At 38.9% G+C, this 288,358-nt stretch overlaps 7 protein-coding genes and 1 long non-coding RNA gene across 18 annotated transcripts; 2 read left to right on the top strand and 6 right to left on the bottom strand.

Annotated features, from left to right (window-relative positions):
* The first annotated feature begins 4,385 nt into the window (after nucleotides 1–4,385).
* On the top strand, nucleotides 4,386–15,282 carry LOC308691383 (uncharacterized protein). Of its 2 annotated transcripts, none has more exons than XM_081366488.1 (18): nucleotides 4,386–6,892; nucleotides 7,252–7,369; nucleotides 7,641–7,733; nucleotides 7,865–8,075; nucleotides 8,410–8,579; nucleotides 8,675–8,773; nucleotides 9,145–9,377; nucleotides 9,465–9,643; nucleotides 9,731–9,824; nucleotides 9,970–10,314; nucleotides 10,528–10,645; nucleotides 10,721–10,812; nucleotides 10,915–11,032; nucleotides 11,310–11,426; nucleotides 12,039–12,230; nucleotides 12,456–12,608; nucleotides 13,283–13,485; nucleotides 13,634–15,282. In XM_081366488.1, the coding sequence occupies exons 1-17, from the start codon at nucleotides 6,791–6,793 to the stop codon at nucleotides 13,483–13,485; spliced, it is 2,637 nt and encodes an 878-aa protein (XP_081222614.1). In that variant the 5' UTR covers nucleotides 4,386–6,790; the 3' UTR covers nucleotides 13,634–15,282. The 2 variants fall into 2 exon arrangements, with proteins under 2 accessions (XP_081222614.1, XP_081222615.1); XM_081366489.1 differs by having other exon boundaries at nucleotides 13,289–13,485.
* Nucleotides 15,283–19,527: 4,245 nt separating this feature from the next.
* Nucleotides 19,528–38,969, bottom strand: LOC308692570 (uncharacterized protein). 4 transcript variants are annotated; one of them, XM_081368703.1, is made up of 11 exons: nucleotides 38,860–38,969; nucleotides 30,567–30,709; nucleotides 27,441–27,547; nucleotides 26,434–26,913; nucleotides 25,356–25,521; nucleotides 24,117–24,599; nucleotides 23,194–23,238; nucleotides 21,267–21,308; nucleotides 20,294–20,361; nucleotides 19,972–20,015; nucleotides 19,528–19,716 (listed from the first exon to the last, which is right to left on the bottom strand). In XM_081368703.1, the coding sequence occupies exons 4-11, from the start codon at nucleotides 26,644–26,646 to the stop codon at nucleotides 19,653–19,655; spliced, it is 1,125 nt and encodes a 374-aa protein (XP_081224829.1). In that variant the 5' UTR covers nucleotides 26,647–26,913; nucleotides 27,441–27,547; nucleotides 30,567–30,709; nucleotides 38,860–38,969; the 3' UTR covers nucleotides 19,528–19,652. The 4 variants fall into 4 exon arrangements, with proteins under 4 accessions (XP_081224829.1, XP_081224830.1, XP_081224832.1 ...); XM_081368704.1 differs by having other exon boundaries at nucleotides 27,441–27,563; XM_081368706.1 differs by lacking the exon at nucleotides 20,294–20,361 and having other exon boundaries at nucleotides 19,634–19,716.
* A 10,148-nt stretch (nucleotides 38,970–49,117) lies between these two features.
* LOC308692761 (uncharacterized protein) lies at nucleotides 49,118–58,289 on the bottom strand. The gene is made up of 4 exons (XM_081369100.1): nucleotides 58,154–58,289; nucleotides 51,848–53,044; nucleotides 49,665–49,758; nucleotides 49,118–49,273 (listed from the first exon to the last, which is right to left on the bottom strand). The coding sequence occupies exons 2-3, from the start codon at nucleotides 52,811–52,813 to the stop codon at nucleotides 49,711–49,713; spliced, it is 1,014 nt and encodes a 337-aa protein (XP_081225226.1). The 5' UTR covers nucleotides 52,814–53,044; nucleotides 58,154–58,289; the 3' UTR covers nucleotides 49,118–49,273; nucleotides 49,665–49,710.
* Nucleotides 58,290–61,873: 3,584 nt separating this feature from the next.
* LOC308692821 (uncharacterized protein) lies at nucleotides 61,874–131,030 on the bottom strand. Of its 2 annotated transcripts, none has more exons than XM_081369227.1 (5): nucleotides 79,932–79,982; nucleotides 78,742–78,932; nucleotides 67,177–68,092; nucleotides 62,734–62,830; nucleotides 61,874–62,250 (listed from the first exon to the last, which is right to left on the bottom strand). In XM_081369227.1, exons 2-4 carry the CDS (start codon nucleotides 78,797–78,799, stop codon nucleotides 62,761–62,763), a joined length of 1,044 nt encoding a protein of 347 aa, XP_081225353.1. In that variant the 5' UTR covers nucleotides 78,800–78,932; nucleotides 79,932–79,982; the 3' UTR covers nucleotides 61,874–62,250; nucleotides 62,734–62,760. The 2 variants fall into 2 exon arrangements, with proteins under 2 accessions (XP_081225353.1, XP_081225352.1); XM_081369226.1 differs by lacking the exons at nucleotides 67,177–68,092; nucleotides 78,742–78,932; nucleotides 79,932–79,982 and adding exons at nucleotides 119,262–121,017; nucleotides 129,882–130,072; nucleotides 130,963–131,030 and having other exon boundaries at nucleotides 62,137–62,250.
* Nucleotides 101,843–108,469, bottom strand: LOC308693786 (uncharacterized protein). 4 transcript variants are annotated; one of them, XM_081370882.1, is made up of 3 exons: nucleotides 108,302–108,433; nucleotides 104,989–105,958; nucleotides 101,843–102,155 (listed from the first exon to the last, which is right to left on the bottom strand). In XM_081370882.1, the coding sequence occupies exons 1-3, from the start codon at nucleotides 108,357–108,359 to the stop codon at nucleotides 102,089–102,091; spliced, it is 1,095 nt and encodes a 364-aa protein (XP_081227008.1). In that variant the 5' UTR covers nucleotides 108,360–108,433; the 3' UTR covers nucleotides 101,843–102,088. The 4 variants fall into 4 exon arrangements, with proteins under 4 accessions (XP_081227008.1, XP_081227009.1, XP_081227007.1 ...); XM_081370883.1 differs by having other exon boundaries at nucleotides 101,881–102,158; nucleotides 108,298–108,469; XM_081370881.1 differs by having other exon boundaries at nucleotides 101,939–102,158; nucleotides 108,302–108,436.
* Nucleotides 131,031–156,836: 25,806 nt separating the features above from the next.
* LOC308690811 (uncharacterized protein) lies at nucleotides 156,837–165,424 on the bottom strand. Its single transcript, XM_081365497.1, has 3 exons — nucleotides 164,877–165,424; nucleotides 161,318–162,233; nucleotides 156,837–157,060 (listed from the first exon to the last, which is right to left on the bottom strand). The coding sequence occupies exons 1-3, from the start codon at nucleotides 164,932–164,934 to the stop codon at nucleotides 156,991–156,993; spliced, it is 1,044 nt and encodes a 347-aa protein (XP_081221623.1). The 5' UTR covers nucleotides 164,935–165,424; the 3' UTR covers nucleotides 156,837–156,990.
* A 20,687-nt stretch (nucleotides 165,425–186,111) lies between these two features.
* On the top strand, nucleotides 186,112–186,901 carry LOC308701187. Its single transcript, XR_014031409.1, has 3 exons — nucleotides 186,112–186,160; nucleotides 186,413–186,757; nucleotides 186,866–186,901. It is a non-coding gene; the product is annotated as an uncharacterized lncRNA (long non-coding RNA).
* Nucleotides 186,902–195,777: 8,876 nt separating this feature from the next.
* LOC308688593 (uncharacterized protein) lies at nucleotides 195,778–208,914 on the bottom strand. Of its 3 annotated transcripts, XR_014029916.1 has the most exons (5): nucleotides 208,849–208,914; nucleotides 206,371–206,594; nucleotides 203,427–204,593; nucleotides 198,089–198,908; nucleotides 195,778–196,407 (listed from the first exon to the last, which is right to left on the bottom strand). XR_014029916.1 is itself a non-coding variant. In XM_081361738.1 (4 exons), exons 2-3 carry the CDS (start codon nucleotides 206,426–206,428, stop codon nucleotides 203,434–203,436), a joined length of 1,218 nt encoding a protein of 405 aa, XP_081217864.1. In that variant the 5' UTR covers nucleotides 206,429–206,594; nucleotides 208,849–208,914; the 3' UTR covers nucleotides 195,927–196,407; nucleotides 203,427–203,433. The 3 variants fall into 3 exon arrangements, 2 of the variants coding, with proteins under 2 accessions (XP_081217864.1, XP_081217863.1); XM_081361738.1 differs by lacking the exon at nucleotides 198,089–198,908 and having other exon boundaries at nucleotides 195,927–196,407; XM_081361737.1 differs by lacking the exons at nucleotides 195,778–196,407; nucleotides 198,089–198,908 and having other exon boundaries at nucleotides 202,563–204,593.
* Nucleotides 208,915–288,358: the final 79,444 nt, after the last annotated feature.

Consider the following 288,358-nt stretch of genomic DNA (forward strand, 5'->3'; position numbering starts at 1 on the left):
CGGCGCGCACGCCGCTCCATCCTCTCTGATACAGGTTCCCCAATCCCGCGCAGCGCGGCGATCTGAACCCAGAGACCATTCGACCCCTAGCTATGCATGCGGAAGCATGGGATGCTATTCAGGGCGCGTCAGAATGGGTGCTGAGTACTATAAAACACGGCTATTCGCTTCAATTCGCTCGTCGCCCTCCGCGCTTTCTAGCACAGACGGAGACGAAAGTGAGTTCAGAAGCTGCGCACCTGCTTCAAGCCGAAATAGCGAAGCTACTGCGCAAAAGGGCTATAGAACAGGTTCATCCTTCTCTAAGCGAGTCGAGCCTTTACAGCCGCTACTTCCTCGTACCCAAGAAGGACGGAGCGTTAAGACCTATTTTAGATCTGAGACATCTGAACAAAGCCCTCATGAGACGGCCGTTCAAAATGATCACAACCAGAAAAATCCTCGCGCAGATTTGCCCAGGAGACTGGTTTATCTCTCTCGATCTAAAAGACGCATATTTTCAGATCCAGATAACTCCCCGTCACAGGCCATTCTTGAGATTCGCCTTCAACGGTCGAGTATATCAGTACACAATCCTGCCCTTCGGCCTGTCTTTGGCACCCCGTACATTACGAAATGCATGGACACGGCTCTCGCTCCCCTGAGAAAACAGGGAATGCGAATACTGAATTATCTGGACGATTGGCTTATTCTAGCGCTGTCAGAGACGGAACTTGTGTCTCACGGAACAGCGCTTCTCAGCCATCTGGAGGATCTGGGTCTCTCGGTCACTGACCAAGAGCTCGCTATCGCCCCGTCAGTCAATTTCCTTCTTGGAATAGAACTGGACTCGGTGGCTATGACGGCCAGACTGTCGGAGCAGCGCGCGCGCCGCATCCGCCTCCTCGCCGCATCCCTCCAAATAGGCAGCCGGGTTCCGCTGAGGACATTCCAGCGTATCCTGGGGCATATTGCCTCAGCTGCAGCAGCGCTCCAGCTGGGCTTACTGCGCATGCGCCCGCTTAAACGCTGGCTGAAAGCGCGCGTGCCCCACCGAGCCTGGGCGGCCGGCGGCTTGCGAGTCAGAGTGAATCAGAGCTGCTTTTCAGCCCTGCAGCCCTGGCTGGCAGCCGAATGGTATCACACAGGAGTGACTATGGGAGTGATTTCACACCGGAAAGTTGTCTCGACAGACGCTTCCAACCTAGATTGGGGAGCGCTCTTCGAAGGCAGACCGGTCTATGGCCGCTGGTCAGACCAGGAGAATCTCCTACACATAAACTGTCTAGAGATGCTCGCGGTCGAGAAAGCTCTCAAACACTTCCTCCCATTCCTCCACGGTCACCATGTTCTAGTCCGCACGGACAATACATCGGTAGTGGCCTATGTGAATCGCCAGGGCGGTGTCAGATCAGACGCTCTGCACCCTGGCGGAACGCCTCCTCGTGTGGGCTCAGCACTCTCTGCGCTCGCTGAGAGCCGCGCATGTGCCTGGCCACCTGAGCGAGGGCCCCGACAGACTGTCCAGGGACAGCGTTCCCCCTGGGGAGTGGTCTCAACACCCCCAAACAGTCCAGTGACTGTGGCGCCGTTTCGGCAAAGCGAAAGTCGACCTTTTTGCGTCAAAAGACAACGCTCTTTGCCCAGAGTTCTTCTCGAAGAACGAGGATGCGCTGGCCCAGACCCGGCCCAGCGGCCCGCTGTATGCTTTTCCCCCGGTCTCTCTGCTGCCTCAGGTCATCAAGAGAATCAGGGAAGCGCGCCACACAGTGCTCCTCTTAGCCCCATACTGGGAGAACCAAGCTTGGTTCCCGGATCTAATACAGCTGGCAGACTCAGCCCCCTGGCCGATACCGGTGAAGAGAGACCTTTTCTCTCAAGCCCGCGGCTCGATATGGCATCCCCATCCAGAGCGCTGTCTCTGCATGCGTGGAGCCTCAACGATTACACGCTGATCTGCCAGACGGGGTCATGAACACGATCATACAATCTAGAGCCCCCTCTACGAGGCGGCTCTACATGTCGAAATGGTCAGTGTTTAACAGATGGTGCACTGCTAAGGGGCTCGATCCACAGACATGTGGGGTATCGCGAGTACTGTGTTTCCTTCAAGAGTTACTGGACGCGGGCAGGTCCCCCTCCACGCTCAAAGTCTATGTCACGGCCATTTCAGCGCTCTCTGTTCAGAGCTGGGCCGCGCATTAGGAAGGAACGAGTTCGTCATCCGCTTCCTTAGAGGAGCCAGGAGGATGAACCCCCCGCGACCCCCCTCGGTTCCTATGTGGGATCTTTCACTGGTCTTGGAGGCCCTGAAAGCGCATCCCTTCGAACCCTTGGAAACTGTGGATATGAAATACCTCACGCTCAAAACCGTTTTTCTGATAGCACTGTCTTCAGTCAAACGAGTGGTGGAACAGCTCTTTGTTTCGTTTGGCGGGCGCACCAAGGGTCTCGCCGCCTCGAAACACAGCCTGTCCAGATGGATAGTGGACGCTATTGCTGCTGCTTATGCGTCTAAAGACCTGCAGTGCCCATTGGGCATTCAAGCTCACTCCACCAGAGGCATGGCCTCGTCGTGGGCGTGGTCCAGCGGGATTCCCATTCATGACATTTGTGCAGCGGCAGGCTGGGCCTCCCCCTCCACATTTGTTAGGTTTTACAACCTGGATGTTCCCGCCTTGCAGGCGAAAGTGTTATCAGTCTAAGTCTCGCGTATGCCAGCCCACTATCTGTGCGCGGGCTACGTTGTGTGATTTAGCTCTACTGGTTGAGCTGCACTATGCAGGGAATTGTCAGTTCGGACCGGCCGTGCCGCTCCTAACCCCCTAGTGTGTGCTTATGTACGGCGCTAGCCCTCTTCGGGCCGCCCGGCTCTCTGCTATCACGTTCCCCGGGCTCTCCCTGGGACTCATTCAGTGGATGCTGGGCGCGCACGGCGTTGACAAGGGCGTTCCCGTAGCGTAAGCAACTACGCAATACGAGAGAACCTCTCGTAAGAGAACGTTTCGGTTACTCACGTAACCTCTGTTCTCTCTAGAAGAGGGAACGAGTATTGCGTAGCCCGCCGTGCTCGCACCACGAGCTCATTTCGCTTCATGCGACAGAAACCAGAGAAGCAGCCTCCGAGCCCTGTTTATATACGCTAAGCCACACCCCTTTTCGCGGGCTGTGACGCATTAAGCGCGCCAAGCGCGCTCATTGGTCGTGACGTCACGCCAAGGGCTCAGCGGTAGGCTGCTGCAGTTAGCACTTTTGCTGCATTTTTTTATTCAGTGGTTTGAATGCGTCTTTGATTTTATTATTTTCAAGTTGGTTAATTTTTAGTGTATTTCTTAAACTCTGTAGCTCCAAATTTTTTTTTTTTTTTTTTTTTTTAAATGAATAATTCCTGCAACTTTTGTTACAGGAATTATGAGCAATTGTAATGCGCCTCTAAAAACGGCTAATTAAGCGCTTTCTGCACAATCAATGTGAACTAATGGATAAATGTGATCACCTTTCATCTCTGAGAGAAAAGTTCAGCCGACTAAGCAACCCAGTCTCACGGCAGTTCGTGACATAGTCACGAAATTTAATCTATTGATTCGTGTTCGTGGACACGATTTTCCCTATTTTTTCGTGTCACTCAGCACGACTTTCAATCTAATGTATTTCAATGGGACGTATTTTTCGTGCCTGCACCACGTTTTTCTTTCGAGAGCACAGTATTGTTTTTTCTCAATTGTAATTCATTTTGCTAAGAGCTACATTACTCAATATTTAATCAAGAGATTTTAATCGTCGTTTTTATTGCTTTATATTCGGTTGGCTACTCAACATTAATCTATTTATTCGTGTCCAAGGGCACAAATATCCTTCTTTTTTTCGTGTCACCCAGCACGACATTCAATGTATTTCAATGGGACGTATTTTTCGTGCTTGCACGTCTTTCTTTCGGGAACACACAATTGTTTTTTCTCAAATGTTGGGCTATTCCTTTTGCAAACTTAAAGGGCTACATTACTCAACATTTAATCAGGAGATTTTAATCCTCGTTGTATTGTATTCGGTAGGCTACTCAACACGAATTTATTCGTGTCCATAGGCACGAATTTCCTTCCTTTTTTCGTGTCACTCAGCACGACTTTCAATCTAATGTATTTCAATTGGACGTATTTTTCGTGCTTGCACCACGTTTTTCTTTCGAGAGCACAGTATTGTTTTTTCTCAATTGTTATTATTTTGCAGACTTTAAGGGCTACATTACACAACATTTAATCAGGTGGTTTTAATCATCTCTGTATTGTATTCGGTAGGTTACTCAAAAACAAATTGATTCGTGTCTATGGGCACGAATTTCCTTCTTTTTTTCGTGTCACTCAGCACGACTTTCAATCTAATGTATTTCAATGGGGCGTATGCACCACGTCTTTCTTTCGAGAGCACACTATTGTTTTTTTCTCAAATGTTTGGCTATTCCTTTTGCAAACTTTAAGGGCTACATTACTCAACATTTAATCAGGAGATTTTAATCCTCGTTGTATTGTATTCGGTACGCTACTCAGCACAAATTGATTCGTGTCCATAGGCACGAATTTCCTTCCTTTTTTCGTGTCACTCAGCACGACTTTCAATCTAATGTATTTCAATGGGACATATTTTTCGTGCTTGCACCACGTTTTTCTTTCGAGAGCACAGTAGGCTATAGTTTTTTCTCAATTGTTATTAATTTTGCAGACTTTAAGGGCTACATTACACAACATTTAATCAGGTGATTTTAATTCTCGTTTTTATTACTTTATATTCGGTATAGGCTACTCAACATGAATCTATTGATTCGTGTCCCTAGGCACGAATTTCCTTCTTTTTTTCGTGTCACTCAGCACGACTTTCAATCTAATGTATTTCAAAGGGACGTATTTTTCGTGCCTGCACCACGTCTTTCTTTGCAACATGGTCTCACCCCTATTCGTCACATAGGCTCAGCATAGGCTATGCCGTTTGGTCATTTCCCCCTCACGTCCAAAGCCGACGTTGAGGGTACCCCCTATTCGTCACTTGACAACGGAGAGGGTCGTCCGATAGATTTGAGTGCAAATCACTCATCTTTGAATTTTGAACTTTTATTATTTTCCTAAACCTAACTCTTTTTCCTCTCTTTTTATATAATTTTGGGCTACATTAAAATTACATAATTACAAGACGGTATATTTTCTATTTGCTTAAAACATTCCTTCATTTAGGTGGGATATTTTATAATTTTCGATCACATATTGTGGTAATTTCCCCCTCACGTCCATAAGCCGACGTTGAGGGTAGCTAGCTGAAACCCTTTTCTAAATCGGTAATATCACGATTTTTCCTCTTTTTTATATTATTGTGGACTACATTAAAACGACATAATTGCAGGACTGCATATTTGCTGTAGGCTTAAAACATGCCTTAATTTATTGTGGGATATTTTATAATTGTCGATGTTATTTCAAATTGCAATGGCTTATAGTGAGCCTACTTTTCTTTTTTTTCTGCGCCCCAAAAAAGAAAAAAGAAAAAAAGAATAGCCTACTTTTATAGAACTTTCATCTCAATACTGTTTATGCAGTTGTAATAAATTAATTATATAGCCTACTGCAGAAATGTTTATATTACTTTATATGGACATATCCTTTCGCAAAGAGATGGATGTATTCTGGGAAGTGATATGTGTTTAAATGTAATGGCTACATACTCGTTTTTCCTTCACTTGGACATTTATGCTGACCCCTTTAAAATTGAGCACGGATATAAAATATTAAGACTGTACTTTTAATTATGATTGATATTTTGGCGCAATTTTGTGCAACACGTCACTGTGTGCGACCATCGCAGAAACCATTGCCCAGCGCGATTCCACCACGGTAAGTCGCTTACAACAGTCTAATAAGCAAGATGAATTCATAAGCATTATTTACACGTCCAAAATGAAGAAAATTACGAGTTAAAAAAAAAAAAAACATGTTCTAAGCCTAGATATATAGCTGTAGATGTATATATACAAAATAAAATTATGAGTAACGTTAGCCTATTTCCACATAAAAAAAACATGTTGTGATATATATATCATGTCCACATGATGTAGTCCACATATATTTTGGACGTGTAACTGCTTATTGAGAATTTATTGGGGGAATAGTAATTGGGGACATTTAGATGATGTGATTTTCTCTCGATCATCGTGGTTCACACTCAACGTCACTGTAATGTGTTAGTAATAACAATATTATCACTTGGTCTAACGTTATACTGCACATAACGCTGCCTTTATGGCGAACCCCAGGCACATGTTACGCGCCTTTAAAAAAAAATGTTAACTTACGCGACTTTTAACAGTAGCACAGGAAATAGAAACAACGTGAATCTGTATTTATTTATCCTAAGCATTTACAAGAAAATGGGAATCACTCACTATTAGGGTACACTTTTTAAATCTTATATCAACAACACTACATAATTAACATTTTCTGTTGTTCTCCATGCAGATCCTGTCAAACATATCACCTGTCGAACCTATCCGAACCTGATTTTCAAAACCCAAAGGCACTTTTAAGAGCCAACCTCTATCTCTTCATTATTTTCTATATCTTACATCCTCTCTTTCATCCTCAATCTTTATCTATCTCACAGTCTTTATCTATTGCTCTTTCTTTCCTCCCTGTCTGTCTTTGTCTAGCACTACTTGTCTGTCTTACCCATCTTTGTCAGTCTGTCTGTTTGTATCTGACTGTCTGTCTGTCTGTCTGTATCTGACTGTCTGTCTGTATCTGACTGTCTGTCTGTATCTGACTGCATTGCAATGGCCACCAAGCATAAACTTGATTCAAAGGATCCCCACTACCAAGAGGGGAGACGCATGGCTCTGGAGCTGAAACATGAACACATTCTAGCTGAAGCCAAGGTTAGAGTTTTTGTACACCTCAATCATTTTATAAAAACAAACATAAATTAAAGTAAAACGTGATGAGGAATATGTAAGAATGATGAGTGCAGAAGATTTTATACAGGTATATTGCATGATGCATCCTGCCATGTTCTGTGACGTGTTAATAAGGGAATATAATAATAATAATAGTAGTATATGCAGTTCCATCCCTCTGAGTTACAGAGACTTGGAGAATCTATTCCAAGGCTCATTTAAGCTGTTCAACACCTTACTAACACACTATGTTGTGTTTTCCTTTCACAAGTTACCTGCCTTTTGGTTACCGTACTTTTATCAACATCAGTCTTACAAGAAATATTCACTCCAATACACAGAGAGCAGCTGATGAGAGGAAACGTGTACGAGACCCTCCACACACCTCTAAAAGGGACTCTGTAGGACGTGGTAAGCCGAGGGGGAGGCGAGGAGGGCGACGCCATGCCTCCGCTACAGGTTATATCTGAATTATTTGACATTTGTAGGAGGAATTTACAATGATAATGTTGGACCAACTCAAATTAGAACACTGTAATTGTTTATTGAGAGTTTAAGATATTCAAATAACTAAAAAAACATTAGTGACACTATTGTAGAAGACACTACCAAGTACTTAACAAAAATATGTCTGATTTCATAAATTGTTTAGTATATAGTTTGAAAAGAAGAACAAGAATAGAGTGTGATAGCCTAACTTGTTCTTATTCTTCTATGTGCTGTTTTACAGCCACATACCCCACGGTTGAGGGCTCCCTGTCATCCAGTGTGGAGGTTCCACTTACTGCAATCTCAACAAAACTAAATCCTCAAGGGGAATTTGGTAATTCACAGTGATTAATTTAAGCTTGCACAGTATAAAAAAAGTGTTCATTCTAATACTGATCAGTTGACTTTTAATTGTTCCTTATCTAAATTATCCCTTACCGCTTTATTTTTGGATTTTCTTTACAGAAAAAAATATGGAGAGGCTCTCTGATATTTTGGCGTCATGTCCTTCTGCTGCTCAGCCTCAAAGTAGCTCTGCATCATCATGGTCTTTTCGGCAGCAGAAAGCCTCTGAGCGCTGGAAAGAAGCAAGACCATACCACCTAAAATGCCTTATTTCAATAGAGGCTGTTGGTCATCCCCTGTGTTGCCTTTGCAACGAGCCTGCTGTTATTAGGTTGGTTTTCATTAATATCAAACTTCAATTACCCAGGGTAGGTTTGCAGAGTGCCCTGCTTTATAGGCTAAGATGCATGTCTTTTGGGATGGGAGAAGACTTAGATACCCAGATGAAAAACACATTAATGAGAAAAGTACATCTAGGACCTTCTTGCTGTGAGGTGACAGTGCTAAACACTGAGGCACTATGCAATCCTATACAATAAAATCAAACCTAGTAAAAGGTAAATAGCTTAAATAGAGTGTACAGTACTTTATATGAGTTATTCATATAACATATAATAATGTATTATATTATAATATTAATTTTATATATATAATTTTCTCCTTAGGTGCAGGGAGTGTCTTCCTGAGGAGTGGTTCTGTGGGGACTGTGATGTATTGCATCACAAAAAACATCCACTCCACAACAGGGAATGCATGATTCGTGGTTTTTTTGAAGCCATTCCTCCGACCACATGCATCATTAAAGGGGAGGATGGATATTGCACCCATGAGCAAGGTACGTTCTCACGAAAGCTTTAATTTTGCTGTTCAATGTGTGTCTGCAGACAGTTACAGATAATCTAAATGATTGGTTTTCCTTCTTTTTGCCAGCTTGCATTTTGCCAACTGTGAAGGTGCCAGACTGCTCCTGTGGAGGCACAAACTTCACTGTGTTACCAGGCAAACCAGTGATTTTAATTACCATCAATGGTAAAAAAAATAAAATAAAAATATATATATATATATATATTGTAGATGTGATGTTTTTCACACTATTGTGCTGTGGCATTGTGCTTACAATTGCAGAAGTGACAGAAATATGGAATAGCACATGGTAATGTTATTAACTGAAACAAAGACAGATGTTTTTTTTTTTTTTTTTGTCCTAGCATCTTTCCAGCATGATGTCCAATCAACACAGCAGTGTGGAATTTAGTGAATTTGAAAATATAAATGTGGGATTATAGGAACTTGCGCAATGTCTCTTAACCATTCACAATGTGCATAATGAACTAAGTGTTGTAAAATTAAGTATGTGGTAAATGTGTATTATATTTTTAATTATTTTTTTTTGTTCCAAGGGCGTTTTGACTTGCATCAGCCATTGTATGAATGTCAAACATGCCAGCAGCAGTGGACCCCTGACTTTAAAGACCTCCTAAGAAGTGGATATTGGCCAGCCTCCGTCACCAATTCCACACTTTATACACTGGACCTCTTGAGCTCCTTTCAGGAACTCAAGATCATCTCTCCGGGATTCTCCAGACAAGCCTTCGCAAAGCTGCTGGAACATCGCACTAAGTGTGGAGGAAGAGTAAGTGTAAATGTTATTACCATTTTATAAAAAAAATTCCATAAGCAGACAATATCAAAATACTATTTCATTCTATATATTTTCCAGTCTGGATCTATCAACGGCGATGCACTGCAGCGTAGCTTCTTAGAGCTTTCGTATGCATCATTTGAGGAAGACCAGCTCTGCTGTAGTGCTCCTTTCACCTGCCCAGCCTGCACACCAGAAATGTTGGCTGTTTCAGCAGATGGAAACAGAAAGCTATATCGCTTTCGCCGAAACGGAAGGTGATCTTTCTTCCAGTCTTTTTATTGATTTATTTTCTTACTTCATATATTTCATGAATGGATTTTCTATTTTTCTTTCTTCCTCAGCTCTGATGATCCTGGCTTTTTTGAGGGGCTCTTTGTGGCTGAAGACAGCGCGGTGTCTAGATTTGTCGACACCATACAGAAAGCAGTGAAAAATGCAAGTTGACAAAATAGTTGTTACAATAATAAACGTAACCCCCACTTCAATTACTCCTGCATATCAATTACAAAATCAAAATGCCATATATTGAATGACACCATTGCTTTTATTTGATTTGTCGTGTTTGTTTTGTGTTTCATAGACACAGGGAAGAGGCACATGTGGGGACTCCCAGTGGACAGCAGCGAGGGAAACTTCAAGGAGGGCTTCAAAATTGGATGAAGAGGGGATGGAGGTTGCTGTGTGTCGCCATGGGTTCCTTTTGAAAGCCCTTAATATGTACAGGGGGGAGATATTTGCCTACCCTCTGTACCTTCAGAAGGAGCTCATGCCAGCCAAGGCACAATTCTTCGCAATGGACGTGGCATGCAAATACTGGCCATACCTGGAGAAAGTTGCTAGTGTCCTTCCTGCTCTTCAGGAACTGACCACTATGAAACCCTTTCTCAGTGTAATGCATGCTCGAGCCCATGCTACTAAGTGTGAGGTGTGTATAATATTTTGGCATCTTATGTACATTTGTAATATTTACAAGCACATTAATAATATTAAATATAAGTTAAGCTACACTATGTTATCTTGTGTTTTTGCATAACCATTTCTTGCATGGAATGTAATGCCCTTTGATGCAAATTGTGGTTTGTGATATTGGGCTATATAAATAAAATTAAATTGAATTTCTTCCACCCTTTACTAACAGATTAATTGGAGTGGCAGGAACCAGGAAGGAGCAGGGACTACCGCTGGTGAGGAGGTGGAGCAAGTGAACAGCTACCTCTCACGTTGTGCCCTGACGACCAAATATATGTCCAAAGCAGGTGACCGGAGTTTGCAATATTCTTGTAAAAAATTTTTAGATTGATCATCATAACCTCATTATTTGCTTTCAACAGCACGGGTGGACATGCTTACGTTGCATGCAATGGGGTGGAACGAGAAAAAAAATATCTCTTTACATCAGGCACTTTCCACAAGATATGTGAAGGTAAGTCTCATATTAATTGTTTTGTGTGTCCTTTTGTTGTGTTTACTTGGCCTGTTGTTAATCAAGTTTTAATCCTTATTATTGTATAACACTGTTCATCAGACTTGTCAGAGACTCCATGATGAGACTGCAAGGCTAGCTGACCTAAAAACAGAGCTAGATTGCACAGATGAAGTGGTGTCACAGTGGCTATCTGATGTAAAGGAATGGGCAGCTGGTGGTAAGCATGACCAGATAAAAGAAACAACAAACATCCCTTTCTACAATCTAAATTTTATGTTTGATATTAAAGAGCAGCAAAAAATAGTAGGTTGATCATCATCTAATGTGATGCCACATTTATGATGTCAGGTTTATTAGTATATTCCAGTTTCCTGCAGGAAGTGCACATACAAAGTTTAAATAAGTTTGATTAAAAGGTTTTACATGAAATTCAAGCAGAGAAACGGTTCTGTGTTGTTTTAACAGTGAATTTGCTTTCGTTATATCTTCTACAGAGACACCTGATACATCTCGTGCCAGTCAAGGCACCACACACAGAGGACTTCAGCAGTCAATTGAGGGGCTCTACCTTAGTGTGAGGCACCGGAAGCGAACCCTCTACCGTCAGAATGGTATAACTATATAATATAATATAATAGGTTGATAAGTTCAGGCTACTGTATGCATCCTACTCCACCAACATGGAATTAGCAAATAAGTGTAGTAGCACAGTTCAGCTCAATCGTTGAATTCTGTTCTTTAAATGACCAGTCTGTAGGATTTAGTGGTAGGAATTAGTGGCATCTATCAGTGAGGTTTGACGATTGCAACCAGCTTCCCTCACCTCTATCTTTCCAAGCTACGGTAGCCGACGAGAAAATGTGAGAGGTACTATCTAGTGTTTGTTTGTCCGTTGTGGGCTACTGTAGGAACATGGAGGTGCAACATAGAGGCCTCCGTGGAAGGGGAACGTATTTAGATAAAAAACTGCCAATTCTAAATTAATTAATGCACAATTATTATTTTCAGGCAATCATGAAAATCATGCAAATAGATTCCCCCCTAAATGTTACACCTTGGACAATTTGTTTCCCATGTCAGTCTACATTATAATTTTCACATACTGTATTTCATTATGTTTTCAATAACTGCAGCTTTGCTTTTCAATTTTTTGGTGCTATAATTTTTTTATTGTTGAAGAGTTCTGTCAAAAACCTCTGCCTCTGTACTTCATGTCTTTCTAGACAGCAGCAAGTTTCGCCATCGCCTTCGAAGGAAGCTGGCAGAAGACAAAAAACTCCTTCTTCAGGAGATACAGAAATACAATGATCTTGTACTAGAATCGGCAACAAACATTGACGTAGCTGTGGTGGAGCATTCCCTAACTGGAGAGAGTACTGTGTCTCAAATATGGCCGTGGGAGGTTCATGGCAGTGGTATGTCTGTTTGTAGATGCTTCACAGGAATTTATTTACAGTTCTGCTTTATAGAGTATACTGAACTAAGGCATGCATGTTACATATTGAGTGTTGTAATATTAATTTAGTTTAATGGTGTATTTTCAGTTTTCTTATGTATCGATTTGATTAAAAAAAAGTCAATGTTTGCAGTGATTATGCAAGATTGTCTCATGGATACATGTAACTGTTATTGATTCTTAGCAAATATTTCGATCAAGAAACGAGTGCACGACCAAGTGATGTTAACAAGGCGACTGCATGAGGAAACAAGCGTTTTGGTGTTGGAGATGGCACAACACTGCACGTGGTTGCAGAGCCTGGCAATGGTTCTCAAGAACAAGTTGGCTGAGGAGGGTAAGTTTAATTAAAACCCTGTCCATCTAATGTGTTTAAAAAAAACATACAAAAAAACACATCAGTCACAGAACTTGGATGGAGTAGAACGGTTATGGCTCTCTTTGCCGTGGTCCTTTGGGATATACATAAAATGGGGATTACAATTGTTACTGTAGCTATGGTAACAAGTCAGTAAGGTTGTAAAGATTGATGCTTGAAAGATGTGCAGATATGTTGTATTATGGCTGTTACTTGAAAGCGTAAATGAACAAAAGAATTTTGACCATTGTAATTTGTGTCCTGATATGTTACATGGGGTTAGCATAACATCAAGATTAATCTTATTATTATTTCCTCCAGTCAACATAGAAAACCTTGATGGTCAGGAACTAACACAATGTGTTACTTCAGCATAACTGTAGTGAAGAAGAAAACTGTTAACTTAAAACAGCTATCAGACATGGGCACAAAACGCTTATATGCTGCTTTGGGCCTCCCTCCATAAAGTCATCTCAGTGAGCCGTCATGTTGCCTCAAGTCGTTTTATACAGAAGCTAGCCTGGTCCCATGTCAGCGATACACATAAAAATGGCAACCATCCTGCTATGTAGATTTTAATAGGTTAGTTCTTTGGCCTTATTGAATAATCTTAACATAGTTTGTCTTTAATGTAATCTCTTTTGTATTTTGAGACGTAGACAAGGGAAATGAGGGACTTTGCTGTCTCTTAAGAAGAAGACTGTCAGAGGTGTCAGAAAGGTTCCAAGTGGTCCTCCAACAGTATAAGACTGCCTTAGGTCCTGAGGCCTCTGTCCTTCTACATGTTGAAGAGGAAGATCAAAGTGGCCTCAGTAGTCCAGACACCAGTGAGGATGAAGAGGAAAACACAATTTAGGTCATTTATTTATTTATTAATATGTATGTTTGTTAGTTTTTGGAATAACCCCCTAATACTGTTATTCTTAGTAATTTATTTGTGTATTTTATTTATGCTAAAACAGCTGAAATTCAGCCTCTTATTATTGTTTTCTGTATTTCCCCAGATGGAAGCTGAACGAAGGACTGTGTTGAAGGAAATGGACTTGCCCTATATCTGTGTATTATTAGTATGCTGATTTACCTCATCAAAATCTGTGTGCATTATATCTTGTTGAAAATTCAAACTGTAGGTGCGTCCCAATTCGCATACTATCCATCCTAAATAGCATTCGAAAATAGAATTAGTACGTCCCAAATCGTTGAAATGAGTGTTCCAAATATACCCGGATGGTCTACTATTTCCGGTCAGAATCCGAAGTGCAGATCGATGCACACTATAACGGCTAATATTGCCCACAACCCATCGCGCGTTGGACGAGGATTCGGTTAGAACTACAAACACGAGTGAAAAGTGTTAAAAAACTACAGACATGGAGGACGCGTGAATCCAGCGGTTATGTAGAGAGGTTTAGATAAAGGGGTTAGAGTGATTAATTATCAGTATCTAACCTGACGAAAATGTATTTATTCAGTGTTGTCTACATTATATTGCATCTGCAGATGCATTGTGGACTTTTGTAAAGATACGTTTTAGCCATTAACTTTTACATCATTATATTCAAATTGCAAACACATGAGGAGAGTCTCCGCATGAAAGACCCACGACTGGCAGATCAACGTGCAACTACATTTCTCTCCGAAACGGTAGAAAATAAAATTAGATTGAATGGAGAATTTTAACAAGATGATTGACAGGGCAGTTAACGGTGACATGATGCACGCGACAGATCTGTCCATTAAGATGACAAAGTAGTATGTCCCAAAGCTAGTATGTCCTAAATTTAGTAAGCACATTGCACAGTTCAATGAAGATGCACAAACCTACCAGTATAGGTGCACCAATCTTAGCCAAAAATGTCAACTTAGCATGTATGATATTACCAGATGTAATTACTGGGCTCACATGATATTTGGGTAGTGTATTCATACTCTTTTAAGAGAGACTCCCCTTGATTGTGGTGACCCTGTGACCTTTCCTTTTGCACCAACATCAGGCCAAACTTTTGACTTGCATACAACAAATGTTATGAACCAATTTTTGTATTTTGCTGAGCAATGAATCATGTCATTTTTGTTGACCTCATGACATTCCCTGTAGCACAACCATTAGACCAGAATGTAAAATTTGACATTGTATTTGATATTGTCTAATTGTGCAGATTGCCATGAAATCTTGTAAGCACATGATGACTTTGGTGACCTCATGACCATTCCTTTATCATCACATTTAGGCCATGATGTAAAAACTCATTCTTGATTACTTGCATTTCTCCACATTTACTTATTCTGCGGTGCAGCAGCAGTGTCTGTGTCTGTCTATGTCATTTTTTTTTTCAGAGGCTGCCTATGGATCGCTATTTGATTGAGTGTATTATACTGTAGGATATAACTGTTGTGTAATTTTATATTACTGCACAGATGCATTATAGTATGTAACAGAAAAATACACTGTTTTTTTGTTATGATTATTCTTTATTGTATATTATTACAGATGACTTGATTCTCTTTTCTGCTGGAGCTTTTCAAGTGAACTTAACCTCACAGTCCAGTGTTTTTTAAATACAGCCTTATGGCTTGTTTGACAAATATGCATTTGGTGTATTTTCAGTAGTATTGTTGTAAAAGACAAGAAATAAAGTATTTCCAAAGATGAGCATTTTATGTTTTTTTCTTTTTCATCCATTATTATTGAAAAATAAGATTTTATATTTTTATGGTTGATAAAAGTCAATAGCTGGAGAAAAAAAACATCACGTATTTATATGTGGAATTTTTTTTAATTTAACATCACACTGCATTATTAATTCATTACTTTAATGCATGTCTTTTTACTTATTTTCAAACCAACCTGGCTTGTAATTAAACAAGATCGATCTAGTATAATAAGTAATGTGTATCTAAGGTGTGTTAAGGCATGTTACAGTTTTACTCGATTGCTGAAACACTAACCCTAACCCTAAAATTTCAAAACCATAACACCATTCATCAAAAAGCACACCCTTTTCCCCAAACTATAAACACTATTCCCCAGTTTTGACACATGAGTAAGATTTCTTGAACTTTCACTGCAAAACTTTACACACATATCCCTTCATTTATCATTGCCGTACACAATGTTGTAATTTAGAAAGCACTAGCATTCAGCACAGCTTCAGCTCAATTAGCACACAATCACCCAGGAGGAAACACAAAGAGTCAAAACTGGTCACACAGCAATCGAGAACCTTCAATATATCGATGAAAGGGATAAGATGAGAGGGGGAGGAGAAGGGGGAGGGCAAAAAGACAAGCAGTCTCAGATGAGATTTGTGCCTTTTTAGTTGACCATGTTCTTGTCCATGGTAGGCTATGACTAAGGAGGCTGGGCGACGAGTACAGCCAAACTTGAGAGTCACTTCACCGTCGCTTCCATTACAGTTTTTCTCAATTGTTTACACACAAATACTGGTACTTGAGACACAATGAGCACAACATGTAACGCATTCACGAACCCCCTGAACCAATTCTGCGAAACTACAAGGACAATTCCTGCTTTACACTCAAATTGCAGTTCTAAAACCATTTTCAAAACACTACACACAATTCTCTGCTTATGGCACAATTTTCATGCAGAAAATCTCTTGTTTTCACAAGGAACACACTGCCATTCAAATATGCACACTGACTCTTCATATGGGCAAACACCCGTCACACAGTTTTACAATTAACAATCAGAGCTTTAGCATAAAAGAGCAACAGGTCAGCTCTTCAATGGGGCAATGGATGCCAACATTTTTTACTGTAAATGTACACAGGCAATTCTTCTGTTGTTTTGTATGTAGACAACTCTATGTACAACTTTTTAATTGGTTGGGATGTACACTGTGTACATTGTTTTTGTGGGAACAATAAAATGTATTTGTTACCGTGTATTTGTGTGTTCTGAGTATAAAAACAATATTCTCAGATATTTTACAACATTTATGTATGTACTGTCTGTAGTAAGTGTAACACTGAACAAGAAAATACCTAAGTCATTATGATGGATGGAGAAGAAGTGTTTTCCATTCATCATAGTGTTTTACACTGAACACATCAGTGTTCAACTGGTTCTTATAAATGTCTATTCATATGATGGTTTGTGTGTGTCATTTGAAAACAAAATACCATTTTGAGAAGAAATAACATTGTTTTGAATGTAAAGTTTCATTTTGCAGGAGAATTGAGGGGTTTTGCCCATTGTGTGTGTGTTTTTTGATTTGTGTGTAGAGTTCTGAGAATATGAGGCATGCTTTCAGAAAATGTGTGTAAACAATCAAGAAAAACTGTATCAGAAACTTCAGGGAGGAAAAAAGGTACAGTAGGGGTCAGACTGCTCTCTACTGTAACTTTTGAGTGCTGTACTCTGTGCTGTGACTACACATACTGTACATGTATGGTGGCTGTTGCACTATACTACTTTAATGAAAAGAAATGCATCAAATTGCCTCACATACAGATATATGCTTCCATTTTATAAAAAGGATGCATTATCAGTGCTTCTAATTTTGTAGGACACGATGGATTGGAAGAAGTCTGCCTGCACATTTCATTTCATGCGTCCCAGGGGATTTTACCCCCAATGACTGGTTAGGACCAAAGATGGGATGCTGGAGCAGAATCATCTTTATTGGTGTTATTTGGTGTATTGTTTTGTATTAAGGAATGAAAAAAAAAAAATTTTTGTTGTGTTTGAATTTTTGAATTTTTGAATTTTTGTTGTGTTCATCATGTGAAAACGTTTTTGAAGGAGAGAACCACAACCAACATCGCTTGCGTATTACCGCATTAGTTTTTGTAGTATTGGTTTGCATGTAGCCTATCTCACCAGTGTGTATTGTAGAGTGTGTTTGTTTTTGAGATTCTACATGGCTCCTAAAAAAACTACAGTTTGTGTATATAGTGATAGTAATGATCAAAATAAAAAAAAATCGCTAGGATCTCAGGTCATTAAGTATATTTAACTGATATTGTAGTTGTAGGACAACCATCAGGGCCATCTCCAATGTACGCTATTTATAAACTACAATTCCCACAAGAGACGCGCCATAGAACTTCTTACAAAGTGTACAAATCAGCCACCATACTTGTAGTTCTTCTGGTTTCCCGACCAGGGTTATAAAAATGTGTCTTTACTATTATATATATCAAGAAACATACATTATACAGCCAAAACATACATTATGCTGCATTTAGATGATCAGGGTGAAACAAAATCGCCAGGATTTAACATCTGTGGTTTTAGCTGGTAGGCTATAGGCTGTAGCCTACAGTAGAAATGAATTCGAGTTTGTCGGCGGGAGTTTAGTCCTTCAAAGAGCGACCTTTAATTTTTTATTATTATTATTTAATTATGGCCTCCACGTGTTTGTTTTGCCCCCTGCCCTGATGAATGTAATAAACTGCTGTGTATAAATATGTCAGCATTAGGAGACAAAATGTGCGATATACTGTCCAGATCAAGACCTTCACAATAAATCAATATTTGTCTTTTAACTAGTGACAAAAACTGTTCTATTCTAGAAGCTAAAATCATGGTGATCCATGTATCTTTATAATTAAATCAGTGTGTGTGTGTGTGTGTGAGAGAGAGAGAGAGAGAGAGAGAGAGAGAGAGAGAGAGAGAGAGAGAGAGAGAGAGAGAGAGAGATCACGTGTGTGAGAGAGATCAAAGTGTGACAGATGGAACTGGTACTTCAGCCAACAAGCGGCTCCGCACAGTTCTATGCTTTATCTTTTGAAATATATAAAACCATTTATTTTATTTGGATTAAATATGCATGTTTTTTTCATCAGATTTACCAATTGTTATAATTTGTTTGTGCTGGTCAATTATGAACAATAGATAAAACTGAACTGCAAGCAAAAACTTGGGGCCGAGGGGTCACTGTTTCAAATATTTGAGGGGCTCCTCCCCAAACAAATGTAACCTCACTCCAATTTTTTTATAAAACTTGAAGGCCCTGATTAAATTATATATAGGCTACATTTTCATTTAAAAAGAATCCACTTGTAAAGTTAAACAAATTCCACATATAAATATACTCAATGAAGGTTGTTTCTTTTGTCTCAACCACATCATCATATTGTTTTGAATTTGATGTATGGAAAAGTAAAAACAAAAATTATCATCTTTTGCAAGTGTTATCATAGTGTATTTGTGGTCTTTCACAAAAATATAAGTGAAAATACACCAAATGCTTATGTATTGCTTTATTACTCACAAGAGGCTTAAAGGGTGATCAAACAAATTTATTGACAAGGTGCATGACAAGTAGAAACTATATAGTCTTTGGCAATTGGAACACATCGAAACATCGTTCTTTTAAAGGTGTACTGTAGAGAAATGCATGATATGAAGAGGGATATCCCCTACATGGAGCCGACACTGGTGGTGGTGAAGGGGTGAGTAGCAATGCTGAGATCTGGATGAATGTGGAGCTCTTCTCCTGATGAGCACAGCGGAGGGACCTATGACACGATTGGCTCAAGAGGGTTGAGAAGAAAATACATTTGGTTTAAGACGTAAAACGCCCAGTCAGCTGATGAGTTTGGAGTAGAAGAGAGTGAGAGAGAATGTAAAAGATATAAAGTAATGAGTGAGTATAAAGAAGGTCAGTCTTATTTGTTGAACTTCATATTTAAGCTTCATGTCAAACAAGCCATAAGGCTGTATTTCTTAACAGTGCACAGTGAGGTTAAGTGAACTTTGAAAAGCACAGACAACAGAACATGAAATCAAGTTACGCGTCAACTGTAATAAAATAAAAGTGCAATGTATAATCATGAAATATGAAAACATGCTTTTGAATAACATCTGAAGAAGAAAATTCAGTTGGATTAAGTACATTTCTAGTACAGCCCTCTCGAGATTAAACTCCAGGTCACATTCTTGGAGATTTTCACCTTTTCATTACTACAGAAAGATGAGATACGACTTCAAATGCAAAACAGAAACAATTGAATAAATACGCTGAAACCAAAATGGAGTTCAAAACATACATTTTATTTATTTTCATTATTTCGGAGAGAATCCTTTGGCTGCCAGGACTGGGCCCACTGCTCACCACTAAAAACAGAAGGGAATTTTTAGGGAATAACAGTTTAATTTTCCATCTATGAAGGACCACCACCTTCATGCATGCATTAATGGTGGTGGTCCTTCATAGATGGAAAATGAAACTGTTATAGTTCTGTAATGATGTGTGCTTTACACTTGTTATAATGCTTGTTTAATCTGAAACAGAACGGATTAATAGAAAAAGTATTGTAGCCAACCCCCCTATCTCTAATTCATAAAGCAGAAGAACAGAGAAATACTTACCATACTGGACAGGGCTCCCAGTCAACCAACATTTCTGCTTTGCCCTATCAAGAAAAATAAATAAATAATTCCATTCTTAGCATAAGGCTATTATGTCTGGTTATAGGCACTGAGTTTCATTGATACAATGGGTCATTATTTTCAGTAGACACTCCTTTCTAAACTGTAATTCAAAAAAGACCAAACACATAAAAAGCATCTACCTAACAATTATGGTATGTATACTGTAATATGTATTTGCCAACTCACAAGGAAGTTTCTAAATCCTATATTGCACTCTGCATACTGCCTACACTCTGCAGTTCCTTTATGACTGTCTAACCTTTCTCACTCTTTCTCTTACTACACTCCTGATGGGGAAAGCCTCTAGGCGAGTGTGGTAGGAGCAATCTGTGAACAAAAACACGTTTCAAATACTTATTAGTTAGTTTAGGAACAAAATAAACACAACTATGAAGACTTACAACTATGAATCACTTTGTGATTTTCTAGGCTGATATGGCTAGGAACTATACTCTCATTCCTGCGTAATAATCAAGAAACTTTGCTGCCGTACCATGAGTCCAGCAGACGTAATGATATGACGCAGCGCCTGAAAATAGTCCCCAGCTCGGTAGACTAGGGTCGACCATTTTCAGGCGCTGCTACATATTACTGTATTTTGACTGTACAACTATGGGGGAGTTGTAAAATGAGCCTATTTCCAAAAAAAGTGGAGTATCCCTTTAAGTAGGGAGCAGACTTGCAAGGATGACAACAAGTGATGTTTATCACTAATCAAAACATGTACCATGGAACCAAATCACTAATTTCCAATGTGGTATGCTTGCTTGAATAACCATACTACTGCTAAGCCACAGCTCACAACTGAGAATACTCCACTGCTGCTGCTTCTACTACTACAATGCATTTTGGTCAAATTAGACTAATTAAGCCTGTTGGATTTTATAGGTTGTCAATTGTACTAATCTCACTATTACTATTATGTACTACTATTATTATTATTATTATTATTATTACTATTCTATATCTATTATGAATAATCATGGTTATGTGTGCTACGCTGGACTAGCTGGACTGGTCAAGACATTTACATATTGTTGCCCTGTTGCGGGTCGCTAAGTCGCTTTGGATAAAAGCTTTTGCTAAATGATTAAATAAATAAATAAAATTTTGACTAATTGTCTGTTTTAAGTAGTTAAAAAAAAGCAATGGAACTATAGCAAATAAACCGGGGTAAAAGTTGCAATGTATAGCAAAGTATCAATCATTGCATTTACATGCAATGCACTTACTCTTTTGTGACCTTTTCCTTTCCGGCATATGCCTTGGTCCCCCTGTGAGAAAAAACAAAAAACAAAAAAACACATTTACATTAATTAGACAAAATGCACTTTGTAATGTCTTTTCAACATAAATATGTGTCCCTGACTCCCTGGTGTGTCTAGAGAGTAGAGACCCCTGAAATATGGAAAAAGACCATCCTCTATTTCAGTTAATGTGTCTGCAAACACGCTGTTTATATTTGGCTCCACATTTTACATGACATGCAGGCTGAGGCTCATTAGAATAGTAATCATAGTAGGCTTATAGAATACTCCATCTAAAACGACTCGTTTCAGACAGGGTCTGCATAAAGGACCAGTTCAAGATAAATAAGGATTTTTTTTTAAGGATAATGCAAAGCTACTCTAGTGGACTATCAGAACAAAAATATAGAACTGGAAATTAGCATAATAGGTCCCCTTTAAATTCTATTTGCGTAATTCATTTATTTACTTAAAGGGTTAGTTCACCCAAATATGAAAATTCTGTCAGTAATTACTCACCCTCATGTTGTTCTTCCAACCCCGTAAGACCTTCGTTCATCTTCGGATCACAAATTAAGATATTTTTGATTAAATCTGAGAGCTGGATCACATTTCCATAGGCTACTAAGGGATTGAAACTTGCTGGCCCAGAAAATGTATTAAAGAGATTGTTAATATAGTCCAAGTGACTCCAGTTGCTCAATCTTAAAGGAGTCATAACCTGTAATTTTCACTTTTCCACGAGAATCAATGTATGTTATGATTGCCTAACGATTATACACTGGCCGGGAAGCCGATATTTAAAAGTGAAGCGTTTGTTTACCCCAGGATTCATCAACCAGCAAGCGTGCACGCGCACTCAAATACGAGATTTTAATTTCAGCCCCGACTTGACGTCATGACGGGGCAGGATATACCATATATGGACACCGCAGACCTATGCCGCGGGAAGCCTGCCCTGCCCCTTACCCCCTCATATTCAATTCAGTCGCGAAAGATGCAGAAACGTAGTGCACACGTGAGTTGCTCTGTTGTTGACTGCCAGAATCAACATGTAAATGTGTTTTCTCTACCAAGAACGGACCTAGCTATCAGGGACCAGTGGATTAAATTCATTTTTAATGACGCGGTTCCTACAACCCTTCCCACTGGCTTAACGTTTGGTGTCTGTGCTAACTAAACATTTTACGCCGGAATCCTTCACAAATTTGGGGCAATATCAGGCGAAGTTGGCATCGAAGCTCGGGAAAAAGGGGCCATTTTCAACAATCAGAGACTTGCCTGCAATTGAAACGGTAAAGGCCCGTTCACACCAAGCACGATAACTATAAAGATAACGATAAAGATAACTATATATGTGTCCACACCAGCGACCGATAACGGACTTTTTATTCTAAGCACGCGCGCGCCCGGATGATCCAGATCCATTTTAAATGCGCGAGACCTTTAAATTAGAATGGATTCTGATTGGCTGTCAGTGTTTTATCGTTCGACAGCTGGAAAAAAATCGTTCTGAAAGTGATCCCTATGATATCGTTCCTCATATCTTTATCGTTATAGTTGTGGTGTGAACTCTGTTATTCTTTAATATGGAGAACGATTTTTAGAATTATATCTTTATCGTTATCTTTATAGTTATCATCCTTGGTGTGAACGGGCCTTAAGACTGTGTTTTTATTGCTCTACTGTGTGTAACAAACAGCAGCTAACTGCTAATGTGGCTATTGTATGCTAGCGGGAGTATTAGCTTCGAGGTAAACATGAATGTTGGAACAACATGAGGGAGAGTAATTACTGACAGAATTTTCATTTTTGGGTGAACTAACCCTTTAAGAGAATCTGCTTGACTAATGAGCTATGGTAACAGTTATCAGAACCACCAATAATTACCCAACAAACATTATTTACATACCTGACTTTTTCTTTTTGCGACTTGCAACTGTGCCCCTGGCTGACCCTGTGAAGACAGCAATGGGTTTGGAGAAAGAAAATTACTCATATACCAAATAAATCTTTAACTTATTATTTAAAATACTGAAAGACCACAACGTCGCACAAGTGTGGCAGTACATGTATTAATAGGTGTAAAGTACATGTAGTCTTATTGCGATTGAATTAAGGTTGCTCCATTTACTCCACGTGTTTCACTTTCTCGCTTATGTCCATCCTGTTTGTGATAATCCTAATTTGTTTCAACAAGAGCTGATCCTTCGCTGACTTGATCAAGGAACGCAAGGGGTGGGAAAATGGTGGTGTGGTTGTGAGCATGAAATGTGCTCATCAAATTTCATAGCAATCTGATAAATTGAGATATGTTGCCTTCAAGTTTAGTGTGCATGGGACACTGACATTCCCAATTATTTTGAATATTCAAATTATCCTAATATCTTTAATCTTTAATTTTGGCCAAGTAATTTCAGCATTCGATTAGTAGCATTTTTTTTTACTTTTAGATTTATAATAGACTCACAAAATTCCTTCCAAAAGCCCTAGTACAGAATCGGATAGACCATCTAATTATGTAATATCAGATCAACTTTTCTAGCAGATTATCCATGGAAAATGAGAACCTTGTGAGTTTTAATTTATCAACCAGCAAAAAAGTTATAGCATGGTGTGTTTGAGTTCATTTCCCCTACTTGACATCATGCATCCTGCATTGTGACTATTTCACATGCACACATTGCAATGTCGATGCTGAAAAGAGCCCTAACCTGCATCAAGCTCTATGGGGGAAATAAACTGGAAGTCAAGTAAATTCAAGGTAACCCATTGGTCAAACACTTTAGGCCTTTACAAATATAAACTGTAACTCTTTAAATTTGTTCTAATTACCTTGCCCCTCCATTGGGCTCGTCTGCTCCACCTGCCCCTCCACAGGGCTCGTCTGCTCCACCTGCCCCTCCACAGGGCTCGTCTGCTCCACCTGCCCCTCCACAGGGCTCGTCTGCTCCACCTGCCCCTCCACAGGGCTCGTCTGCTCCACCTGCCCCTCCACGGGGCTCGTCTGCTCCACCTGCCCCTCCACGGGGCTCGCCTGCTCCACCTGCCCCTCCACGGGGCTCGCCTGCTCCACCTGCCCCTCCACGGGGCTCGCCTGCTCCACCTGCCCCTCCACGGGGCTCGCCTGCTCCACCTGCCCCTCCACGGGGCTCGCCTGCTCCACCTGCCCCTCCACGGGGCTCGCCTGATCCACCTGCCCCTCCACGGGGCTCGCCTGCTCACCTTCTTCCGGTTGCTTGTTCTCCAATGGGTCACAGGGTGTGAGATGCAGCGTAATCAGCTGATCATCATTGCCACTGGAATCCTGGGTCCAACCTGTGCAAGTTAAACAAGTGTTGTGTTTTGCTTATTTAAAACATAGAGGTTAACCATAAGCTTGATCTGTACCTGTTTTAAGTTTTAATCTGTTTGAATCATATAGGCCTAGTCCAAATTTTGCCCAACCAGATTTGAAGGCACTTTTGATTGCAGGAGAACTATTGAGTGTCAACTGGATGTATTAGATATCTGCAATATATTTGATTGATTTCCAATGACTATAACCAATACAATATATCTTTAAGTCGGGAAAATAAAACCCAAACTGCTCATAATATCTATTCAAAAAATGACAAGTATAATGTTTGTTTACAGTCTGGGTTATGCCTCAAAGTTAGTAGCAGTGTAAGTTTTTGGTGTATCCAGCCAACATTTGATTGTTTTCTTTTTCTTTGTGTTATTTCTGGTAATGCTCTACATTTTAGCGCCGTCCTTGATATTGTTTTATTGAATATATATATATATATATATATATATATATATATATATATATATATATATATATATATATATATATATATATATATATATATATATATATATATATATATATATATATATATCATTTAATTCATTGACCCAGTAACCAAAACGTGTCTTTGCGAATTTCATGTGTTCAATTAGTATGTCCAGATTTTTGTGATTTACAAAAAATTAAGCTCAATGTTAAATCTCCTTTAAGATAATAAAATCTTTTGCGCTCTCAACACAAATTGTGAACTGTGACTTTAAGATACAGTGCATGCATCTCACCTTCACAAAGGTATTCATAAAATGAACCTATCTTCTGAAGGTAGTCCTGGGCATAGGCGGAGAGGGTGCAGCGAGGGGTTAATATTTCACACTTCATTTCTTTTTTTTTGGTCTCCTTTCCAAGAAGCAGAACTGGCTTGTATCCAATGGCATGGAGTTTCTCAAGCTGCAATGACAACATTGTGTATTTTTGCTGTTTAATGAAATAGAAAAACAACATAAAAAATAACTAGGAATATTAATTATTAAGAAAATATAACATTATTAATGACAGCATCCAGGTTACTGCCATTCAGGATTTTTAACCTAATAGTGAGTTTTGCTTTTGTAAAACCAAGTATGTGCAAACAGGAAGGCTCATACAGTAGAAGCAAAAAAAACAAATATATATAGAAAATAAGGTTAAAATATAACTTTTTGTAATATTAGGAGCTTGGGTTTTGCACCTACGTTGATAAGATTATGTAGCCATTGTGCAACTGGACAATGACAATCTAAAGATTTATTTTAAAAAGGCAGAACCTTAGTGATAACATGACCAAATGGGTGAATGCTGCACATATTTACAGTAGACACGTGCACATTGTTGTTTTGAGTAGTACAGTATGAATGCAGTTCATTTGTTATTTCTCATCCACTCGATAAGAAAGTTTGATTATTATATTGCAATTCTGTCACAATACATGCCTGTATTTGTTATGAACTCAAGAATTCCTGAGTATCAATTATATTTGCTGTGTGTTCAAATTTTGCTCTGGTAGATCATTAAGGTCTGTGATGTGTTATGGTGAAGATGTGTTTACTTTAGGGTATTAGCCTACCACTAAAATAAAAACTAAAAATCACAATTACATCTACCTTCAAATTTGATAGTTAAATTGTACTTTTAAATTAGTTCTGATGACACAGGGAGGACAAAGTATCATTAGAAAAAAATAATTTAACTTTATCTATATTGGCAAAAAATACTGTCTTTCTGACCTTGCGCTGGCATGCTCACTTAATAACAAATGGTACCACTGAATGTACTTCCTAGATGATCTGGAAAGTTTAATGTCATGTATGAAATTGTACGTACCAGGATATTGGCTTCATCCTTGATGGATGCAATGTTGTGGTTTTTCTTACGACCAACCACCCATTCATCTCGCTTCTCATCAAACCTCTGAAGCTTCTTCTTGAGGCGCTGCTTCTGAGGTTGCTCCTTTTTACAGTGTGAACAGACCTTTTGTGCACAAAATAAAATGCCCTGACAAAAAGGGCAGTTCTTTTTTGTAGACCCCCCCGGCATTATAACAGTCAGATACAGACAGACAGACAGACAGACAGACAGACAAAGATGGATAAGAGACAAGTAGACAAAGACAGACAGAGAGAAAAGAACGAGCAATAGATAAAGACTGTGAGATAGATGGAGAGAGAAATATAGATATTGAGAACAGAGAGAATGTGAGATATAGAAAATAAAGAAGAGATTGAGGTTGGCTCTTAAAAGTGCCTTTGGGTTTTGAAATCAGGTGTGGCTATAGGTTCGGACAGGTGATGTGTTTGACAGGATCTGCATGGAGAACAACAGAAAATGTTGATTATGTAGTGTTTATGTACCCTATTAATGACCCTAATAGTGAGTGATTCCCATTTTCTTATAAATACTTAAAATAAATAAATACAGATTCACGTTGCTCCTATTTCCTGTGCGCGTAATTTTTTTTTAAAGGCGCGCGCGCGTAACATGTGCCTGGGGTTCGACATCCCAGATTAAAAGGCAGCGTTATGTGCAGTATAAGTTTAGACCAAGTGATAATATTGTTATTACTGACACATTACAGTGACACTGTGGGTGAACCACGATGATCGAGAGAAAATTACATATTTTAGATAACTAACGTTAGAGTTAGCATGTTGAAGTTGGCTATCCATTTAGCAAGCCTAATTTCACAGGATTTTTTTCTGATAATGAGCAAACCTTGGACGGGCTTTAATTCGTTGCCCTAACGTGTAAATCATGTGAATCTAATATGGCAAATGCATCAATTATTTATAGCAAAACGTGATCGTTACGTACGAATGAGCCTAGCAACTTACCTGGAAAGTGGTTTGAGCGCAATGAGAAATCACTGAAGAAATCACCCAATTACAGGGCGGGCTGGCTCCGTCTCCATAGCAACGGAAGCTGATGATCATGGGTAATACTGGAAACAAATAAAACTGATGGCCATAACACATAGTATTGTTGAATTATCAAGCACACTTTCGCGTGTGTGTTGAAAAAAGATGAGGATATCATTAAAAGAGAATCGGTGGCGGGTCCTCAGTTTTATCTGTCGTCATCCATAGTAACGGTCGATAAGGCTCGTGGGAAATGTAGTTACTGTTAGATTTGACACGCCAAACCGATGGAAAACCGGTATTTTTCAGCAAAGAAACAGGAATATTTAGAAGCAATAGCCGTAACTCAACTTTGCACTCGCATTCAGGAATAATATACATATTTTTTTAATGTAAGGAAGCACTGACGATGGTTTACAATGTTGAGTAGCCTACCGATTATAATTTAAAAAGCAATAAAACAAGGATTAAAATCTCCTGATTAAATGATGGGCAAAGTAGCCCCTAAAGTTTTCTAAATGAATCACAAAAAAAAATAAAAATAACAATACTGTGTTTTGAAAGAAAAACGTGGTGCAGGCACGAAAAAGACGTCCCATTGAAATACATTAGATTGAAAGTCGTGCTGAGTGACACGAAAAAAGGAAGGAAATTCGTGCCCATGGACACGAATCAATTTGTGTTGAGTAGCCTATACCGAATATAAAGTAATAAAAACGAGGATTGAAATCACCTGATTAAATGTTGAGTAATGTAGCCCTTAAAGTCTGCAAAATTAATAACAATTGAGAAAAAACAATAGCCTACCGTGCTCTCGAAAAAAAACGTGGTGCAGGCACGAAAAATACGTCCCATTGAAATACATTAGATTGAAAGTCGTGCTGAGTGACACGAAAAAAAGAAGGAAATTCGTGCCTATGAACACGAATCAATAGATTCATGTTGAGTAGCCTATACCGAATATAAAGCAATAAAAACGAGGATTAAAATCACCTGATTAAATGTTGTGTAATGTAGCCCTTAAAGTCTGCAAAATTAATAACAATTGAGAAAAAACAATACGGTGCTCTCGAAAAAAAAACGTGGTGCAGGCACGAAAAATACGTCCCATTGAAATACATTGGATTGAAAGTCGTGCTGAATGACACGAAAAAAAGAAGAAAATTTGAGCCCATGGACACTAATAAATAGATTCATGTTGAGTAGCCTATACCGAATATAAAGCAATAAAAACAAGGATTAAAATCTCCTGATTAAATGTTGTGTAATGTAGCCCTTAAAGTTGGCAAAATGAATACCAATTGAGAAAAAACAACTCTCGAAAGAAAAACGTGGTGCAAGCACGAAAAATACGCCCCATTGAAATACATTAGATTGAAAGTCGTGCTGAGTGACACGAAAAAAATGAAATGCCTTTGGACACGAATAAATTCGTGTTGAGTAGCCTACCGAATAGGCTACAATACAACGAGGATTAAAATCTCCTGATTAAATGTTGAGCAATGTAGCCCTTAAATTTTGCAAAAGGAATAGCCAAACATTTGAGAAAAAAAATAGTGTGTTCTCGAAAGAAAGACGTGCAAGCACGAAAAATACGTCCCATTGAAATACATTGAATGTCGTGCTGAGTGACACGAAAAAAATAAGGATATTTGTGCCCTTGGACACGAATAAATAGATTAATGTTGAGTAGCCTACCGAATATAAAGCAATAAAAACGAGGATTAAAATCTATTGATTAAATATTGAGTAATGTAGCTCTTAAAGTTTGCAAAATGAATAACAATTGAGAAAAAAAACAATACTGTGCTCTCGAAAGAAAAACGTGGTGCAGGCACGAAAAATACGTCCCATTGAAATACATTAGATTGAAAGTCGTGCTGAGTGACACGAAAAAATGGGGAAAATCGTGTCCACGAACACGAATCAATAGATTAAATTTCGTGACTATGTCACGAACTGCCGTGAGACTGGGTTGGAACGCGCTGAACACGCGTTTGGGCATGATCAGTCATCAAATTACATTCATAACCGGCCTTAAAGTGTGTCCTCGGCTCGGCTTTATGTAGTTATTAGAGAGAGATGTTGCAATAATGAGACAGAAAAGCATGTGCGTCAATATTATTATTTATTTATAAATTCAATTCGTTTTAATTAATTCGTTCATTCTTTTTTTCTATTATTGACAGATGACAGTAGACTATAGCCAAATAAATGGGAAAAAAAGAAGCCTTTTAACAAGTAAGGCCTATCAATAATTATTTATTTGTTATATTATCTGCAATAAAAATCCATGCTGCAGGACTATCCATTTATTTAGCCTATATTCAGTTTAATTTTCTATTGATTATAAATAGGAATATACTTTATTTATTAAAATTAAACTGCATGTTTCCATTGATTGTGAAGCTAGACATTGAAAATTGCAGATCAAGAGCATGGGGCTAAATGTTTTTTCTTGTTATGAATTGTATCCTATTTTCCGTTATTACCGTTAACTAGGCGAAGTGATATGGAACTGTAATGCGGTCAAGACCTGCCTGGAACTACTTTAGCCGTGCGTTTCCCTGAAAATAATGCACACCTTAGAACGTTCGTCAACCGGCCCTGTAGTATAAATCGATATATTGTTTGTATTAAATTCTGATTTTGCCAATTTGTTTGTTTGCCTTCTCTGTGCTGTGCCCACCTCCGCCTCCTTCGCGTGTTGTCTCATTCAACCAAGTCCCCCGAGGCCGGTCAGGCACATCAATCTTCCCCCGCCCAATCTTCCCCAAATTTATTTGCCAAAATTAATAATGATATTTATATGCAGGTTTATTAAAAATAGTGCAATATATATTATTTATTCCTTTATTTTACAGTTAAATTATTATTTTTGTATACAGGGATTTAGTTTTTTTTATGTCGCAGAAGCACTTTGTTCCATGAACTGCCTACCTATTTTCACTTCAATAAAAAAGACTTTGTGGTATTTGGCATATTTGTTTTTACAGTAGTTATTGGGGGGTAAAGATATCGAGATATATATCGTATATCGAGATATATTTTTTGCTCCATATCGCCCAGCCCTAAATGAATGAATGAAGAATAAACACCAACCTCTTTGTTCTTCAGGATCTTCAGTGTGTTTCATTCTGCAGGGTTCTGGATGTTCTTGTAGCTGATGGGAATTTACAGCATTTATTGGATAATTACAGTGGGAGGAGCTTCACTGATGATGAATTGTAGTGTGAGGAGTTGATCTGCCAAAATCAAAAATATATAAGTTACTGAGTTTGTTTTATGCTCATGGACTACAGAATATAATAATGTAAATTTTCCCAAATATAAATAATGGTAAGAAAAACAGTTGAAAGCATAAACTGTGGTGGCAAGCAATTTTATATTACTGAATAAGAGACAAATATGTATCAAAAGACCGCGAGAGGAGGGCATCCTTCCTTCATTATTGTCCTGACTCCCACAAGGTTATTTCTCTAGGATAAATTAATATGTCTCAGTTATAACTTACGCATTGTTACATAATTTATCATACATGCATAAGGGTTAATAACAGTTCACTGTTATATTCATGTAGCAGAGAATCATGGGACTTCACATGCAATCCCTGTGCATTTTATTACCATCATGTTTTCTAAGGTTCTATGAATATAAGAAAATGCAAACACATAGAACATCAGTCTGTTGACACCAATGAAATGAGCTTTAAGTGACAATTTACAGGAGATCTGAAGACATCAGCATAATAAATGAGGTGAAAACAGGAACTATTGTCATGAAATAAAGAGTGTTTTCAGCAGATCTGTTAATATTGATGAGCCTCAGACTATCAACACTCATTCAACAAGACATTCAGGATCATCAGCATATCATCTCACTTTATTCTGAGCTCAAACATGACAATCTGGGGCTCAGGTCAGGAAGCAGACAGACTGGCTAAACCGACCGTCTGCTAGCGGCCTCGCGTTACCAAGGTCAGATAAATCCCATCACATAGAGCCTCTTTCACCTAGCTATCATCATATAGAGACTGTGTCTGTTCCCCGAATTTGGAAATCCAAAAAACGTTTTAACCCATCTAAGGTTAAAAATTTAATTGATGTTCAACAAATAAAAAACAGCTATATTACAGATGAGCAAATGCTAAAGCTTGGGTTGCTGAATATTCGATCGCTTACTTCAAAAGCACTCGTTGTTAATGATATGATTTCAGATAATAACCTAGATGTGCTGTGTTTGACAGAAACCTGGCTAAAACCAAACGATTACATTACTTTAAATGAATCAACCCCGCAAGATTACTGTTATAAACATGAGCCTCGTCTGAAACGCAAAGGGAGTGGAGTTGCTGTAATTTATAGTAATAGTTTCAAAACCACTAAGAAATCAAGTTTTAAATATAATTCTTTTGAAGCATTGGTGCTTAATGTAAAATATAGTGTAAACGATAAATCACGTTTGAGATTTGTGCTGGCTACTGTATACAGGCCACCAGGGCACCATACAGACTTTATCAAAGAATTTGCGGACTTTCTATCAGAATTAATATTGACTGCAGATAAAGTACTAATTGTTGGTGATTTTAATATACACATCGATAATGAAAAAGATGCATTGGGATTGGCATTTAAAGACATTGTAAATTCAATTGGAGTTAGACAACACGTGTCAGGACCTACTCATCGTCGTAATCATACTCTAGATCTAATATTATCCCACGGAATAGATGTAGATGCCGTTGAAATTCTGCAGCAGAGCGATGACATCTCAGATCATTATCTAGTCTCGTGTAATTTGCATTTAGCCAAGGCTGCAAAGCCGACTCCATGTTTCAAATATGTGAGACCTATCACTTCTGCCACTAAAGATTGCTTTATTAATAATCTTCCTGATCAGTTTCATCATCTCAGCATCCCAGATAGCTTAGAAGAACTAGATATTACAACAGAAACGTTTAACTCTCTCTTTTCCAGCACTTTAGACACAGTTGCTCCGTTGCACTTAAAGAAGATTAAAGAAAATAATCCAACGCCGTGGTACAACGAGCACACTCAGGCCCTTAAGAGAGCAGCCAGAAAAATGGAGCGCAACTGGAAGAAAACAAAGCTAGAGGTATTTCGCATTTCATGGAAGGAGAGCTCAATTGCTTACAGAGAGGCTTTAAAAGCTGCTAGATCTGCTTATTTTTCAAACCTATTAGAAGAAAATAAACATAATCCTAGGTATTTATTTGAAACAGTGGCTAAACTAACGAAAAATAAAGCTTCAAGCACCGAAGTTTCCAAGCAACACAGCAGTAATGACTTTATGAACTTCTTCACTTACAAGATTGATAATATCAGGGACAAAATTATAACTATGCAACCGTCTACTACAGCATCGCATTAGGCAGTGCATTGTAGTCTCCCGGAGGAAAAATTTGATTCATTCGTTGCTATAGGAGAGGAAGAATTTACTAAACTCATTAAATCATCTAAATCGACAACATGTATGTTAGACCCTATACCGACTAAGCTACTGAAAGAGATGCTTCCAGAGGTCATAGATCCTCTTCTTAATATCATGAATTCATCTTTGTCTCTAGGATACGTACCAAAAAACTTTAAGCTGGCTATGATTAAACCGCTTGTTAAAAAACCGCAACTTGATCCTACAGAATTAGTCAATTACAGGCCGATCTCGAATCTACCTTTTCTGTCAAAGATACTAGAAAAGGCGGTATCCTCACAACTATGTTCCTTTCTTGAGAGAAATGATATCTGCGAGGATTTCCAGTCCGGATTTAGACCGTACCATAGTACCGAGACAGCTCTCGTTAGAGTCACAAATGATTTGCTCTTATCATCCGATCGTGGTTGTATCTCTCTATTAGTGTTACTCGATCTTAGTGCTGCATTTGACACCATTGACCACAACATTCTTTTAAATAAACTCGAACATTATGTTGGCATTACGGGAAATGCACTAGCATGGTTTAAATCATACTTATCTGACCGTTATCAGTTTGTAGCAGTAAATGATGAGATGTCTCATCGATCACAAGTTCAGTATGGCGTACCACAAGGCTCAGTACTAGGACCGCTGCTATTCACTCTGTACATGCTACCATTAGGAAATATCATTAGGAAACATGGAATTAGCTTTCACTGTTATGCTGACGATACTCAGCTCTATATTTCTTCAAAACCTAACGAAACTTATCAATTCACAAAATTAACGGAATGCATAGCGGATATAAAAAATTGGATGACTCGTAATTTCCTACTTCTAAATTCTGAAAAAACAGAGTTTCTAATTATTGGACAAAAAACTTCCTCACGTAATAACCTAGAATACTGTCTAACACTCGATGGCTGCTCTGTTAAGTCTTCGTCGTCGGTTAGGAACCTGGGTGTGCTCTTTGATACCAATCTTTCATTTGAAAGTCGCGTGTCTAGTATCTGTAAAACCGCATTTTTCCATCTTAAAAATATATCTAAATTACGTCATATGCTCTCATTGACAAATGCGGAACAATTAGTTCATGCGTTCATGACCTCAAGGCTAGATTATTGTAATGCTCTACTGGGTGGTTGCCCTGCACGCTTAATAAACAAACTACAGCTAGTTCAAAACGCAGCAGCTCGAGTTCTTACCAGAACCAGGAAGTATGACCATATTAGCCCAGTTCTGTCAAAACTGCATTGGCTCCCTATTAAACATCGCATAAATTTTAAAATATTGCTGATTACTTACAAAGCACTAAATGGTTTAGCTCCGCAGTAGCTCTTAACGCATTATAGTCCGTCACGTCTATTGCGATCTCAAAATTCCGGCCAGTTGATAATACCTAGAATATCAAAATCGACTGCTGGCGGTAGATCCTTTTCCTATTAAGCACCAAAACTCTGGAACAGTCTTCCTACCATTGTCCGGGAAGCAGACACACTCTGTCAGTTCAAAGCCAGATTAAAGACACATCTCTTTGACCTAGCATTTACATAATACATTATAGACTTCTATCATTTAATGTTAGGCTGCATAGATTAGGTCAGCCGGAACCGGGAACACTTCCCATAAATCCTGATGTACTCGTTACATCATAAGAAGAATGGCATCTACGCTAATTTTAGTGTGTGTTTATCCCGAGGTTTTCCTGCAGCCTGCCGGATCCAGGCCGTATCCAGATCTGACGAAGGACCTTCGCCTGGACCGATGACAACGCAGTGCTGAAGTGCCAACTAGTCTCTCCCTATGGAGGATCCCTCTACCACTCTACAGATAAGGCGTTGTCGGGAAAATTAGTTTCGTGTTCCTACCCCAAAGCAACAAAATAAAATAAAATTCTTTAGCAAAATTTATAAGGAAAGACAAGTACTTTGTTTAGGCTTGGCTTGTTGGGAATTCCAAACCTGCGTATTTTCAAACGCACATAACTATAGAACCCATTCTAAATGCGCATGTGAACGCCATCAGCGTTTCTCACAGGTTCGCGTTTAAAGTCTGTGTAGAGAGAATGGGGTCGTCTTAGCGGCCCCTAATTTAATAACAAATTATCGTTGCGACGGAAGCAAATCAATCAAAACTAACTTTAGATGGAAAATAACTTAACTCTGCTATAAAGCCAAAACAATATCTGCTACCTTAAATTATCCGCTTATCTCTGTAAAGCTGCTTTGAAACAATCTACGTTGTTAAAAGCGCTATATATAAATGAAGATGACTTGACTTGACTTGTTTGCTGTTAGAAACACATTATGTGAGTCAGGATACATGATAAAAGCCTGTTAAACTGCCCTATTGAAAGACAATACTGTAATATCTCAAACTATGTCATGGATAAAAACATCAATAACACAAAACAATGACACTCATCTTTCTCAACCACTACAGATTGCAGCAGCATAATGTCCAAATTAATCTAAATATATAGTTTGATCTTATAATAATAACATTAATCACTACACAGTAAATTTGAAATCTGGAAATCAACACCAATGTACTTACCGGTAATTTCAACACTTTAAAAGTGTAAATATGGGAACAACCCTCAAAGTGTTAGTTCGACACTTTCAAGAGTGTTGCCTCTCGCAACACCGACACCAGGGCCGTGCACAGACATTTTGAGGGGCAGTGGCTTAAACCAAAAAAGGGGGCACTATAAGGAGTTTGACTCTGAGGCAGTATCATTGTAGGAGCCATACTTACCACTTTATTTAATTTGTATAAATTTGTTCATTTAAATATCAGTTTGTTGTGTATTGATAATTGTGTTTATTTCTCTGAGTATGTGCCCTCTATAGGTTAGAGGTGAAAGGTTGTATAAAGGATAGGACACCCCTGACAGGAAGGGGGCGCTGGTGCAAGAGTACACAGTCTTTTGACCGTCCACATGGAGCTAGGATGGCATGGTGCAACAAACTTGCAAGCGGCCTAAAAGTTGTTTGTTTTGTTTTGTGTTACAATGCTTCTTTATTTTTGATTTAATAAACTTCAGTTATTTGTTTGGAACATCAACATGCCTCTCTGGATCTATTTATGGTACGCGTCAGAATCATAGCATCAGCATCTCCCACAGTGTACAAGGAACAAGGATTAAAAATAGGAGACTTGTTTTACCACTAAAACAATCATCTTAATATAGAGAATTAATAACAGCTCTTTTATAATCATGGGCAATTAGATTACAATTAGGATTTAGTGCTAAATCAATTTATGTTGTTAGTTATGTTTTCTTCCAATTAAATGATTAAATGTCTGTCTTTCTTATCACACTCTAGGATATTTACTTACTGTCAGCCAGTTTAACTGTCTGATTTGGCTGATGCTCAGCGGGCTCTCCCGCACTCTCCGAGCTGCCTCATCTTAAATGAAGTATTAGCCATTTAATTTAATATTATACTGTTACAGTATAAATTGAAATGATATTAGGTTACAACAGTTATAAAGTCACACCGGGGTAAAATGCACATTTGACTTAATTCTCTTTTAGACCACTCCATGGCACAAATTCAGCTCAGCACTTTTTTTCATAAATGCTTTTGATGATGGACTTGAAAATTTGGCTGATCCTTGACTTGATCGCGGCAAAGTTGATTCTGTTCTAATTTGATCTAATATTTTATGTTTTTTTTTTTAATGTTTTAAACTTATGTAGCGATTTAAATACAAAGATCTCAAAAATCTTTTAGTTTTTAAAATAATTTTGTTTCTGTATTTTTCAAGTAAATGTTGATGACAGTATATTTATTGAACAAACATTATTTATTTAATTGATCAAAATAACCCCAAAAATAGTATAAACTTTACTAAAGTGATTGTTTTGAACAAGTATCAACTTATGCATTATTAAAAGCATTTTAATTTATCTAAAGTATCAATACTGTGTCTTCTGTACCGTGCTGGTTTTACCCCGTGTGTACCTCCTTGCCACCTCATACATTAATAAGATTAAACTAACAAACCACCTTTATGATTTATTTTCACACAAAATCTGTTGCTCATCAATTTTTAAACATATACTTTTCTGCAATCATACACTATGGGAGTAGTGAAAAGCAAATGTTTCTTAGGGTGTGCCTTTAGCCACCTTGTACTAAAGTACTATTCATTTATATAATTTATAGTATATTACCTTTTTATTATGCATAATGCTAATATGGTCTTATTAAAATATTAGAAATATGATATATGTTATACATAGATACTAGTATCAACTAAGGCAATTGATTATAATGGGAAATATATTTACAGGAGTTAAAGTGTGAAAAACTGTCTGCTAAATATTCTATATATAATAATTTACCCGCTGACTTTCTAGAACTTTGAATCAATGTTTGCAATGTTGAATGGGCTTTAACCTGTCTTTGCTCTTTCTCACTCTGTCTTCTTCTAATTTTGTGAAGGCATTGTTTTTTTGTCTACAAAATCTGCCGACAACAGAAAATGTTATTTATTTATTTATTAGTGTTTTATTTATTTATTAGTGTTATTTAGATTAGATTAGATCAGGTAAAATAATTTGATTGAACAAGAATTCAAATTTTCTTCCAAGAACATGGATATTTTGCACAGGTTGTTAGCACTATTTAAAGACTAGGAGCAAAACATTACAGACAGAAATACAAAAACAAATTACCAAAATACTAATTTCGTGGATCAACCACTGTCTGTAAGGGGGATTGTAATTTGTAATCAACCTGTCAACGGGACGACATTCTATTGTGAAACTGTCGTCGGAGAGCGGGCACATGCTTGTCTGCGAGTGATGCTGCAGAGCGAGCAGGAAAACATGGAGCGGATTAGCGGAATCAGTGGATCTTTAGCGGGCGATAACAGAACGTTTTTATGGGAATCCTCTGGAGGGTTAGGGAGGGGGGCGAGAGGGGCACCTCAGCTGATGAGGGCAGAAGGGGCCACCCCCCCCGTGCACGGCCCTGACGACACAGAGTTACACCATGAACACTAAGAGAGTGAAATATGAACACCTATTCTGCATTACCTACTTTAAAGAACTGTAAAATACACTGACAAATCATGTAATCTGAAAAATTTAATTCACTTTGAAATAAACACATCACTTTATATTACTCTTTAAAAACTTTATTTCAAAACAATCCAGAAATTTAAATTGTAGACTAACCTTAGTCTGGGATCATAAAAGTGTTTTTCTCAATTAAAATAATAACATTTTATATGCGCAGAAACTGAAAATGATCAGATAAAGATAGTATAATTGAAAAAGCACTATTGTTCCAAGAGTAAAACACTATTCATATTTATTAGTATTGATTTAATGTCTCACGTGGCTCATCATAGGCTCAATGTAAAACATTTAGCAGTATCTTTTGCTTTAATAAAGCATTTCTATGCATTTAAAATTAGTTTAATATTATATATCTATTAAAATTACAGCTTAATAACATTTAGATTTTTGAACCATTTTAATCAAACACTGGTGAAACAACCACTTATGTCTGTAATGGTGACTTGATAGCTAGGACTGTAACTGTAGCTAGTTGAGTATATGTGACCACTGGTGCATCGGTAAGAATGCAATCGAATACTCTAATGCTCTTCAATAGATTTATTGACAGCAGCAGATGATTATTCGTGAGTGTACAGTAGCTATGATTGCAAGAGCAATAAGTAAAGCTAATAAATGCTAATTAGTACAACTTTCCCTTCAAGTAACTTTAGCTGCTTATCAAATAACCAAATAATATACCAGATAGCACACATTAGCTAATAACTACAATGTCAGGTGAGTACACACATAAACACACTAGTAGTGTAACTAGCGAACTTTATGCTAACATACTGCATTTCAACTGAGTATCCCAGAATAGACAACACTCATAAAAAACCTAAGGCACCAAAATACAAATGTAAATATTAAGACCAGGGTACTCACATGTCTCTGAACGCACATGCACAGATAACGACACAGACGACAACTATGCACTTCAGAAATATCTACGATGTGCTGCCCGTGGTCACTCTCTCTCACTACTAACTCAAAACGAAACCTATCAGTCAGCGCAAACAGATGTCCTCTCGGTGACCCCAAAACGAAAGCGCTGATTGGCTGATCCCCGAACATAAATAGCAAGTCCTTCTTTACAATGTCTATATAGTGTTAACAATATTTGAAGTCAAATTTTGGTTCGTACTAAAATGAGCAGACACTGAAACACTGCCCTTTCAGCAGCAGTTAATCTTGCTATACCTGACAAGAGAGATGACTATGGATGTCCTATGTGTTTTACAACATTTCTGGTTGTATATTGTCAGTGGAGTTACTATAAAGTCTGTGGTGTTACTAGGAAAGACAGTAACACCGCAGACAAATGAGCCTAAATCCAGACTTTTCTAAAAATGGAGGCTGCCATCATGATGATTTCAGGATCAGGGGACATTTTGGTATTTATAAAAATGTTGATTAAAATATTTAAAATCTGCAAGTTATCAACATAACACAGACACTAATAAAGTGTGACAGATGAAATTGTCAAACGTCATTTTTTCTAACAGCAGCTGCAGTGACACGATGACTTTATCAATCGCCGATTGGCTCTTATTTAGAAGACGGGACTCATTCCGCCATATTGAATGTTGCACTTTTCCCCATTCAAAACAATTCGAGTGGCACTTCTTGTGTTATTCTACAGTCTTTGGTAAAGCATTAGCTGGTGAAGCATTATAAAGTAAAGCAATGTCATCTGTTGCATCTGGACCAATCAGACACACAAATTACTCATTATATTTAACGCAATCTCCCAACAAATCTGACACAGACAACAGTGGCCGCTGTACTTTGAGGTGAGCAGTTTTTGCTTTTGAATAAGGTGTGTGTTAGTCACCAGCGATCCCGGATGTGGTAAGAAAAGCTTCTCCAAATTCAAAGAACTTAAAAAGTGCAGATCTTTGATTTCAGAAATAATTGCATGCATTGTCTTTGTAGAGGTCAAGTAGTTGGTAATAGCGTGGGGGAGCTCCCAGTAGTGTTTACCAATGCTTAAATAATTCTATGTGGTTTATTTGAGATACTGATACCGCTGATTTAGCGCTAAGAGTGTTGACGTACGTACGTAAGAATCTGTGTTTGCTTATCAAGAGGGCCTTGAGGATGATGAGCAAAGCATGCACACAGAGGATTTATAAGGATATAAGTTAAGTTGTGTTTACTTGTCAAGAGGGCCTGGAAGGATGACAAGCGTATTGATAAAGATATCAATTATTGATCGGTGTTTTCTTGTAAGTGGGCCTGGAAGGATTCAAGAATAGCATATATACAGAAGAAGCTAGGTCTTATTTCACTCTGTTGTGTTGAGGAAGTGAATCGCAGAGGTCTATGGAATAGGATAGTTAAAAGTGTCACTGTGTTGAGGAGTGAATATTTTAATGTATTGTTCAGATCTGACAGGGAGTTCATAGTGTGTGTGTGTGTGTGTGTGTGTGTGTGTGGGGGGGGGGGGATCCTGTGACTGTGCCTGTGGTTGAAAATAAGTGACCTCTGACCCTGGTTGCTTGAAGGGACCGATAATGTGTGAATGACCTGTGAATAAAGGGATATGAAATGGTGTGTATTAAAAAATTAACTAAGGGAAAACAATTGTTTCAAGATATTAACCATATAGAATACTGTAGTATAAAAAAGTTAAAATAACAAGACATATATTTAATCAATAAATGTAATAATATATATTAATAGATGAATACAAATAAGATTGCACATGCTTAATATATTATATATTATATCTGAAGACGTCTAAAATTTGTATCTCGTTATCCCTGAAGACAGAGTGGAAAAATTATTCCATTGCAGATAAAGTTTGTGTTAAATAAGTTTGTGTTAAGAGAAAAATAACTGATGCAGTGGGCTGAATTTAGCAAGACCAAGTTTCATAAATATTTTACATAAATCTTAGAATTGTAGTAAATGGGATTTGTTGATTGCAGGGCCTGAATTTCATTTTTTTTTTTTGGGGGGGGGGGGATCCCCCCTTAGGTGATTCTTATGGGGGGGGATTTTTAATTTGAGGGGGGAGTTTAGACTTTTTTTTTTTTACATTTATCTCGCCTAAATGTATGGTTCCTCATTGCATTTTAAAATGGGGGTAATTTTGTTCTTAAGAATTTACACAACTCAAGGAAGCTTGATTTCAATCTTTGAATTAATTTTTTTTTTAAAAAGTAGCACAAATAAATACAATAGAATAAAGATACCAATAAAGAGAAATAAAGAGAAAGGTTTGCGCTTAGGTCTAAAACTAGTATTCAGAAATACTACAGAGACTAAATAAAGTAATCAAATGTAAAATAACATGGGGTAGGCTAGTATTTTAGTCCTGACTAAATTAAATACATAGGCTATTAATCCTGATTCTTTAAAATAAAAGCTATGTTTTGTTGTTTTGACAAACAAATTAATGACAGACATATGGCTGCTGTCCCTTTAAGAGCTAGTGCATGGATCCGGTTTTCATTATGCGGTCACGTGCGATTTATGCTTAAGACATAACTGACTGTGTTTAGAGGACACTCACCAAGACCGAAATTGACATAATTTTCTTATGTTTTTGACTGTTAAAGCGATATAATCCACGAAAAATATTTTTTGTTACCCGCGAGCTGTTTGTGAGGCGGCTTTACTCTATGTGTCCAGAGAAAAAAAAACATCTCTCAGACAGCGCGCAAAATCGCGTGAATGTTTAAACTGGTAAAACTTAAAAAAAGACGTGCAAATGGTAAACTTTAGTTACTCATGATGCAATGCTGGCCCGATTATGCAAGTGACAATTCCGTCTATCACGACTCTCGAAATGCGAGAGTGTATTATCACTTAACGATTACCTTGTGCAACCCATTTAGAGAGACGAGAGATAGAAGACGCAACACCGCTGAATCACTCACGCTGTTTGTGAAATTGCGTCTCGCAGACAGTTTTAAAATGACTGATTTGATTTTAAAATCTGTGTGGATTAATTTATTAATACAACCTACATGCTAAAGTGAATCAATGTTTGCGGGAATTTCCCGCATTATAAATGGGAGACCTGCGGGAATGATAAAAAATATGCGCAATACCCGCAATCCCGCACTGAAATTCAAGCCCTGGTTGATTGAGAATAAATAATAAGAGTAAATCCTTGATGTTTGTTGAGGCATATTTTATTCACCTTTCTAGATTATTTTGAACAGCATGCAAATATAGAAGAAAGATTGAAGTCTGATTTTATGATAGGGAAAATTATTTAATTGTATTATTCTCAGATCATCAGAGTTATATTATTGCTGATATAGGAAAACAGAACTAGTTTGCTTTTTCTTGCAACGAAGAACTTGCTTTACTAAAATAGAATGGGGGAACTTCTGTGGTCAACCAGTGAGATTTTTTATATAAAATAACTAGAAAAACGATGGTTAAAAAGTGGAATGTAGATAAAGAGCCAATAGCTTAATTGTAAAAGTTCAATTTGATTCATGCAGATCTCAGAGTGTTCAAATTTCAGATGGCTTCTGTGAATGGAAGCAACAAGAGGGCAAAGTGCAAAGAGGCGAATGCAGAAAGAAGAAGAGAGAAGCGGGTGAGGGGTTCTCGGCTCCCCTCCTGAAGTTCAAAAAGTCTCAGAAATTCTGATTTAATGCTGGAAAAGGTCTCAACTTTCACTTGAGACTTTTCCTGAGGACAAAGAGGAAATTCTGAGATGCAAAACTGTGGCAGGATCGATCAAAAGCCCAAACTAAGAAGAGGCAGAGAAAACAACAGAGCCTATTCTCCACTCTGCAACGACCTTTGAGTGACAACAAGGCTGACAAAACATGCAGAGCAACAGAACACACTGATCTAAAAACAGAAGAACAGGTGTGGCTACTTCAATGATCACTCTAGAGACTGCTTCAAATTTGGTTAATTATTATATTAACTTTATTCTTCTTGATTATTCACTCATAGCAATTACTTATATTCTCTGCTAAACTAACCCTCTCTGCTTTAGGTACAAGTCCAGGCCATAAGAAAAAGAAAATACAGAGAAGTGGGAGCTCAACTCACCAAATAGTTAAAACTGAGGCTGGATTTGATATAGTGAGGGCTATTATTTTCAACAACTATGTGTCACGACACCACACACAGGAAACGGGTAGATCCAACAGCAGTTTTTAATAGGGAAATCCGTACTCACAACTAGTCCAGGCAAGGGTCAAAATCCAATTAGGCAATCCAAAAAACAAGAAACAAACAAGAACAAGCAAAAACCGACTAGCAGAAGTGGTGAGACAATAACAAGGACTCCATGACAAACACTGAAACAAACAGGGTATATATACACACAGATACTAACAAGGTGACGGGAAACAGCTGAGTGCAATGATCAATGAGTGACAGAACAGGATGATGGGAAATGTAGTAAGAGTGAATGACACCGTGGGGGAAGAGGACCTCTAGTGGTTACCCAGGGAAACACAACAAGACACTGTGACATAACCCCCCCTCAACGGAGCGGCTACCAGACGCCCCAAGACGTGACAGACAAAACAAGAGTCCAGGCGGGAGGTGGACTGGTGGAGGATCAGGGGGAGGGATGGGGGGCCAGGTCCATGGAGGGAAACGGGGACAGGGAGTGACAGTTCATCTGGCGGCCAGGGCGAAGACGACAGTTCATCTGGCGGCCAGGGCGGAGACGACCGTCCATCGGGCGGCCAGGGCGGAGACGACCGTCCATTGGGCGGCCAGGGCGGAGACGACCGTCCATCGGGCGGCCAGGGCGGAGACGACCGTTCATCGGGCGGCCAGGACAGAGCAGACAGTCCATCGGGCGGCCAGAGCGGAGACTTTACCTCGGGCGGCCAGGGCGGAGACTTTCCCTTGGGCGGCCAGGGCAGAGACTCTCCCTCGGGCGGCCAGGGCACAGGAACAGACACCAGCTCAGGCACTGGATCAGACAACACCAGCTCAGGAACTGGAACAGACACCACCGGCTCAGGAACAGACCCCACCGGCTCAGGAACTGGAACAGACCCCACCGGCTCAGAAACAGGAACAGACACCACCGGCTCAGGAACTGGAACAGACACCACCAGCTCAGGAACTGGAACAGACACCACTGGCTCAGGAACAGAAACAGACACCACCGGCTCAGGAACTGGAACAGACACCACCGGCTCAGGAACTGGAACAAACACCACCGGCTCCGGAACAGACACCATTAGCTCCGGAATAGACACCACCGGCTCCGGAACAGGCACCACCGGCTCAGGAACTGGAACAGACACCACCGGCTCAGGAACAGACACCACAGGCTCAGGAACTGGAACAGACACCAACGGCTCAGGAACAGACACCACCGGCTCGGCGGCGGCCATCTTGTCCGAAGACACAGGCTCGGCAGACGTGAAGTGAAAAGGCTCGGCGTCTGCCATCTTGTCCGAAGACACAGGCTCGGCAGACGTGACGTGAACAGTCTCTGTGGCGGCCATCTTGTCCGAAGACACAGGCCCGGCAGACGTGACGTGAACAGTCTCTGTGGCGGCCATCTTGTCCGAAGACACAGGCTCGGCAGACGTGACGTGAACAGGCTCGGCGTCGGCCATCTTGTCTGAAGACACAGGCTCGGCAGACGTGACGTGAACAGTCTCTGTGGCGGCCATCTTGTCCGAAGACACAGGCCCGGCAGACGTGACGTGAACAGTCTCTGTGGCGGCCATCTTGTCTGAAGACACAGACCCGGCAGACGTGACGTGAACTGTCTCTGTGGCGGCCATCTTGTCCAAAGACACAGGCCCGGCAGACATGACGTGAACATTCTCTGGCTGGGCAGACGTGACGTGAACGTGAACAGTCTCTGGCTGGGCAGACATGACGGTTCGCTGGGGTGGTGCAGGCAGTGCGAGCAGCTCGGGCGGGGCCAGTAGAGCATGACGCATGGGTGGTGCGGGCATTGCAAGATGCCTGGGCGGTGCGGGCAGAGCAAGACGCCTGGGCGGTGCGTCAGGTACGGCAGTCACCTCCGGGATGGTCTCCGTGTTAGGAGCCAACGGACTCGGGATCACCGGACTCGGGACCACCGCACTCGGGACCACCGGAACTAGGACCACCGGATTAGGGACCACCGGAACTGGCATGGTGGAAGACTTCCTTCTCCTCCTCCGTTTCGGGGCCACCGGAACTGGGACCACCGGACTCGGGACCACCAGAACAGGCTCTGTGCTTGACGGAACCAGTGGCGAATGGGGCCCTGGGCTGGACATCACCAACCCAGGGTCGAAGAGAGACTGAAGCGGAGAGTGGTGCCGGGACTTACATCTAGCACCTCCCCTCCCACGACCTCCACTGGTCCCAGAAAACCTGGCCAGACGAGTTCCCTCAAATGATTGTCCGTGTCTGATGGAAGGGGACTCGGGGGGAATTAACCGTCATGGCCTCCTCAGTCTGACGGGCCCACAGCGCGAAACACTGAAAAATGTTCAAACGCGGTTCCGTCTCTCCGGCTCGAGTCCTTCTGTCACGACACCACACACAGGAAACAGGGGTAGATCCAATAGCAGTTTTTAATAGGGAAATCCGTACTCACAACTAGTCCAGGCAAGGGTCAAAATCCAATTAGGCAATCCAAAAAACAAGAAACAAACAAGAACAAGCAAAAACCGACTAGCAGAAGTGGTGAGACAATAACAAGGACTCCGTGACAAACACTGAAACAAACAGGCTATATATACACACAGATACTAACAAGGTGACGGGAAACAGCTGAGTGCAATGATCAATGAGTGACAGAACAGGATGATGGGAAATGTAGTAAGAGTGAATGACACCGTGGGGGAAGAGGACCTCTAGTGGTTACCCAGGGAAACACAACCAGACACTGTGACACTATGGGGCTAAAAGCATGATAGAGTTATTCTCTGGCAAAGAAAAAAATAGACAAAATGTCAAATAATTATTATTTTTGTTTACAAAACAAAGATACTGGTCACTCCCATCTTGTTTTAATAATTTTCTAGAGATAGATTGGAGAAGAAAAAATAACTCCAAATGGTCCAAAATTAGGAAATGATGTCAAAACTGGGATAATGAGATGGAAACGTTATTGGCCATGGATCCAAGATTAGGTAGAGCTCTCACAAAACAAAAAGATTATGAAAAAGTAGAGCAAACAAATGACAAAATGCATTTGAGAAATTACAATTGGCTGCCTTACTCTCAACTGCACCATGCTTAGGCCTATTATTCTGAAATACTTAATCTAATTGAGTTTGAAAAAAGAAAAAGAAAGAAGGGTTAATAACAACGGTCTTTAACTAAACATTAAGATCACTGACACTTCCGAATAGTGTTTGCGTAGCTGTGTTGTGATGTTGTTTGTCTGGTTTGGTTTTATTTTATGTCTGTCATCCTGCTGATCCTACGATGTGTTCCCTTGTCTTATGTGCAGGGATGCAAACACATGTATGGTCAAAAAAGAGAGAGGTTATCGAAGCCCTCGCCCCGCGGCAAATTTCCAGATACTTACATAATTGTGATGAATTTAATCCTTTTTAAGTTATTATTTTGCAGTGTAAAATTACAGTTAACACCTTTAAATATTACATAAATGTCACAGTGTTCAGCGCTGCACAAGTGCGCATTTAAAAGTTCACTGCACAAAGCGAAGAAATGTTGAGCGTACAAATCCTAGTGTATATCTGTCTAACAGTGTATTGATCATTTGTTTCACAGTTTTAAATTCCAGTTATTGTGCGTTTAATGCCGATTCATAGTCCTTGTGATGTGTGTGATCTAACAGGCACACGGTAGTGAGTCGTTTAAAAACCGCAACAAACTCCAACAAAATAAAGTCATTTTATGCAAATCCACAGGCTTTTATCTACAGATCATGCATTATAATGTGAATATATCATATTGGAGAGAGTTTTACCGTGCATCCAACCGGAAGAGGCGCCCACGCTGTTTGAATACTGAATGGAGAATGATTGACAGCCGCAGAGGAGGGAAAACGAGTTTCTGTATAGTTTAATGATGTAAATAGACTTCTGTCCCTCACATTAAGCTATGGAATGACTTAAGATGACTTTGTCACTCAAACTGACGTGAAAGAAGCGCGAGTCGCCGAAAAGCGCGCTGTTTGCATCCCTGAAAGTTAAGCACCGCCTTTTCTTTTCTAACCAATCCTGATGTGCATTTCGAAACCCAGCGGTCTTCAGGAGCACGCCGAAAACGACTGACACTCTGGATTGATGTTTTCAGGCAATATTACTATAAAATGCAGGATATTAACACTTGGATTATAACTGCATTATTTGCTAACGGACATCACAGGTATGTTTTCCGTTATTGTTAATGAACAGTTTTCTGAAGTAAAATTACAGTGGTCAGAATGCTATAGATTTTGCATGAGATAATTTACATCCATGTTTTAATGTTGTCATATGGAAGCTTGTTTCCGCCACAGAATAAAACATTTTAAAAGATAATTGCTACTTTTTATCTCACAATTGCGAGTTTACATCTCGCAATTCTGACTTTATTTCTCAGAATTGCGAGATATAAAGTCAGAATTGCGAGAAAAAAAGTCCGAATTCTGACTTTATAAGACGCAATTGCAACTTTATTTCACGCAATTCTGACTTTATAACACACAATTGTGACTTTATTTCACACAATTGCAACTTTATTTTACGCAATTCTGACTTCATATCTCGCAATTCTGACTTTATAACACACAATTGTGACTTTATTTCACACAATTGCAACTTTATTTTACGCAATTCTGACTTTATATCTTGCTATTCTGAGAATCAATGTGTGTCCGTGGGTCGTGTTCACATGCAAGGGGCCTTTTGACGATGATTCTCTTGGGATTCAGAGAGCGCCGAGAGAGACTCTGTACCCATGTAGTTAGTTGCTCTATATATCTGTCTTAGTTGACTTGTATAAGTTTGAGGGTCAATTTCTACACCATTTCATCTGCTTTTCATTAAGTGAACATCCTCATGTGCATTTCTCTAGGGAGTAAAGGGGGATATTATCATTCCTGCTTTCTGAGGAGTGAAATGTCTTATCAGCTTGTTATGGTGGACTGCTCTTCTGAGAATGAGCTCAGGCCTTCTTCAGCCTTGAAGAGAACTGTTGTTCATCAGTGTTCTGTGTGTGCGTTTGATATTCGTTGCAGGTTTTGAACTCTGTGATATACAACATATAGACTTGAAGACGTCTTTCTCGGACCCTGGAAGGTCACCATGGACTTAAATCTTGGAATTGGGCGACAACTATTCTGATTAACGACGATATACCCACTTATCTATCAAAAATGAATTATTGTTTAGACTTAATGTTCTCTTAGCCAATCAGAAGAGGAGGAGGGAACCTTAAGTGTCACTAGGCTGACAGCGGTGCAAGAGTCGGTGGAAGAAGGGAGTGAACAAAAGGGGTGTTGTGTGAGACGTGTGTGTGTGTGTGGATTGTAAGAAAAAAAGGATTGCTGGTTGGGGGAGGCAGAGCGGAGAGAGAGAAAAGGAATGCAAAGGGAACTAGCGTATAGGGCAGTAGGGCCTGATGATAACAATTTTTAGCAATGAGATAAGAGCCTCGTCACCGGAACCAGACCGTGGGCTGAAAAACACATAAATCGAGCCATGGCCCGAAAACCAAGTGACTCAGGTGAGAAATTTGCTGAGGCGCTAACTACTTTCTGTAAAGAATTTAGTCCCACCATACAGGAGCTCAGGCCACTGTTATCTGTGAGTCTGGGAGCGAGCGACTGGCATAAAGTGAGTGGCAGAGTGCCAACATCGAACGTCAAGCGGACACATATGGACTGGGATCATGACGAGAAAGAGAGCCATTTTGTACTGCCATTATTACAATTCCTACAGAGTTGACATGCCATTCTCAGTGGGTTCTTTTTCTGGATGACCATCACTCTGTCCACATCATTATATTATTGTTGCAAAAAATAAATAAAAAGAGCATTCCTAGAACATTATGATTTAGTTCCCAAAACAAAAAAAAGAAAGGAACCAAAAAGTAACGTTAGGGGAACGTTCTGTGTTTGCTGGGAAACCCCAGAAGCAAACGTAATACTTGGCTTTCAGAACTGAAAATTATGGAATTATTCCTGAAGCAAGAAGAATCAGCAGAAAATAAAGCTGGACAAAAACAACAAGCTGTTGATAAAATTATAATGAGTTTAATCAATCATAACTTGAAGTACAAAAAAAATGTATAAAAATTAAAACTAATAAGACAGATCTCTGAAAAACAATGAGTTCAAATTAATATCACATTCACGTCTCTGTTGAAAGTGTTACGGCCTCTTCTTCAGCTCCTGAACATGAAAGTGAAACCCGAGTTAAACTCTTCCCGCATTGATCACATGTAAAGTTTCTCTTTAACTTGATTTACATTTACACGTATTTTTCCTTTCTCGTTCGCGTCCATCAGTTCTAAAAGAAATATTAAATCAAGTGAGATTTTAAATGAGAGACAAACGTGAAATGAAAAGTGAAGCTCAAAGTCAGATCACCGAGTTCAATAGTAATTTTAATCTCATCAAATCTGGTGGACAACTGATGTGCACGATTATGATCTATTTTAATGTCATGAAGATGATTTGTGTTAGAAATCAATAGTTTGGTAATGAAACAATGTAAATCTGGTGAGCATCAGCATGTTCTTCATCATGAAGAATGAATGAGGAATCAAGAATAAACACCAACCTCTTTGTTCTTCAGTATCATGATGTTTCATTCTGCAGGTTCTGGATCACTGGCGTTCTCTCTGTCCTCTCCTTCCAGATGCTTTCTGGCAGTTCTGCTAAAAACAAACAAGTTTCATTTCTTACAGACATGATGCGAGAGGAATAATCAATATTTCAAGTACTAAGGCTAATCACGTTTAAAAAAATACCTTGATCATGACCTTGATCATGCAACTTAACTGTTGTTCAATAAAACCCAAATTATTACTTACTTTGATACTTTATTTGAACCAATTATTGCGTGTTATTATATATTTGTATTTTAAAGGCTGTTGTTTCACTTGGATCTATCTTTATTACCACATTTATGTTTGATTACTCGATTTATCGGTGGAATAATTCACAAAATACTCAATTACTAAAATAATCAATAGCTGCAGCCCTACTTTACTTTTGCTTTAAAAAAGGATTTCATTGAAATTCGGATTTCATTTGGCGTTTCACTACTGAAGTCCTGTTTATTTTTTCCATCTAGCTGTGCTGAACAGAAGCCCAGAACATGTGGATATATTGACATTCAGAACATGCTGACTTTCTCAGACTTATTATTGTTTATTTTTATTTTTGTTATTTTATTTTTTTATTTTATGTTTGTATACAAATTTTTACTAAATTAGTCAATAGATTAATCAATACAAAAATAGTCGTTAGTGGCAGCCCTAGAAAAAACTATTATGGAGTGGAAATGGCTTATAAGTCAATAAGTGGTCCTCTGCCGCCATCTACTGTTTATAGTGCTAATTAAATTTTTTTAAATAAATATGTTTGTTTGCCAACTATAAGTTTTCCTACACTTTGAAACATTTAGTTTTACAAATGGGGTCAATCTTTTAAGGATGAACAAATCATGGTTTTGGTCATCACATTAAAAATAACATTAAAACTGGATAATATAAAAAGAAATTGAAGAGCTGGAAAAAGTGTGATGGACTTGAAAGTCCTTGATTAGTGCTTGAATTTTACTCTCAAAAGGATGTACGAACCCTGAAATGAATAATGTAAAAAAATTGACTATTCCTGCCACAATATATACACATTGCATCTTAATGTTATCTACATTAATATTAAAATCACTAACAATTAGGACTTTATCTGCACCCAGTACTAACTCCGATAGAAAGTCAGCAAATTCTTTGATAAAGTCTGTATGGTGCCCTGGTGCCTGTAAACATTAGCCAGCACAAATCTCAAATGTATTTTTTTACACTATATTGTTACATTAAGCACCAACGGTTGCAAGGAACACATGATGAAGATGAAGATGAGGTATAACGTCTTTAAGAATCCACTCAGAAGGTAATACAAACAAGATAGGCAAATGAAACCAGACAAATGAGGACTGAAAAGACTGCCACTTAAATACAAGACATATGAGGGTAAAATGACAAACACCTGTGCAGAACAAATGAATGACCTCAACGGCATATGAGTGGTGGGAAAACTAAGACAAAGGTGAACATGTGACTGAGAAAACAAACTAAAAGTCAATAAAAATGAAACTAACTGAACAGAACTGTGACATAATTTCAGTCTATTGGTTTTGGTGACAAAAGTCTCTGGAATTTACAGCTGCAGAAAGGAGGTGTCCCTGGTTTAAGGTTTGTGCCATGGGAATGCCTTAGCATCCTTCGTTTCCTGATAAGGCTGTGAATTTATGCATTGGGGTCACCACAGGGTTTCTTGGCCATATGGTCTTAAGTTTGGGGAACAAAGAGAAATCTTTTCCTGCTGTCCTGGCATCGCTGGTATGAGATTAGACAGGCATGTGAAGGGAAAGGGGGGTGACATCTCCTTTAGCCATCTCAGCACCATGACAGTGTTTTATGACTTACAAATGGTTTGATGGGGAATCGTTCCGAACTGTGGAATGCGGTGTTGGGTTTATTTAATGAAATGGCCCGTTCACGGATAATACTACATGAATTAGAAACTTCTCATAATAACGACTTAACATCTCATAATGATAAATGTTCTCATAATAATGAGATACTTTCTTATAATTATAACTCTGTATCTCATAATAATGTAAAAAAAATGTGAAGCAGATAGCAAGCAACCACCAAGATGAGCATCATGGCTGTTAGGAAACTAACTTACACAGGAGAGACTTTAATGCTCAGCACATTAAGATGAACTACTTACTGTGATCTCAGACTGTGGTTTCTCCACTGCATGGATCTTCATGTGTCGCTTCAGGTGAGTTTTAAAAGAGAAACTCATCCCGCACTGATCACACGTGTGCGGCTTCTCTCTACCGTGGATCCTCTCATGTCTTTTATGATCTGTTGGCTGACTGAATCTCTTGTCACAGTGTGAACACTTGTAAGGTTTTTCTCCAGTGTGGTTCTTCTCATGGGTTTTCAGACTTATTGAATGACTGAATCTCTTGTCACAGTGTGAACACTTGAAAGGTTTTTCTCCAGTGTGGATCCTCTCATGTGATTTCAGATTTGATGACTGACTGAATCTCTTGTCGCAGTGTGAACACATGTAAGGTTTTTCTCCAGTGTGAATTCTCTGGTGCTGTTTTAAACAGTTCGCTGAAATAAAAGTCTTCTTACACACAAAGCACATGTACTCTTTTACACCAGTGTGAGTTTTCTCATGTTTAAGTAAATTAGACAGCAGGGAAAAACTCTTTCCACACACAGAACATGAATGCGGCTTCTCCTTTGTATGAACTGTCAGGTGTCTCTTCAGGTCTGGTGCACTAAGAAATGTTTTGCTGCATTGATCACATGAATACGGCTTTTCTCCGGTGTGGATCCTCATGTGAAGATTCAGATGTTGTTTTTGTGTGAAGCTCGTCCCGCATTGATCACATGAGAACGGCTTCTCTCCGGTGTGGATCCTCATGTGAAGATCAAGATGATGTTTTTGTGTGAAGCTCGTCCCGCACTGATCACATGAGAACGGCTTCTCTCCGGTGTGGATCCTCATGTGAATCTCAATATGATGTTTGCTTGAGAAGCTCTTTTCACATTGATCACATGAGAACAGATTCTCTCCAGTGTGAAATCTCATATGAAGCTTAAGACTTTGTTTGCTTGAGAATCTCTTTTCACACTGATCACATGTGAACAGCTTCTCTCCAGTGTGAACTCTCATGTGACGCTCAAGACTATTTTTACATGTGAAACTCTTCTCACACTGATCACATGTGAACGGCTTCTCTCCTGTATGAACTCTCAAGTGGCGCTCAAAATTTCGTTTGGTTGTGACACTCTTTCCACACTGAGTGCAGGTGAATGATTTGTTGGCTATTTTTCTTTAAAAATGTATTTTTATTCTTTGAGCGACGCAAGTGTTCTTCACACTCCTCGTTCTCTTCCATCAGATCTGAAGTGAAAGAAAAAAATCATCAAAATAATACAAAGAGGAAAAAAAAACGAAGTGAAAGGACATAAAAGTGGACAACTGCTATAATATATTACCATTTTGCTGTTAAAAAAAATAAAATAAATAAAGTTAAATAAAGCGAGTTCCCCTGTGTTCCTGTGTGAGTTTGGCGAACTCAATTCGCTCTGCTCTGGTCCCACAGAAACGTCACACTGTGGCCTTAGTTTAATTACAAGAACACAAGCTTTCTGCAGTCCAGTGGAGCAGATGGACTTGGTAATAGTGATAACAGGGCTCCAGACTAACTTTTTTTATTAGGAGCGCTGTAGCCCCTGACTTAAAATTTTAGGAGCGCAAGCAGAAAATTTAGGGGCACACCTTCACATTTTCCCCCTAAATAACTATTACAGACAAATGCTTTGATAATAAATAGATTAAGCGTACAGAAATTATGGTGCAGTTTTATTTTAAGATCACAGGGCTCCAGACTAACATCTGAGGGCCGCGGCTCTAAGTTCTACAGAAAGTATTTGGTAGCACTGTGGGATGACAAAGCACTGAGCTAAATTTGAGGTGTATAGATAAAGTTAAATTTAATTATTATCCTTCATAATGTCTTAATATTATTTCAAAAGCAAAATGAGTGACAAAATAGATATTAGGGAGTGAAAATAGCCAATAAGCACCCTCAGCAGCTGTTTACAATGGTAATTTAGTCTTCTTTTTAAAAAAAATAAGTGTGAGTTTTCCTACTTCTTGAAACTTTCAGTTTTATAAATAGAGACAATCTTTAAAGGATGAACAAAAATGTTTTGGTCGACACATTAAAAAAACAAAACATTTTAATAGGATATAGTTTTGAAGTGCTGTAAAACGATGTGTAGGCTACTTTCATAACCACAGTATACCATAGTTATAGTTATGCCTGGTTCAGAATACGCAATTTTTTTGTCTGTTACTATAGTCAATGTATCAGATTACACGATTTCGACTCCTAAAAATCTTGTCATGTCCTGGACAAGAAACATTGTCAGACTACACATTGCTTTACAACCAGTCATCTCGAGCCGTCTCACACACATATTCACTCGCACATGTACACACGCACTGACTCACATACACGCACATAGACTAATGCACGCACGCACGCACACACTCACTCACTCGCGCACACACTCTCTCACTCTCTCTCTCTCGCTCGCTCGCTCACTCACTCACTCACTCACTCGCGCGCGGGCACACACACACACACACACACACACACTCATTCACTCGCGCGCACACACACACTCATTCACTCGGAACCCTTCATGGAGGACCGTTAAAAAATTAAACATGCTAGTCTTCTTGTCGTGATGTCGTAAACAAAGCATCGCAGACGCGACGTCGGTTGTCGCCCACTATGAACGAGATGAAATTTACTGGTCGCACATGTGCGACTGGATGTAAAATTTAGTCGCACACTCTCAAATTTTGGTCGCAAAATGCGACCATTTGGTCGCAGTCTGGAGCCCTGGATAATGTGATACAGAACATTGTTCTGCTTATTTTTCAATGTATGCATATTGCTGTTCATATCCCCAGTGTATTCCCGTTGAAAACAAATGCTTACATTTATGCAAAGTTGATAGACTTCCCCGTCATTTATTTTTTATGTTCTTCATTTGAAATATAGTTCATAATGTGCCTATAGTTCATATAAATGCTGTTGTTATAAATAAAATATGCAACTGAGAACATTAAGGTACATTGAAGTAGCAATGTTTTTTATTCAAGTGGTTTAGAATAGAATATAATTAGTTTTAAATGCTTTATTTGTTATGTGTTATTTAAAAAAAGACGCTTTAGTGACCGTGCACTTAATTATTTACTCTTTCTGAATCCTATTTATGATTATAAGGGATGCACCGATACCGATACCAGGATACTGAGCTCAATATACTCGTACTCGTAAAATGTTCCGATACCAACGGCTGATACCAGGCCGCGAGTAAACAGTGTTTGTGTCCAGAAAAAGAAACTCTGACAACAGAGGGTATAATGGGGATAAAAAAGAAGGCTGTCTATGAAGTAAATGTATCTTACTAGTGGAATATTAAACAAAATATAGTAACACATTGCTTTGGTGCGCGAGCTGATAAGAGAAAAACACGCAGTGGATTGAGTACGATGTACGTAAAACATGAACTGTTACCTGATTTATGTATAATGGGTTGTGGTTCCCTACATTGTTACAGGACGCGTGAGCAAGTCAAGAAGTTCCATGAACGCAAACATCCAAAGCGCGCGCCCCGCAAACCAGTGTCTCAGACAGCGCGCGGATAATGAATTGAATTGTCTTTCACGTCTTGCGCTTGTACGGACGAATTCACACAAGTTTATGTAAAAACGCCCGTCTTGGCGAGTATCCCAGTAAACAAAGTCAGTTATATCTCGAGTGAACGTAGACAGTAGGCCTAGCTATATTCAAATGAGGTCCGTGCGTTCGGGCTTAAAAAGGGCAGAACTTTAATATTTTTTTTAATCAAACAATGAACAAATAAATTACTCGCTGATCTTGCTCATACTAAATATGCTACCCTTTTCAACTTTACAAAAATATACATCTATATTAAATGTATACAGTTGAGAATATGCAATTGTTTTTGTTTTTTTAACCAATCCTCAGCACTGAAACATTTCTGGAGCTGCTCTAAATATGTGCTGTAATATTAAATGAAAGATAAAATATGATAGAGCAATAGAATGAACAGTGAAAGTAACAGAAGCTCATACAATGCATTTTAGCAGGCTTAATTAAGCATGAAAATAACTGAATGTATATATATATTTATGTATGTATAAATATTTGATTAACAAAGTAAGCCAACTAATATGATTCTTTTGGTTTATCTCTAATATATTTAAAAATTTGAAATGCAGTGACAATACAGGCATCGGTTTTCGGTATCGGCGAGTACAAAAATGGGAGTATCGGTATCAGACATGTTTTGGAAAAAGTGGTATCGGTGCATCCCTACTATTTATTATCTGGTTATGTATGCAAGTGAAATTACTGAAATTACAGCATTGAAAACGAGTGTTAACCAGATGTATAGTTCAGTGCAATTGTCAAAAACAGAAATAAAACAATAAATAAGTATTTGTTCTGAATATCAGTTATCAGGGACATAAATAGGCAAATAATCGGCATTGGTAGGGATGCAAGATATATCGGCCACAATATCGTATCGGCCGATATATGTTCATTTTTAATGTTATCGTTATCGGCCCAATAAGAAAATTTGGCCAATATATTAAAGCCGATAAATAATGGATTATTTCCTTCAGATGAGTGATGAGTTTTAAATTGCTTAACCCTTGTGCATTGTTTAAATTTACTACTTTTCCTTATGTTTCGTGGCTGAAAACAGCCACTACTTTAAACTGCTTCGAGCTTTTTTTTGCACAGGCCTATCTAAAGGGTTAATGGTTCCACCCGGTTATCAACAGTAAAAATTACAAATTTTACCTCTTCCCAACAAGGAAAACCACCAACAATCAAAAATGCATGATTATATGGTGTCATGGCTTTGTAATCAAAAAATGTGGTTATAATGGAAGTCAATGGGGCAAAAACAGCCACGAACAGTAAATGAGGGAGAAAAAGTTAAAATCTGATGCTGCACAAAAACTAACAATGCATCAAAACCAATGTTGTTTCTAATCTTTGACATGTCCAAGACTGTGATAAAAGGTAAAAAAAAATCCAGTCCACAATCACATTTTATATTGAAAATGAGTAATTTTGTGTGTGTTTTTTCCTCAAATCAGTGACATCATTTACGAATTTGGCAATTAAAGAGTTAAAATCCTGATTTTTTTTTTAAACATTTAATATTTTTGAGCAGGACTGAGGTTGATTAATAGATTCATGAAAAAAATCTGATATATTTTTACAGCAGTTTAAAGTAGTGGCTGTTTTCAGCCACGAAACATAACGAAAGGGTAGTAAATTTGCCCACAGTGTACTGTTGAGTTTTTGAAAAATTTCAAAGCATTTTCCCAAAATATGTGTCAAAATAAGATTAGTCACCAAAAATCATTCCATTTGCTGAAACACAGAAAAAGTTATGGCCAAATTTAGACTAAAAAAAAACCCCATAGTGGATGAAAACATCCCCAACAGCACATAAGGGTTAAAATATGATTGGAATCACTTCCAAAAGGAAAATACAGTTCAGTGCAACATCTGCAGTGCAACTCTATCATATAGGCTACATAAAAGTATGATGAGAACATTATAACTGTGTGTTTGGGTCATGGCTTTTAATGGTGAGACTTTTGTAATCAGGCTCTCAAAATGTATAAACACATTTGGATTTAGATTAATCTGCAAATATATCGGTTATCGGCTTTCAAATATAAAGAATTATCAGTTATCGGAAAAAAAAATTCATATCGGTGCATCCATAGGTATTGATCATAAAAAAACAGTATTGTCGATCACTAATTATCTGGGCTCTTTTTACAGCATGACTGGAGGACAAGAAAATAATCTCAATCCATTGTCTCCTTTTTTACACAAATGCCACAGTATTGATCACATTCATCTACCCTGTTACCAAAGATATTATAAGAAGACTAATCTCTATATCTATGAATAATTAGGGTTGGGTATTGTTCGGGTTTTTTATGATACCAGTGCCAAATCGATACTTTTTTAAAACTGTACCGGTGCCTGAACCGATACTTAAAAAAGAGCCACAAAACGGTGAATGACATTACATTACGCTTACAATTCTGTCTATTGCAATATGTTTATGTTTATTGCAAAAAAAAAAAACAAAGAAAAAGAAAAAAAGAAACAACTGTTGTAAACTATGAAAATCAAAAAATGTGAACCAGATATAAATTTAAAATAAAAGAGCTAAAATTAAATCTGGTTTGACATAATGTTTACAATAAATATGAACATTTCTCAAACCTCACTTTACTGACCATTCTTTGAAAACCAAAAATGAAACTTTTATACCCATTTCATAGTTGAACTGTTTATCTAAATGTGCTTGAATGTTTCTAACATGAATGTTCTTCAGCATCATGAATGAATGAAGAATAAACACCAACCTCTTTGTTCTTCAGGATCTTCAGTGTGTTTCATTCTGCAGGGTTCTGGATCACTCATGTTCTCACTGTCCTCTTTAATAAACTCAGTCTTTGCAGATCTCAGCTCTTCCTGATGCTCTGATGCTCGTCTTCACTTGTAGCTGATGGGAATTTACAGCATTTATTGCTGAATTGCTGTGGGCGGAGCTTCCCTGATGATGTAGATGCTGTGGGCGGAGCTTCACTTATGATGTGATTGCTGTGGGAGGGGCTTCAATTATGGTAAATATAAGTGGGAAGAGCTGATCTGCCCAAAATAAAATAAAAAATCAGTTACTAAGTCAATGTTAATACTTACTGATAGCCGGATTTTAAACAATGTAATACAATTATTCCAAATATTATTAAGGTAAAAAATAAATGTACATAATTGTAATCATCAAATCCCCTCAGTCTGTTGACACCAATGAAATGAGCTTTAAGTGTCAATTTACAGGAGATCTGGAGACATCAGCATAATAAATGAGGTGAAAACAGGAACTATTGTCATGAAATAAAGAGTGTTTTCAGCAGATCTGTTAATATTGATGAGCCTCAGACTATCAACACTCATTCAACAAGCCATTCAGGATCATCAGCAGATCATCTCACTTTATTCTGAGTGTTTGCTGTTAGAAACACATTATTTGAGTCAGGATACATGATAAAAGACTATAAAACTGCTCCATTGAAAGACACTGTAATTTCTCACACTATGACATGGATAAAAAAATCAATAACTCAAAAACTATCAATAATGATCTTCATCAATCACTACAGAAAAATAATTACAGCAGCATAATATGTCCAAATTAATATAGCTAGCTTGATCTTATGATAACTACATTAATCACTATAAAGTAGTTAGATCATTAAAATAATAATGCTTAGAATGTATATATTTACATCAATGTCTGTGCATGTAATTTACATGCACAGAAATTGAAAATGATCATACAACTTTCCAAATAGTTATGGGAACTAAGGGAATAGGCTAATTATGTTCCAAAGAGTTGCACTATTGTTACAAGCAGATTTGAAGAAGTGAAACATGGTGTCCAAATGTTCAGCGTTTCCTTGTAGCTCAGAGTGTGGTAATGGACTCTCTTGTCTAGTGTTTAGTGCTGTTATCATCCTAGGTCAATTTTTTTTTTAAATTGAAAATCAGTAATATTTTTTTCCTCAAATAGCTTTGCAGTTAAACGTACTTCTGTTTTCCACTGGTGGCTGGTGGGTTTTCAAATAAAGGGTTTTTTAAAGGAGCAAGTTTAGTTATGTCTGTTTTTACAGGAATTGAAAAGACAACAACTTTTATTTTAACAACTTTGCTTTTTATTGTCACATGTGAAAAATAGAAAGAAATAGCTAGCATTTCATTTTGTGACATATACACACTGCAAAGTCAAATTTTAGGATATTTTATGACAATATAATGTGAGCAGAAACTGATGTAATTCTCAGACGGACGTCTCTCTGTAGAAGAAACAGCTGATATACAAGCTGAAGCAAGAGGATCATTTCAGCCAGGGCCGGATTAACCATTAGGGCAACTGGTCAGTTGCCCAGGGGCCCATGACATCTAGGGGGCCCTGACAGGTAGGAAATACACAGAAATTTAATAAAGTTATCAAACTCTTTACAGTCTTCACTGCATAAACTGCATCTACACGGGTTCACGCAGACTTTCCTCCCTCCCTGCTGAAAGCCAGCGATTACTAATTCGTGAAATGCACTCCCGCTGGTTCAGCGCAGTAAAGTTCGTTTCAGGCTCGATATTAGCCGGACATTTAGGGTCGGTAGTCTAACAAAGATATCAATAGCAAGATTAGTTTTAACATTATGTTACCATTGTATATCGACATGATGAAATATTCGTTCAAAATCATTCATGCATTAATGCTGCATAATTATACCTGAGAATGCTTTGACGCGTTTCCACAGCGCACGATGCTTAATGAATGTAATAAAGTTTGACCTAGGTTACCTAATCTGCCTTTTGTTTTATAGGTAGTGCTCAAGCACCGGGTTTTTCTGGCCTCTGTCTAGTTACGGGCCATTTGCAAGGCAGCTTTTATTTGATTTCTTTTTCTAATTGTATATTGTAGTTTTTAAACTTGCCAAATTTAACCCTCTCTAATGGTCATCTGCCAGCAGACAGACGGATGCTGAGGAAAAAGCATTTGTGGCCGAGTGTTCATATGGGGTTCGCCTAACACTCAGAAATGAGAGAACAATAAACGATAGCCGTTTGAACTCTTCTCCACTTTATTATATGCAACACATGAGATCACTAACTCAGAAACCCCCATGACACTCCAGTACCAAAAGTGCACATGACCCATGCCTATCTACGGCATTTCTCGAGAGGAAAAATACATTGCATACACACACACATATATATAGATATATATATATATATATATATATATATATATATATATATACTGTATATATATATATATATATATATATATATAAAACGACCGCCAGTACATCCAGAATTAATGCAACATATTCCAGAATTAATGCATCATAACATAATCCAACAATGTCTGTTACACATTATAAATGTATTTTTATTTGTCGTTTTGTCGGTCTAACATAAAAAGTGCTTCTCCCCATTTTTTGGAAACAACTGTCTCCATTTGTTCATTATGCAACAAAGATTGCTGAAGTCAACAGATTTTACAAACAGAAATAAATAATGATGCTGCCATCTTCCTTAAAGGAGAAGTTCACTTTTAAAATGAAAATTCTGTCATCATATAATCACCCTCATGTTGTTTCAAACCTGTATGAATTTCTTTCTTCTGCTGAACAGAAAGGAAGACATTTAGAAGAATGTCAGTAACCAGGCAGTTTTTGGGTCCCGTTGACTTCCATAGTATATTTTTTTCCTACTATGGAAGTCAATGGGACCCAAAACTGCCTGGTTACTGACATTCTTCTAAATATCTTCCTTTCTGTTCAGCAGAAGAAAGAAATTCATACAGGTTTGAAACAACATGAGGGTGATTATATGATGACAGAATTTTCATTTTAAAAGTGAACTTCTCCTTTAAGTAATTTTGTCCCCCTAATAATTTGTCTCCCAGACAGCAACATAGTGTCGGCCCACATCTGGTAGCACTAGGTTGCTATCTGGGTCTGAATTTCAGGTGAAAATTGTCTTTTAGACCCACCTATAAAACATTTTCATCTCCTTACCGTAGCCTGATTAACAGCGGTAAGCTTTTAAAGCTTTTTCACAATATAATGTGTTTTGATTCATCGAATAGCTACTTTTTTATTAAATGCAGCATAAACTAGTTTCAGAGCTCTGTACAGGTCATTACACAAAAAAACATCTGCAGCGTTTTAACTGGAAAGTTAGTTTACATATTTATATAAACAATAACCATTGGAGAATGTTCTATATTTGGTAACTATTTCTATGTTAATATAAAACATCCTGCAACGTTTTGGGAACATTATTTTATTGTTGCAAAAAAATAAAAAGAGCATTCCTAGAACATTATTTAGTTCCCAAAACAATAACCAAACAGGAACCAAATACCAATGTTAGGGGAATGTTCTGTGTTTGCTGGGAAGCCCCAGAATCAAATGTAATTATTGGCTTTCAGAACTGAAAATTATGGAATTATTCCTGAAACAAGAAGAATTAGCAGACAATACAATTGAACAATAACAACAAGCTGTTGATAAAATTATAATGAGTTTAATCAATCATTACTTGAAGTACAAACATTTATACAAATTAAAACTAATGAGACAGATCTCAAACAATGAACAAGTTACAATTAATATCAGATTCATGTCTCTGTTGAAAGTGTTACAGTCTCTTCTTCAGCTCCTGAACATGAAAGTGGGTTTTCTGGTGTAATTTTTCTGGTGCTCTTCTTCTGAATGAGAAGGCAGAAGTGATTTCAGAACGAAGGCCCGAGTGAAACTCTTCCCGCATTGATCACGTGTGTAAAGTCTCTCTCTCTGTGGATCCTCATGTGAATCTTCAGACTTGATTTACATGTGAAGAGTTTTTTAGGCTTCTGTTTTTCCTTTCTCGTTCATGTCCATCGGGTCTAAAAGAAGCATTAAATCAAGTGAGATTTCAGATGAGAGACAAATGTTAAATGAAAAGTGAAGCTCAAAGTCAAGATGGTGTGTGGCACAATGGATAAGACACATGCCTTTGGTGTGAGAGACCCGGGTTCGAATCCACTGTGAGACACCAATGTGTCCCTGAGCAAGATATTTAATCCCTAGTTGCTCCAGAGGCGTGCGACCTCTAACATGTATAGCAATTGTAAGTCGCTTTGGATAAAAGCGTCAGCTAAATGAATAAATGTAAATGTAAATGTAAGATCACTGATGAGTTCAATAGTCATTTTAATCTCATCAAATCTGGTCAACAACGGCTGTGCACGATTATGATCTATTTTAATGTCATGAAGATGATTTGTATTATATAACACTAGTTAGGTCATGAAACAATGTAAATCTGGTGAGCATCAGCATGTTCTTCATCATGAATAATGAATGAGGAATCAAGAATAAACACCAACCTCTTTGTTCTTCAGTATCATGATGTTTCATTCTGCAGGTTCTGGATCACTGGCGTTCTCTCCGTCCTCTTCTTCCAGATGCTTTCTGGCAGTTCTGCTAAAAACAAACAAGTTTCATTTCTTACAGACATGATGCGAGAGGAATAATAAATATTTCAAGTACGAAGGCTAATCACATGTTAAAAAAAATAGTGATCTTGATCATATAACCTAACAGTGTTGTTCAATAAAACCCAAATTATTACTTACTTTGATACTTTATTTGAACCAATTATTGCTTTTTATTATATATTTGCATTTTAATGGCTGTTGTTTCACTTGGATCTATCTTTATTACTGTTACGTCTTGGTTGAAGCAGAGGAGGAAGCAGGATTCAAGTGCAGTAGACTTTTATTAAATAAACTCAAAACTTCACATATATAAACTCAGGACTAAGACTCAGGAACAGAACAGAACAACTACCATGGTGCAACAATCTACAAGAACTGACAAAGACCGAACTAAACACAGGGCTTAAATACACAGACAGACAAGCTAAACAAGATAACAAGGGGACGTGGTTAATCAGACACCTGGAAAGACTAATCAACATAACAGGAGACAGCTAAACATGAAAAGACAGGGGAACACATGACAGACAAGAACAAGACACAAAACCCACACCGTGACATAGCCCCCCCCCTCTATGGGCGGCTCCCAACGCCCATCAAAACAAAAAACAATAGTTCAGGAGGGTGGTGGAGCGGAGGCAGACCTGGGGGCGGGATGGAGGGCCAGGCCCGTGGGGCGGCAGAGGACCTGGAGACTGCGGCAGGATGGAAGGCAACGGCGGAGCAGGCAGTGCAGGTGACCAGGGTGGAGCAGGCAGTCCATCGGGCGGCCATGGTGGAGACGACCCCTCGGGCGGCCATGGTGGAGACGACCCTTCGGGCGGCCATGGTGGAGACTTCCCCTCGGGCGGCCATGGTGGAGACGACCCCTCGGGCGGCCATGGTGGAGACGACCCCTCGGGCGGCCATGGTGGAGACTTCCCCTCGGGCGGCCATGGTGGAGACGACCCCTCGGGCGGCCATGGTGGAGACTTCCCCTCGGGCGGCCATGGTGGAGACGACCCCTCGGCCGGCCATGGTGGAGACGGCCCCTCGGGCGGCCATTGTGGAGACTTCCCCTCGGGCGGCAGGGCAGAGCAGACAGTCCATCTGGCGGCCAGGGCGGAGACGACCCCTCAGGGGGCCATGGCACAGGAACAAACACCGGCTCAGGAACTGGAACAGACACCACCGGCTCAGGAACTGGAACAGACACCACCGGCTCAGGAACAGGAACAGACACCACCGGCTCAGGAACAGGAACAGACACCACCGGCTCAGGAACTGGGACAGACACCACCGGCTCAGGAACTGGGACAGACACCGGCTCAGGAACTGGGACAGACACCACCGGCTCAGGAACTGGGACAGACACCACCGGCTCAGGAACTGGGACAGACACCACCGGCTCAGGAACTGGGACAGACACCACCGGCTCAGCAACTGGGACAGACACCGGCTCAGGAACTGGAACAGACACCGGCTCAGGAACTGGAACAGACACCGCCTCAGGAACAGGAACAGACACCGGCTCAGGAACCGACACCACCGGCTCGGCGGTGGCCATCTTGTCCGAAGACACAGGCTCGGCGGCGGCCATCTTGTCCGAAGACACAGGCTCTGTGGCGGCCATCTTGTCCGAAGACACAGGCTCGACAGACGTGATGTGAACAGGCTCTGCGGCGGTCATCTTGTCCGAAGACACAGGCTCGACAGACGTGATGTGAACAGGTTTGGCGGCGTCCATCTTGTCTGCAGACAATGGATCCGACTCAGCGGCGACCATCCTGTCCGAAGACACAGGCTCGGTGGCGACCACCTTGTCCGAAGACACAAGCTCGACAGACGTGACGTGAACAAGCTCGGCAGCAGCCATCTTGTCCGAAGACACAGGCTCGGTGGCGGGCATGACGCTCTCAGTCTCGGCTGGACTGGCGTGAAGTGCAGGCTCGGCTGGACTGTCTTGAAGTGCAGGCTCGGCAGGAAGATACTCAGGCAGGAAGGTCTCGGCGAAACATGATTTAGGCAGGATAGTCTCGGCGGGACGAGACTCATGCACTATGGCCCTTATGGCAACAAGTACTGACCTCAGCGGGGAATCGGCCATGCTGGATACCAGTCCTGGACGGTAATAGACCGATTCGGTGACTAGCTTGATGGTTGGCATGATGAGAAGCCTCTCAGGCTGGACGGACGGGACGTGAACTGACTCAAGCTCCGGTAATACTGTGAGCTTGCGGGGTTCCCCATTTGTAAAGCCCACAGTAACTGATGAACCACTCCAAAAAAGGGCAAAGTAAATAAATCTTGCAAGCGAGCTTCGAGGACCATCACGAACCAGTTTTGACTGGTAATATTTATTGAGCCCATAACAATAAAAATCAATGAGTGCGTAATCTTCATAGAACCCGGAAATCATCCGACCGGTTTTACAAGGAGGGACAGAGCAGTGTAGAATAATGGTTAAATATGTGAAAAATAATGCGAATTTTTAAAAACGAAGCATGAACACAGTTACAGTGCACCCCACAAACACAATCAAGCCTTCGAAAAAAAGGTGTTTTACCACCCCTTTAAAAAAGTTTGCAAAATGTGACCATTTATTCTCAGTCTAGAGCCCTGTATAATGCTTTATTTCTGCTTTACATGAGCGCCACCTACGGTAAGAGAGCGAATTTGGTTTTTTTGCATTGATCTGAACTGACAAATTAGACATTCCTGTTGGTTGAACACGAGTTAATAGATATCAATCAATCAGTCAAAGTGTCCTGTGCTCACCACACACCGGCTATAGGTGAAGAGGAGAGATTTGGCTATAGAGTGATGTGTGTCTAACTTACACAGAAAAGACTGTGTTGCTCAGTACATCAAAATAAACTACTCGCCGCAATCTAGGGGTGCACAATATATCGACTCAATATCGCAATCGCGATATCACGTTGCCCGATATGCGTCCCGTCCGACATGCACCTCTCAAAAAATTGTCGCTTGGAGAGTTAACTTTTCATGCTACAGATTTCCCACAGTGGTCAGAAAGAACAGGGGAGACACTTTGTTTCTCTCAATATGACTCTAGAGTCGCTTCTTGCTCCAAAGTTAATCGCCGTCAACAACCAGATGCATTTACACTTGTCCAGTTTCGTCTGGAATGTGGCCCAGACCTCCTCCTGAAGTGGTTTGAGTGCAATCGGATTCAAATCCGCCTCGAATGTGTTTCGGAGGGCACTTACACCTGCTCTTTTCACGATCGGATAGCTATCCCTTCACAGAAAACACATGGGGCCCTATCTTGCACCCAGCGCAATTGACTTTGTACACCGACGCATGTATCATTCCTATTTTGCACCCGCGCAAAGCGCACTTTTCCCTCCACAGAAGCACGTCGCTAAACTAGGGAATGAACTTGCGCTCCCTGGGCGGTTCAGCGCAAAAAAGGAGGCGTGTTCCGGCGCAAACGTTCCTTCATGCTATTTTGCAGGTTTAGAAAACAATTGCGCCACTAACCAGGAAAAAGTAGTTTAAAGTCAGTGGCGCGTTGCGCATGTTATTCATATGCTATTTTAAGGGCGCATGCTTGGCCATAATCAATGTAGCGTGTGCACAACGAGCATACACTTTGATTCTCTCATCTACACAGAAGCAGCAGTTTTCATTTTTCAAATCATACATTATTACGACAGATAGATAGAACCGCTCCTGGCGCGCGCCTGGCAAATCCGCCATTATGATAGGAATCCGCTTTAGAACAAGCGCGTCTGCTCTTAAAGGGAATGTGAGATGACGCTCTGATTGGTTTATTTCACGTTACGCCCAAACCACACCTATGAATAATGAAGCTCTTCAGACCAACCCATTTTAGATTTGCACCTGGCGCAAGAGTCATTTATCCCGCCGGGAAAATAGCAACAGCGCCAAGACCCGCCCACAAAGTCACTTGCGCTTTGCGCTTTGACACTTGCGTTTCAGATCGTTAAAATAGGGCCCATGAAGTGGCCAGGTGTAAACAGCCCCTTCCATACGGCCAAACCTCTACCTGTGAGTTGCCGGGGAAAGTGCAATTTGCCTTCTAAAGGTTACATGGTTGTTGATGAGCCCTGTTTATCATGACATTTTCTTTTTACTTATTTTTTAGATTTATTTTGATTGTTTCTAACATGTCCTGTTCTGTAGACTTGCTCTTTATTTATAGTTTTTATACTTATAACTTTTGTAATTTTACATATGAAATATTATTTAATATTATATATATTATATATTTTATTATAATTTTAATATTATTATCATATTAAAAATATCAAAATTAATATCGATATCACAATATCACATTTGGTCAATATCGTACACTACCCCTACCGTGATCTCAGACTGCGGTGATGTGGTTTCTCCACTGCATGGATCTTCATGTGTCGCTTCAGGCGAGTTTTAATAGTGAAACTCTTCCCACACTGATCACACGTGTGCGGCTTCTCTCCAGTGTGGTTCATCTCGTGTGTTTTTAAAGTTGTTGAGTGACTGAATCTCTTGTCACAGTGTGAACACTTGTAAGGTTTTTCTCCAGTGTGAATTCTCTGGTGCTGTTTTAAACCGTCCACTCTAGTAAAAGTCTTCTCACACTCAAAGCACATGTACTCTCTCACACCAGTGTGTATTTTCTCATGATTCTGTAAAGTATGCAGCAGTGAAAAACTCTTTCCACACACAGAACATGAATGCGGCTTCTCCTTCGTATGAACTGTCAGGTGTGTCTTCAGGTGTGATGCACAGACAAATGTTTTGCCGACTTGATCACATGTGTACGGCTTCACTCCAGTGTGGATCCTCATGTGAATCTTAAGATAACTTTTGTATGAGAATCTCTTTTCACACAGATCACACATGAATGGCTTCTCTCCGGTGTGGATCCTCATGTGTAATTTATGGTGTGAAGATTGACTGAAATCTTTCCCACATTGATCACACTTATACGGCTTCTCTCCTGTATGAACTCTCATGTGAACATCAAGTTCATGTTTGACTGTGAAACTCTTCCCACACTGATCACATGTGAATGGCTTCTCTCCGGTGTGGATCCTCATGTGATGCTCAAAAATTTGTTTGCTTGATAAACTGTTTCCACACTGAGTGCAGGTGAAAGATTTCTTGGCTCTTCTTTTCTTTAAAAATTTATTTTTAGTCTCTGAGCGACTCAAAGGTTTTTTTCCAGGTTTGACATGATGTTCCTCCTCCACTTCACTCAGTTCTTCTATCTCCTCGCTCTCTTCCATCAGGTCTGACACGAAAGAAAAAAAAATATTACATTTCAAGAGAGAAATATAATGTGAAAGGACATGAAATTGAACCCTAATGTAATAGTAGAAAGTAGACAACTGCTATAAAATATTATGATAATTTGATGCCTTTTATAAATTGATTATATGTCCTTGAAACTTTCCATGAATGAGGTAAATTTATCTTCCAATTATTATTTTTAAAACATTGTAGGCACGAATCCCATGTTTCTTTAGGGACCGTTCTGTATTTATGGAAAAAAACCACCGGAGGAAAATAGGGGAGGGTCATGTCTTTTTATTCTTTGTTGAGGGGAGGGTCATCCAACTTTTTTTAGTCTAGGGGGAGGGTCACCCAACTTTTATATTCATGAAAACAGCAACATTTCAAAGTGGCTTGTTTGCTGCATATCTTTTACATGTAGCTCCATGTTGCTCTCGCGGTATCAGCCCCCCATCTATATCAGATGGGTCTGACCCAACACAAATCCAGTTTGGGGCTGTTTGACAGTGCGCACGCACTTCTGTACGCGCTCAGAAAAAGTGCATCATGTCAGAACAGTAGCAGGTTTAACATTAAGTGGCATGGCATCTGACGCACAGAAGCCAATGGCACGTCACTATGCGTATTGGCACATCCGGTCTTCATTGGCATGTGCCAGTGGATAGTGGCATGTGTCACTGACATTATTGGCATGTGCCAGTGGTGGATAGTGGCATGTGTCACTGACATGGCGACACACTGACATGTCACCTGACTGACAACGAGTCGCTGAACATGTCACTGTGTTGCGACACCTCCAGTAGCGACTGAGAGATTAATCGAACACCTATAGCCTACTGACGTAATTGTGGCACAAAATCATAAATAAATAGCCTAATTTTGTGATATTTAAAAGATCAATTAAACGAATTAAAGTGCATTAATATTTTTTCAAATGTGTTCAAATGCCCTTTTCTGAATGTTTTGTAATACCAGTGCTACTCTATGTTGTTTATCTCGCAAAGTCACAAACTGTCCATTTTAGGAAAGACACGAAATAAATCTATCATGGGTCACTACGAATAAGGTATTAACAGTCGCGTCCGTTACTGTAAACCTTTATTTTTGCGTGATGCTTCACAGACGCACGCCAGTAAGTGTCAGTATAAGTGAGTGTAACACTAGCCAGCGCAAGATTCTCATCTGTGGCTTTAATATTTCAAAAATAATTGTATCGAATTATGTAGCCTATGTTGTAGGCAACACATTAACTTAGCGATGTTATAAATCATATTTTTTGACAGCATAAAGCAAATTGTTATGCAAGTGGCATATGACACAATCCATTGGCACATCTCACGTTTTAGTGACACATGCCAATATCCACTGGTACATGCCAGTTGGCTTGTGTCACTAAAACTGACATGTCTCTTTATGTTGTGGCACCTCCAGTAGTGACCCCTGCAGCTGTCTGCCGGAGTATAATGTAGATTATGTAACATATGCACATAGTTAATTTGTACAACAAAAAATTAGTGTCTGTGCAGCATCACACAAAAATAAAGGTTTACAGTAACGGACACGACTGTTAATACGTTATTCGTAGTGACCCATGATAGATTTATTTCTTGTCTTTCCTAGAATGGGCAGTTTGTGACTTTGCGTGATAAACAACATAGAGTAGCACTGGTATTACAAAACATTCAGTGGCACATACCAATCAAATACAGACGTGACAAATAACACGTTTGAAAAAATATTAATGCACTTTAATTCATTTAATTGATCTTTTAAATATCACAAAATTAGGCTATTTATTTATGATTTTGTGCCACAATTACATCAGTAGGCTATAGGTGTTCGATTAATCTGTCACACATTGACATGTTCCGCGACTCGGTGTCAGAACTGCAGCTGATAGAATGTGCACTGTTGCGCGATACTAGCCTACCATATATAAATTTCCATCCTAATATTGTTTCCACAATAATGTTAGTGAGTAAATCTACTGAAATTTCCACCATAACAGTGGAGTGTGATGTGTAAGATGTAGGGCTACCACATCTTTAAATTACTATTAGTATTATTTAAGTTAACATAATAAAATACGTAGACCTACACCAAAAAACTAGTTGAGGATAAATTCGTTAAAATTGGGCAATTCCAGCGTTATGGACGTGACCTTTGCAGTCAAAACTTGAAATATAAATTCTCAGAAAATGCATTTAATATTGAAACGTCTGTTAAAATATCCATACTCCCTTAATAAAGGAGTCAATACATTAGGAAAATATCAGTCTACACATGCGTTTTATATTTAATATGAGGGAAATACACATTTGACGTGACACAAAAAAAATCTTTAACTTTTAGGTGGCAAAATATTTTTTAGTAATTCTATGAATTACACTGCGCAAACCAAAAGATATATACCCACCGGATGAAGAAAGGTCAGCCTCCACAGAACATAAAATATTTGTTTTATTTTATTTTTCGTGTTCGCATTTATGTGAAAAAAGAAAAAAAACAATGTTAAGGGCGTGACATGACTTCTCCAGTTCTCCATTACGGACATGACTGCTCTGAAAGCGACTTTAAAAAAAATCACACAGACCTCAAACACAAAGCACAAAGCCTGTCTTTAAAGTGAATTTCGTTTTTTATTAATTGTATCTTAATTTTAATCAATGTTTCATCAACCAATTGCCTGGATTTAATAAATAAGAAGTAAATAAATATAGTAGAAAATAGATAATCATGACACGGAGGCGCCGGCGAGTGAACTGGACTCTCGTCTCATAAATGAACCGAAACTCAGCGTAAGGTAGGCTACTTGCCTCACAGACCTGAGAAATATATAGAAAGCTTGAAATGTTTACTTTTAAACAGAACTGTTTTAAAACAGACTGCTTGTCACATGCCTGTCCTGTCTTGTCATGCACATGGGTGTTTTATTGTTTTGAGCCATGTGCTCGTGTCTGTCGTTTAGCCCCTCCCATCTTGTTATCCAGTTATTGGTTAATTTGCCCCACCTGTTGTGTTCATTACCCTCCTTTGTTTGTTCCCCTATTTAGCCTCCTTGTGTTTGTAGTCTTGTGCTGGTTCGTTGTCTTGTAATGTTCTCCTGTTCTCCCGTAATGTTCTCCTGTTCTCCCGTGACCCGTTTGGTATGTTCCTTTTTGAAGTTGTTGTTTTGTATTTAGTTATGTTTTCCCCTTTGTGGGTTTTGTTTTGTGTTTTGGTTTCTCTTTTGTAAATAAACATTATTTTCCTTTTGCAATTGAGTCCTCCCTGAGTTTCTTTAGTCTTTACGTGACAGAACGAACCAGCCATTTCGAGGACTCAGCAAAAGGAAAATAATGTTTATTTACAAAAGAGAAACCAAAACACAAAACAAAACCCACAAAGGGGAAAACATAACTAAATACAAAACAACAACTTCAAAAAGGAACATACCAAACGGGTCACGGGAGAACAGGAGAACATTACAAGACAACGAACCAGCACAAGACTACAAACACAAGGAGGCTAAATAGGGGAACAAACAAAGGAGGGTAATGAACACAACAGGTGGGGCAAATTAACCAATAACTGGATAACAAGATGGGAGGGGCTAAACGACAGACACGAGCACATGGCTCAAAACAATAAAACACCCATGTGCATGACAAGACAGGACAGGCATGTGACACTGCTCTCCTATGTAATCCGTATGAAATGTGCATTTCTCTCTGGCGCGTTCTGCGAAGATCACGACGCATCGTCAACTTCATCTTTGCAGTCGACACAGAAAACACTTGTTTATTAATTAAACAATTAAAATGTCTCCTTGCTATATTTGACATATTCATAATCATTACTTTTGCTGGTTCTTTGTGACAGCTTTTAGATGCTTTATTGGCAGCGCCACCCACATGTTGAACGCATCACACCGAAAACATGATTTTTTTTCAAAAATCGTGATACCAACCGAATCGTAGGTTTGGTCTATCGTTACAGCCCTAGTAAGATGAGAAAGCAAAAGTTTATGGTTGCAAAAAAAACAATGGCTATCTGAACATCTTTGCCAAGCGCAAACCAGTACAGAAGTAGGCCAATCAATAAATTATCAGGGAGGGTCATGCCTTTTTTCACAATCATTTTGGAGGGTCATAGAAAAATGTATTGCTGGCGAAGGGAGGGTCATGTATTTTTTGATTACAGATCTCAAAACTCCTCTGGTGGCCCCTTAAATAAAAAACGAACAGTCCCTTAGCAAAAACTATTAAATATATTTGATAAATTACAATTATCTAACATGATATTAACATAAAAATATACAATACTGCCATATTTTGAGATTGATATTTATTTTACTAAAAACGTTTTGAATTATTAATGGCCGTTCACACTAGACTTTTCCTTGCACTGACTTCCATTCATGCACATGTGAAAGTGGGACACCAGAAACACAAGCTCAAGTGAATAACCATGTGAGAAATAACACAAACGTTCAGCATTCAAGTGGAGTGGATTGTTTATTTTTATTATTATTATTATTATTTGTTATATGTTGAACTTGTGTTTGTAAAAAAGCTGCCGCAGAATGTGACGTCATTTCACAACCGTTGCAGTGTCTGTAGAAACTTCACAAGCTCAAAGTGTAGAGTGACCGCAGCTAGATTTAACTAGATTTAAATGAACTATTTTATTATATTTATCTGTGTCCTACATGTTTCACTCAACCCTGTTACTCCTGACATGATTTTCCTCCTTTCAAAAACTGAGGAAAAACAGCAAAACACTGCTGCTTCAGTGTATATGTAATGAGTAATTATAATCAAGGTATTCATCAATAATTTTTTCCTTCTAAATATCAAATAAGTTGAATGACTTCTGTGAGGATTTTACTTTGTTATAGAAGTTACAAGTGTGATTACTGAAATGTTCTTTTCATGTATTCTCTAATGTCTGTATTTGATATCTGGATGCAGTAACAGTGCTTGCGTATTTAACTCGGCTTCAAGAAATTAAATATGGAAATGTTTTGTGTTTAAGAAAGGTCTTCAACGTGTTAAAACATAAAGGGGTCATTGAAGTCTATAGTTTAAGGGCCCATTTCTCAGTTAAAGCCTTACTTTCCATTTAAACTAAAGTTTCCTATCCTGAGAGAAAGAACTTGTTTTCTTGATGTTTTGAGAAGACTCTCCTGTTTATAGTTAGAGCCTGGCCGAATCCAACCTTGGAAAAGCTGTGCGTCAGTGTGTGTGTTAGTCTTCTTGCTTACAGGTTAGCCCCTTAAACCCTGAGCCATTTTTGGAGTTTTTTTGTCTGAGTGACACACAAAAAAGTAAAGACTCATAACTTCAAAACTATAACAAGGAGTGTCAAAAGGTAGGTATCGTTTGATAGAACTCTTTTCAAATTTTTTGAAAATATAAATTACATTACATTTGGATATTCTCCTGCCGAGAAACTGCTGATAAATACAAAAAAAACCCATAATTTTTATTATGATTTTGCATATCTCTCTTGTTTGACATGCAATAACTCGGGGAGGAAATATGGTAGCACAAATTTTCTTTTTTGAGGAAGTACCCCTAAATGTGAGCTGCATCTGAATCAAATTTTGTGGTGATCGCATAAAGTACTCAAAAGTTACAGCATTTGGAACAAAGGTAGCCTTTTTGTTTAGTCCTCACACATTTGGAAAGCAATAAAAAAAAAGAGTTTTCTGAGTGACATACACAAAACTAAAGACTCATAACTTCAAAACTATAGCAAGGAGAGTCAAAAGGTAGGTATCGTTTGAAAGAACACTTTTCACATTTTTTGAAAATATAAATTAAATTACATTTGGACATTCTTCTGCCGAGAAACTGCTGATAAAAGACAAAAAATAAATATAATTTTTATAATGATAATGCATATCTTTCTTATTTGACATGGAATAACTCAGGAAGGAAATAAGGTAGGAGGAAAATTCTTTTTTGGGGAAGTCCCTCTACATATGAGCTGCATCTGGATAAAATTTTGTGGTGATTGGATAAAGTAATCAAACGTTACAGCCTTTGGAACCAAGATAGCCTTTTTGTTGAGACCTTGACGCCCCCTCATGGGCATTTTTTATAGTGTTTCACCATGAAGAATATCTTGTCATAAAAGCAATAGATAAAGTTAATTTTGGGCTCATTTTAATTGTATGAATATGCTGTAAAAAATGAAGTGCCATTTTCAACGATTTTTGAATGTTTCGTGAGATGTATGATGTTTTTGACACATTGCAGTACATAGTACAAAAAAGTATTTTAAAAATTATGAATTTTTTTTATATCTTTATCAGCAAATAACTCAGCAATACTTAGGAGTTTTTCAAATTGGCTACATTCACTGTAAAGTTCAGACTCTAAGGTTTCAAATGACATCAATTTTGTTTGAATCAAGGCAATATTTTTGAAAAATATGATAATGAATATTTTCGCAGCTAGGGGGCGCCATGGGTAGCGCACACGGGCGGTACACTCCGGTTTAGAGAGACTAGTCAGCACTCGTTCAGAGTTGATCGAAGTGGTTAGATTCTTTAAAAAGCTGAGATTCTAAGCTTTAAAATGATACATATTTTGTGTTATTCCACGTTTGAAAAAGAGCACGGACGGTTCCGGGAAAATTGGAAAACACTTTGCACCCAGGAAGGATGAGAGACTTGTTTTTTATCCAAGTATGCACTACTTCGTGAGGAATATCTCGTGATCAAAGCAATGGATTCTGTTGTGTGTGGGCTCTTTGTAATCGTGAGAATCTGTTGTCAATAAAGATGTTCGATTTTTCACAATCTATGCATGTTTCATTGAGTTATGAGCTGAAACGTCACATCAAAACAACATAGCATCACTGCTATTGCTACTTCATAGGTGCGCCTCTGGTATTTTTTTGTGTCAGAACGCTATAAGGAATATCTTTAGACCTGAGTGATGGATTATGGTGTGTTTGGGCTCTTTTTAATCGTAACATTCTGCTGTAAATAATGATGTGCCATTTTCCACAATTGATGCATGCTTCATTGAGTTATGAGTTAGAACGCGACATAAGTGCTACATCTATAATAAAGATCTATGTGCGCATTTGTGTTACAACTCCACGAGGCATAACTTTAGATATGAGTGATGGATTATGCTGAGTTTGGGCTCTTTTTAATCGTGAGAGTCTGCTGAAAATAATGATGTGCATTTTTCTACGATATGTGCATGCTTCGTGAAGTTATAAGTAAAGACCAAACGCGAGTGCTTCATGAGTATATATTTGGCTAGGTGCGTCTTTGGTATTTTCTGTGTTAGAACGCCATGAAGAATATCTTTAGATCTGACTGATGAGTTTGGACTCGTCTTAATCATGAGCTCCTGCTGTAAATAACGATGTGTCATTTTTCATGATCGATGTATGTTTCATGAAGATACGAGTAAAAAGGCCAAGTCTAAGCTACCTCGCTTGGCTACGTGCGTTTGTGTATTTTTTTGTGAATTAGAACTCCATGAGGAATATCTTTAGTTCTGAGTGATGGATTACGTTGAGTTTGGACTCATTTTAATTGTAAGCATCTGCTGTAAATAATGATGTGTCATTTTCCACAATCGGAGCATGTTTCATGAAGTTACAAGCGGAAATGTGTCTAAAATTCAGCATCCATGTATGGTTTACCCATGGGTCTCTTGAGGGGCTTATTTTACAAAAACCTTGCTCAAGTTTAGTAAAAGCCTGAAACAATTATGCTTGTTGTATTCTACTCATTGAGACCTTTCAAATGACATATGACACAAGACTATCTGAGCAGTATGATGTTTTTGACACATTGCAGTACATAATAATTTCCTCTTCCTCATAAATTATGTATTAAAAAAAAATCATTTTATCAGCAAATAACTCAGCACTACTTTGGAGATAATCATAATGGCTACATTCATTGTAAAGTTTAGACTCTAAGCTTTCAAATGATGCCTATTTTGTGTTGATCAATGCAGTAGTTTTGAAAAATATGACAATTAATTTTTTCCATAGCTAGGGGGCGCCCTCCGGCGGTATAATCCGTTCTAAAGGAATAACTCAGCACCTTTTAGGAGTTGAATAAAATGTATAGGTGCATTGAAAAGCTGAGATTCTAAGCTTTAAAACCTTTTTTGTATCATATCATTAAGTGGTTGCTTAGTAATTTGATTATGAATTTTTTTCATGGGGTGCCGTCCCGCCGGCGGGACGCTTAGGGTTTAAGGGGTTAAGAAACCACTGGCATTGTTGGAGATTGACTGAGTTGTTGTTCGGGACATGCTGGCGCCCAACAATGCAAATCTGAGAACTGGAAGGTCACGACATGCCTAACTTCAGAGGTCTGAGTGTCAGATGCATAATCGATGGAGATGTGATTCAGTCTATCTGTATATGTGTGGAAAATTACTATGTTTATCTATTTCTTAGACAATGAGAATCATTTAACCTGTAAGCAATGACGTAGCTTAGACCTTGGAAATGGTATATCTGCTGTGTGTGTGTGTGTGTGTGTAACTGCTGTGATCTGTGTAACTGTATGTAAGCGGGGCGTCCATACGAACTCCTGTGTGAGTCTTGAAGCTGAACTTCTGCTGATGAAACTGCAAACTATTTTCAGTAAAACTTTTCTTCAATTTATTATAATTCTGACTCTGGGTCTTCTTTCAAACATCTGGTCATTGGGTCCTAAACTGTTAACCCCTAACAATGGTTTCAGGTTATCCTACACTGAATAATCAAATGTAAAAATAAAACACGGCTTATTAATTCTGATTCCTATTAAAGCTACAAAAGTTATTCAGCCAAGAGCAGGGAGTGATTTTCTATTTATCTTTTGTTCATGACCCCAGTTATTACAAGCCGTTTCATACGCATATCGCGATATATGCCTCTGTGATAGGGCTGAACGATTAATTGCATTTGCGATAATATCGCAATATGATGAAACGCGATTTTTGTAACCGCAATTAGATTATTTTCCAAAATCGTTCAGCCCTACTTTGCGATATTTCGATATTCAATATATTGTGCAGCCCTACTTAAAACTGTGACACCCAGGAGGTGACATCATCTGGGGTCTTTCTACTGCATGATGGGAGGACAAGTAAATAATCTCAATCCATTGTCTCAGTTTTTACACAAACTGTAGCATTGACTGTATTCATCAACCCTGTTACCAAAGTTACTGTAAGAAGAATCTCTATAACTATGAATAACTTGTATGATATTTGACAAATACAACTTTATCAGTAACTTGGTGTTTACTGATTATTCCTAAAGAAGTAACAATTTTGTAAACAATTTTGAAAATGACAAAAATTCTGGTAACATTGTTGCAACATTTTATTTCTCCATTTAATAAACGAACCATTCAGTCAGATAGGTTTTTGTTATGAAAGAAATACAGTTACAGTTTCAAGCATTTTATCCAAAATGTAATCACTTTTCAAACCTTGAAAACACAACATCAAAATTCAAGCACTTTCAAGGATTTCAAGCACCCGTACAAACCCTGCTCATAATTTGGCCTTTTCCTTGCATTGCAGTTTTTTTCTTTTTCTTAATGCGTTTAACATTTGATGTGTTTGAGGAATTTGACTAACATATAACATTTTACATGCATTCTGCTGAAATGAACGAAATGACTCGAAAAAAGATTCAACGATCCGAGTCAGTAAAATGATCCGAACTTCCCACTACTAGAAGTGACACTGGGCTCTTTCTACTGCATGACGGGAAGACAAGGAAATAATCTCAATCCATTGTCTCAGTTTTTACACAAACTGTAGCATTGACTGTATCCATCAACCCTGTTACCAAAGTTACTGTAAGAAGAATCTCTATAACTATGAATAACTTGTATGATATTTGACAAATACAGTTTGTTAGAAATGAAGAATTCCAACAAGAAAGTGCCTTTGGTCTTCGTCTTGAATCAGGCATATGAATGAACAATTAACCAGCACTGGTGGAGCGTAGCTCAAACTCACAAAACTCTAAATATGAATATATAGCAAGAATATGAAGGGAGTATTTGGCTTTAGCCAATCAAACCATACATGACATCATGTACATTGTATAACAAATCTATATATGGTCAATATCCGGCTAGATATCCTTCTGTGCCTTGTGGTCCAGAAGGCTATATAATGCTTACAATAGGTTGCTCTCCTCCAAGTGAAACACTGCAGTCCACAGTAATGGATAACAGATGTGCATTACATACATAGAAAGGAATCCAAGCTTCTGTGTGCATAATGGTTCTATGGACAAAGCTGAGATTTCAGATAGTAACACTATAACTTCTAACACAATTTTATCAGTAACTTGGTGTTTACTGATTATTTATTGATTATAGGTTAAAAAAAAGTGTAAACTATGTTGAAAATGACTAAAATTCTGGTAATGTTGTTGCAAATTGGGAACCAGATATAAAATAAATGTCAAATAAAACAAAGTAGTATTTAGCTTGATCTGATGTTGACAATCAATATGCACATTTCTCAAACCTCCCTTTACTGAACATTTGTTGAAAACAAACAAAAAACATTCTGTACCGTTTCATAGTTGAACTGTTTATCTAAATGTGCTTGAATGTTTCTAACATGAATGTTCTTCAGCCTCATGAATGAATGAAGAATAAACACCAACCTCTTTGTTCTTCAGGATCTTCAGTGTGTTTCATTCTGCAGGGTTCTGGATCACTCATGTTCTCACTGTCCTCTTTAATAAACTCAGTCTTTGCAGATTTCAGCTCTTCCTGATGCTCTGATGCTCGTCTTCACTTGTAGCTGATGGGAATTTAAAGCATTTATTGGGGAACTGATGTGGGAGGAGCTGATCTGACAAAAAAAAAAAAAAAAAAAAAAATCAGTTCCTGAATTTGTTTTTATACTAAATATCACATCTAAGCATTTATGTCTGTCTGAAGTAAAGTAACTGATGCGAATGTATATCTCATGTTATGGCTAACCAGAATACTCTCCTGCTTTTTGCATTACAATAGACAGAAAAATAGAAATTATAAAAAATACAAACATCATAATGTCTTCCAAATATTAACAATGGTCAGAAAAAGAAACAAGTAATAAAAACTCAGTGAGTGTTTTAGCGCAATTTTCTGACGTCATGGGATCACAACACTAAGAAATAGTAAATATTTTCGTGGATTTTTTTTTTGTTTTGTTTTTTTGTGCGTTCCCCAGATTAGACCTTCCTTAACATAATGCCGAAAACCCGAAGTCTCTAGGTGGTCTGGTTGAGGAGGAGATAGAAGTGCAAGATTGGTGCGCACAGAACAGAAATCATGAGTTAACAATCACAATTTTGTCACTCTTGAAATAAAGAGTGTTTTCAGCAGATCTGTTAATATTGATGAGCCTCAGACTATCAACACTCATTCAACAAGCCATTCAGGATCATCAGCAGATCATCTCACTTTATTCTGAGTGTTTGCTGTTAGAAACACATTATTTGAGTCAGGATACATGATAAAAGCCTGTTAAACTGCTCTATTGAAAGAAAATACTGTTGCTTCTCGCCATCTTACACAAATAAAACATAAAACCAAACCAAACTTAATTAACCACCTCATCTAAATAACTACAACAGCATAATGTTAATATCTAAAATATATTTTGATTTTCTAGTAATTACAATCATTGCAATAATGTTCAAAACTGACAATGATCCTAAAAAAACTCATGCTCGCTGCTGCTGCACTAAATCCAGAAAAGACGCACAAGTATCGCTGTGATCGATGAAAACAATACAGAAATGAGTCTGTCGCTTAATCAAACTGAATAAAGTGTGTGTGATGGTTGTGTAAATATGAGAAATACCGTGAACTGCTCTCCTCAGGACTCCTTCTTCTTCTTCTTCTTTCTAGTGATGGCCAGATCGTGCCTGAAATGTAGTCGAGAGTAGGAGTTGCAGTGAGGGGAGGAGGAGTGAAAAAAATACAGGCAAGCCGGCCCCAGATAGCAGACCAACATTGAATCTACATTGAATCAATGTTAATGCATTAACCAAAAGATCATTGAATCAATGTTGAAATTTAACATTGATTTTTCATCAGGTTTGCACCCTGAAATAATGTTATATCAACGATGAAAAATCAATCAATATGGTCATAAAATCAATATTATTTCAACCATAATTAAATCACTTATTTAACATTGAATCAACATAAAATCAATCTTACTTCATGTACAGCAAGATTCTATGCTAGTTTATCATGCTTGTACTGTGCATTTTTAAATGACTCCTTTCAGACAGAAACCATGTAGGTGTTATGGAGTAACAGTTGGGTTGCAATTAAATATGTTTTTTAATCAAAATGTCATTCAAAGTAAACTACATCCTTCAGTTTACAAGCAAATGTATTTATTTATGCCCCCAAAACTGAACATGAAATTTCATTTGTAAAATGCATTTTGTGGTGACAAAGACAAAAACAGTGCAGTAAGTTACTACGGTAAGAAAGAATGAAACATTACTCTGATAAATATTTCAAGTTCAATTTTATTTATGTATCACATTTAGAACAGACCAAAGTACTTTACAGAAGAACAACATTAAACAATATAGCATGCATTCTATAAAAAAAAGATATAGCATGCATTATGAAATAAAACAAAAATAAGAGCAACATAGCTGAGTAACCATAAAAAAAGAACTAGAACAGAAATCAGAACTCAGATATAAATTAATAACACCAACCAAAGAAAATAATCAATATACTAAATAAAATGGGTAGGTTTTAAAACAATTAAAACGTAGGCAGAGAAGGGGCTGCTCTAATAGGCACACTTACCTCTAACGTTACTTGGGTAAAATACCGTACCGTAATTCTAATGAACTCAGCTCAGGGGTTTCCACCACGAGCAATACCCCCAAGCCGTTCAGGGGCGTAAAGGAGCCATCTTTGTACCGAAACAGAAACAAATAAACTCTGAGGCCTCCTTTTTCCTCTGCCGCCTGCTGTTGTAAGGCATCTAAACAAAACAAAACACAATTAGAAAATATTTGGAAATATGACTAATTATAAATGACAAATGTACTACAAAATTAAGTGAAACTTGAAATTTTGAAAAATACCCTGAATTCAAAATCATTTGAATTTATTTTACTATTTAATGAATTTTAGTATAGACCCTATTACAGCTGTTATTTCTATATTTTTTACCCATTTTTGGAAGTTCTGGAAACGCTATATCATCATGGATAAAAATAAATAAATAGCTAGCTATTATTGGAATACAAAAATTATATTAGCTGTCGTGCCCGTCGTCTCCCATTTGCGTGCCCAACTAACGTTATGAACTCACGCTTCTTTGCGCCTTTTTTGACTTAAGGGTTAGTTCTCACAAGAATGAAAATTAACAATTTACCCACTGTTAGTTTTACCCACGATGACGTTTGGTAAAAGACAAATTGAAATTCAATATGGGAAAATCCCGGCCGTTGGTTTGTTCATGTTATTAATAAATTTAACATAGCAGTTCATTCCGACTCACCCAGGAAAAGCAAATAAGTTGTAAGAAATATAGATGCATAAAAATGAGAAATGAAAGATTAGAGATTTAAGATTAACTTACCTCTAAAAATCACTGTCGTTGCCCGAATGCTTCGTCTGTCTGTTTCGCGCTTGAAATCTGTTAGCTGCGTTTGAATTCTGTTGACTGTTATCCACGCCTCGATCTGATTGGCGGTTGGCAACCAATGTTAGGATTGTCTAGGCAACCAGTGGAGAAATTTAAGCTGACCAAAAATCAACATTGATTCAATGTTTGTCTTTTCAACACTGAAAAACATTGAATTATCAACATTGATTCAATGTTTGTCTTTTCAACACCGAAAAACATTGAATTATCAACATTGATTCAATATTATTTTAACATTGAATTTTCAACATTGTTCCAATATTATTTTAGCATTGATTTTTCAACATTGATCCAATATTATTTAGCATTGTATTTTCAACCTCAACCAAAATGATGATTCTGATGGAATTTCAACATTTAATCAATGTCACCTTGCTATCTGGGGCTGGGGCGCTGTAAAGGGGGGGTAAACGATGACGATTCTCAGGGCCCATGACTAAGAGGGGGCCCAGAGAAGCCCCCAATAAAATTGTGGTGCTAAAGAAAATATTTGATAGTAAAAATTATTAACTTTAAATTATTCTATTTGCTGTTTCCTGGTGTCAAAAAAATGTATTTGTTTAGGAAACACAAACGTCCGTGGGCCCCTCTCCCCCTCTCGATTATCATAAAATGGTTCAATCCGCCCAAATTGTATCCAGGCAACACAAACAGCTTGACTTCACTTATAGCGCCGGTGTGATGAAGTATCATAAAAACCGAACGGTTCGTTGGACTATTTTTCCTGCCGACCAAAATTTCATTATTTCAAATGTAGGCGCGTTGCGCGTTGCGCGTGGCAAGAGACGCCGGCGCGACCACAACATTGTATGTCCAACATCAAATGTGCAAACGTAATGTAAGCGGAACGAAACTGGGCTACTCGTTATTGTGTGGTTGATGGACCGCTCATCAGTTTGGACCAGTGCAGCGCGAGCGATCTTGATCAAGCGACACTGTTACACAGCGGTAATAAGAGATCCAGTAAATAAATCATTTGAATTCGCCACAGAAGTAATAACATCGCTGTGAGATCTAGTGGGAAACATTCACATTTCTCCGTTATTAACGGATCAAACAGCGCTGACGTGGAAACCAGGAAGAAACATTGTGGTATGAATGAACTATGCAGTGTACGTCCACAGATCAGCAACATTCACCATGGATTTACTGTAGTAACACTAACTGCAACCATGGAAGTTTGTTCCAATATTAGGTTACATTTCATTTTTTCCAAGGGGCTGTTTTGTTTATGCTCCTAAGAAGAGTCTATTATAGCTCCATCATTGGTCAAAGTGTGTTAGTTTTAATAAATAAAATAATAATAATAATAATAATATTAAAATTCTCTGGCATTTATTTCTTTTTGCTGTATCGAAAACGTACCAAACCGTGACACAAGTGTATCGTATTGAACCGAACCGTGAATTTTGTGAACCGTTACACCCCTACTATCTATATCTCTCTTACCTATCTGTCTACCCCTCTGAAGCAATGGTTGAAGCAATTTGAATGCTGAGAAACTTTACTAAGACGATTTGAAAATTAGTTTATCTGTTTATTGTTATGAATGTTTGATATTGGGGTGATCAAACCTGGGGAAACCCTGGAAAGAGGCAAAGGGTCGACAGTATGTTACCCAATATTTCACAAGAAAAGGTGGGTTTGTAAGTAGGCCTAAATTGTTAGTGGACCGCCCGTGACAATGATCGTAGCCTACGGCACTTTTCTGAGCGTACGCACGCTTTGTACATGAGGCCCCAGGTCTCTACGGTAGCATTTTTCAACAAGTTAGCACGTTTCGATAGAGCAGGGTGCAGCGGGTGCACGGCTTTGCCTCACATACATAAAAATATAAATATATGTGAATACACTATATGACACATGTACAGCTATGCACAGTATATACATTATACAGTACTGAAGTAGTGCAGTATTACAGAGGACAAATTACGGGTGTGGAAATTGTCTGATTGACTTAAATATATGAGAATGATAGTCAAAATACCATAAACCATGATTTTATGTAAATTAATATGAAAAAAGTCTCAGCTGTGTTGGGGGCCCAGTCAAGATTCTTTTCATGGGGCCCAAAATCCTTAGCAGCGCCCCTGATCTGGGGCAGGCCCGGAGTGGGTAATCGGGAGAATCCAAGTACACCTGGCTGCAGCCTGCAGATCGGGGCGGGGCCGCACCTGGTTCTCATTGGTTAGTGGCACAGTAATGACGTCGACGCCACGGTAAACAGGAAATGTGGTTGAAAACTCATGCGCCATATCGCGCTGACGATTTTATCCAGTTAAATACTTTTTAAAGAAATTTAGAAGTGATATTGATACTTCCTGCTCTTTTTGTGAAGCCTCTTCTGAAACTGTTGATCATTTGTTTTGGGAATGTCCTTTTGCTCGGTCTTTCTGGAATAATATTGATGCTCTGATTGTCCAAAAGGTTTTTTGTAATTTTTCTTTATCATATAGACACATTCTTTTTGGGTTTTATGTCAAAGACAAGAATCTAATTAATGCAAGTTTTTGTATAAACCTTTTATATATTGGAAAGTTTTATATCCATAAATGTAAATATGTGAAAAGTAAACCCCACTTTAGCTTTTTCAAAGAAGAATTGAAGATGTATTTAAAATACAATTTCAACTTCTGTTAACAAGAAAGCATTGAAAACATCTAGAATGTGTGCCATGTTTAATATTCTCCCTTAATGTTTGTTCTTTTTTTGTGCCCTCTCCTTTTATTTTATTTTTTTATTTTTCTTTAAAGACTATTGTTGAATAGATTTAAATGTATTTTATATTGCCTCTTTTAATGTATACTGAACCATAATTTCTCTTTTGTCTTGAAAGATTGTTTATATTTCTTGTTTGTATCGACTTGTTTTGTTTGTTAATATTGCAATAAAAAAAAAACAAATATCGCGCTGACAGCACAGGTGTCATATTTGCGTTAAGTGGTGACTTCACGCGTCTTAAAAACGCTTGCGCAAATTTGAAATAATACTTTAATAAAATGATAAAGTGTTAAAACAATTCTAAAGTAATAATGAAAGCAGCAAAAAGTAGTAGAGTGCATATCCATAGTTTTAACTATGTCTGATCTAAGGTAAACTTATAAGGAATTACAGAGTATAGGCTATATATTGTGCAATATCTGTGTAGTATTTTACAAGTTTTTTACATTCTGTTGCACTTCACTGTGTAAATTACAAACTTACTGTAAACATTAATGACACCTTATATATTTCTTATTTTAATCATTCCTCTGTAATAGTTCTTGTTTATTTTTGTGAATTAGGTTATCATAAAACATTTATGCCAATAAAGTTTTAAGTTAAACTAACTACATACAGTACATTGTCAATCTCTGTCTGTATCCCATATTATGCATGCCAACTCAAAAAAACAAACTCAAACCAGTGATAACTTTTATTTCAAAACAAAAATAATTGTGTAAAAGAGATATGCACACATACAGATAATCACGTACATCAACCGTACACACACACACACACACGTACGTACACACAGACGCGTATGCACACACACACGTGCGCGTACACTCACACACGTACACTCACTCACACACATGTACACTCACACACACGTACATACACTCACACACATACATACACTCACTCACACACACACACACACGTACACTCACACACACACACACACACACACACACACACACACACACACACACACACACACACACACACACACACACACACGTACACACACACACGTACACTCACACACACACACACACACGTACGTTCACTCACACGTACGTACACTCACACACACGTACACACAAGTACACTCACACACACACACACACGTATGTACGTGCATGAGTGTGCGTACGTGTGTGTGTGTGTGTACGTACGCGTCTGTCTGTGTGTATACGTATGCCTGTGTGTACACGCGTGTGTGTGTGTCCATACGTACACGTGTGTACTTATGCGCGTGTGTACGGTTGATGTACGTGATTATCTGTATATGTGCATATACACTCACACACGTACGTACACTCACACACGTACGTAAACTCACACACACTCACACACGTACATACACTCACACACGTACGTACACTCACACAAGTACGTACACTCACACACACGTACGTACACTCACAAACACTCACACACGTACGTACACTCACACACGTATGTACGTACTTACACTCACACACGTACGTACACTCACACACATACGTACAGTCACACACAATCTACTCAGCCTGAAAAAAAGAAAAACAGTCAACCAAGCAATAGCCCTCAACCTCCTTCTCAGAATAAAGTCCCCGCAGGACTCCGCTCCGGCCATCACCCACAGACCCAGGTGGGCAGTGCTTGTATACTTCAGTGCAGTGCAAGCACAGAGTCAGCAAGTAGGGCACCTGGAACTAAATGCACTCCAGTTCACAACACCTATAAAATACAGAACAAACAATATGGAATCATTTTAAAGGCATTACCATAGTACAGAGTCATACAAGAAATTTATTTGTTATATTTTAAACATATTATAGGAAAATGTTAGACAAGATTTGCTTGAGTGTTATTGGCTTTGTCTGTATAGTACCTAAGAGACTTACTTTGTTTATGAACAACAAACTAGTTAAAAATGTTTGTCAACACAAACTTTAATTTGGCTTGAGAAACCTATCCTAAAAGTCTGAAATAGTTTTAAAAGCTTGAAGATTTTCATGACCTTATATTTTTATATATTAATAACAATAATATCAAAATATATTTGATCAATGTATTCATAGAAAAAAATATCCTCCAATATATCTTTGTATATTACTATTAACTCTTAAATCCTATATTTCTTCTCCTGGTTCAGTTTTGCCACTGTATTTCTTTTTAAGGACCTCTGTATTAACCTATGGTTTTAACACTATATCCTAATCCCACCAAAACCACAGACTCCACGCAAACGCGCGCGCACACATACACACACACACACACCTACGCTGTCCTAGTTATTTGTGTGATATGATGAGTAAAGTTAGCACTATACGATCTCATTTTTACACCAGTTAATATCACACTAAACGCCACTTCAGAATTACAAATGGTCAAATAAAATGTAAATAAAATTAAAACAAAAAAGAGTAGCTTGCCTGTAATGTACTCACCATGCAGCGATGAACTTCGGAAATTTTTTTTTTTTTTTTTTTTTTTTTTTTTTTATTGAAAACATTATATAAACAGTCACAATATAAAACGAATAAACAAAGCAAAACAAAACAAAAAGAGACAGGGGTATAATTAATCAGAAAAAAAAAAAAAAATACATATTAAAGGAAAAGATTAAAAGATTTACATATTTCAATTGTTTTTAAAGCCTTCTTGTTACATGAGTCAGAGATAGTCCCAAAGTAATGTTGTACTTCAGTAATCAAAACATAGAAAAGTGGTTTCTGACCTGAAAATTTACATTTATGTATATAAAATTTTGTTAACAAAAAAAGAAGATTAATTAAGAATATTTTGTTTTTGTGTAATTGCTCATTTTTCCAATTAACAATTCCAAACAAAACATTTTCCCAAAGTAGAGAGAAATCCTTATCAATGTTTTCAATAACAAAACGGGAAAAGTCTTTCCATAACAATTTAGAATAATGGCAAAGCCAAAACAAATGCACTATAGTCTCTGGGTGCTGTCCACAAAAAGAACAGTTTGTATTAACATCTACCTTGAATTTCTTTAAGAAAGTATTAACAGGATATACACGATGGATAATTCGAAAGGAAACTTCTCTTATCTTATTAGTAATTAAGTATCTATTTGGAGTTAGCCAGACATTTTTCCAGACAATATTGGGAAGAAAAGCATTCCAATAAACTGTGACATTTGGAATAGAAACATATTCATTAAGAAATAATTGACGTATTGATCTGTTAGAAGAAGAGGATGAAAAGCAATATTTCCCCACCACTGTAACTTTAGTATCTAAAGGAGGTAAAGAAGAGGGGTAGGGGATATGTTGAAACAGTCTAATAACTCCAGATGGTATGGCATCAAAAACAATAGAAAATTCTTTAGGGGTAATGGGAATGTTAAAACGAATAAGAAATTCTTCGTAATTTAATAAATGGCCATGTGCATTAAACAATTGACTTACAAGCAAAATATCAGCCTCAACCCAGCGCTGGAAGAAAAGAGATTTGTTTTTATACAGAATATCACGGTTATTCCATATAAAATATTTATGAGGAGAAAAGTTGTGCTTGTATATCAGAGACCAGGCAAGAAGGATCTGCTTATGAAATTTAGATAATTTAGCTGGTATTTTTTCAACATTATAATTACAAAGCAATAAAAAATTAAAACCACCAAATTTGGAGAAAATATAATGAGGGATGAAGTTCCAAACAGAGGTAGGATTTTTGAGAAAATTTTTGGCCCAATTAATTTTAAGGGTATTATTGAATGTACAAAAGTCTAACATATTGAGGCCACCATCTAAATAAGAATTTAAAACAACAGATTTCTTGATATAATGTATGCCATTTTTCCATATGAATTTAAATAACATTTTGTCAATACTTTTGATAGTGTTGTTATCCACATGGAGCGACTGAGCAGCATATGAAAGTCTGGAGATACCTTCTGCTTTAGCAAGTAATATTCTTCCCCTCAGAGATAAGTCTCTCTGTAGCCATAAATTAAATTTTCTTTGGGTTTTCTCCATAATAGGGGAAAAATTATATGTACATCTATCAATTTGATTTTTACATATAGAGATACCTAGATAAGATATCTTATCTTTAATTGGAATATTATTAATTATAGTTAGGTTACATTCTTTAATTGATAGTAGTTCACATTTAGACAAATTTAAAAAAAGACCAGAAGCTTTAGAAAATCTCTCAACAGTGCTGACTGCAAACGGGACCCAAGAGGCATCTCTTAAAAAAAGAGCAGTGTCATCTGCCAACTGGCTGATCTTTATTTCCCTTTCTGCAATGAGAATCCCTTTCAAGGCACTTTTATTAATATAATGAGAGAAAACCTGGGTGGCAAGGAGGAAAAGATAGGGTGAGATAGGGCATCCTTGCCTGATACCCCTCTGAAGACTGAATCTAGGTGACATACCAAAACTAAATTTCAGCGAACAGTTACTGTTAGTATAAAGTGTCCTGATGGCATTATTAAAAAAATCACCAAAGCCAAATTTCCTGAGGCAACGAAAAATAAAATTATGCTCCACTGTGTCAAAAGCCTTGTGGAAGTCTAAAAAAAAGATAAAACTCTCCTCTGAAATCAAATCAGAATAGTCAAGGAGATCTAAAATTAATCTGATATTATTAGAAATGTGCCTATTTTTTATAAATCCAGACTGAGATTCATCAATTAAATAGCTCATGACTTTCTGTAATCTTTGAGCAAAAATTAGAGCTAAAATTTTATAATCTGTATTAAGTAAACAGATTGGACGCCAATTTTCAATAAGAAGGGGATCCTTTTTTGGTTTTGGAATTAGAGTAATCACACCTTGTGTCAAGCTAGGAGGAAGAGATGTTTTCAGAATACTCTCTGCATAAACTTCTGCAAGGAACGGAGCTAAGGGTTCATAAAATGCCTTATAAAATTCGGCAGTAATGCCGTCATTCCCCGGAGACTTGTTGACTTTAAGATGATTAATAGAATCCACAATTTCCTTAAGGGAAATTGGATCGTCACACCGATTTTTGTCATCTGCCTCTATGGTAATCAGGTCGACTATGGAGTCTAAAAAAGAAGATGTATCATCCTCATCGAACCTAGAGGTATATAATAACTTATAAAAGTTATTACAATAATCAGAAATTGTCTTGGGGTCATCCGTAACGATACCATCAACATTGAGTTTAGACAAACTATTATAAGTGGCATTAGACTTCTCTAACCTGAAGAAGTAGGCAGAATTTTGTTCTCCTTGTTCCATCCATCTCCTCCTAGATCTCACAAAGGCACCTTCAGCTTTACGTTTGTAAATATCATCAAGCTGGTTTTGTAATTTGCAAAGCAAAGCAGCATCAGCATTTGAGAGATTTTCAGGGGGCCCCTGCGTAACGGCAGCAATTTCACTAACAACTGCCTCTTCCTCAGCTTTCCTAAGCTTGGCAAGCTCACTCCCATATCTTCTCATAAATTTACTAATATCAAATTTTAATAACTCCCAATTATTACTAAAAGAGCGTTCCCTCACAGCTTTTTCCCAATAATGGTTTATGAAATAGTTTATTTTTAGCTTAACGGTATTATGAGATAATAGAGAACTATTTAACTTCCAATATGATGATTTAATAGAATTTAAAGTGTTAACAGAGAGTTTAATTTTTATAAAAATAGCCTTATGGTCAGTTAGGGGTGTTGGAAGAATATCAACAAAAGTATTGCGAATGTCAATAGATTTAGAGATTAGCCAAAAGTCTATACGAGAGCGAAGAGAAGCAGCCTTGTTGCTCCAGGTAAAAGCTTTAGTATTAGGGAATTTGGACCTCCAGACATCAATCACATCAAGTCTCTCCATGAATTGTTTAAACTTTGAATTAAGTGATGAGGGCTGACCAGGAGGCCATTTATCAAGAACACTGTCAATTGCAATATTGAAATCCCCACCTATAACAAGTAAAGAGTTTGGAAATTTATTTAGCCAGTAAAGTAGTCTACTTTCTATAAAATCAAGAAAACTTGCATTCTCAGACCTTGAATTAAAACCATAAATATTGGCCATAATAATAAAAGTTGAATTGAGATCAATGACATTACACAAAAAACGACCATTTGAATCACAATCTGTATGTAAAATATTCCCTTTAAATGCATTCCTTAGAGTAGTAACTCCTGCAGAGCATTCAGTTCCATGGGAAAACCAAAGGTCATTACCCCATTGTGATCTCCAAAATTTTGCATCATTGACAGATGAATGGGATTCTTGGAAAAAACAAAAATCAGGCTTCAGTGTTTTTGCAAACAAAAATAAAGCTTTCCTTTTTACAGTTTGCCGTATACCCCTGACATTTAATGAAAACAAAGATAACAATGTCAAAAGGAAAAAATATAACAAGAACCGTGAAAACAAATAAGATCTTCTTAAGACAAAAGCTTAGGGCAAAAAGAGAACTCCCAAACTCTGCACTTAAACAAAAGACAATGTTAAGTGAACCAACTTATCATATAACAACTTGACGAGTTCCAAATAAAGTATTGGACTATAGCCTACTAAAAAGAATATTAAGGTACAAGATCCAAAGTGCATGGGTAGACAGAAGATACTGGATTAGTAAGCAGCAACTTGAAAAATAGCCTTTAAGGTGGAAGAATAATTTCTTTGCCTTCAACAAAGGCACGGGCTCTGACATAGTAAGCTTTTTTTCCTGCATCTCTTGCACTTTTAACTGCAGGCCAGAGCTTCTTTCTCCGCTCTCTGTCTTCCTCACAGAAATCTTCAGCAAAGCGTAGCTTATTATCACGCAGGTACGAGTTGTTTCTAGCAGCCTTCCAAACTGCGTCACGGTGCACTCTGCTGGAGAACTGAAGAATTACAGCTCTCGGCTTGTCAGTTTGCATCCTTGATCCTAAGCGATGAACAGTGTCGATCACATCTGGAAGCTTGTTCTTTCCCTCGGGTAGCACCTCCAGACAAATTTGAATGACATCCGCTCGTATTTTCTGATCTGCTTTCTCTGGGACTCCATACAACTTCAGGTTCCATCTCCTGTGGTACCCTTCCAGCTCCCGTATGCGGTGCTCGAGCATGCTACGATGACGTTTTTCTTCATCAATGCATCTCTCTGTATTAGACACCTTTATCTTTAAATCTTTAACCTCCGAGCAAACGAAGTCAACAGTTTTTTTTAGTCCTTCTATTTTCATAGCGTTACTGTTGATCAGTTTCTCCATACCGTCCGCCCTGGAGTTAATCAGTTCAGAGAGAGTTGATATAATATCTTCGCCAGATTTCTCTGTTTTTCCGCGTTTGCTGGATGGAGGCTTACTTGGAGTCACAGGCATGGATGGAAAGTCTTCAGCAACAGAGGAAAGTGGTGGAGAAGCAGGGGTGGTATAATCATGACAAATGTCAATCAGTAAATTGCTACCTTCAGGTGATATCATAAGATCGGAGCTAACCATCATTCCATCGGATGCTGCTAAACTTTTAACAGGTTGATCTAACAAGTCTTTCCTTTTCCTTTGGGATTTTGACATTTTTCCCGAACTTACACAGTGCGAATAGTAAGTAGATTAAGATTAAATCAAACTTGATAAGGGTCACTTAACTTAACAAAAAAGAGCACTCTGTTGCAGAGATCGGGAAAGACAACCACTCAGAGCGCCATCTTCGGGGGTTCCTCTGAACTTCGGAAATGAAAACATGTTAGAATCACGTCATGACTTCACGCCACTAACCAATGAGAAGAGATGTTGGCGGGAAGAGACGTGCAGCCCCGCCCCAGATGCGGCCCCGCCTCGATCGACGTCATCACTTGCCACTAACCAATGAGAAGCATTGTGGGCGGGGCTGCACGTGCAGCCCCGCCCCAGGTGCACCCCCGCCCAAATCTGCAGGCTGCAGCCAGGTGCTTCTCGGAGAATCGGGAGTATTCCCGGTGGGCCGCTTCACTTTTGGGCCGGTCGAGGAATTTTTTTTTTTTTTTTTTTTTTACATTTCAATGTCACATTAGTTACATTAGGATACACACGTTCCGCATTTTGCCACCACAGCGTGCAACTCAGCATGGGTTGTACCATGTGAGGGAGTTCTCCCCTCCCCTCCTATAGAAATGGTTGGGTCCATAGCCCGTCTTTTCAAAACGTTTTCTCAGGGAGGCTACCACGGCTCCGCCGGCGCCTACTGATAGCTGGGCCGGCCGTAACGGTACGCGTCAGGGAGGATGGATGGGAGGAAGAGGCCAGGAGGTAGGCTATGGAAGCTTTGTTTCCGCCACAGAATAAAACATTTTAAAAGATAATTGCGACTTTTTATCTCGAGTTTACATCTCGCAATTCTGACTTTTTTTCTCAGAATTGCGAGATATAAAGTCAGAATTGCCTGAAATAAAGTCGCAATTGCGTGTTAAAAAGTCAGAATTGTGAGATATAAAGTCAGAATTGCCTGAAATAAAGTTGCAATTGCGTGTTATAAAGAATTGTGAGATATAGAGTCAGAATTGCGTGATATAAAGTCGCAATTGCTTCTTATAAAGTCAGAATTGCAAGATATAAAATCAGAACTGCCTGAAATAAAGTCGCAATTGCTTATAAAGTCAGAACTGCAAGATATAGAGTCAGAATTGTGTGATATAAAGTCATAAAACGTGTTATAAAGTCACAATTGCGAAATATAAAGTCAGAATTGTGTGATATAAAGTCGCAATTGCTTATAAAGTCAGAACTGCCAGATATAGAGTCAGAATTGTGTGATATAAAATCATAAAACGTGTTATAAAGTCAGAATTGCAAATTATAAAGTCAGAATTGTGTGAAATAAAGTCGCAATTGCTTATAAAGTCAGAACTGCAAGATATAAAGTCAGAATTGTGTGATATAAAGTAGCAATTGCGTGTTATAAAGTCAGAATTGCGAAATATAAAGTCAGAATTGCGAAATATAACGTCAGAATTGTGTGAAAAAGTTGCAATTGCTTCTTATGCTTCTTAAAGTCTAAGTGAATTATTATTTAACCTTTACATTATTTGTTAACCCATGGTATTAATACTAACTACACAATAGTACGAGCTGAACTGTTGCTTCATTTATCCAATTTTAAAAAAGTGCTAATTTGGAATTCCACCATGGAAAAAGTGGGCCGGTCTTGGGCCTGAAACTCCCGGGCTGAAAAGTGGCCCCACTCCGGCCCTGCAAGCCGGACAGTTCTCTCTTCTCGTAGTGGATCTGACACCTGTGAGATCACAGGTGAATATCGCTGGATTCACGCTCATGAACAGTGTTGGTAAAACTGGATGTAATTTAAGTTCTGTTGCTTTTATATGAACAAGACACCCAAAGAACTTGTTATTTAATTCCATTCCAAATACATGTTTATCCATCATTTTTACTTTAATACAGTTTATATTTTTTTATAAAATGACATCACATAACCCATAGAGAGATCACACTGTCAGAAAGTTTGGGTATATTCCCTTATAATTTATACACATAAAAACATGATATCAGAGTTTTAAAATAAAGGAGCGAGGAAACGAGGATATTGAGAAGCACCCAGAGGTTCTCGAAAGAGGCATGTTCGACTCGGTCGGTGTATGACATAAAAGTATCGCGAGAGCGATTACAGAACTGATGGCTCCATATGCTTTCTAATCGCTCTCGCAGTATTTTCTGCATAGCGCCGTCGCCTCCTCTTACAATGCAGGCTGCAGCACCCCCTGACGACAGCGGTTTCACTACATTGGAATTTAAGATGACATGACTTTTAAATAACTTTTTGTTTTTCAACCTGTTTTGGTTTTATGACTAAAATAAATTAATATATCATAAGGCCAGGCCCAGAGTGGGTAATCGGGAGAGTCGGGAGAATTCCCGGTGGGCCGCTTCACAATTGGGCCGGTCGAGGAATTTTTTTTTTTTTTTTTCACATTTCAGTGTCACGTTAGTTACATTAGGGCTACACACATTCCGCATTCTGACAGCGCAGTGCGCAGCCTCTGCATGGGTTGTACCATGTGATAGATTTCTCCCCTCCTATAGAGTTGGTTGGGTCCATAGCCCGTCTTTTCCAAAACGTTTTCTCAGATTAGGCTACCGCGGCAACGCCGGCGCCTACCGATAGCTGAGTCGGCCCTACCGTAACGGTACGCGTCAGGGAGGATGGATGGGAGGAAGAGGCCAGGAGGTATGGAAGCTTTGTTTCCGCCACAGAATAAAACATTTTACCGGAGAGCCTTTAGTAGAATAAAAAGCCTAAACAAGAGATAATAGTTTGCTCTATATTCCTCTTACTATATCCTTTTAATGTATAATTATTTATAATTTATCCTTGCAAGTATTTTTAGGCATTTACTGTAATACTGTTAAGAAAAAACTAAATTGTGCTTTTCCAAATATACACACAAATAGCATAATAGCAAACAGAATATATACCGTACACACAAGAAGCTACATATGCAACATGAACATAAATAATTGAACACAGATTTAATTAGGCTATCTAACTTTGAGAAATATGAATGTTGTTTATAAAGCATTACAGCAAAATAATTAACATGAAAGCACAACTGCTACATTTTAAAGGTTTTAAACAATTAATGTTTTGTAAAACTGTCAAACTAAACATTTAGGCTATTTGTGTTAATTTTTGTGTTGATATTTTCAGGAACAGCTTATTTCTAAATAAGTTAATTAAAGTACAGCAAGAGCGGTTCGCAAGCATATGGAGGCGCCAGCGCGAACAGCGCCGTTTTGCTACAGCGATTCTCAAGAATTGTTGCAGTTTCGAATCACCAGTACACTGAACCGAAAACTGTGTCTTTCGGACACGTCCGACCATCTAAGAAACCGATGATCATGAGTTTATCCTGACTGAGCATGCGTGAACGTAGTACCACAGTACGCAGACAGGCACTGGCAGACAGGCAGGCACACACAGATTATGACAGTGACAGCACTGCTGAACAGAACTGTTTATTTTGGATAACTATTTTATTTTGGACAACTGATGCTGTGCTGCTGAATAGCCATGTAAGTTTATTTAATAGCAAATAAAACATAGTGGGGTAGGCTATGCATAGAAAGTTATAGGCTATTAAACAATTAAGCCAAACATGAAAATGAATTGTACTATTGTGAATGCAGGTTACATTGTAAGTTTTGTATGAGCTCCATCCTGGTTTCTGTAAAAAGTTGATTAAGACTAGTTTATTAACTATCATTAAGATATGTAAAACATCCACGTTTTAACATTAGTGCCTGTATCGGACAATTTAGTTGCTAAACTTAAATGAAACTTATCCAAGATGATTATTGTTATTATTTAACTACGTTATTTACAAATTACTTTATTTAAATCTGTTTAAAGGGATACTTCACTTTCAAATGAAAATTTGGTAACTTTAGATGTCCAGGGGGTTGTTTCATAAAAGAAGCTTAGAAAAGCGGGGATTAAGCTCCAAAACCCGACTTGAATTAACCTAACAAATCAGTTGGGGCTTAAGGCGGTTTCATAAAAGGTAATTCAAGTTCACGAAATCTCACTAATTTGAACCAGGTTTATCTAGTCTAGATAATTGCGCGTGCACGCTATTCTTAAGAAGCCCTGATGGTGGAGCATAGATTCATCAATTTAACATGGCAACTAAAGGGAAAGAGAGAGCAGCGATGTTCACGGCAACTGAGCAGCAATTACTTCTCGAATCTTACGAAGAATTTAAACACATGATTACAAAAAAAGGAAATACGGCAGCAATTAATAAAACGAGAGAAAAAGGCTGGCAGGAAATTGCTGATCGTCTCAATGCGTAAGTAGCAATTAATGTAGGCCTACATTACTATATTTTATTAAAGTTAAATTAAATGTTTGTCACAATACATGTGTGTGTGTGTGTGTGTGTGTGTGTGTGTAACTTTTACAGCAGCAAATTAAGTGAAGAAAAAAGAACATGGCAGCAGGTGAAAATAAAATATAAAAATATTGTTCAGAATGGTAAGTATTAATTATAAAGTATAAATCTATGTAAGTACTTAAGCATAGCCAGCTTGATGTACAACTGTTCAGTCTCATGATGTTTAATAATTGCAGCTGCCAAAAAGAAGAGTGAGGTTGCTGGCACTGGGGGAGGGCCACCAACAGCCAACTTTACTCCTGCAGAGGAGCTGGCATTAGACCTGAATAAAGGGAGGCCTGTCATTGAGGGAATAGAGGGGGGAACAGCATCTGGATCCATTCCATCTAGTATAAGAGATCATTACTTAAAAGGTATTTTGTTTATTTTATTTATTTTTATTCTTCCATTCCTAACTAAATATTTTTGTTTTATAGTGATGCCAAATTCTGTGTGCTTTCTGGATCCACCAGACATCATGCTGAACCCTGTGAGTATGACAGTATGAGTTTAAAGCACTGATTTGTCAAGTGGTGATTTATTAAACCAAGTTTAATTAATGGTTTTAGGTTGAAGGCCCATCTACAGTTGAGGAGGATGAGGAAACTGTGTCAGTGTGTTCAAGGAGGCCTGAGGTAGGCACAGATTTGCACATTATATATTTAATAGCCTACCTGTGAGGTGCTAAATTGTGTGTATTTCCATTATTGGCAACAGGATGCTGACACCCTTCTAGAGCCCTCTCAGTCTGGGACGACATGTGACCAAGTGAGTATTAAGAAAATACAAAAAAGTGCCAAGAGCACTAGATCAAATTGAAAAAAATAAAATAAATTTCTGTTCCTACAAGACCCAGAACATAAAGGGAGTCTACAAAAGGTATCTCCTGAAACAAATGGAGGCCATAGATACTGACATCCAATATAAAAAACTCAAGATGAGAAAGTTGGAGCTGGAAATCCAACAGCTTGAGAAAAATGCAAGTATAACTGCCATATTTAAAACAATGACACATGACCTTTTTGTTTTTTGACCACATTTAATTGTATGTTTTCACCCCCAACAGGCAGCTTCAACCTAAATAAAAAAAAAAAAAAAAAAAATATGACTTGTGTGTCTGGTAAATTAAGGGGAAAGTGAAAACCTTTAACATGGTTTGGACAGTATTAACTAAAATAATTATTGGCATAACTGTCTCTTATAACCCTGCCTATTTCATTGTCATCAAAAATGCCTTCAATGTCCCAGTCTTGCTCTACAACCATCCTTGGTTGCTTCTCTCTCCTCAGGCAGGCAATGTTATGTAGCACAACACATGCAACTACAATGTCACATGCCCTTTGTGGAATCACTCTGAGGTAATTCAGGCACTGGAACCTTGACTTGATGAGCCCAAATGCCATCTCTATACGAGCTCTTGTGCGTGCATGGGCAATATTGTAGTTGTGCTGTGCCTCAGTCTGCGTCTCCTGATAGGGAGTCAAGAGATAAGGCAGGCATGCAGGTCCGTGTAACGCTTCACAATTCAGTTTTCAGACCATACAATGCAAATGCAAAAATGAAAAATTGAAACCAAACATTCTTTTTTGTTGGTTTTCCAGTTACATTATCAATGGATATTCGCCTTTTTCTCCCCTTTTTTGAATTTTACTTTTGCTAAATTGTGACTTCAGAAACAAACATTTGAATAAATGAAATCTAACCGATTTTCTATTTTTCCATTTTTCGTCTTGTAATTTGCGCCGTGGGCGGTACCATTAGCACGGGGGTGTGGCCGTGGACTAACTTTACTATCATTTCATTGATGTAACTGCTTTATTTACACTGCATGCACGTTTGAGGAGTTTAAAAGTTTAAAAGATGGAACACAGGACAATATTTTTCACCCAAAGTGCCATAACTTTTATTATTAGGCTAATAGTCTACGTGTGCTAAATTATAAGGCAGTCTCGGACCGGCCATCGGGAGCAGCCGGCAAAAGTGAAATCCCGGTGGCCTGGATATGATTTGGCACATTGCCCTACCTGTTTTGTATTGACCTTATTAATAAAAATACTACCAAGCGAAAATATAGGAAAAAAGCTTCTTCTTTTTTTTTTTTTTTTTGTTAGGTTTTTAGCTCTCGTTTCTCGCCTAGCCTACAATACAATAAAGATGCAGATGTTTTCACTATAGCGGGCATTGTTCGTTACCACGGCATCCGCTTCGAGTTTCTGTGCTTCTCGTTCCCGTAAAATGCCCTTAAATCTAGCACAGTTGTAGAACTTTCATTACAATAGAAGCAGTTCGCTGGGATATGAGGCGATAGGCTATAGCTAACTATGCTGCAAATCAAGAGCAATAATATTTATTTATTTTCAATAAATAAACAGAAATATCTTGCTACGTTTGGCACATTGCCCAGCTTGTTTTTTATTTATTTATTCGAGCACATTAAATTCGCCATTCGATAATGAATCAGTACTATAGACATTAAATATTGTATTAGCCTACAAACGAGAGGGGGGGGGGGGTATGGTTATTTTTTTCTATATTTTTGCTTAGTAGGCTATAACTTTTATCGTTATTCTAGATTCCCGTGAAGGATCTCGCGAGCCACCCCCGTTCTGCTGCACTGAAAATGAACTGTCTGGATCTCATGGTTGTGGCTGCCTAGGCTACTGTAGGCCTACCATGTAAAATGAACAACAACAAGGATAGCTATATATTAATAAAATAAAGTAAAAATGGATAGGTAAATACAAACAAGGGCAATGTGCCAAATCATACCCAGGCCACTGGGATTTCACTTTTCCCGGCTGCTCACGATGGCCGGTCCGAGACTGCCTTATAATTTAGCACAGACTATTAATAATAAAAATGATGGCACTTTGGGTGAAAAATGTCGTCCTGTGTTCCGTCTTTTAAACTTCTCCTCAAACGTGCATGCAGTGTAAATAAAGCAGTTACATCAATGAAATGATAGTAAAGTTAGTCCACGGCCACACCCCCGTGCTAATGGTACCGCCCACGGCACAAATTACAAGACGAAAAATGGAAAAATAGAAAATCGGTTAGATTTCATTTATTCGAATGTTTGTTTCTGAAGTCACAATTTAGCAAAAGTAAAATTGAAAAAGGGGAGAAAAATGCAAATATCCATTGATAATGTAACTGGAAAACCAAGAAAAATTAATGTCTGGTTTCAATTTTTCATTTTTGCATTTGCATTGTATGGTCTGAAAACTGAATTGTGAAGCGTTACACGGACCCATGCATATCCCTTGTCTCCCAGCAAAACTCCTGAGAATTGACCTGAATAAAAAAAAAATTTTGGTGAAGGTTTTTTTAAAGCTGTAGTTTTTGCTATATGTTAAGTGACTAACATACCTTGTGCCAGTTGGTGGGAAAGAGAAGAGGCCCGAAAGATTCTGGAATCATGCACTGAGCCAGGCCATTTTGCCTCTACATTTGTGATGATGCAGTCTGCATCACAAATCATCTAAATAATTAAAAATGTAGGTCACTACACTGGACTTACTCACACACACACACACACACACACACACACACACACATATATATATATATATATATATATATATATATAGAGAGAGAGAGAGAGAGAGAGAGAGAGAGAGAGAGAGAGAGAGAGAGAGAGAATTGTTAATGCATTTGCAATGAATAGAACACAGGTGCCCAGCTTATTGTAAAGAACAATCGCTTCTAGCCTACAATATAATCTCAGTGGGACTGTACTGTACCTCTACATTGATGCTGTGTAATGATTTCCTATTAACGAAGTCTGCTTCATGCGGACCAGACGGGCGCTTTATGCGCACGTGGGTGCAGTCCAGAGCTCCGATAACATTTGGGAAAGCTACAAAAGTTAAGTGTTTGTCTGTCAATTGCCATGTCTTACATTAACAGACAATAAATATTTCCATTTTCTATATAGTTCTTCTTTGAACTTACCAGCGATTCCATAAAAGGCTTGTTTAATACTGTGAATCGCTCTGTGGCCAGGGAAGGTGATGAACACATTGAGTAATTTTTTTAAAGACAGGTACACAATTCGTACAGAGCGGCAAACCGATGCTTTTGCTTTTTGTTCTCTGCATCTCCAACTGTGTACAAAAATGTTCCGCTGGCAAAAAAGCGAAGTGCAATGCACACAGTCTGCGGGACTGTGAGCGCTTTATTGCGCCGTGTGCTATTTGCGATGTGTGGGCTCAGTAATCTGCAAATATATGCTATCCCTCGAGAATCTATACCGCTCATGCAGGTAGTAGTCAGAAAAAGCCAACGGGTCTGCCCTGTCCCTGAAAGTTTGCTCTCTTTGAAATGCCCTGCGTATGATTATCGCTCCCTCATCCACCACCTCATCAATGAAAGGACACGCCATGACTATGCGTCCTCCTACACGGGTGGAGCTCCCTATTTATAGACATTTAGGCTAATTGATTCATTACAAAAATCACACCAACTAAACAAATAGGCCTACAATTACTTCTTTACATTTGTTTCACTTTTTGTATGTTCGAATTACATTTATTTTTAAAGTGCATTTGTTTTCATTGTTGGACTGATAGTGGTTAGGCCTACATGAAATAAAATGACAGCATGCCAGAGAGTCCGATGTAATATCATCACATTCCCAGTGGGTCAGTGTTAAAACGGTATTCTGGTTAAGCATCAACTCAGGCTTAGCCTGACAGTTAGCCTGCCCCGGACCAGGCTAGTTTCCCAGCATAAGTTTCCAGGGTAACTGAGTTTGAACTATTTTAAGTTTGCTTTATGAAACAGAATTCACAGACAATAAGTCTGACTAACCAAAATAAGCCTGGCTTATTTTCTAATCTTGTTTTATGGAACAACCCTCAGATGTCCAGCTGGCATCTCACTTTGTTGCTTGTCAATAAAGTTAATTCTTTTGACCTGGAACTTCGACTCTGAGAGCTTTTTTGAGACCTGAACCAAAAAGGACTTTGACCACAACAGATGCTAGTCACGTGAGCAGCACAACGCATGCGTGTGATCCTGACGCATGAGCTGTCCAATAACGAGGCAGCATTCTGACGTAGATCCCGGAAACACTGCAGTGTGTACAACAACGTGTCTTGGAGAAGCGTGTGCAGAGCAGAGGTGCAGTAAATGAAGATATAAACAAACCCAAGAATTTATGATTTTTGTGCTATGATTTCTACATTTTATTAAATACTGCAAAAAACTAGTTTCAGAGCTCTGTACAGGTCATTATACAAAAACATCGGCAGCGTTTTAATTGGAAAGTTAGTTTACATATTTATATAAACAATAACCATTGGGGAACGTTCTATATTTGGTAACTATTTCTATGTTAATATAAAACATTTCTATGTTGTTAAAAATAACTATCCTGCAACATTTTGGGAACATTATATTATTGTTGCAAAAAAATAAAAAGAGCATTCCTAGAACATTATTATTTAGTTCCCAAAACAATAACCAAACAGGAACCAAATACCAAATGTTAGGGGAACGTTCTGTGTTTGCTGGGAAGCCCCAGAAGCAAACGTAATACTTGGCTTTCAGAACTGAAAATTATGGAATTATTCCTGAAGCAAGAAGAATCTGCAGACAATAAAATTGGACAATAACAAGCAGCTGTTGATAAAATTATAATGGGTTTAATCAATCATTACTTGAAGTACAAACATTTATAAAAATTAAAACTAATCAGACAGATCTCAAACAATGAACGAGTTAACATCAGATTCATGTCTCTGTTAAAAGTGTTATGGCCTCTTCTTCAGCTCCCTTCATTCTGCAGGTTCTGGATCACTGGCGTTCTCTCGGTCCTCTCCTTCCAGATGCTTTCTGGCAGTTCTGCTAAAAACAAACAAGTTTCATTTCTTACAGACATGATGCGAGAGGAATCATCAATATTTCAAGTACTAAGGCTAATCACATGTAATTACAAAATAATAGTGATCTTGATCATGTAACCTAACAGTGTTGTTCAATAAAACCCAAATTATGACTTACCAATAGTCTATGCTATGCACAACGCGAGTGTGCCCAAAATGTCAACAATATTAAAGTTTATGCAGGAGGCAATGCCTGCTGGCATTTTTCTTTAAGCAGTCATGACAGCACTTTTCCAAATAATCACATTTCAGCTCCTCAAATTACCGTTGCAAATCTCTTTACACCAGGGGTCCCTAACTCCCGGGACATTTGGTACCGGGCCGCACAGAAAGAATAAATAACTTACCGTATTTTCCGGACTATAAGTCGCTCCGGAGTATAATTCTCATCAGTCAAAAAATGCGTCATGAAGAAAAAAAAAACATCTACAGCCAAAGCTGCATTTATTTAGAAATGTATTTTGCAAAAAAAACAAAAAACAATGTTACAGACAGGACAGTTCTCTGTTACGGACGCGAGCGCTCTGAAAGCGGCACTAAAAGACTGCTTTAAAACTTTCACTGAGACCTCAAACAGAGAGCACAAAGCCTGTCTTTAAATTTAATTTCGTTTTGAATTAATTGTATCTTAATTTTAATCAATGTTTCATCAACCAATTGCCTGGATTTAATAAATAAGAAGTAAATATATTAGAAAATAATCACGACACGGAGGAGCCGGCGCGTGAACTGGAGCTGATCTCATAAATTAACCGAAACTATAAGGTAGCCTATAATTGCCTCACAGACCTGAGACACATAGAAAGCTTGAAATGTCTACTTTTAAACAGAACAATTCAAAACGAAAGAAAACAGACTGCTGCTTGTGTAATCCGTATGAAAGAGAGTCAGTAAAATGATCCGAACTTCCAATCACTCAGTCATGATGACTCATGTCTCACTCTTGATAGCAGGGAGCGTGGGGTGGGGCGGTGCAGCTCAGCAAATCATATAGCCTATTTTGTGAATTGTTCATTCCCGGTTGGTACACATTTTGCCACCCTTACAAAAGTGCCGCTCTAGGTAATTGTCTAGTTCACCCCATATGGACCTGAATAATTGGTAAAATACTTCATTACTAAAATAATCGATAGCTGCAGCCCTACTTTACTTTTGCTTTAAAAAAGGATTTCATAGAAATTTGGATTTTATTTGGAGTTTCACTTCTGAAGTCCTGTTTATTTTTTTTCATCCAGCTGTGCTGAACAGAAGCCCAGAACATGTGGATATATTGACATTCAGAACATGCTGACTTTCTCAGACTTATTGTTTTTAACTAATATTTACTGTTTTTTATTTTTTATTTTTTTTATATTATGTTTGAATACAAATTTTTACTAAATTCAATAGATCAGTAGATTAGTCAATAGATTAATCTAAATTACAAAAATAGTCGTTAGTGGAAGCCCTAGAAAAAAATATTATGGAGTGGAAATGGCTTATAAGTCAATAAGCGGTCCTCTGCTGCTATCTACTGTTTATAGTACTTTTTTAAATAAATATATTGGTTTGGCAAGTATAAGTTTTCCTACATTTTGAAGTGTTTAGTTTTACAAATGGTACTGAATAAACAAATGGTACTGTCAGAGAGCCAATTTGTGTTTTTTACATTGATCTAAACTGATAGACAAATGAGATATTCCTGTTGGTTGAACACGAGTTAATAGATATCAATCAATCAACAAAGTGTCCTGTGCTCACCACACACCGGCTATAGGTGGAGAGGAGAGATTTGGCTATAGGGTGATGTGTGTCTAACTTACACAGAAGAGACTGTGTTGCTCAGCACATTAAAATAAACTACTCGCCGCAATCTAGGGGTGCACGATATATAGACTCAATATCATTATCACGATATCACGTTGCCTGATATTATATATCGAAAGTCTCCCGATAATTATGCTATATTTAGTTTATGATGTGTCCCGTCCGACATGCACCTCTTTTAAAAAACACACGCCTCTTGGAGAGGGTTAACTTTCCATGCTACAGATTTCCCACAGTGGTCAGAAAGAACAGGGGAGACACTTTGTTTCTCTCAATATGACTCTAGAGTTGCTTCTCGCTCCAAAGCTAATCGCCGTCAACAACCAGATGCAATTACACTTGTCCAGTTTCATCTGGAATGCGGCCCAGATCTCCTCCTGAAGTGGTTTGAGTGCGATCGGATTCAAATCCGCCTCGAATGTGTTTCGGAGGGCATTTACACCTGGTCTTTTCACAATCAGATAGCTATCCCATCACAGAAAACGCATGAAGTGTCCAGGTGTAAACAGCCCCTTCCATACGGCCAAACCTCTACCTGTGAGTTGCCGGGGAAAAGTGCAAATTGCCGTCTAAAGGTTACACGGTTGTTGATGGACCCTGTTTATCATGACATTTTCTTTTTACTTGTTTTTTTTTTTTTTAGATTTATGTTGATTGTTTCTAACATGTCCTGTTCTGTAGACTTGCTCTTTATTTATAGTTTTTATACTGTAGTGTACATACAACCAGTAAAACATGTCCTGTTCTATAGACATGGTTATTATGTATTTATTCATGTTGTACCAGTCCAATAAGACTGTCAGTTGAAATAAACCTTGTGTTGTAAGAAAACTTGTTTTATTTGTTATGAATCTATTTTGATGCGTTTTCCCATAACTTTTGTAATTTTACATGTTTAAAAAAAAAAATTCGAAATTAATATCGATATCGCAATATTCATTATCGATATCGCAATATCACTCATTGTCAATATCGTGCACCCCTACCGTGATCTCAGACTACGTTGATGTGGTTTCTCCACTGTATGGATCTTCATGTGTCGCTTCAGGTCACTTTTATCAGAGAAACTCTTTCCACACTGATCACACATGAATGGCTTCTCTCCAGTGTGGATCCTCTCATGTGTTGTTTTATCTGCCGACTGAATGAATCGCTTGTCACAGTGTGAACACTTGTAAGGTTTCTCTCCAGTGTGGATCCTCTCATGTGTTTTCAGAGATGATGAATGACTGAATCTCTTGTCACAGTGTGAACACTTGTAAGGTTTTTCTCCAGTGTGAATTCTCTGGTGCTCTTTTAAATGTTTAGCTGTAGTAAAAGTCTTCTCACACTCAAAGCACATGTACTCTCTCACACCAGTATGTATTTTCTCATGATTCTGTAAAGTATGCAGCAGTGAAAAACTCTTTCCACACACAGAGCATGAATGTGGCTTCTCCTTCGTATGAACTGTCAGGTGTGTCTTCAGGTGTGATGCACAGAGAAATGTTTTGCCGCATTGATCACATGTGTACGGCTTCACTCCGGTGTGGATCCTCATGTGAATTTTAAGATAACTTTTGTATGAGAATCTCTTTTCACACAGATCACACATGAATGGCTTCTCTCCAGTGTGGATCCTCATGTGTTCTTTATGGTGTGAAGATTGACTGAAATCTTTCCCACATTGATCACACTTAAATGGCTTCTCTCCAGTGTGGATCATCATGTGACGCTCAAGACGTTGTTTGGTTGTAAAACTCTTTCCACACTGAGTGCAGGTGAACGGCTTTTCTCCAGTGTGAACTCTCATGTGAAGCTCAAGACTATGTTTGCGTGTGAAACTCTTTCCACACTGAGTGCAGGTTGTAGATTTATTGGCTCCTCTTTTCTTTAAAAATGTCTTTTTAGTCTCTGAGCGACTCAAAGGTTTTCCTCCAGGTTTGACATGATGTTCCTCCTCCACTTCCATCAGGCCTGACATGAAAGAAAAATGTATTAATAAAATTAATTAAAAGAGAAATATAAAGTGAAAGGACATGAAAGTGAGCCCTGCTGTAATAGTAGAAAGTAGGCAACTGTCATAAAATATGATAATGTGATGCCTTTTATAAATTTATATGCCCATGAAACTTTCCAAGAATGAGGTAAATGTATCTTCCAGTTATTATTTTTAAAACATAGGCACAAATCCCATGTTTCTTTAGAAAACATTAAATATATTTGATAAATATAACAATTATCTAGCATGATATTAACATAAAAATATACAATACTGCCATATTTTTTCACACTAGACTTTTCCTTCATAGACTTCCATTCATGCGCATGTGAAAGTGGGACACCAGAAACACAAGCTCAAGTGAATTACCCTGTGAGAAATAACACAAGCATTCAGCATTCAAGTGGAGTGGATTGTTTATTTTTTTAATTTTTAATTATTATTATTTGTTATATGTTGAACTTGTGTTTGTAAAAAAGCTGCCGCAGAATGTGACGTCATTTCACGACCGTTGCAGTGTCTGTAGAAACTTCACAAGCTCAAAGTGTAGAGCGGCCTCGGCTTTAAATAGATTTAAATTAACTATTTTATTAGTATTATCTGTGTCCTACATGTTTCACTCAACCCTGTTATACCTGACATGATTTTCCTCCATTCAAAAATAGAGCATTTCAACATACGTGTTTCACATTATTTTTGAGACAAGAAAGCATCCCTACAGCTTCTGACAGTGAACATCAGTGTTTTACTGTAACATTAGAAGTGTTATTTTAACATCAGTGTAAACCACGGGGTTTATGGTTTCAGGTTATCCTACATTAGGGTTATTTAACAACAGAAACTGAATAATCAAATGTAAAAATAAAACACTGCTTAGTTTTCACTATATGAATTAAATACTGATTCCTGTTAAATCTACAAAAAGTTATTCAGCCAAGAGCAGTGAGTGATTTTCTCTTTGTCTTTTGTTCATGACCCCAGTTATTGCAAGCCGTTTCGATATGCATATCGCGATATATGCCTTTGCGATATTTCGAATTTTTATTGTGCAGCCCTACTTAAAACTGTGACACCCAGGAAATGACATCATCTGTGGTCTTTCTACTGCATGATGGGAAGACAAGAAAATAATAGGTGTGTTCGACATCGGCTGCGGCTGGATGCAACCGATCGGCGAGAGTAGCCGCGTGCAGGCGGGGAGGAGCTGCAAACGGAGACGTGAAGTCGGACACTTTCTGGTTCCCGTAGTCATAGATAGTGACCGCTCACGTGGTGTTTGCATACTTTACCACAGCTGCAGTGAAATAAATGCAATATTTGCCAAATAATGCACAGATGTTTCAGAGACATTTTCATTCAATACTTTATGTAGCCTACTGCTTCATCCAGCGTCTGTTTGAACAAGAATAAAGTTCAACATAAGCTACTATCAATGAAGTGGAGTCTACGTTTTTTAAGCAGTTTTAATTTGATAAACATGACACAATATAACATGACAACGACATGAAAAGAGTGTTCACTGTTATTATAAACTGATTTGAGAGCTTTAGAGGAACTAGGTTTTCGAATAAAAACGAAACACACGTGATCGTTGTCATGCAGTGAATCCGGCCAATCGTGGAACAGCTGTGTCGTCATCAGCCCTCCTGCAGCCCAGTGCAGCCGCTCTTGAGAAGCTGCGCTGGCTGAGTTCTCCGGCTACTCTCAAATCGCTCTCGCGGTACTTTGATGGCATACGTCACAGTCACGTGGCGTCGGCGCTGTATCAAGTCGGACAAAATTTCTAACCGGCATGCACTGCTTTAAGTCAGCCGCGATCGGTCTGCGCAGAGCTGCATGAAGTCGAACAAGCCTAATCTTGTCCATCCATTGTCTCAGTTTTTACACACATTCTACAGTGTTGATCACATTCATCAATCCTGTCACCAAAGTTAATGTAAGAAGAATCTCTATAACTATGAATAACTTGTATGATATTTGACAAAAACTTTATCAGTTACTTGGTGTTTACTGATGACTCCTAAAAAAAATATTTTGTAAACTGTTGAAAATGACTAAAATTCTGGTAACGTTGTCGCAAATTGGGAACCAGATATAAAATATATGTCAAATAAAACTGTTAAATTAGTATTTAGGTTGATCTGATGTTGACAATCAATATACAAAGGTCTCAAACCTCCCTTTACTGACCATTTGTTGAAAACAAACAAAAAACATTCTGTACCGTTTCATAGTTTAACTGTTTATCTAAATGTGATTGAATGTTTCTAACATGAATGTTCGTCAGCATCATGAATGAATGAAGAATAAACACCAACCTCTTTGTTCTTCAGGATCTTCAGTGTGTTTCATTCTGCAGGGTTCTGGATCACTCATGTTCTCACTGTCCTCTTTAATAAACTCAGTCTTTGCAGATTTCAGCTCTTCCTGATGCTCTGATGCTCATCTTCACTTGCAGCTGATGGGAATTTACAGCATTTATTGGATAACTGCTGTGGGAGGAGCTTAACTGATGATGTAATTGCTGTGGGAGGAGCTTCACTGATGATGAATTCCAGTGTGGGAGGAGCTTATCTGCTTTCTTTTTATAATAAATTAAACTTCTAAGCATTTTTGTCTGTCTATATATTGATCGTACAGTAACTGATGACAATTCATGAATAATTTTTAATGCTAATCCTAACATTATTCTGCTTCATTAAAATACAGTTATCTAGAAATAAAGAAATGATTATAAATATTACAATCATTGCACTAAAGTTATTCAAAACTGACAATGATCCTAAAAAACTCACTATAAGCTCAATGTGAAGTATTTAGTGTTCAATATGCATTTAAAATTCTTTCAAAAACACACAAAAAAATGGTTTGTTAATGGCAAACTTACATTTATGTATATAACATTTTCCAAGAAGTCAAATTAAATTCATAACAAAGCAAGTCAAATATTTCTGAGCTGAAGTCACAAGATCATCCGAAACAACAAATATGAAATGTAAATATTAAACCTTTGGAGTGTCTGAAATAAAAGGCAAAGCAAAAGATGAGGGAGGGAAGCACAGGCATTTGAAAATACTACAGGTTTTCTAATGATACAAAACTTAATGCTAATTGGTGAAGTATCCCTTTAAGTATACCTTTTTTTATAAGAATTTATAACTACAGATTTTCTGATATAGTGTTTCTAATTTTTCCATAATAAATGAAATAAACATTGGTGAACTATCCTGGAAGTCTGAGCATCAACATAAAGAGATGTAGCAGAGTTAGGCCATCTGCTTTGGAAAGTAAATCTGCAAGTTGACTCAGTATGATCTTGTCCTAAGATGAACAGAAAGTAATTGACCAGCTCATAAATTGAACAGCCATGTCTAATTCCATGTAGTAAATCAAATCTGGTAGACGAGCTCGTTTTCAATTTGATTGTAACGAAACTGAGGAAAGCAGGCGAAGACGTGGATCTAAACACAGGGTGATTTAATAAAGTAACACATAAAACAGAAAACACATAACACGAAGAACAAAACCAGGGGGATCATAGAGACAGTGGCAATCATTACACTTATAACAACTAATAATCAACAAGTGAAACACAAGGGCTATATGGACAAACAAGCTTAATTAAGTAATGAGGAAACAAGATACACCTGAACAATCATTAACTAATAAACAGGAAAAGCTACAAAGGAAATAATAAATGTCCACACAAGACAAGGGGAACACAAGACAGGAATCATAACAGAGACCCCCACTTAAGGAGCGGATTCCAGACACTCCTCAGTGAACAACAGTCCAGGAGGGTGGTGGAGTGGAGGCGGTCTTGGGGGAGGGATGGAGGGATGGAGGGATGGAGGGCCAGGTCCATGGAGAGGAAGAGGGCCTGGAGATTGCAGCAGGACAGGAGGCCAGGGCGGAGCAGGCGTTTTATTTGTCGTTTTGACGGTCTAACATAAAAAAAAAACATGAAAAGTGCTTCTCCCCATTTTTTGGAGACAACGGTCTCCATTTGTTTATTATGCAACAAAGATTGAACAGATTTACTAACAGACCAACCAATCTCTGTGTAAAAATAAATAATGAAGCTGCCATCTTTCTAAAGTATTTTTGTCCCCTTAGTAATTTGGCTCCCCAGACAGCAACATAGTGTCGGCCCAGATCCGGCCCACATCTGGTAGCACTAGGTTGCTTTCTGTGTCTGAATCTCAGGTGAAAATGGTCTTTTAGACTGTTGTGGCAAAAACAATAATTAAAGTGTTAACCATCACAACCAATTAATGTGTAAATTAAAGTGCTCAATATGTATATATGTAAACATTTCTGTCTTAAAATACGTTAAAATAAGATGTATTGGGTTTCTTCAAGGTAGCGCGTTTTTACAGCAACTGGGTGATGACGTCATAGAAGGAAGTTGCAACCATACTCTGCTAGACTCCTACTGTTTGTGGCTTGATTATGGAGAACGACTGGGAGACTGAGGAGGTGGGAAACTAGTGTTGTCAAAGTACCGGTTCTTCGGTACTGAAAATGTGATGACCAGCATTTCTGTAGTACCGGGTATATTCGGTACCCAGTATTAGGCTGCTGCGTTAAGTCGCTTCAATGTTTATCTAAGCACGGGGCTCCAGACTAACTTTTATTACTATGAGCACTGTAGCCGAGATAGTGTTCTTTGTATATTAAACTGCAGAAATACTATTTAAATATTAACCTTGCATGTTCTGTTTGTCTCTGTGTGAATAAATGGCGCAGACGCGCGGTGTCTTTTACCTCACACACACACACTGAAGCACGAGTGATGCTCGCGCTGTTTTCAGTCTAGCTGCTGCCAGTCACGATATGATGACATGATGAAATTCATCTGAGTCATTTTACCGTTTCATTTGAGAAAAACTATCGTCATATCATACACACACAAAAACTCAACGGTCTTCGCGGCAACCCGTCAAAATAAAAGTTTGGATTAACTTTGCGTGCATGCTGCCTGAACCCGTTTGTTTTGCAAATAGCTTACTCTCATTTCAGGCGGGATCACGGTCCTCTTGAAGCCAGCACACACAATTATGTTTACAATTAAGTTATTTCAGTATAACTGCTAGCCTACTTGCCATTAGACTACAGGTTGTACGTTTGTGAAATCTAACGTAGCACGGCGTTCGTGGCTCGATTAGTCGAGACTGTTTTCCAAAATGGATCCTGCATGTAAACGCGTAATGTACTGTCTTTATAAAGTATCTTCTTATTAAACTGTCTGTACACTTACAAAGTTTTCAATGCTTCGGTTTGCATGTAGGGACCCTCATTATGTTACCGTGTTAGTGTGAGGCTATTTTGAGCCTTGTTAGTGGTATTAACTAGCGATTTACTTTTACTTACTCTGTGCCCCATATACTATTGTTATGAGCTAATCTGTTTTTAAAGATAAAACACTTTATATTCGATTATCATGAAAACGCATCTCAGGGAACGATCGACTCGGTAACCATGTGTTCACTAGATTTGTCCTTTAACATCCTTGATGTGTCATTACAAGTGCACCAGCCATGTGAGTGATTCCTTCGGAGTGAACGCGGGTCAATCTGACAAAAAACATAATTTTTATTCATATCTTTCACATCTACTGCAGTCAGATTGACCCGCTTTCACTCCGAAGGAATCACTCACATGACCTGTGCACTTGTAATGACACATCAAGGATGTTAAGAGGCTAAAAGCAGGTTTAAATCATGCCCCATTGAAGTCAACAGGGTGCAAATTTTAAAAAGAGGATAACACTTCTGTACTGACAGCACTCCAAATGTACAAAAAAAAATGAGCTCAATGTTAAAATTGACCAGAGTTCTCCTTTAAAGTACAAAAATGTATAAAAATGAAAACTAGTAATGAGACAGATCTCAAACAATGAACAAGTTAAAATTAATTTCAGATTCATGTCTGTGTTGAAAGTGTTACGGCCTCTTCTTCAGCTCCTGAACATGAAAGTGTTTTTCCGGTGTAATTTTTCTGGTGAATCTGGTGAGCATCAGCATGTTCTTCATCATGAGGAATGAATGAGGAATCAAGAATAAACACTTTGCTCTTCAGTATCTTGATGTTTCATTCTGCGGGTTCTGGATCACTGGCGCTCTCTCTGTCCTCTCCTTCCAGATGCTTTTTTGGCAGTTCTGCTAAAAACAAACAAGTTTCATTTCTTACAGACATGATGCAAGAGGAATAATCAATATTTGAAGTAGGGCTGAAACGATTCATCGAGTTACTCGATTTACTCGATTACAAAAATTCCTCGAGGCAAAAACTCTGCCTCGAAGCCTTGTTAAATTCCTATGATGCGAACTATACGCGCAGGGATCTGATTGTTTCACACGGACCGTTGTTCAGGAAGAACACCATAGCGCATGATACATTTTGAATTAAGTTGGCGCGATGGCAGAGTAAAGATGTCCATAAACGGCAGAGAATGTCTAAAGTTTGGGATCGCTTCCTTTCAGCGTTGCTGAAACAAGGTAACGATTCTGTCCCCTGCATTTTTTTTTTGACCCAGCGCCAATATTTTCGCCTGTGCCTAAGCCTTTACATTGATGTTCGCTGATTTTAATCCCATACTGTATTTGTAGTGATGTCGTGATGCGGTTTGACTACATGTGATGTTTAGCTTTGATGTTTTTAAAGGGGGGGGTACAATGGTGTTTCATGTATTCAGAGTTGTTTACACTGTTAAAGAGATGGATTCTCATGCTAAACATGGGCAAAGTTTAAAAAAAAAAAATTGGACGAATAACGGAGAATTTCTGTGCCAAAAATCTTACTTCCGGGTTGGTACAAGTTTCGGCTGTTTTTTTTTTCGATTGTGGATCTAATGACGTAGATCAGAGTGGAACTCCTTATATGAGCATTTCTCTCGGAAAAGCTCGCCCGCGTACACGTCGACCAGAGGAGGGCGAGACCGCGCACATCAACGCGCTTCAACAGGAAATCATCGGCAGCGCTGCATAGGATTTGTTCAAGAATGTCTCCAAAAAAGTGTGTATTTGGATGTGAGTGAAAGCTTACCATGTTCAGCTTCCCAAAGAACCCAGCGTTACAGGAACAGTGGATGCAGTTTGTTTTTCCGGGGCAGCAACGGAGTGTAGGAAGTGCGGTTATGTGTTATGGTCATTTCAGTGACGAATGTTTTATTAACAAGGCTCAGGTCGACGCTGGATTTCCAAATCGTTTGCTATTAAAACGTGGAGCGGTCCCAGTGATAAAAGACCCCATTCATGTAAGTACAACTGGATCAGATTTCTGTCTTTTGCTGGAAATCAAGCACTACCGCTTGACTCTATAGCTCCGCCTCCAGGAGCTCGGCTTTTTCCGGAGAGAATCGGAAAGCTGTATTTTTCTTTTATAAATATAATAAAACTAAACACTTTTTGGAGATATTAAGGATGCACTACTACTCTATAGGTACTCAAGATTAACATGAGATTAGGTGAAACTGTGCATGTTATGTACCCTTTAAGTAATAAATGTATTCACGTTCAATTGCAAGAGAGTATAGCCTAAAAAAAGAACCCCTTCACACACACACACACACACACACACACACGCACCCTCGTCTCTCTCACGCGCCAGTCAGACCAATTGCGGCAATGTGTAACCGATGTTAGGGCCGAGGGACGATTACCACACTCCGGAGGAGCAGACACCAGAGGACACCAAGAGGCGGACAACAGAATGACTTTTAAAGGTAGGTTTTTATTAATTTAAAACAAAAACAGTGCTGAGAATGTTCGGGGCTGGAACCTGGTTTGGGAAGAGGATATTCCTCTTCTCTCTGGCTCGTAGGTGGGACAATGGCTTCTTCTTGTCTTTTCGACTCGTCATAAAAGTGCTTGTGGGACAGACAGTAATTTCTTCTCGTTTCCCCGACTCGTCAGAATGTGCTTATAGGACGGACAGAGGCTTCTTCTCACCTTCAGCTTTCCCACACAGACAGAGCAGGTAAGTATTCGGCTCGTGAAGATGTTCTTAGGGCAGCCGATCGAATGACAGCAACTTCCTCACCTCTTCGGAGGGACAGACAGTTGACGGGGCTCAGACTCGGCTTGGGGACGTGTTCATGGAACAGCCTATCGAATGGCAGCAACTTCCTCACCTCTTCGGAGGGACAGACAGTGACGGTGCTCAGACTCGGCTTGTGGACGTGTTCATAGAACAGCCGATCGAATGGCAGGAGCTTCCTCACCTCTTCTGAGGGACAGAAAGTGACGGTGCTCAGACTCGGCTTGTGGACGTGTTCATGGAACAGCCGATCGAATGACAGCAGCTTCCTCACCTCTTCTGAGGGACAGACAGTGACGGTGCTCAGACTCGGCTTGTGGACGTGTTCGTGGAACAGCCGATCGAATGACAGCAACTTCCTCACCTCTTCGGAGGGACAGACAGTGACGATGCTCAGACTCGGCTTGGAGACGTGTTCCTGGAACAGCCGATCGAATGACAGCAGCTTCCTCACCTCTTCGGAGGGACAGACAGTGACGGTGCTCAGACTCGGCTTGGAGACGTGTTCCTGGAACAGCCGATCGAATGACAGCAGCTTCCTCACCTCTTCTGAGGGACAGACAGTGACGGTGCTCAGATAATAACAAGTGAGACAGGACTGTGGTAAGTTACCCGCCTTTGCTCTCGTTCCGTGCGCAGCAGAGCGGCGTCGTTAGGAGAGTTCGTGAGACTGGACTTTCGTGGACGTGAGAGACAATGCTCGTGGAGTGTGGTACTCGGGGTGCGTTGAGCTCTTTCCCTCCACCCAGTACACTCGAGTGGGAACCTGGACACAGCTTTAGACAGATCAATTTGAAGAAATCTTCACAGTCATAAGTCAATATTCATCCATCAAAGTTTCAGAGGAATCACAGTCGTTTGATCTCACCACACTTGTGCATAAATCACTCTTGTAAATCTTCACACGTGTACACTTCACTCTTTCAGACACTGCAAAAACTCACTTCATCTCCACAGTGATTAATCGACTCGTTTCTCTTCTCTCTGTAGGGTGGATGACTCGAGGAATAATGCTTTCAGAAGATCAGCATGAACACATCAGCGATCCTCCCAGCTGTTCCAGTTACTACACTTTGTTCTGTCAACAAGATCACACACACTGCCCGCAAACAAAGGTTAGTTGCACACTGGTGATGGTCAATCTTCAAATGTGGTTTTCTCAACGGATAATAAATGGAAGGGTGCACTTAACTTTTCCTCGGTGAGTCACTCAATATCCTGCAGTGGTTTCCTCTCTCACTTACTTCATTGCGTGGCTGTTCGTGGTTTCTTCAGAAAAACTCACTAAGTGAGCATGCCTCGGGGAATCTCACAGTAGAACTCCGATCCGGCATTAAACCTTCAGCCTTCCTATTGCACCGCCACTGTCAGAACACACACTGCTGCCTACCCGTCCTCTCACACTGCTCAAACACTCCCTTTTTATGCTCCTTTTCCTGAGCACATGCTTCAATGAAGCGCAGCTGATTTGCTTCAGCTGGCGCTCGTAATGGCCAACACTCAACAGAGCCAGATTTAGAACCAATGAGGAATCTTTTTGGATTTGCCAGGTTTTCACCCGGTGACAAATGCATCACATATGCTTAAACTTTTATGTAGCCACGCAACAATAATTTCAGCATGAATTCACTGTATACACCGGGACGTGAATGATGGAGGAACAAATATTGTATTGCAGTCTTTGCGAGACCTTGTTTGTAGGCTATGTCACGTCTGCCAAATAGTTACAGACAACAACAAAAATGAAACTCTCCACCAGCCTGCTTCTCCAAATCCACTCGTACTTTTGGGGAAGACATAATCGGCTACCGGAGTAATTGAGCATAGAACATTTTCAATTGACAAAAAAAATATAATACTACAAAACGTGCTAATATACTTCAACTAGCCTAAGTGAAAAACAAAATGCTGTTCTTTTTCTATTTAACAAAATGCATATTTGCAATAAAACATTCCCCTTTTCAAAGCTACACTTATTTTTTTTATTAATTGTATACATTGTGTACCTGTTTGGCTTGATATTTTATATTCATTTCATTTATTTTTGTTCTCCGGTGGGTAATTTGCAGAAGGTGCAATCCTTTTTTTGTAATGTTGTATTAAGAAGACAAAACTAAGGCCAAATGGCCTTTACTATTTAAGTTTGTATTCATAGTTTTACATGTTATACATGTTTTACAGTATAAAGTTGACTTAACTGTATTGTTAATTGTTGGCACTGACACTTATAAACACTAAATGGGTAAAAATTACAATAAATAGGCCTAGGCTTAGTTTTGGAGCCAAATGTTGGAGTTGGAATAAATACCTCTGTTTTTTTTTTTTTTTTTTTGAGAAATAAAAGCCAAATGCTTGATCATTTTACAGCCATATAATTTTCGTTATGCATTATTTGTTATGGTTGTTTAAAAACACACAATTTGTTTTATCCGATTACTCGATTAATCGATCGATAAAGTGCTAGATTAATCGATTACAAAAAGAATCGATAGCTGACGCCATAATTTCAAGTACTAAGGCTAATCACATGTTAAAAAAAATAGTGACCTTGATCATGTAACCTAACAGTGTTGTTCAATAAAACCCAAATGATTATTTATTTTGATACTTTATTTGAACCAATTATTGCTTGTTATTATATATTTGTATTTTAAAGGCTGTTGTTTCACTTTGATCTATCTTCATTACCACATTATCACATTATCGGTGGAATAATTGGCAAAATACTCAATTACTAAAATAATCGATAGCTGCAGCCCTATTTTACTTTTGCTTTAAAAAAGGATTTCATAGAAATTTGGATTTCATTTGGAGTTTCACTACTGAAGTCCGCTGTTTATTTTTCCATCTAGCTGTGCTGAACATGTGGACATATGGACATTCAGAACATGCTGACTTTCTCAGACTTATTATTGTTATTAAAAATTTTTACTGTTATTTTAGTTTTATTTTATGTTTGAATACAGATTTTTACTAAAGTAATCAATAGATTAATCGATACAAAAATAGTCGTTAGTGGAAGTCCTAGAAAAAAAACTGTTATGGAGTGGAAATGGCTTAAAAGTTAATAAGCGGTCCTCTGCCGCCATCTACTGTTTATAGTACATTTTTAAATAAATATGTTGGTTTGCCAAGTATAAGTTTTCCTACATTTTTTAAAGTGTTTAGTTTTACAAATGCGGACAATCTTTGAAGCATGAACAAATCATGGTTTTGGTCATCACATTAAAAATAACATTAAAACTGAATTAAGTGCTGGAAAAAGTGTGATGGACTTGAAAGTCCTTGATTAAACCCCTCCGCTGGGAACACAATAAATAAAGGGGGCGAGGCCATTTTATGTTGCTTTGGAAAAGAGTTGTTGTGGTAGTAGAGTGTCGTTGCCGCTATGCCGTCGAAACGCTGTTATTTTCACCCAGATTGCCAAATCCAAATGTCGCTCTCTGTGCTGCACATTTTCCGGAGGAAAGCTTCCTCAATCTACGCGAGTTCAATGCAGGATTCGCAAACGGCCTGTACTGAAAGATGGAGCAGTTCCAACTGTAAGTATGTTTTTTTCGTTGATGTGTTTTCCTGTAATAGTTCGCATTGTTAATTGTACTTTGTAGCAAGAAAGTAAATGAAGGACAACGCTGTTTGACTCCACAAACCAGTTTGTTAAATGCTAATTCATACTTAACCGACAAACACAAACTTCTGTTTAATATCACCAGCGCAGCGAACTTGGAATGTTTGTGGTTGTTGTCGTTTATGTGATCAGTGTAAATTATTCTTTGATTATAGCTTGTATGTATTGTTTTGTTGCCTTTGGCTAGCTCAGTTGGGAATATTTTATTTTATCAATCAATAAATTCCACTAGAAACAAACCTTGTTGTATTATTTTAATTTAATACTGTGAAGCTGCTTTGATACAATCTGTATTGTGAAAAGCGCTATACAAATATACTTGACTCGACTATTGTTTCTACATGCTTGTTTATCTACAGGCATGCTAAAACATGGATTTGTGTTTGATTTGGCTACTGTTGTAAAACCAATGTTTAGTGTTTGTATTGGGTTAATAGTTCTGGCGACATATATTTAGTTACAATCGTTCTAAATATACAAAAGTAACAGTGCCATATAGTCAGTAGCGATCACAATAGATCTGCAGTCTTAAAAAAACCCATAACATTCTGAAACATCCTTTAAAGGGATACTCTACCGTTTTTTTCATATTAAACTATGTTCCCTTATCTAAGACGAGTTGATGCATACCTCTCTCATCTCAGTGCATGCACTTAATCGCTCTAGCGCGCGGTGACACTTTGATCGCACTTAGCTTACCCCAGTATATTCAATGGTATCTAGCAGCAATGAATTTAGAAGTGACCAAACACATCAACGTTTTCCCTATTTATAAACAGTTACACGAGTAGTTATACGACCAAGTATGGTGACACAAAATAAAACGTGGCGCTTTTCTAAGTGGGTTAAAAAGGATAACTATAAAGTATGGCGTAATAGCACATTTGGAAGTACTTCGACTCGGCGCAGTAAAAAGTCAAGCCTGATCCTCTTCCTCTCACTTCTGTCAATAGTGGAAAGAGGAGACACAGGGGAGACGCTTTGTTTCTCTCAATATGACTCTAGAGTTGCTTCTCGCTCCAAAGCTAATCGCGGTCAACAACCAGATGCATTTACACTTGTCCAGTTTCGCCTGGAATACGGCGCAGACCTCCTCCTGAAGTAGTTTGAGTGCGATCGGATTCAAATCTGCCTCGAATATGTCTCGGAGGGCACTTACACCTGGTCTTTTCACGATCGGATAGCTATCCCATCACAGAAAACGCATGAAGTGTCCAGGTGTAAACAGCCCCTTCCATACGGCCAAACCTCTACCTGTGAGTTGCCGGGGAAAGTGCAAATTGCCGTCTAAAGGTTACACGGTTGTTGATGGGCCCTGTTTATCATGACATTTTCTTTTTACTTGTTTTTTTTTTTTTATTTTGATTGTTTTAAACATGTCCTGTTCTGTAGACTTGCTCTTTATTTATAGTTTTGTATACTGTAGTGTACATACAACCAGTAAAACATGTCCTGTTCTGTAAACATGGTAATTATGTATTTATTCATGTTGTACCAGTCCAATAAGATAATAATCCAATAACAAATAATATTTGTTATGAATCTATTTTGATGCTTTTTACATATGAAATATTATTTAATATTATATCAATGTCGTGCCCTACCCATACCGTGATCTCAGACTGCGGTGATGTGGTTTCTCCACTGCATGGATCTTCATGTGTCGCTTCAGGCGAGTTTTAATAGTGAAACTCTTCCCACACTGATCACACGTGTACGGCTTCTCTCCAGTGTGGTTCATCTCGTGTGTTTTCAAAGTTGTTGAGTGACTGAATCTCTTGTCACAGTGTGAACACTTGTAAGGTTTTTCTCCAGTGTGAATTCTCTGGTGCTGTCTTAAACCGTCCGCTCTAGTAAAAGTCTTCTCACACTCAAAGCACATGTACTCTCTCACACCACTGTGAATTTTCTCATGTGCATGTAAAGTTTGCAGCCATGAAAAACTCTTTCCACACTGATCACACGTGTGCGGCTTCTCTCCAGTGTGGATCCTCTCATGACTTTTCAGAGATGATGAGTGACTGAATCTCTTGTCACAGTGTGAACACTTGTAAGGTTTTTCTCCAGTGTGAATTCTCTGGTGCTGTCTTAAACTGTCCGCTCTAGTAAAAGTCTTCTCACACTCAAAGCACATGTACTCTCTCACACCAGTATGAATTTTCTGATGGTCATGTAAAGTATGCAGCAGTGAAAAACTCTTTCCACACTCAGAACATGAATGCGGCTTCTCCTTCGTATGAACTGTCAGGTGTGTCTTCAGGTTTGATGCACAGGCAAATGTTTTGCCGCATTGATCACATGAGAACGGCTTCTCTCCAGTGTGAACTCTCATGTGAAGATTAAGAGTTTGTTTGTTTGAGAATCTCTTTTCACACTGATCACACATGAATGGCTTCTCTCCGGTGTGGAACCTCATGTGAAGATTAAGACTGTTTTTGTTTGAGAAACTCTTCCCACACTGATCACAAGGGAATGGTTTCTCTCCAGTGTGGATCCTCTCGTGTCGTTTTTTATCTGCCAACTGAATGAATCTCTTGTCACAGTGTGAACACTTGTAAGGTTTTTCTCCAGTGTGAATCCTCTCATGTTTTTTCAGATTTGCTGACTGACTGAATCTCTTGTCACAGTGTGAACACTTGTAAGGTTTTTCTCCAGTGTGAATTCTCTGGTGCAGTTTTAAACTGTCCGCTCTAATAAAAGTCTTCTCACACTCAAAGCACATGTACTCTCTCACACCAGTGTGGATTTTCTGATGGTCATGTAAAGTATGCAGCAGTGAAAAACTCTTTCCACACACAGAACATGAATGCGGCTTCTCCTTTGTATGAACTATCAGGTGTGTCTTCAGGTGTGATGCACAGACAAATGTTTTACCGCATTGATCACATGTGTACGGCTTCACTCCGGTGTGGATCCTCATGTGAATCTTAAGACTTTGTTTGTTTGAGAATCTCTTTTCACACTGATCACACATGAACGGCTTCTCTCCGGTGTGGATCCTCATGTGTAATTTATGGTGTGAAAATTGACTGAAATCTTTCCCACATTGATCACACTTATACGGCTTCTCTCCTGTATGAACTCTCATGTGAACATCAAGATCATGTTTGATTGTGAAACTCTTCCCACACTGATGACATGTGAACGGCTTTTCTCCGGTGTGGATCCTCATGTGATGCTCAAAAATTTGTTTGCTTGATAAACTGTTTCCACACTGAGTGCAGGTGAAAGATTTCTTGGCTCTTCTTTTCTTTAAAAATGTATTTTTAGTCTCTGAGCGACTCAAAGGTTTTTTTCCAGGTTTGACATGATGTTCCTCCTCCACTTCACTCAGTTCTTCTCTCTCCTCGCTCTCTTCCATCAGGTCTGACATGAAAGAAAAAATATATATTACATTTCATTTTCAGTACATTAACATAATTAAAAGAGAGAAATATAATGTGAAAGGACATGAAATTGAACCCTAATGTAATAGTAGAAAGTAGACAACTGCTATAAAATATTATGATAATTTGATGCCTTTTATAAATTGATTATATGTCCTTGAAACTTTCCATAAATTAGGTAAATTTATCTTCCAATTATTATTTTTAAAACATTGTAGGCACGAATCCCATGTTTCTTTAGGGACCGTTCTGTATTTATGGAAAAACCACCGGAGGAAAATAGGGGAGGGTCATGTCTTTTTATTCTTTGTTGAGGGGAGGGTCATCCAACTTTTTTTAGTCTAGGGGGAGGGTCACCCAACTTTTATATTCATGAAAACAGCAACATTTTAAAGTGGTTTGTTTGCTGCATATCTTTTACATGTAGCTCCATGTTGCTTTCGCGGTGTCAGCCCCCCATCTATATCAGATGGGTCTGACCCAACACAAATCCAGTTTGGCGCTGTTTGACAGTGTGCGCGCACTTCTGTACGCGCTCAGAAAAACTGCATCATGTCAGAACAGTAGCAGGTTTAACATTAAGTGACATGGCATCTGACGCACAGAAGCCAATGGCACATGTCACTATGCGTATTGGCACATCCGGTCTTCATTGGCATGTGCCAGTGGATAGTGGCATGTGTCACTGACATTATTGGCATGTGCCAGTGGTGGATAGTGGCATGTGTCACTGACATCGCGACACACTCGCGACACGCTCTCGCGACACACTGACATGACACCTGACTGACACCGAGTCGCGGAACATGTCACTGTGTTGCGACAGCTCCAGTAGCGACTGACAGATTAATCGAACACCTATAGCCTACTGACGTAATTGTGGCACAAAATCATAAATAAATAGCCTAATTTTGTGATATTTAAAAGATCAATTAAACGAATTAAAGTGCATTAATATTTTTTCAAACGTGTTATTTGTGTCACGTCTGTATTTGATGTGCCACTGAATGTTTTGTAATACCAGTGCTACTCTATGTTGTTTATCTCGCAAAGTCACAAACTGCCCATTCTAGGAAAGACACGAAATAAATCTATCATGGGTCACTACAAATAAGGTATTAACAGTTGCGTCCATTACTGTAAACCTTTATTTTTGCGTGATGCTGCACAGACGCATGCCAGTAAGTGTCAGTATAAGTGAGTGTAACACTAGCCAGCGCAAGATTCTCATCTGTGGCTTTAATATTTCAAAAATAATTGTATCGAATTATGTAGCGTATTTTTTTATATATTTTTTATAGTTTATTTAATAGGGACCATGCATATTCATGTACATTGTTGTATGAAAATACACCATGTAAATATGCCAGAATTAGTAAAGAGATACTATTTTTCATCTGCAGTCCCTAGGCCAGTAACATAAAAACTAACAAAAAAATAACCAACAATCATACAACATTCATTCACTATGACAACAATACACATAAATAAAAATATACATCAACAATACAAACAACAAGACAAAAATTCATAATAACAATGACATTATACATTCACCACTATACTACATTAACAGTGAAAATGTATGACTAATAGTGACCAATACTAATGATTAATATTACAGTTAAAAGTGAGTACATGTCTGATTATCTAAGAGCCACTGTTTTAATTGAGTTTTAAAGGAGGTGAATGAAGGACACTCACGTATCACAAGGGGCAAGCTATTCCAAAATTTACCACCTATTATTGATAATACATTTTGTCCAAAGGTGGTACGTCTAAATGGTATCATACAGTCCCCTTTTATAGAGGCCCGTGTACTACCTCCGCTTGCAAGCCTTTGAAAGAAGGCATGCAGTGGAGGTGGAGCAAGATTATTTAACACCTTATAAACTAGACAAATGTACTTGAAACGTTTGAAATTGTCAAAACTTAAAAATTTATATTTCTCTAAAATATCGCAATGGTGAAATGACAAAGCCTTTTTATCAAAAGTTTTAATGGCTTTCTTGAATAGAGATTCAATAGGTTTTAGGCTCGATACGCTAGTTAATGACCAATTTATAAAACAATACTCGATATGTGAAAAAAATCATAGTATATAAGAACAACTTGGCTGCTTTGGTGTTAAGAAATGGCCTGACTTGTTTAAAATTCTGCAAACTGATTTTAACTTTATTTGCCACCTTTTTTACATGATATTTGAATGTTAAGGTGGAGTCATATATTACTCCTAAATACTTAAATTCATTGACAACATCAAGCTCCTGTCCTCTAAGGAACACATTAGAATGTGACACCTTCATACATTTTTTGGTGAACACCATACAGACTGTTTTTTTGGTGTTTAAGTAGAGACACGACCTAGTGAGCCAGTCATCAATGTGAGCCATTGCTGATGTAAGTGTGGATGCTATCTCTGAGTAGTTCTTATCATGTGTAAAGATTACAGCATCATCTGCATACATCTGGACATCAACATTTTTACATGCCTCTGGCAGGTCATTAATATAAAGTGTGAACAAGATCGGACCAAGTATAGAGCCTTGGGGGACCCCAACTTACAAAACTGAATTTTGTAGGCTACACATTAACTTAGCGATGTTATAAATCATATTTTTTGACAGCATAAAGCAAATTGTTATGCATGTCTCTTTATGTTGTGGCACCTCCAGTAGTGACACCTGCAGCTGTCTACCGGAGTATAATGTAGATTATGTAACATATGCACATAGTTAATTTGTACAACAAAAAAATATTTTATTTATTGAATAATTCCATAAAATTATTTTTGAAATATTAAAGGTAGGCTACTGAGGAAGGTCCTGAGCAACCAAACATTTGTTGAAATTTTAAAATGCACTGAGCACTTTTTTGCACTTGTATAAATAAAGAATATTGCTAGTAGCTCGGTCTACTCTTTTTCAGATACATAGCCTAACAAACAAATGATTTTTAATAATGAATTTTTTTACACTTTTTGGAAGGACTTAAAATATAAAAGCCACAGATGAGAATCTTGCACTGGCCAGTGTTACACTCACTTATTCTGACACCTACTGGCGTGCGTCTGTGCAGCATCACACAAAAATAAAGGTTTACAGTAACGGACGCGACTGTTAATACCCTATTCGTAGTGACCCATGATAGATTTATTTTGTGTCTTTCCTAGAATGGGCAGTTTGTGACTGTGCGAGTTAAACAACATAAAGTAGCACTGGTATTACAAAACATTCAATGGCACATACCAATCAAATACAGAAAAGATATTAATGCACTTTAATTAATTTAATTGATCTTTTAAATATCACAATATTAGGCTATTTATTTATGATTTTGTGCCACAATTACGTCAGTAGGCTATAGGTGTTCGATTAATCTGTCAGTCGCTACTGGAGGTGTCGCAACACAGTGACATGTTCCGCGACTCGGTGTCAGAACTGCAGCTAATAGAATGTGCGCTGTTGTGCGATACTAGCCTACCATATATAAATTTCCATCCTAATGTTGTTTCCACAATAATGTTAGTGAGTAAATCTACTGAAATTTCCACCATAACAGTGGAGTGTGATGTGTAAGATGTAGGGCTACCACATCTTTAAATTACTATAAGTATTATTTAAGTTAACATAATAAAATACGTAGACCTACACCAAAAAACTAGTTGAGGATAAATTCGTTAAAATTGGGCAATTCCAGCGTTATGGACGTGACCTTTGCAGTCAAAACTTGAAATATAAATTCTCAGAAAATGCATTTAATATTGAAACGTCTGTTAATATATCCATACTCCCTTAATAAAGGAGTCAAGACATTAGAAAAATATCAGTCTAGACATGCGTTTTATATTTAATATGAGGGAAATACACATTTGACGTGACACAACAAATCTTTAACTTTTAGGTGGCAAAATATTTTTTAGTAATTCTATGAATTACACTGCGCAAACCAAAAGATATATACCCACCGGATGAAGAAGGGTCAGCCTCCACAGAACATAAAATATTCGTTTATTTTATTTTTCGTGTTCGCATTTATGTGAAAAAAGAAAAAAAAAAACAATGTTAAGGGCGTGACATGACTTCTTCCAGTTCTCCATTACGGACATGACTGCTCTGAAAGCGACTTTAAAAAAATCACACAGACCTCAAACACAAAGCACAAAGCCTTTAAAGTGAATTTCGTTTTTTTATTAATTGTATCTTAATTTGAATCAATGTTTCATCAACCAATTGCCTGGATTTAATAAATAATATAGTAGAAAATAGATAATCATGACACGGAGGCGCCGGCGAGTTAACTGGACTCTCGTCTCATAAATGAACCAAAACTCAGCGTAAGGTAGGCTACTTGCCTCACAGACCTGAGAAATATATAGAAAGCTTGAAATGTCTACTTTTAAACAGAACTGTTTTAAAACAGACTGCTCTCCTATGTAATCCGTATGAAATGTGCATTTCTCTCTGGCGCGTTCTGCGAAGATCACGACGCATCGTCAACTTCATCTTTGCAGTCGACAAAGAAAACACTTGTTTATTAATTAAACAATTAAAATGTCTCCTTGCTATATTTGACATATTCATAATCATTACTTTTGCTGGTTCTTTGTGACAGCTTTTAGATGCTTTATTGGCAGCGCCACCCACATGTTGAACGCGTCACACCGAAAACATGATTTTTTTCAAAAATCGTGATACCAACCGAATCGTAGGTTTGGTCTATCGTTACAGCCCTAGTAAGATGAGAAAGCAAGAGTTTATGGTTGTAAAAAAAAAACAATGGCTATCTGAACATCTTTGCCAAGCGCAAACCAGTACAGAAGTAGGCTAATCAATAAATTATCGGGGAGGGTCATGCTTTTTTTCACAATCATTTTGGAGGGTCATAGAAAAATTTATTGCTGGCGAAGAGAGGGTCATGTATTTTTTGATTACAGATCTCAAAACTCCTCCGGTGGCCCCTTAAATAAAAAACGAACAGTCCCTTAGCAAAAACTATTAAATATATTTGATAAATTACAATTATCTAACATGATATTAACATAAAAATATACAATACTGCCATATTTTGAGATTGATATTTATTTTACTAAAAACGTTTTGAATTATTAATGGCCGTTCACGCTAGACTTTTCCTTCATAGACTTCCATTCATGCACATGTGAAAGTGGGACACCAGAAACACAAGCTCAAGTGAATAACCCTGTGAGAAATAACACAAACGTTCAGCATTCAAGTGGAGTGGGTTGTTTATTTTTATTATTATTATTATTATTATTTGTTATATGTTGAACTTCTGTCTGTAAAAAAGCTGCCGCAGAATGTGACGTCATTTCACGACCGTTGCAGTGTCTGTAGAAACTTCACAAGCTCAAAGTGTAGAGTGACCGCAGCTTTAACTAGATTTAAATTAACTATTTTATTATATTTATCTGTGTCCTACATGTTTCACTCAACCCTATTACTCCTTACATGATTTTCCTCCTTTCAAAAACTGAGGAAAAACAGCAAAACACTGCTGCTTCAGTGTATATGTAATGAGTGATTATAATCAAGGTATTCATCAATATTTTTTCCTTCTAAATATCAAATAAGTTGAATGACTTCTGTGAGGATTTTACTTTGTTATAGAAGTTACCAGTGTGATTACTGAAATTTTCTTTTCATGTATTCTCTAATGTCTGTATTTGATATTTGAATGCAGTATCAGTGCTTGCGTATTTAACTCGGCTTCAAGAAATTAAATATGGAAATGTTTTGTGTTTGAGAAAGGTCTTCAACGTGTTAAAACATATAGGGGTCATTGAAGTCTATAGTTTAAGGGACCATTTCTCAGTTAAAGACTTACTTTCCATTTGAGAGAAAGAACTTGTTATCTTGATGTTTTGAGACGAGACTCCTGTTTATAGTTAGAGCCTGGCCAAATCCAACCTTGGAAAAGCTGTGTGTCGGTGTGTGTGTTAGTCTTCTTGCTTACAGGTTAAGAAACCACTGGCATTGTTGGAGATTGACTGAGTTGTTGTTCGGGACATGCTGGCACCCAACAATGCAAATCTGAGAACTGGAAGGTCACGACATGCCTAACTTAAGAGGTCTGAGTGTCAGATGCATAATCTATGGAGATGTGCTTCAGTCTATCTGTATATGTGTGGAAAATTACTATGTTTATCTATTTCTTAGCCAATGAGAATCATTTAACCTGTAAGCAATGACGTAGCTTAGACCTTGGAAATGGTGTAACTGCTGTGTGTGTGTGTGTGTGTGTGTGTGTGTGTGTGTGTGTGTGTGTGTGTGTGTGTGTGTGTGTGTGTGTGTGTGTGTGTGTGTGTGTGTGTGTGTGTGTGTGTGTGTGTGTGTGTGTGTGTGTGTAACTGCTGTGATCTTTGTAACTAAGCGGGGCGGCCTACGAACTCCTGTGTGAGTCTTGAAGCTGAACTTCTGCTGATGAAACTGCAAACTATCTTCAGTAAAACTTTTCTTCAATTTATTATAATTCTGACTCCGGGTCTTCTTTCAAACATCTGGTCCTTGGGTCCTAAACTGTTAAAGGGATAGTTCACCCAAAAATGAAAATTCTGTCATCATTTACTCACCCTCAAGTTGTTCCAAACCTGTATGAGTTTCTTTGTTCTGCTGAACACAAAAGAAGATATTTGGAAGAATGACAGAATCAAACAGATCTCGGTCCCCATTGACTTCCATAGTAGGAAAAAATATATACTATGGTAGTCAATGGGGACCGAGATCTGTTTGGTTACAAACATTCTTCCTTTGTGTTCAGCAGAACAAAGAAACTCATACAGGTTTGGAACAACTTGAGGGTGAGTAAACGATGATAGAATTTTCATTTTTGGGTGAACTATCCCTTTAACCCCTAACAATGGTTTCAGGTTATCCTACATTAGGGTTATTTAACAACAGAAACTGAATAATCATATGTAAAAATAAAACACGGCTTATTAATTCTGATTCCTATTAAAGCTACAAAAGTTATTCAGCCAAGAGCAGTGAGTGATTTTCTCTTTATCTTTTGTTCATGACCCCAGTTATTGCAAGCCGTTTCGATACGCATATCGCGATATATGCCTCAGCGATAGGGCTGAACGATTAATTGCATTTACGATAATATCGCAATATGATGAAACGCGATTTTTGTAACCGCAATTAGATTATTTTCCAAAATCGTTCAGCCCTACTTTGCGATATTTCGATATTCAATATATTGTGCAGCCCTACTTAAAACTGTGACACTCAGGAAGTGACATCATCTGGGGTCTTTCTACTGCATGATGGGAGGACAAGAAAATAATCTCAATCCATTGTCTCAGTTTTTACACACACTCTACAGTGTTGATCACATTCATCAACCCTGTTACCAAAGTCACTGTAAGAAGAATCTCTATAATTATGAATAACTTGTATGATATTTGACAAATACAATTTTATCAGTAACTTGGTGTTTACTGATTATTCCTAAAGAAATAACAATTTTGTAAACAATTTTGAAAATGACAACAATTCTGGTAACATTGTTGCAACATTTTATTTCTCCATTTAATAAACGAACCATTCAGTCAGATAGGTTTTTGTTGTGAAAGAAATACAGTTACAATTTCAAGCATTTTATCCAAAATGTAATCACTTTTCAAACCTTGAAAACACAACATCAAAATTCAAGCACTTTCAAGGATTTCAAGCACCCGTACGAACCCTGCTCATAATTTGGCCTTTTCCTTGCATTGCAGTTTTTTTCTTATTCTTAATGCGATCAACATTTGATGTGTTTGAGGAATTTGACTAACATGTAACATTTTACATGCATTCTGCTGAAATGAACGAAATGACTCGAAAAAAGATTCAACGATCCGAGTCAGTAAAATGATCCGAACTTCCCACTTCTAGAAGTGACACTGGGCTCTTTCTACTGCATGATGGGAAGACAAGGAAATAATCTCAATCCATTGTCTCAGTTTTGACACAAACTGTAGCATTGACTGTATCCATCAACCCTGTTACCAAAGTTACTGTAAGAAGAATCTCTATAACTATGAATAACTTATATGATATTTGACAACTACAATTTGTTAGAAATGAAGAATTCCAACAAGAAAGTGCCTTTGGTCTTCGTCTTTAATCAGGCATATGAATGAACAATTAACCAGCACTGGTGGAGTGTCGCTCAAACTCACAAAACTCTAAATATGAATATATAGCAAGAATATGAAGGGAGTATTTGGCTTTAGCCAATCAAACCATACATGACATCATATACATTGTATAACAAATCTATAAATGGTCAATATCCGGCTAGATATCCTTCTGTGCCTTGTGGTCCAGAAGGCTATATAATGCTTACAATAGGTTGCTCTCCTCCAAGTGAAACACTGCAGTCCACAGTAATGGATAACAGATGTGCATTACATACATAGAAAGGAATCCAAGCTTCTGTGTGCATAATGGTTCTATGGACAAAGCTGAGATTTCAGATAGTAACACTATAACTTCTAACACAATTTTATCAGTAACTTGGTGTTTACTGATTATTCCTAAAAAAAAAAGTTTAAACTATGTTGAAAATGACTAAAATTGGTAAAACTGGTAATGTTGTTGCAAATTGGGAACCAGATATAAAATAAATGTCAAATAAAACATAAAATAGCTTTAGCTTGATCTGATGTTGACATCAATACAAATGTCTCAAACCTTCCTTTACTGACCATTTGTTGAAAACAAACAAAAAACATTCTGTACCGTTTCATAGTTTTACTGTTTATCTAAATGTGCTTGAATGTCTCTAACATGAATGTTCTTCAGCATCATGAATGAATGAAGAATAAACACCAACCTCTTTGTTCTTCAGGATCTTCAGTGTGTTTCATTCTGCAGGGTTCTGGATCACTCATGTTCTCACTGTCCTCTTTAATAAACTCAGTCTTTGCAGATCTCAGCTCTTCCTGATGCTCTGATGCTCGTCTTTACTTGTAGCTGATGGGAATTTACAGCATTTATTGGAGAATTGCAGTGGGAGGAGCTGATCTGACCAAATAAAAAAAAAAGAATATCAGTTCCTGAATTTGTTTTTATACTAAATATCACATCTAAGCATTTATGTCTGTCTGAAGTAAAGTAACTGATGCAAATGTATATTATGTCTAACCAGAACACTCTCCTGCTTTTTGCATTACAATATAGACAGAAAAATAGAAATGATAAATAATATAAACATCATAATGTCTTCCAAATATTAACAATGGTCAGAAAAAGAAAAAAACAGTTGAAAGTATCGACACAGAAATAAACTTATATTTTTGAGCAACAAATACAGTCTGTTGACACCAATGAAATGAGCTTTAAGTGTCAATTCACAGGAGATCTGAAGACATCAGCATAATAAATGAGGTGAAAACAGGAACTATTGTCATGAAATAAAGAGTGTTTTCAGCAGATCTGTTAATATTGATGAGCCTCAGACTATCAACACTCATTCAACAAGCCATTCAGGATCATCAGCAGATCATCTCACTTTATTCTGAGTGTTTGCTGTTAGAAACACATTATTTGAGTCAGGATACATGATAAAAGCCTGTTAAACTGCTCTATTGAAAGACATTACTGTTGCTTCTCACCATCTGACACAAATAAAACATAAAACCAAACCAAACTTAATTAACCACCTCATCTAAATAACTACAACAGCATAATGTTAATATCTAAAATATATTTTGATTTTCTAGTAATTACAATCATTGCAATAATGTTCAAAACTGACAATGATCCTAAAAAAACTCATGCTCGCTGCTGCTGCACTAAATCCAGAAAAGACGCACAAGTATCGCTGTGATCGATGAAAACAATACAGAAATGAGTCTGTCGCTTAATCAAACTGTATAAAGTGTGTGTGATGGTTGTGTGAATATGAGAAATACCGCAAACTGCTCTCCTCACCTCAGGACTCCTTCTTCTTCTTCTTCTTCTTCTTCTTCTTCTTCTTTCTGATGGCCGGATCGTGAACGAATCGTTCTTTTGAACCGGTTCTTTTCAGTGAACTGGTCGAACACTAAATCGGACTGAATCGTTTAAAACAGTTCGCGTCTTGCGTCTGCGCTGATCCACAAATAACTAAAGTTACTCACTTTTGGACATGCCTGACACAGTCCCTCCTGATAAAATATGTTCCCGCGGCTCTGCCGAAAACTGTTTCTTTCGGACGCTTCCGACATTCTGAGAACTGATGAGTTGGAGATACTGAGCATGAGTGTAATTATTTTCCCCGGACGAAATACATGCTGCTTTATTATTTTGTTGCAAACCAAAAAGGGTGACAAAATAAAACATATTGGAAATGTTTATGACTTAATTACTGTATTATCACTGTATGCGTTTTTGAAACAACTGGTGGAGTGAAAGTATTAAATTGTTTATTTTTTAAAAAATCTTGTCTTAAATGGCTGTGCATTGTTTTAGTTGAAGATGCTGCTGAAGGCTACATGAAGGGTGTTTTACGATCTCAATAAGGGATTTTTTAACAGTAAGCAAGAAATTCCTATACTGTAATTATAGTTAATGACACATTCACAAATTTAGTTTGTATTAAATAAACTGTTTTAATGAAACTGTCAAAGTGTTTCAAACAATACACCATTCAAATTGAACAAAGAAGAATTGTTGAAAACTAGTGCACTTGCACACTACACTGTATTTAACTCAGGCAATGCCAGTTATTATCTTGCATTATCAAAAAAAGTGCACTTGCACACGTTTAACTCTTCAGGCAATGCCTTATATTGCATTATATAAAAAAGTGCTCTTGCACATTTAACGCTTCAGGCAATACCTGTTGTTATCTGTAAATAACAAATGTCATTTTGAATTATCAAAAAAAAAAAGTACAAAAACTGTTTTAAACCAATGCAGTGAAAAGACAATAAAAGATACACAAGTAACAATATGCAACTTAGTCATTTGACCCTCTCTTTGGTATGTTGTCTTACAAGGGCAGGTTTGCATACAGAAAAACAATCTGCTTAACTTTGTTTGGACTCAGTCTGTTTCGTCTTTCTGAAATAATCTGACTTGTTTTGGAAAACACTCTCTCTGAAGGCACAGAGGTAGCTACTATGCAAAGTCTCCTTTTCATCACTGCTGTGTTAACCCTTAATGGTTAGACACAGCACCCCTGCAATCGCTGGACAACTTTGTGCAGTCCCCTTGCAATCAAAATGACCTTGGATGCAGTCACAAATCTGTTTCAATAAAAACACAAAATAACTAAGTCAGATCTAATAAGTTATCATTGTTTATGAGAAGGAAAAAAAAAAGAGGATTGAAATATGACAAAATCATTCACTTATTTCAAATATTTCACTAGTGGAAGCAGTTCTATGTTAAAATAATTATACATACCTTTCACCACTAATTTCAACAGTGACTTCTTCAAAGGGCTTCAAAATCTCACAAACATTCTTAATCATGCCCCATTCGTCAAGTGTCAGGGTTGGAAAGCTGGGGTTTACCAGTGCAATTGTAGCAATGATTGCTTCCTTCTGCAGCCAAAATCTGTTTAGCATGTAATGCGTGGACTTCCATCTTGTAATTACATCCGGCTTGAGCCTCAGCTCTTCAAGGCCCATTTGTTTTGTGTTGCCTTTAGTCTTTCTGTTGCAACAGTGCTTCTGTTGACATACTCAACAACACTCTCGACTTTTGTCACTGTCCCTTGAATGTGTTTTAAGCTTTCCCTCACAATCAGATTCAATGTATGGGCAAAGCATGGCAAGTGCTTCCATTCAGCTTTCTGGAAATCTGCTTTGTCATCAAATCAACCACTTTGTTTGTGATTCCCCACTCTTCACATATCTTTTTAAGTTCGGCTGCCAGGTTGTCAGCAGTATGTCGGTCAGTGAATGAAAAGCAGTCAAGAAGAGGTGATGAAAGAGTAAAATGTTCATCGATAAAATGACAAGTGACTGCCATAAAACTTGTAGTTGTCCGTGCCGTCCAGGTATCAGTCGTCAGACACACAGCAGAGGCATTGCTGACTTTCACCTTCACCTCTTCTTTAATTCTGCTGTAGAGCTGTGGCATCAGAGTGTTTGATATAGTCTTTCGGTTCGGTAAAATGTATGATGGATCAATTGCCTTCGAGAATCTTCTAAATCCAGTGTCACCGACGATTGATAAAGGTTGAAAATCCATAGCTATCATTTTAACTAACTCCTCATCCACTTTGCTTTGTTTGACAGGGCCAATTGGTGCTCTCACAAAGCTTGTCATCTGACTTTGTCTTGTCCTTTGGACACTGGTGCCAGATGAGGACGAAGTAGAGGCAGTAACAGAGGAGACAGCAGCCGTAGAAGCACAACTACCTGAGGCTGATGCAGATTCTGTAGATTCGTGCCTTACTTGCACAAACAATGCAGCTGGATGTTTTGTCTGAAGATATCTTCTGAAATCTGAAGTTGTTTCTCCTTGGCCTGACAAAATATTGTTGCAAAGCTTGCACTTTGCTATTGCTCCTCTTTCTGGAGGTCATCTTCAAAAATGGCTTCTTTTTCTACCGGTCTCTGCCTTGTTGTTAGTGAACTCTGGAGTCAGAGGTGTCAAAAGTGGTGTGGCTTAAAGGGGTCATGAACTGGATTGTTTTATTATTTTATAATGTTGCCTGGGGTGCCCTTATAATGTTAGTATGATTTTTACATAAAAAATTGTCATAATTTATAAATAAAAGCCATTTTTCCAAGCCTGATTTCAGCCTCAGATTTGAACGCTCCGTTTGAAGGGGCGTGTCTACTGTGAGACTGCAGTGCAAACGCCCACTGCTGTGATTGGCTGACATGCTTGCAATGAAATAGCTAGTATTACAGGAACTCTCTCGAAAACTTTTACTACGTTTTTACTATTACAGCTATCGAGATTAACAAATCGTGAAAAGTATCGTTTAAAGCATTATATTTAAATCTATTCCATCACATGAAAGGTTGCAGCATGATGAGCACTGAGCAGATGACACAGTCTGTTGACCGCGTGAATAAAGATCTTATCATTGCAACGCAATTTTTGCACTCTCACAAATGCTTACACCAAATCACAATGCAAACACGATGTGAGTACACAGTAAGAGCTTCGTTGTGTAGTGTAACAGTGTCATTATTTCATCACGAGTTTGGTAAGTGTCCAGATAAGCTCTCGCGGCTCGCGCTGTGCTGTTTGATTGACAGCTTGGGCGAAAGGGATCGTTCTTTGATCGCTTTCTGTAGGCTATATAATTTAATAACAGTTTAAAAAAAGATTATTTTCATAATACTACGAGAAATTATGTGAAGTTGATCGTTTAGTCACTGATGCATAAACAGTATTGAACATTTTAAGAGAAATATCTGAACTTGAATAATTACACCGAAATCACTGATCGCAGATCAGGCATTAGAATACACATGGTTACTTACGTTGCTGGCAGATCCATGTCGGGAAATTGTGATTGACTGATTTAATAAAGTTTAACCATGCTGGAATCTGAAGGAAGCTTATGCAGACTGTCTTCTTCCACAAACAGGCGCTGCACAATATTTAGTAAACATCATGTTTATTGCTTGGAAGTAGCTCGATCCGGTTTAGCAATTATCATGTCGTCCTATGTTATTTAGCATGTTTGGGCGAATCGGTGGGCGGGGCTAAACAGGCCGTGTTGAAGTAGGCGTTGATCTTCTTTTGTGGAGGCGGTGTTTTATCCTCTTTGACGTCATAGTTCCCCACTTTGAAAAAACGAGTCGTTTGCTGAGCCTGATGTCTATAAAAGCTTTTATTGGACTAACAAGGTAGTTTTCAGTTCTGAAACTTACAGGATATTATTATAGTATGATGATCTCTTATATGTCAAAAGCTCAAGGAAACTTTGATTTCTCAGTTCATCACCCCTTTAAGTTACCCTAAGTTCTGTAACAGTATACAGCAGCTGTGGGGGAAGGGGTAGTGCATGCCCTTTGACTTGAGGTAACACCCAGTCTCCCTTGGCAACAGAGGAGAGCCTTTAGTAGAATAAAAAGCCTAGCCAAGAGATAACAGTTTGCTCTATATTCCTCTTAATATATCCTTTTAATTTATAATTATTTATAATTTATCCTTGCAAGTATTTTTAGGCATTTACTTTAATACTGTAAAGAAAAAAACAAAATGTAAAATACAAAAAAAAGTTTATTGTGCTTTTCCAAATATACACACAAATAGCATAATAGCAAACAGAATATACTGTACACACAAGAAGCTACATATGCAACATGAACATAAATAATTGAACACAGATTTAATTAGGCTATCTAACTTTGAGAAATATGAATGTTGTTTATCAAGCATTACAGCAAAATAATTAACATGAAAGCACAACTGCTGCATTTTAAAGGTTTGAAACAATTAATGTTTTGTAAAGCTGTCAAACTAAACATTTAGGCTATTTGTGTTAACAATGCATGATATTTTCAGGAACAGCTTATTTCTAAATAAGTTCAAGTACAGCGAGAACGGTTCGCAAGCATATGGAGGCGCCAGCTCATATGGAGACTGAGCATGCGTGAACATAGTACCACAGTACGCAGACAGGCACTGGCAGGCACACACAGATTATGACAGTGACAGCACTGCTGAACAGAACTGTTTATTTTGGATAACTATTTTATTTTGGACAACTGATGCTGTGCTGCTGAATAGCCATGTAAGTTTATTTAATAACAAATAAAACATAGTGGGGTAGGCTATGCATAGAAAGTTATAAGTGTGGGAAAGCATATTTATTAAAATGTTTAATATAGGTTTACATTGAATTTAGCATGTTAAAGTTAGGTATAAATTATGATTATCAGAGTTTTCTAGCAAAAGACTCTGGTCAGTCCTGTTTTACTGAAACTCTTGGAGTTTGTGTTTTAGCAAGAAAGTCCAGCCAGTCCTGTACTCGGGTCTCAGTGTTTGAATAGATATGCTGAGTGGATTAGGGTGGGCAATGCTCCCAGTCTAGAACTGGTTCCTAAACCTGTCTTTTTCGGTTCCTGGCCCTAAATGTATATAAACTGTAAGAGAACATTTCACGTCAGACTTGGTGACTGCAGCTACCGACAGATCGTGTTCTCAATAAAGAATCCTGCTGAAGAAACAACCAAGTCTCCTGGTCTTTCGATTCTAAGTTCACAACATAGGCTATTAAACAATTAAAGGGGGGGTGAAATGCTCATTTTCACTCAATCTCCTGTTAATCTTGAGTACCTATAGAGTAGTATTGCATCCTTCATATCTCCAAAACGTCTTTAGTTTTATTATATTTATAAGTTAAAGATTGGCTGTACCGAGTCTTTCCGGAAAAAACCGAGCGGCTGGGGGCGGGCCGTGTGGGCGGTGTGCTATAGCTGTGCTAACGCGCCGAGCTAACACCACACAGAGACATTTGAAGTAGTTTACTCACCGTGACTGCTCGATCCTTAAGCATTAGACGATCTGCAAATAAGTCGATCTGGGCTTTGTTTATAAAACAATCATCGTCGAAATGCAGGGAACAAAGAGTCGTGCACAACCTCCGTTGATGCTTCGAAAAAACAAACTCCATCCACTATTCCCTTAACGCTGGATTCTTTGGGAATCTGTGCAGGGTTGTCTTGCCCTGCCAACCAAAAACCCACTTCTTTGGTGACACTGACTTCCCTAAAAGCCGAGCATAGCGCTTTGAGGTAACGTACTGCTTTCGCTCTCTTCTCTCTCTGGTCTGCGAGTGCGCGCGCGGCCGCGGAGAAGTGCCCTTAGGACCCGTATAAGGAAATTCTGCTCTATCTTACGTAAGACAGAGCCATACTCGAAAAAAACTTTCCGAAACTTGTGACAAACCGGAAGGAGTATTTTTGGAACAAAAATACTCCTTCAAACGTACAACTTAACTTTTGAAACTTTGTCCATGTTTAGCATGGGAATCCAACTCTTTAACAGTGTAAAAAACTCAGTATGCATGAAACAGCAATTCACCCCCCCTTTAAGCCAAACATGAAAATGAATTGTACTATTGTGAATGCAGGTTATATTGTAAGTTTTGTATGAGCTCCATCCTCATTTCTGTAAAAAGTTGATTAAGACTAGTTTATTAACTATCATTAAGATATGTAAAACATCCACGTTTGAACATCAGTGCCTGTATTGGACAATTTACTTGCTAAACTTAAATGAAACATATCCAAGATGATTATTGTTATTATTTAACTACGTTATTTACAAATTACTTTATTTAAATGTGTTTAAAGGGATACTTCACTTTAAAATGAAAATTCTGTCATCATTTACTCACCCTCAAGTTGATTCAAACCTGTATGAATTTCTTTCTTCTGCTGCACAGAAAGATAGATATTTTGAAGAATGTCAGTAACCAGACAATTAACTGGAACCATTGACTTCCATAGTAGGAAAAAAAATGTACAATGGAAGTCAATGGTTCCAGTTAACTGGTTGGTTACTGACATTCTTCAAAATATCTATCTTCCCATTGGGCACCTAGAAATAAGAACAAAGTATAAGACATGAGGACTGGGAATGGTAACTTTAGATGTCCAGATGGCCAGCTGGCATCTCACTTTGTTGCTTGTCAATAAAGTTCATTCTTTTGACCTGGAACTTCGACTCTGAGAGCTTTTTTGAGACCTGAACCAAAAAGGACTTTGACCACAACAGACGCTAGTCACGTGAGCAGCACAACGCATTCGTGTGATCCTGACACATGAGCTGTCCAATAATGAGGCAGCATTCTGACGTAGATCCCGGAAACACTGCAGTGTGTACAACAACAGCCGTTTCTCAATACCAAGTACGCAAAGTTCGGACTAGAGTCCTTGGTAGTTCGGACTGACAAGTTCGACTCAGGAGAACGAACTCCCGAGGACGGGAGGACGCAAGTCCGATAATTCTGCAAATGGAACAGCGGCGTACTTGATAGCGTCACTCAGCTCGCTCTGGCTACTCCGGTTATCTCTTTAGGCTACAAATAAAACGAAATATGTTATAAACCACCACTTTGCCTCTTTTCATTTTCATTTAAAAAAAAATCTTTAACATAATGGCCACACAAATGTGGTTCAGGAAACGCAATTGATTATCTTCACTGCATATTTACAACAACACAAAATATAAAGCACAACCCTGACTCTTTTTGTTTTCATTTTAAAAATATGATGAATAAAAAAACATTATAATATTGATCATTAAAACGAATATTTAGCAAAAAGAGACAGGGTTGTGTCATATATGTATATACAGTGAAGAGAATAGGCAACATGCAGATTATAATAAAATATTGTATAGGCTATGTTTTAAATATATAAAATAAAATGACATAACCTTTTTTGTTAAATGTCAGTTTTAACTAGATGTACCGCATCGCGGTACAAAATATGACCGCCGCTCAGGCCTGCACTGGCTTTCCACAAAAATAAATGACGTGGAGTAATTTGGCTGTATTGCGTGTTTATGTATATACCTAAAAAAGTAATAGTATGTGCATGTCTGTGTGTGTGTGTGTGTGTGTGTGTGTGTGTGTGTGTGTGTGTTTGTGTATGTGTGTGTCTGTGTGTGTGTGTGTGTCTGTGCGTGTATGTATGTGTGCGTACATGTGTGCGCGTGTGTGTTTGTGTGTGTGTGTCTGTGCATGTGGATTTGTATGTGTGTGTATGGGTGTGTGTCTGTGCGTGTGGATGTCAGTGTGTGTGCATGTTTGCGTTTGTTTGTATTCCTGCATGTGTGTGTGTGACAGTATCATCCTAAACCAGCAACCCTTCGCTCAACAGCACCATCTACAGGCCGATGAGTGTACAGTCACTAAATGTGCACATAAATGAATTTATTTTATACCCCCCCCCCCATGGATGAAATTCTACAAAACTTAGCAGAGGATACCCCCAGAGGATGTCAAGTTAATCATACACATGAAATATGGTGCAGTTCTGAACATCTCCACTGAAGATAGGGGCGATAAAAGCAGAATAATATTGCATTTTCATTTTTTATGGGAGGGGCGCAAATCACAAATGACTGATTATGGGCTAGGTTGATGTGGGCCCTTAAGAGTGGGCCCTACATACCATAAAAATTTCTTCATCCTCGGTGCCACGGTTCAGGTAGTTATTTAGGAAAAACTGCATTTTTTTGGGTTTGGGGGGGCCCAGCGCGGGGGGGGGAGTGGCCCCCGGGGACCAAACGAAATTTTTCCGTAGAAGTGTAGTGGGGCTACATGCCCACCAAATTTCATGTTCCCCGGTGCTTCGGTGTCCCTGGTATCGTTGACGAAAAATTTACGGGGGCCCCAGCGTGGGGGGGGGAAGTGGCCCCGGGGACCAAACGAAATTTTTCCGTAAAAGTCTAGTAGACCAACATACCATAAAAATTTCTTCATCCTCGTTGCCACGGTTCAGGTAGTTATTTAGGAAAAACTGCATTTTTTTGGGTTTGGGGGGGCCCAGCGCGGGGGGGGAGTGGCCCCGGGGACCAAACAAAATTTTTCCTTAGAAGTCTAGTGGGGCTACATGCCCACCAAATTTCATGTTCCCCGGTGCTTCGGTGTCCCTGGTATCGTTGACGAAAAATTTACGGGGGCCCCAGCGCGGGGGGGGAAGTGGCCCCCGGGGACCAAACGAAATTTTTCCGTAAAAGTCTAGTAGACCAACATACCATAAAAATTTCTTCATCCTCGGTGCCACGGTTCAGGTAGTTATTTAGGAAAAACTGCATTTTTTTGGGTTTGGGGGGGCCCAGCGCGGGGGGGGGAGTGGCCCCTGGGGACCAAACGAAATTTTTCCTTAGAAGTCTAGTGGGGCTACATGCCCACCAAATTTCATGTTCCCCGGTGCTTCGGTGTCCCTGGTATCGTTGACGAAAAATTTACGGGGGCCCCAGCGCGGGGGGGGAAGTGGCCCCCGGGGACCAAACGGAATTTTTCCGTAAAAGTCTAGTAGACCAACATACCATAAAAATTTCTTCATCCTCGGTGCCACGGTTCAGGTAGTTATTTAGGAAAAACTGAATTTTTTTGGGTTTGGGGGGGCCCAGCGCGGGGGGGGGGGAGTGGCCCCCGGGGACCAAACGAAATTTTTCCTTAGAAGTCTAGTGGGGCTACATGCCCACCAAATTTCATGTTCCCCGGTGCTTCGCTGTCCCTGGTATCGTTGACGAAAAATTTACGGGGGCCCCAGCGCAGGGGGGGAAGTGGCCCCCGGGGACCAAACGAAATTTTTCCGTAAAAGTCTAGTAGACCAACATACCATAAAAATTTCTTCATCCTCGGTGCCACGGTTCAGGTAGTTATTTAGGAAAAACTGCCTTTTTTGGGGTTTGGGGGGCCCAGCGCGGGGGGGGAGTGGCCCCCGGGGACCAAACGAAATTTTTCCTTAGAAGTCTAGTGGGGCTACATGCCCACCAAATTTCATGTTCCCCGGTGCTTCGGTGTCCCTGGTATCGTTGACGGAAAATTTACGGGGGCCCCAGCGCGGGGGGGGAAGTGGCCCCCGGGGACCAAACGAAATTTTTCCGTAAAAGTCTAGTAGACCAACATACCATAAAAATGTCTTCATCCTCGGTGCCACGGTTCAGGTAGTTATTTAGGAAAAACTGCATTTTTTTGGGGTTTGGGGGGCCCAGCGCGGGGGGGGAGTGGCCCCCAGGGACCAAACGAAATTTTTCCGTAGAAGTCTAGTGGGGCTACATGCCCACCAAATTTCATGTTCCCCGGTGCTTCGGTGTCCCTGGTATCGTTGATGAAAAATTTACGGGGGCCCCAGCGCGGGGGGGGGGAAGTGGCCCCCGGGGACCAAACGAAATTTTTCCATAAAAGTCTAGTAGACCAACATACCATAAAAATTTCTTCATCCTCGGTGCCACGGTTCAGGTAGTTATTTAGGAAAAACTGCCTTTTTGGAAGTTTGGGGGGGCCCAGCGCGGGGGGGGAGTGGCCCCCGGTGACCAAACGAAATTTTTCCTTAGAAGTCTAGTGGGGCTACATGCCCACCAAATTTCATGTTCCCCGGTGCTTCGGTGTCCCTGGTATCGTTGACGAAAAATTCAGTAAGGTGACGGGAAAAAAAAAAAAAAAAAACTTTGACAATCCCTATATGACCGCTTTCGCTAGCTACGCTAGCGGCGGTCATAATGATCAATAATAACCATTCTAAAAGTATAAGTAGCCTAAAAGGTATAAGAAGCTATACAACAATAAAAAGCCAACGATTCAGTCAAACATGTCAGCTCTCGCTAAAACGTTAAATTTAAATAGACTAACGTTAAATAAAGCTATGAAACTTCACTTTGCTCTCAGCTAAAACGTTTTGCCAGGGAACAAATTATACATTAATGAGACAAATAAAATAAATAAATCGCCTGTTGGATATACACAAGACGATTTATATCTCATGTTAGTTAGACTAGACATCCGAGCCACCGGCAAGTCAGCAGCACTAGCCGAGAGAGGCTGTTCTCGACGGGGTACGAGCGCCGAGCGTCCGATTGCCTGGTTCTCAAAACTCCGAAAACGTCAGATCAAATTTTCAAATAGGCGCTATCTTTATAAATAAACCAAAGATTTGAGCTTTTAACAACTACATTCTCGCCTGAAATACTCTTAAAACTACATTTTGTGACACAATTATAGCAGTATTTTTAAATTACGCGGGGTTTCTCCTCTGCTATTGACGCTTGCTGGTTGGTGTGAGATGCATTCTGGGATACCTGGCTGTCTGAAGTCCGCACAAGTCACCTCTCGATGCATCCTCGGTAAAAGGGGCGGATCAAGAACACATCCGGGGATTTGAACTGGACTTGGCTAGATGTGAACTTTGAATAGCGTGCCGCACGAGTGCTATTTTTAGACCGCAAGGCCGCGTGACGTCAGCAACGTAAACCGGAAGGGGGTCAACATAGAAGCGCGCTCGCTTATGATTCATGCTAGTACTGCTTGTTTTCTGCCGGTTATCCCTCAAATAAGAACATGCCGAGTAAACACTGCTGCTATGGAACTTGCAGGAACGACTCCAGACACTATGACCGTCCACATATGAAGGATGTATTTTTTATTCGTTTCCCGAAGCCAAAAACCTAGAGGGATAAATGTGAACGATGGGTCTACGCCCTAGACATTATTTTGAATGAATGAATAACTCTCTCTCTCTCTCTCTCTCTCTCTCTCTCTCTCTCTATATATATATATATATATATATATATACAGTGGTTAAATTGGGCCCCGGCACATAAGCCTGCTCGTTTGCAGTCAGTTGCCTACTGGGAATTATGTCACATAAAATTTGATGAAAGTGATGCTTTTGAAAACATATTTCTGATTATAAATGAAAGATTTTGAAATGGCATGTCTATTTTGTCTCGAGGGAGCTGAGAACAATCGGGACACGGCCGTATTCGTGTTCAGCTGCTTAATCTCGTTGTCAGTTGATCGCGCACCGCTCGCGCATGCCATGCGCATCAAGGTAGGCTACTACTCAGAACTCCGACACGGATAAATGTACGCAGCAATAATGAATGTTCCTGGGAGATCCGTAGTTGCGCGGGATGTGGAAGCGCGCAAAAGTTCCAGAACCTTCTACTGCCTTGGAAAAACAAACAAAACTCACAACCCAGATAGCAAATAGTAATTGAAACGATGTTAAATCAACATCCCGCTGTCAACGATAAAGTCATTGAATCAACGTCGAACTCTGATGTTGATTCTTCATCATGTTGCACCCTCTATTATCATTGAAACAACGTTTAAATCATACCTAGAGATCAACAGAATTTCAATGGTATTTCGATTACAATGGATATTGAAACAATGTTGAAATCCCAGCATATCAACAAAATTTCAATGGTAATGTAATATTAAAAACATTATTATTAGGCTATAATCCTGCTTTATCGACAGCCAGGATGGGCTAGCAAAATATAGAAAATAGAAACTATACCTTTAGGCTATAACCTAGACTAGCACAAATGACACCCCACACATTCTTTAAAAATTAAACAATCATTTTTATTGTATTATTTCATTTTTTCTTTTTCTTTTAACGTGCTAACTCCTGCTGCGTCTGTCTTCCAGCTCCTCCCGCTCGGTCTGGGGCGTAGCCACTTCTGTACAGCTTGAGCGAAGTCATAGGTGTTTGCCGTTGTAAGACGTTGAGTCAAGGCATCTAGAATACAAGTAAAAGTATGTTACTGCGATTTAGTCAATGATTTGTTCAATCAAGCTGTCGTCAAGGATTGGGAGCAGAACATGGCACGAACACAGTACACAATATGTGTATACACACAGTGTATAATACACACTGCCCAATATGTTCATGGATGTATTCGAATTAAAGGGAGGCAAAAAGGATTAGCTTGCAGTGACATCTTTCATAAGGACAATTTATGAGGCCAAGTGACTCTAAAAAAATCATGTTTATTATTTTATTAAATCAGAACTAATTGTTAACTCAAAAATTAAATATAAATAACTGGATACTTATAACTAATTAAATAGTAAATGTATTGATTAGAGTTACCATAGACAAAAGATTTTTCTGGTTGACTAAATTGCACATTAATTTCTGCTTAAATACTGGGTGCATGGAGGAATATGCATAAATCTCACCTCAAAAACAGGCTAATAATAAGGCTATGTCTTTAAAATTAAGGAGGCATTTTAATTGTTTCTAAATGAAGTATGTGGGGCTAAGCCCCCCCTTGACGCCAGGCCTGGTTGTCAGGCGCTGTATAATAACAGTGCGCGCGTGTCGCGCGCTTCCCCGCGCTCAGAAAAGGTGCAGAAGATAATCAAAAATCGTGATATCGCATAAGCACTAGTATAAAACGACTGTTATCATTTCTGAAAACAAACACAATGGAGTTACAAAACTGTATCGCACGCATATCGCAGCCCTGCTCGAGGATTATTCATATTTTGGATTTGTAGGCTATTACGACGAGATGGTCTAATCGGCATTTCCAGTTAACGTTACAACTCGAGACAGTTCTGCATTGAATAAAGTAAAGGTAAACCATATGTCTTTTGTGTAATTCTGGCCCGCCACGGTCACTGCTGTGGGTATAGCGCTAGATAGAGCACTATGCCAGCGTTGGTTCCGCCGGTGTTCTCCGGCGGTCAGAAGAAATAGCGGTGCTGTGTTAATAGATTTCACGACAAAGTTGCTGGCCGCCGCTGCTACAGCAGATCAATTTTGTCAAGTTCAGCACACGGACGCGCCGGCGAGTGAACTGGACTCTCGTCTCATAAATGAACCGAAACTCGTCGTATAAGGGAGCCTACTTGCCTGACAGACCTGATAAATATATCTATAGAAAGCTTGGAAGGTATTCTTTAAAACAGAACAATTCAAAACGAAAGAAAACAGACCGCTGCTTGTGTAGCCTAATCCGTATGAAATGTGCATTTCTTTCTGGCACGTTCTACTGCGAAGATCGCGAGGATAGCATCGTCAACTTCATCTATGCAGGGCACTGACACAGAAAACACTTGTTTATTAATAAACAATTCAAATGTCTCCTTGCTATATTTTACATATTCATAATCATTACTTTTGCCGTTTTTTTGTGACAGCTTTTAGGTGCTTTATTGGCAGCGTCACCACAACATCAGCACAGAAAACAGGACATTTTTTTCAATCCCTGTTTTGGCAGGGGGAAAAACTGATCAGAAAATGTAACGAAACGTTGTAGAAATGTAGTGGAGTAGAAAGTATAATAATTGCTGCAAAATGTAACGAAGTAAAAGTAAAAAGTATGCACTATTGATTCTACTTTAGGCCTACAGAAACGAAGTACTTCGTTATATTCCACCACTGCTGATTAACAGTAATGTAAATGCTAAATGTCATAATTAGTCCATGAGCCAGGGGGGTCCATCGGTATCAACGGGGGGGCAAATGCTATCATTGTTTTTTGGCAAGGTATACACCCCTAGTATTAGAAAAATCACGATAGCAGTGCAGGGGTGGTAGCGAAATCACTTTTTTGAGCTCATGAAGTTACTAACCCCCTAAAATAAATTCCGTTTTTGAAATCTGGTGTATATCTGGTTTAGGCTCATGCTAGGGATATTATCAATATTCTATAATATGGTGCTTGGTATCGTTGGAAAGGGGACCTTTTAGGCTTTCATTTAAGCCCAGTACTGAATCTGTCTGACAAACACAGAGGTCACAAGACTTCTTTAAACCAGAAATAACACACATTTTTTCACAATTTCCGCCTAAACTGTATGCTTTCTTTTATCCCTGTGGCATGAAAGAACACCATGGACACAAAACTCAACAACTTCAATACTCAAGGCACTCTGGTGACTCAGAAAATGTATAATATACCCATACTATTTATTTGTGAGAGCCTTAAATTAGACTTGTGCAGCCAGCACAAGTCTTCAAAATAGAATAGAGCCAATAGAATGGACAAATAGAATACCCTATTAGACCAGGGCCAAATGGCCTATTTATTCATGTACAGTTGTAATAAGTCATTGTTTCAATAGTGTAGTCCAGTGGTTCCCAATCCTGGTCCTGGGGACCCACAGCTCTGCACAGTTTGTATGTCTCCCTCATTTAACACACCTGATTCAGATCATCATCTCGTTAGGAAAGAGCTCTATGAACTGAACTAGGTGTGTCAGATAAAGGAGACATATAAAATGTGCAGAGCTGTGGGTCCCCAGGACCAGGATTGGGAACCACTGGTGTAGTCAATGGTGTTGTAAACATAACACTTGTAAGTGGTTTAACAAAATGTTTCTATCATGTATTTTGATATTCAGATATGATGTCAGAAAGTAGCTCATTTTGACAGTTTGACGAGGTTTTGTCAGTTTTGTGAAAAGATTGTTGGTTCAGTTGACTGGTTATAACAACACTACCAACTATGTCATCTTCAAACAACTTCCATTGAGTTCCAGGGGTATTAAATGTAAGTACAAAATACTTTTTCTCTTGTGCTTGTGAATTGGTGGGGAATAGTAGCAGTAGCTAATGTAAGCTTGGTGTTTTTAGCAGGCTAGCTATCTAGCAGGCTAGCTATCTTGCAGGTTAAACAGTGTAACAGTAACTGCTACAGTGCAGTCAGGGCTCTCAAGTGTCACGTGACAGTCACTAATTTCGGTCTTTTGTCACGCCCTCTCGCCACACATTGTATTTCTAACGTGGAAAAACTATTTATAATATATTTAATATGCTGCAGTGCCCAAGATGTCTCTGGCCGCGCCAGTCTCATTATGGAACCGGCAGGAATCAATCGCTGTAAAAATCTATTATTGTCTATCCATTATAAAAGTGCATCTATCCACTATAAAAGTGCATCTATCCATCATAAAAGTGCATCTATCCATTATAAAAGTGCATCTGTCCATTATAAAAGTCCATCTATCCATTATAAAAGTGCATCTATCCATTATAAAAGAGCATCTGTCCATCATAAAAGTGCATCTATCCATCATAAGTGCATCTATCCATCATAAAAGTGCATCTATCCATTATAAAAGTCCATCTATCCATTATAAAAGTGCATCTATCCATTATAAAAGTGCATCTATCCATCATAAAAGAGCATCTGTCCATCATAAAAGTGCATCTGTCCATCATAAGTGCATCTATCCATCAAAAAAGGGCATCTGTCCATCATAAAAGTGCATCTATCCATTATAAAAGTGCATCTATCCATTATAAAAGTGCATCTATCCATTATAAAAGTGCATCTATCCATTATAAAAGTGCATCTGTCCATTATAAAGGTCCATCTATCCATTATAAAAGAGCATTTATCCATCAAAAAAGTACATCTATCCATCATAAAAGGGCATCTGTCCATCATAAAAGTGCATCTATCCATTATAAAAGTGCATCTATCCATTATAAAAGTGCATCTATCCATTATAAAAGTGCATCTATCCATTATAAAAGTGCATCTGTCCATTATAAAGGTCCATCTATCCATTATAAAAGAGCATTTATCCATCAAAAAAGTACATCTATCCATCATAAAAGGGCATCTGTCCATCATAAAAGTGCATCTGTCCATTATAAAAGTGCATCTATCCATCATAAAAGTGCGTCTGTCCATTATAAAAGTCCATCTATCCATTATAAAAGTGCATGTATCCATTATAAAAGTGAATCTGTCCATTATAAAAGTGCATCTGTCCATTATAAAAGTGCATCTGTCCATTATAAAAGTGCATCTATCCATTATAAAAGTCCATCTATCCATTATAAAAGTGCATCTGTCCATCATAAAAGTGCATCTATCCATTATAAAAGTGCATCTGTCCATTATAAAAGTCCATCTATCCATTATAAAAGTGCATCTGTCCATCATAAAAGTGCATCTGTCCATCATAAAAGTGCATCTATCCATTATAAAAGTGCATCTATCCATTATAAAAGTGCATCTATCCATTATAAAAGTCCATCTATCCATTATAAAAGTGCATCTGTCCTAGGGCTGTCACTTTTTATTCGATATTCGAATATGCATTCGAACATGACGTGAAATATCCGAAACCGAACTATAAATAAACTATCCGGTTTTTAAAGTGCCATGTTTTGCGCATTTTTTACAGTCTATGATTAGACCGTTTGCTTTTTATTTTATTGTTTGCCATCTCATCCAGTAGCGGCCGCTCTAAACGTATTGTAGCGTAGGCCCATGACCAAATCAAGCAAACAATAGCCAATAGCCAGCTTGTTTTGAAAATGGAAGATAACGACAAGACTAAAGAGACCGCGCTGTCATTCCAGCCTATCACACACACACACACACACACACACACACACACACACACACACACACGACCCACAGAAAAGACGCGTGTCAGTATCGAGTTCTCTTTCGGGCTTGAACAAACCACAACACACAAATTATGCCAAGTGTCCGTTTTGTCGAGTGTCCTCATAAGAGCAGTCTTAAATTATTTAAAGTCTTAAATGAACGTAGAGATTTGTGAGAAAATGAGATGCGTGTCAGATCGCGTCTCTGTCCGCAGTGGCTGGTCTTTAAGTGTCATTAATGTTAATCAAAGAACAAAGGTAAGAGAGTAAATTACTCACTCAGACCCAGCGCCAGGAGGATTATTATACCGGTAGCCTAATAATCATGAATGCACTCCGCTATCTTTTAACACATCTCCGGCGAACGGCTTTTTCACGCAAAAGAAAAACTCCTCATGAAGCGCAGTGAAATTCAGCGACCGTGTGGCGTTTCCTGATGGATCGAGGTTGTTCGTTAACTTCATTTTACATTTTACTCGTAGATATTCGAATATATTCGAATACATTGCTTGATATCCGTTCAAATTTGATTTTTCTCAAAAGTGACAGCCCTAATCTGTCCATTATAAAAGTGCATCTATCCATTATAAAAGTGCATCTGTCCATCATAAAAGTCCATCTATCCATTATAAAAGTGCATCTATCCATTATAAAAGTGCATCTATCCATTATAAAAGTGCATCTGTCCATTATAAAAGTGCATCTATCCATTATAAAAGTCCATCTATCCATTATAAAAGTGCATCTATCCATTATAAAAGTGCATCTGTCCATTATAAAAGAGCATCTGTCCATCAAAAAAGTACATCTATCCATCATAAAAGGGCATCTGTCCATCATAAAAGTGCATCTATCCATTATAAAAGAGCATCTGTCCATCATAAAAGTGCATCTATCCATCATAAAAGTGCATCTGTCCATTATAAAAGTCCATCTATCATTATAAAAGTGCATCTATCCATTATAAAAGAGCATCTGTCCATCATAAGTGCATCTGTCCATCATAAAAGTGCATCTGTCCATCAAAAAAGGGCATCTGTCCATCATAAAAGTGCATCTGTCCATCAAAAAAGGGCATCTGTCCATCATAAAAGTGCATCTATCCATCATAAAAGTGCATCTTTCTGTCCATTATAAAAGTGCATCTGTCCATTATAAAAGTGCATCTATCCATTATAAAAGTGCATCTGTCCATTATAAAAGTCCATCTATCCATTATAAAAGTCTATCTATCCATTATAAAAGTGCATCTATCCATTATAAAAGTGCATCTGTCCATCATAAAAGTCCATCTGTCCATTATAAAAGTCCATCTATCCATTATAAAAGTGCATCTATCCATTATAAAAGTGCATCTGTCCATTATAAAAGTCCATCTATCCATTATAAAAGAGCATCTGTCCATCATAAAAGTGCATCTATCCATCATAAAAGGGCATCTGTCCATCATAAAAGTGCATCTATCCATTATAAAAGAGCATCTGTCCATCATAAAAGTGCATCTATCCATCATAAAAGTGCATCTGTCCATTATAAAAGTCCATCTATCATTATAAAAGTGCATCTATCCATTATAAAAGAGCATCTGTCCATCATAAGTGCATCTGTCCATCATAAAAGTGCATCTGTCCATCAAAAAAGGGCATCTGTCCATCATAAAAGTGCATCTGTCCATCAAAAAAGGGCATCTGTCCATCATAAAAGTGCATCTATCCATCATAAAAGTGCATCTTTCTGTCCATTATAAAAGTGCATCTGTCCATTATAAAAGTGCATCTATCCATTATAAAAGTGCATCTGTCCATTATAAAAGTCCATCTATCCATTATAAAAGTGCATCTATCCATTATAAAAGTGCATCTGTCCATTATAAAAGTCCATCTATCCATTATAAAAGTGCATCTATCCATTATAAAAGTGCATCTGTCCATTATAAAAGTCCATCTATCATTATAAAAGAGCATCTGTCCATCATAAAAGAGCATCTGTCCATCATAAAAGTGCATCTATCCATCATAAAAGGGCATCTGTCCATCATAAAAGTCCATCTATCCATTATAAAAGAGCATCTGTCCATCAAAAAAGTGCATCTATCCATCATAAAAGGGCATCTGTCCATCATAAAAGTCCATCTATCCATTATAAAAGTCCATCTATCCATTATAAAAGTGCATCTATCCATTATAAAAGTGCATCTGTCCATTATAAAAGTCCATCTATCATTATAAAAGAGCATCTGTCCATCATAAAAGTGCATCTATCCATCATAAAAGGGCATCTGTCCATCATAAAAGTGCATCTATCCATCATAAAAGTGCATCTGTCCATCATAAAAGTGCATCTGTCCATCATAAAAGGGCATCTGTCCATTATAAAAGGGCATCTGTCCATCATAAAAGTGCATCTATCCATCATAAAAGAGCATCTGTCCATCATAAAAGTGCATCTATCCATCATAAAAGGGCATCTGTCCATCATAAAAGTCCATCTATCCATTATAAAAGAGCATCTGTCCATCATAAAAGTGCATCTATCCATCATAAAAGGGCATCTGTCCATCATAAAAGTCCATCTATCCATTATAAAAGTGCATCTATCCATTATAAAAGTGCATCTGTCCATTAACATCTATCCATTATAAAAGGGCATCTGTCCATCATAAAAGTGCATCTATCCATCATAAAAGGGCATCTGTCCATCATAAAAGTGCATCTATCCATTATAAAAGTGCATCTGTCCATCATAAAAGTGCATCTGTCCATCATAAAAGGGCATCTGTCCATCATAAAAGTGCATCTATCCATCATAAAAGTGCATGTCTTCATGTTCATTTTATGAAGTATACTTAAGTAATTTTCAAGTATGTTTTTTTAAGTATACTTTATGTAGTAAGTATACTAATATCAATGTGTACTTGTAAACTTGTGTACTATTTCAATACTGCTTGGGACTAAATTGGCCCACTTTTAGTATTTTTAGTATTTGTAAGAGTAGTAAACTAAGTACACAACTAGTTTTCTCATTTGTAATGCATCTGTACTACAAGTGAACTTATAAGTATACTAGTAGTTTACTATTTTAATACAAGTAGTAAATTTTTTAGTTTATGAAAGTACAAACTGATGTGTGCTCTCAGTAAACTACTAGTTTCGTAGTTTATACTACAAGTATACTTGTAAGTTTTCTTTAAGTGAACATAACATTATACTTATAGTTTACTATTTATATATTATTTTTGCACTTGAAAAATACCTTTAACTGTTCTTTAATTTTAAAAACATTTTATTAGCTTCATGCATCCTTTTTTAATCAACACTTGAATGTCAGTAAGTTTCATAAAGAAAGACAACATTTTAAACAAAAAAAGTAGAATTAGAGTAAATTGCTATACACTACCAGTGGACTAGCCTACACAAAAATTCAGATATGCAGAATTAGAAACATATCTGTTTTATATTCTAATCAATATTTTCAAACAATGTATAAGTTTCATAAGACTGTATATGAAAAACTATGTAAAAAAAGTATATTTAATTGACTACTCAATCAAAAGAGTTAACACAACTACAAGACAAGTATACTTTGAATTCTTAATTATTCTTTTAAGTATATCTGGATCAAAAGATTGAGTTCAAGTACAGGCCAAATATACCTGAGCCCGTATTCATAAAGAATCTTAATGCAAAGAGTAGCTCCTAGTGACAAAATTCTAAGAAAATTCTTAGAAATGTGGGCGTTTACTCTTAAAATTAAAGAAAAAATCCCAGTAAAGAAAAAAGTAATTCAGAAAGCATCTTAACCCTTAAAAGAGGTCTTAAGGTCAAAATTGTAAGGAGTATGGACGAGGACTTTTAAGAGGCTTAAGAGTTTCTTTAGCAGAGGAGAACATGGCAGAAAGACGAAGAGGGAGAAAAAATGTGTTGCAGACAATGGATGACAGTGAGTTAATAAGACGCTATAGATTAGATCGTGCAGGGATCATGTTTGTGACTGATCTTAGAGACGCGCTAACATCTCCGACACAGTGCAGAAATGCCATAGCGCCAGAAATGAAAGTAATCACTACATTACGATATTTGGCAACTGGGAAAATGCAACAATGCAGCAGTGTGTAATGTACACAGTCACATGTAATTTCAAAGTGAAGGCTTAGAATAGACCCTATACTTTTCACTCTTTTTTTCCTTCTTGGACAACCAGCCAATCACAGTCTTCAAAAGATTGTGTCATACATAGCAACGGGGTCAGCCCCACCTCCTCACTAAGATGAAAGTTTTTGTCTTTTCCTTGCTTAGAGTTGCTCTCAGATTGGCCCCGAATCACTCTTAAGCTAAGACTCTTATGTAAAAGTTTTTAAGCTAAATTAAAGGACAAGTTCGGTATTTTACACTTAAAGCCCTGTTTTCAGATAGTTTCTGATGAAATAGAACAGTTAAGATTTCGGTTTAAAATTTAAAAATTTTAAATTTTCGGTTTCTGGAGTAGCACCCCCCCACCTCCACAATGGCTGCATAGGTGCACTGGAACAATCCTTCCTAAAACGCATTAAACTTTCGTTTACAAAGACGTGAAACTCACCGAGTGGTCAGGGGTGTTCACTGATATGCTCACACAAAAATCGCAGCAAAAGATGCTTTCCAACAGGTTTTATCGTAGTTTTTGTCCAACTCCATTGACTTGTATTGGATGTGTTGTGAGGTACGGTGTTACTCCGCCACCGTCTATTATTCAAGCTCTCAATGGAAGAATGTACGGGTGTGAGGCGTTTGGAAAAATAGGTCCACAGTTTTACAACGAATGGTAAAACACCTGTTGGAAAGCATCTTTTGCAGCGATTTTTGTGTGAGCATATCAGTGAACACCCCTGACCACTCGGTGAGTTTCACGTCTTTGTAAACGAAAGTTTAATGCGTTTTAGGAAGGATTGTTCCAGTGCACCTATGCAGCCATTGTGGAGGTGGGGGGGGGGGGGGGGGGGGTACTACCACAGAAACCGAAAATTCTCGGGCCAGCAGCATGTGTCCAAATTTCAATCTTAACTGTTCTATTTCATCAGAAACGATCTGTAAACAGGGCTTTAAGTGTAAAATACCGAACTTGTCCTTTAAGAGTTTTCTGAGAGGATTCTTAGAATCTTTATGAATACGGGCCCTGGACTTTTCTCTCAGTATAAATCAAGTAGGCCTACACTGAAGTGTAATTTTAAGTATATTTCTGAGAAGTACATAAAATGTAGACTGAAAGTATACTTTCTTATTTTAAGTTTAAAAGAAGTATACTAAGTGTGAAAAACACCAAGCTTACATTAGCTACTGCTACTATTCCCCACCAATTCACAAGCACAAGAGAAAAAGTATTTTGTACTTACATTTAATACCCCTGGAACTCAATGGAAGTTGTTTGAAGATGACATAGTTGGTAGTGTTGTTATAACCAGTCAACTGAACCAACAATCTTTTCACAAAACTGACAAAACCTCGTCAAACTGTCAAAATGAGCTACTTTCTGACATCATATCTGAATATCAAAATACATGATAGAAACATTTTGTTAAACCACTTACAAGTGTTATGTTTACAACACCATTGACTACACTATTGAAACAATTACTTTTTATTACAACTGTACATGAATAAATAGGCCATTTGGCCCTGGTCTAATAGGGTATTCTATTTGTCCATTCTATTGGCTCTATTCTATTTTGAAGACTTGTGCTGGCTGCACAAGTCTAATTTAAGGCTCTCACAAATAAATAGTATGGGTATATTATACATTTTCTGAGTCATCAGAGTGCCTTGAGTATTGAAGTTGTTGAGTTTTGTGTCCATGGTGTTCTTTCATGCCACAGGGATAAAAGAAAGCATACAGTTTAGGCGGAAATTGTGAAAAAATGTGTGTTATTTCTGGTTTAAAGAAGTCTTGTGACCTCTGCGTTTGTCAGACAGATTCAGTACTGGGCTTAAATGAACGCCTAAAAGGTCCCCTTTCCAACGATACCAAGCACCATATTATAGAATATTGATAATATCCCTCGCATGAGCCTAAACCAGATATACACCAGATTTCAAAAACGGAATTTATTTTAGGGGGTTAGTAACTTCATGAGCTCAAAAAAGTGATTTCGCTACCACCCCTGCACTGCTATAGTGATTTTTCTAATACTAGGGGTGTATACCTTGCCAAATAACAATGATAGCATTTGCCCCCCAGTTGATACCGATGGACCAAATTTGGGGCCCTGGCTCATGGACTTAATACCTGTTGATACTACAACAATGCAAATATGCTCTTAACCTTGCAGTTTTTCACAAATCATGTAAGACACAATTTCTCCATTTCTTTGCACAAAACTCTCCAGAAAATGCCATTTAATAGTTTATTTAAAAAAAAAATAATTCCGGGGGGGGCACATAATAAATTCCCCACATAATAAATCCCAATTTAACCCCTGTATATATATATATATATATATATATATATATATATATATATATATATAGTTACTTGTAGGTGCTACTACTGCCTTGAATGACATTTATCATAAAAGTCATATGTAGGCCTACTTTCTTAAAATACTCTTTTCTTATTTAAATATGTAAGACATGTTCAGCCTCTGCCTTTTTCTAGCAAGCCTGGTCATGCTACAGGTAGGCCCTAGATCTGACAGATTTACTTTTTCTGTAGTAAGGAAACAGCCTTAGGGGGGAGGGTAAAATAATTGAGAGAATTTAAATTTGATATTAATTAAAAATGAAGTGTTGTTGGTTGTGACCAAGTAGCATTAGCGATCGCTAAACAAAAAATAAATACATTAATAATATAAATTACCCCCAACAACTGTCAGACGTAAGACAACCAGAGGACATAGTATATATGACAGACAGGACATAGGGTGGTAAAAGATAGCTTGTTGAAACTGCAAAATGTCACTGTCAGTGGCGTAAGGCGATGTTTTTTGGGGGAGAAATTCTGTCGATAACAATCTACCTCTGGATCAGGTCGGCTCTTTTTCCCGTCTTTTTCAGCCCTCTACACTCAAGCCATCTCTTCAATTGAATATTTGTATGTTCTTCTACTTCTATACCAGTGAATTTGGCACCGGGGACATCATTCTCGGACAAAGTTAGCAGGTTTAGCTCAGTAGACATCTCGTCCGTGAACTGTTTACATGCGTCTAGCATGAGTGACACGCGCGAGTTTGACCCCCCTAGCAACCGTCGCTAGCTTAATGAATATTAATGAGAAAAGGTGACGTATATCGTGCGGTACGCTATTGGAACAGTACTAGGGCAGCGACTGATGACGTTTCACAAGTCCACAAGAACACAAGTACAGACAAGTTCGCATATTGAGAAACGGCTAACGTGTGTTGGAGAAGCGTGTGCAGAGTGTGACGGATGTTAATATTCATGAGTGAATATTCACTGAGAATACATGTATTTCACCAATAATCCTTCCTGTCAATTTTAGTTTATTTACTTTATATTACTGTGTCCAAGAAAAGGCTATAATTTGTTTTTTGACATCATTAGTATTCATTTGGTTAAAGAGTTTTGCGATTTTTTTTTGTTGACGTTGTGACGTCATTGCCGCTCACCTCGCGCTCAGAGCCATATAGAGAGACATATCTCTCTATTATGGCTCTGCTCGTGCTGCGTCCTCAGTCTGCTTTGAGCGCGCTGAGGAGAGGTAAGCAATTAGAGGTGCTCTTCTTATATAAGAGTATAAAAGTTATCCTAAATGTGATTAAGTTTATAATATGCTGTAATATTATTGTTAAGACTGTTATAAGTGTTGTAGGAAGTGTTTTATGAATGGATGGATAGGATTTGATAGTTTTATTACTGAGAACAGCAATTTGAGTATGTGTATGCGTAAATAGAACGTGGTGATTGAGTATGTGTGTGCGTCAATAGAACGCGGAGAATTTTACTGATTCATTTACTGGTATTTGATTTGTGCAGGTGATTGAATCACAGAGTGAACACATTGTTGCTGTATTTTGTTTAATCCATCCAGGTATGTTTTATTTCTGTTAAATTTCCTAATGTATTCATTTTGTATCAGTTTGTTTCTTTACTAATTTGTGATTGACTTAAAAATAGCTGCAGGAGAATGTAATGTATGTTTGGTGTAAATGCTTGTGAAAAATTAATTTTGCTATTGTATGTAACATGTTTCACACACAGTATTTTTGATGTCATTATCATTGTGATGTGTGCTCAGTCTGCTTTGAGCGTGCTGAGGAGAGGTGATTGAATCACAGAGTGAACACATTGTTGCTGTATTTTGTTTAATCCATCCAGACTCCTTTGAGCATGCTGAGGAGAGTACCATCTACTTCCTCGATGAAAATAAATTCTCCATGAGCAGCAGTTCCAGTGTCCGGTGTCTTTTCTGAATAAACCAACACAACGCAGATCATAACAGTGGGCAGATTTAGGCCGGTTACAAGAGCAGAGGTGCAGTAAATGAAGATATAAACAAACCCAAGAATTTATGATTTCTGTGCTTTTCACATTCACAATGTAATGTGTTTTGATTTATCTAATAGCTACATTTTATTAAATACTGCAAAAAATCTAGTTTCAGAGCTCTGTACAGGTCATTATACAAAAACATCTGCAGCGTTTTAATTGGAAAGTTAGTTTACATATTTATATAAATAATAACCATTGGGGAACGTTCTATATTTGGTAACTATTTCTATGTTAATATAAAAAAATGTCTATGTTGTTAAAAATAACTATCCTGCAATGTTTTTGGAACATTATATTATTGTTGCAAAAAAATAAAAAGAGCATTCCTAGAACATTATTATTTAGTTCCCAAAACAATAACCAAACAGGAACCAAATACCAATGTTAGGGGAACGTTCTGTGTTTGCTGTGAAGCCCCAGAAGCAAACGTAATACTTGGCTTTCAGAACTGAAAATTATGGAATTATCCCTGAAGCAAGAAGAATCTGCAGACAATACAATTGGACAATAACAACAAGCTGTTGATAAAATTATAATGGGTTTAATCAATCATTACTTGAAGTACAAACATTTATAAAAATTAAAACTAATCAGACAGATCTCAAACAATGAACGAGTTAATATCAGATTCATGTCTCTGTTAAAAGTGTTATGGCCTCTTCTTCAGCTCCCTTCATTCTGCAGGTTCTGGATCACTGGCGTTCTCTCCGTCCTCTCCTTCCAGATGCTTTCTGGCAGTTCTGCTAAAAACAAACAAGTTTCATTTCTTACAGACATGATGCAAAAGGAATAATCAATATTTCAAGAACTAAGGCTAATCACATGTAATCACAAAAATAATAGTGATCTTCTTGATCATGTAACCTAACAGTGTTGTTCAATAAAACCCAAATTATGACTTACTTTGATACTTTATTTGAACCAATTATTGCTTGTTATTATATATTTGTATTTTAATGGCTGTTTTTTCACTTGGATCTATCTTGATTACCATATTTTTGTTCGATTACTTGATTTATCGGTGGAATAATTGCAGGACCGGCGAGTGCCCTTCTGCCGCTCTAGGTGAAACACAATTGTGCCACCCCTCTATTTGCAACATATACCAGCAACAACACACAAAGACCAATATGCCATATGTAACCCGTACACGTGAAAATGTGTGTCAACTTACAAACGGACCAGTGGGCTCAAAAGATTAGGTTCGTCCGGGGAGAGAGATGATACAGCAGCAGTGAATACTCAAAACAAAAGGATGAGGTAAGAAAAGTGTGAATTTACTGAATATGTTCTTTTCTTTTCACCTTGTTGTTAGATTGTAATGATTAATCAATTTGTTGAACATGGACCCATATAACCTCACACAGGCGTAAGGAAAACAATAGAAAATGAAACAAACAAAACAAAACAAAATTTCATTCACTCTTGAATGTAAATACTCAGAAAGTCCAAAAGTTGGATGTTTCTCAATGAACAGATCAGTTCGTAAACTCAGTCCAAAAGTTCGTGAGGCACTTAATTCAGTCGTCCTATTCTGCCCTGGATAGAACAGAATAATTTGATGTGTGGTTCTAATCCTACCGTTCAAAGATGAGCAAGTTTTCTCTTTCACAGGGAAATCAAAGGATTCGTTAAATGGGCGGCTCGCCAGTCCAACCCCACCGTTACGCACACAGGAAGAGCTGAGACAATCCACAATTCAGGAATGATTCACACTCCGTTCGATTCACATGCAGAATGGATCACACTCATCAGCTGGACATCACAGCACTCACGTGGAAACAAAAGAACAGAAGAACAAAAAACCTGGCCAAGGAACTCGTTAACATGTACATCGGAAGAACCAGGGAAGTTCCAGATGATACACGTTCTCAAAATGTCTCTCGAGCATAAACTGCTTCTCTCTGAATCATCAATTCTCGACTCAATCGGAGCTTCAAATCTCCCGCAGCAAAACAAGCGTCTGCTCGCGTCAGAGGTTCACGGAGAAAAGAAAGTTCTAGGAGGCGCTGCTCTCTAAAAGTGCCGCGATAGCGGAATTTTCCATGACGTCATTCAAAATGCGATCTCATTGGAGGCTTATGTAAAGGGAGATAACGCTATTGGACATATTTATAACATTCAATATTTTATATTTCTCCATTTCTATATAATTAATTAATTTGTTTGCAGTCTTATATTTTATCTGAAAGCAGTTTTCATACTTTAACTCTGTTGTTTAATTTGAAGTGCATTTTGTCTCTGTCCACTGGTAACCTGGGTTACACATACATAGCCTATAATGCAAAACCAGCAACAACAAAGACCAATAGTCTATGCTATGCCATACATATAACGCAAAACCAGCAACAACACACAAATACCAATAAGCCATAGGCCTACATATAACGCAAATAGTGCACAACGCGAGTGTGCCCAAAATGTCAACAATATTAAAGTTTATGCAGGAGGCAATGCCTGCTGGCATTTTTCTTTAAGCAGTCATGACAGCACTTTTCCAAATAATCACATTTCAGCTCCTCAAATTACCGTTGCAAATCTCTTTACACCAGGGGTCCCTAACTCCCGGGACATTTGGTACCGGGCCGCACAGAAAGAATAAATAACTTACCGTATTTTCCGGGCTATAAGTCGCTCCAGAGTATAAGTCTCATCAGTCAAAAAATGCGTCATGAAGAAGAAAAAACATATACAGCCAAAGTTGCATTTATTTAGAAATGTATTTCGCAAAAAAAAAAAAACAATGTTACACTGTTACGGACGCGAGCGCTCTGAAAGCGGCACTAAAAGACTGCTTTAAAACTTTCACTGAGACCTCAAACAGAGAGCACAAAGCCTGTCTTTAAATTTAATTTCGTTTTGAATTAATTGTATCTTAATTTTAATCAATGTTTCATCAACCAATTGTCTGGATTTAATAAAGAAGAAGTAAATATATTAGAAAATAGATAATCACGACACGGAGGAGCCGGCGCGTGAACTGGAGCTGATCTCATAAATTAACCGAAACTATAAGGTAGCCTATAGTTGCCTCACAGACCTGAGACATATAGAAAGCTTGAAATGTCTACTTTTAAACAGAACAATTCAAAACGAAAGAAAACAGACTGCTGCTTGTGTAATCCGTATGAAAGAGAGTCAGTAAAATTATCTGAACTTCCAATTACTCAGTCATGATGACTCATGTCTCACTCGTGAGAGCAGGGAGTGTGGGGTGGGGCGGTGCAGCTCAGCAAATCATATAGCCTATTTTGTGAATTGTTCATTCCCGGTTGGCACACATTTTGCCACCCTTACAAAAGTGCCGCTCTAGGTAATTGCCTAGTTCACCCCATATGGACGTGCCGGCCCTGAATAATTGGTAAAATACTTCATTACTAAAATAATCGATAGCTGCAGCCCTACTTTACTTTTGCTTTAAAAAAGGATTTCATAGAAATTTGGATTTTATTTGGAGTTTCACTACTGAAGTCCTGTTTATTTGTCAATATGTCCCAGAACATGTGGACATATTGACATTCAGAACATGCTGACTTTCTCAGACTTATTGTTTTTTACTAATATTTACTGTTATTTTTTTATATATATATATTATGTTTGAATACATTTTTTTACTAAATTCAATAGATCAGTAGATTAGTCAATAGATTAATCTAAATTACAAAAATAGTCGTTAGTGGCAGCCCTAGAAAAAACTATTATGGAGTGGAAATGGCTTATAAGTCAATAAGCGGTCCTCTGCTGCCATCTACTGTTTATAGTACATTTTTAAATAAATATGTTGGTTTGCCAAGTTTAAGTTTTCCTACATTTTGAAGTGTTTAGTTTTACAAATGGTACTGAATAAACAAATACTGTCAGAGAGCAAATTTGTGTTTTTTACATTGATCTAAACTGATAGACAAATGAGATATTCCTGTTGGTTGAACACAAGCTAATAGATATCAATCAATCAACAACGTGTCCTGTGCTCACCACACACCGGCTATAGGTGGAGAGGAGAGATTTGGCTATAGAGTGATGTGTGTCTAACTTACACAGAAGAGACTGTATTGCTCAGCACATTAAAATAAACTACTCGCCGCAATCTAGGGGTGCACAATATATCGACTCAATATCGTTATCACGATATCACGTTGCCCGATATTATATCGAAAGTCTCCCGATAATTATGCTATATTTAGTTTATGATGCGTCCCGTCCGACATGCACCTCTCGAAAAATACACGTCGCTTGGAGAGGGTTAACTTTTCATGCTACAGATTTCCCACAGTGGTCAGAAAGAACAGGGGAGACACTTTGTTTCTCTCAATATGACTCTAGGGTCGCTTCTCGTTCCAAAGCTAATCGCCGTCAACAACCAGATGCATTTACACTTGTCCAGTTTCGTCTGGAATGTGGCCCAGAGCTCCTCCTGAAGTGGTTTGAGTGCGATCGGATTCAAATCCGCCTCGAATGTGTCTCGGAGGGCACTTACACCTGGTCTTTTCATGATCGGATAGCTATCCCATCACAGAAAATGCATGAAGTGGCCAGGTGTAAACAGCCCCTTCCATACGGCCAAACCTCTACCTGTGAGTTGTCGGGGAAAAGTGTAAATTGCCTTCTAAAGGTTACACGGTTGTTGATGGACCCTGTTTATCATGACATTTTCTTTTTACTTGTTTTTTTTTTAGATTTATGTTGATTGTTTCTAACATGTCCTGTTCTGTAGACTTGCTCTTTATTTATAGTTTGTATACTGTAGTGTACATACAACCAGTAAAACATGTCCTGTTCTGTAGACATGGTTATGTATTTATTCATGTTGTACCAGTCCAATAAGACTGTCAGTTGAAATAAACCTTGTGTTGTAAGAAAACTTGTTTTATTTGTTATGAGTCTATTTTGATGCATTTTCCCATAACTTTTGTAATTATACATGTTTAAAAAAAAAAAAAAAATTCGAAATTAATATCTATATCGCAATATCACTCATTGTCAATATCGTTCACCCCTACCGTGATCTCAGACTGCGTTGATGTGGTTTCTCCACTGAATGGATCTTCATGTGTCGCTTCAGGTCACTTTTAACAGAGAAACTCTTTCCACACTGATCACACATGAATGGTTTCTCTCCGGTGTGAATCCTCTCATGTGTTGTTTTATCTGCCGACTGAATGAATCTCTTGTCACAGTGTGAACACTTGTAAGGTTTTTCTCCAGTGTGGATCCTCTCATGTGTTTTCAGAGATGAAGAGTGACTGAATCTCTTGTCACAGTGTGAACACTTGTAAGGTTTTTCTCCAGTGTGAATTCTCTGGTGCTCTTTTAAATGTTTAGCTGTAGTAAAAGTCTTCTCACACTCAAAGCACATGTACTCTCTCACACCAGTGTGTATTTTCTCATGATTCTGTAAAGTATGCAGCAGTGAAAAACTCTTTCCACACACAGAACATGAATGCGGCTTCTCCTTCGTATGAACTGTCAGGTGTGTCTTCAGGTTTGATGCACAGAGAAATGTTTTGCTGCATTGATCACATGTGTACGGCTTCTCTCCGGTGTGGATCCTCATGTGAATCTTAAGATAACTTTTGTATGAGAATCTCTTTTCACACTGATCACACATGAATGGCTTCTCTCCAGTGTGGATCCTCATGTGTTCTTTATGGTGTGAAGATTGACTGAAATCTTTCCCACATTGATCACACTTAAATGGCTTCTCTCCAGTGTGGATCATCATGTGACGCTCAAGACGTTGTTTGGTTATAAAACTCTTTCCACACTGAGTGCAGGTTGTAGATTTCTTGGCTCCTCTTTTCTTTAAAAATGTCTTTTTAGTCTCTGAGCGACTCAAAGGTTTTTCTCCAGGTTTGACATGATGTTCCTCGTCCACTTCACTCAGTTCTTCACTCTCCTCCTCCACTTCCATCAGGTCTGACATGAAAGAAAAATGTATTAAATTTCATTTTCAGTACATCAACATAATTAAAAGAGAAATATAAAGTGAAAGGACATGAAATTGAGCCCTGATGTAATAGTAGAAAGTAGACGACTGTTATAAAATATGATAATTTGATGCCTTTTTATAAATCGATTATATGCCCATGAAACTTTCCAAGAATGAGGTAAATTTATCTTCCAATTATTATTTTTAAAACATTATAGGCACAAATCCCATGTTTCTTTAGCAAAAACTATTACATATATTTGATAAATAACACAATTATCTAGCATGATATTAACATAAAAATATACAATACTGCCATATTTTTTCACCGACTTTGAGATTGATATTTATTTTACTAAAAACGTTTGAATTATTAATGGCCGTTCACACTAGACTTTTCCTTCATAGACTTCCATTCATGCGCATGTGAAAGTGGGACACCAGAAACACAAGCTCAAGTGAATTACCCTGTGAGAAATAACACAAGCGTTCAGCATTCAAGTGGAGTGGATTGTTTATTTTAAATTTTTTTAATTATTATTATTTGTTATATGTTGAACTTGTGTTTGTAAAAAAGCTGCCGCAGAGTTTTACGTCATTCACGACCGTTGCAGTGTCTGTAGAAACTTCACAAGCTCAAAGTGTAGAGTAGCCGCAGCTTTAACTAGATTTAAATTGACTATTTTATTATATTTATCTGTGTCCTATATGTTTCACTCAACCCTGTTACTCCTGACATGATTTTCCTCCTTTCAAAAACAGAGCATTTCAACATACATGTTTCACATTATTTTTGTGACAAGAAAACATCCCTACAGCTTCTGAAAGTGAACATCAGTGTTTTACTGTAACATAAGGGCCCGGTTTCACAGACAGGGCTTAGACTAAGCCAGGATTAGACCATAGATCAATTAGGACATTTAAGTAATTTTTATAAACATGCTTAGAAAAAAACATTACCGATGTGCATCTTAAAACTAAAAAGGCACTGATATATTTTTAAGATCAGTCAGTGCAAGTTTATTTCAGTGGAAACAGCTCAGACTTACATTTTAGTCTAGGACTAGTCTTAAGCCCTGTCTGTCAAACCAGGGGAAGAAGTGTTATTTTAACATCAGGGTAAACCACAGGGTTCAGGGTTTCAGGTTATCCTACATTAGGGTTATGTAAAAGTGAATAATGTAAAAATAAAACACTGCTTAGTTTTCACTATATGAATTAAATATATACTGATTCTACAAAAAAGTTATTCAGTCAAGAGCAGTGAGTGATTTTCTCTTTGTCTTTTGCTCATGACCCCAGTTATTACAAGCTGTTTCGATATGGATATCGCGATATATGCCTTTGCGATATTTCGAATTCAATATATTGTGAAGCCCTACTTAAAACTGTGACACCCAGGAAATGACATCATCTGAGGTCTTTCTACTGCATGATGGGAAGGCAAGAAAATAATCTCAATCCAGATGTGTTTTGTTGTGAAAGAAATACAGTTTCAATTTCAAGCATTTTATCCAAAATGTAAGCACTTTTCAAACCTTGAAAACACAACATCAAAATTCAAGCACTTTCAAGGATTTCAAGCACCCGTACAAACCCTGCTCATAATTTGGCCTTTTCCTTGCATTGCAGTTTTTTTCTTATTCTTAATGCGATCAACATTTGATGTGTTTGAGGAATTTGACTAACATGTAACATTTTACATGCATTCTGCTGAAATGAACGAAATGACTCGAAAAAAGATTCAACGATCCGAGTCAGTAAAATGATCCGAACTTCCCTTTACTAGAAGTGACACAGGGATCTTTCTACTGCATGATGGGAAGACAAGGAAATAATCTCAATCCATTGTCTCAGTTTTTACACAAACTGTAGCATTGACTGTATCCATCAACCCTGTTACCAAAGTTACTGTAAGAAGAATCTCTATAACTATGAATAACTTGAATCTCTATAACTATGAATACGTTGAAAATGACAAAAATTCTGGTAACGTTGTTGCAAATTGGGAACCAGATATAAAATAAATGTCAAATAAAACTGTTAAAATAGTATTTAGCTTGATCTGATGTTGACAATCAATATACAAAATTCTCAAACCTCCCTTTACTGAACATTTGTTGAAAACAAACAAAAAACATTATGTACCATCTCATAGTTTAACTGTTTATCTAAGGCCCTGTTTACACGAGAACGCTCGCGGGTGAAAACGTAAAAATATTTTATCAGATGTGCCTTTCGTTTAGACGGCGACGGCGTTTTCGGGGCTTAAAAACGCAAAAAAGTGAAACCACCCTCCAGAGTGGAAATCTTAAAAACGCTCCACCGTCGCGTTTCCATCTAAACGGTAAAAACGCAATAGTTTGCTAGACAGTGAAGGCACCGATCAGTGCTTCACATTGCCACCTAGCCGCCTGGAGTGCATACTACATTGAATTTCACACACTTTTGTGTCACCATATGCACGCAGATTTCCCCCCGATAACGCTCGTCTAAACGCAGAATAAAAAGTGATCACTTTTGCGTTTTCTCTTCAGATCGTTTCCGTGTAAACGTAGCCTAAAAGTGCTTGAATGTTTCTAACATGAATGTTCTTCAGCATCATGAATGAATGAAGAATAAACACCAACCTCTTTGTACTTCAGGATCTTCAGTGTGTTTCATTCTGCAGGGTTCTGGATCACTCATGTTCTCACTGTCCTCTTTAATAAACTCAGTCTTTGCAGATTTCAGCTCTTCCTGATGCTCTGATGCTTGCCTTCTCTTGTAGCTGATGGGAATTTACAGCATTTATTGGAGAATTGCTGTGGGAAGGGCTTCACTGATTATGTGATTGCTATGGGAGGAGCCTCACTGATGATGAATTCCAGTGTGGGAGGAGCTTATCTTCCAAAATCAAAAATATAAATTTAGAGTTTGTTTTTATAATAAATTACACTTCTAAGCATTTATGTCCGTCTATATATTGATCGTACAGTAACTGATGCCAATTAATGAATTATTTTTAATGTTAATCCTAACATTATTCTGCTTCATTAAAATACAGTTATCTAGAAATAAAAAAATGATTATAAATATTACAATCATTGCACTAATGTTATTTAAAACTGACAATGATCCTAAAAAACTCACTATAAGCTCAATGTTAAGTATTTAGTGTTTGGAAGTTTTCCTCTCTGTCCTACAGTTGCCACGCCCCATTTTTCTTTGCCACTCAGTTCCCCATGCAGTTCACCACACCTTCAACTAATTAGCCTCAATCAGCCACAGACTTCATTAGACAGCACCTGTACACACAGCCCCTTCCTTTTGTTCATGCCACATGAAGGAATCCTTGTGTGTTGCTGCTGGAAATGCTGTGTCTCCTTCCTTGTGTGCGTTATTGAACTATGTAAGTTCCATATGTTTCTACTGTTAGATTAAACCGTTTAACTTGGTTTATATTTCTCATGTGACTCACTGTGGTAATTGTAAGAATGTGTATTTGAGGATTTATTGGCATTACCATTAATTACGGGGCAGAGAACATGTATGTATTGACTTTGTTTGTAGGCTACCTAGCTAATTTCCTGCATTCTAAATTATTGTACAAATGTTTGATTCTCATTCAAATGAATTGTGGCCTTGTATTGTGGGTTTATGTAGCTAATTGTATCCCATATCCCTTTCCCTCCTAGAAACCACACACACACATACATACATACACATACCTAATAAAGAAAGACATTGTGTAATTAAAGTGACTGGACTGGACTGTTCTTACCGACACCTCCATTGGTCTTAAGCCAGCCACCTACACATCCCTCTCAAACCTCCTTTACATGGTCCTTCGAGCCGGAGCCATTGACGACCAGTGGAGATGTCCAGTCACTCCTTGCCTTCGTTACTTCAGCGTCCTCACCGCCAAGCCCCGTGTCCTGTACGCTATGATGACCACGTCATGGAATATGGTCAGCGGCCACGACCTCCTGCTGCAGCACCAGAGCCACCACCGCTTCACTCTGCAGACATCTGTGGTGTTGGACCTCAGTATCAGCCACAGTATGAGTCTGAGGAGGAGGAAGAGCCACCTCAACTACCCAGCGAGGAGGATGAAGAGGAAGAGCTGGAGCCAACAACAGACTCTCCCTCACATGTCTCTTCTAGAAGAGCCTTAGCCCCTGACTACCCACATGACCCTCATGTAGCCCCAATTCCTGACCCTCAAACTGAGTTCTTACAGCAGTTACAAAAAGTAAGAAATCAAGGTAGACTAATCCAGTGCTGTATGCTTGGTAAAGGCCACTCCTCACGGTCTCGTTTAGTACCATCCCCTGAAAGCCCTCAGTTAGTAGTATCACAAGCCCAACATGCTACGATGCCACCCCAGGCTACCACAAGTGACTATAAGCCCTTTTCTTCCCCACCTCGAGAGCAGCTTTCTTATCCACCTCCTGTAAGCCGTGCCCCTGCCATTCAGCCCTTAGCTCAGTCCTGGGAGCACACAAATCCTTCTGACCATAGTCAGTTCCCTGCCACCTGTCAAGTCCCAGTCTCACGTAACCCCTTGCTCCCAGCCTACATGTCGTCACCTCAAATTTCGCCTAGAGCTATGGCCCACTCTGCCCAGCCAGCATACCAGCCCCATAATGTGCAGCCTCACCACCTTACCTCTGCAGCCCCACCAAGCCATTTAGCTCCCCCTTCAAGCCGACTGCAGTCATATAGCAAGATAGAAGGTCCCCATTCTCTGATCTTACTAGAGGATGAAAGCCAGTATATGATGTTAAAGATGGCCCTATCCAACCTGTTGGACCCAGGAGAGTCAGAGCAGTATAAATATTACATCTTACTGAATCACTTAAAGGTAGATTAGGCGAAGCGGCTTGCCTTAGCTTATGTTTATGCCCAAGATCCCTACACTCAAGCTATTCGGTCCCTAGATGAGCGTTATGGCCAACCCGGACAGCTTGCTCTGAGAGAGCTCCGTGCTATAATGGAGATGCCTGCTATCCGGATAGGTGAAGGTAGAGGCCTAGATCAGTTTTCCCTTAGAGTACAGGCCTTAGCGGGTCTCCTCCAGTCCATGGGCCGGGAAGGTCTCTCCGAGCTTACCTGTTGCTCATGTCGAGCGGCTACTAGATAAACTACCCAGTGAGCACTTTTGTCAGTTTAAGAGAAGCATGAGTTTGAGCAGACCAGGTCCCCTTTCCTATAACTTCCTAGATTTCTTCTCCTGGCTACAACAGGAAACCCACTGCCAGCCCAGAAGGAAGAGAACCCATCAGCCTGTCCAACTAAGGCCACCACCCTCTCACCCAGTCAGAGCTACAGCAATATTCCATGGTAGCAAGACTTCCCAAGTGACCTCCCCTAATGTCCAGATGGCTCCTCCTAAAGCCAGTCAGCTTCCCCTGACTGGGGAACACCACATCCACACGCTGTCCAGTGTGTGGTTACTGTAACTCCCCTGAACATCATGTCATTAAATGTGATGACTTTCTCCAGCTCACTGAAGATCAAAGAAATCGTTGGATCAAAGGACAGAAACGCTGCTGCCGGTGTGCACAAGACCACTTTGCAAACCAGTGTGATCTGAAGGGATGCTGCAACCAATGCAATGGGAAACATCTGCAGGTCCTATGCAACATCAACCAGTGACAAGTGCAGAATTTCTACCTAGACCATCCTAGCGATTGCAATAAAGTGCTGCTGAAGGTAGTTGAAGTGACCCTGCGTAATGGAAACAAGTCCTTAGATACATATGCCATAGTGGATGATGGGTCAGAACGTATGATCCTTCTGCATCCTGCTACCCAGAAACTCCAGTTGGTAGGAGAGTCTGAGAGCTTGAAGCTGAGGACTGTGAGACAGGATGTCCAGACTTTAAACGGTGCCGCCATGTCCTTCACCCTCATTCCAAAGGCCCATTCAGAGAAATCCTATGCCATCAGGCATACCTTCACTGCTGATCAGCTTTCCTTGTCCGAACATTCTCATCTTGTGAAATCCCTCCAGTGGCGCTACACTCATCTCCGGCAGATTCCCTTGAAGCAGCATGATAACGTAAGCCCCCTTCTACTCATAGGAGCTGATCATGCCCACCTGATCACTCCAACACTGCCTGTAAAGTTAGGCCCCCCGGAGCCCCTGTAGCAATCAAAACCCGTCTTGGCTGGACGTTACAGGGCCCTGCTAGAGATATTGTTAGCTCTCCCTCCACCAAGTGTCATTATGTCTTCTTTAAATGCCCACCTGATGACATCCACCACAATGTGCAAAAACTGTGGCAGCTGGACACAGTACCTCAGAGGAACACAAAAATGGTTGTCCGCTCTGAACAGGACCAATATGCAATTCACCAGCTGGAGACTCAAACCATCCGAATTCCTGTTGATGACGTCCTACGGTATGCCACACCTTTCCTCTGAATAGATCCCTGGCCCCCCCTAAAGGCCCCTAAGGAAGCAGTTATGTCACGTCTTCGCAGCTGTGAGAGGCGACTGCTCCAAAAAAACCCACAGGCAGAGACCTATACCAGAGAGATCTAGAAGTTAGTTGATGCTTGGTATGTCAAGAAGTTAACCTCATCTGAAGTAGCAGATGCTCCTGAGTCTTGGTACATACCTCACCACATTGTGCGTCATAATGGAAAGGACCGCATTGTATTTGATTGTTCGTTCTCCTATCAGAATCAGTGCCTGAATTCACAATTGCCACTGGTCCAACCCTTGGGCCTTCCCTCCTTGGAGTTCACCTCCGTTTCAGGCAGCAGAAGATTGCCATCAGCGGAGACGTTAAATCCATGTTCCACCAGATGCGCCTGGTACCCCAAGATAAACCCCTCCTGCGCTTCCTCTGGCGTGACAGTAGATCACCTCCAACTGTATATGAATGGCAAGTCATCCCATTTGGCACCACCTCCAGCCACCGCATTACCTATTCCATACAGCATTGTTTCTATGTGGATAACTGCCTTCAAAGTCTTCCCACACCAGAGGAAGCTAAGGACCTCCTTCACTGCATGCGTGTAACCCTCTCCTCTGGTGGCTTTGAGATTAGACAATGGGCCAGTAATGACCCCAAGGTCATCTGTGATCTCCCTCCCAATGCTAGGTCAGACCAGGCAGATCTCTGGCTGTCACATCATCCTTCCCTTGATCCCATGGAATCTACTCTAGGCCTCCACTGGAATTGCCATACGGACACCCTGAAATACAGGCACAGAGCTATTGGGCTATTGTCCTACGGTATGCCACACCTTTCCTCTGAGTAGATCCCTGGCCCCCCCAAAGGCCCCTAAGGAAGCAGTTATGTCACGTCTTCACAGCTGTGAGAGGCGACTGCTCCAAAACCCCCCACAGGCAGAGACCTATATCAGAGAGATCCAGAAGTTAGTTGATGCTTGGTATGTCAAGAAGTTAACCTCATCTTAAGTAGCAGATGCTCCTGAGTCTTGGCACATACCTCACCACATTGTGCGTCATAATGGAAAGGACCGCATTGTATTTGATTGTTCTTTCTCCTATCAGAATCAGTGCCTGAATTCACAATTGCTCCCTGGTCCAACATTTGGGCCTTCCCTCCTTGGAGTTCTCCTCCGCTTCAGGCAGCACAAGATTGCCATCAGCGGAGACGTTAATCCATGTTCCACCAGGTGCATGGGAGGAGGAGAACTCCCTAATCTCTCCTCAAAACTACTGCCCCGTTGTCTTATCCATTGGACAGTAGACACCCCCTCAGCCATCCAAGACCTGCACATCTTCTGCGATGCATCAGAACAGTCTTATGGTGCAGTCGCCTACATGTGACAATGGTTGTCCGCTTCACAATTGCTCCCTGGTCCAACCCTTGGGCCTTACCTCCTTCTCCCGATGACATCTCTGACCCTACCCAGTGCACCACCTTTCAGGATCTCCTTGACTCTACCACTGCCTCCCACTCTGAGGTGGCAGAGCCTCCTGAAAACACCATCGGCAGCAACCTACCTCGATGCAGAGATTGCCATCCTAAGACAGACCCAGCTGGATTCCTTTGGAAATTATCTAGCATGCCTTCAGACCCACAAACCCCTTCCACATTCCAGTCGTCTTCTCTCCCTTGCTCTGGAACTAGACCCAGTGTCAGGTCTTATTCGAGTAGGTCGAAGGTTACGACAAAGCAGTGGCCTGCCTCCTGATGCCATACATCCAGTTGTCCTGGACCCTGCCCATCCGATTACAAAACTTATAATTAAAGATTGTGATGACCACCTACATCATTCTGGTCCCGAGAGGCTATTCGCTGAGCTGAGGAGGCGATTCTGGATCCTGAGGGGTCGTGAGGCTGTCAGGATACATCAGCACAGGTGTGCCAGCAGTCCTGTGCCAAACTCCTTATTCCTCAAATGGCCGATCTCCCTCCTGCTCGCTTCCGCAAACCTCCCTTCTATTCCACCGGGGTGCTGTTTGGAAGATTTCCTCTCTTTCCTGCAGTTGCCACGCCCCATTTTTCTTTACCACTCAGTTCCCCATGCAGTTCACCACACCTTCAACTAATTAGCCTCGATCAGCCACAGACTTCATTAGACAGCTCCTGTACAACCAGCCCCTTCCTTTTGTTCATGCCACATGGAGGAATCCTTGTGTGTTTCTGCTGGAAATGCCATGTCTCCTGCCTTGTGTGCGTTATTGAACTATGTTCCACACCTAATAAAGAAAGACATTGTGTACTTAATGTGACTGGACTGGACTGTTCTTGCCGACACCTCCATTGGTCTCAAGCCAGCCACCTACACATCCCTCTCAAACCTCCTTTACATTTAGCCATATCTGTTCCAGTGTATTTTAACAATGTGAAGTAACAAATTTGATTCGTTAAAGATAAAACTTTGACTCTTGACTTGACATTCAGTAACAGTTCTCACTCCAAACATCGAGACATTCACACAAACAAAGACAAAATCGTTCTGGTCTAAATGAACTCAACATATTCTCCTCATGCTCGCTGCTGCTGCACTAAATGTTTATTTCAGTAGGAAGACGCCAGAAAAGACGCACAAGTATCGCTGTGATCGATGAAAACAACACAGAAATGACTCTGTCACTTAATCAAACTGTATAAAGTGTGTTTGATGGTTGTGTAAATATGGGAAATACCATAAACTGCTCTCCTCACCTCAGGACGCGCCATCTATTGAGGATTTTGGATCAGAGACTCATTTTACTCCTTTTTTTTTTCATGTGATGCATGATAATGAGGAAGGAAGCAGTTTTTATTTCAAAAAGTACAGCAATTACATATTTATTATATACAACTTTAAATACAAAATGTATTCAATGTCATCAGAATACAAATGAGAAAATAAGAGTTAACAGTGATTAGCTGAAAACTGAAAAATAAAAGACAAAAGAATGCTCTCATATTTACTGAAGATTTAGGCCTAATTGTAGTAATATGTATTTTAAATTCTTTCAAAAACACAGAAAGAAAATGGTTTGTTAATGGCAAACTTACATTTATGTATATAACATTTTCCAAGAAGTCAAATAAAATTTATAAAAAAGCAAGTCAAATATTTCTGAGCTGAAGTCACAAGATCATCCCGAAACAACAAATATGAAATGTAAATATTAAACCTCTGGTATGTCTGAAATAAAAGGCAAAGCAAAAGTTGAGGGAGGGAAGCACAGGCATTTGAAAATAATACAGGTTTTCTAATGATACAAAACTTAATGCTAATCGGAGAAGTATCCCTTTAAGTCTACCTTTTTCACAAGAATTAATAACTACAGATGTTCTAATATAGTGTTTCTAATTTTTCCAAAAGAAGTTAAATAAACATTGGTGGACTATCCTGGAAGTCTGAGCATCAACATAAAGAGACTTAACTTTTCTCACTCTAGTAAAAGAGTTCGTACACATGGTGTAGAGTTTCCGTACAGTGTTAATCAATTAATTTCTCAAAATTTCTCTACAGAAAAAGTTTATGAACCACTGGTTAGGGGTGTGCGATATCACGGTTTTTGATCGTGGACGATTAAAGGAATACTTCACCTCTGGAAAGATGAATGTGTATTTAAAATGGGTCATTTATGTAGAAGAAATGTGAAATTATTTTTGAATTTGGAGCTTTCTAGACTGAGAAAAGCCAGAAAATTTATTTTTGGCTTATGTGGATGAAAGACAACAACTCCCAGAATGCACTTGCTTCGCTGCCCAAGGAGGTCGCCTACCGGTAAGAGAGCGCACAGCGCAGTTAAACAACAAGACTAGGCTACTAGTGAGTCTCCGTGACGGGATTTTGAGATCGCCCAAAATGTCCGGGATTCGGCTTTTGCGTTCTACAGTCGCCATTCATTATGTTTACTGTGGCGAGCAGGACGAGACTAAGGGCCGCGGGAGAACGATGAGAGGCCGGTGGCGTTATTACTGATGAGCGACACCTGTGAGACGCACCGGTCTCGTATCTCTCACGGAGGAGTGGGAATTTTCTTAGCAATGTTAAAAAGCACATCAACCGTTTACTTGTTTAGCGTTCATGTAAACACTACATTCAGATTCACCAATTGGAATGAATTCAGTTAGATTGAAACAAAAGATGTGCATGTAAACAATGAATGGCGACTGCAGAAAGAAAAAGCCGAATCCCGGACATTTTGGACGATCTCGACGGCCGGACATGTCTGGGAAAAAGAGGATGGTAAACCCTCCTACTCAGCTTTCTGCACAGAACAAGAGCCTGCTAGCTTAGCTTCCAAAAACAGATGACTGACACTATGTGTACATTCTGTGAGTGAGATCCCCCTACGGGCGGCTTGAAAACATGCGGGACAGCTCCTACTGCTGGCTGTAGTCTTTAGCCTCTGTCCAAAAAATCCTTAGATGATGCAAAATTACAATTTTTGCGTCATCTGAGGATTTTTTCCAGACAAAAAAATACAGAAATCTCTCGTCAAATCAAGTCACCTTTATTTATTTTGCGCTTTTTACAATACAGATTGTATCAAAGAAGCTTTACATTTACATTACATTTTTACATTTATTCATTTAGCAGATGCTTTTATCCAAAGCGACTTACAAATGAGAACAATAGAAGCGGGTAAACTAACAGTAGGACAACAATATGCAAGTGCTATGACCCTTCTCAACTTAATCTAACGCAGAACTTTTTTTTTTTTTTTTTTTTGTTATAGAACAGAATAGAATAGAGTAGTAGAGAAAGTGTTAGCAATACTGGATCAAGTGCTGTCGAAAAAGAAGCGTCTTCATCCGTTTCTTGAAAGTGGCTAGGGACTCAGCTGCTCTGGTTGAGTTAGATCATTCCACCAGCAGGGAACAGTCATGGTAAAGGTCCGCGAAAGAGTTCGGGAGTATAGATAAAAGCCCGCCCGCACTGGTAGCACACACACGCAAGGTCTCTCGCTCCCTCTCTCTGCCGTGCGCGTGCTAAGTATGCTCGCTCTTGCTCGCTCGCTCTAGATTCCGGGAGATTTTATCTAATTAGCGGGCATCAGGGAGCCGCTATCAACATGCGGGAGACTGCCAGAACTTCCGGAAGACTTGGGATGTCTTAGCCTGGATGCCAGCTGAACTTAGCCCCGCCCACAAAATTTTTAGGTCGGGAAGTTCGGTCTGGACTCAATCCGATGAGGAGCCATTATGCCCGAACAAAAATTGTTCGGACCAATCAAATTGTCAGGGCGGGCTTTATACGATGATGGACAGATGATCAACAGTAACGTAATCATCCACGTCACCAAAGAGCGCTTGGGTTGAATTCGTTTACAACAAAGATGACTGCCGCTGGAAAATTGAGATTCCACGAGTTCACACTTACAAATAAGTCAGATAGAATAAATGCACATTTGACGTGCTGTCCGAGGAGAGGCTCCAGGCTCGGTATTCGGCCCGAACCCAAAGTACTCCCAGGCTGTGGAAGAATAAGCCGAGAGTGAGCGGAGGGATGCTGAAAACTGTCAAGGAATGTTAGGTGAGTTGACAGAGTGAATATATGTTTCCTCTCATGCTGATAGGGTAGACATGGTGTTTGATGACAAGTTGATTGGATTGATTGTGTGAATGTGCTCCTGCCGAACTTTGTTTCTGAAACATCAAGTGTAGATTCCGCCATCGCGTCTGTTATAGAAGATATCGACAGCACATTTTTTATAAAAGAGGAACAGAGAACCGCGATCAAGGCATTTGTCGATCGGAAACATGAATGAAAACTTACTCCATTGCTCTGATTGGTTGTAGGTCTATCCAATTGAGTGCAGAGGCATTTTCCTTCCTGATTCGGTTGAAACATGCCCCATAATCAAAGCTCAATGGAGCAGTATCAGACTCACATCCTGACTAGAATCTGAGGATGAAGACGTCAGGCTAGGGATGTCTGCTACTGTTAAATACACCTACTGTAGCTGCAAAAATATAGCAGTTTATTTCATTTGTATATTAAGTTGTCTATGTTTAATGTGTATCTTTGTTAATTTTTAATAACAAAGAAAATAATGAAGAAGATTTTTATCTTCGCCACATTGTCCTAAATGTCTGCCATTCTTTTTTTTTTTATATTTTGTTGCCTATAAGGCTAAAATAGGGACATTAGTTTGGCGGTATTGCTCAGTCACTTGCAAAATAGTAAAACCAACATGAAAAAGAATCGTGCTAAAATCGTGAATCGTGATTTTCCTGAAAAAAATCGTGATATGATATTTTTGCCATATTGCCCTTCCCTACCACTGGTTGAAATCTTGTTTTCTTGATTTAGCACAAGTACCATGCTTTCACCAAGACTCAGAGACAACACTATCTTGTAAAGTGGCTAACACAGCATAATCAGATGCAGAAGGGCAGAAGTAAAAAAAATGGGAAGCGGGAAGTTATTATCATTTTGGCCTTTGTAACGCAATATGTACAGAGCTGACCAATGCACAAGATGAACTCACAGACACATTAACTCTCAGGCTAAATGTTGATGGAATACTGCTTTTCAGAAGCTCCAATGCACAGTTGTGGCCCATACTTGGTAAAATTAAGGAGCTACCTGGATCAAACGTGTTTATGATAAGTCTCTATGCTGGCCCATCTAAACCTCCATCAGTTCATGAGTTCATGAAAGATGTCGTTGAGGAATTAAAAAAACTCACAAAGGAAGGCTTGTACTTCAATGAGAAACATTACTGTGTTCCCCTGCCTGATGCATTTATATGTGATGCTCCAGCAAGAGCTTTTCTTAAATGTATAAAAAGGTCACTCAGGTTACAGCTCTTGTAAACGTTGTGTGCAGTCTGGTGTTTATTTAAATGAAAAAATAGTGCACCCAGACATGGAAGCAGCCCTCAGAACAGATGCCCAGTTTGATGAAAATGATAGATGAGGAACACCATCGTGATGTATCACCTCTTCGATATGCATTTAGTGTGCTTAGGAATTGTCCGTAAACTTGTTTCACTGTGGGTCAAGGGACCCTTGACATGTAGAATTTCATCAAGTTCTCTTACGAGAGGTCTCTCGTACTGCGTAAGTAATCTTACGCTATGGGGAAATCTCTTTTCCGCGAGATACTGAAGCAAAAAATTATCCTTTAATTTTGAAATAATGTAAAACGCATTGCGGCAGCATGCAGGCATAGGCAAGACGGCTCGCGTGCCTATTGGCTGCCCAGCGGCAACTGCAGCAGCCTATCGAGAGAGGCCCCATTGACGTCAGATCCAATGGGGGCGCTTCACGCCCACTACGTCACGTCCCACCGAAACTCAAGTGGCGTGGGCCTTATAAATATGGACTGATAGGCTGATCACACTGATTTTCATCTCTTCAGCAAGCTTCACGCATTGCTGGATCCCGAGAGGAAAAAGCCGCGCCGTCTGAGAAAGCTCTTCAGCAGGACGAGCCACTGCACCTGAAGCCGGTGGCCGCGCCGCCTTCAGTCGCCGTTCCTGCTGCGCTATCCGGAATTATATATCCTTTTCTCTGCTACTGTGTTTTTGTGTGTGTGTGTGTGTGTGTGTGTGTGTTCGCCGCCACGACACACACTCACTTTGCACTAAAAGAGCCGGGCGTCTTTTTCAAAAAGCACAGAAAACACAAAAAAATAAGACGAACGGAGTTGGCTAGTAGTAAAGTAACAGTTAGGTTAATATTAAACGAAATGCGGCGGTGGTTGGGACAGACTTCTGGGGGCGAGAAGAGGAACGAGGCCATGAACGAGGCAGGGGATGAGGAGGGTATCAGAGAAACCAAGAAAAGAAAATTTAATGCCAAATGGCTGACGGGTCGTGAATGGCTAGTGTTTGATCACGAAAATGTTGTCATGTTTTGTCAGGATTGCCGCATGTACGCTAAAGAAAAAAACAAAACAAACAATTTCGTAGTAGGAACTAATAATTTTAAAGTAGAGGCAGTAAAGGACCATGAGAGTTCCCGAAGTCATCAGGAGAGCCTAACGATTAAAACTGCCAAGACAGGTCGTATTGAAGAGAGCCTTGCTGGGAGAAGCCTCGCTTTATTGAAGATGTCTGAGTTGGAGAAGATGCAGCTACTTTTTAGAAATGCTCACGCCATCGGAAAGAAGGGAAGGCCTTTCACCGACTTCGCATGGATGTGTGAGTAAGCGAATTAACGTTACAATTTACATGTTTCAGAAACAGTGCATTTAATATGATTTAAAGTGCTTCCATCGACACAGATGAAACTTTACGTTTGAGGGTTTCAAAAAGAAAAAACAATATCAATGAAATGTAACTTTACTGTATTGTAGACGCTAACAGTGGTTTTACACGAAAATTAATTTCAGGGTTGACAGGAAAAAAGGCTTGAAGATAGGAGAGACATACACAAATGACTACCAGGCAAAAGAGTTCATACACTACATAGCAGAGGATGAGAAAAGAAAGATGAGGGAAAGATTATCAGATGTCAAGTTCATCTCGGTCATGTCAGATGGATCCCTGGACAGTGCAGTGATGGAAGAAGAAATGGTCTACGTCAGGAGTGCCAGTGAGGGGAAGGTCAAAGTTGATTTTGTCGGGGTAAAAGCTGTCTCAAAGCCAGATGCTACAAATATAGCTGAAGCAGTGTGCAGTATAATGGAAAATGGAGTCAGCACTGATTGGAAGGACAAGCTAGTTGCAATCACCACAGATGGAGCATCTGTAATGACAGGGGTAAAAAATGGTGTAGTTACAAAACTGCGTGCAGACAGACCAAATGTGCTGGGGATCCACTGCATGGCCCATAAGCTAGAGTTTGCCTTTTCAGACGGAATAAGGAAAAATGTGATGGCCAGGAGAGTTGAGGACCTGTTGAGTGGACTCTACACCTTATATCATAAGAGTGGAGTGAACAGGGCCAGCCTAAAGCAACACTTTAGGGAGCTCAACATGAAGGCTTTGATGCCAACCAGAGTAGGTGGAACCCGGTGGCTACCACATCTCTTCAAAGCACTTGACCATTTTCTCAGGGGATATGCTGGCATTGTACACCACTTAGAGGAGAAGGTATGTTAATGTATAGCCTACTAAAACCAGCAGTGTAGATGGATTATTTAATGTTTGCTTTCTTTTCATCAGTTTTAAATGCTGTCTGATATAATGCAGTTGTTTTGTTTGTAGTCCCAGGAGGCCACGAACATCAATGCAGTTCTGAGGGCCAAAGCCAAGGGGTTCCTCAACATAGGCAAGGATGGTGGAGTGCTCAGATTTTGCTGCCTTCTCCATGACACCATCTATCAACTGAGCAACCTCTCCAAGTCACTGCAGAGGTCAGTGTCAACCCTGGCTGAAGCTCAGAGCTGCCTTTCCTCCACTCAGGCTGTCATAGAAAAGTACAAGTCGAGGTATGTGTTATATATCCTACAATTTATGATGTGTGTTTGGTGTGTTTTCACCTCAGTATAAATAAAAAATAATTTAAAAGATGCTCATCCATCTATTTCTGCACAACTGTAGACCTGGGCCTAAGCTGAGAGCAGTGCTGGACACAGACACCTATGAGGGAGTCCTCCTGAAGCCTGCTGATGCCGACCAGCATGACAAGGCAAAGAATGAGCTCATCGATTCTCTGTGCCGGTGCATCACTGCTAGATTTAGTGATGTGAACAATGGTGTCCTGCAGGCTATGCGGCTGACCAGTTTCCAGTGCTGGCCAGAGGCAGACACGAGTTCAGGTTAGCAATTCAAATGTAATGAACAAATCTTTACGCATTTTATGTTTTAAGACAACTGCTTAACTTTATACTAATGTTTTCCTCATTGTTCTCAGATTTTGGTGATGAAGAGGTAAACAAACTCATCAGTCACTTCCGACCTCTTTTACTGTCTGCTGGAGTGGATGTGGAGTTGATCCCTGATCAATGGACAATTCTCAAGTCTGAACTGTACACAGCAGGATTCAGCCAAGGTACTTGGAGAATGATGTTTGAGGGAAAAAAAATTCATACTGATGTACCTTATCAGTAGCATTTTTAAACAAGTACTTGAAAAGTTCCCAAGCTCTATAGAAATGTCTAATATTGTAAGACAGTTTTATTTTGTTTATCAGGAATCAGAGTAAATATCATTTGTTAAAGGCACAATCCAAATTTGAATGCCATCTTTTAATAACTAAAGTTGCATTTGAAAATGTATAATTGTTTGCAAATGCATAATGCATATTGCCTGTCTCACCCTGCTACAGGAACCTTTGAGAAGACCTGGCCTACTGTGAACAGAATGCTGCGCCATCGGTGTCCTGATGTCCTTGATCTTTTTGATGCTCTCCTCACCATCCCTGCAACTACAGCTGACTGTGAAAGAGGGTTCAGTGCTATGAAGCAGGTAAAGAGTGACTGGCGCTCGCGCCTAAAAGGTGAGACCCTCTCTGACCTCCTTAAAACTCAGTTGTGCTCACCTGACATCAAAGACTTTGATCCAACCAAAGCCATTGACATCTGGCATGCTGACAGTTTGCGCTCACGCAGGCCTGACTTTGTGCGCAAACATGGAACAAAAGGAACAGAGGGTAGCTCAGATTCTGATGGCACCTCTGAAGAAAAAGAAGAGCTCTGAAGACATGCGATTCAAATGATAGATCCCAAACTTGAAATTAAATGTTTGCACTTTCTGTGTAAATTTTGTTGTATTGTAACTTTGTGTTTTTCATTCCACCAATTTGAATAAAATAATCAAATACATTCAGTGGCACTCATAATTTCTCTTATTTTCACCGGAAAAAATTTGGCTAGTGGATATTCTGATTGGCTGGTAACTTTAGAAAGTTACCAGCCACATTGGCTGGTGATCAAAAAAGTTAATTTAGAACCCTGGTCAACACCAACGCCAGCTTACTCTGCATGGGCGTGCGTGTACAGTAATGTCATGATGACTGATTTTATGGACTACATGCACACTTTAGTTTAGTTTTTAACCAATTAGACATTAAAATGTAGATGTTTGAAAACCGCCGAACTGACCCCAAACCAGCCCAAATTTTGTCCACCCGCCCAAACCTTTTTTTACCCGCACAATCAAATTCAAAGCAGCCCAACTGGGCGGGAACCCGCCCAATCTGGCAACACTGGTTATGAGTGTAGTAAAATGCCCACAGCCCAGTGTTCATTCCTACACACAAGGACAGCCCGCCACACGCGGCTCGCACACATAAAATCGACTCATGTCGATTGTGCACTAGATGTAGTGAAAGTGCCCGCACAAGCACTACACACTGCATGTCTCATGATTTCTGTAAAAACGAAACCAACGCACATACAGTCTGCCCAAACAGACGGTGTTTTCAGTGTAGCAAATGCGCCCGCTGTCCCGCGCCCGCATTCACTCACGGACATAAGCCCTACGGGGTTTCCCCCGCTCGCTTTCCCTCGGCAACCCGCCGTAAGAGAGTCGAGCGTGGGCAGGTTGCCCGCTGTGATCAGCGCGCCCCCCGCCTCGAGCGCTACAAGCGCGGCGTTTGTGTTTCAGCACACCGGAGCTCTCAGGTCGCCACTATGTCGCGACCAGAGCCCAGAGTTCATTCAACCCCTAGCTATTCATGCAAGTGCGTGGGCAAAGCTTCCCGGGGTATCAGAATGGGTGCTAAACATCATAAGGAGAGGCTATTTGCTACAGTTCGTTCGACGTCCCCGCCGTTATATGGCGCGAGTCGAAACCACGGTGAAAGAGGAAGTAGCACATCTACTTCGAGCCAAAAATAGCGAAACTGTTGAGCAAAGGAGCTATAGAGCCTTTATCTCAAGCTCAGAGCGAAGGGGGTCTGTACAGCAGATACTTTCTGGTTCCCAAAAGGATGGGGGTCTCAGACCCATTCTAGATCTAAGACAGCTGAACAGAGTGCTTTCAAAGCGCCGGTTCAGAATGCTCACAACCAGGAAAATCCTTGCGCAAATTCGCCAAGGGGACTGGTTTATGTCGATAGATCTGAAGGACGCGTATTTTAAAATACAAATAGCGTCACATCACAGGCGATTCTTGATATTCGCCTTAGAGGGCCAGGCTTCTTAATACACAGTCCTGCCGTTCGGCTTGTCCCTAGCACCCCGTACATTCACGATGTGCATGGACTAGGGATGTCAATTTTCACAAATTCCTATGATCGATCGTCATTTAAATTAACGATCAATTAATCGATTAATCGTTACCCTTAATACTGCGATATGCGTCTACTGCAGTGGCGTATGGCCAACAGCATGACAGGGTCTGCAAATGCTGCTCAGAACGCTATGTTCCTCACCAAATCAATGAGAATGGTTTTAAATATAAATAAAGGGCTAATAGGATTGTAAAATGTTTCGATGTGATTGATAATTAAATTAATTATTTAATAATCAAATAAAACTACTAATGCAACGTGTCACCAACGCCGCCTCATATGCGCTTAGAATGTGTGACTGTTGTGGACGCGCTCTTCCTGGAACAACTGCACGCGCTGAATAAATCTGCTACCGTTAAACTGGAGCACTTTGCTAGCACGTTATTTATCTAAAAGAAACGCAACCTATATGAGATTAATCAGATATATTCAAAATAAACATAATATTACAAATTATATCTGCACAAAATGACGCAAATTCATGCACAAGTGAACTTGAACTAAGTTACGTGCCATTCATTCAGAACTACTCATGTTGTGGACGCGCTCTTCCTGGAGCAACGCGACACGGCAACTAAACCCAAATAATTCACAATGTTTTATTACAATATTGTTCTCTTTATAATGTTATGTAATATTACAGTCCCAATAGTCATTATTAGTCGTGCACTGCCGTTTGAGCTGCGCGCGCTGAAGCTGACGCTTTACTACAGAGTTAATTCTTAACCAAATGCATCCAATGTGAGATAAATCAGATATAGATAGGCATACACAAAATAAACAGTATTACAACTTACATTTGCACAAAACAAAAGGCTGCGAATGCACACGCAAACTTATAGTCATGATGAAGGTGTAAAATGGTCCCAAACATAACTCCGGCGCGTTCCACTGCATGAAAAGACTCAAATCCGGCAAAATACGGGCATGGTAAACTCCTGTGTAATTTGATGTTTGCCGGATGTATGTGGGAAAAAGCGGATCAGAGTAACATGGAACAGTATATTTCCAGATAAACCCGGAAACCTCACATATGCGGACATATACAGGAATCCGTGAAATTTCACGGACATATACAGCTGAAACACTGCTGGGTGTGAGAGGACTGACAACTGTTAGGTGTGAAGACCTTTCATATGTTAATGACTGACACTAACACAGTGCTGGCTGTTCTCAGAGGGAGGGGTGGCCAGGGAGGACTTCAGGGTTGAATTATCTCTGGACTACTAGGTTAGGCTACAGCAAACAAGCTTTTTGTACAGAAAAATAAATAAATTCTTAAGGCCCTGAAACACAAAACCGACGTCAAAGAACTAGCAATGACTAAAGCCGACTCTAGGGTTGGCTCACGTCGCCTGTGTCAGGGCCTTAAAACCACTGCATGAAAAAAAGTCTCTTAATCAAATATTTTTGATGAAAACAGGACAAAATAAACACCCAGTCTGAACATATACGTTCACAAAAACATCTGAATATTTAATGAAATAAACAAAGGAATTTAATTAGTGCTGGGAAAAAATTAATCGCATCCAAAATAAAAGTTTGTGTTTGCATAATATATGTGTGTGTACTGTGTATAATTATTTTGTATGTATAAATACACACATATGCATTTATTTAAGAAATATTTGCATGTATATACTGTATAGCCTATACATTTATACATAATTTATATTATATATAAATATAAATAATTTATATATAAATAAATAAAAATCTTAAATATATACATGCATATGTGTGTATTTATATATACAAAATAATTATACACAGTACACGCACATATATTATGTGTAACAACAATGACTTCTTTTAGGGAAATAATTAGCTCAAATTAGCATTAATAAGAATATGCATATGTTGATTACATGAATTAAATAATTCCCAAATAGGGAGTAGGTCAACTTCAACGTATATCAACAATTACACGATTTCTCGTTGTAATTAATGACATAGGCAGATAGAATTATGTTTCAATTTGGGGAAATTTTAGGTATAAGTTGAAGAATGTTCATTTATTGTACAAAATGTGCGTCCAGCACACGAGTTGTACAATTTCTGAACGGAAATCTAGCGTCTTTAACACCAAAAGATAACACTTTTCCTGTGGCCACAAAGAAAATAATTATCCTCGTGTTTAGACAATTTGAGATTTCTTTCAATAGTAAAATTGACCGTAGAGCTTAAGGTAAGATCTGCACTACCCAGGGACTCAGATTTGAAACAAACAAAGCAAACTTGATTCAAATGATTTAACAAGTTTATTTAAATGAACTAACTACTTTAAAATCACACAGGAGTAAATATGCATAAACAAAACAATATACGATCGCAATAAGGAAAACAACAAAATAAACGTAAGAATCAAAGGTTAATATAGGGGAAGAAAGGAGAATATAAGAGAGAGAGAGAGAGAGAGAGATGAGCAAAAGAGAGTAAGAGTGATTTTAAGAATGACTTCGTGTGTGTGGGTGTGTTGGAGCACGTGGTCTGGTGTTTTGTCCAGAACCACGTGGGCATGTATTTATGTGTATGCGAAGAAGTGTGAGTCAGTGTGAGTGAGAGAATTGTGAGATAGGAAGAAACAGTTCAATCGTTCACAACAAAAACCCAATAGGCACAGTAATATTAGACATTTGAAACAGCACTTCAGATTACAAATTTAAAGTCTACGTTACTCTTTGTCGGCCTTCCTGGTGCGTGTGTGTCGCGTAGGTGCAGACCAAAGCGCCTGGGTCACGTGTTCACCGGAGCAGTGGGTCACGGCGTTGTCGTTGCTATGGCAACTTGAAACGAGCGAAACTTAGCAAGTTGATCTTAGCTTTAAGTTGGTTTCGTTGTTGGTTGAAACAGACTATTTACTGGAGTAAAATAGTTAGGAAAATAAAACTTGGAAGAAAATGAAAATAAAAGCGAGCGAAGGTTTCCTTGAAGGAAGGAAGGAAGCGTGGTATTCTTCTCTCTCTGGCAGACTGCAATGTTTTCAGAGTTACGCGGCATTTTGAAGGAGCTGAGCTCACGCCTCTTGAGGTGTGTGACCCAATCGCCTGGGAGGGCGATGGTGGCTACCTCCTGACGTTTTTGCGGAGGCTCACGCCCCCTTCTAACAGTTATGGAGAAGTTAAATTTGGTCCCAATATTAATAACACCGGAATTAATAAAAGAATGCGTCTTCGGAGATTTTGAGTTAAAGATTCACTACCGTTGAGATTTTTGGAAGAGAACAATACCATGGACGACCATGCCATGATTTAAAGTCGTAAAGATATAAGATTTTTCACTATAACAAGCATTTCATTCTTTGAGTATATCATAAAACTAGGTTATAGCGGTCCGATTTATAAGGACCATCACATAAAACAAATACATTTCAAGAATACATTTGGAAAAGGGTGATTTCTGATCATAATGTCCGGGCATCCGAGCTTCTCTGTGTGTGTAAGGGGTACTGAAAGTTCACAGCTTGTGCGTCCGGTGCGTGAACTGCGTCTCCTCCCCCCCCCTCCTTTCTTTCCTGAGGGGGAAGACCAGTATGTATGTATGTATGTATGTGTGTTTGCACTCAATGGACAAAGGATCATGCCTACATCACGAGAATACAATTTAAACATTTCACAAGATGATTTCGATCCATACAATGGTAGGATCTGTGTGTGTTTCCTTGTGTGTGTGTGCGGACAGTCTTGAGGGTTCGAGCACGGGATAAGAGTCTATGTGTGTGCGCATTACTAGTGTTGATTAAATTAGTCCGGTAGATAATGCTCTGTTGTGCTGAGCTGTTAATCAGTGTCTCAACGATCTCCAGGGGGTGTAAAGATGGCAGACTCGTGATTCCAAGGAGGGCAATCGATGCATGCGCCATTTGGGTCCGCACGTCCTGCCTGGCGGCATTGTGATACAATAGAGGTGTTTTGTGTATTAGAATTTGCGTTAATCTAATCAAGTCAGACCACGACAAATGGGGTTTGGTCACGAGGAGTTTGAGCAATTTTTAATTACATGCGCGGGCTGTCTCCTTTGTGTTACATATGCAAACACAAACTTTTATTTTGGATGCGATTAATCGCGATTAATTTTTTCCCAGCAATAAATTTAATGGAACAAATAAAGAAAAATGAACCAAACATTTCAGAATATCTCAATTTTTATTGTGAAGTTTTACAAATTGCAGACAACAACATTTGTCACCTTTTTCACAATTGGCTTTTAGCTTGCTTAGTTGGGGACATTTAATTTAATATTCAACAATATTATTGATCTGCCTGCGTTGACACTATTATATGAGATCTGAACTGAGCTGGACGATGACATCACGGTTTTCTCCAAAGTGGCTATATATATACACATTTAAATTTATTTATTTATTTATACAACAAAATGAATCACCACTGAACTGACTTAAGGTGGACTTTGAAGCTATTTTCTTCTAGAAAACAAACTTTCTTGCATTATTTTCCTGTTATCTCTGTAAAGCTACTTTGAAACAATCTGTATTGTAAAAAGCGCTGTATAAATAAAGGTGACTTGATATTTATTAAAAAGGTAGATGGAACCTGAGCTTTTCTACTCCACTGAATTGAAGACCGAGGTCACTACAGTTAAAATCTCTTGCTGAGTTAATCCACCTTTAAACTATTAATGTCTATGAACAAATATGTATTTTTATGTTTGTGTGCCTCAGCATTTCTGAGTGAACACCGCTGGTTTACTCACTATTTTAAAGTGTACTGTCGATCACGTGATATGACGTCATGATGTGCAGCTGACGTTAGCTGAAAAATCTATCCAAGATGGCTACCCTCTCGAGCGATGTGGTATCAAGAATGAAACAACTTGTAAGTAAACCAAAACACTTCAAAACTACTTTGCGTGTTGTAATATTGTAAGAATATCATATTACACGTGATATTTGACTGTTAGACGAGGCTATTTTTAAGTTGCAAGCGCGGTGCCGCGGGCGCGATTGCCGTCAGTCCGCCTGCTGGTGACAGAATATCCTGTGTAACGTTAGCTACTGTTAATGTCGTGGCAGGGCAATAATGTTAACGTTAGTCAATAACTCTTTTCAGCAAGCGATAGTCCTTCTGTTTTTGAGTGTGTTGCTGCTGTTTGTGTTAAGCGCCCTGCTCTGGCAAGTTCAATGTGATGTTATTCCTATATGCACCCAAATGAGCTAGTGGCTAACGTTAGCAGTTATGTTAACTTTTACTCAAACAAAGTTAAGGTTATGGACATTAACTTGAAATTTTGTATCATTAATTTGTAAAGAGGCTGATTGCATAATTTGACTGGTTTAATATTGATTGTTTTATCTGTGCAGGTGAAGGACTTCTTGGGGAAATGGCCGGCTCTTCGGATTGAATCACAGGTAAAACAGACTCACTTCTCTTTTCTGCCACTCTTCACACATATTTCTATGCCAAATTTTTAATATGTATCACATTCAAATGGAACAGCAAATGCCACTATTCACTGTGTGTAAGAACTATCACTTTGCATGTGACCATGTTGCTCAACAATGTATTTTAACTGAACATGTTGCATCACAAATGTGTTTTCTGTTGCAAATCGAGTATTAGTCTTTTTATATAATTATTTTTGTTTGTTTTTGTTTTTGTAGCTTTGTGCTGAGTTCCAACGCATCACAAACGTCAACATACGGAACCAGTTCTATGCTGTGCTTGACCAACACACACCTGCACTGGTGGCCTTGTATAGGCAGAAGGCGGCACGAACCGGTAAGATATCAGAGGCGCTGCGTGACATCTTAAAGATTTATGAACTGATATGTTTTGTCTCTTATGTTTACTGTGATGGCCAACTTATTCAAACTGAAAATTCAGTTTTGTGGTTCTTGCAGATTGTGAATCCACTTAAACGCTTTTTAATTTCAAACTTTACAGGAATCTGTAAGGTGCCTCCATAATTCAGAGAACAACCCACACAAATACGATCCACAAACCGGGTAAGACTGCGTATTGTATGCTGTAAATGTTAGTTTAATCTACTACTATATGGATTTGAAATACCAAAACTGAATTTCATTAATGATGCCTGCAACTTTTTCCCCCAGAATAAATTCATCACATAACCTGGCTGTGACCACAAGACGTATTTTGAGACTTTGCGGAGGAAGTATACTTGGCTCAGCCTGAAAAGGCCCAGTAAAAAGAAACACTATGAGAACATTGCAAAGAACCGTCAAAGAAAGAGATGGGTAAGTTAAGAAACTGGTTAAGCAGTTGTTGTTTTTTTCTTCTTCAGAATGTAACTGTCCTCCTCTCTGTTTTAGTGGTTAAATTACTGTCATGTTTTGCAGATGCTGGAGACCAGGTCCAGTGTTGTACAAACCAACACAGAAAGGGAACTCTGGAAGACTGCAACAATAGAACTGATGTCTGATGAAGATGCTGTTGTTGATGGAAGGCCAGTGTGGATGGTGAGGTCTCCACCAAACAGAACCACAGAGTTATCTGCTCTCTGCCAGGTACTACAAACCAGACTAGAGGCTGACCCACGCTACGTCACACCACCAGTGCATCATGGCAGTTTGAAAAATGAATATTTACATATATTTTATATACACTTTAATTTCTATATTTCTTATTTATTGATCTTGTTTTATATTGTATACTTTGTATATTTGTTCCTTTTTGATGTGCATGTTGCTTATCTCCATGTTTTGTATTTTATTCCTTTACACCTTTGTTCACATTTCTTTTTCCACATTCATTTTAATGTATGTTTATAATGTTCTTTGGAATGTTCATGTTATATTTGTTTTTGTTCCTTTACATTTTCATCCCTTCAAATATTTTTGTTCCCCCATTCCTTTTTAATGCTTGTTTATAATGCTCTTTGGAATGTTTTATTTACCTTAATAAAAATGTCAGACTTTCTCATTGTTCTTTGTGTGTGTTTTTAAAATTATATTTGAATTTATTAAAATTGGGGGAAGGGGGGTTTAGTGTATACTGCGCAATATCTGCATAGCTGGCCTATAACCAATCAAATCACTGTGCGATAAGGCCTAGGGTGGGCTATGTTCTAAAAGTAACCAATCAAATCACTTTCCTGGGTTTTCAATGTGTCCTGTCCTCCAATAGTGGTCTGGGTTATGGGAGTGGTTTTAAAAGAAAAGGACCAATAGGGGGGAAGGCCAAAAGGTGCACAAAGGTGTGAAAATGTTCTCTTGAAAAAACCTTTGATGGGATTACTTGCCATGGCAACAAATGGCTGTAGCATGGAAGTATACGTCCACAACATACATCCGATTTGGTATAATTTCGGATGTATACGGATATATACAGACCCATGGAATTTGAGCTATCCGGCCAGTATACTCCTGGATTCTTCCGAATTCCAGCAGTGTATACAGGAGTATACTGGTCCGGATACACCTCTTTTCATGCAGTGTTCGCTTTACATGTTTCGCGGTTGAGCAGCGCGTACGCGCATGAAGACCTGCTTAATCGATGATCGATAAGTTGTATCGATTAAATGTATTATCGACAATTAATCGATCGTCGATTAATCGTTGACATCCCTAGCATGGACGCAGCGCTCGCGCCCCTGAAATTCCGGGGCATGCGAGTTTTGAACTACCTGGACGATTGGCTGATTCTAGCTCGATCACAATCAGAGCTCATAGAACACAGGACCATTTTACTCGAGCATCTCGAGAATCTAGGTTTCAAAGTCAATTGGGTGAAGAGTTCACTGTCTCCCAGTCAGAGAATTTCTTTCTGGGCTTGGAACTGGACTCGCTGTCTATGACAGCTCAGCTATCGCCACAGTGCAGGCTGGACATTCAGTGCATGACGAAATCCTTCTGCTGCGGCACTATAGTCCCGCTCAGAAGGTTTCAGAAAATGCTGGGTCTCAAGGCCTCAGCATCATTAGTGCTCCAGCTGGGTTTGCTTCGCATGCGTCCGCTGCATCTCTGGCTAAAGTACCGTGAGTACCGCGGCGAGCTTGGTCCTCTGGTCTGTTTCGCCTCAAGATCACTCAGGGATGCATCGCAGCCCTGAAATCTTGGAAAGTGGCCGACTGGTACCGGTCAGGTGTAAGCCTAGGGACCTCCTCGAGTGTGAAGGTGGTGTCTACGGACGCCTCCACCTCGGGGTGGGGAGCGTTGCTCGAGGGCAGACCGTTCTTCGGCCAGTGGTCAGAACAGGAAAGGCTCCTGCATATAAACTGCCTGGAAATGATGGCAGTCGACAATGCGCTGAGGCGCTTTTGTCCCCGAAATAAAAGGACACCACGTCTTGGTCCGTTCAGACAACATGTTAGTGGTGTCCTATATAAATCACCAGGGAGGTGTCAGATCCCGAAACCTGTACAGGCTGACTGAACGCCTTCTGGTCTGGGCTCAGCACAATCTGTGCTCGCTGAGGGTAGCGCATGTGCCAGGCCATCTGAACTTGGGACCAGACAGACTGTCCAGGAACAATGTTCCGGCAGGAGAATGGTCTCTACACCCACAGACAGTCCAACTGCTGTGGAATACTTTCGGCAGAGCGGAGATAGACCTGTTTGCGTCTTAAGAAAACACTCACTGTTGGGAGTTTTTCTCCAAGAGCAGGGATGCGCTGGCCCCGCCACCCGCTCTATGCTTTTCCCCCAGTTGCGCTCCTGCCTCAGGTGCTAGAGCAAATCAGGGAAAACGGATGCTCAGTGCTGCTAGTGGCTCCGTTCTGGAAGAACCAGGCCTGGTTCTCAGTTCTGATGCAGCTGTCAAGCACCTCCCCATGGCCAATACCAGTGAGAGGGGATCTCCTCTCTCAGGCCAAAGGCTCGATCTGGCATCCTTGCCCAGAGCTGTGGTCCCTACATGTGTGGGCCATCAATGGGTACCCGCTAACCTCCCGGTGGGAGTGTTAAACACGATCACGCAGGCTAGGGCTCCGTCTACTAGACGGCTTTACTCCTCGAAGTGGTCTGTGTCTTCTAGTTGGTGCACAGCCCGTGGTACATCACCCATAGGCTGTGGAGTGACAGAGGTTCTCTCCTTCCTGCAAGAGCTACTGGTTAAATCCTCCCAGACCCCCCTCAGTTCCCATTTGGGACCTTTCTACGGTACTGGAAGCCATGAAGGGACCCCCATTTGAGCCAATACAGTCAATAGACATCAAACACTTGTCCTTCAAGACAACGTTTCTTCTGGCTCTCACTTCTGTGAAGCGCGTAGGGGACTTGCAAGCGCTCTCAGTAAGCGCAACGTGCATGGAATTTGGGCCGAATGACTCGAAGGTCATACTCAAACCAAAGCACGGATATGTTCCTAAGTCCCTCAACACATCGTTCAGGGCTCAGGTGATTTCTCTGTCGGCTTTGCCAGTCTGTAATGAGGAGAAGGACGCGAGCTTCCTTTGCCCAGTCAGGGCATTAAGAGCCTACGTGTCGCACTCAACCGTCTTCAGGCAGACGGAGCAGCTCTTCGTTTTGTTCAGCGGACGTTCTAAGGGACTAGCCGCATCGAAACAGACCCTGTCCAGGTGGATAGTGGACGCTATAGTGCTGGCTTACACTTCTAAGGGCTTGCAGTGCCCATTAGGTGTCAAAGCGCACTCCACTAGAGGCATGGCCTCATCGTGGGCTTGGTATAGCGGAGTTGCCTTGCAAGATATCTGTATGGCGGCAGGCTGGGCCTCCCCGTCTACATTTATAAGGTTTTATAACCTAGAGGTTCCTTCTTTGCAGGCTAAGCTGCTTTCGGTCCAATAAATCAGAACTATCTGCCCCGACGTTTTCGGCTCAGGATTCTGAAACTACTCGAGCAACGCTCGCAGATCGATCAAATATCTCTAACGGGCAGTGTGTAAGACCCATTATATTCATCGGTCCAGGCCGATTTCTCGCCCTAGCAGTGTGAAACAATATAAATGACCCCTTATCAGGTGTTATTTATTTAGGGATGATGCTATCAGCCCCTTCCCGAGTTCATATGATTTTGCATTATATGAGCCCCGGGCACCTGCCCTTGGGACTTTGGTGTCGGATCTCAGCACGCACGACGTTTTACACTGTGATCCCCATAGCGTAAGATTACTTACACAGTACGAGAGACTTCTCGTAAGAGAACGTACTCGGTTACTAACGTAACCTCGGTTCTCTCTAGAAGAGGGAACGAGTACTGCGTATCTTTGCCGTGCATGCAACAAGCTCTGGTTCGCTTTGGTGATGAAAACCAGTGTGATCAGCCTATCAGTCCATATTTATAAGGCCCACGCCACGTGAGTTTCGGCGGGACATGACGTAGTGTCATGTCCCGCTTCGCGCCCCCATTGGATCTGACGTCACTGGGGACTCTGTCGATAGGCTGCTGCAGTTGCCGCAGGGCAGCCAATAGGCACGCGAGCCATCTTGCCTATACCTGCATGCTGCCGCAACGCGTTTTACATTATTTCAAAATTAAAGGATAATTTTTTGCTTCAGTATCTCGCGGAAAAGAGATTTCCCCATAGCATAAGATTACTTACGCAGTACTCGTTCCCTCTTCTAGAGAGAACCGAGGTTACGTTAGTAACCGAGTACGTTTTCTTTCAGTTGTATCTGAAAACCTGAAATTACTTAGGCAAAATTTACCTAGGAATTTCTCAAGAAAGCCACGGTCACTTTACAAATATAGCCGCTGGAAGGCTACAGAATTTAGGCAGTTTTTGTTATACACGGGCCCTGTTGTGTTGTTTAATACATTTCCTAAACGTTTATAGTCTTATCCGTTGCCATGAGAATTCTTTTGAGTCCGGATCTGTGCAGTAACTATTGTGATTATGCTGAAAGCTGAAATGTTTTGTAACTATTTTTGCCAAAATCTATGGGAATGAATTTCTTGTATGTAACATACGTGGTCTTATACATTTGGCACAAGATGCTCGTAAATATGGTGCTCTTGACTCTGTATCATGCTTTACATTCGAAAATTACTTGGGACTATTCCTTTCCTAAATTTCCTAAAAAACCTTTCCTAAATGATCATGCAACACAACTTCTCGTCCAGGCCCTGGTCATCTCCAGGCTCGACTACTGCAATGCTCTTCTGGCTGGACTTCCTTCATGTGCAACTAAACCTCTACAGATGATTCAGAATGCTGCAGCTCGTCTTGTCTTCAATGAGCCCAAGAGGGCCCACGTCACTCCTCTGTTCATCTCACTGCACTGGCTACCACTCGCTGCTCGCATCAAGTTCAAGGCATTGACGCTTGCTTACAGATCTATCACAGGCTCAGCTCCCTCCTACTTCCACTCACTCCTACGAGCCTACATCCCCACCAGAAGCCTGCGATCGGTCAACGAACGACGTCTCGTGGTTCCATCACAGAGAGCCACAAAATCACTTTCTAGAACATTCTCATTTACGGTTCCATGCTGGTGGAATGCTCTCCCCACCCTCATCCGGAATGCAGAATCCCTGGCAACATTCAAAAGACAGCTGAAAACCCATCTCTTCCGTGAGCAATTAACCTCATAAAAAACAAAAAACAAAAAAAAAAACACTTTCCTCTTCCTTTTTCCTTTAAATCCTTGCTTATCAGGGCTTATGTTACTCTGAATAATGCCTGAACTTTGTATTTTGAGCACTTCTTGCGTTCTTTTTTGCCTCTACACGACGACTCGCCTAATGTAGTCCTAATCTGTACGTCGCTTTGGACAAAAGCGTCTGATAAATGACTAAATGTAAATGTGTCCAACTCCACCAGGATTTTCCACATGCACACAGTTTTAGCAGTGGCGCCTCCAGAAATTTTTCATAGGGGTGGCCAGATGGGGCCACTTAAAATCTTGGGGTGGCACACCAAAACTATAAACCATAATTTCAGATTTTTTTTCTACTGTTGTAGTAAACCGGCCTGTAGAAAACTATCAGAAAGACTTAAGGAAACTCCTACTGATATACTATATGATGGTTTATTGTGTTATATTTAATGTTACTAATGATCTAATGTGCATAGACTAATAACAGTACAGTTAACATTTTGAGTTGCACAACAATTCTGTTTTATTTTGCAATTATATTTGGCATAAGGTGTACATTTATTGCAAACAAAACAGTTACTGGGGAAAAGCAGATACTGGCAGATACAAATATATTATATTTATATATTAATGTTAATGTATTATACATTAATAAAATGTATGTATAAAAAAATATAGGCTTTTAATAATCTTTCAGTGCGCAAAACCATAATATAATATGAAACGCTTCAAAACAGAGCGCACAAAGCGCGTATGCGCATCGCGGGTGCAGAATGATGTGCTCAAAGCAACATGGAGTCACAGTGTGCAGCGCTGCGCTGAACAAGTGAGCATTGAAAAGTTCACGGGAATCACGGCACAAAGCAAAGAAATGTCGAGCAAACAAATCCTAGTGTCTATCTGTCCAACAGTTTATTGATCATTTGTTTCACAGTTTTAAATTCCAGTTATTGAGCGTTTGATGCCGATTCATAGTCCTTGTGATGTGTGTGATCTAACAAGCACACGGTAGCGAGTCGTTTAAAAACAGCAACAAACTCCAACAAAATAAAGTCATTTTATGCAAATCCACAACCTTATATCTACAGATAATGCATTATAATGTGAATATATCATATTGGAGAGTTTTACCGTGCATCCAACCGGAAGAGGCGCGCGCGCTGTTTGAATACTGAATGGAGAATGATTGACAGTCAGCCACAGAGGAGGGAAAACGAGTTTCCATAAACTTTAATGATGTAAATAGACTTCTGTCCCTCACATTAAGCTATGGAATGACTTCAGATGACTTTGTCACCCAAACTGACGCGGTAGTCTTCTTCGTCTTCTTTCTTAACTTCTTTTGAAATTGTTGACCGACGGGCACGCGCTGAGCTGTTGCTGTCTGAGCGCGCAACAGCGGCATGGACGGAGGGGCGGGGGCTATTTTTTTACAGTCTATGGGCGGGGGAGTACTGGCTGTGCATTAGGGATGAAATGCATAACTGATGCTACTAAAATTTATACTGGCCAGCGGGGTGGCCAGGAGTCGGCCAAGGGTGGCCACGGCCACCCCTGGCCACCCCCTGGTGGCGCCATTGAGTTTTAGCAATGCCAATACAAAGGAATGATCATCAGCTGCTCTCCGGGAAACAACTGCTTTGAAATTGATAACAGAGTTTCCCTTGGTAGAAATGTTTTGGTCTCTCCCGCAGCAGACATTTTTGCAGTATGTGAGTTTTTTAATGCAGGGACTTGTTTTTATTTTTTATTATCCTATCAATTCTTCATGCTTGGGAATTGCTGTCGTCTCAGGACTTACCGGCCAGTTATTTGTTGTTCCAGTGGCACAACTTTCAAAAAAACTTGTTCTTCTGCCAATGACTGATGTGTATGTGGCTTTGCCACAGCTGCATGATTACTGACTCTATATTTTCATGGTTCAGAATGTCCCATTTTAGTGTTGTGGAGCTCACTGATGAATTTACAGCCGATGAAAGGACTGTCATTGATGTCATCCCTACAAGCTGGATTACTGGACCCAAAAGAGATTCATGTTTTTGGCCTACTGGTAGAACTCTCTGTATCAGCAAGGCTGTAAAAAATCAATTAACTCCTGGAGCAGACTGGGCAAAGTACAGCATATGCATTATAGGAAATGCAGGTAACATGAAAGGATAATTTGCTTGAAAAGATTCCAGATGGTAAGCTTTTTCTCCGGGTAGAGCCAGTGTCCTCTCATGTACTCGCTTCCACTAGCCAGTAAGTAGGACCTGCTCGTGTCATTGCTTGCTGCGCCATTCCACTCCATGGACTGGATACGTGCATTATTTCACTCAAATGAGTTCTCATTAGAAGACTGAGTTCATCCTGCACTGTTGATGCCATCACCAGAGTGCATGCCCGCTCGGTCAGCCCTCGTGATTGGCTAGGTGCTCCTTGTGCATGGTTACCCCCGTTGGGCAACATGTATTTCCACGGTAAGTCTCCTCCGAGCACATGTTTTCTCTCGACAAGACCCTGTTTCGCCATCTCGAGGTTGAAACTATCCACCCTGTGGGCTGGATACCTCTGAGTTTTCCATATGCATCCCGCTCTCGGGTCATATGTGTTTTCTAAGTCCTCCCTATTCCACCTGGGATATGCCGACCAGTGTACCTTGATATTCCTGCGTTAAGCCTAGCCCTTCATCCGTGGTAGTCTCACAACAGGGAGCTCAGACTTGCGCAGGGCATTGAAAGACAGCCGTTGTGGCGTGATTGAACTGGGTCCCCCATTTCATCATTCACTGACGTAACTCGTAGTGACTGAACAAAAGGGAACGTCTTGGTTACGTATATAACCCTCGTACCCTGAGGAGGGAACAGAGACGTAACATCCCTCTACCACAACTGCTGTACCGCTGGAACGGCCTGGAGTTCAATCTCGCCTCCTCAGCGGAAAACATGATGCGAGATTGTCAGCGTCCTCCATTTATACCCACGCAGTGTTTTGCTCCCTCATGTTTTGAGTGATTACATTTTTTTTTTCAGGGTTTGGATGGAGACTCTGTCCACAAACAAACTGACTCATTTGTGTTGAGCACAGCAAATATCAAGACCTTCCTCTTTTGTTATAAAGTTTTGTTACTGAGAATTTTTTTATAATATTAAAACTAGGAATTTCACTTGGCCCACCCTCCATCTCAAAGCCGGGCCCGGTGTTGTTTAAAGTTAATAGTAATTGAAGTCATGAAGCCTCATTGTGTGTGAATGAAACTTCCAACTGACTAGAACAAACTCTTTGAAATGTATATATGATAATGAATATCAAGGGTGAAACGGTTAATAATGTAGATAGAAAGCAACCTCATTCAATGTCAGTCATGTGTGCAGTGAAATATAATTTATTAGGCATTTAAAAGCTCTATTGAGAAAATGAAAAGCTCAAAAATCAAATATATAAGGCTACTTCATGGCTTTCAGAACTGAAATTATTCCTGATTCAAGCAGAATCAGCAGAAAATAAGAAGGACAATAACAATGAGATGTTGATAAAAAGACTAAAGAGTTTAATCAATAATTACATGAAGCAAATACAAACATTAGAATTGAAAGTGAATGAGACAGATCTCACTCTTTACTGACTTATAAGAGCCAAAGTATCTCAAGAGAAGAAGAGAAGAAAAGTGTCTAATTTTAAAGATCCATGAAAGTATATCTTGTGTATGCATGGAAGAGTAGAAGTGAAAGAGAAACTAGACGTTCTGATGAAAAACAATGAAGAACGAGTTAAAAATTAATATCAGATTCATGTCTCTCTTAAAAGTTTCATGGCCTCTTCTTCAGCTCCTGAACTTTGCCTTCAAAATGTTTTTTTCCAGTGTGAATTTTCTGGCACTCTTTCAGTTCATCTTCTGTAGTAAAGGACTTCAGCACTGAAACACACACCGCCGTGTCTTTTCTGCTGTAATATCACTAATGAATCTTCTCCTTTGTGTGAATCTTCAGGTGTTTCTTCAGGACTGATGCCCAATGAAACTGTTTACCGCACTGATCACAGTTAAATGGTCTTTCTTCAGAATGAGAAGCAGAAGTGATGTGAAGCGTTTTTTACACTGAGGGCAGGAGACAGAGTTTTTGGCTTCTGTTTTTCTTTTCTTGTTCACGTCCATCACGTCTAAAAGAAACATTAAATCAAGTCAGTTTTAATGGACTATTTTATGCAAACAACTTGCTAATCATGTCTTACTCATGTAGTTAAAGTAGTGATGGGCAATTTCGAAGCACTGCTTCACGAATCTCAGACACCTTTATGAATCTTTTGTTTCAAACCAGTGGTTCAGAGCGTGTATCAAACTGCGAAATTCATGCAATTTCAGTAAATGAGGCTTCGCTGCAAAACGTCATTTTCAAAACGTCAATAACCTCTGTGAACCCATCATCCGGTGAACAAGTGTCTATGGGTTTTACCAGATTTATCAGTTTTAAACATTTGTAGACATTTGTATAATTAAAAAGAATAATAATAGTTAATCTCTAAAAATAACATATTATACAGATACTTAATATTTATGATACAAGATGATTTGTTGATTGCATTTGATTGATTTGATTTCCTTCAATAAAAACTAATAAAAGGTGTTATGATGCATGTTTAGCCTGAGTTTCTGTTGCATTTACACTGTACTGACCAGTGTGTGGCATTTCGAATTCTTCGAAATAGTGAATAATTATTTACGGAGCAATTGATTCAACTGATTTGAACCTTTGAAAAGCTTAGTTTTTCCCATCACTACACTCTAAAAAATCTTGGGTTATTTTCTTTCACCCAAATACTGGGTTTAGCCTTTTAGGTCATTTTTTTGGGGTTAATTTTTTCAGTGTATGGGTAGTTTTTGTGTAATCCAGATCCTGGTTCAGATGTAACAACCCAATGTTTGGGTAGTTTTGTGTTACCAAGATCATGGGTCAGATGTAACACTCCAGGGATTGTGTTATTTATCGGAGGCTTTTTGACTCTTCAACCTCTTCAGGAGAGAGCAGTGCAGCTCCGTCAAATTGGTGCGTGTCTTCGGTAAAATGCGTTTGTGTAATTTTTTTGTATCTATAAATTAGTTATTGTTCTGTATATCGTGTAATTTAATGCAAATAAAGGAACATACAGGGCCGTGATGTGAGTCACCTAAACGAGTCTTGTGTCTATCTTTTCACATGATGCCATGCATAAAATTCTATGAATTTAGTTTTAAAAAAAGAATACAGAAAATAAATGCTTAGACAGTTAAATATGAAGAGTTCAGATGCAAAAGCCTCTAAATGCCATCTGAAAATCTTTTTTATCAAGCTCGTATATTTAAATTCAATAATTTCACTTAAATGGCAATGAAGATTACCTATTAATTGTCATTTAAGTGAAATTACTGAACTTAAATATACAAGCTTGATAAAAATGATCATTCTATAAGAAAATTTCAGATGGCATTTAGAGGCTTTTGCATCTGAACTCTTCATATGTTCTCAAAACTGTACACTGATTGTTTATGGATAGGTTATGGAGTCAGTCACTCCAAAGTTTGTGTTTGCGTCGCTCAAATTGCTTTTACGTCGCTTAGCCAGCTACAGAGACACTGGTAACCAGGCAACAGACAAGTGACAAATCCTGAGTGGCGATGTCACTACACACATTCAACCATCACAGTTCGGCACGGTTAGCCAACTGTGCTGCTGAGAGTTCAGGGCCGAGAGCGGTTTGTAATTGTGCCGTGCCGTAACAAGCTCAAGTGGAAACACAACTGGAACCTTTTCTGAAGGTGGAAAAGCAGCTTTTGTTTCTCAGCACATAAAGATGAACTACTTACCATGGATCTCAGACTGCAGTAATGTGGTTTCTCCATTGCATGGATCTTCATGTGTCGCCTCAGGTCACTTTTATCAGAGAAACTCTTTCCACACTGATCACACGTGTGCGGCTTCTCTCCAGTGTGGATCCTCTCATGTGTTTTTAGATTTGCTGACAGACTGAATCTCTTGTCACAGTGTGAACACTTGTAAGGTTTTTCTCCAGTGTGAATTCTCTGGTGCAGCTTTAAGCAGTACGCTGTAGTAAAAGTCTTCTCACACTCAAAGCACATGTACTGTCTTACATCAGTGTGAATTTTCTGATGTGCATGTAAATATAGCAGCAGTGAAAAACTCTTTCCACACACAGAACATGAATGCGGCTTCTCCTTTGTATGAACTGCCAGGTGTGTCTTCAGGTGTGATGCCTTAGGAAATGGTTTTCCACATTGATCACATGTGTACGGCTTCTCTCCGGTGTGGATCCTCATGTGTTCTTTAAGGTGTGATGATTGACTGAAACTATTCCCACATTGATGGCATACATGTGGCTTCTCTCCTGTATGAACTCTCATATGAATCTTAAGATATTGTTTGCATGTGAAACTCTTTCCTCACTGAGTGCAGGAGAACGGCTTCTCTCCAGTATGAACTCTCATGTGAATCTGAAGACTAAAATTGGTTGTAAAACTCTTTCCACAGAGTGCAGGTGAAAGATTTCTTGGCTCTTGTTTTCTTTAAAAATGTCTTTTTAGTCTTTGAGTGACTCTCCAGGTTTGACATGATGTTCCTCCTCCACTTCACTCAGTTCTTCACTCTCCTCGCTCTCTTCCATCAGGTCTGAAATGAAAGAAAAACTCTCATTTTCAAATTTTCTAAAGTTTACTGGTGGGATTGTCTCTGAAATTTGTCTTAGATCCTCCAGCCATGATTAACCCTCTGAGGTCAGCAAACGGATGAGGTCGGATTTTTTTCACAAAGTAGCACAATAGACTTAAATTACTCCGTCATTTATGGTCATACAGAAAAAAGAAATACAAAAAATGAATCTGTGATATGTCTACTTTTGTATGTGTCCACTTACAAACAAATCAAAACATTGTGCTTTTGTAAAATAAAGAAATAAACAGGGTGTGCGTTCTGCCTCTCTGTCTCGGTGAACTTTTTTTTCTTGAGCACGTCTATAAACAAACAAAACTCAGCGAATACTTGTCACACATTTATGAGCCATATATCTTTATAAACATTTAAGTGTGTACTTTTAAATGATCGGATTCAAACTGAAAACAAATATTCTCTAAGTAATATGTATAAAACCAACAAGATGTCCAGCTTCTCAAACCCTTGCTCATTATTTTTAATTTGACCACGCCCACACGCACAAAAGAGATTGACATTCAAGTGAATCGCATTTCTGTGTGTGAATGAATGAACGGCAGAGATGCGCGCTGTTTACCACAACTGGCAAAAAGTTTAAATTTGAATCGCGTTTCTGTGTGTGAATGAATGTTTCGCTTTTGCTTTTAGCAAATTGTATTGCTATACTGAGTAAAAATCTACTGAAATATGTTGAAATAAAATGTATTTGTATAAGCAACGTATTAACCCTCTGAGGTCTGAGCTGTTTTCTGGGCCCTGGAGGTGTTCTGACATGCTCTGACATTTCTGGTTATTTCTGTTACTTGTGACATTTTCATGGCTAAAGTCTAATTACACTGTATTCAGCACAAACTCTGCTACAATAATATATCAACAGCATGTATGTAAAAGTTTGTAGTTTTGAGATAATGACATTTATGCGTGGTTTGTGAAAATACAAAAAAAAATTCTCACTGAAATAAGGCCATGAAACCCCTACTGATTATTTCTTCACAAGACTTTTGAAAATTGTATGACGTAGCCTAGAATATTTGATGCAAAACTATGTGAAAATCACCCTGACTGCTCATTCAGAGAAGACAATATATTGATTTAAAATTTTTACGACGTGTTTTGTGTGAATAAGCCTTATGCGAAAGCTCATTAATATGTATGGCTTTTCTCACCTGAGAAAGACAAAGAACCTCCCCTAACGGCCCTATTAGGAGCTATCAGGCCCCTATCATTCTGAGCAACCTTGCACAATACTGTAAATGAGGAGATTTAAAAAAGAATGGCTTTTAAATTGTTTGGATTTATTTACACAACATAATCCAAATAGACACAACAAATGGCAAAAAAGCACTTATTGAAAGACAGAGACCTTTGTGCCATTCCTAAAAACATTGTACATACCTTTCATTTCCAAGGTGTTTGATTTTCACTTTACCATGTTCATGTTCCAGAGACTCATGTAAATGTGGAAGTCGGCAGGACTCAGTGGCATCTGGGCCCTGAAAAAAAAGTGAACATACTGATATCAAGAGAAAGACCTGCACGATTTTGGAAATAAATATTAGATTTTTCTGGTTAAAATTGCTTTTTAAAGTTCACAAAATACACACACACACACACACACACACAAATGTTTCCAACAAAATGAACACCAGGTTTGTTGTGCCTTGTAGGCATAGGCTATGCACAGTGCTGGGTAAAATAATAATAAAAATATTTCAGTAACAACCAAGCTAGAGAAAAATATATTGATTATCATGTTACTTCAAATGTTTCCATTCGTTATGATGATATGAAATGAGATAATAGCAAAAACATGAAGCCTTTGGTGTGTTTTGCTTTTCAAATTTTCAAATGATACATTCAAACGCGATCGCGCTGCAAAATCTGATACATTCAAACGCGATCGCGCTCAAATATAAAACATTATGGTTACCATATACATATCTACGTTTGACCAGATATCCACAAACACAGTAGGCCTAACAGTAAACACGGGTCTAAATATTATAATATTCCCCATATATCTAGCAACAGTTCAACTGCAATGTGACATTTATGCAACAATAACAAACATGTAAGAATTTCTTACCTTAAATCTTTCTTGTCTTCAAATCGCGTTCTTCTTCTTCTGAGGTAGCCTAAATCCAATGTAAGCTCTGGCGCGTCTTTCAAACTCGACGAAAAGTGAAGTGAAGTGTTTTGGTGTTTTGTTTTTGAGGTAAGGAGCGCGTTCGCGTTCCATGTGGAGATTTGCATGTGAATATCTTTTGCGCGAGTAGGCGTGGCCAAATTAACTGTAATGAGCAAGCGTTTGAGAAGCTGGACATCTTGTTGGTTTTATACAAATTACTTAAACAGAAAATATTTGTTTTCGTTTTGAACCCGATCATTTAAAAGTACACACTTAAATGTTTATAAAGGTGTATGGCTCATAAATGTGTGACAAGTATTCGCTGAGTTTTATTTCAGTTTATAGACGTGCTCAAGAAAAAAAAGTTCACCGCGACGGAGAGGCAGAACGCACACCCTGTTTATTTTCTTTATTTTACAAAAGCACAATGTTTTGATTTGATTGTAAGTGGACACATACAAAAGTAGAAATATCACAGATTCTTTTTTTATATTTCTTTTTTCTGTATGGCCATACATGTTGGAGTAATTTAAGTTTATAGTGCTACAATGTGGAGAGAATCCAGCAAAACGCGCCCACGCGTTTGCCTACCTCAGAGGGTTAAACTGCAAATTAACATTTATATTCCTTATAATAGAAACAAAAGACCTATGTTACAGACTTATGAAAGACAACATTTCGTTGATTAGTTTTGGATAGATTATACATTTTTACTGTAAAATATCTGCCACCTCAAATAAGCTTTTGTTTGCCAATTTTTGCTCATATGTTAAATACAGTATGTTTTGTCAAAAATAAAGTAATCAAATAATATGTTATAGTGTTTATTCCAATGTAGCCTTAACTTTGAAATATGTATGATAAAATGTATACTTTAGTTTTTACAAAGAAATATTACACTTGAATTGTTGTTGTAATTGTAACCTTTTTAATAAAAAAAGTATATTTACAAGGTAGATGTAAACAAACTATTAAAAGGTAAATATAAGCCTTTTCTTTAAATAATTTGTGACAAATTTGGGGAGAGGATAAATATTCCAAAACTGAAAATACAGTATGAGAATTAACTGCACAATAACTAGACATGTTTTCCTTGGATATTATAGGCCAATTTGCAAGCACAATTTTTGAAAAAAAATAAAATAAATTGAGATACTTCCAACTGTTGCTCTTGCATTCTTGTGGCTCAGTCACACACCTGAATGAATGGCTCATTAAGTATGCGGGCCCCATTGTCTCCTCAGGTGTGAACCACTAAATATGCATGATTGTTGAAGCCTACTCGCATATTGCCTTTCCAAACAGAAAGTGTTTAGCAAAATTTAAATCAATGTCTTGTGTTATGTGAATGATTAGGCAGGATGATTTTCACATCATTTTGAAGAAAAAACTCTAGGCGACAAAATGCATTATTCAGAAGTCTTATTCACACATATTTACTACGTGTTTTGTGGCCTTATTTCAGAAGCTTTATTTTTTATTTTTTTCAATAACCATGCATAAACATTATTCTCTCAAAAATACAAAGATGTACATTCATGTTGCTCACATATTATGGTAGCCCTGTTTGTGCTATATAGAGTGAATTTACACCTTTGCCATTAATATGTTTATAAGCAACTGAAAAAAAACACAAATGTAAGAGCATGTCAGAACATCTCAAGGACCCCAAAAACACCTCAGACCCCAGAGGGTTAACATTGTAAGCTAACTTATCTCAGGCTTGCTTCCCGACGTGTGGTTCTTTGTTCGGCAGTGTGTCCAGTTGTCAGACTTGCGGTGTAAAAGACTTTGAAAACATTTCTGCCCTAACGTTACTCTGACACGGATTGGCTGTCAGGTTTCGGCATTAGAAATGATGATTGTTTTTTAAAGCTTCAAAGTTTATGGTAACTTTATAGCAGGTAAATGCTGGCCTCGACCTCAACCTAATTGATGAAATCGATCATGAAAATAATCCACAACCAAGCTAATTATAGATTAATCGTTTAAGCTCAATCATGTCAATTTACAGCAGTGAAAAACATTCCTATGGACAAAACGCATCTGAACAATAACATGGTTGGTGAGCACAGGAACCATGTTGTTTCTTTTAATTTTATTATAATTTTGTGTTTACGTCGCTCAAATTGCTTTTATGTCGCTTAGCCAGCTACAGAGAAACCGGTAACCAGACAACATACAAGTGACCAATCCTGAATGTCGATGTCACGACACACAATCAACCATCACAGTTCGGCACGGGCAGCCAACTGTGCTGAGAGTTCAGGGCCGTGAAAGGGTTTGTAATTGTGCCGTACCAGAAAGAAAAGCAGCTTTTGAATCTCAGCACATAAAGATGAACTACATACCATGATCTCAGACTGCGGTGATGTGGTTTCTCCACTGTATGTGTCGCCTCAGTTGACTTTTAAAATAGAAACTCTTTCCACACTGATCACACGTGTGCGGCTTCTCTCTACTGTGAATCCTCTCATGTGTTTTCAGATTTGCTGACAGACTGAATCTCTTGTCACAGTGTGAACACTTATAAGGTTTTTCTCCAGTGTGGATCATCTCATGTCTTTTCAGATTTGCTGACTGACTGAATCTCTTGTCGCAGTGTGAACACTTGTAAGGTTTTTCTCCAGTGTGAATTCTCTGGTGCAGTTTTAATTCGCTCCCTGTAGCAAAAGTCTTCTCACACTCAAAGCACATGTACTCTCTCACACCAGTGTGAATTTTCTGATGTGCATGTAAAGTATGCAGCCGTGAAAAACTTTTTCCACACACAGAACATGAGTGTGGCTTCTCCTTCGTATGAACTGTCAGGTGTCTCTTCAGGTGTGATACACAGAGAAATGTTTTCCAGCATTGATCACATGTGTACGGCTTCTCTCCGGTGTGGATCATCATGTGAACATTAAGGTGTGCTAATTGACTGAAACTATTCCCACATTTATTGCATATGTACGGCTTCTCTCCGGTGTGGATCCTCATGTGAACATTAAGGTGTGCTAATTTACTGAAACTATTCCCACATTGATTGCAAGTGAACGGCTTCTCTCCTGTATGAACTCTCATGTGAATATTAAGATATTTTTTGTCTATGAATCTTTTTTCACACTGATCACATATGAACGGCCTCTCTCCGGTATGAACTCTCATGTGAACATCAAGACTGTGTTTGCGTGTGAATCTCTTTCCACAATGAGTGCAGATGAAAGATTTCTTATCTTTTCCTTTCTTTATAAATGTCTGTTTAGTCTTTGAGCGACTCACAGGTTTTTCTCCAGGTTTTACATGTTCCTCCTCCACTTCACTCAGTTCTTCACTCTCCTCCTTCACTTCACTCAGTTCATCACTCTCCTCCTTCACTTCACTCAGTTCTTCTCTCTCCTCCTCCACTTCACGCAGTTCTTCACTCTCCTCCTTCACTTCACTCAGTTCTTCACTCTCCTCCTTCACTTCACTCAGTTCTTCACTCTCCTCCTCCACTTCACTCAGTTCTTCTCTCTCCTCCTTCACTTCCATCAGGTCTGAAATGAAAGAAAATCTCATTTTCAAACTTTCTAAATAATCAAAATGATTCAAAGAGGGAAATATGTAAATGGAGATTTAAGAAAATATATCCCAAATATAACAGACAACTGCAAAAAAATATTACAATAATTTGTCTTTTTAAAAATTAATTAAACATCCCTGAAACTTTTCATGAATGAGGTACACTGATCTTCCAGTTACTATTTTTCAAACATTATAGTCACAAATTCCATGTTTTCAAGCATGTGAAAGTGGGACACAAGAAACACAAGATTTCACTGCGTGAAAGAAAACAAATGTTTGCAGTAAAGCGGAGTAGATTGTACATTTCTACATTTTGGAATGATTATTATTTGTTATACACTCACCTAAAGGATTATTAGGAACACTATACTAATACTGTGTTTGACCCCCTTTCGCCTTCAGAACTGCCTTAATTCTACGTGGCATTGATTCAACAAGGTGCTGAAAGCATTCTTTAGAAATGTTGGCCCATATTGATAGGATAGCATCTTGCAGTTGATGGAGATTTGTGGGATGCACATCCAGGGCACGAAGCTCCCGTTCCACCACATCCCAAAGATGCTCTATTGGGTTGAGATCTGGTGACTGTGGGGGCCATTTTAGTACAGTGAACACGTTGTCATGTTCAAGAAACCAATTTGAAATGATTCGAGCTTTGTGACATGGTGCATTATCCTGCTGGAAGTAGCCATCAGAGGATGGGTACATGGTGGTCATAAAGGGATGGACATGGTCAGAAACAATGCTCAGGTAGGCCGTGGCATTTAAATGATGCCCAATTGGCACTAAGGGGCCTAAAGTGTGCCAAGAAAACATCCCCCACACCATTACACCACCACCACCAGCCTGCACAGTGGTAACAAGGCATGATGGATCCATGTTCTCATTCTGTTTACGCCAAATTCTGACTCTACCATCTGAATGTCTCAACAGAAATCGAGACTCATCAGACCAGGCAACATTTTATCATGTCTTCAACTGTCCAATTTTGGTGAGCTCGTGCAAATTGTAGCCTCTTTTTCCTATTTGTAGTGGAGATGAGTGGTACCCGGTGGGGTCTTCTGCTGTTGTAGCCCATCCGCCTCAAGGTTGTGCGTGTTGTGGCTTCACAAATGCTTTGCTGCATACCTCGGTTGTAACGAGTGGTTATTTCAGTCAAAGTTGCTCTTCTATCAGCTTGATGTCGTCCCATTCTCCTCTGACCTCTAGCATCAACAAGGCATTTTTGCCCACAGGACTGACGCGTACTGGATGTTTTTCCCTTTTCACACCATTCTTTGTAAACCCTAGAAATAGTTGTGTGTGAAAATCCCAGTAACTGAGCAGATTGTGAAATACTCAGACCGGCCCGTCTGGCACCAACAACCATGCCACGCTCAAAATTGCTTAAATCACCTTTCTTTCCCATTCTGACATTCAGTTTGGAGTTCAGGAGATTGTCTTGACCAGGACCACACCCCTAAATGCATTGAAGCAACTGCATGTGATTGGTTGATTAGATAATTGCATTAATGAGAAATTGAACAGGTGAATAAAATAAAATAAAACAGTTCAAATACTTACATTTAGTTGTACCTGATGTTGACAATCAATATAAAACCTCCCTTTACTGATCAGTTGTTTAAAAAAATAAGAAACTTTTGTACCCATTTCACAGTTGAACTGTTTATCTAAAAGTGATGAAGTGCTTGAATGTTTCTAACATGAATGTTCTTCAGCATCATGAATGAATGAAGAATAAACACCAACCTCTTTGTTCTTCAGGATCTTCAGTGTGTTTCATTCTGCAGGGTTCTGGATCACTCATGTTCTCACTGTTCTCTTTAATAAACTCAAGTCTTTGCAGATTTCAGCTCTTCCGGATGCTCTGATGCTCTGATGCTCGTCTTGTAGCTGATGGGAATTTACAGCATTTATTGGAGAATTACAGCGGGAGGAGCTTCACTGATGATGTAATTGTAGTGTGAGTTGATCTGCCAAAATTCAAAATATAAAAGTTACTGAGTTTATTTTATTCTGTTTGTCCTTGAGCATAAAAACAATGTAAATTTTTCCAAATATAAATAATTGTAAGAAAAACAGTTGAAAGCATAAATAGAAATAATCATAGGCTACTTGTAGTAACCAACAAATACATTGAAATAAGTTTCAAGTAGAGATGCACCGATTACAATTTTCTAGGCCGATTCCGATTTCCGATTTTTCATTAAGTTTGACTTGCCGATACCAATTTTAGCCGATTCCGATAAAAACATTTTCTAAGCACTTTCCAGCACAAATATTTATTTTCGATCTTTTCTTTAACCCTTTCACGCGTAAGTTTAAAATATTCTAACTGCCAGCCCCAGCCCCAGCGTGAGTTTTTTCAAGGCGAACGTTCCCTTTAATGTTTCCATGACGATGCGTCAGGCGATACACCGCAGCCACAATAATACTGTATGACAGATGTGTCGCTTTTATTTCGCTTTTCCCTTTTTATTCAAAATATTCACAAACTTGCTTACCATGTCATCAACTAGCCTATCTGATATTCCGATTCTCAAATATGTATAAGTAAAAACCTTTAGAAATAATCTAGATCTATAACATGAGATGGGCGCCGCAATGTTGTCCTGTCAGTCGGATTTACAGCACGTGAATTCATAAGTCTCTCCCGAAATTAAGGCAAGAAAGTGGCCGGTCAACTGAGACGAATAGAGTAAACTTTATATTTACCTCCACTATGTTTGTCTGATATGAATAACACATGTCGGCAAATTATATTTGAATAGATTGTTATTGCTGCTTCCAAAGACATCAGTGTGTATTTTACAAACTCCAAATGTATTGTTTTACTCGTGCTTATGATTATTTAAATATCTGAAACCTAAAATAAACATTATGAGGTTGAAAACACTGCTTAGTTGTGATATATGACAGCGCTGAACGCATCCGACTCTGGCGTCAGCCAACGCGCGAAAGCACAGTTTGAATCGGGCAGTGATGCGACGTCACTGAACTCTCTAAATGTGGCGCCGTACTTTCAGTGGCACAGAAATAAAAATCCCATATATGACACCGTACGTACCGCTCAAAAGGTTAATCATGCGGCACCCGAGTGCATTTGACCTGCATAAAATCGGCATATTTCAGACTCACCGGCCGGTCATGGCCGATCACGTGAAAATCGGCCAATTCCGGTCACCAGTCGATCAATCGGTGCATCTCTAGTTTTAAGTGTACATTTACAGGACACCTGAAAATATCAGCATAATAAATGAGGTGAAAACAGGAACTATTGTCATGAAATAAAGAGTGTTTTCAGCAGATCTGTTAATATTGATGAGCCTCAGGCGATCAACACTCATTCAACAAGCCATTCAGGATCATCAGTAGATCATCTCACTTTATTCTGAATGTTTGCTGTTAGAAACACATTATTTGAGTCAGGATACATGATAAAAGCCTGTAAAACTGCTATATTGAAAGACAATACTGTTATTTTTCACAATATAACATGGATAAGTCATCAATAATATAACAAAATAATTAAATAAATAATCTATGTTTACGAACCTTTACAGGCAAATAACTACCATATATGTCAATATAAAAATAGTTCGACTTTATAATAACTATTAATTGCAATAACGTAATTCAATCATTAACATGTTACAGATTTGTGGACAGAAACTGACAATGATCATAATACTCTTAGAAATAAAGAAAATGTAACGTCTCCTGTGTCAAACTTCATTAATATTTATCTATATTCCCATGCATATAGATTTGAAATTTCCCACGTTCATTACTCATACAGGGGTAATATAAAGTGTTAGAATATACATCAATTGTATTAAGTAAATGTAATCTGCCAAAGATAAATGTCGACAAAGAAATAAAGGTAAACATGAAAAAGGCAACAGCAAGTCAGCAACACTTGGGATCGATTCCCCTCACAGATCTCACACTTTGACTTGACATTCAGTAACAGTTCTCACTCCAAACATCGAGACAATCACACAAACGAACACAAAATCGCTCAGGTCTGAATGAACAACATATTCTCCTCATGCTCGCTGCTGCTGCACTAAATGTTTATTTCAGTAGGAAGACGCCAGAAAAGACGCACAAGTATCGCTGTGATCGATGAAAACAACACAGAAATGAGTCTGTCGCTTAATCAAACTGTATAAAGTGTTTGAAAGTTGTGTAAATATGTGAAATATCGTGAACAGCTCTCCTCACCTCAGAAGACTCGACGCTATATGACGGAAGAGACGGCGCGAGCAAGCGATGACGTCATCGTCATCCAACGCACGCGCGTACGGGACATTTTTTTTTTATTGCAATATTAACAAACATAACAAGTCGATACATACAAGAAATATAAACAATCTTTCAAAACAAAAGAGAAATTATGGTTCAGTATACATTAAAAGAGGAAATGTGAAAGAAATTTAAATTCAACAATAGTCTTAAAAAAAGAAAAAGAGAGAAGAGAAGGAAAAAAGAAGAGGGCACAAAAAAAGAAAAACATTAAGGGAGAATATTAAACATGGCACAAATTCTGGATGTTTTCATTGCTTTCTTGTTAACAGAGTGTACGGGACATATCTCTGTCGGTGCACGATCCGTTCCACCTGCACAATCCGTTCTACACATGCGTAGTAGACGCAGTAGGTACCGACTGAATTGCCTATCGAGTATCGAAAAATTGTTCTAACAAATGTTTTTACTCGGACAAGTGAATGACCGACCGAAGGACAAATGAAAAGGCTTAAATGTTGAGCCCTAGTATATATTTTTTATTATTATTCATTTATTGACCCATAAACCTGTCTTTAGGAAGCCATAAGTTACAGTGGCAAGAATAACTTTGTGAAACCTTTGGGGGTGGTGGACAGGGTTTACATTAAGACAGGAGTTTGCCTTAATCTAGTTGATCATGCATTTCTTTTCTTTTATTCCACAGCTGATGTGTGCAGTTTTTTATTGCTTGCATTAAAATAATTTTCTCTTGTTTTGTTTTTTAATTGCAGTCTTTTTCTTCTGCCATTCATGCTTATCAGCTCCATGCAATCTTAAGCTTTTCTTGGTTCAGCTGCACACAGTCTGAAAAGGTTTTTTTGGCAGTTTGCTAAAATAAAAGACCCATTCTAAGAGCCATCGTTTAAGCTGTTGACTTTTCTACCTTGGGAAAGAACGTTAAACGAACAACTTAAAAAGGCATGACAAATCATGACATAAGACTGACATCACTCACATCGCACCAATGCATTATCCCTCATGAACAAATATAACGTCTGATGTTTGCACGTGCTGCATACCAGTTTACCATTACGACATCGTTCATGAATAAACATGACGTCTGAACACGGACAAACGGTTTGTGTTGACGCGTCAAAATTCACGCGTTTCGTTCAAAGACTTTTGAACGCGATCGCTTGCCATAGTGTTTACCACTGACTTCGTGGCGCTCATGTCATTGTCACTCACGAGTCACGGCTCACGTCGCGAGACAGTCTCGCAGTATAACGCAGTAACGCAGCCTGCTTACGGGGAAGTAACAGTAATCTAATTACTGTTTTTGCAATTGTAATCCCTTACTTTACTCGTTACTTGAAAAAAGTAATCGGATTACGCGTTACTGCCCATCAGTGCTCATATGAGACGCGCGCGCACACATAAACTCTCCACGCACATACTCAATGAGACGCGAGCACACACACACACACACACACACACACACACACACAATACCCTAAATATGTGGAAAAGTTGATCAAAAGTGTGCCTACATTTCTCCAGGCTCGATGCCAACACCGCGCGATGCAGTAGGCTATTTGCGGTAAAATAATTGCTGCAAAGACCGGTACCACGACAAATATGATGAAGACCTTGACAGTGCACGGAGTAAACATGAGAGCAGAAAGTTGCTTCGCCTTCGACTGGTAAATGAAGAGATACCTTGTTGATCACTCTGACAGTGTTATATTGCAATTTAGTCAGAATTTTTTTTCAGTAAGGAAAAGTGATCAAAATCGTGAACTTAAAACATGTGTAATGTTACAAAAGATTTCTGTTTCAAATAAATGTTGTTCTTTTTAAATTCTTATTCTTCAAAGAATCATGAAAACATTTATCATAGTTTCCAAAATATTAAGCAGCAAACTGTTTTCATATTTGGGTCATTCTACAGAAACGTCCACTTTTGGTATGGCAAGATGTCTTAAAATTTATTTATTTTTCTAACATTTAAACTTATACCACATTATTAGACTACCCTTTGACTTTATGAATACACATAAATGACATTAACGCCCACTGTCGCGAATTTGCAACAAACACCTTCCATTCAGACTGCAGGCGAGATAGCGTGTGTTTTCCCCCAATGCCTGTTTGTGCACATTCGATACATACCTAGGAACATTTTGCACGCACTGGTATCTCGTAGGAGCGGTCGGAGTGGGAACTACATCCGGTTCACCGAAGCTAATATTTTGGTTTGCAAAATCCGCATATCAAGGGCGCAAATGTGGAGAAATTGCCCAAAAGAGTTAAGTTGTGCTAAGATAAAAATATGTACCAGCTTATTGATTGCTTCTATAGCTATGTTATTCATATAGGCTTCATGGGACGAATATTTTTTACGTACTTTGTAGATTTCTGTTTGTAGCAAATTTGCGACATTGGTCTATAACGGCTGGATTGGGCTAATGGCTACATATTATAATAATGCTGTATTTAGATGGTTTCAGCAAAAAAAAAAAAATTTTTTTTATTTTTTTCCCACAAAAAATAGCATGTTAGGATATAACACTATAAGAATATATAATGTATGCACTGGAGAAACAAGGAAAGAGTTAAACAGATTGTAACATGGAATGTATAAAAACTACTGTCAACGTTAGGGAGTAGGAGAGTGTTTTGTTTCTTGCTGTTGTCAAGATTCATTAATTTGTCAATTAAAGTTTATAAGTTCTAACAACTTTGTGCCATGAATAAAATCTACATACCTGAGATGGGAAAATGTGTTTTATTAATTTTACCATTTTGTAAAAAAAATTACCCTAAATGCCTGTTGTCGCAAATTTGCAACATACCAAAATTTCTATTTATTTGTTGTGCAAAAGTGAAATTGATAATCTCAACATTATTTACCATCTACTTGAAGGCAAAAACACACATAATTTTTTTATATATATATATATACAGCTATATAAATTCAGGCGTTAAGGGGTTAATGATTTTTTATATTTTTTGTACATTTATTTAAAGAACGCATGTACCATTTTTTTTGTCACTGGTGTTACCTTACTTCTTTGGCAATATTAAAGGTTTTTATGAAATATTATTTCTAATTTTTTTCAGCACATGTAGACAGAGTTACCGAAAAATAATAATAATGCAACAAATAAGGAGATTATGTTTTATTTATTTTAAACAGGTTTGTTAAAAGTGTGCTTGAATGAGGCTTGTTCATCTGCGCTACCATCTATTTGCTATAACAATGAAAATATTTGAAAACCAGTTAAAATCAAGTAATGATGCAATCCTTTAAATCTTAACTTTTGAGTGTAGCAGAATTAAATGGATGTAACATTATTACTATGTCACATGTGACATTGTATTTAATGTGACAGAAAAAAAGACAGTAACGCCAGAGACGCAATGAATCACCAATGGCATGCATAAGACCAAAGATCATTATTCTTCAACTATAATTAAGTAGATGAGACTAAATTGTTACATTTGGCATATAATCTAAATGAATAGCTTTGAATAAAGTTTATCTATAAATGGGAGTCACTGGTGTTACCCATAAGAAAGGTGACACCAGTGACAGTAACACCAGTGACAATTTTCATGAAAAATTCATTTTACAAAATGGCTGCTGCAAGGTAACAAACCACATGTTGTCAATCATGGTATATTAACTAAATTAAGTAGTTTAATCCATTTGTATTCTAGTTTTTTTACAATTACCTAACAGTAAAGTAAGTCATACCAGTGACTTCAACTAAAAGCTTAATATGAAATCATGAGATAAATGAGAAGATTTCTGATAACTGAAAAGAGAAAGTGGATCTACCATGGGCTTTTCTTCATAGATATTCAGGAAATTAGAAGAAGGAAGTCAGGTGATGTCATCAGTGTGATTTTTATTTCAAAATAAGAGATTTTTGATATTTAAATTTTTAAATTTTATAATATTTATTCTGCATTTTTTTATATATATCATTTACATAATATATTTGATAGTTAAGTATACATTATTGTATTTTAAATGGTGTAAAAATCTGTTATTGACCTCAAAATAAAGCATTTTCCCTCTGTACATGACTGTCGGGACGAGCACTTCTGTGGTGCTTGGAATTCTATATAATGAATAAAAATCAAATATGGCCACATTGATGGCTCAAGAAGGTGTAATTGTTCAAATAACATATGGTTTTATTTAAAAATATAAAGAAATTGTAACCCTAAAGTGTTTTTTAAGTGTAATATTTCTGTAAAGGCTAGGGACAGAAAAATTGACATTTTCATAGAATGACCCATTTCTGAAGGATGCGACACTGAAATGATTTTGAAAATTCAGCTTTGACATCACAGGAATAAATTACATTTTGAAATGTATTCAAATAAGATTTTAAATTGTAATACTATTTCACAATGTTAAAAGTTTTACTGTATTTTTGATCAAACAAATTCAGCTTTGGTGATCATGAGCTCTTTATAAAAAAAATTGTGCACTGGCTAAGGATCATGAGTCAAAATGAAAAAATAAAGGTAATGTGTTATGTAATCTTGTTAAAAATGGATTTCATAAAATTGGTATCACAAAAAGTATCGTTCAGGAACCAGTATCGAAGTCAAGGTATTGGTATTGGTACTGAAATTTTTTTAACGATACCCAGCCCTAATATTAACACTGTTTTAGTTAACACGTGTGAGCATGTAGTCAGACATAAGCCGCTTTCCGACCGGAGGAACCTTTTCACAGTTCCTAGAACTATTGGCTAAAGTACCCGGATGTCGGCGTGTTCGCACCGCAGGAACTAGGAACGATTTTAGTTCTAGGAACTCCATTTGGAGGAACTAATTTAGGTCCTACTTCAGAGTAGGGTCTAAACCAGCACTATAGGAACTACCCATGACCTTAGTGTACGCTGATTGGCCGAACGCACGCGGAACACCAGCACCCGCCATTTTTAAAACAGCTAGAATGTAAACACATTATAACCTATATATTTACTCCAGAAACTAACTATACAAACATGGAAAACAGTGATAGATGGGTCTCTAAAAGTTTATGCTGAAGAGAAAATCCAACGCAACTTTGAGGGGACCAAGCCAAACATGATTATGTTTATCTGCCCAGCTAGCAACACTGGACATCAACCACACGGCATTAACTTTTTTTCATATACTGTCTACTTTCTATAACAGTTATATCTAATAACATATTAAACAGTACTGTTAGACAGATCGCTAACTAATAAACACAGAGAATGCGAGCATTGTTAGCTCTGGCGCTCTCAGCGCCGCCAAAATAAAGGTCTGTCGCGCCGTCAAAATAAAAGTCACCGTGCTTGCGTCACTCCCTTACCCCTCCTACCAGTTCCTATGGCCACTTGGCCAGTGCGAACGCAAACAGCAAAACCGAGTTTGGGGGAGAGTAGTTCTTAGAACTGTTTAGAAGTGGACAGTTCCTATAACTAAGTTCCTGTAACTACTTGGTCGGAAAGCGGCTATAGTAACCGCCGACATTTTTCACCACACATGTTTGCATCCCTGAACAAAGACACGTGCACATAAGTGCTGTATTGTAATACCAAACAAAGCAGCAAAATCATTACGTAACAAACATTGTTTGTCTATCACAGGAAGTAAATTATTCTACACTGGCGTCAGTGCACAATTCATGATACCAACAACTCCCTAATCTCTCCTCAATAGTACTGCCCCGTTGTCTTATCCATTGGACAGTAGACACCCCCTCAGCCATCCAAGACCTGCACATCTTCTGCGATGCATCAGAGCAGTCTTATGGTGCAGTCGCCTACATGCGCACTGAAGATGGTCAACAGGTGAATATGTCCTTCCTAATGGTGAGGTCCTGTGTTGCGCCAAAAAAACAACTATCTATTCCTCGACTTGAACTGTGCGCAGCGCTCATTTGAGCTCAACTGTTCAACCTTCTCCAAACAGAGCTCACCCTCAACATCAGACAGGCTATTTTATGGATTTACTCTACCACTGTCCTCTATTGGCTTCTCTCAGACTAATGCCGCTATAAGGTCTTTGTTGGAACCATGGTGGCTGAAATCCAGGAACTCACCAAAAGCCAGGAATGGCGCTATATGGATTCCCAGAACAACCCAGCTGACAATCTGACTAGAGGGAAGCAGCTGTCTGATCCAAGAATGCCTTGCAGGTGGAACCAAGGACCTGCCTTCCTCCTGCAACCCTCTGATCTGTGGCCAACTAACCCCACAATAGATCAGGCTGAAGATCCTGTAGAGCTACATAAGTCCAGCTTCTGTAGCACCGTATTTCTTGGCCAAAATTCCTCCATCTCTGACCCTACCCAGTTCACCACCTTTCAGGATCTCCTTGACTCTACCACTGCCTCCCATCATGGGGTGGCAGAGCCTCCTGCAATAGAGTTCTCAACGGGTCGGGTCGGCCCGACATACCCGACGGGACCCGCGGGTTCGGGTCGAAAATATAAGCAAATGGCTCGGGTCGGATCGGACCTCGGGCTTAATCTTTTCCGCTCAGTGAAAAAAAATAAAAATTAATCATCGCTGCTGTTTACCGTAAAGAAAGTATGGCTGCTGCGTGCAACGCATGGTGCCACATGCATCATGGAGAGGGGCGGGGGTAGACCTGACACCGCTGCCTGCACGCCTTTAGCCTGGAGAAGAAGATGGAGTTGGTGAAAAGTAAACTTGCCGCAGGTGAATTCACCGTTGCTACTACAGCCTATTTATATATCTATTTATATATTTAAAGTTTATTGTTTCAGTTGTTTGTATTGTTAAAAGGCGTGAACATTAAAGTTTGATTTGAATTCCCGTCTGCTGGTCATGATGATACGTGTATGAGAAAAAAAAAACTGCCGCGGCGTCGGGCTGCGGGCCGGGTTCGGGCAGATAATTCATGTTGATGTGTCGGGTTATGTGTCTGGCATGCCTTCAGACCCACAAACCCCTTCCACATTCCAGTCGTCTTCTCTCCCTTGCTCCGGAGCTAGACCCAGTGTCAGGTATCATTCGAGTAGGTTGAAGGTTACGACAAATAAGTGACCAGCTCCCTGATGCCATACATCCAGTTGTCCTGGACCTTGCCCATCCGATTACAAAACTTATAATTAAAGATTGTGATGACCACCTACATCATTCTGGTCCCGAGAGGCTTTTCGCTGAGCTGAGGAGGCGATTCTGGATCCTGAGGGATCATGAGGCTGTCAGGAAACATCAGCACAGGTGTGCTAAGTGCCAGCAGTCCCGTGCCAAACCCCTTATTCCCCAAATGGCCGATCTCCCTCCTGCTCACCTACGCAAACCTCCCTTCTATTCCACCGGGATAGATTGTTTTGGGCCCTAAACTGTGAAAGTTGGACGGCGGGTTGAGAAAAGGTGGGGAATTATTTTCAAATTCCTAACAACTAGGTGTGTACATCTAGATATTCTCAGTCACATGAATACAGATTCCTTTTTAATGGCACTAAGGCGCTTTATAGCTCGCAGAGGCAAACCTTTTGAGCTGCTTTCTGACAGAGGTACCAACTTCATCGGAGGCAACCGAGAGCTACAGGAAGTCTACCGATCCCTGACCCCTGACCTCCAGCACCTTTTCAGTGACAGCTTGGGCACCTAGGGTGGTCTGCAGGGCAATCTTGATGGAACGTATTTCACACTCCCACGTCCCGCCGAAGTGGGGTGCGTGTGGGGGGTTGAACTTGAAGGAGATCCTCTGTTTGGCCAGGACTGCCACACAGTGATGATTGAAATTGAAGGTACATTTACATTTACATTTTACATTTAGTCATTTAGCAGACGCTTTTGTCCAAAGCAACGAACAGATTAGGACTAAATTAAGCGAGTCGTCGTGTAGAGGCAAAAAGAACGCAAGAAGTGCTCAAAATATGATGATTGATGATTGATGATGATTCTAGCTGGATAGTGAAGTCGTGCTGTAGAGACGGATTGGCAGGGAGGACGAGAAGCTCAGTCTTTGCTAGGTTGAGCTGTAGGTGATGTTCCTTCATCCATGCTGAGATGTCCGCCAGACAGCTTGAGATCCGGGCAGCTACTGTGGGATCATCTGGCTGAAATGAGAGGAAGAGCTGTGTGTCATCAGCATAGCAGTGGTAGAAGAAACCATGTGCCTGTATGATGTGTCCCAGTGATGTGGCATAAATAGAGAAGAGCAAGGGTCCAAGAACTGAACCCTGAGGACATAGATGTTGTGAGTGCATCACATGATCAACTGCTAAATTCAAATGTTGAATTTAGCCAGAGACAGGCGCGCTCAGAGCTGTCATATATCACAACTTTTCAGTGTTTTCAACCACATACTGTTTATTTGAGGTATTTTAGGTTTCAGACATATAAATTCACATAAGTACTAAAAAAACAATACATTTAGAGTTTGTAAAATACACACTGATGTCTATGGAAGAGGTAATAATAATCATTTCCATTATAATTCGACACGTTTTATTCATATCAGATACACATTGTGTAAGTAACTTTAATGTTTACTCTATTCTTCTCCCAGTTCACCAGCCACTTACACAATGTGCTTACACAATATTTCACTTATTTCGGGAGAAGTGGATGAATTCACGGGTTGTAAATCCAACAGATTTGATTCTCTGAACTGCGTCTGCGGCACAAACTAACATGGCGGCGCCCATCGCGCATACAGCTCAACTAACGCGATCGTTATAAAGGTGTTTAAACAACAAAACACTTCCACTTGCATGTATTTGACAATCGGAATATCAGATATTTCATGCCATAGCTAACACAATTGTGAATATTCTGAATAAAAAAGGAAAAATTACATAAAAGCAGATCATCATTCATTCAGCGCTGTTGCTGCTGCGGTGTCACGTGACAAGCAATGACGCGTCACCATGGAAACCATAAAGTGACACGTTCTAAATAACTGTCGCCTTAATCCCCCCCCCCCCCCCAATCATTGGAGAGGAGTACCTGTGATTCCCAGTGATGAGAGGGTGGACAGAAGGATCTGATGATTCACAGTGTCGAAGGCAGCCGACAGATCCAGGAGAATGAGAACTGAGGATTTGGAAGCAGCTTTTGCAATCTGTAGGGCTTCAGTGACCGACAGTAATGCAGTCTCAGTTGAGTGTCCTTTCTTGAAGCCAGATTGGTTGACATCCAGCTGGTTGTTTAGAGAAAAGAAGGATGTTACTTGGTTGAAAACAGCTCTTTCAAGTGTTTTCGTGCTCCCTGCTCTACCTGAACTCCCATGACATTGTAAGAATATGTGCATTTAAGTATTTATTGGCATTACCAGTTCATTAATTACGGGGCAAATTAATTATCATTCAAATGAATTGTGGCCTTGTATTGTGGCATTATGTGGCATGTATCCCATATCCTTTTCCCTCCTAGAAACCACACACACACACACACACACACACACACCTAATAAAGAAAGACATTGTGTAATTAAAGGGACTGGACTGCTCTTACCGACACCTCCATTGGCCTCAAGCCAGCTACCTACACATCCCTCTCAAACCTCCTTTACATTTAGCCATATCTGTTCCAGTGTATTTTAACAATGTGAAGTAACAAATTTGATTTGTTAAAGATAAAATAAATCGGCAGCAGCATCAATTCCCCTCACAGACCTCAAACTTTGACTCTTGACTTGACATTCAGTAACAGTTCTCACTCCAAACATAGAGACAATAACACAAACGAACACAAAATCGCTCAGGTCTGAATGAACTTAACATATTCTCCTCATGCTCGCTGCTGCTGCACTAAATGTTTATTTTAGTAGGAAGACGCCAGAAAAGACGCACAGGTATTGCTGTGATTGATGAAAACAATACAGAAATGAGTCTGTCGCTTAAAGGTAGGCTATGGGATTTGCAAAACGGCCGTCAGATTTTGAAAATACACAACTCAAATGGTCCTACCTTCTTTCCTCCAACGCTACTCGCGAACAGCACTGAACACGCACTTTTGCCGGTACAACTTGAATATTATTATTATTATCATAACTTTTCAATAACTTCGGTAGGCTGTACAACAAGGGAATTGTAATTGGCTGCTTTTTCTGCAGAGAGCCGATCTCTGTTGATGCGTCTCAATTTTTTTATCGTTTGTTGGTAAAGGGTGAGAGACCTTGCGAGCCACATGATTTTTGCCAAAGAGCGAGGTATGGCTCACGAGCCATAGGTTAGGCTACGAACCACTGGTGTACACGAATCAATAGATTAAATTACGTGATCTTTCACGAACTGCTGTGAGACTGGGCTGGTGGGGGGCGTGGCATCACGATGGTGGCTCTCCATCTCCGGTCAGCCATCACGATGGACGATGATATCGTCTATCGGCACAACCCTAGCTGCAGCCCTACTTTACTTTTGCTTTAAAAAAGGATTTCATATAAATTTTTATTTCATTTGGAGTTTCACGACTGAAGTCCTCTGTTTATTGTTTTATGTTTGAATACAATGTTTTTACTAAATTAGTCAATAGATTAATCGATACAAAAATAGTCGTTAGTGGCAGCCCTAGAAAAAACTATTATGGAGTGAAAATGGTTTAAAGTCAATAAGCGGTCCTCTGCTGCCATCTACTGTTTATAGTACATTTTTAAATAAATATGTTGGTTTGCCAAGTATAAGTTTTTCTACATTTTGAAGCGTTTAGTCTTACAAATGCGGACAATCTTTGAAGCATGAACAAATCATGGTTTTGGTCATCACATTAAAAATAACATTAAAGCTGAATTAAGTGCTGGAAAAAGTGTGATGGACTTGAAAGTCCTTGATTAGTGCTTGAATTTTACTCTCAAAAGGATGTACGAACCCTGAAATGAAAAATGTAAAAACATTTGTCTATTTCTGCCACAATACCATGGTTATAGTTAGCATTACTACATTAAATCCAAAGGGAACATGGCACAAAGTTTCTCCTGGCTTCCAAGTCAGTGCTGTTTGATCTGATATACAGTATATGGTTAATAACAGAGAAGTGTTGGGTGAGTAAATTTTTGGGTTTTCATTTTTGGGTGAAATATCCCTTTAATTCAGTATTTATAACATCGCAGCAAGATCTAGTGAGAATGCATTTTAATTCAGCGCAGTTTTAACAACACTTAAGTCATCCTATGGGTATATGACATCTTCCTCAGAAGGCCTTTATTATCCCACCGGAGCCATATGGAGCACTTTTATGGACTTCAAAACCGAAACTGCAATTGACTGCCATTTTAAAGCTTGGAAGAGCCAGAATATTTTTAATATAACTCTGATTGTATTCGTCTGAAAGAAGAATGTCATACTCACCTAGGATGACATGAAGGTGAGTAAATCATGGGCTAATTTTCCTTTTTGGGTTAACCATCCCTTTAAAAAGCTTTCTCAATGGATCTCCCAGCTGTGTAGTAAGCTGTGTAATGTTGTTTCGTGATCGAGATTGGCCCACGAGTAAACCGCTGTCTAATATTGCTCTGAGCTGATAAACTGTAGCCTGGCAAACCAGACCTACATCAAGATGTTAGGTCTGGCAAGTCACCATTGGCACGGCTAAATCCGAGGGGCGGGATAAACGGTTGTCTCTCAAAATCCCTCTGCACGCAATAGGATATCACTACAACCAATCAGAGCAACGAAGAAGGCTAGTTGGTGTATTAAACTTTTGCCGCATCCAGTCAGCAAAACTCCGAACACATCTTACTTTTTAAAAAATGACTTAAGTGCCATTCTTTGCTCTTTTCTCAAAGAAAAACTTAACTCCAAGTCCTCCAGAGTCACGGCCAAATCCGATTCGAAGGACTGTTTTCCAGCAGCAGCAGCCATTCTTTGTTTTCAAGTAGCAGGGAACCGTCACAACTGTCGTCATTATGTTAAGCCCACCCCGCCTACTCTATACACGATGTGATTGGCCTGACCTGAGTTTGGTTTTTCCAGCTCAAAAGTCAACGGAGTTGCTAGACCACACTGGCTGCAAAATAAATTTTGCTGCCGCTAGGGTGCATCTAGATTTCTAAGCAAGATAAACTGCGCTGTGCAGCTCAAACGAGTAGTGTGGTTTCATTCTGCTTTCGTTTGCCGTGTGATGTTTCTCGTATGCGGCAGAAATGGCAGCTCTCTCTTAAAAAAGGTTGCAAAGTGTGACCATTTACTCGCAGTCTAGAGCCCTGTATAGTGCTTTATTTCTGCTTTACATGAGCGCCACCTACTGTCAGAGACTGAATTTGTGTTTTTTGCATTGATCTGAACTGACAAATGAGATATTCCTGTTGGTTGAACACGAGTTAATAGATATCAATCAATCAACAAAATGTCCTGTGCTCACCACACAACGGCTATAGGTGGAGAGGAGAGAGGGTGATGTGTGTCTAACTTAAACAGAAGAGACTTTGTTACTCAGCACATTCAAATAAACTACTTGCCGTGATCTAGGGGTGCACGATACATAGACTCATATATACACGTCGCTTGGAGAGGGTTCACTTTTCATGCTACACATTTCCCACAGTGGTGAGAAAGAACAGGGGAGACCTTTTGTTTCTCTCAATATGACTCTAGTTTCACTTCTCGCTCCAAAGCTAATCGCCGTCAACAACCAGATGCATTTACACTTGTCCAGTTTCGTCTGGAATGCGGCCCAGAGCTCCTCCTGAAGTGGTTTGAGTGCGATCGGATTCAAATACGCCTCGAATGTGTTTCAGAGGGCACTTACACCTGCTCTTTTCACGATCGGATAGATATCCCATCACAGAAAACGCATGAAGTGGCCAGGTGTAAACAGCCCCTTCCATACGGCCAAACCTCTACCTGTGAGTTGCCGGGGAAAGTGCTAATTGCCTTCTAAAGGTTACACGGTTGTTGATGGGCCCTGTTTCTCATGACATTTTCTTTTTACTTGTTTTTTAGATTTATTTTGATTGTTTCTAACATGTCCTGTTCTGTAGACTTGCTCTTTATTTATAGTTTTTTATACTGTAGTGTACATACAACCAGTAAAACATGTCCTGTTCTGTAGACATGGTTATTATGTATTTATTCATGTTGTACCAGTCCAATAAGACTGTCAGTTGAAATAAACCTTGTGTTGTTAGAAAACTTGTTTTATTTGTTATGAATCTATTTTGATGCGTTTTCCCATAACTTTTGTAATTTTACATGTTTTATATAATCACAATATCACATTTGGTCAATATTGTGCACCCCTACCATGATCTCAGACTGTGGTGATGTGGTTTCTCCACTGCATGGATCTTCATGTGTCGCTTCAGGTCTCTTTTATCAGAGAAACTCTTTCCACACTGATCACACATGAATGGCTTCTCTCCAGTGTGGATCCTCATGTGTCTTTTCAGATGTGCTGACTGACTGAATCTCTTGTCACAGTGTGAACACTTGTAAGGTTTTTCTCCAGTGTGAATTCTCTGGTGCCATTTTAAATTGTCCGCTGTAGTAAAAGTCTTCTCACACTCAAAGCACATGTACTCTCTCACACCAGTGTGAATTTTCTCATGATTCTGTAAACATTGCAGCCGTGAAAAACTCTTTCCACACACAGAACATGAATGCGGCTTCTCCTTCGTATGAACTCTCAGGTGTGACTTCAGGTTTGATGCACAGAGAAATGTTTTGCCGCATTGATCACATGAGAACGGCTTTTCTCCGGTGTGGATCCTCATGTGACGCTCAAGGCTTTGTTTGTTTGAGAATCTCTTTTCACATTGATCACACATGAATGGCTTCTCTCCGGTGTGGATCCTCATGTGACGCTCAAAACTTTGTTTGGTTGTGAAACTCTTTCCACACTGAGTGCAGGTGAAAGATTTCTTGTCTTTTCTTTTCTTTAAAAATGTCTTTTTAGTCTTTGAGTGACTCAAAGTTTTTTCTCCAGGTTTGATATGATGTTCCTCCTTCACTTCACTCAGTTCTTCTCTCTCCTCCTCCACTTCACTCAGTTCTTCACTCTCCTCCTCCACTTCACTCAGTTCTTCACTCTCCTCCTCCACTTCACTCAGTTCTTCTCTCTCCTCCTCCACTTCACTCAGTTCTTCACTCTCCTCCTTCACTTCCATCAGGTCTGACATGAAAGAAAAAAATATTAAATTTCATTTTCAGTACATTAACATAATTAAAAGACAAAATATAAAGTGAAAGGACATGAAAGTGTAGATAGTAGAAAGTAGACAACGGTTATAAAATATTATGATAATCTGATGCCTTTTTATAAATTATATGCCCATGAAATTTTCCATGAATGAGGTCAATTTATCTTCCAATTATTATTTTTAAAACATTATAGGCATGAATCCCATGTTTCTTTAGAAAACATTATTAAATATATTTGATCAATGACACAATTATCTGACATATTAACATAAAAATATACAATATATTTTGTCACCAACTTTGAGATTGGTATTTATTTTACTAAAACGTTTTAATTATTAATGGCCGTTCACACTAGACTTTTCACAAGCACAAGTAGAAATTTCACAAGCTCAAAGTGTAGAGTGGCTGCGGCTTTAACTAGATTTAAATTAACTATTTTATTAGCATTATCTGTGTCCTTCATTTCACTCAACCCTGTTACTCCTGACATGATTTTCCTCCTTTCAAAAACTGAGCATTTCTTAAAACTAGGGCTGCACGATATTGAAGAAAAATGCGATATGCGATATCATAATGCTTAAAGTGTGTAAAATAAACTTTAATTATCTAGTGAACATCAGTGTTTTACTGTAACATTAGAAGTGTTACTTTAACATCAGTGTAAACCACAGGGTTTATGGTTTATTTCAGGTTATCCTACATTAGGGTTATTAAACAACAGAAACTGAAAGAATGCTTTGATTAATTTATGTGATATGTCATACTATATATATATATATATATATATATATATATATATATATATATATATATATATATATAATGATATACACTCACCTAAAGGATTATTACGAACACCTGTTCAATTTCTCATTAATGCAATTATCTAATCAACCAATCACATGGCAGTTGCTTCAATGCATTTAGGGGTGTGGTCCTGGTCAAGACAATCTCCTGAACTCCAAACTGAATGTCAAAATGGGAAAGAAAGGTGATTTAAGCAATTTTGAGCGTGGCATGGTTGTTGGTGCCAGACGGGCCGGTCTGAGTATTTCACAATCTGCTCAGTTACTGGGATTTTCATGCACAACCATTTCTAGGGTTTACAAAGAATGGTGTGAAAAGGGAAAAACATCCAGTATGCGGCAGTCCTGTGGGCAAAAATGCCTTGTTGATGCTAGAGGTCATAGGAGAATGGGCCGACTGATTCAAGCTGATGGAAGAGCAACTTTGACTGAAATAACCACTCGTTACAACCGAGGTATGCAGCAAAGCATTTGTGAAGCCACAACACGCACAACCTTGAGGCGGCTGGGCTACAACAGCAGAAGACCCCACCGGGTACCACTCATCTCCACTACAAAGAGGCTACAATTTGCACAATCTCACCAAAATTGGACAGTTGAAGACTGGAAAAATGTTGCCTGGTCTGATGAGTCTCGATTTCTGTTGAGACATTCAGATGGTAGAGTCAGAATTTGGCGTAAACAGAATGAGAACATGGATCCATCATGCCTTGTTACCACTGTGCAGGCTGGTGGTGGTAGTGTAATGGTGTGGGGGATGTTTTCTTGGCACACTTTAGGCCCCTTTGTGCCAATTGGGCATCGTTTAAATGCCACGGCCTACCTGAGCATCGTTTCTGACCATGTCCATCCCTTTATGACCACCATGTACCCATCCTCTGATGGCTACTTCCAGCAGGATAATGCACCATGTCACAAAGCTCGAATCATTTCAAATTGGTTTCTTGAACATGACAATGAGTTCACTGTACTAAAATGGCCCCCACAGTCACCAGATCTCAACCCAATAGAGCATCTTTGGGATGTGGTGGAACGGGAGCTTCGTGCCCTGAATGTGCATCCCACAAATCTCCATCAACTGCAAGATGCTATCCTATCAATATGGGCCAACATTTCTAAAGAATGCTTTCAGCACCTTGTTGAATCAATGCCACGTAGAATTAAGGCAGTTCTGAAGGCGAAAGGGGGTCAAACACAGTATTAGTATGGTGTTCCTAATAATCCTTTAGGTGAGTGTATAATGATATATTATGTTATAGATTCTCTCTCAACGATTCTGGATCGATTCAGAGAATTTCAGAATCAAGTCTGAGCTTAGTTTTTAAACACAGATGCGTGATGACACACTGTGTTCTCTCTCTCTCTCTCTCACACACACACACACACACACACACACACACACACACACACACACACAACACCACTCAAACCTTCCGAAAAATAATCTTTCTTTAATCTTTTGGGAGTATTACCGCCATCTACTGTACAAGATGACGTCCCGACATCAGAGACCTAAATCACAATTAGTGTCGAATTCAATAGCTTACATACAGCGCGCGTCTTCCTCTGCTTATAAACAGATTGTTTTGCGCTTCCGGCAATGTCGGGACTTCATCTTGTACAGTAGATGGCGGTAATACTCCCAAGGAGTGAGCAGCCAGTAAGTAGTTGTAGAAGAAGAACGCCGTAATCTCAGTTCTCACGCATGCGTCCTGGCGCTCCCGTGAACTCTCGTCAGAGGCCCACATTGAAGAACACTAATAGTTGGATAAAGTCGTTATTTTTGTTGTTTTTCCGCACAAAAAGTATTGTCGTTGCATGATAAACTTAATGTAGAGCCACTGTAGTCACTTGGACTATTTTAACGATGTTTTTAATAACTATTCTGGGCCGGTGAGTTGTGGTCCCTCTGAAAGCCTATGGAGGAGTGAGACAGCTGTCAGATTTCATCAAAAATATCTTAATTTGTGATCCGAAGATGAACGAAAGACTTACATGGTTGGAACAACATGAGGGTGAGTAATTACTGACAGAATTTTCATTTTTGGGTGAACTAACCCTTTAAGTAACTGAGCTAACTAATCGATTTCAAACTTCCAAATGTTAACTCGCTGAACACTGACAGCTGTGGCCTATCCCCACATTAGCTAGAACATTTGTATAGCCTACTGTAACGTACACACGGCATGGTACTGTATATGCGTGGATTAATGTATTCGGAGCAAACATCCCTGATGCTAAACCTTAAAAACGTACTTCAAATATGATGTTTTCTTATTCTTCGGTGAAGTTGAAGTATCTTGCAACCATCTCTCGTCCTCTGCTCGTCCGTTTAAAAAAACTGCGCGCTGCCGGCGAACGTAATTTTTTTTTTTTTTTTTAAATCAGCATCAGCAACTGTCAGTAGCAAATAAAATTTTGGGGTGGCACCAGGGGTGGCCAATCGCATGTCAGGGGTGTCCAGTGCCACCCTGGACCCCTCTCTGGCTCCGCCACTGAGCTAGGCCTATATTTTTTATAAAATGACATCACATAACCCATAGAGATCAGAAAGTTTGGGAATATTCGCTTATAATTTATACACATAAAAACATGATATCAGAGTTTTAAAATAAAACATTTTAAAAGAGAACAATCCATCATGGTTTAAACCATTAAGCATTAAGCTGTGTCGTCAGCAAGTCGTTTCCCATCATGCTTTGATCAGCGCAGTCGGTGGAGAGAAACTGCATCTCGCGCTGATCACCGGTGATGATCGGTTCTGCGCAGATTTTGCTCATCTCAAACAAGCCTACTGATAGTGATACTGAGCATGCGTGTGTCACATCACATGTCATGTACCCCGAACGTAAACACAGAGGGTGCTTCTCATTTCTTATTTGTGCATCCTCGTTTCCTTTCCTCGCGTCTCAGCTCCACCTCCTGTAGGAAGCTGCAAGGAAAGAAAAGGAGGACAGAGGAATCGAAGGAAAGCTTATTTTATGCATTGGAATACTTGATCACTCGAGCGTCACTTCACCGCGTTTTCAGCAGCGCTCAAAGGATCTGCCCTTATGTTGATAAAGTTTGATTATTGAAGACATTTATAATAAATAATAATAAAGCAAGATACCCTGTTGGAATATGTGAGATTTGTGGTTTATATAAACTGCAAAGGTAAAGTATAAATTAAAATTATTTTGATAGATGTGAAGGGGGAGGAGAATTTAAACTTGCATCACGTTTAGTCGATAAAATTCTTCCCCATTGGATACACCCGTGTATACTTGCTCATGACTCCTCTGGAAGCTCCTCACTCCTATGGCAAGCAGTTTTCGCTTTTATTCATTTCCAGGATATGAATTGTTGATATCAACAATTACATTTTTTTGATATCAAAAATGTAATTGTTGATATCAACAATTTAATTCTTGATATCAACTATTGAATTCTTGATATCAAAAATGTAATTGTTAATATCAACAATTTAATTGTTGATATCTGTAATTATATTTTCACTAGTGAAATGTCATCATAGGCTGCCATTCAAAATCAATTGTTGATGTCAAGAATTGTTTTCTTACTAGTAGAAATATAATTTTTGATATCAATAATTACATTGTTACTAGTAAAAATGCAAATTACTGATATCAATAATTCAATTGTCACTAGTTGAAATGTCTATTCTTGATATCAACAATTGAATTGTTACTAGTAAAAATTTTCATTTTTGATATCTGAAAATGTATTTCTGATATCAATATTATTTCAGATATCTAAAATGGCTTTCTTACTAGTAACAATCACATTCATGATATCAGAAATTAACATTGTCACTAGTGGAAATGGAATTATTGATATCAAAAATGAACATTGTTAGCAATTCAATTGTTGATATCAAGAATAGACATTTCAACTAGTGACAACTGAATTCTTGATATCAAAAATAAAGGTTTTTACTTGTAAGAATTGCATTTCTGATATGTGAAATTGGAATTTCAACTAGTAAGAAATCAATTCTTGATATCAACAATGGATTTTGAATGGCAGCCTATGGTGACATTTCACTAGTGAAAATACAATTACAGATATCAAGAATTATAGTTTTTACTAGTTGAAATTCAATTGTTGATATCAAGAATTAGCATTGTTACTAGTGGAAATGTAATTTCTGATATCAAAAATAGCCATAGTAGAAATCTAATTCCTGATATCAATAACTATCATTTGAACTAGTGAAAATTGAATTGTTGATATCAAGGATTCATATCCTGGAAATTAATAAAAGCTAAAACGGCTTGCCATATCACTCCTCGATCCTCGCCTCCTCGCGGTGCAGAATTGAGATGTTCTTCAAGATGGCTGAGCTCGATCGGTTTCCGGGTCACAAGCTTCGGACCTGTTCCACCTCCTCTCCATGTATCTCGAGAATTTCATGTTTGTTGTTTTTACATTTTCTAAAATCAATTATGATTTCTTTTGTTTTCTTTGTATTAAGAATTAAATTGTTCCTGCTACACCATGATACAAGTGATTGGACCTCCTCCCTGTAAGCGGTCTCATCATTGTTGGTTACCAGCCCCACCACAGCTGTGTCATCTGCAAATTTGAAAATGGAATTTTGTTCCAAAATTGCTTCCTTCTGCAGCCAAAATCTGTTTAGCATGTAATACGTGGAGTTCCTTCTTGTAATTACATCCGGCTTGAGCCTCAGCTCTTCAAGGCCCATTTGTTTTTGTGCTGCCTTTAGTCTTTCTGTTGCAACAGTGCTTCTGTTGACATACTCAACAACACTCTCGACTTTTGTCACTGTCCCTTGAATGTGTTTTAAGCTTTCCCTCACAATCAGATTCAATGTGTGGGCAAAGCATGGCAAGTGCTTTCATTCAGCTTTCCGGAAAGCTGCTTTCATGTTGCTGGCATTGTCAGTAACACAATCAACCACTTTGTTTGTGATTCCCCACTCTTCACATATCTTTTTGAATTCGGCTGCCAGATTGTCAGCAGTATGTCGGTCAGTGAATGAAAAGCAGTCAAGAAGAGGTGATGAAAGAGTAAAATGTTCATCGATAAAATGACAAGTGACTGCCATAAAACTTGTAGTTGTCCGTGACGTCCAGGTATCAGTCGTCAGACACACAGCAGAGGCATTGCTGACTTTCACCTTCACCTCTTCTTTAATTCTGCTGTAGAGCTGTGGCATCAGAGTGTTTCCAGAGTGTGCACAAAATTCCATTTTCAAATTTGCAGATGACACAGCTGTGGTGGGGCTGGTAACCAACAATGATGAGACCGCTTACAGGGAGGAGGTCCAATCACTTGTATCATGGTGTAGCAGGAACAATTTAATTCTTAATACAAAGAAAACAAAAGAAATCATAATTGATTTTAGAAAATGTAAAAACAACAAACATGAAATTCTCGAGATACATGGAGAGGAGGTGGAACAGGTCCGAAGCTTCAGATACTTGGGGCTACATCTGGCGGAGGATCTGACCTGGGGAGTAAACACCAAAGAGCTAGGGAAAAAAGCTCAGCAGAGACTTTTTTTCCTGCGCACCCTAAGACGCACTGGGCTCCCGCAGACACTCCTCATAAACTTGTATAGGTGCACAATAGAGAGTGTGCTGGCATACAGCTGTACAGTGTGGTTTTCCAGCTGCACTGTCGAGGAGAAGAAAGACCTGCAGCGGGTAATTAAAACTGCCCAGAGAATCATTGGGGCACCTCTTCCGAGCCTTGAGGACATTTACTCCAGTAGACTGCAGAGAAGAGCTGCAAGCATCAGGGCGGATCCTACACATCCTGGCTACACTCTGTTTGACACTTTTAGTTCAGGCCGGCTCAGGGTCATGAGGTCGCGGACAAACCGCATGAGAAATAGTTTTTTTCCAAGGGCCATAAATGAACTGCTGAAAGGTTGAAAGACTAAGTAAATCCGGACTTGATTTTTATTGTGTTTTATAAATGTTTTAGTTTTATTAATCCATTTTAAATATATATATATATATATATATGTGTGTGTGTGTGTGTGTATATATATATATATATATATATATATATATATATATATATGTATTTTTTTTATTTTTTATTAATATATATTTATCTCTGAACTGTTGTTGACAGTGTTACTTTTATCCTCTAGGCTGCTAACTGAGTGATTGATGTCATCTTAATTTCGTTGTGTAGAGATATGCAATGACAAATAAATAAACTGAACTGAATTGATATAGTCTTTCAGTTCGGTAAAATGTATGATGGATCAATTGCCTTCGAGAATCTTCTAAATCCAGTGTCACTGACGATTGATAAAGGTTGAAAATCCATAGCAATCATTTTAACTAACTCCTCATCCACTTTGCTTTGTTTGACAGGGCCAATTGGTGTTCTCACAAAGCTTGTCATCTGACTTTGTCTCGTCCTTTGGACACTGGTGCCAGATGAGGACGCAGTAGAGGCAGTAACAGAGGAGACAGCAGCCGTAGAAGCACAACTACCTGATTCTGATGCAGATTCTGTAGATTCGTGCCTTACTTGCACAAACAATGCAGCTGGATGTTTTGTCTGAAGATGTCTTCTGAAATCTGAAGTTGTTCCCCCTTGGCCTGACAAAATATTGTTGCAAAGCTTGCACTTTGCTATTGCTCCTCTTTCTGGAGGTCATCTTCAAAAATTGCTTCTTTTTCTACCTGTCTCTGCCTTGTTGTTAGTGAACTCTGGAGTGAGAGGTGTCAAAAAGAGGTGGGGCTTAAGGTACCCTAAGTTCTGTAACAGTATACAGCAGCTGTGGGGGAAGGGGTAGTTCATGCCCTTTGACTTGAGGTAACATCCAGTCTCCCTTGGCAACAGGGGAGAGCCTTTAGTAGAATAAAAAGCCTAGCCAAGAGATAACAGTTTGCTCTATATTCCTCTTAATATATCCTTTTAATTTATAATTATTTATAATTTATCCTTGCAAGTATTTTTAGGCATTTACTTTAATACTGTAAAGAAAAAACAAAATGTAAAATACAAAAAAAAGTTTATTGTGCTTTTCCAAATATACACACAAATAGCATAATAGCAAACAGAATATATACTGTACACACAAGAAGCTACATATGCAACATGAACATAAATAATTGAACACAGATTTAATTAGGCTATCTAACTTTGAGAAATATGAATGTTGTTTATAAAGCATTACAGCAAAATAATTAACATGAAAGCACAACTGCTACATTTTAAAGGTTTGAAACCATTAATGTTTTGTAAAACTGTCAAACTAAACATTTAGGCTATTTGTGTTAACAGTAATGCATGATATTTTCAGGAACAGCTTATTTCTAAATAAGTTAATTAAAGTACAGCGAGAGCGGTTCGCAAGCATATGGAGGCGCCAGCTCTCTCGCGCCGTTTTGCTACAGCGATTCTCAAGAATTGTTGCAGTTTCAAATACCAGTACACTGAACCGAAAACTGTGTCTTTCGGACACGTCCGACCATCTAAGAAACCGATGATCATGAGTTTATCCTGACTGAGCATGCGTGAACATAGTACCACAGTACGCAGACAGGCACTGGCAGGCACACACAGATTATGACAGTGACAGCACTGCTGAACAGAACTGTTTATTTTGGATAACTATTTTATTTTGGACAACTGATGCTGTGCTGCTGAATAGCCATGTAAGTTTATTTAATAACAAATAAAACATAGTGGGGTAGGCTATGCATAGAAAGTTATAGGCTATTAAACAATTAAGCCAAACATGAAAATGAATTGTACTATTGTGAATGCAGGTTATATTGTAAGTTTTGTATGAGCTCCATCCTGGTTTCTGTAAAAAGTTGATTAAGACTAGTTTATTAACTATCATTAAGATATGTAAAACATCCACGTTTGAACATCAGTGCCTGTATTGGACAATTTAGTTGCTAAACTTAAATGAAACTTATCCAAGATGATTATTGTTATTATTTAACTACGTTATTTACAAATTACTTTATTTAAATGTGTTTAAAGGGATACTTCACTTTAAAATGAAAATTCTGTCATCATTTACTCACCCTCAAGTTGATTCAAACCTGTATGAATTTCTTTCTTCTGCTGCACAGAAAGATAGATATTTTGAAGAATGTCAGTAACCAGACAGTTAACTGGAACCATTGACCATTAGTAGGAAAAAAAAGTACTATGGAAGTCAATGGTTCCAGTTAACTGGTTGGTTACTGACATTCTTCAAAATATCTATCTTCCCATTGGGCACCTAGAAATAAGAACAAAGTATAAGACATGAGGACTGGGAATGGTAACTTGAGATGTCCAGATGGCCAGCTGGCATCTCACTTTGTTGCTTGTCAATAAAGTTAATTCTTTTGACCTGGAACTTCGACTCAGAGAGCTTTTTTGAGACCTGAACCAAAAAGGACTTTGACCACAACAGATGCTAGTCACGTGAGCAGCACAACGCATGCGTGTGATCCAGACACAGAACTGGCCAATAATGAGGCAGCATTCTGACGTAGATCCCGGAAACACTGCACTGTGTACAAAAACGTGTGTTGGAGAAGCGTGTGCAGAGCAGAGGTGCAGTAAATGAAGATATAAACAAACCCAAGAATTTATGATTTCTGTGCTTTTCACATTCACAATGTAATGCGATTTGATTTATCAGATAGCTACTTTTTATTAAATGCTGTATAAACTAGTTTCAGAGCTCTGTACAGGTCATTATACATAAACATCTACGTGTTTTAATTGGAAAGTTGGTTTACATATTTATATAAACAATAACCATTGGGCAACGTTTTATATTTGGTAATTATTTCTATGTTAATATAAAAAATGTCTATGTTGTTAAAAATAACTATCCTGCAATTTTTTAGGAACATTATTTTATTGCTGCAAAAAAATAAAAAGAGCATTCCTAGAACATTATTATTTAGTTCCCAAAACAATAACCAAACAGGAACCAAATACCAATGTTAGGGGAACGTTCTGTGTTTGCTGGGAAGCCGCCGAAGCAAACGTAATACTTGGCTTTCAGAACTGAAAATTATGGAATTATTCCTGAAGCAAGAAGAATCTGCAGACAATTAAATTGGACAATAACAACAAGCTGTTGATAAAATTATAATGAGTTTAATCAATCATTACTTCAAGTACAAAAATGTATAAAAATTAAAACTAATGAGACGAGTTAAAATTAATTTCAGATTCATATCTCTGTTAAAAGTGTTACAGCCTCTTCTTCAGCTCCTGAACATGAAAGTGTTTTTTTCCGGTGTAATTTTTCTGGTGCTCTTCTTCTGAATGAGAAGGCAGAAGTGATTTCAGAACGAAGGCCCGAGTGAAACTCTTCCCGCATTGATCACATGTGTAAAGTTTCTCTCCGCTGTGGATCCTCATGTGAATCTTCAGACTTGATTTACATGTGAAGAGTTTTTTAGACTTCTGTTTTTCCTTTCTCGTTCACGTCCATCAGGTCTAAAAGAAACAATAAATCAAGTGAGATTTCAAATGAGAGACAAACGTGAAATGAAAAGTGAAGCTCAAAGTCAAGATCACTGATGAGTTCAATAGTAATTTTAATCTCATCAAATCTGGTCAACAACTGCTGTCACGATTATGATCTATTTTAATGTCATGAAGATGATTTGTGTTATAAATCACTAGTTTGGTCATGAAACAATGTAAATCTGGTGAGCATCAGCATGTTCTTCATCATGAAGAATGAATGAGGAATCAAGAATAAACACCAGCCTCTTTGTTCTTCAGAATCATAATGTTTCATTCTGCAGGTTCTGGATCACTGGCGCTCTCTCCGTCCTCTCCTTCCAGATGCTTTCTGGCAGTTCTGCTAAAAACAAACAAGTTTCATTTCTTACAGACATGATGCGAGAGGAATAATCAATATTTCAAGTACTAAGGCTAATCACATTTAAAAAAAAAATAGTGACCTTGATCATGTAACCTAACAGTGTTGTTCAATAAAACCCAAATTACTACTTACTTTGATTCTTTATTTGAACCAATTATTTGAACCAATTATTGCTTGTTATTATATATTTGTACTTTAATGGCTGTTGTTTCACTTGGATATTACATTTTTTGCTCGATTACTCGATTTATCGGTGGAATAATTGGTAAATACTTCATTACTAAAATAATCGATAGCTGCAGCCCTACTTTACTTTTGCTTTAAAAAAGGATTTAATAGAAATTTGGGTTTCATTTGGCGTTTCACTACTGAAGTCCTGTTTATTTTTTCCATCTAGCTGTGCTGAACAGAAGCCCAGAACATGTGGATATAATGACATTCAGAACATATTGACTTTCCCAGACTTACTATTGTTTTAACTAACATTTACTGTTATTTTATTTTTATTTTATATCTGAACACACATTTTTACTAAATTACAAAAATAGTCGTTAGTGGCAGCCTAGAAAAAAACTATTATCGAGTGGAAATGGCTTATAAGTCAATAAGCGGTCCTCTGCCGCCATCTACTGTTTATAGTACATTTTTAAATAAATATGTTGGTTTGCCAAGTATAAGTTTTCCTACATTTTGAAGTGTTTAGTTTTACAAATGGGGACAATCTTTGAAGCATGAACAAATCATGGTTTTGGTCATCACATTAAAAATAACATTAAAACTGAATTAAGTGCTGGAAAAAGTGTGATGGACATGAAAGTCCTTGATTAGTGCTTGAATTTTACTCTCAAAAGGATGTACGAACCCTGAAATAAATAATGTAAAAACATTTGTCTTTTTCTGCCACAATATCATTTTTACAGTTTGCATTACTAAATTAAATCCAAAGGGAATATTGGTGATTTGTGGACTTAAAGCCATATTACTTAAAACTTTATGAACTTGTTCGTTCATGGCACAATGTTTGTCCTGGCTTCCAAGTCAGTGCTGTTTGATCTGATATAAAGTATATGGTTAATAACAGAGAATTATGTGTTGTGTTGTTAATACTTCATTGAATTCAAATGCTTTCTCACTAGATCTTGCTGCAATGTTATTAATACTGAATTAAAGTGATATTTCACCCAAAAATTAAAATTAGCACATGATTTACTCACCCTTAAGTCATCCTATGTGTATATGACATTCTCCTCAGAAGGCCTGTATTAACCCCCGGAGAAATGAGGAGCACTTTAATGATGGATAGATGCACTTTTTATGGACTTCAAAAATGAAACTGCAGTTCACTGCCATTTTAAAGCTTGGAAGAGCCAGGACATTTTTTTATATAACTCTGATTCTATTCGTCTGAAAGAAGAATGTCAAATACACCTACACCATGACATGAGGGTGAGTAAATCATGGGCTAATTTTCCTTTTTGGGTGAACTATCGGTTCACGAGTAAACCACTGTCTAGTATTGCTCTGAGCTGATAAACTGCGCTGCGCAGCTCAAACGAGTAGTGTGGTTTCATTCTGCTTTCGTTTGCCGTTTGATGTTTCTCGTATGCGGCAGAAATGGCAGCTCTCTCTTAAAAAAGGTAGCAAAATGTGACCATTACTCACAGTCTAGAGCCCTGTATAGTGCTTTATTTCTGCTTTACATGAGCACCACCTACTGTCAGAAAGCAAATTGTGTTTTTTTGCATTGATCTAAACTGACAAATGAGATATTCCTGTTGGTTGAACACGAGTTATATCAATCAATCAATAAAGTGTCCTGTGCTCACCACACACCGGCTATAGGTGGAGAGGAGAGATTTGGCTATAGGGTGATGTGTGTCTAACTTACACAGAAGAGACTGTGTTGCTCAGCACATTAAAATAAACTACTCGCCGCAATCTAGGGGTGCACAATATATCGACTCAATATCGTTATCACGATATCACGTTGCCCGATATTATATCGAAAGTCTCCCGATAATTATGCAATATTTAGTTTATGATACGTCCCGTCCGACATGCACCTATCGTAAAATACACGTCGCTTGGAGAGGGTTAACTTTTCATGCTACAGATTTTCATGCTACAGAGTCGCTACTCGCCGTCAACAACCAGATGCATTTACACTTGTCCAGTTTCGCCTGGAATGCGACCCAGACCTCCTCCTGAAGTGGTTTGAGTGCGATCGGATTCAAATCCGCCTCGAATGTGTTTCGGAGGGCACTTACACCTGGTCTTTTCACGATCAGATAGCTATCCCATCACAGAAAACGCATGAAGTGTCCAGGTTTAAACAGCCCCTTCCATACGGCCAAACCTCTACCTGTGAGTTGTCGGGAAAAGTGCAAATTGCCTTCTAAAGGTTACACGGTTGTTGATGGACCCTGTTTATCATGACATTTTCTTTTTACTTGGTTTTTTTTTTTTTTTTTTTGATTGTTTCTAACATGTCCTGTTCTGTATCATTTGAAATAAACGTGTGTTGTAAGAAAACTTGTTTTATTTGTTATGAATCTATTTTGATGCGGTTTCCCATAACTTTTGTAATTTTACATGTTTTCTATAATCACAATATCACATTTGGTCAATATCGTGCACCCCTACCGTGATCTCAGACTGGTGATGTGGTTTCTCCACTGCATGGATCTTCATGTGTCGCTTCAGGTCTCTTTTATCAGAGAAACTCTTTCCACACTGATCACACATGAATGGCTTCTCTCCAGTGTGGATCCTCTCATGTGATCTCAGATGTCCTGACTGACTGAATCTCTTGTCACAGTGTGAACACTTGTAAGGTTTTTCTCCAGTGTGAATTCTCTGGTGCTGTTTTAAATTGTACACTGTAATAAAAGTCTTCTCACACTCAAAGCACATGTACTCTCTCACACCAGTGTGGATTTTCTCATGATTCTGTAAAGATTGCAGCTGTGAAAAACTCTTTCCACACACAGAACATGAATGCGGCTTCTCCTCCGTATGAACTCTCAGGTGTGTCTTCAGGTTTGATGCACAGATAAATGTTTTGCCGCATTGATCACATGAGAACGGCTTCACTCCGGTGTGGATCATCATGTGACTCTTAAGTCTTTGTTTGTTTGAGAATCTCTTTTCACACTGATCACACATGAATGGCTTCTCTCCGGTGTGGATCCTCATGTGAACATTAAGATGTTGTTTGTTTGAGAAACTCTTCCCACACTGATCACAAGGGAACGGCTTCTCTCCGGTGTGGTTCCTCTCATGTGTTTTTAGATATGATGAGTCACTGAATCTCTTGTCACAGTGTGAACACTTGTAAGGTTTTTCTCCAGTGTGGATCCTCTCATGTCTTTTCAGATGTGCTGACTGACTGAATCTCCTGTCACAGTGTGAACACTTGTAAGGTTTTTCTCCAGTGTGAATTCTCTGGTGCAGTTTTAAATTGCCCGCTGTAGTAAAAGTCTTCTCACACTCAAAGCACATGTACTCTCTCACACCAGTGTGAATTTTCTCATGATTCTGTAAAGTTTGCAGCAGTGAAAAACTCTTTCCACACACAGAACATGAATGCGGCTTCTTCTTCGTATGAACTATCAGGTGTGTCTTCAGGTGTGATGTACAAAGAAATGTTTTGCCGCATTGATCACATGAGAACGGCTTTTCTCCGGTGTGGATCCTCATGTGTCGCTCAAGATTTTGTTTGGTTGTGAAACTCTTTCCACACTGAGTGCAGGTGAAAGATTTCTTGGCTCTTCTTTTCTTTAAAAAAATATTTTGAGTCTCTGAGCGACTCAAAGTTTTTTCTCCAGGTTTGACATGATGTTCCTCCTCCACTTCACTCAGTTCTTCACTCTCCTCCTCCACTTCACTCAGGTCTTCACTCTCCTCCTTCACTTCACTCAGTTCTTCTCTCTCCTCCTCCACTTCACTCAGGTCTGACATGAAAGAAAAAAATATTAAATTTCATTTTCAGTACATTAACATAATTAAAAGAGAAATATAAAGTGAAAGGACATGAAAGTGTAGATAGCAGAAAGTAGACAACGGTTTTAAAATATTATAATAATTTGATGCCTTTTTATAAATTGATTATATGCCCTTGAAATTTTCCATGAATGAGGTAAATTTATCTTCCAATTATTAGTTTTAAAACATAGGCACGAATCCCATGTTTCTTTAGAAAACATTATTAAATATATTTGATCAATGACACAATTAACTGACATATTAACATAAAAATATACAATACTGCCATATTTTGTCACCAACTCTGAGATTGATATTTATTTTACTAAAACGTTTTAATTAATAATGGCCATTCACACTAGACTTTTCACAAGCACAAGTAGAAATTTCACAAGCTCAAAGTGTAGAGTGGCTGCGGCTTTAACTAGATTTAAATTAACTATTTTATTAGCATTATCTGTGTCCTTCATTTCACTCAACCCTGTTACTCCTGACATGATTTTCCTCCTTTCAAAAACTGAGCATTTCTTAAAACTAGGGCTGCACGATATTGAAGAAAAATGCGATATGCGATATCATAATGCTTAAAGTGTGTAAAATAAACTTTAATTATCTAGTGAACATCAGTGTTTTACTGTAACATTAGAAGTGTTACTTTAACATCAGTGTAAACCACAGGGTTTATGGTTTATTTCAGGTTATCCTACATTAGGGTTATTAAACAACAGAAACTGAAAGAATGCTTTGATTAATTTATGTGATATGTCATACTATATATATATATATATATATATATATATATATATATATATATATATATATAATTACAGTTTTTCTCGATTGCTTAAACACTATAACCAGGCTTTTGAACTAAAATTTCAAAACCATAACGCCATTTATCAAAAAGCACACCCATTTCACTAAACTATAAACACTATTCCCTGTTTTGACACATGAGTCAGATTTGTTGAACTGTCACTGCAAAACTCTACACACAAATCCCTTCATTTCTCATTGCTTAGACCATGTTGTCATTTAGGAAGCACTAGCATTCAAAATTGTTCACTCAAGTCAGCACAGCTTCAGCTCAGTTAGCACACAATTACCGAAGTGGAAACACTAAGAGTCAAAATTTAACACACATCAATCAGAACCTTCAATAGATATATAAAAGGGCCCAAATCAGTTTATTGCGTTTTGGAACAATGGATCTAGAAAGACATGAAGGAAGAGGGATAAGAATGAGGAGGAGGAAGGGCAAGGACAAGAAGACAAGCAGTCTCAGATGAAATTCAAGCCACTCTAGTTGCCCATGTCTTTGTCAATGGTATGACTATGAGGGAGGCTCGGCTACGAGTAAGGCCAAATTTGAGTCGCTTTACCGTCGCCTCGAGAACCTTCAGGGAGGTGTGGTGGCAAACAAAATTCTATCACTGAATAAGAGACAAACATTTCCAATAGTCTTTGATGAGGTTTATTTTCTTGCAAGAAAAGGCCAGCAGTCATACAGTCAGACAGTGTGGCTGCAGAGTGTGACAGTGAAGGGAGGGCATCCTTTCTCCTTTATAGTCTTGACTCCCAGAATGTTATCTTTCTAGGCAAATGATGGTATTTCAACCATATGTGGAACATTCTTAGACGTGTCCATCATATTGTATCCTTGAGTGGAGGCCCTCCTGTTACGTCCCAACACTCTTTACCATTCCAATACAATTCGAATTCCATATTAGAATAAGGTTTGTGTGTGCTCTTTTACTGTCATATGTTGGTCACACACTACTGTAAGTAAATATAAAAAAAAAAAATAGAGGAGAGAGTAAAAAAAAAAAGAGTAAAAAAAAAAAAGAGTAAAACAGGAAAAAATAAATGTTTTCTGTGTATGAATAAAAATGTTTTCTGTGTATGAATAAAAATGTTTTTGTGAAAGCAGCTTTAACTAGCCTGGTAATACCAAACTCTGCTACTTCGCTTTTCTTCGTAGACAGAGTCTGGAATGGCATAATAGAGAAGTGTTTTCTCTCTCGCGGGGGGCGCTTGTCTGAAGTTTAAAATCATTGGTTACCTGTAAGCCAATCACATAACGTTTGGTTATGGCGTGTGTTATGCGCATGCTCAGCCGCATCTAACTTCCACTGTAAACACATGTATGATGCGAAAACAAAACCATCAAGCGAAATACCGGAGTGAACATGGCTGTGAACGACTTTTGCAGATTATGTGAAGTAAATCTACGCATCCACAAAGCTATTACGCTGTCTCAGACTGAGTACAGAAGCGAAATGAAATTGAGCGGAAGTACGAAGTCTGACGTAGTCAGGCTAAGCTTTAACTAGATTTAAATTAACTATTTTATTAGCATTATCTGTGTCCTACATGTTTCACTCAACCCTGTTACTCCTGACATGATTTTCCTCCTTTCAAAAACTGATCATTTCTTAAAACTAGGGCTGCACGATATTGAAGAAAAAGGCGATATGCGATATCATAATGCTTAAAGTGTGTAAAATAAACTTAAATTATCTTTAAAATGTATTTAAAATGATATAACCAACATACGTGTTTCACATTATTTTGGTGACAAGAAAACATCCCTACAGCTTCAGAAAGTGAACATCAGTGTTTTACTGTAACATTAGAAGTGTTATTGTAACATCAGTGTAAACCACGGGGTTCAGGGTTTCAGGTTATCTTACATTAGGGTTATTAAACAACAGAAACTGAAAGAATACTTTCATTTTTGTGATATGTCATAATATGTCATAATATATATATATATAATTAATATATAATGATATATTATGTAATAGATTCTCTCTCCTCAGAATCGAGTCTGAGCTTAGTTTTTAAACACAGATGCGTGATGACACACACTGTGCTCTCTCTCTCTCTCTCTCTCTCTCTCTCTCTCTCTCACACACACACACACATACACTCAAAACTTCCGAAATATAATCTTTCATAAAGTTTGGAAAAGGTTTAAGCAAATTACAAGGACATTCGCTGGCTTTATCGCACAGGTTATATCGCTTTGCTTGATGTTACTCTTGCAGTGTGGGTCTCGCCCGCCAGAATTTTTCTCACAAATGCTGAGGCATCATTAATGTCTTTTGGAATGCAGTTGGCTTATATATTAAAGATATGAAAATCACTGAGAAGGCTGCTTTCAATTTAAAATACTCATGCAGATGCGCATGCGGCTGTGAGCGACTCATTGGTTAAATGTACTTGCATCGGAAAATACTTTTATGATGCGAAATTAATGTAAACACAGTCAGTTATATCTTAAACCAACAGGACAAACTACATCTTATATTTCAAAAGAGATCTGAGCATTAGTGTGAATGCAGCTTATCGTATCTAAACTGAGAAATAAAATCACTCACAGCTCTTGAACAGAAAGCGTTCAGACAGCCTACTTTTAAATACTGAAAGCACTCTTTGTTTATTGCTTGTAATGTTTTTTTTTGTTCCTCTTTGTTATTTACTAGCTTTTGTATTTTGAAGCTATATTAGTTTATATTAGTTAATTTAAAAATCTTAACATGTTAATTTAATTATTTTTTAAAATGCCTATAATGACACATGTAATTAAATAATGATTTTAAGTGTTATTAATAAGATTAATTAAGAAAAATAGTAGATCATGAGGTGCCTAAAGATTCCCATCCATACTATACAATGACTTATTGCTTGTCTTTGTCGAATAACACAGAACTTAAAAAGTAATTGCGCATTAAATCGCAATTTTGGTAAAAAATTTTTTTTTTAAAAAATTGCAATTAGATTATTTTCCAAAATCGTTCAGCCCTACTTTGCGATATTTTGATATATTTGATATATTGTGCAGCCCTACTCAAAACTGTGACACCCAGGAAGTGACATCATCTGGGGTCTTTCTGCTGCATGATGGGAGGACAAGAAAATAATCTCAATCCATTGTCTCAGTTTTTACACACACTCTACAGTGTAGATCACATTCATCAACCCTGTTACCAAAGCTACTGTAAGAAGAATCTCTTTAACTATGAATAACGTGTATGATATTTGACAAATACAACTTTATCAGTAACTTGGTGTTTACTGATTATTCCTAAAGAAAGTATGAATGTTCTTCAGCATCATGAATGAATGAAGAATAAACACCAACCTCTTTGTTCTTCAGGATCTTCAGTGTGTTTCATTCTGCAGGGTTCTGGATCACTCATGTTCTCACTGTCCTCTTTAATAAACTCAGTCTTTGCAGATTTCAGCTCTTCCTGATGCTCTGATGCTCGTCTTCACTTGTAGCTGATGGGAATTTACAGCATTTATTGGAGAAATGCTGTGGGAGGAGCTTCACTGACCATGTGACTGATGTGGGAGGAGCTTCACTGACCATGTGACTGATGTAGGAGGAGCTTCACTGACAAAATAAAAAAATATATCAGTTCCTGAATTAGTTTTTATACTAAATATCACATCTAAGCATTTATGTCTGTCTGAAGTAAAGTAACTGATGCAAATGTATATCTTATGTTATGGCTAACCAGAACACTCTCCTGCTTTTTGCATCACAAAGACAGAAAAATAGAAATGATAAAGAATATAAACATCATAATGTCTCCCAAATATTAACAATGGTCAGAAAAAGAAAGAAAAAACAGTTGAAAGTATGGACACAGAAATAAATGTATATTTTTGAGCAACAAATACAGTCTGTTGACACCAAATTATTGGAGCTTTAAGTGCCAATTTACAGGAGATCTGAAGACATCAGCATAATAAATGAGGTGAAAACAGGAACTATTGTCATGAAATAAAGAGTGTTTTCAGCAGATCTGTTAATATTGATGAGCCTCAGACTATCAACACTCATTCAACAAGCCATTCAGGATCATCAGCAGATCATCTCACTTTATTCTGAGTGTTTGCTGTTAGAAACACATTATTTGAGTCAGGGTAGATGTTAAAAGCCTGTTAAACTGCCCCATTGAAAGATAATACTGTTGCTTGTCGCCATGACACAAATAAAACATAAAATATATATAAAAACAAACCAAACTTAATTAAACACCTCATCTAAATAACTACAGCAGTATAATGTTAATATCTAAAATATATTTAGATTTTCTAGTAATTACAATCATTGATAATGTTCAAAACTGACAATGATCCTAAAAAACTCATTATAAGCTCATTCAATTCCCCTCATAGACCTCAAACTTTAACTCTTGACTTGACATTCAGTAACAGTTCTCGCTCCAAACATCGAGACAATCACACAAACGAACACAAAATCGCTCAGGTCTGAATGAACTCAACATATTCTCCTCATGCTCGCTGCTGCTGCACTAAATGTTTATTTCAGAAGGAAGACGCCAGAAAAGACGCACAAGTATCGCTGTGATCGATGAAAACAATACAGAAATGAGCCTGTCGCCTCATCAAACTGTATAAAGTGTGTGTGATGGTTGTGTAAATATGAGAAATACCGCAAACTGCTCTCCTCACCTCAGGACTCCTTCTTCTTCTTTCTGGTGATGGTCGGTTCGTGAACGAATCGTTCTTTTGAACCAGTTCTTTTCAGTGAACCGGTCGAACACTAAATCGGACTGAATCGTTAAAAACAGTTCGCGTCTTGCGTCAGCGCTGATCCACAAATAACTAAAGTTACTCACTTTTGGACATGCCTGACACAGTCCCTCCGACTCGAAATAAACAATATCCCGGAGTATATGTTACTCCAGTAACTCCAACAGTTTACTGAACTGAACTGAGACATGTTGTCCTGAGAGAAGTGATGAGCACGAGCAGCTGATACTGAGCATGCACGCACTATTTATAATATAATACAATTAGTAATTTTGAACCTTGCAAACCAATGTAAAGTCTGCTAGATTACAAACCAACACTGACCTGGTCCATGCATGGATGATTTCTTTGGCCTTTTTCTTCCCCTTATTCTGCATCTTCTTCCGGAAACATGTCAGTAAATGCAGCAGAAGTTTTGACAAACTCCAACATTTTTATTTTTAATTCATATTGGCCCAAATTCACACCTTAGTATCTCACACTTTGCCCCTTACAGAGCTTTACAGACTTCCTGCACTGTGCCAGTGTAGAAGTTTGAATTGTTCATGGTTTTCTTGAATGAACAATTTACACTAATATACTGGCTGAGTGCATCATGGCTGCAAAACTCTGTGACGGGGGGTGAAGACTGTGAGACCATGAGGTGTCGGTGGGGGTAGGGATGGAGAAGTATGTAGGTTTGTGTGTGTAGAGGGGGAACTAAACAAATACATACCTTTTGCTGTGTGCCAGATGTCAAACTGATGTTGGACATTAGGAAATTGTTCCCTCATTATTTTTTGAATAGATGTGGAGCGATCTGTGGCTATCACCTCCACGTCAAGGCCCTGGTCCATCTTATTATTATAATTTTGCTGCTATTTATATTTATTTTACCTGCACCAGTTCTGTGTGGAGTATCTCCTTTGTGTCATCCAACATAAATGTGTAGTTGCAGTATTTTGCACTGAAACCTGGCGTGTCACATTGGCCATCGCCCGTCAAGTGTAGCCTCTTTCCATCCTCCTGTTCTAAATACACGCTTGCCAAGAGTTCTGTTCTTTTTTCACTATACACTTCCTCAATAGCAGGGTGCAAGTATACCCTCTGGTATACTCAAGTATACCAACAATAGTCTTTGACGAAATTGGTTTCCCGCACATCTGGCAAAATTTGAAGAGTGACATGAGGCTGGACTCATTGACAATTAGCTTCTTTTCATGCCAGTCCTTTTCACCTTCATCATCTAATGATGATGTTGATGTGAGGGTGATGGTTGACTCGGGCTGATAGCTTTCATCATCTTCACCTACAGCTTCAATGCTGCTGATGGTGGTACTGAGGCCCACAGGTGTACTTAAGCACGGTGACTTTAAAACAAAAAAAATAAAAAATAAAATAAAAAGTCATACAGTTGCTTTAGAATTCATTTAGAAAGAATAAGGTGTGAAGTATGTTGGTTCTTGAGAAACTTACAAATTGTTCTTGGACAGAAGCAGAAATTTTGACCGGTGTTGAGGTCAGCAGGGTTTTTTTCTTAATCTTCCGACGACACTAACGCAGCAGACGCGATTGGAGTCTGAAATGACAAGTTCAGTAACGTTACATAACATTTCAATGAACTGATGTTATTCTGAAGTGAAAACAATTTGGGTTTTCTTCGTTGCCCAAATAAGAAGGTAATACCTCTAACATATGCACATTTGAGGTTACTCACAGACATAGATCAAAGATTTTACCAAAAGTGGGTGTCAATTATATTTTAAAGCTTACAGTAATTAACCTTATTTTGTTCTAGTCTACACTACATCAGGGGTTCATCTCGCAAATGTATCTGTCTCTGCAATCATCCAATACAGCAACAGGCTTGTGTGGTAACGTTAGCATAAATCGACAAATAGGCTAACTCAGTTTTACAGAACAGTGGCTTTACTTTGATAACAGTCAACTTATATGTAATTGTCCAGCCCGTTCTCATCCCAAGGCGTCATATACTGACGCTGTTGACATTTCGTCTGCATCAAACGCACATGGCACCCTTTATCGTCAATATGAGACGCAGATAGATATGGGCCAGAAGGCGCCTCCTAGCGGTCTAACCCTAAACCTACCCCAGACCTAAACCTACCCATATCCGAACAAGGCTCTGTGCGTGTCATATTGACGCTAAAGGGTGCCATGTGCGTTCGATGTAGACGAAATGTCAAAAGGGTCAGTATATGACGCCCTAGGATGAGAATGCGTTGAATTGCCTATCTAACGTTACTTTGCTAACTTAGCTGTTTTACTGCTAACAACTACAACACTATATATATAGGCTATTGTGTGATCAGAAATAGAGTCGAGTATTAGTGAGAGTCTTACCTCTAGGGCAGGGATGGGCAACTTCGGTCCTGGAGGGCCACTGTCCTACAGAGTTTAGCTCCAACCCTGAAAAAATCACCTGCCTGTAATTTTCTAGTAATCCTGAGGACCTTGATTAGCTTGTTCAGGTGTGTTTGATTAGGGTTGAGGCTAAACTGTGTTGGACAGTGGCCCTCCAGGACCGAAGTTGCCCATCCCTGCTCTAGGGGTATGCGTTTAGTGCCAGATGGCACAGGCTGTTCGTCATCTGGGAAGGTGAATATAGATGGAATTGTGGTGTCCTTCAGAGTGGTTCTCTTCATTCGAATGACATTCAGTTTGTAGTCTTTCTGCTTGAAATGGTGACTGCAAATCCTACGATTTTTCAGGTTTTCCATATTGGTGTCCTCTCCAAACTTCGGGTGGTTGATAGCCTGTAGCCACTGTTTACATTGCTCCAAATTTTTTATCGGCAAATGATGGAAACTTACTTTTTGTCCTTTCCTGGTTTTGGTTGTATTTTTGTTTGTTATATAGATATATTTTTTTCTTAATTCTATTTATTTGTATTTATTTAACTACTGGCCTGCAGAAAGAAAATAAGTTAACAGCAGCCATTACATACAGATGAATAAATTAGGCTTCATTTAACATATTCTGTCTGATTAACCAAAAAATGCAAAATCCACCCGGTTTACACAAGGGACACTTATAAAACATTTCCAACAGGCAGCATGCTTCAGTTTTTTTCTTTATCAACAGCAGAACTCATTATCAAGGTTTCCTTTCTCTTTTTTATTTTTTTTATTTATTTTTTTAGAAGGGTCAATTAGTCCAGTCACCGAACCAACTTGGTGGTTTCCTGACTCGTTGCGGCCTATAACCCTCATTTGGCCATTAACAGTCCTACCTTCACTCCATGAAACATGTTCCCTCATGTTCCATTGTCGGCACACCAGTGTAATTTAAAGGGATAGTTCACCCAAAATAGAAAATTCTGTCAGTAATCACTCACCCTCATGTTGTTCCAACCCCGTAAGACTTCCGTTCACCCTGTCCATGCCGCTGGAGTTTTCAGGTTCCTCCACGAAAAGACTAGACAGGTCCAGGTCGAGTTCAGTTCCATCGGCTTCCAGGTTTGGTGTAGGAACTTCCTGAGGTTGCCAGGCTTCTGAGTCCTTAAACACCCAGCTGTTCTCCAAGGGTTGAATGGTAAGGTTTGAACTTGTCATGGTGGACGACTTTTCTTGTCCTTGGGCTCTTCTGGATCCTGTACACTAAATCATCCAGATGTCCGAGGATGAAGTAAGGATCATCGTAGTTGGGAAAAAATTTCCTGATCTTGGTTTTCAAACGTTTAGTTCCCTTAACCCTTTGGAACCTGAAGCTAAAATAGGTGGTTTTCACATATTTTGATTTTTTTACTGTAAAATTCTAAAACAATGTGCTATCTTCATGTGCAAGGTGTCATCTTTTTCAGAAAAAGATTAGCTTTCAACAAATTACAGTTATTGACCATTACTTTGTGTGGTGAGTTTGTAAATAGAATATAAATAGACAAAAATAAAAAAACGAGAATAAATTTACTGATTTTTATTTAGAATAAAAAACACAAAAAAACACGAACTAAAGAAACTAACACTTTAAAGTTGAAAAATTTACTATAATACATATATACTAGTCTTTTTTGTGACATTGGGTTGCACAGTATTCATTCAGGACATTTTTTTTCATAAACGCACACATACAAATGCACGCATACATATGGCACGCACACATACACATGCACTCACCACATGCTAAGATATGTGAAAGAGTAACGGCCATCCGCCACCCAAGTTTCATTAAAAATCATCCCAATCCCCTCTTCTGCTGTCTAACACTTCTTTCGCCATGTATTTGTTTGTTTCATTTATTATTTTATGCAATCCAAAACACTCTAACCTGCCGCGCTTCGTATCTCTCTGTTCAAATCCTTCCTTCCCGCTCTGCCAGAAAGCTGCTGTCATTTGCAGACGGAAAGCATGAAATTACTGTAATAAGCCATATATTGCTGAGAAGCGCATGTTGTCTACTGTCAGGGGCAATTTGAATGGTTTTGATAGTGCAAACGGTTGAAGAGTTCCAGTAAAATGAATACAGCTTGCTGGTTTGTGTCGGTGATGACACAGCCGGTTCTAAAGGGTTAACAAGGTACCACACTGCATCGCCAACCTTGTAGTGTGTCCTTGCCACTCTCTTATTGTACTGCTTTTTAGCATGCTCCACAGACTGGTCTAGTGCATCCCCTGCAATTTCATGTGCCAACTCCAGCCTTTCTCTCATCTGAGCCAAGTACTGCGGGGGCGTTTGAGCTGATGTATCGTTGGGGGGCATTCCTGCAACTAGATCAATGGGCTCAGTTAGTTCCCGGCCAAAGAGCTTTATGTTTGGGGTAAAGCCAGTTGAACTGTGCCTGGTTGCTCAATAAGCCATTACAGCATAAGGAACCATAAGATCCCACTCCCCATGACAACGCTCCAAGGTCGTAGCTAGTGTAAGCCCGTCTATTGGTCCAATGGGGGTCTCCAAAAGTACAGGGAAGGTTTCTCTGCGCGTTACTGTCTTTCCTTTTACGCAACACAACAAGATTAAATGGAACACAATTCTCATATGTATTTTCTCGTTATTTCATCTGACTCCATAAATGAAAGGGTTTTAATGATATCTGGGCATCATTAAAACATGAACGAATGTTTGATTATTCTCTTAAACTCTGTTTATATTTTACCCGCTTAGACCAGGAAACTATATCGCTTCGAGTTCCTTTCCCAGGTCTCCGGCACAAGTGGTCAGCCCCGAAGATCAGAAGCTGAGGCAATGGCTAAATATCTAGGATTTTGCCGTAATTCCCACGCGCAACAATCAAAGATATATTCAGTAGCCCCCTTGGATGCCCTTCAGGAACTTAATTCAATCGTTTTACTTTAGTAGGTTTTGGCCACCATTAAAGACGCCAGTAGATCAACTTTACTTCTCTTTAATAGCTTTGGATTAGCCAAGCCCGTGATTGTTCACGTACACTGATCTAAAGTAACATTAAATTAGAACAGAAGTCATCGGAAGCGTCCAAGCTAGGTTAATCAGCCAGCATCTTGCTGATCTCATCCAAGTAGCCTGCACACTTCCTGATATCAGATATTAGCCATCGCTAATCTCTGACGCAACCTTGTGGTAATATACGAATCCGTTAATCTTATTTGGGAAAAACAGTCTCAGAGTCGTTCAGAATAAAATCAAACGTTACAATTTATTGACCAGGTACATTTACATTTACATTTATTAATTTAGCAGACGCTTTTATCCAAAGCGACTTACAAATGAGAACAATAGAAGCAGTTAAACTAACAGTAGGACAACAATATGCAAGTGCTATGACCCTTCTCAGTTTAATCTAATGCAGAATTTTTTTTTTTTTTTTTTTTTATAGAACAGAATAGAATAGAGTAGTAGAGAAAATGTTAGTATTACTGGATCAAGTGCTGTCGAAAAAGAAGTGTCTTCAGCCGTTTCTTGAAAGTGGCTATATGAAGTGGTAATGAAGCAATAATTCAAAATCCAATTCGCAAGAATAAAATCATCAGTTAATCATAACATAACAACAATTCAGGAATCGAAGAATTTGTAGAAATTATTACCTGGCAACGAAAATTACACACAGCGGTTGTGTGGGCAGTCAACCTACAACCTACGAACTTTCTGCACCTTTTCCTTATCTACCCAGATAATTCAATATTCTTACCAAATGTCTGTCTGTCATTATAATTAGATTTGGGTTCCCTATTCAGGGATTCACACTGGGAGATCAGAATTTGTATTTGAATACGTTCTTGTTTTACATACAGGAGGTATAGTCTGAATGGAAGATCTGGGGGAGGGAAACACCTTTAAGGGACACATCACTTTTCTCATATTTTATAACTTCTTTTAGCTTTTCATTATGGTTGGGAGAATGAGACCAGTTTACCAGGCGCACTGAGACACTTTAAATGATATCAAACATGCATAGATATTTCTTGTACATAGTTTACATTGAATAGGTTTTCAGTGTATTTTAGGTGAGGAGGAAGGGGGGATGAAGGGGAGACAGTGTGTGTGAAGTGTGAACTGCACTATGCGCTGCATCTCGGAAATCCCTGTTACATATGCAGGAGATAGTTCAAGTGTTAATTTTCAGGGGGGGCCTTTTGTTCCATCAAGGGGTCGAACAGGCATACTGGCACCAGCCTTACACTAGGATTTTCTGAAGAGTGACGTTGAACCGTCCAAGGTGTTGTGCGGGTCTTTTCAGTGTCTAAGAGCTCACACATTGTTCTGAAGACCTCAGATTCAAAATTAGTGCCTTGGTCACTATGCAAAGTAATTGGTGGTCCATAATGGCAGACCCATTCAGCGACCACTGGGATATAACGATTGAAGTTCGAATTATCTGATTGGTCAGTTTAAACGTCTCACAGTTGGGTTAAAGAATGCCTATGCGGCATTGTAGGCTGATAGAAGCGTAGGCAAGAGCGATAGCATCCACCAGCCAACGGGATAACCTTTGCTTTGTGTCGGGAGCAGAGCCGGATTAACGCAAAGGCAAACTAGGCACGTGCCTAGGGCCCGATTGGCGGGATGGGGCCCAGACAGAGGGACAAAAAAAATAAAAAAATAAAAATAAATAAATGTTCAAATGTCCTATCTACAATTTATTTCAAAATTTATTAAATAACTAAAAATAGTGACGATGTTTATCTAAACCATAGACTGTTACATTATATCACATTAACGCGAGGCGCCAGCCAGTTAAGTCCGAGGGGACGTCAGCGGCGGTCAGGGGCGGTCAACGAACGCATCCATCAGGTGCTGCGAGTGCGAAGCAAAAGCCTAAATAGGCACGCAAAGAAGCACATTTCGTAATGCAGGTCATCGATTTTGGAGTGATTGCAATGTATTTTAAATATAAACTTGTGGGCTACTGTAGATCAGCGTCATTTCTGGAAAAATAATTCATCGCTTTGTTAGTCTACGAGTTTAAAAGAGCGCGAGCGTCATTAACGTGCCCAGACGCGACGCTTTGAATTTGCGCGTACAATGAATAACATCGCGTTGGGAGCTGACTAATAAAAAAGCTACAAAAGTAAAAGACAAGACGTTTGTATTCAAAGTTAAAAAACCAACACACTGCAACATTTTTAAATGTTTCAAATAAAAGATCTCATATCTATGGGTCTATCTTCTATATTCTGATGCTGATGATTAGATAATACCCTGACATCCTAGCCTATACGAATATTAGTTTAGAATTTTTTTTCTGCTCAGTAGCGATCGTATCTTTCTCTTCCACTTGATTTGTGTATAGCATATTTAAGGTAGCAATGCAATACATAATATCATATTACTGATATTAATAATATGACAATATCTGCAGTCAATATTGATTAAATGGGAGGGAAACATCCTGCCCATAACGTAGCTATGAAAACATTTATAAAAGCACGTTCATGTTCATCTACTGAAGTGCTATTCTGGAACTGTGAATAAACTGAATAAAACAGCAAAATAACAAGAAGAACAATAACATCTTCATTAAACAAAAAAGAGATTACCTTAGATAAAGTTTGATGTAGTAGGCTACCAGTAAAAAGTCTGGACCCATTACTATTTTTAATGTTTCTGAAAGAAGTTTCCTATTATGCTCTTCAAGCCTGCATTTATTGGATCAAAAATACAGAAAAACAGGAATATTCAGCAAGGATGTGTTAAATATATAAAAGTGATAGTGAAGACTTTTTTAAAACAACTTTTTAATAATCAAAAAATCCTGAAAAAAAGTATCACATGTTATAAAATAAATATTAAGCACCATTTCTAACATTTGATAATAAATCAGAATATTATAAAGTTTTCTGAAGGATCACGTGACACTAAATTCAGCTTTGCATCACAGAAATATATTTTAAAGTATAGTAAAATAGAAAACCATTATTTTAAATTGTAATAATATTTCACTATATTATTTTTCTGTATTTTTGATCAAATAAATCCAGGCTTGATGAGCATAAGAGACTTCTTTCAAAAACATTAAAAATAGTCATTTGTCCAAACTTGTGTACTGTGTAAGTAAAAATATACTAAATTTAAAATTAAATGTTGTATAAATAAAAAGGTTAGGAATCATATTTGTTTCAAGTGTTTTTTATTGGGGGTGGGGGGCCTCCAACATGAATTTTGCCTAGGGCCTCCAAATGTCTAGAACCGGCCCTGGTCGGGAGGCCCTTTGGTGCAGCCTCCGAAGCTTACAAAGAGCTGTTCCAACTGTCTGAACTGGGCGGAGCACTCTATGTTCTCAGGGGCCGAATCGGGCAGAGTAGGTGTAATTGCTACTCGTCTTGTGCATGGGAAGATTAGAGAGCGAAATCACTTGTGCTTTGAACAGAGTTGAAAGCACTTTAGGCATATAGCCATGTCTTGGTCTGAGGACGACATTAGAGTTACCGGTTACCGGTTACCGATGCTAAGGTTAGCAGTAGCAGCGTCTAAAGCGAGAGGGGTTTTGATTCGGCCGATTGTAGTGGCTCGAATGGAGGCCCTTGAGGCTCTGACCGTTGATAGGTCCCAGGAGGGCACTGTAGTGGGGTGTGGTGGGCTGAGCATCCTCTCTCCCCTCAGGAAGTGAACAATCATGTCGCATTTCCCTAACGACTGGCTGGCCTCTGGGGCATGGAAGCTGCAATGGCCGCCGCGTAGTAACAGCCCGCATCCAGTAGCTCTTGAAGAATGAAAGTACCAACGGTACTCCATACAATGCCGGGTCTTGGCTCCAGGTTGAGAACCAGGTGGAGAAGACAAACCACTTACAGGCATAGAGGTGTCTTTTGGACAGACCTCTAGCCTCACAAATGGTGTTTTGGACTCTCGCTGGGAGGTCCGTAGGTTCCCGTTGAGGAGCCACACACGGAGGCCCCGCCGTTTGACGGGACGGGGTGGTCATGTTATCGGACTAGGCAAAACTGCCATCATTTGCAGGTAGTTGATATTCAGCCATTTCTCAGTACTCGACAAAGAATCGGAAGTCGGCTTGCCCTTGCACAGAGCTCCCCAACCCGTATTGGAGGCGTCCGTGGTGACCACCATCCTCCTTGAGACCATCCCCAAGCTTACTCTAGACTTGTAAAGGCTGGAGTCTTTCCAATGGGCCAGGGCTCTGATGCAGCCGTGGTCCACCTTGACGTGAAGGTGATTTGAACGCCACGCTTGGGTAAGGACCTGTAGTTTCAGCCAGTACTGCAGGGGGAGCAATGTAGTAGGCCATCAGGCCTAGCATTCTTTGAAAGGCTCTGAGAGGGCAACAAGCCCCTACTCTGAACAAAGTCAAAAGCCGCTGAATGGTCTGAGCGCACTTGGGTGTCTGCCAAATCTTCATTCGTCTATTACTGCACCCAGGAAGAGATTCTCTGACTGGGGAGCAGTGAGCTCTTGGTTACGTTGATTCTGAGTCCTAGGCATTCTAAATGGCTGAGGAGCACAGATCTGAGAGAGTTTAATTCTATCTCTGACTGGGCTAGAATGAGCCAGTCATCGAGGTAGTTGAGGATGTGCATTCCCTTCTGTCTCAGGGGAAAAATACCGCACCCATGCACTTCTTAAACATGCGTGATTCCACAGACAGAATGGTTGGACTGTATACTGGTATGCAACCCCTTCAAATGCAAACCTCAAGAACGGTCTGTGAAGGGGGGCAATCTGGATATGAAAGTATGCATCTTTCAGATCCACTGAGAAAAAACAAGCCCCTGGGCATACTAGCGCAAGGATTAATTTCAAAGTTAGCATTTTGAAGGTCTGTGATGGGCCTGATGCCGCCATCCTTCTTGGGAACGAGGAAGTAACGACCATAGAAGCCTGACAGTATTTTCGCCAGTAAGCTTAGTACTTCAGTTTGGAGGACGTGAGCCACGTTGCTCTTCATTTAAGTATTGACTATGCCCGCGAAGCAGGGTGGTCTGTGAGCGAATTGCCCAGGCATGCCCAGCAAATGGCGCGCTCAGAGGTGTGGCATTTTGAAACAAACACCGGCGAAAATATGCTCTTTTAGTGAATCAGTTCTTGTTATACTCACCTGATAGTAGCAGGAGAGGAGCGTCATTCTCAGTCTCATGAGTCAGCGGAGAACACAGAAAATTGCCATAGTAGTCGCCCGGAATGGCCGCAGGTGAGATGATGCAGTCAGCTGCAGCGGGCTGAGTCAGCTGGCCGTAGTCCGCTGTTCTGCTGACTCGTTCTGCTGCCTGGCCTAGCTGATTTCGTTAGCGAGAAGGCTTCTTCGAGAAATCGGCAAAGTGTTTTTGTCGCTGAAGGAGATCAAATCTGAATCCAATGGCGAAATGAGCATCTTTTATAGGCAGATGCCCTGACCCTTCTGGCGTGCTCTGCGTTCAGATCAGCGGGAGGTGCACCGATTGGTTTACGCAGTTACACCGCTCCGCCAAATGGTTTGTGCAGTTCCCACTGACCAGCCAATAGCGTGCGTTTACTCTCTGCACTGTCATTGCTGTGCAGTAGCACTGCGTTATTTAATAAAAAGACTTCAGTATTCTGAGAAAAGGGGGTTTTCCCCATTGTGTATAGCTACACAATACGACTGACCATTCAAAAGGGAACAAGGCCTACACTATTGTCTTCTGCTTGTATGAGTTCAACTCATTTCATAATTGATAAACCTTACAGAGTTATTGAAGAAAATCACCACTGAACTGAATTGATCTGAATAATGACTCTATTGTCTTTACAGGATTCAGGAGAATCTATTTGCATCATTATTTTTCTGTTTATCCCAGTGAAGCTGCTCTGAATCAGTCTGTACTATATAAAGTACTATTTAAAGTCTCTCTAACACAAATAAACACTCTTAATGAATTATTATTATTTTTTAATCAGAACAACTTTAAGAAATCCTTAGAATTAAGGCCTGTTCACACTGGGACGAATTTTGCGCGTGATATTCGCCGACGTTTAACGCCTCGGAACTAAACGAAGTGCGCCAATGTGAATGTGCACACCGACGCGGAAAACGGCACGCGTAAAAGCGTAATTTTTTAAAAAACGCCTCGGGTTCGTTTTTTTGGTTTGACGCGCCGCGTCAAAAACTATCCGACCAATGAGATTGGCGCTTTTGCTCACGTGTCTGGAGCTTCTGAAGTTACAGTAAAACACAACTTGGGGGCGCTCAAACACAAAACGGTCTTGCCGAGCACACATACGTAACGGCGAAGAAGATATACGCCAAGTAGAGTCTATACACTGCCGGGAAGAAATGCAAGACGAGGAAGATGCAAGGCAAGATGAATGTAGAGCTGCTGGTCTCGTTGGTGTCGGAACATGAACTATATGACAAATGCGACAGCGACTACAAAAATCTTGGTAAATGAGAACTGTTATGGAGTGGTATTAAGCGCCATCTAATGTCAGGGAATGAATTTGCATGTTCACTCGGCTCATCGTCAGCGAAAATCGCTTGGGTGTGAACACCAGAGGTGGAAGTAACGAATTACAACTACTCACGTTACTGTAATTAAGTCGTTTTTTTGGGTACTTGTACTTTTTTGAGTATATTTTTAAATCTGTAATTTTACTTGTACTCAAGTACATATTAAACTAAGTAATCTACTTCGCTACTTGTAAAATCACATTTCGTTACTGAGTACAATTTGAATTTATATTCAAATCTTTGACCGGCATTTCGGTAGCCAATAAAAATATTCGATCGTAAACGGACCAATAAAACCCCTGATATTTGGACTGAATTAAAGCCACCCCAGTCGCAGCAGGTTTTGAAGAGCTGATCATAAGTGAAGGAGGCGAGGAGCTCAGTGATTAATGGCTGGACTGAAAGTTTGGAGAAACTACAATCTACATAGTAGTATTGTCAAAATATCTATATTTTGATACATATCAATACTAAATATCTGTCAGTGCTCATTTTTGGCTTTTATACACCGATACGAAACCAGCTACGCGTTCTCATTCTTTCATCTCAACGACAGCGAGAGCGAGTTTGACACACCCGCCTCCTCTCAGATTGCAGGTAGGCCTATTAGCCTACGCATAATTTTATTAATACCTGCAAGTTTCTATGGCATATTTTAATGGCAAATGTCATGAGTGCAATATTATAACGCGAGGGCACATTCATGTAATCGCAAAAAAACTGGACGCGAGCTCATATCATGTGCAATTCCGATTCGCGAATCTCTCCAAGTGGTTCTCACTGCAGACTCAAATGACGTCCAGCTCTCTCCATGCTCTTGAATTAAACGTTGTCAAAAGTTATGAAAAATCTAGTCTTTTTTGCAAATTAAATTCAGTTTGAAATCAAGCTTCCTTGTGCTGTGTGTGAGCTATTGCAACAGTTAACGTTACCCTATTGTAAAGACAAATACACTGAGTGAGTAAATATTTAAGTTAGATTATTGTAATGGTTATTGATCAATGTTTAAATATGTAAACAAAAGCCTAAATCTCACTGTATAAACTGGACGTGTCTCTTCAGAATACTTGAATTAAACTTTTCCATTCAAATAGATTACTGTTACAATGAGTGTTGTGCTTTCGATGCTTGAAAATAATGATTGCCTTGACAAAATGGATGGACAAAAATGTAGATATTAAAATATTTAGTATGGTAGTTTTCCCGATGGTATTAAAAATTATAGGCTAGGCCTACTGAATACTGACATATTTCAAGGTGTCATATATTGAAGTTAAAATATTCCAGTATCATGACCACTAATTAATGTCCTTCGACAATAAGGTAAAAGCGTGTTAAAAGTAGCTATTTTCTACATAAATCTATGATTTGGTTGAATATTTATTGGTAATACATTAACTATCGCCAGCTAAAAAGTAACGAGTAACTAGTACTCAGAGTAGTTTTTGAGAAGAGTAATTTGTACTTCTACTTGAGTACTTTTTTGACACCAGTACTTTTACTTGTAATTGAGTATTATTTCAGCAATGTAACGGTACTTGTACTTGAGTACAAATTTTCAGTACTCTTTCCACCTCTGGTGAACACAAAAAACGTGTTGAAAAATGCTGGCGAATAACGCGCGCCGATATTTGTCCCGGTGTGTACGGCCCTTTATATTGAAAATGCTGGATCTTATGCTGTAGAATCACAGGGCGGCTGTAATCAATAAGGTAAATCAAATTCAGAGATTAGACTATAAATTAGATCAGTCATTCAGGTCAATTGATGATTATGTCGAAACATAACACCACCTGATCACCTTTTCTCTTGTCTGGTTGTTACAACCCAGTTATGCTTAAAATGGAGAAGTCTTTCCTTTGAGTTTTCCACGTGCAGTCGACACCATTGTCAAAACGATCCCCATTCACACGGATCCGCGAAAACGGACAAAAAAAAAAACTGTGTGCTGCCATCAGATGGCAATGAACCACTATAGACTGAACACGTAATACGCATGTGCATGACCTCATCGTCTTCAGAGATTCACATTTTGATTGTTTACAAGGAGACTCACCGTTATGGTGATCAGTGTTTGCTTTAGTTGGGCCCTGTGTATATATAGATGAAGTGTGATCTTGAGGCATCTGTCAGTGCAACACTTCTGGAGGTAGTGAATTTGTGGTTTCACAAGCACAAACTTAGTAGCCTAATAAAAGCTTCATGGTGCACACACAGATAGCAACACAATGTGTTAGTGATGTGATGGAAAAAAAAAGTGTAAATGAAAAAAAAAAAAAAAAATAGACACATAAAAATTACTCTGAGGACACTGTATTTTTTGCGTTTCCATCACTCGTTTCTGTTGTGATACTTCAAAATATGCCTAAAAACAGGGTGATGGAAACATAGCTAATGAGATGTTTGTATTGATTTGTTGTGGAACTGTTCATTCAAAGCACTTTTTTCAGTGTCAAACATAATACTTCTTTATGGACTTGGTTGGTTTCTGGACGCCACTGTACAGTTCAGCTCACTTTCTGATCCAGAGCTTTTCAAAGTCAACACAGTTTTACACCAGAGATCTTTCTGATCGCTTCTTCATCTGTATCATAGAGTCAGGACTAAACACTCAGATGAAGAGATCAGAAGAGATCAGAGGAAGTTACCAACCAGAGGAGGAGCTGATGATGTTTAAAGGAAGAGCTGTAACTATATATAATGAAGAGGAAGACTGACAGAAACACAAAATGGCTGATAAGTGTGATCTGTGTCTGCTGGGACTGATCATTCTCTCTTCACTTCTCACAGGTAAAGAAATCTGTATTTTCTCTAAAGACATTTAGTGGAATTAGTCTGGAAAGAGTTCATTTGAACATGCTCAGTTTATTCTTGCACACATTCACGTTGTGATCTCAGAGTTGTGTATTGATACACACAGATCATACTGTATTATTCCTGATACTGGACATAGTGTCACTCAAACATCTGATGATGAAGAATTATCTTCATATTAAGAGTGTAAGGGTGGATTTCCTGCAGAGGTTCAGTCTGCAAGACTGCCGAGTGACTAAAGAAAAGTTGTCAGCAAGATGGTAGAAAACTGTACATTTCTTGTATATTCCACCCACTGCTACTTATACCAACGACGGAAATAAGCGCAGTTACAATAGATTAATATGTGGGAGAGCGTTGCTATAGAGAGTGATGATATTGTATTGCAACATGTAGCACTTCAAAGTCAATACCAGATCAAAACTATTTAGCACATTATTTGTAACCGAAAAGGTTTAATGGCAAAATATGGTTATAGTTATACTTAAAATAGTTACAAAATAGATGAATGAGATGATGATAACTTACACCATTAATCTTACCCAGCATGTAAATGTTTCCAGAGAGAGAGAGAGAGAGAGAGAGAGAGAGAGAGAGACAGAGAGAGAGAGAAAGAGAGAGAGAGAGAGAGAGAGAGAGAGAGAGAGAGAGAGAGAGAGAGAGAGTAAGAGACAAAGAAAAGAGGAAGTAAAGAGAGAGAGCCCCAAGATAGAGAGCCAGAGCGTAAAAAGAGACATAGCAACAGTTTCAATCTTTTTTTATCCTTTCCTGACCATGTGACTTTAACCCAACTGTGAGACGTTTAAACTGACCAATCAGATAATTCGAACTTCCCCCACCGTACTAAAGGTGTGACAATTCATCAACCCCCAAAATTATCACTTTCGACCAATAGGTGTTGCAGTTACTAAATCGATGTGATGTGGCCAGAGTGAAGTGACAATGACACACACAAAGTTTGGTGTCAATATGTCAAGGCATTGCAGAAATAAAGCCTGAAAAGTCATTTTGGCATCATGCCTCAACTTTGTTGCTGTGGAAATCAAGATGGTCACTTTGGTGACCAAAATCATTTTTGGTTGAAAATGAAATGTCGGTTGATGTCTAAATATTTGTTTGATGTCAGGCTCCAACTTCATTAAACATCTCCACAAACAGCATTACCAGCTTCACTTATTACAGATAAACAGATTTACTTCTGTCATATGTGTACAAAAGTCCTTATTGAGATTAACAGAGGTTTAGATGTTGATGATTTATTAATAATAATAGTTTGGTTTGATGTCATCATTATGGTGATCAGTGTTTGCTTTATGTTGGCCAGTTGACTCTTGATGTTTTAATGTTAGTTTTTCTCTGGCTGCTGGAACTGTGTGTTATGGCAAGAACAGTAAGAGAAAATGTGTTCTAGTGATGGGTCGGTCATGAACGATTTGTTTATTTTGAACAAATCTTTAATATGACTCAGGACTACTGAGTTGTCTCAGAGAGTTATTTGTTCATCTTGTGTTGACCGCATCTCTTGAGTCTTCGGGTCTGATTCTTCTGAGTCTTTCGTTCTTTTGACACCTGACGTGATGTGACAGCGCTTGACACATAAATTAGTTAATAATTCCCAAAATTTCTTATAAACAAGCGTGTAGTCAGTTTTTTCTTTTAACAGTTACATGCTGCGTTTTTGATATCAATCTCAATTTCTTATAGCTTTCTTATTTCTTTCAATTCAATTTTTTTTTAATTTCTATCATGATGGTTCTTCTCCATATGAATGTACCAAAATAGTTGGTAATTTAAACTTTATCTATGATGGGGAAAATCTCTTTGATAAATATACTACTACTACTAGATTCCCACTACTAATGTGATCAGATGATGTCATCTAGACTGTCATGTATGTTATTAATTACATATAATTTATTATAAACAAACATATAGAAAAACACTAAAGTAAAACATATAGAAAAACACTAAACATTTTGAACTACTATTTCACTTAGATACTCAAACCTCAAGAATCAGCACGTGAATCTCAACAACAGTGACATGCTTCATAAAGAAAACCAGGGATGGGCAAACTCGGTCCTGGAGGGCCACTGTCCTGCAGAGATAATCTCCAACCCTGATAAACTCTCCTGCCTGTAGCTTTCTAGTAATCCTGGAGACATTGATTAGCTGTGTTTGATGAGGGTCCAAAATAGCAAGCAACCATCCAAACAAAGTTAAATCAATGTTAATGTGTCAATGTTAACTGCATTGAATCAACATACATTTTTTTCAATGATAATGGCATTGAATTTATGTTACAATGTGATGATGATGATTCAACATCATGCTTGCACTCTCAGAAAATAAAACACAAGAAATATAACAGTGGCCCTCCAGGACCGAACCCGAATTTGTCCTTTTCGCCCAAGTAGCAGTGCTTTGCCTGTGCTTCCCCCCAATATAGTCCCAAGTCAATATCTGCCTAGGAAATCGCCTAGTCTTAATCTGCATTGCTATTTGTACTCACTGTGAATACGCAGGCCACAAGAAGTAATTTTTTTGTATTTTTTTTTTTATCACTTTTACTCACGACATGCTAGCTGGCAACAAAGGATTCCATTCATTATGCTAAGCTAATCTATAGCTTGTTTGCATATGACGTCACGTCACTGCGTTGCCATGGCGCGAAATGCAGATGGAGGGCAGGAAGTAATGTGCTACATTTAGGAAGCACTATAACAAACTCAAAATGCCTATGTTTTGCGTCGTTTATGGTTGCTCAAATCGATCAAACCGAGAAACCACGAGGAGTTTTTATTGTGTACCAAAAGTTGTTTTTCATAAGGGGGAAAAATGCAAGAAATTGACCGAAAAACGGCAGAAAAAATGGCTTGCAAACCTAAGCCTGCGGTCGGGAGGAGCGGAATCGGAAAATGCCCGTGTGTGCAGTATTCACATGGGCGTCAGTTTGGTTTGAAATGTGCTGGGTACAATGACGCTTTATTTATTTTTTTCTCTTTCGCGCAGGTCATGTTTTGAAAGACTATGTCCTGTAGCTTACTAATGTAAATAAATAAAAATGTATACAAAAATGTGATGATGTCCGACTCGTTTTATGAAGAAGAAAGCCTTAAGTTTTCAAAAAGCATTAGACATATGACCCACTATTCTGCTTCATAAGTACCATGTTGACAATATGACATGATGTGGTTTAATGTTACAATGATTACCAAATTTCTCTCTCATATTGCTCCTCATAACCACTGAAAACGGTCAAAAAATCGAACCAAATGTCAAATTATTATGGACGTTATCTGACATTAATCTGACGTTATCTGGCGTTTCTGCTTCACATTTTCAGCAGGGCAGCGGAGCGGCTGTGGGTTGACTCCCCACGGTTCTCATGGTTTTTTATATATAAGTCCTGAAAAAGCTTTATGGTTTAATATAGCCTACCTAAACAACGATCACCAAATTTCTCTCTCATATTGCTCCTCATAACCACTGAAAACTGTAAAAAAAATCTAATCCAAAGTCCAATTATTATGGACGTTAAGTTAAAAGTCGTGGGTACAAAATGACTCAAAAATCAAAATCTGGTGGGTACGCGTCCCCACCGAAATCGACACCTATGAGTATTCACTTCGTCAAAGGTGAGTTAATACAACTTATGAGGCTATGTTTGTGTAACGTACCAGTTTCCAAACTTTGTAAAGTCAAAGTAATTGTTTCTTCTTTTCTTTGAGTTTGTAAGTTACTCCTGTAACTGAAGACAAACGTAATGTTACATGCAAATCTTTCAATTCAGTTGAAAAATCGCTCCTCTTCATAACGTTAGGATCACGTCCAACATATGTTTCGATTTTTTGTTATATCTTTCTCTTGTAATAGCGTCTAAAAGTAGTACGTTCAGACTTTCCTCCATCTCGTCCATTCCGCTCCTCACTTCCTGCCCTTGAATTTTGCACGTCATCACAATCACGTGACTGCAAACCACCTATCGCCGGCGCTGCCAAACTAAAACAATGCATGCACTGAGACAAAAATGCGTTTGCCCACCTATCTAAATGTAGGAAAGACAGTGAATAAGCCCTATTTAAAAAAAACGGTGGAGTGTTCCTTTAATGATTTTATACATTTGGATTATTGAAATAAATGATATGTAACTGCATTCAAGTCTTTTCTTTTAGTGTCATTACTGCAAATTATTTATGTTGCATTATTGCTAAAACAAGACACTTCAAAAGACCTCAAATAACAACAAAAAATACTGATTTAATGTATTTTAAAATGTTTAAATATAAATATATTCATAACAAAAGCTGTTATAAGAGCAGTCAGTCACATCCAAAAAACATGAATGGATCTCTATGAGGCCTCTGCTGGAAGTGTATGGTAATTACACTTTTTGGCAAAACTATATTATCTGCCAAAAAAAATTCTAACCAGCAGATGAAATAATTATGCATCTCAAACCTAGATCAATATCCATAATTAACACATATTTCATTTCGATCATCATTAATGTGTTTTTTACCCCCATAAAAGGTCATATTTCATTTGCATGCTAATGGTGTAGCTGAGGTATTTTGCAGTAAATAGGTACAAAAGTACTTCAAAAACATAGCATTAATGTATAGATGAGAAGTAAACCAAAAAAAAAGATATAAGTAGTATATATGCTATACCATGTGTCAAATTTGATTGATGGCTTCCGGTTGTCATTGCCCTTCCGGTTGACCTTCCGGCCTGTATTGTTATGGATTGACCTATTGACCCTACCTATCCCTTTGATCATGTGGTTTTGACAGTTAGTTTTGACCTATTGACCCTGCCTATCCCTTCGATCATGTGTTTTGACAGGTTGGCCTTCCGGTGTCTTTCCGGCATATGTTGTTATGGTTTTCCCTATTGACCTTGCTTTGATCATGTGTTTTTGACAGAAGCTTTTACCCTATTTGAACCTTTTTAGCCCTAGATCATGTGATTTGACAGAAAGTTTGAAGGCGCTGTTATATAGATGTGTCAGCATCTTCTCTGCATTCCAGAGCCCATTGTGGGCCCCTTTGGAAAAGTGAGAAGAAAAAGACTGTTTTTCCTGAATGCCTCACCAGCCAGGGCTGCGTTTCCCAAAAGCATCGTAAGCCTAAGTTGATCGTAAAAACGATCGTACGACTGATCTTAATATTATGGTCTGTTTCCCAAAAGCATCGTAGCTTAAGTAGCACTTGAAAATCTTCGTAGATCTACGAGTGCTCTGGAGTAATCGTACATCCCTAAGTGCATCGTAAGAAGACAGATTTATGAGGACACCTGCAGGACAACCGGCAGATTACACCTTTAACTTTATTCAAATGCAATGTGATTACAATATAAGGTTTTGATTGTACTTTATTGTACACTTTATTACTCTTTTTTGTTGTTGGTTAAATAATTGTATAAATTAAATAATTTAAAAGGTCAGAAAACAAAACAAAAAAATAGAAATAATTTAATCTAATAATTTTAATCAAAATTAAATGAATGAACAAAAAAAAAAAAAAAAAAATCCTTTAAATCTGTTAAAAATTGCATCTTTGTTTCGCTCTATCTCCTCTAAAAGGACATTAATTTCATCTTTTTGAAAGGTATCTTTTCGTGTGTTTTTTTTGTTTTGTTTTTCAGCCATTTTGTTAGTGCCTCCGCCTGTAGGTGCTTTATATAGACTTGTCTTGATTGCTAATCCACAACAGATGACAATTATTAGGTTAAACATTCAGAATACGATTCCATATAAGGTTATGTTTTAGCACTTGTAGCGACTGAGACAAATCAGACACAATTATTTGCCATAGGCACACACAAATCTTTAAAACTTCCATCCGAGAGCAGGGTCCCAACCCCCCAGGCGGGGCGAAAGGGGCCTGGTTGCCATGGCCGCGATCAGATAGGATGTTTTATGACTCTCAGGAATGCTAACAAGTAACTAACTCTGCCACAGATATCAGAACAAACTCTCCTGCATTCATTTATTGATGAACTGACTGACATGAAATGAACAGGCATTCCAGAACATTTTGAGAATGTTTTGTCTTTTAATAATTCTGTTGATACTATGATCTCTTTGATACTATGTAGTTATTACAGGACCAACTGTCTATGTAACCATGTTTGGTCTCGATAAATTGGTACTTTGAAGATCGAAATGATTGTGTACATGATATGCCAATAGCTGTGCAACACATTAGAATTACTAAGAATCTTCCTTAGTAGTGTCATTAAACACCAATCCAGCATGCCAGTCCGAGTGAGCACGCTTAAGACAAAGGCTTGTAAATCCTGGTGACAGAAGAAACTCCCGCCAGACAGTCCACCCTTCTCATTGGTACAGCAAACCAAGAGAGGGGTGGCCATTCTCAGGCTTTATTAGAGACTGACCACAGTGACCACGCTCTCTTCTCTCAACGCTTCTCATCCGACAACAAGGCAGCTTCTGCTGTTACTGGGGGAGGGGCTGGACCCCTTCCCCCCCCACTTGTGCCCAGCTCCCTGGGCCCAAACAGGCCTGAGCAATGCCTGCCATGCTTTCATACTCCAAAAAGGGAGTCAGACTTTTCTTCAATCTAGAAAACAACTGCAACTTTACCATCACTGACTCAACGATCCACTCCTGGTCTTCAAGCCAGGACAGCAGGCTTCGACTCACAACAGCCATGTGCTCGAAGCCACCATGCTTTTCTTCAAGGCCATAGACCCATCAACGAATCCAATCTTCATCCACTCAAAGAATTTTCCACGATTGCAACTGCCATGCAAGTATTCTTTGATGAGATTGCTATGAAATAAGCTGATGGTTTTTTTAATTTCTTTCCATACTGAAATAGATCGTATTCCATAGTTCTATTTCCTGTTTCCGGTTCCACATAACTCACCCCTTTACCTATGCATGTAGGTATGGATGTATGAATGTATTTATGTTTGTTTAGTGTTAGTTATGTTTGTGATTTAGTTAATAAAACTTGTGCACAATTATGAATTTGGTTTCTGATCCTCTGTTTGCATACAAAGTCCCTTTTACGATTTTGATCTTGCTACATGCTAATTGCTGTACATAAGGAATAATTATTTTTCAGTGACCATGAACAATACATTTTCCTTAGAATAAATTAATAATCAAAGAGTTCGTTGGAACTGATTAATTGATTGTAACATTAATTTGGCTTACCTCAAAGTTAATCTAATTAACTGACCCAAATATTAATAATTAATCATAATTGGTAATTATGGATTATTATTAATATTTCCCCTTTGAGCTAATATTATTACATACTTCACGAATGGACAGCGACTCTTAAGTAGCACGTAGAGCGCATTCTCGCGCGTTCATGTTAAGTGCATTTTTGGGAAACGCTCGTGGAATTGCTGCGAGTGTTCGTAACTTTGCACGTAGAAAGCACTCTTAAGAGCTAAGATACAACGTTATCGGGAAACCCGGCCCAGAGTAGTGTGTCACACAAAACATTATATCCTTTATATTCTATCCTTTATATAATTTATATAATATAAATTATATAATCTAAAATAATTAAACTAAAGTTGAAAACATACTGTTCTTTAAAAGTATACATGAAATGCTTATAAAATAAATATCTTATTGATCCAATTGTTTTTGATAAACAAGAGAATAAAAATCATATTACATAAAACATTCCGTTCTTTATAAGGGTATAAATTAAAATAATATCTAGCTAATTTAACTAAAGTTGAAAACATACTGTTCTTTAAAAGTATAAATGATATGGTTATAAAATAATATCTTGCTAATTTAACTAAAGTTGAAAAACATTCTATTCTTTAAAAGTATATGAATTAATTGCTTATAATATAATATAAAATCACAGAGTGGTTCTCTCTTACAGCACCACCTGACGGTCTCCGACTCCTAGGGTTTATTCAGCGATCAGAATGAGACATTGTGTTAGGGCTAAATTTATTTCAAAGTTTAAATTATATCTTTATAAAATGTTTTTATTTTTTATTTTTTATTATTTTTTTTTATTATTAAATGTAATACATTATTAAAAGTTGTAATAATGTTTTTAAATTCAATACATTATTAAAAGTCTTAGTAAAAAAGTCTCTCAAACAGAGACCCCCGTGACATCCCCCTCCTTCTGCTCCTCCGCATTCAAAAGGTAACAGTGAAACTGTGAAGTGTATCTCACACTAACTAAAGTTAAAAAAACATTCTGTTCTTTAAAAGTATATAAATGAAATGGTTATATAAAATATCTACTGAAACCAATTGTTTCAGATAAACAAAAATAATAAAATCCATCTTACATAAAACATTCTATTCTTTAAAAGTATATAAATTATATAATATAATATAAAATCACAGAGTGGTTCTCTCTCTCCCTCTCTCTCTCTCTCTCTCTCTCTCTCTCTCTCTCTCTCTCTCTCTCTCTCTCTCTCTCTCTCTCTCTCTCTCTCATTTAAAAGCATAACTGTACTTAGTCGTCTTAAATCTCATTTATATGAAAAGATTCAATCGGCATTTTCCATAGCTATAATGAATTTTGTACCGTACACCTAAACACAGAAAACTACATTTGTACATTTTCAAAATGAAATAAATAAATAAATAATTGAATATCATTTTGTGCACACACACGGTTCTAAAAAATGAACTCATCTCTATTTTAAATTAAATTATTATTAATAACATATGTTACTAAAATGTAAACAAAGTTTTAGCTAAATAAATATATAAATAAAAACACCTTACAGCCCCAGATCCTTCAGAGATAAACCACAGTGTGAACTGAAGCTTCAGGAAACAGGGTATGAGACCAGTCTCGGGGGACAATGTCACAGTAAATCTAGTCTGCTAACGCCTTTTCAGAGTACATCCAGCGTTTATACTAAATTCATTTAAAAGCATAACCTTAAAAGTTTAAATCAATTCTTTAAAGTTTTATTAAAATCATATCTTCTATTTATCTTCTAAGAAGACTTATGTATTATTTTTACTAAACAGCGTCTGTTCAAAAACTTTAGAATGTTGAAAAACTGTACCTAGTCGTCTTAGATCTTATTTATACAAAAATATTTCAAACAGTATTTTTGTCCATACACCATGTTGTCAAAGTTTGTCACAATGTTTTGTTGGTTTTAAGAAATCCGAGGACTCCACATTGCTCTTATTTAGACTAAGTTTGTATCATTTAGAAAATCACCACACATTTTTCAGAGATGCTGTTGGTCTTGAGCGAATATTTAAGTTTACTCGTCTTAATTCAAAGTATAAGTATAAGATCCTTTACTGAGAATATACTATCTACTCAAAATATATGTAGAAGTTTAAATCTGGTGTTTAAAATCTGTCTGGTGGCCGCATGAACAGACTTTGGGCAGAGCTATAGCAGGAAGCATGCCCTTTGCCCCCCTCGATTTTGTAGGCTTCTTTTTTTTTTTTTTTTTTAAAGACCCTACAAGTTAGTCCTCCCAAAAGAATTTCTCCCATCTAGTGGTTCTCCCATCTACTCGCTTTTTCAAATGCAGTAGCACATCATCGAGTTTAACTATACATGTTCTACCATTATGCTGCCTATATAATGATTTACACAGCCAAGCAGTACAAAAAAGCTTGTCATTTAGACCGTAACTTTGACTTACCTGTCGAGAAGAAAGCAGGCACCCTTTCATTAGCTCTTTCCACCTGGGAAAAGCTATCCCGATAAATTACATTTTTGCTTTTTGGCGACGAGGATTCCTTCTCCTGCATAACTATGATCCAGCATTCTATGGTACCGTGCAGCCTTTTCAAATTTGTCTGGGACAGTATCAACGCCTCTCATATGGTCTAGTGGTTAGGATCCCTGGTTTTCACCCAGGTGGCCCGGGTTCGACTCCCGGTATGGGAAGTCAATTTTTTTTCATATTGCCAACAAAATTCAAGTTATTCAAGTTCATCATTAATCATTTTTAGTTATTCATAGTCTTAGAGGCCTACATGAACTGCAGAAACAAGCACAAGATATGTACAAACTCATAAATGCTGTTTCAGTACTGAATCATTTTCACAAATACAATTATATTGAATTCAGAAAATTTCACTATGGAATATTTACTTTATCATAATTTCAATTTAGTACATCATCATTTACATCATTTTAATCATCATACATTTCATCTCATAATTATGACGCATAGTCATAATTTTAATGTAAACTTTTTGTCATAATTATTACTTAATTCAGAATTACAATTTTTGTCAATTACACCTTTTTAATGTAACACTATTTTGATGGTCCTTTTGAATGTGCTGTTGACTATAGTAGTGTTGATGATGAAACGTGTTGAGTTAGGCTAGCGCTTTTTGTCCCTCTCTGTTATTATAGTGTTTCAAGATGGCGGAACGGCACGGAAGCCTCCTTGGACTTACCCGCCCCATGTAAATAAAGATAAGAAATGTTTCGCTTACGAGGATAAGTCAGATCATTGGCAGAGGTCATTTTACACCCATGAGGACATATTTTATGAATACAGACAATGATTTTAGCTAATAAAATACCATTTTTTCAACGAGCGAATATACACATGAGAGGCCTTCAGAAGTCATAACTTCAGGAGTCAACGGCTTAGGCCCGTTGGTTTAGGTATTTGTAAAAATCAAATAGGCCTACTGTATTACACTTTTCAAAGTTACAATAAAAAGACCTGTTGTGTTCTGACACAAGGCCATTAACTTGTTTTTATAAATGTATTTTGCTTATTTCTACAAATATCAACCTGAAAAATGAAAAATCAGAAAAAGAAGAAAAAAAAAACAGTGTTTTAAAATACAACTAAACCATGATAATGTTTAGTTTAGATGTTGATGACTAAGCTTCTGGCATATAGTGCAACCACGCAACAATAAATCTAATATTGGTGTAATCTTTGCTAGGTCTTACTCACGACACACAACTTTGTAAATAAAATAAAATAAAATATTATGGAAGTCATTGTACTGTAATTTAACCATATTTTATTGATTAATATTATGGCTTCATGTTGATTTAAAGTTTTTAATTGTTATTAACTAATACCTTTATCTTTTAACATCCGGCACAAAATGAAAGAGATGTATTATTTGAAAAAAAACAAAAAAAAACAAAAACAAATGGAATGTTCACAATCACTATGTGTCAAAAACAGTATGCGTGTAAATAGTTGTGCAAGGTTCCACACCCTATGGACTAACTTTAAAAAATAAAACAAAAATACACATACATACATATATATATAACATACACAAATCATTTCTTAACTAAGCAACTGTTTCTTAAATTATCAGACACTCACCTCACTGATGTTAACATAACCATATATTGTGTTTTCTACCATGATTGTAGTAACTATTGTCCCACCATTCTTCTGGGCAATTGTTAAGTTAAGCTGATTAGGGTTCTGAATTAATGGCTGTCCGAATGATGTAGAAATATTATGCTGTCGTCGTTGTGGAAGGTTGTTAGGCTGTTGATTTGTCATGTTTCCAGAATGTGTTTGAACGCTCAGCGTTTGAACGTCACCATCTGTTAAAAAATTAGCAATTAAATACACAACCAAAACCATGTAAACATTATAGTAAAGCTTATTGAAGATTGAGAAACATATTGACTACTAACAAAGTAAATTATACATATTTCCTACGTTTGATATTCTTTTTTCTGATTTTTTTCACTATGGACTTGATCCTTTTTAAGGCTGTTTTCTCTCCATATTTATTCTGTAGTTCCTCTACTGTGTCTTCCAACCTCCCTGTTGTTCTTCTCCAGCTGTGCTAACCAAAGACAAGCAGTTAGAAGAATAAAATGTATGTACAATAGCAAAAATAAAGTTGGTCATTAGTTGTTAGGGTTAGATACACCTGTAGACACATTCATACACCCGTTCGCCTGTTTTCATTTAGCATACACCAGAGTTCAAACATTCACTTTTTCAAAGGCCGAATGATTACGCGGTCAAAATTTCTCTTTTCAACATAAGAGTTAAAAAATGTACATGAGTCACGACGCATTGCATTATGCACCTGACCTGCCGGCTGATGAAGTATTTATTGCATCAGTAAAATATGAATACAACACACTGTACTTGGATGAATACATTTATTAGATTTATTTAATAATATTACCAGTTCCATATTATCTTTATTAAAAAATAAGACAATAAATCAGTCAATTATGTTATAATTCATAAATCAAAAAGTAAAGAATGCAGTCAAATTTAAAAAATAAAATCATTTATTGTTTACTTTTTTACCGGAAGTAAACAAGAAGTAGAGGTAAACATGGCGAGACGCAGCACAGCACCACACTTTTGGAGCGAGGAGGAAAGCGCAAACAAAGGCGATCGCTATCTGCCCCGAACTATTCATTATCCGCGTGCTGCTGCTGTTGTTGTTGTCTTTGGATACATGAAGAAGAATCGGAAATGACGCATATTGCGTCTTAAGGTTGTCCGTACGTCCAGACGCTAACCGTGCGTCGCCGTTTACATCGGGATATTACCAATTGATTACAAGTTCCATGTATACAGGAGTAACTCTCTCTGCTCACGCATGTAAACGGGTTATTCCGAATGTTTCAGAAACTCGAATAGTGACCTTAACCCGACCATAACCCGGTTATTGGCTGCATGTAAACGTAGTCATTGATTAGCTGTGTTTGATGAGGGTCCCAGATAGCAAGCAACCATCAAAATAATGTTAAATCAATGTTAATGTTTCAATGTTAACTGCATTGAATCAGCATCACTTTTGCACCCACAATTAATGTGTGGACTCTTGAATAAAGTCTATAGTCTAAATATAAAGTTAAATATAACTGAATTTAGTCTAACTGCAACGCTATAGCCTACCTAATGCAGCGACCCATGTGGCGTGACTCTGGACCGCGAGATCCACTTTCCTGCAGATTTTAGCTCCAACCCTAATCATACACAAGCTAATCATACACAAGCTAAACAAGCTAATCAAGGTCATCATGATTACTACAACGTTACAGGTACACAAAAAAAAAAAAAAAAAAAACTGTTAAATTAACAGTTGCTTCAACAACACTGACTCTAGTCAGAAGCTCAAACTCTGAGAAGACATCAAGCCGAACTACAGCAGCAGCTTCTACACAAGGTTCATGATCACATGATCACTGTCACACATCATCAGTCTCTCGCTTCAGTGGTTTGCACTGGCTCTCACAGACTGCTTTATCATCACACATATTAGCATCAAAAAAAGCTCTTTAAATAGATTTGTCAGTCATTTTGATACATGTCTTGTACAGTTTGTTGTCAGAATCAGAAAGAGCTTTATTGCCAGGTATGTTTGCACATACAAGGAATTTGTTTTGGTGTCAGAAGCTTTCACAGTACAAACAGACTAATAGTAAAATACACAATATACAAAAAAATAGATTAAATTATAAAAACACAAAATTCAAAAAATAGACAATAGATGGTATGTACAGGTATGCATGTATAAATGCAAGGAAACGTAAACGTGTGGTGTGTTAAATAAATAAATGTATAAATAGTGTTTAAGTATTGCACATGTTTATTGTGCATGTTAACTGAAACATAACTTTTTAAATTAAAAAGACATTGGGGAAAACACAACCCACGCGTAACGGCACAAACAGCCTTCTTCAGTGTATGCTTTCCAGTCAAACAATTTCCTCTTTTATAGGTGGTAATTAGAAACACCTGAACTAAGACGTGCACAGACATTTTGAGGGGCAGGGGCTCAAGTGAAATAAAGGGCACTTCTCATAATTACGTTTTTTTTTTTTTTTTAAACAAAAAAGTATATTAACACAACTCTGACTTCCTTTTTAAAAAAATAATTAAAAAAGTTAATTAATTTTATCTTCCTCAAACTGACGCAATTGTTTCATTTTCAAAAGATGTCTACAAAATAATCAGTTCACACAGAAACCATGGTCTCCTTAGTATTCACTAGGTTTATAGAGCAGCAAAGGAAACCATTCCACAATGTGCATGTTTTGAAAACATTTCCTATGCTACTAGTTTCAAGTATATATTTATTAATTGTTTAAATACTTTTTGTTTCACAAGCAAAATAACTTTTTAGCTTCACACAACCAATCATCAGAATACTGAATTGCCTTAATGTTTTAACAAATAAATTAATATTATTATTGCTATGCATGTACACACAGACACATACACAATAACTGGTGACTGACATGGACTTAGTTTCACATTTGAGGGAGGACTGTATCATCATCATCAAATAAAACCTTCAAAATCCACATTTAGATGGAGTTTGTTTTAAACCTACTACACTCTTAAAAATATTATGTGGCTTAGTAAATATTACAGAAATATTTAACTTTATTAACTTAATAAAATCTCTGAAAATCTTTACTTGATTGTTTGAATTAAACTTACCAAAATAATTGAGTAAACATTAAATAAAAGCCAATGTCATGTATGTATTTGTGGTTCTATGGAATACTATTTTATAAAGGTTTAGAGGAAATATAAAAAAGTGAAATTACTCATAAATAAAAAGTTAATTTATAAATATTGTTATTTTTAATGTTTAATGTTAACTTATTTCTACTTATTTCTGCAGTTACTCAGATTTACTACATTTTTTAGAGTGTATCCTCCATCTGTTTGCATCTGTAGATTTCTTCTAAATTCACCAATTTAGATTTCTAAATTTCAGGGGGAAAGACTCTTGATGTAATTAAGTCATTAACTGGGGACGTTCTGTATGCAAATTAAGCGTCAACTAGTTAAAATGCGCACATTTGCATCTAATTGACAGGGCAATGCAGGTAAATAGGATAAACAAAATAACTAAAGCATATCACCTTGATAGGCTATAGGCCTATGCTTATTTTATTACTAACTTATTTTATTACATGGCTTGGTTGAATTCCAATGTAGAATGCGGTTATTTCTTGATAACAGACCGCTGTGCGGAGTATAACAGACCGCTGTGCGGAGTATAACAGACCGTTGCCATGAAAAACAGAGCGTTGCTATGGACTCACAGGATTCTAACCGTAGAGACGGAGCGTACTATTTTCTTTAGCGGAAGCAATACAATCGGGTTTTAATCGGGAGAGAGAGAGAGAGAGGGAGCGCTTCATAACTCCTGACCTGATATTTAGATATACTATTCTTCAATAAATATATTTGTTTGACAGGGAGGCTGTGCGCAAACAGGAATATATATTATTTTTCAAAAATAAAAAAAAAGCACCCCAGAAAAAAGGGCACTTTCTCTCCAGGAATAAAAAGGGCAGGTGCTCAAGCCCCCTTTGATGTCTATGTGTGCACGTGCCTGCACCTGAATGACAAAATACATGCACATACAGAGAAGGTCCACTAGGTGGTTACATTGCAAAAAAAAAAAAAAAAAAAGTAGTGTGTAGCCTACACAGAAAACATATATCACAAAAAGCATATATCATAAAAAAGGACTGAAATCTATTTCTTCATTTAACCCCGGGTATACTGTGGCCTGTAGCTCATATATATAGAATGTTTCTCTCTGTAAAAGTAATTTTACCCCGAATACTCTTTTTAATTTTTTCTAAACCCTCAACCATTAGGCCTTCTGGATTACTATTGTGCACATTTTGGAAGTGTTTTGCCATAGGGTAATCTAAATTAGCTTTTCTAATAGCATTTTTATGCTCCGATACTCTGTCTTTGAGACGTCTCTTAGTCCGGCCTACATAAAAGCATCCACGTTTGAATGACTCTGTTGTCTTTACAGGAGTCAGGAGAATCTGTTTGCATCATTATTTTTCTGTTTATCCCAGTGAAGCTGCTCTGAATCAGTCTGTACTGTATAAAGTACTATTTAAAGTCTCTCTAACACAATTAAACACTCTTAAGGAAAGTTTTTTTTTTTTTTATCAGAACAACTTTAAGAAATTCTTAGAAATATATTGAAAATGTTGATTAGACTATAAATTAGTATTAGTATTAACCCAGTTATGCTTAAAACAGAAAAGTCTTTCCTTTGGGTTTTCCGCATACAGACGACACCGTTGTCAAAACGATCCCCATTCACATGGTTCGCGAAAACGTCTAAAAAGTCTCAGGTTACGAATGTAACCTATGTTCCCTGAGAACAGGGAACGAGACAATACGTCATAACGACGCTATGGGGAACGCCTCAGGCGTGACAGGTGTCTGAAATCAAATATCAACTCACAGCAATCATGTTGACCGGCGACAGCCTGTGAATCATCAGCTTGAATGATGAGCGCGCGACCTAGATGTATAAAAAGGGCGCCTTGAAACCGTGACAACATCCTATCGTCTGAAGGGACTGTTGCAGGCAGACCCCGAGGCATGGCAGGGAGACGTATTGTCTCGTTCCCTGTTCTCAGGGAACATAGGCTACATTCGTAACCTGAGACGTTCCCTTTCGAAGGGAACTCAACAATACGTCATAACTACGCTATGGGGAACGAAATACCCACTCCGCCATGCTGAGGGGAGTGCATGCCAAAAGGCAGTGACAACTGTCAGAACCAGTAATTCAGAAAACACTGGAACCACTCACCCTTAGGTCACATCGGGCTGTCAGTGACAGCACTCCCTACCGGTCATAGCCCAAGCTAATGAACCAAGAAACCACCAGAACATAGTTAATGGGGGGTATATCTGGGCCAGCTCAAAGGCTTAGGACCACACTTCCAATAGAAGGGGTCCCTTCTAGGGAATGTGGTTAGGGAACCCGAGGGACCCCCAGCCAGTCACTATTCAGGGGAGCATGCCTCCTGAAATACCACCAGGCTGGCCTGGTGATCTATACTAAGACACACAGTCTGGCCATTGACTGTCTGTCCGAGACAGAGCCTCTGGAAGTTGCCTTGGATAAGGCATCCAGAAATCGAAGGCCTGCGAAGCTGGCAGAAACCATTCAGTTCCGGATCACAGAGACGGGATCTCCCGGAGAGTGTGACTCAACCTCAAGAAACGACGGAAGTCGTCCACTCAATCCACGGGTCTACCCAGTGCTCGCTCCGAACACTGGGGAAGTAAGAGAGGGTTCAAAACCAGGAAGGTCTACTGAGACCTAAGACCTGATGACCTCCTCATGTGCGGAGCTCCAGTACATGAGGGCTCATATCAAGAAGGCCGGTGAGGCCTGTAACCTGGCGACCACAGTAAGTGGGAGCTCGTATTCAGGAAGGCCTGTGAGGCCTGAAACCTGACAGCCACACAATGTGGGGCTACCTTCAGAAAGGCCTAATGAGGCCTGTAACCACAGAATGTGGGAGATAGCTTGAAGGGGAGGCGCCTGTCATAATACATTGCGACAGAGGACGCATCTAGAGTGGGACCCAAGGTGAAGAACCAAAGTCTGAGCCACATAAAAAAGGGAACGAAGCGAACAGCGCATAACCCTTACCATGAATATGGATTTTAGAAAGTACACGAAACGAAAAATGCCTAGCCATTCCGAATCCAGGTAGGCCTGGTGAAACCTGAAACCTGGTGACCACAGTAGGTGGGAGCTCATACTCAGGAAGGCCAATGAGACCTGTAACGTGGCTACCACAGTAGATGGGAGCTCATACTCAAGAAGGCCAATGAGGCCTGTAACCTGATGACCACAGCATGTGGGAGCTCATACTCAGGAAGGCCAATGAGGCCTGAAACCTGGTAACCACAACCTGTGGGAGCTTACTTTCAGGAAAGCCTGATAAGGCCTATAACATGACAACCACACCATGTGGGGTTTTTTCAGAAAGGCCATAAGTATGGATTTTAGAAAGTACATGAAACGAAAGTACGTGTACTTAGCCATTCCGAATCCAGGAAGGCCTGGTGAGGCCTCTAACCTGGCGACCACAGCATGTGGGAGCTATACTCGGGAAGGCCGGTGAGGCCTGTAACCTGGTGACAACAGTGTGTGGGAGCCCATCAGAATGTGGAAGTTAGCTAGAGATAGGTGTCTGTCGTAGCATACTTTGACGACAGGACGCACCTAAAGTGAGACCCGAGGTGAAGTACCAGGGTCTGAGCTACATAGGAAGGGACCGAAGCGTAAAGCCCTTATCAAAAATTTGGATTTAAAAAAGTACACAAAACGTGTGACTTACCATAAGTATGGGTTTAAGAAGGTACGGAGCGTACGTACCAAAAAGAAAATAGATGAAGTAAAGGTGCATGTACTTCATCACTCTATATTCAGGAAGGCCTAGTGAGGCCTATAACCTGACGACCACAGTAAGTGGGAGCTCATCCTCAGGAAGGCCGCTGAGGCCTGTGACCTGACGACCACAGAATGTGGGATCTCGTATCCAGGAAGGCCGGTGAGGCCTGTAACCTGGCAACCACAGAATGTGGGAACCCATGATCAGGAAGGCCAGACGAGGCCTGTAACCTTATAGTCACAATGCGTGGGAGCTCACATTCAGGAAGGCCTGATGAGGCGCAGGCCCCCCATCCTGACATGTGGAAGCTCACAACCAGTGAGGCTTATACCCTAGCGACCACAGTGAGTGGGAGTTGACATTCAGGAAGGCCTGATGAGGCCTGCAACCTGACATGTGAGAACTCATAACCAGGAAGGCCTAGGAGGCCTAAAGCCCGGTGACCACTGAATGTGGGAGCTTAACACTCAGGAAGGCGGAGAGGCCTGAAACCTGGTGACCACAGTATGTGGGAACTCACATTCAGGAAGGCCGGATGAGGCCTGTAACCTGACATGAGGAAGTTCATAACTAGGAAGACCTGAGACCACGGTGTGTGGGAGCTCACATTCAGGAAGGCCGGGTGAGGCCTGTAACCTGACATGTAGAAGCCCATCACCAGGAAGGCCGGTGAGGTCTGTAACCTGGCGACCACAGTATGTGGGAGCTCATAACCAGAAAGGCCTGGCGAGGCCTGTAACCTGGCGACCACAGTATGTGGGAGCTCATACTCAACCACCGTATGTGGGAGCTCATATTCAACCACAGTATGTGGGAGCTCATACTCAGGAAGGCCTAGTGAGGCCTATGACCTGATAACAACAGTATGTGGGAGCTCATATCCAACCACAGTATGTGGGAGCTCATATCCAACCACAGTATGTGGGAGCTCATATTCAGGAAGGCCTGGTGAGGCCTATAACCTGATAACCACAGTAAGTGGGAGCTCATACTCGACCACAGTATGTGGGAGCTCATACTCAGTAAGCCTAGTAAGGCCTCTGACCTGATAACCACAGTATGTGGGAGCTCATATTCAACCACAGTATGTGGGAGCTCATAATCAGGAAGGCCTAGTGAGGCCTATAACCTGATAACCACAGTATATGGGGGCTCATATTCAGGAAGGCCTGGTAAAGCCTATTACCTGAACACCACATTGTTTCTTCTTTAAATGGGGACTGTCTGGTCAAGGAGGCCTGCTAAGGCCTACTACCTGCCATACAGCCTCCAAAAAAAAACTTTAGATTTTTTTACCTTCTTACCATAACATGCCCCAAACTCTATACAGGAGACGCGGTCTGTAAGAGAAACAGAAATATGTTATTTGCGTACAAAAAACATTTCACAAAAAAAGACCAGACAGTACACCTGCGGCGTGTGGAGTAAAGACACGTCAGGAATTCCCTCTTTCCCAAAGAGTACCTGGGTTCACCACTTACATGCCTGAAAGAGGCGCTCATACCAACCAGGTCGAGGAGGGCCATCAGACATGATACTCATCATAGGCCCAGCCCCAGGCCTGATGTAAGAAACGCCTGGGGAACGTTAGGAGAAGGCATCCGAGGAGATTACCCCTAGCGCCGCTGAGTGCGCTTCTCCTGGATATCCTCCCTCAGATCCTTTGCGTCTCCTCTGTGACCTGCTCCGGGCAGGAGGAGGCGCACAAGAGGAGACACTGGCCTTCTGAGCCTGTCTATGGCCCTCAGACCAAGACGGACCAGGCCTTCCCGCCTGCTTGGGTGCGGACTCGGATCTCAGCGGAATGCAGCTTTTAAAAACAGCTGAGCGCGCCCTCGCCTCCCTGAACTTTTCAACCACCGTCTGAACGGAGGGGCCAAAAAGTTCAGTGGGCAAAACCGGCGAATCAAGAAGAAAGGTCTTCTCTTTCTCCCCGATGTCAGCCAGGTTAAGCCACAGATCCCTCTCCGTGGTCACCATAGCCGCCATTGACCGGCCAATCGCGGCAGCAGATTGTCTGGTGGCCCGGAGAGCAAGATCCGTGGTACGGCGCAGCTCAGTGACCGCCTCAGGGGATAGTCCTGTCCCCTGGTCGAGATCCCGCAGCAGGTCGGCCTGGTACGCCTGTAACACCGCAAGTGCAGACCAGCTGCAGACGCATTAGGGGATAATGATAAAACATCATCATCTACCTGCAGCTCACCCTCGTCAGTGGACGAACCGTCTGAGAGGTGAACCTCCCTCTCAAGACGATCAGCCAGCTCCATCTGAGAACCCCATGATAAAAGTCGCCGCTGAGCCTCAGCCCGAGCGGGACCCGTACCACGGGGCTCAGATGCTGACACCTCTTCCCTCGAGAAAAGGGTCAGACGAGAGCGGAGAGTCTTTAATGAAAAACTCTCGCAGTTTGCACAAGAAGCTCTCTCGAGAGCCTCCCGTGCGTGCTCTTCACCCAAGCAGAAGACGCACAGATCGTGTGTGTCACCCGGCGTCAAATATCTTGGGCACGGGTCTGCACATTTGCGAAAGCTCTGCTTTTTCTCTGCGCGTTTCATTTCCTCTCAGAAGCGATATTCAAAATCAGTCAAACAGTCCCTGAAGACGAAAAGGATGTTGTCACGGTTTCAAGGCGCCCTTTTTATACATCTAGGTCACGCGCTCATCATTCAAGCTGATGATTCACGGGCTGTCGCCAGTCAACATGATTGCTGTGAGTTGATATTTGATTTCAGACACCTGTCACGCCTGAGGCGTTCCCCATAGCGTCGTTATGACGTATTGTTGAGTTCCCTTCGAAAGGGAACACTGTATTCTGCTGCCAGGCCATCAGATGGCGATGAAACACAATAGACTGAACACATAATATGCATGTGCATGACCTCATCGTCTTCAGAGATTCACATTTTGATTGTTTACGAGGAGACCGTTTTCAAAAACTTGCACTTTGAAACCCGTTTTCAAACGTTTGCGTTATCAGGCATCCAAAACACCATTGTCGTGTAAATGTACGTAAAAAGTGTAACGTTGAAAACGGTGTCGTGTAAACAGCCCCTAAAGAGAGTTAAAATAACAGTGAAGCAATGTTAAAGTTATAATTAAGATATAATTAAGTTATAATTAATTATTCAGTGATTAACTGAGTGATAACTGACAATTATTGAAGCCACCTGATGTTAACAAGCAGAATCACTGAAGGAGAAAATCACACAATTATGGTGATGAGTGTTTGCTTTAGTTGGGCCCTTGATTTTTTAATGTACCCTTATTTTAACACTTTTGAGTGTGGTCTAAAATAAACTCGCAGGAGAGTTAATTTAACACTGGAGTTTTTGCTGTGTATATATAGATGAAGTGTGATCTTGACACATCTGTCAATGCAACACTTCTGGAGGTTGTGAATTTGTGGTTTCACAAGCACAAACTTAGTAGCCTAATAAAAGCTTCATGGTACACACACATATAGCAACACAATGTGTTAGTGATGTGATGAAAAAAAAAAAGTGTAAATGGAAAAAAAAAATAGACACATAAAAATTACTCTCTGACAAATAATCAGAAGCTACAATAGCTGGGTTTCCATCCAAACGTAAAGTTTAGAAATTTATGTTTCCATCACTCGTTTCTGATGCGATATTTCAAAATATGCATAAAAACAGGGTGATGGAAACATTGCTAATGAGAGGAAAAATATATGTTTGTATTGATTTGTGTGGAACTGTTCATTCAAAGCACTTTGTTCAGTGTCAAACATAATACTTCTTTATGGACTTGGTTGGTTTCTGGGCGCCACTGTACAGTTCAGCTCACTTTCTGATCCAGAGCTTTTCAAAGTCAACACAGTTTTACACCAGAGATCTTTCTGATCGCTTCTTCAGCTGTGTCATAGAGTCAGGACTAAACACTCAGTTGAAGAGATCAGAGGAAGTTACCAACCAGAGGAGGAGCTGATGATGTTTAAAGGAAGAGCTGTAACTATATATAATGAAGAGAAAGAGTGACAGAAACACAAAATGGCTGATAAGTGTGATCTGTGTCTGCTGGGACTGATCATTCTCTCTTCACTTCTCACAGGTAAAGAAATCTGTATTTTCTCTAAAGACATTTAGTGGAATTAGTCTGGAAAGAGTTCATTTGAACATGCTCAGTTTATTCTTGCACACATTCACGTTGTGATCTCAGAGTTGTGTATTGATACACACAGATCATACTGTATTATTCCTGATACTGGACACAGTGTCACTCAAACATCTGATGATGAAGAATTATCTTCATATTAAGAGTGTGTCAGTGATTTGAACAGCTCTCTGATAAAGACTAATAGTTTGATACTAATGATAATTGAAAGCATGAACGATGGAGTCATTATGGATTCACGCATGAATAGCGGCAGCTTTAACTTCATGTTAGTACATGTATGATAATTAATGCATTCATTAACATTTATGGATAAACCAAATCAAACTGCCGCTTTAAGAAGGAATAAAAAGTACCCTGACTGCACCTCCATTCTCTGACTTCTGGAAAAGTCACACAACAACTTAACTGGGCTGAATACTTTTTGTATCTCAAATATATTGAGATTAACAGAGGTTTAGATGATGATGATTTATTGTTTGACTCTTGATGTTTTAATGTTAGTTTTTCTCTGGCTGCTGGAACTGTGTGTTATGGCAAGAACAATAAGAGAAAAATGTGATCAGATGATGACATCTACTTGATGATGACGATAATGATATAATCATCATGTTGGGTTCTGATCAGCTGATCTCTTCTAAACTGTCATGTGTGTAATTAATTTCATATAATTGATTATACTAATGTTTCTATAGGATGACATCCAAAAAAAGTTAAAACACTCAAACCAGAGTCCTGCACGGGTCCGATTTTGTAAACCCGCACCCGCCAGTACCCACAGTGTTAAAAACCACATCCGACCCGTTTTCCGACAGCAGCACTAATTAAAATCCGCACCCGATCCGACCCGCTTAAAATAGAACCGATACCCGACCCGCACCCGAAATAAAATCAGGTTTAGACTATCACATTATAGACACAATTACAAAAATGTTTATTGCCAGGTCATACAGAAGTTATTACACGACAATTAACACAAGGACAACTTCAGCCGAAGCTGTCAAAAGGCCGGTACATGAAGAACATGGCTAACGTTACCACAAAACTGAGTAGCCTTAACATTTTACCAATCGAACAGATGCGGCTACAACACTATATCTGCCACGCAATTTCATCTAGCCTACATCTGACAATTTTGGGTTCAAACACGCCCTGCACACCACACATACTTAAGTGTTAAATTTGAAAAATAGCCTACTGTTTGATAGAACTGCTTGGTTTGTTACCACAGTTATCTGCGTGCTTCCTCAGTGATGAAGTTCCACATTTGCGGCTATCCAACACGAAAATGCAGCAAAGCCTTTCACAATATTTTCTTCAGATAACTCCAAATTTCTCCCACACACTGGACTTGATTTTTGATGACGTATTGTCGACAACTTTACAATCTCCACGAGCTATTCTTTTCTTCAACTCCTCAGCATCCATCTCGACGACTGCATCAGATCGCGCGTGCGCCGTTATGAGGAATTTTTAAAAGTGAAAGCCTATACGTTATATATTCCCGGGAGGGTGTGGCGCGTGGGCACAAATAAACTGATGTGGATTTTAAATGATTTTATCAACTTGAAATACAGGCATATTTTTGTAGATGTGTTCCTAAAAAATATACATAGCCTATATTTTTACGTTTCCATGTGATTGTTTTAAACTAGGGCTGTCAAACGATTAATCGCGATTAATCGCATCCAAAAATAAAAGTTTGTGTTTACATAATATATGTGTGTGTATGGAGTATAATTATTTTCTATATATAAATACACACACATGCATATATATTTAAGAAAAATGTGTTATTTATATATAAAATATTTATATATAATATAAATTATATACTGTATAATATAAATATATATACACAGTATATACATGCAAATATTTCTTAAATATATACATGCATGTGTGTGTATTTATATATAGAAAATAATGATACTAGATATGTGGTGACGTCACAATCATACTGCATTGTGGGACATATAGGTGCTTGAAGTGTACATATGAAGTAGACTCTGTCCATATAAACTTCCCTCATCCACTTCACGAAGTGGAACACACTTCAAAATGGCGACAGGGATTCCCCAGAGGGGAAGTGCTTAGGGAAGTTCGCAAGTGCGTGTCTAAAAGTGGACTGGAACGCAGCTATTACGATCTGTCTAGGTTAAATCGTAACAAAAGTAATTAGACATGACTCCCACGCCCAGTCGTCAGACCAAAAGAGTACAAAATTCAAGTAAACGTTTTATTAAGATGAGGAAAATAAACATATATAAGACTGAATATTATCAGAGTAAGTAGGTGTATAAACTTCAGGAAGACCCAAGGCCCAAAATAACAAACCAAACGAATAATAAACAACATCTCAAACTAACTTCCCTCAAAGTATCCAAATAAAAATCCAAAAAAATTCCCCTCAATACTCTAACAAAACAGAATGAACATGATTTCAAAACAAAAGAGCATGAGGCGTCAGGCAAGTGTTATTTAAATAAACTCCTGATGTACTTACAAACTTTCTAATGCCTCGTTTTATGAGTACAAAACCTATTTGTACTACTGTAGAAGTTTGGTACCATTCTGGGCATTATTCGGCTGATATCTCTAAATAAGCTCTAACTTTGATCATGTTTGACCAAGGGAAAAAAGGCTTCTGGGGGATGTTTGGCTTCAGAAAGTTCGTTCACCCACAGAGGAAACCACTGGAGCTCCGAGCATCACTTTGAGCACAGAGTAAGTCATGAACTCCTGTTTTAATGTTACAACAAATTCACAACTTGTTTGACACAAACAGTGACAACTTAACTGCTGTTAGAGAATGTTTCCCAGATAATTAGCATGTCTTTTTCATTCGCACTGAGAGGAAAGCCCCCCATTGTTGCATACTCCGTGTGCAGTGTGTATGCGGTGCAGAAGCAGCACGCGCTACAGTGCTTTCACATATGCTGCGTTTGCAGTGTGTAACTAATCCGCGGCTGAACCACAAACACATACTCACTATTTTTATTTCAAATACAGATGTTATGCAGCAACTTTTATTTAAAAAGTTTTGTCAGCATTGCGCATCTCTTTGGTGAGATTACTACATTTTATTTAATTAAATGGATTTATGGTGAGATAATTATATTTTCATGTCAATCTGTGTTCAGTTTGACAATGAACCATGTGCTGTCACTTTAATTCAGCGTTTGCAGCACAGCAAAAATAGACTCTGTGCGGAAAAAATCTCTGCACTGCTGTATACGCACCGCTCCTGGAACGCATTGCCGGGCAGTGTGAAAGCTCTGACCTGTTAAAGGAACACTTCGACTTTTTGGGACTTTAGCTTATTCACCGTATCCCTCAGAGTTAGATAAGTCCATACATACCTTTTTCATCTCCGTGCGTGCTTTAAGTCTGTTTGACGCACCCACCGCTAGCCTAGCTTAGCACAAAGACTGGATGTAAATGGCTACAGCTAGCATACTAATCCCAATAAGTGATAAAATAACGCCAACATTTTCCTATTTACATGTTGTGATTTGTATAGTCACAGTGTGTACAAATAACAAGGTCATATGAGACACAGCCATTTTTTAAACGTTTAAATACTGGGAACTATTTTCTCAGAAGGCGAAGCACTGCTACTTGGGCGGAGTGATGAGCGCAGCACCCGAGAAGCGCCGTGGTGAGGAGCAGAGAGTTCGCTCAGAGTAATAGAGTCAGCAATTACTAGATAGTAAATGCAAAGTTTACAATCATGGGTGTTCGCTGTATTGTAAAGAGCTGCGACAATAAACGGGAATTCCAACCAAAAACGGTGACCTGATGAATCAATGGCTACTTGCTCTGGATATAGTTTCAAATACACCTGTAGACATCATCAAGGACTATCGCGTTTGATCAGAACATTTCACTGAGGACGACTATTTTGAAAAAATGGAATTTGCCACACGGACCATGAAACGTGTGCTGAAGGATAACGTTACGGCCATCCCATCGATAGTAAAAACAGGACAAAGTGGATCACCTGCGGCTGCGGTAAGTGTTCCGTTATGTTTTTAGATGACTAGCCTACTGTTACAGTGCCATTAGCTAACGTTAGATGTAATGTAACCTTCGTGACACTATTATTACATGAATAGGTTGCTCACTACTATTACAGTTGTTCCCGGGCTCCATGTATCCCCTGTAATGTTAGTATTGTGTTGTCACAAATGTGCTCTATCGCCCCAGTAACAAATAAGCGCCGCTAAAGGTAACTTTCAGGACTGTAGCCTTCAAATTGGTAATGAATTGGGGGGGGGGTTCATTTTTGAGAAACAGTGACCTTGTTTGTGAAATAATAGGCTATTCCCGTTCTGATTCTCCCCTCGACCTCAGTCTGTTTGGCATTGTCTATCAGCTTCCAAAGTTTGTAACTCCTCGTCTGTGTATTCTGGCTCAAAACGATATGGTTCTGGATCTTGGTTTGATACCAAATAAAAATCCTCTGACAAGTCCTCAAAGTTAGCCATGATAACGAATCACGTTCGCTACTAGCTAGTTAGTCACGTTGGTTTTGTTGACAGAATGGCGCTTCTCGGGTGCTGCGCTCATCACTCCGCCCAAGTAGCAGTGCTTCACCTTCTGAGAAAATAGTTCCCAGTATTTAAACGTTTAAAAAATGGCTGTGTCTCATATGACCTTGTTATTTGTACACACTGTGACTATACAAATCACAACATGTAAATAGGAAAATATTGGCGTTATTTTGTCACTTATTGGGATTAGTATGCTAGCTGTAGCCATTTACATCCAGTCTTTGTGCTAAGCTAGGCTAGCGCTGGGTGCGTCAAACAGACTTAAAGCACGCACGGAAATGAAAAAGGTATGTATGGACTTATCTAACTCTGGGGGATACGGTGAATAAGCTAAAGTCCCAAAAAGTCGAAGTGTTCCTTTAACATGGGTACGGAAAAAAATATGCACCGCATGTACACTGCAAACGGAGTATGTGTGAAACGGGCATAACCTCTGCTTTCTCATCTTACAAATCACACTCCACTGTTATGGAGGCCATTTCAGTAGATTTACTCACTAGCATCGTTGTGGAAACACAATAAGAATGGAAACTAAAATATGGTAGTATCGCGCTACAGCGCACATTCTATCAGCTGCAGTTCTGGCGCCTCAGTCCCAATACTGTAAAACTCGACGTACATTCACATCACATGTTAATGCAGCGGTAGAGTTACACTCACAGGACGCTGTACTTATTCGCAATCAAAAAAGATCATTATTTGCTCGTGCTCTAAAGCTTTGCCAGGTAAACATTTCATTGGCTTTCTGGGCCCCGTTCTTCGTACGTCGCTAACTCAGTTAGCTGGATTTGATTGTTGGCGATTTGGCATGATCTTGGATTGTTTGGTTCTTCGAAGCTCATCCTAGACTTGCTGTCATAGCAACAGGTCCGTAAGCTTAAACCTGCTTGTGAGCAGCTTATTTCATGTTAACAGGATTAGACTGCAGCTTCATAAGCGGAGCTGATATGGGAAGTCCAGCGCAGCGCGATAGTGCACTTTCTGAGATATATATTTTTTCTCGTGACTCGTGAGATTGTCGTTTACATTATTAATTTGTTGGAAACGCACATTTATTTTCTACTTGTCGGAGCCGGGCTTTAACTACAGCACAGACTGTTTGCATTGCCCTAAGATTATTTGCGAGTGGCTCTTTCCTTTACACTATTGGAGATGCGAAGAACCTGATGGAAAGTGCTGTCTGTCGTGTCATTCGGAGTTTACCTGGCGCTTTTAGGTTTAAAAAACAGTTTTAGGTTTTTTTTGTGGCATTTCCAAGCCACTTAAGAACCATGTTGTAAAGAAAGTTTTTTTAAAGCAGGTTTTTTTTTTTAGGCTATCTTCGGACAAGATGGCCCAGCCCGAGACTGTTCACGTCACGTCTGCCCAGCCAGAGAGTGTTCACGTCACGTCTGCCCAGCCAGAGAGTGTTCACGTCACGTCTGCCCAGTCAGAGACTGTTCACGTCACGTCTGCCCAGCCAGAGACTGTTCACGCCATGTATGCGCCGCCTGAGCCCTCAGTGACCGCGACACTGGCCATTATGGCCACAGCCATGTGGTGTGTGTGGGCTGCGCACACACTTGAGCCGGTGTCTGTTCCTGTTCCCGAGCCGGTGTCTGTTCCTGTTCCCGAGCCGGTGTCTGTTCCAGTTCCCGAGCCGGTGGTGTCTGTTCCAGTTCCTGAGCCGGTGGTGTCTCCTGAGCCGGTGGTGTCTGTTCCAGTTCCTGAGCCGGTGGTGTCTGTTCTCCGGGTCCTCTCCGCCATGGCCGCCCGAAGGGTCTTCTCCGCCGTGGCCGCCCGAAGGGTCTTCACCGCCCTGGCCGCCCGAAGGTTCTTCACCGTCCTGGCCGCCCGAAGAGTCGTCTGCAGTTTCTGCTCCGCCCTGGTCGCCCACGCTTCACGACCCAGATCCGCCATTAATATGCCCTGGTCCCATTCCCCTGCATGGACCTGGCCCTCCATCCCTCCCCCAAGACCGCCTCCGCTTCACCACCCTCCTGAACTATTGTTTTTTGTTTTTTTTGATGGGCGTCGGGAGCCGCCCATAGGGGAGGGGCTATGTCACGGTGTGGGTTTTGTGTCTTGTTCCTTGTTCTTGTCTGTCATGTAATTCCCTGCGTGTCATGTGATCCTGCCATGTGTCTTGTCCCATGTTCAGCTGTTCCCTGTTATGTTGATTAATCTTCCAAGGTGTTTCAGTTTAACCACGCCCCCTTGTTATCTTGTTTAGCTTGTGTTCCCTTGTATTTAAGCCCTGTGTTTTAGTTCAGTCCTTGTAAGTTCTTGATGTTGTAACGTTTGCTGTTGTCTCCTTGTTCCCGTCCTGAGTTCCCGGTTCCTTTGTTTATTAAAGTGCTTGCGATTGGATTCACTCTCCGCTTCATTCCTGCCGTTATAATTACATACACTTATGCTGATCCTAACAGAACTGCATTTTTTCATAGGTGATTATGACATGTTCCTGCAGACAGGTGTTTTATGACCCCATTCCCTGACCCAAACCAGTTACAATGCAGCTCTAGGCAGGACAAGGGCACACAATGAAATGATCTTTGGCTAACTAAAGGGAAGATTTCAGTGTCTGAAAAGTCTGAGGGTTGCACACCTGACAGGGCCTGTGACATTGTTGCATGTGCCATATTACACAACATTGGCAAAAAAAATAAACACACACACAAAAAAAAACACTTTTCATTAAATGTTTAATAAAAGACAAATATGCTTAGTTCCTTGAGTTTTATTTCAATTGTTCTTTATAAAGAAAAGCCAGTGGTCAAGTGCCTGCAACAAGAGATATTAGACACATGCCTCATGCAACAAATAAAAAGGAAAAGTTGGCTATCCACTGCCCACCTGTAGGCCTATGTCTCCTCTGTCTGTGCAGACTCTTCTGTAGGCCTTTCTGTAGATGTGGAATCATGCAACTTATATTACAGCCATAAAGCATACAAGTATAAATTAAGTAAAGTTATTTATGCACTTGCAGGTAGGCTAGTTCCTCCATATGACAGTTATCTGAGAGGGTTTATTCACTGTCCAGTGCAATGGAAACAAATGGACATTACAAAGTCCTATACTTTCTTTCCTTTGGAAAGTTAGAAAATGTCCACTTACTGCACACATTTCAGCCACCACTTTCTTGGGAACAGATACAAGTGTTGGTGTATTATATAAAAGTGCACAAAAGAGGAAAACACAATGTCATTACAAAGAACTACACTCGGGAAAAATGTGATCAATAACTCATGGCAAAATATTTTTACATTAACATAAGTTTATCAGTTTTCACTTTCACAAGTCAAAGCAATTCATCATTACTCAAGATAACAGTTGAAATGACTATACGGCCTTAATTTAATGCAGCAAAACTTATTTTACAGTGTAGGCTACTAAGATCTTTTCTTTTTTTCTTTTTTTCTCAGCCTTTTTCTTGGTTGCTTTTATAAACAGAACACCATTTATTTAACAGTGCCTTTTATAAAAGAGACTATAATATAAAATGTTCTAGTGTGGTGACTCTGACATTACAATGAACAAAGTAATTATGCAATTATAAAAATACAAATATATAGGCTAATAAGTGTTAAAACATCTAACATGGCCACTTAACGGATTTAAATTGTCTGCTACTTTTTGCCAGCCCTCTCTCCTGGCTTTTGCAGACTTTGAGGTGTTCCTTGGCGTTTTGATTAAACATTAAAATTCCGAA

Source organism: Scardinius erythrophthalmus (genome assembly GCF_964197995.2).
Source record: "Scardinius erythrophthalmus genome assembly, chromosome: 1".
NCBI classification, from domain to species: Eukaryota; Metazoa; Chordata; class Actinopteri; order Cypriniformes; family Leuciscidae; genus Scardinius; species Scardinius erythrophthalmus.

Excerpts from the sequence above, each read along its gene's own strand:
- LOC308692570 (XM_081368703.1), bottom strand. The coding sequence starts at position 26,646 with ATGCCGGGGGGGTCTACAAAAAAGAACTGCCCTTTTTGTCAGGGCATT. Across the intron at positions 24,600-25,355 it reads TTATGAATACCTTTGTGAAG|GTTGGACCCAGGATTCCAGT; the intron begins GTGAGATGCATG and ends TAACTTGCACAG. Across the intron at positions 19,717-19,971 it reads TGGGAGCCCTGTCCAGTATG|TGGTGAGCAGTGGGCCCAGT; the intron begins GTAAGTATTTCT and ends TTCTGTTTTTAG.
- LOC308691383 (XM_081366488.1), top strand. The coding sequence starts at position 6,791 with ATGGCCACCAAGCATAAACTTGATTCAAAGGATCCCCACTACCAAGAG. Across the intron at positions 10,813-10,914 it reads TTTCCACAAGATATGTGAAG|ACTTGTCAGAGACTCCATGA; the intron begins GTAAGTCTCATA and ends ACTGTTCATCAG. Across the intron at positions 11,427-12,038 it reads AACCCTCTACCGTCAGAATG|ACAGCAGCAAGTTTCGCCAT; the intron begins GTATAACTATAT and ends ATGTCTTTCTAG.
- LOC308690811 (XM_081365497.1), bottom strand. The coding sequence starts at position 164,934 with ATGAGTGATCCAGAACCCTGCAGAATGAAACACACTGAAGATCCTGAA. Across the intron at positions 162,234-164,876 it reads AGATCCTGAAGTACAAAGAG|ACCTGATGGAAGTGGAGGAG; the intron begins GTTGGTGTTTAT and ends CTTTCATGTCAG. Across the intron at positions 157,061-161,317 it reads CAACGCAGTCTGAGATCACG|CAGAACTGCCAGAAAGCATC; the intron begins GTAGGGGTGAAC and ends GTTTGTTTTTAG.
- LOC308692761 (XM_081369100.1), bottom strand. The coding sequence starts at position 52,813 with ATGAGAGTTCACACTGGAGAGAAGCTGTTCACATGTGATCAGTGTGAA. Across the intron at positions 49,759-51,847 it reads AACCACAGTCTGAGATCACA|AACTGCCAGAAAGCATCTGG; the intron begins GTAAGTAGTTCA and ends TGTTTTTAGCAG.
- LOC308688593 (XM_081361738.1), bottom strand. The coding sequence starts at position 206,428 with ATGAGTGATCCAGAACCCTGCAGAATGAAACACACTGAAGATCCTGAA. Across the intron at positions 204,594-206,370 it reads AGATCCTGAAGAACAAAGAG|ACCTGATGGAAGTGAAGGAG; the intron begins GTTGGTGTTTAT and ends CTTTCATTTCAG.
- LOC308693786 (XM_081370881.1), bottom strand. The coding sequence starts at position 108,359 with ATGAGTGATCCAGAACCCTGCAGAATGAAACACACTGAAGATCCTGAA. Across the intron at positions 105,959-108,301 it reads AGATCCTGAAGAACAAAGAG|GCCTGATGGAAGTGGAGGAG; the intron begins GTTGGTGTTTAT and ends CTTTCATGTCAG. Across the intron at positions 102,159-104,988 it reads CAACGTAGTCTGAGATCACG|CAGAACTGCCAGAAAGCATC; the intron begins GTAGGGGTGCAC and ends GTTTGTTTTTAG.
- LOC308692821 (XM_081369226.1), bottom strand. The coding sequence starts at position 129,939 with ATGAGTGATCCAGAACCCTGCAGAATGAAACACACTGAAGATCCTGAA. Across the intron at positions 121,018-129,881 it reads AGATCCTGAAGAACAAAGAG|ACCTGATGGAAGAGAGCGAG; the intron begins GTTGGTGTTTAT and ends CTTTCATGTCAG. Across the intron at positions 62,831-119,261 it reads CACCGCAGTCTGAGATCACG|CAGAACTGCCAGAAAGCATC; the intron begins GTATGGGTAGGG and ends GTTTGTTTTTAG.